At 40.8% G+C, this 288,358-nt stretch overlaps 1 protein-coding gene across 1 annotated transcript; it reads left to right on the top strand.

Annotated features, from left to right (window-relative positions):
* The first annotated feature begins 162,561 nt into the window (after positions 1-162,561).
* On the top strand, positions 162,562-285,116 carry ALCAM (activated leukocyte cell adhesion molecule). The gene is made up of 16 exons (XM_059816159.1): positions 162,562-162,577; positions 248,609-248,709; positions 251,494-251,713; positions 255,769-255,833; positions 256,249-256,336; positions 257,183-257,365; positions 262,135-262,262; positions 263,996-264,125; positions 269,874-269,986; positions 270,853-270,988; positions 271,064-271,197; positions 272,655-272,787; positions 273,527-273,565; positions 273,871-273,988; positions 281,063-281,179; positions 282,873-285,116. Exons 2-15 carry the CDS (start codon positions 248,656-248,658, stop codon positions 281,148-281,150), a joined length of 1,629 nt encoding a protein of 542 aa, XP_059672142.1. The 5' UTR covers positions 162,562-162,577; positions 248,609-248,655; the 3' UTR covers positions 281,151-281,179; positions 282,873-285,116.
* The last annotated feature ends 3,242 nt before the right edge of the window (positions 285,117-288,358 follow it).

Raw genomic sequence — 288,358 nt, 5'->3', positions numbered from 1 at the left:
AAATAATATGAATAAGGATCCTAGCAGAGTGTTTCCATGTTGTTTAAACTCAGGCGTTAAGTTACTTCTAGTGGAAGATGCTGCAAACTGAAGTTTTCTGTTTTTCCGAAGAAACAGACACAACACAGTCAGTGACAAAATAAGCCTCCCACTGGTTTTTCTTTCAGGCTGTCTTCACCAGCTGTAAAAAACTAAATAGACATGGAGCTGAGAATCTCGTTGGCCCAGCAAAGGCCCTCTCCTACCATTTCTGACATAGTGTCAATTGTGATTCTGGATTCAAAGAGCTGGAGAAAACATTTCTTGCATATTGGCATATTAACACCTACGTTAAACACCTACTAATGGCCCATCTACTGCAGAATCCAGAATGAGAGCTTGGTCATGCCTAAATGGGTTCAGAAAACATGCATCAAATCAGACACTTTTTTTTTTTCCAGTGAAAATTTTGCCAAGGACAATTACAGCTCTGCCTAGGACATAAAGGTCTATAGAGTAGGCACTGGAAAGACTCCACTCCAAATATTTTCGTATTTGTTTCAAAGAAATTGGCATTCTTTTGTGGTGCCCAATAGCAGCCAGCATCAGAGTCTTCACTGAAAGCTGCAAAACTTATAAAAATAGATAAATACACCATCTAATATGTCTGAGGGAAGTTTCTTTCTAACCCAAGCAAGCAGGAACTTGCTTAGGGCCTAGATCAGGAACAAGGATTTTCTTTAGAAAGTCATCCCATGAGTAATATGACAGTGGATATTTTTATTATTCTTAGATGTGACTAATTCCTTTCTGTACCCTTCTTTGCCTCAGTTTTGTCGAGGTCAGCAAATATACAAATTTTGCCTTTTATCAGTCTGACAGTTATTACCTTTTTTATTTCCTCGGGTATCTCCTTGTTCTTCTATTAAAAGATAGAGCAAAAAAAAAGGAGATCCTGACCTTCGTGGAATCATTCAGTATATTGTAGGCTCCTATCTGCATGGCTGCAAGGACTAACAAATGCTTATTTAAAAATATTTATTTGTCGTTGTACATTAAGCCACACTTAATGTGGCTATTACGTGGAACAGTGATCGCAGTGGAAGGTGGGTGTCAACTGGAAGTAGCTCAATGAGTTTCTTGCTCAATATTAATTTATTTGAGTGCTGCCTAGAAGAGCATTTTCAGTGTCATTTACCTGAACAAGATCTATTTAGCTTGCGCTTCATTTCTAGAGGTGTAGGAAAGAGTTGTCTCTTTAATTGGTTAATGTCCAGCCATGCATTTTACACATTGTCAACGTGTCCTGTTCTGCAAGTACTTTTTTGAAAGACACACCCTCAGCTGTTCCGTTTGCCCAGTCCTCTGAAGTATGATACTCTTAGAAAAAATATAAAAATATTAGGGGATCCCTAGCTAGAAAAGATGATAAAAAGGTTCTGTAAAGTTAATATATCCCTTCATATTGGCATGGTTTGATCCTTGTAAAAGCTAACTATTTTCCTTCTGAGTTTGGGTTTTAAATTTCTCTCAGATTTCTTGAGAACCATTTACTCATCTGTCTCTCACAAAAAAAAAAAATCATACACTCAGTGCTTACCAATGCCAATGACTTTGAGAAGCAGTCATCTTGTGGGTGCCATGAAATATTCACTAGATAGCTCAAACTATTTTCCAAATATAAATATCTGTCTGTGGATCGTTACCAAAGGCAGATGGGGCACAAATCAAAATTCATACGAATCTTATTTTTTAAAAATGTAGTCTCTCTGTAGGCCTATAACAAAAGAGCTCATTTGGATGGCTTACATAATAGATCAGGAGAGTTATCACTGCACAGGAAGTACCCATCAAACTAAATATTTTTAAATGCTTAAAAGAAACCCATTTTACTCTACTAAGGGAAAAGTTATGTGCTTAGGCAACAATGACATTGATTTATGCATAACTGGATATAAAAGAGCAAAATAACATTGAGCTTGCAAACGGGAAGAAGTATCTTAAGAACAAACTGCAGGTTTCTTGGACGTTTGTACAGATTAACAATAGACAGGGCCCTTATTATTTAATCTAGAGCAGTATCTTCAAATCATATCAAAGGATGAGATCTAGTTCCTCAAGCTTCAGAAATCCAGAAGCATGGCACATAGCCTGCTCTCGTCAGTGCAAAGATGTGGGCACTTCCAGAGGATAATTGTTGCATGTATTTGAGACTCCTGTCACAGGGTGGAAGGAAGCAGCTGCCTCTTCCTGAACTCAGGAAAGGTTACACTGGATGCCTAAGTGGCTGCATTTCTGGTTCATGATGGAGTAATAGGGAGAGACGGTGCATCAACCAAAACGTGGGTAGAGGCTGAGGGTTGGGACATCTCAGTTTTATCAGACAGGAGGGAGGTGTGAGGATTGGAGAAGGGGGAAAGAGTGGGACTAGGGCCCTGTGCAGTGGGAGATGGGCATGACTTAGTCACGTTGGTCTGAGAAGCTAGGAGAGCTTGTGTTATCAAATAGCTGTTCATAACGATCAGTTGAAAAAAGTATTTCCCCCCAGGGAAATCTAAGCTGTGTTTATGGGTGTGTATATTGTGTTCACGGGAACATGGGTGGCCCAGAGCCATCAAGAGCTGCACTGATTATTGAGCTGAGAGCACTCGATCTAGGCATCCTCAGCTTGAGATCCCCTGGATCGCCTTGGCTCCACTCTACAACAGAAGGAGAACTGGACAGGCAGACTTGGTGCTGTAGGCAAGGTACCATGTGGCTGGGACTGCAGAGCTTGCAGTCTTCAATTTAATGAGGACAACCTCAAGAATGGTGCTGTATATCAGTAGGGACAGAACTGGTGTCCTGCTCTCGGCTAGATGAGAACCATTCTACCATGTTTTCAGAAATCCAACCCCTTGAGAGCACATGGATACTAGGTGACAGTGTCTTGGGTACTAGGATAGGGTACAAGGTGATAGTGGATAATATACAGTGTGTTAAGGCAAAAAATCTATCACAGGCATTTTCTTCTTGTTTGTATTTTGTGAGGCATCCTCAATTATCCTCTTCACCTTCTTCTCAAAGCTTGCATTATCTAACTTCAGAGTCTTTTTCACTTGCTTTTTAGTCCATACGCATGCAGTGCACATCTTTTGAAAGCAAAATCATCTGGACAGGGCTATAAAAGCAGTTCTTGCCAGTGCAACACAAGAAAGCATCCCTACTTCTGAGCTGTTGCATCACAGTCGATGTATTTTTGCTGCAGTGGTGAGATAACCATTTTCTTCTCTCTGCCATTGAAATTGTTTGTAGCTCATACCACCAAACTCTATCCAACTGTGCAGCATAAGTGAACAGCTATACAATGGGCTGGCAAAAAAGAAGGGTTGTCACTCATGTTGAAGGTTTGGAATTAGAAAAAATGTGTAAGGCATCAGAAGCAGAGTTAAACTTCCCTACCTTTTGGGGCTTGGTAGCCCAAGCCTGACTTAGTGGCTGTGTCAAAGCTAAGAGACATGAAGATCTCCTCACCTCCTACCTATACTGTGCATCTCGGCCATATACTGCCTGCAGGTGTGTGGGTGTCAGTTTGGTGTGTGCCATACATCCCATAACTTCTGGTTTCCTGTGGAGGGGAGCTTTGGTGTGTGGACAGTCAGAGAGCCGTGATGCACATGTCTCCCTGTCTGGATGCCCAGAGAAGCCAGACTGTCACAGTGCTGCCAAGCTCACCGATCCTGACTGCCAGGCAGTCATGTGTCCGACGGGTGCACGGGCTGCACTGCCAAACGTCAGCTCCCATTCACTGTTGCTCTGCAGATCCACCACAGAAAAGGCATCCACTGGCATCAAGCGAGAAATTAGCATTAACCCATTTGTAACTGAACCATGAGGCCTCAGTCAGGATGGGTGGCCGTTGCGCTAGGCATTCTCCAGACACATAAGGAAAACTTTCCCACATGGACAGCATCATGTGGCACAGGAAGGCAGATATCTAGTTAAGGCTTCTGACTCCAGAGATTGGACATCTTTTTAAGGCCATCTCTAGCTTCAGTCAAAAGGCAGCTTCATCCGATTGACGGGGTCTAGGTGGACACCTGATAGGTTTAGCAGGTGAGTCAAAAATGACTGGGTTTGATGACAACGTCGTTATTTTCTAGCTAGCTAGAAAAGTTGGTTCGACTTAACCCAAAGGTTAAACACAGTTCAAGTCAACCTTAAAGAATTAGGAACCCAACTTCCACTGAAAAATCCCTAGAAGATGAAGATCTGCTTACTTTCCTCCTAGTCTTTACATTGATTACCGTGGCCTTTGATTAAGGCCCTGAGTGAATTTTATGCTAACACCGAGTGCATGCTGAGTAAACACTTGTACAGCAGAAGGTTAAGGAGCTCATAACTTGAAAAGCTGAAGCTCTTGTTTTTGTCTGAATCAAAAGGAATACCAGCTTCCCCAGACAGCACTGCTGGATTTGAACTTCGGCTCTGGAGGGTCTGGCTACGGACCATACAAACTCTTCCCAGGCTGAACTGTACATCACCTATCCACCCACAATAAGGTGGTGGGGTTTTTTGTGCTGTTTTTGTTAAGCAGGTGAGTGCTGGCTGTGCCTCTGCCTGCCTACAGGAGCTCGCTGTGGTGGTGCATGCCGAGTAACTTTCAAACTGGCTATTTTTGGTGCCAGTAGTGGTAGCCTTGCTGATGGTTACCTCAGCTGGCATGAACATCCTTAGCATCCTTGCTTGGCTTTTGCAGCCCATGTTAAGCCCATGGTGCAAAACCTTCAGTGTCATCAGCCAGCTCAGGTTAAAGCTACACAAAAGTCAATATTCTGCCAGTTGCAGTGTAGGTATATCCCAAGGTTTCCAAACATATGCTGCCCTGTATTCTTTGTGCTTGTTCCTTGGCAGTATTTCACTGTAAAAGCGCAATGATTCCCCCCCCTCCCTTTTTATATAATCTTTTCTTCAGTCGTGCTAATCTCCAAAGACTCTGAATCTAAAGAGCAGCCTCATTGATTTACCAGCTAGATCAAGATAGAGGGGAGAAAAAGGCTGGAAACAAATGTAGATTAGATTGAATAGCTACGCAAAGGATGCCTATATAGTTAACATTAAAATGTGAAGGGCAAGTTAATGGCATAATGTCAGCATCACTGGTGGTACAGCTAGAGAGGTTAAAAATAAATAAATCCTTCCTGAGTATAGTCTGCTTCATTTGGGTCTTGCATGAGTTACGAAGCTTGCCTTTTTCAGAGCTCGAAAAACCTCAGACATGCTCACGACCATCACAAAGCACAACTGCTACTATTCAGGCTGCAGGAGGGACTTGGTATCCCCAAAAGCCTTTCCTGCTCCTCTGGTTATTTAGTACCTGCCAGCCACTTGCTTAAGCATTGGTGACTTTAGGATGGATAACCAGAGATGGGCTGTTTATCTGGGGAGACAGGGAGAGAGCAGGAGGGATTTGCCTGCATATAGCGTGCCTAACTTGTTTTCCATCATCTCAGCATTTGGGTGATATGGTATTTATAGACACTGCTTCAACCAAAGGGAATGATAAAAGGAAAATAAAAACATAATTCATGAATCGGAGCTAGCCTACAACCAGCCTGCACAAACATCTGTCAAAAACTGTGGCTGGGGGAGTGCAGATCAACTCCTCAAGCGAAATGACTCCTGCACCTACCATTCATGGTTAGAAAGCAAAGGACAGATCAGAGTTCCCCTAAATGGAAATGATGAATGGCTTATTATGCCTCAATATAAGGACTGTTCAGGCCCACACTCACGGAGTCATCAGTCTTTTTGAGCACAAAAAACATATATATATACATTTTCTTGGCTTTGAAAGGGACAATTGCACGAGATTTCATCACAGTCCTTCTGTGGCTTGCTTTGAAGCTGAGCAGATAAACACTGTTATCGAGGTCTACAGGGACTCTGTCTAAACTCTTTACACACATTTGTTCGAAATGAAAATGTGAGCTGGCAGCAAACCAGGCTTCCCCCATCTTCCCCGCTTGCTTTTGACCCCCAAGAGACGCTATGGACGTGTACACGCTGCACGTGGGCTTTTCCTCCCAGAATTTTGATCACGTCAGGAGCTGGGCTACTGCTGGAGAGAGAGCCTAGGCCTTCAGCTTATCTCAGGATGGTTTTACTTTTTATGGCTACCATATTTATTAAAAATTTACCTTTCCTTTCCTGATTGCACGGCAACATAAGCCCATACGTTCTCGGGGGGGTGTGTACATCGCCTTCAGAGGCAATTTGCTCAGCTGCTGTTTCCTGTCATTTGCTTTACCTGTAGAGCTAGGTATAAATTCCTACTGCAGGTCTGCGCAATTAATGTGGAAGGGTCACTGAGAAGGCAGTGGGAGGAAAAGTAGGCCATCAATAAAAATAATAAAAATTCAGAAGAACTTTTGATGCCCTCTGCAAATCAGTGACATTGTTCTTTTGGATGTCAAATGAGACTGTGTTGCCATTTACAAGATAAGCTTAGAGAACACCTAAAAATCAAACAGAAATTTCTTAACCATCTCCTTGTCAGCTAAGAGCATCACCGAGACCATTGTTACCAGCGTATCTAGTAAGCTTGCTGCATGCAAATAGCACTTGATTTATTTCACAAGCTTCCAGATAAATCCAGCGATCATTTGAATTGCCGTTAGCCTGAAACATACTACAGAAGCACGGGGAGTACTCAGGAAACAAAAACTCAGGGAAATATGTGTGAAATGTAATCCTGTTACCATTTGCCACATACTGAAAGCATGTGTCATCATTACAGGAAATGAATAAGCTATAGATCAGGAATATCCCTCGGACCTAGGAGACAAGTTGTAGATGATTTTCCATTGCGCTAACCTCATAATCTAGACGAGCCTTCAAAATGTGTAGACACTGCTCTCCTTACCCCGGCCCACATTTTTTTTCCTTGCTTTGTGTTTATTATTGTGCTTAATTGGTCAAAATGATTGACACGTTTCTGCTTCACCACAAATTCTCCTGGGTCGAGGGTTGGGGCTTAGCAAGGGGATTAGAAATAGGCCTTACTTGTTGTTAATGGATCCCTGTCTAGTACAAAGCAAGCAAGGATGAAAACAATAATACTACATTTTTTCAGTGGAATCATTCATGTTTCTTCTCCTCAGTCCCCCAAATTAAATATGTTCTTTGTATTTCCATTTTCTGTGTGGCATTAAATCATGAGCATTAATGTTTGCTGTGATGCAGTTTCTAATCAGTTGATTCATTATTTAATGGAGGACTTATTTCTTTTTCCTCCACTCATATCTAGGAAACCATTTTTACATTAAATTGTTACTTTCTGAAGATGCAACTGACACAAGCACACGGAGCACAAAGCACAAAGCAGATGGGGTTGTCACCTGTGAAGAGATTGAGAGCAAGTTTTATTTCCCTCAAGGAATCCTCTGTCTGTATGCCACTATCATGAAAATGTCCATTTTCTGGCTCAAAGCTTAAGCCAAAGGAGTCTGCTGCCAAGTGATTACCTGCCTCTTTTGGCATTCACTGCTTGCTTTCTGTCTCAGAGCCATACATTCCTGGAGATGGGACAGAAAGTTCACAGGTTGAGATTCTCTAGGTGTGGCTGACAAAAGCAACACTGTGGTGATTCTTCATATTGCCATTATTTCTCCTTAGCAATCAGAGGTGTGCCGCTCTCTGAATTCTTACAGGAAAAACTCCAAGGGCACTATGTGGTACAATGGTAGGACTAAATGCACAGATGGTGAAAGTTGTCCTTGAGCTGAGGGCGGATGAACTACCTGACTCCATGGGGCTTGAAGTGTAGAACTTAAAGCAACCAAAGATATCTGTATCTGCTACAACCATCAGTAAAACCACTGTCCTGGTACTGCTTATGTTTCCTGCACCCACTACAGGTGTCTATAGGTGTATGTGTATGGAGGTGAAGGTCTGCTATTTAAAAAGCTGCCACAAATCTTCTGAAATCTCACAATGGCTGCAAGCTGTCTGTTTTTCTGTGACTTTGTGAATCCTCCTCTTGTGTTTGAAATTCAAGTGAAATTCTCCTTGGCCGTCTTGAGTCTGCACACACCATGTGCCGAGCAGCAAGGTGCTCAGCAAAGTTTGCATTTATTTTTGTTTAATGACATACAGCGCTTTCCTAGCACAGAAACTTCAAAACACTCAGAAGGGAGTTTGAAGTCTTCAACACTTTTTTTCTGAGGTCTGGAGCGGCAAAAGAACCTACGTGGCGGGGCTCTGCCCCTCCCCTTGGTCCCTCTTCCTCGGGCTGTCACAGAGCTCTCAGACAATAACCAGAGCCTCCAGCTACCTCACCCTGCAGTCCAGACTCCCAGCTATGGATAAGAGCTTTGACCTTTGTATTCAGAGCCTGAGGTGGTTATATAGTAATAATAGCTCTTTAGGGAAGGTAAACTATAGGTAGGCTGATCCCTGTCCCCACTCCACAGGTGAGCTGCAGCCTGAGAGCTCCGTGGCATGAGCATCATCCCTCCTAAAGGAGGAAGATTTGGCTGAAGAATCCAGAGCGTCCCCTTCCCTTGCTGTAATTTTCTTCTCTGCTGATCTTTTCCTGTGTTATCATGAAAAATGGTCACGGAGCCTACATTACTGAGGCAGAACATTAGGGCAGCCGGACATTTAATCTGAGTCAGGATGGCATATATTTGCACTCTCTCCTTGTTTAAACTGTGCTGCGTCGTTTGTGATGAATAGCTCTAATGGCCCGTTTTCAAATCTGCAGATCAACTATACTGCTGGGTTTTGGTGTTCCAGAAAGGTAGGGCAAGGATTATTGAGGCTTTAGAGAGTTAAAAAGGAGATTAAGTGTAACCCACATTGAAGGTAAAGAAAGGAGGGGGGAAAAAAAAAACTTAAAGGAAACTTGTTGGGAAAAAAGTTTGGATTTTTTTTTTTCATTTGGTGATGTGGGAGGGCTTAAAAAGAATAGAGTTTAGGATTATAAGTTTTACTTCTCACTGGTAGCAAAACTAGATACTCTCTGGGAAACTCCTGTGGCCTGAACTGTGCAAAATACACCAATAAATGTTACTAAAAGACCTCACGGTACTTGATCAGTTTAAAATTTGTTTCTTGTGACTGAGCTTTTGTGTCACTCGATATGTCACACCTGACACACATTTCCTTTTGCTGTGGTGTGTGTATATTAACATTCAAGCTGCAAGCAGGGGGAATAAAGGTAGAGATGAATGCGAACAGCCGGGAGTCCTAATCTTTGAAATGACCCTCCCAAGAGCTTTAAGTGAAAACATATGTAGATTTTTAAAAAATGTAAATAAATCCTTCGCAATTGTTCTAGAATTCTTACCCTTTTTGTTCAGCTTTGCTTCTAGCCAAGAAACTGTCTACATTCTTAGTCTAAACATATCCCCCTTGTCTTTAATTTTTCATAATTAAACACACTTTCCATAGTGTGTAATCCAGCTGGGGCAGGTCTAGATGATTGCCTTTCCATGTTGTTATAAATCGAGGCCCTCGCTGCCGAAAGAGGGAAGAAATCTCAGAGTATGCCCAAGTAAAACACGAAACAAAACAAGACCCAAAACAGATTTAAACATTGCCACAGTTTGTCTACGCCTTCTCTGACTCCACAGCGCTTGGCTGAAACAATAAACAAGCACAAGCACGTCTGGTGCATGCGCTGCAGTCCTGCACGTGCCTGGAGGAGGTGCGTCACTTGAAGGCTGTGAGAAGCCCCGCTCTCCTCAGTGCACGTCTCTCTGCATTTTGGGATAGGTGGGAGTGCCTCCAGAACTGCCCAAACGAGAACTGTGGTTTGCAGATTTACCTTCAGTTCTCCCCATGTGATGTCAGCAATGACGCGGCTTTCTTCTGCGTTTTACTGGCAGGCTGCATACGTCAGAATTTCGTATTAGTCTGTGGCAGAGATGTCCAAATGACCAGGGCATTTCCTGCAACTCGGGAACCGCTGAACAACGATCCTCCCAGGCTGAGGTTAAGGGAGAATAGGACGACAAACATTCATTTGTCTGCTGTAAAGAACAGATTTTGCTCGTTGACCATGATTTGAATCTGAATGGAGTTCTGGTTAAGGTTTGGAAAAGTTGTGCAGCAGAGACTCTTAAAAACTTGCCGATTGCCAACGATAGCTACTATTTGCAGTTAGATAACTTCAGTGTTTGTAATATTCACGGAATTTCCTGGAGTAAGCACAGAAAAGTACAAATGATATTGAAAACTCTGAGACAGCTGTATCTGCTTATCTTAGGTAAAACTGAGAAGCTTTCAAAGGCCACTGCTCTTTGTGATGCTTTACTTCTGGTCACCTAAACACAGAAGTACCAAAATAGAGATTGTCACCGAAAACAAAATGGGAGGTTTGTGGCATTTCAGGTTTGACTGAAAGCAGGATCAGTTCTGTCATAAAATTTTTCACAGAAATTTCAGAAGAATTGAGTATCTATATTCATTTCAAAAGTCTCTCTAGTTCAAAAAGGACCCTTATCTTGGATCTATTTATCTTCAGTTGAACAGATTCTCTGGATTGCTTTTAGTCCCCTTACTAGTGAGCTCATTCTCTTTTTAAACTTAATTTCTTTGCTGACATAGAAGATGATCCTGTGAGACAACGCAAGTGAAGAGGTCTGGGACCCGTTCCCACATAGCTACTCATTTCAGATGCTTCTTCTTCAAAACCATTAGATGTACAATTTGTAGGTTCATAATCCCCTGAGGAAAACAATGCCAGTCAACGCGCAGTAACTAGAGCCTGCTAAGAAAACGAACAGCGTGCTTCAAGGGGCATGACACAAGGGCAGACGTACGAGAAACAGATTCAAACTTAACCAAAGCCTGCTTCTTCAACTCTTTCACTTAGGACAACCACAACAGCAGTCTTCAGGTATATTTGCTGTGTGCTTTGAAAGTGCCTGCTAACCCCTGCTACATGACTGAAGAACCCTGTGACCAATGCCAAAGTCACTGAAGCATCTAAGTGCAGATCATGTAAACTTAGAGCACCGACCTTTTGAGATTATTCTATTATTCATTTCTTATATCTCTTTAACAGCTTGCTCTGTCTCATGATATTTTCTTACTTTGATTCCTGGGTTTACACCTGCAGTTTTACAGAGATTAATTTTCCTGCTGCCACTTCTCAGCTATTTGTCCTGTCCCACCCTAACTTCACTATGATTTAGCCTCTCTGTTGCTCTGCTTCCGTGAAAGTTACACGGTATATAGTTACATAGCATATTTCTAATATTTACCAGGCATGTCTTCAGAGTGAAGGAATTTACCTTCTAAATTTTGGATTGTTTGTATTCTTGCTTGCTTTTCAGATGTCTTTTATGGTTTCCTTAGGAAAAAGAAAAAGCACCCACACTGTACAGTTCAGTGTGCTGTGGATAAACATCTGGTATAATCAGAGATTAAATGACGCAATGTTTTAAGTTGGAAAAAATAAAGACCTTTTTAACCAGTAGATTTACCATCCATCATGATGTCTGTGCACAACTGCAGACGTTATGTTAGTCCTGTTAGCAACGCTAACATCCAGCAAGGTAGAGGTCATCTCTCTCTCACACTTTTCAGACTGAAGACCATATTTGAGATATAGCTTATATTTGATGTCCCTGTTTGCATTGCGCTTTCAAAATTTTCAGTGCAAACACAAGTTACAATAAGCGCCTTTCTCTACACGCAGCTCCCCTTTTTACCCGAGCATGCTGCTAAGAAACCAAACAGCCGCTCCTTGCCCCATGAAAGGGGAAAAGGCTGTTCAAGTAGACTGTGGCCGTGTGAGAGCAAACAGGAATGACTCACCAGTTGGTGTGGGTGTGCTGTGGCAGAGGGGATGTAATTCTACTTTGACACCAGGTGATGGATTTGAGAGAGCAGACCTTTGTAGATCCCCAGGTCATTTTACAAACAAGCAGGGCGGTTTCCACCCCTGCCCCTGTAAGCTAAGCGTGCACATATGTGCGATGGAACCCAGGGGGCTTTTGCTTAGATCCCAGCACCGATCTGGTTTCCTTTCACCCGTGGCTATTAAACCAAGCACAGCCTCCACTGCAGAAAGTCCCTAAACTGCTGAACGACAGCAAAGGGAAGTGCATGCCAGAGGAAGGAACGCTTTGTTGTGCTCTCCTTCTCATGGGTTTTGATTAAGCTGGTCTAACATCAATGACATGACGCAGGGTAGGACCCAGTATGCCATTCCTACAATCCACTAATCAAAACTACATGAATCAAGTGATTTGCTCAGCTAGAATAGTCTTGGGCATTGTAACTCCAGTTCTACCAGTGTAAGAAGAGAGTGAAAAATCAGGTCAATATTTATCTTGGTTTGCTGATCCAAAAAGACAATAAGGAAAAATACAGGTAATGAAAGGGTGGAGAGCAAACAGAAACTTAGAATGAATGAACATGAATAGAATATTTTCCAGTCCATCTTTCTCTCTGCATGTGTTGGGTGTTCCCCATTTTCATTCTGATGTGCAAACAGAAAAGTTACCACCTCCAGCTCCACAGTCACCTCATGCTCTTTGCAGTGTCCCGGTCCCATGAAGGCTGAGCCACTTCAGAACAAAAGCTCATGGCTCTTTCAGTGCACCATTGGAGGGGATGACAGGTGGCTCCTCAGAGGAAAGCAATATCATGGGACCATTCTTATAGACACAATGTTCAGGTCAGCAGTAAAGAACCCTTAAAGACAGAGTCTGAGGTCAACATTTGAGAAACTGGCTGATGACGTTGATGGGCAGTTCTTGCTTTCCAGTCCAGCATGAAATGTGGAAAGATGAGTGAAAAATCAGAGAAATACAGCAGAAGGATATAAAGAGGGAAAAAACCCCAAGCCAAACAACCCACCCAACAAACAAACAGACAAACAGAAGGGCTCTGAAATCTGAAAAGCCTCAAACACGATCTTGTTAGAAATGGAAATAACAATTCTATTTTCTTTAGAAGGGAAACTAAGGAAAATCTGAAAGACTTTCAAAAATTTCTTTCATTTCAAAAAATGACCCATAAATTCCAAAAGAACGTGACAGGAGTTTTATCTCTTTTTTGTTCCATTTGCTAGCCGTAGCTTTCTTTGTCCTTTCATTTACCTAAATCTTGCCTTTTCAAGCCCAATGTATTGGATTAACCTTGTTACTCAGATAGCAAAGTTTAACTCCAAGATAAGACCCACAAGGGGATTTGTGTGAAAAATAACTTTTCTACCTCCAGACCCTCCCCTAGCTCTGATTTAGTCATGGAGAGTCCATACCAGCTGACCTGAAGGCCATACTGGCTTGGTGCCTGGCTATAACTCACGTGTTTCGGAGCAGTGGCCAAAGGAGTCTGTCAGAAAGCAAAACATATGGAAGCCTTTTCTCTCTGAACTGTGGGGCCCAAATACTGAAGCAAGAGGTCCAGCAAACACCAATATGGCACATCTTCAAAGCAGCAAAGGAAATAAAATAGTCTCTTGTCATGGCTGAGGACTGCTGTGGTAGCAATAATGCAGAGAATGAGCATCAAGAACTTTGTACCCATGCAAAAGTTCTCTGGTATCAGGGTGGTTTGTACACTCAAAAGGCCAAGCTGCTGAAATGAAGGTGACTATGAGTGACTGCAAGCTAATTTGTGTCTTGATTAAGCTAGAAACAGGGGTTAGTGTTTCACATGGTGAACTGCAATGGTTTTGCCTAGATCTGTTGTGATTTCCAGGTGAGTGGCAACCCAAAGCTGTAGCAGAAGCCAAAGTAAAATAGGATGGACATTGGAGAAATAGCTCTCACAAAGACCAGCAGCGGGAATGCACCAATATGATGGTATACAAATTGTATTTTTCAGCATGTGAAATATCCTTGAACATCCTTGGGTACCAGTCTTCTGTTAAGTCATGCTGTAGCAGCCTACAGGTCCTGGTCTGGGAGAACCAGTTTTTACTGGCCTATACTCTGGCTGCAGATGGTCTGATTAAGATGGCATCTGTTTAAAATTGCTAAATTTTGGAATGGGGAGGAGGAACAATGACCTGCAGTTCTGCCCCACTCCAGCATTCAGAAACCCTGAATAACACCTTCCCTTCCTCACATCCTCTCCTTTCCCCAATCAATCACAGGGCTGACTTAACACCATGAAAGCAGACAATTTCATTTTACAGTCTTTTTATATGTGTTCTGGTGCTGGAGCATTTAGGACTTTCATTTCCAGGCACTGTGGGCGAGAAACATACTCCTTTAAAAATAAAGTGAGATTTTCAGGCGGTAATCTCTATGCGGCAGCTAGAGTTTTCAGAAAAAAATGTTCAGACTAAAACTGCAAAGCCTGTGACTGCTCATAGACTCCCTGTCTGCACTGGGCCTTATGCAATAGAGCCCCAGTCTGGCTGAGACCCCAAGACATTCCTGAATTTTAAGTGATAATATGATAAAGATATGATATAATGTTTTTCTGTCCTGTTCAAGATAACCCTGCATGAGAACAGTTACCTAGCTAAAGAAATCTGTCTTTAAAAACAAAAAGAATAGGCAGTGACTCTCCTGTACACTAGCTGCTAACTGGCATCTTTCCAGGCTCTCTAACTTTGCTGGTTAACAACAGAGCAATAAATGGGAGATATTTAAGATTTTAATTTCTGCTAAAACTTGACCATGTGGGAGATAGTCCTATTTTTTCTGTGATATATTCCTTTTATGTGAGAAAGCAAGATCCAGCTAGTGCTGGAATCTTTGCAAGATGAGTGTTCACCGGTGAGCAATTCATATTTGCAATATCTGCATGATATAAAAATACCGTTAAAAATACACCTCCTTAAAAAGAGCAATTGCCAAATGCTGTCTTCCACATTGCCTTTGGGCCCAGCCACTTTATTTAGTTTTTGTAAACGTTATTTAGCATTTGGCCTGCGCTGCTGCCGCAATTCCATTTGGCTGTCACGGTCACTTTAGGTGATGCTAACCTGAGTCGTCCCATTGCAGCTACTCTGTTGAAGGTGTACCATGGCCCACTTTGGTAGGGAGAACAGAGCAGATAGCTTGATGCAAACTAAGGATTATCCCTAGTACAGGAAGCCAAGCGAAAACTCCTAAAAGAAACATTTCCTGATGGCAGCTGCAAAGCAATGGTAGCACAAAGGTTTCCTTGCCCTCTACAGGGGGAAAAAACAAACCCTTGTTATGTACGGAGAAAGACCTAGAACCCTCTTTGATGTAAACAGCACTTTCTTTTTTACTCTGAGCAAGTAAAACAGTATTTAAAGCTCAATACGGATACAAGAGGCTGCTTCTGGTCAGGGTGTTAATAGCAGCATCATCTAGCTGTGTGAAAGAGAAAGGCAGTGGGTAGAGAAATACTGACTGACTGACTGATTGTTCTGCTTTTAGGCTATCATTTATAAAAAGTTCAGATTTGATCGAAGTTTTTCATCATCCGAATCTTTGCTAACAAGGGCTGGAAACTGGTGGCCAGCTGCCTTGCATTCATGCACGTGTACTTCTCAGTGCCTCCCAGTGACAATCAGGGAAAGGGCAGGGGGAAAGAAAAGAATGACAGAGTCATTTATTTATTTTTCTATTATTTGAGACAAAATTTTAATAGATGTGCACTACACATCAATGTTGTTTCTCTGGAAGACATGGCTGGACTGTGGGGGGGAGAGTGTGTATGTGTTTGTGCACCTGCATAGGACAGAGGGAACAACAGTGTCATTTGGTCATGGATGTTGGGCTTCAGTGAGAGGTACTGAGCATTAGTGGATTATATGTTCAGCATCTTTTTCTTGATCAGGCCCCTTGTGAGAAAAAGAGACAATAGGGAGAGGGAAGGAACAGGTTCAGATGGGAAAATCCCTTTGACATCTTCCTTCATGTTTAATTTTGCTTTCCTCTTTTTTCATTCTGAGTGGGACTTAAAGCTATATGGCTGGGGAAAAAAGCAAACAGTAGCCAAAATAAAGCTTTTCACAGAATCACAGAATGATTGAGGTTGGGAGGGACCTCTGGGGGTCATCTGCTCCAACCCCCCTGCTCAAGCAGGACCACCTAAAGCCGGCTGCCCAGGACCATGTCTGCCCCCCAAGGAGGGAGACTCCACCACCTCTCTGGGCACCCTGTGCCAGTGCTCGGTCACCCTCACAGGAAAAAAGTGTTTCCTGATGTTCAGAGGGAACCTCCTGTGATTCAGTTTGTGCCCATCACCTCTGGTCTTGTCACTGGGCACCACTGAGGAGAGCCTGGCTCTGTCCTCTGCACCCTCCCTGCAGGTATTTGTACGCATTGATGAGAGCCCCCCCTGAGCCTTCTCTTCTCCAGGCTGAACAGTCCCAGCTCTCTCAGCCTTTCCTCACAGGAGATGCTCTTAATCATCTTCGTGGCCCTTTGCTGGACTCTCTGAACTGTGTCCATGTCTCTCTTGTACAGGGAAACCCAGAACTGGACACAGGACTCCAGATGTGGCATCACCAGTGCTGACTAGAGGGAAAGGAACATCTCACTCAACTTGATGGCGATACTTTGCCTCATGTAGCCCAGGATATCATTACACTTCTTTGCTGCAAGGGCACACTGCTGGCTCAGGTGTCCACCAGGACCCCCTTTCTGCAAAGCTGGAAATAGTTTGCCATTCCAGAAATGTCAGCTACTGTTCAAAAGAGGGAGTTGTGTGGGCATGAATCTTTGCAAAATGAAGGTTGAACCACCATTCTTTGCAAAGAGGCCTTTAACCGTTTTTCTTTCGTACTTGACCCTGCCTTACTGTCACCCCATATAAGTCTGCTGTTTTTCTCCCTTGTATTATTGCTGGTATGGAGTCAGAAATGGTCCTGAGTTCTACTGGCCAGGAATATTAAAATATAGCCCATGGCACGAGGAAGTGAGCAGGGGTCTCGGGGGGGGGGGGTGGGTGGGGGGCGCTGAAACCTGTCCTCCTGGGCTCAACTTCCTCTGGAAAACCTCACAGAACTGCTTCAGGCAGCACACTGGGCTGAGAAAACCTTCGGCAGGCTTTGTGACACATTTGGGGATCGTGGCGGGTCTCAGCCCTGCAGCTTGGCATGTCCCCATTTCTCCCTCTAAGGCTGACACTCCTCCCACCACCCCACTTGCCTGCTGGGGGTTAGGAGAAGGACCATGCCCTGAACTTCTCAGCAAGAAGGAGCTGTGCTCACAGCCGCATCTAAGGTGTGCTCAGTGCTCTGCCCCAACTGGGCAGCCATGCCACAGTGCTGCTCAGAATCCTCTTGGCAAAACCAAGCCCACCTTAATAGGAAAGGCAAGAATTCACAGTTGGTTTGATGAAAATCTAACTGTTGAGAATTAGGAGTGGAATTCATCTAGCATCATGACTGGCTGGACATCCAGAAAGTGCCTCCAGGAAAGGCCAGGCTGTGGGCATCTGATCCATGTGCAGATATTGGGAAACACCGAGCGGAAGGGCGATGCTGTGAGCATCCAGGCTCTGGGAGTAGTTTCAGTTAGTGCCTGTGCTGCGCTTATCAGCCGCATGACTATTTAAGTCACGGGGGGAAGGCAGGAATACAAAGGTCTTGCAGATATACACAGGCTCACACACATATAGACATTCATATACGCCCATTGCAGTTCTGTCTTTGCTTTGTTTTCCCAGTGTATCCATCTACGTAAAATACACAGTGCAATTGCTACACAAGCTCTCAGAGTTTGACGTCCGGCTATTGATGCTAAGACTCTTGCCTGATTTTCTTGAGAACTACTGAACTGATAAAGACAGGCTGAAAGGTCTAGCTGCCTCTTCCAAGAGTGCATGCGTGCGTGTGTGTGTGTATTTTATGGCCAGCAATTTTCTGCAGTGTCTCTTGTTTACTTCTGTGACGGGCGCTAAGCCAGGAAGACTGTCTGCCTCCAACCTAAATGAGCTTATAACTTTATGAAACATTTTTCACAGACATTTTGAGGATGAGGGAAGTGGACAGGCTGTCTGTGCAACTCCAGAGGCTTCCAGAGAAGCGAGGATTTGGGCAGCTCTGAGTACCTGCGTATGCTATCTTGTGTGCCATGTATATAGCATTGATTATTGGTTTTTTACTGCATTAAAGCAATGTGACAAACTTACCAGGACAATATTAAGAACATTTGTGTGTTCCTTTGAAAGGGGAAAAAGATTGAGTATGACTTAGTTTCTTGATTTTCCTTCTGTTGCCTGAAGAGTGTGAAGCAAGCCTGTGGCCTGTTGCACCAATTCCCCAAATGTAGGTTTTAATTTATGATGTTGTCCAGAGGTCCTGACAGCAGGGCTAGTAGACTGCATCACTGAATTAAACAATGGCCTGTTCTCCACCAGGCAAACTGATGAATAGAGAAAAGGGCAGAGAAGAGTAAAAGTACATAGGAATCTTGCTGTCTACCCTTTGCTATTTCTTCCATCACAGGTAGGTTCCCTGTACAGCAATTTCATTTTAACAAGGCATCCACTTCAGCTTGACTCTACACCTACCACATTCACAATTATTTAAGCATCTCCAGAATGAATTCCCTTTATTTTCTAATACAATAAATATAAAAAAAGACATTTAAGAGGATGTCAAAGGCCTGATTGAAGTAAAAAATTAGGGAAATTTGAAGATAATGGGACCAGACTGTCCTCATTTCACCCAGAGCTCCAGAAGATTGTGTAGATCATTTATGGTATCAACTATTGCTGGGTAATGTGCTGCAATAAAAGAGAACAAAAGACGCATTGGATAGTGGCAATGGATTGATTTAATCAAAAAAGTCTGAGCATTTACTCTGAATTTCATTCCCTTTGGCAATTTATAGAGAGAACACAGGGCCTCCAGCCAGCTTCTATGCGGTGTGTACATAGTTGTGGCTGTGTCTTGTGTATCATGTCTTTTAAACATCAGGTGTCTGCCTACCTGTCGGCTCAGGACTGCCAAACCCAGGCAGTCTAAAATAATTTGCTAACTCTTTTTGGCTCACCCACTTCCCAGAAAGACAACCAAGACATTAGGTTAAAGATCACAAGGGTTTTTAAATTGTATTTTTAGTCTGCCTTCTGTCTCCAGCCAAGAGGGGTGCACCTGTGTCATAGTTTTAGGCTGTTCTCTGAGACCTGAAGTACTTGTAACTTGCTTTGAGAAAAAAGGAAAGTGAGCTGAATTTCCCACTCAAGTTGCCTGCATCCCACAGCTGGAGCCTAAGGAGAGAAGAAGTCCAAACATCGCTGGAGTATGGTAGGTCGTGCTGTGTGCTTCCAGATCTGCAGTGCTGAAGGGAGCCCCAAGACGGAGGATTTCACAGAAGAATCAAGACGCATATATTTATACAGAAGACAACTTCTCTCCTTGCTCCCTACAGAGCTTTCAGTTTTGTTCTTTCACCTAACATAACAACAACAACAAAAAAAAATCAGGCATATAAATAGTATGTTGCAAGCTTAACAGCAGGCACGATTCTTAGTGCCTGCAAAAAACAATTTGACCACACAAAAAGCTCTCATGTGCTTGACATGAAAAAGGTCTTTGTGGATTTGAATGGGGTGTGGGGAGGGAAGTGAGAGGAAAAGGAAGTTTCAGGTGCAAATGACTGCCATGCTGTTACATTTCCAGCCTATTAAAAACAAGACATTTTCCCTTCACTTTAGAAACTCAAAAGAGAGACAGCACTAATATAATGGCACTTTTTAACTTAGGGAGTGAAAAATAGGATCACATTTGATGAAAAGTCACATTTTCAAGTCCTTAGCATATATCTACTAAATTGGAAGCAAGAAGGGAAGCTAATATCTGATTTGGGTTGACAGGTTTGCAGCCAATACTATTTCCCTTCCTGCTACTATTTTCTAACATATTTTTGTCCCTAAGAGTCTTTCTATAGCAGCATGCTGGCAACGGCAGAACCCAGAAGAAGGAACTTGGGTGTTTGCAGAAAAGGATCATTCTCATTAGAAGATGTCAGCTGCTGGCTGGCTGCTGAGATTTACAAGAGCTGGTTCCAAAACTCAAATGCTAAGTGACTCCTCTCTCCTCTGTGCTGCTTCAAGCTGGAGCAAGGAAAGTTAAGAATTAAAACAGAGGAAGAAAACTCCTCCAGAATCGATTTGTTGAATAGAGTTTAAAGCATGAGCATAAACAGATGAGTACGTTTTGCCCTGTCTGGTAGCATCACAGAAAACATTCACTAAACAACATCCTCTTTCATAATGAAAGTCACTACAGTCATTACAGATGACTGCTGTTCCTGGGGCCACATCCTACAAAAAATTGATGTACTCTTGTGGTCTTGCGGACTTTACAAGTCCGGTGTTTTGTCCAGGACTACTTGTTCTATGAACTTACATGACTTTTCAGGTGATTGAAGGAACAGGGTTTAGATCATTACATGGAGTGATAATAACAAAGAAATCATTCCAATGGGATATGGAACCAGAGCTTCAATGATACTTAGGATTTATACCCAAAATATCTGCCACTTTTGCTCTCCTGAACCCAGATTATTTTTGAGAATCAGATCTGAATGGCTAAGTGCCACTGGTGCTGCTTTTAAGATGTATGCATTGCAGTGTGTCTGTCAGGCTTTCAGTGAGACTGCAGCTCTCTGCCTGGGAATGAGCCAGCTACTATATTCCAGACTTATGCCCTTTGGGGTTTTCCTGGCTCAGAGGCACACACAGTGCATCCTGGGGCTATTTCTAAAATTATTACTTATAATTTCCCTTCCCTCTGGGTCCTGTAATTGGCCTGATGCTAGTAAGGTGCCTGGCTTTTCAGGAAGCTACTTTAGAAGAAATAGTCTAACAACATTTTTAGAATGTGTTTTTAATTATTTTCTGTTTTAATTATTACCCCACCACTATGACTCCAGTGAAGCAGGGGTTGACTGTATGGCAAGAGGATTTTGTCCTGACTTGGGAATGCGTTTATTAGTTGTCAGGTAAAACACAAAGACTGAATTTTTATACAGATCTTTCCAAATGCCAGATCCCCCAACATACACACACAGAGACACATAAACAAGTTCATTTTCTGTTCTGCACATACCATAAGCATGTGTGTCTGCATCTTAAGTCAGACATTTTGCCTAGCTGATCTGCCTCTACTTCTGCTTACAAAGCCTGATGCCTCAAATCTAATTCAGTGAACAGCCCCAAAGATATACAGATTCTCTTTCTGTTCCCCTCCCCAAATGATTTCTGGTAACTTTTGGAAATAAAAAAAACCCCCTCTGTAACTAGTTATATAGTATAACCAGGCATCTCTGTACTCACATGAGAAAAATAAAAATAAGCCCAGAAGCTGGTGGGGCTCTCTAGCCGGGGCTCCTAGGCACTCTGCTGTGGTATTATTCTTTTGTGTGACCCTACGTCCATCAGCCGCAAGAGTTATTTTCCCCCCAAAACCTTGTAACCATCATGCAAAACTGTCATGCTACCCAACACCTGATCCTTTTGAGGGCCAGGTTGCTATGGTGGTGAAGATCCTGCTGTTGGACATCTCCACTGAGGCTTTGCGTGAAGCTACCTAGATCCCAGTTGAAGGGAACCCTAGATTCCTAGATCCCAAGGGTTGAAGTTAATCTCTGTGGCAATGTCGTCCCCTGCCACCCTCCCCTCCTCTTCCTAAACATGCCAGGTTGTGGAAGGGGAAGTCTAATCTCATCAGCAGAGAAGGACTAATTTGTACAAGAAATTCAAGCCTAGCCAGAAATGCTCATCTGGGAGCCCCTGGTTTATCACCTCAGTTCTGGATCTCCTGGACGAGGGAACTGACTAATAAGCCATGAGATGCTAGCTCTTACAACTACACATGCAATTCCTACAGGTCAGAAGCACAGGGCATGTACAGCACACCTTGGTGAGCCAAGAGAGAAGGAGCTCCAGGAGAAGTACACTGACATTGCTGTCTCCTCAGGGACTCACCTTTTCAACACAGGATGCAAATGGTCCAAGCCTGGAGCCCTGAGTACCTGGGCACGCTAGCAATGGCACCCTTGGGAGCCCCTGATAACGCTTTTCCTCTCACTGCCAGGTACATAGATTAAGCAGCATCCACTATTGGGAGTCCTGTGGCTTCATAATATAATGAGTTCAGGCCTAGGATTGCATTTGAACTGCTGAAGCACTTAAAATTGGTAACCTTTTCCTCCTTCCATCTCTCCCTGTCTGCCTCTGACCCTGCATACAATGTACTAAATGCTTTTGCAAATTTTGGCTCTAGTTGCCCAACCTGTGACAGGGGAATAGTCCTTTATCTCACAGTGTTGCTCTGAGGACCCAAAAGATTGTGAGGCATTCAGATAAGAACGTAATGGCAAGATAAATAACTGGGAATAAACACAAGCGCTGCCAAACCCTCATGATACGGTGGAAGCACACAGCTCCCGAGGTCCCCATTTCTCTGTGTTGCTGGCTTGAGAAGTAGCAAACGTTAATTCTGCCACTAACCCAGTACCTAACATTGCCTTGAATTTTTGGGGGGAGGAGGGAATGTCTGTTTTGGGAAAGAAAGGAAACTCTTCTCTGCTGGATTGCTTGAAAAATGAGAGCTGTATGACACTACTGAGATGTCTGGGATGTTTGAGTTGAGCAGGGAAGATGGATTAGTGGTCAGGGTTTGATGAGCCAGCCAAGAGCATGTGAGAGATTTCTGAACTATATGATGAAAAACGTCTACTTTACACATTTTTGCAATGTATCTCACTGCTTTTTATACAAATACAAATATATGTGTGTATGTGCAGGGGGTAGGCTTTTGAAAACTACTGTAAAAATTCATGTGTGATGATTAACTATCAGTCCAATCAAGGACAGTGTGATGTGGAATTTCTGCCATACGACACTGCTTGTAATTGGGTTGAACTTAATTAGAAGTGTGCAGCAAAACCTTTCATGCTGCTTTTCCACCGTTGGGGAAATTAAGATCTCTGTAACACAGATGTTAATAAGAACAATGTCATAAATAAGTTTACAGTTGAGTCTTTCCAAATTTGTGGCAGCGTTTGTCCTTTAAAGGGTGTCACAATGGATATGGCTCCAAAACCTGATCTATTATAGCACAGGGAATCTGTAGTCTTTAGTTTAGGTCCTTTTATAACTGCAGTTTTTAAAGTTATCACCAGATGTGTGTAATTACTTAAAATTGCTGCAAAATCAGTCTCTGGGAAAGGAATCTATTATTATGACTGTAATTTTTTTTACAAGATATGGAAGCAAAATTACGCTTATAAGGTTCTGCTCTTTGATTAATCTCAATGCTGACCTGTTAAACAAATTTAACCTTTTTTGTGTACATTAATAGTTTGATTCTGTTTGCTTGAGGCAGGGCCTTAAACACTAAATTTGGCCAGTTTATTAACTTGGATGGTGCTAATATGATTGAGGTCATGATTTTCTTTCTTCACACTCAGCTCACCACCCCTACTCAATGATTAAGCTGTTGTACTTTGTCTCAAAAAGCTAAAGAAATTAATTCCTTTATAGTGAGTTTGGTAAGGAGGTTGCATATTGTTAGTCCTCCATAAAAGTTTTGTAATGAAACTAGTGGGTCTTAATTGTAGAAGACTGGGAAGTCCAAGGTTTGAACTTCTTTTATTATCTAAAGCTTTTCTTGATAATACCTGAAGTTGTTATGCATATAGCTCTGCTCCAAAGCATTTTCCTGGAGCACTTGGAGGATTTTCAAAGATACTTAGAGTGGAAGGGGATAAGATATTACCAAGAGCTATTAAAAATATCCAGACATGATTATCTAAAGAGCTTCACTTGCACTAAAACGAGATTCTCATTATGCCTATACTTCACGAACAGTCATTCACACACAAGATAAACACTACTGTACACATGTTTTCCCACTTTCCCTCAAAAAGCTCAACATAAAGGCATGACAAACTCTAAAATGCTCCACAGTGTTATTGCTGAGGCTGTGTGAAACAATAAAATATCAACAGAACACAAATGCTAAAACGTCCATATTTTGCTTCTACTTTACAACACTGGCCTACAATCACAAAAGCCCTGCAAATTGTCATACTTTACTAATGACAAATGCTGTTTCCAGTTTCTCTTTGACTTTATCCTACTTTGCTCTAAAGTTCTCAGGAACCTGCATTTCATTATAGCATCCCCATGAGCTTGGCATTAAAATACACAAACTTTTGAATTGTTGCGCTACTCATAAACCAGACAGTATCTCTACTATAGATCTGAAGAACGTAAGCAGCATGTTTTACATATTAAAGATCACTTATCGACTCATACACATTTCCCCTTTCTATTTAACACTCTAGAGTTTAATATATGGCATAAAGGTCAAATGCATTGCTTTCCTTTTCAGATCAGGAAAGATAACACAAAACTTATAAAGAATGCATGAAGCTCTAAATACAGAACTGGATTTCAGCTAGTCTTAATGCTGCTTCCTTTGCAATAGAAGTGCATTTTACCCCTGGTATGCAAAAGCAATATCTGCCCAGTGTCAAGATATAGCATTCAAGAGCCAACGTCTAAATGCCAGGCACTGGGAAAGCATGGCAGCACTTCACAAAGGTGCTAGCTTGGCTGCTGATGGCAGCTTTGCTGTTGGCTTTGACCAGTATAAAAATAAAGTAGATCTCCGCAGAATATTGCAGTTAAGCATTCAGAATCTGGTGCGTCTAGGGACTATTTTAGTAAAATGACAATAATGAACTGTAGTTTGACACAGTGTAGGCAAAAAACTCACTGAAGTCTGAAGGAAGCTTCCAGAAATGAGGCAGCCAGAGCAAAATATGTTGACTAACTCTTACGTGGCCAAAGAAAAGGAAACTACCCAGGCAGTAGACTCCAGTGCACTCAGCAAGAGGAATAATCCCAGATCGAAGGGATTCTATCATTCAAATGTCAGTGAACAGACCCAGGTATCTGCTGCCAATCAGAGGAAAACAGAAGCAAATCTAAACCCGTAAATGAAAAGTGCACAGAAACTATATAGAGAATGGAAAGCCAAATGGGAATAGCTGGACAGTCTGCAGGAAGAATCCAAGCCCAGATTTTCAAGGGCTGTTTTTCCTTGGGTTCCCCAGGCTGGCCCATAGACTTATGGTCAGTGGCTGCAGTATAAATGAAAACCTAAGAGGCAGAGTAACAGCAGAAAGTGAGGGTGGCAAAACACACGAGACTCATCAAGTTGCTGCTCGATTAAGCAAGACCAGTTTTCACATTACTGCTGGCATAGGAAAATACACCTCCTACACCTGGAGAAAAGTGTGACTTTTTCTTTCTGAAACAAGTTAACTTTCTAGACAGCAAGCCCACAGCACATGAAAGAATGAGGATCTCAAAATTTCAGATGGCCACTTACAGGGAAAAAAAGGGAATGTGTGGTGCATCACCATCCCAAGCTAATGAGCTCAGTGTCATCACCCTGACAGACCTTGTTACTTTAATGTCATAACTGGAAACAGAGACAGAAACTGGGGAACTGGACTCTGCACATGGTATTCTGGCAGCTAAATAGATCCATTGTGCTTGGGAAGCCTCAGAGCCAGATTCCTTTTCATATCATTTTGTGGGGACAGGGCAGTGGCTGGATCTTTGCAAACAGAAAAAGACAAAATTCTGCTTTTCATTTAAACCTCACTCTTTGCAGTGAATGCTGGCGTGCAGCAAAAGCTGAAGAGGTACCAAAATGAATCTACCAAGTTCTGTTCCTAACAGGGTTTTGGTTTAGTTCTCTTTTCCTCAAGAAGGTCCAGCTCTGCTCTTTGAGTTACTGCAATGTTCCTTTCTTGCTTTTTTCTATTCTTTTAAGGAATTGTCTTCCATGTGAGAACTCCCTCCCTGTAAATTATCACAGCCATCTGATGGCAACAGCCTCTTTCTCTGAAAATGCTTCTGTATCCGAATAATTTTATATATGTTGATGCTCAATGGCAATACAACCAAAACCAGTTTAGCCAGGTCTGAGAATGGGTTAGCAAATCTAAGCACAAGGGCAAGCACATTAAAAAAAAAACCAAACAACAACCAACCAAAGATCTTTAGGAAAATCTGACTAGAACAAGGGAGGTAACCGAAAAGGGCTTACACATTTCAGACAGCAAATACCTCATGCAAGTTGTCTGGGAGGGTTGGGTGTCTACACAGATATCTATCTACATAGAAATTGATATTTGTCTTTTACAAAGAGCACCTCTGAGACCTGCTGAGCATAATGAAAGTATTACTTCATGCATCTGGGAACATTTGCATCTTATTTCCTCTTTGCATGGGGCCTCCTTATCCTGGTGACAGAGTTATTCGGGCGGCCCAGTGAGCAAAAGCTGCCTGGAAGCATAATTCTGCTGTGACTCAAAACAAGGTAGGATGAAGTTTTCCCTCCTCCTAATCTCACTCCCTTTTTTCAGCAAAAGAGGAAATACAGTCTTGAGTTAAGATGTTGAACATTTCCATGGGGAAAGGGAAGTTTGAAAGCAGAAGAGGTGCCAGCAGTGGAGTTCAAAGGAGCCAAACTCCAAGACTCAAGAGCCTACATTCAGCCATACATAATGCAGTGTCTTCCTATAGCAGCCTGCTGCTTCTGACCCATCAGTAAACATCATTCTGGGACAGAGACGTGAGCTGGGCTGTACAATAGCTATCTAGTACAGCAGCAGCAGTTAAACTTAACTGCTTTGTCTGTAACCAAGAAACAAAATAGTGAACAGATTTTTTCATTTCAGGACTCGACTATTTATACCAAATCCTGGCATTTTTAGATACTGTTTGGGAAACTAAAGGTGCTATTGTATTGGGTCCGGCTGAGATAGACTTAATTTTCCCCATCGCAGCCCTCATAGTGCTGTGCTTTGTATTGTTATCTAGAAAGGTGTTGATAACACTCCAGTGTTTTGGCTACTGCTCGCACAGCATCAAGACCATCTCTCCAACATTTCCCCCCCTTACCAAAAGGTTGGGGCGGGCAAGATCTTGGGAGGGGACATAGCCAGAACAACTGACCCAAACTGACCAAAGGGATATTCCACACCATATGATGTCTGCTCGGCAATAAAAGCTAAGAGAAAGGAGGAGGAAGGGGGGGCATTTGTATTTACGACGTTTATCTTCTGGAGCAACCGCTACGCGTACTGAAGCCCTGCTTCCCGGGAAGTGGCTGGACATCTCCTGCTGATGCGAAGTAGAGAATAAATCTTTTGTTTTCATTTGCTTCCTGCACAGGCTTTGCTTTTGCTTTATTGAACTGCCTGTATCTTGACACACAAGTTGTTTTTTTCCATCTTATTTTCTTCCCCCCATCCTGCTGAGGAGGGGAGTGGTAGAGCAGCTTGGTGGCACCTGGCATCCAGCTAGGGTCAACCCACCACAGCTATTCAAGAAAAAAAAATTGACATACAGATCTCACAGTGGCAGGCATGACATAAAGCACCATGGAGCAGGGAAGAAGCATCGCCTGCTGACCCATTCACCCACCAGTTTCCTGCCCCTCCATATCGCTAGAGGCATGTGTTTGCTCTTCTACCTCACGCCATGACCTGGCAGAGATGAGGTTAAACACCAGCTCGGTGTAGCCACACACACACAGAGTAACAGAAGTCTCTCCAATTAGTAAGACTCTGTGGATGAGTGATGATGATGAACATAATTGGCAGCAGGAACCTGATTTCCTGCAAGCAAGGGATATGAGTGAGCAACAGGGAAGGTATTCAAGTCCTGGAGCTGTAAGCTGTTCCTCTGGATCAAGCGAAGGCTATTCTTGGGATAGACTTCAGGATAAGACAGAAATTGTATCCCACTTTCATCCATGTCCCCAGTCTTTAGATTAGATTTGGCTATTAGCAACAATTGAAGGTGGCTTGGGATTTGGAGGCTGACATACTGTGCTGCTTGTTTAAGGAGAAATAATGGAAGCTGGTATTTATTGCCTGCGTTCTTTTCCAGAACTCAAAACAAGTGGTTTGGTTCTTATCGCTACACAGTGACACTAACTAAGGAGCAGGATATGATTTCAAGTTCATGCTTCATATTTTTTTAGCACAAAATATTTTCAAAAGGTCACTCAGGTATTTTGACATGTATTTTCCCTGAGCTGGGCCATAATAGAGAGATCTTTCCTATTTTTGCATATTTTGTCAATGTTATTTATTATTTTAATGATAAAGATGTATTTTGGCAATGCTGACTGCAAGGCTTTGTTTAAAATAGATTTCATTGGCTTGTGGTTCATTTCTGTACTCAATCATGGAGGCGATAGAGAAAATTTTGGCAGCTCTTTACCCTGAGACAATATTAAGAGCAATCAAGAAGTGTTTGCAGTCTTTTCAGCCACATGAAAAATTTCATCTTCTTTAATCCCCTTCCTAAAAATATGAAGCTTTTTGACAGAAATCAGCCCTCTTCTTGAATATATAAACTAGCTGAAACCCCTGTTTTCTGTCATTAAATAAATGTGACAGAAAACTTTCAAGCAGACCTAAGCTTTACCTTGTTCTAAAGTGTGCCGGAGAGTTTGTTCTTACCCTTCATGCTCACCTATCAGCTTCCCCTGTTTTCAAGAAAGTACGTGTGTTTGAGCAGCAGTTTCCCTTCCTACAGTAATGTGATTTCTCTTCTCGTGAGCTGTGGCTGCAGATATGATGAGCTCCCTGGGCCAGCACACAAGGCGTCATGCAGGACCACAGCTGTGGGGCTGCTGCCCTGGGACCGCATGACCTCAGCGAATGGTAGGACGAAGCTCAGCAGAAAGCGCATTGCCACTGTCATCTCTTTTGGATAGCCTCCTTTTGATTTCTTCGGTCCTCCTTTGTTGAGTCCTCTTTCCTTAGGTTATATGCAAAACAGCTGAGCCTCTTCACCTCCCTCTGTACCGTTTTTGAGGAATGGATGCAGGCTGCATGCTCGACTCCTTTCGCTCCTGTCACGTCATTGCATTCCTGTCAAGCTGCTCCTTTGAATTCCTGCTCACTAGTCGTTCATCAGCAGTGACCTCTGCACTGCTTAAGTCAGCTAACACCTCATTTGCTTTCATGTGAAGTACCTCCTGGGTGGAGGATATTGCAGGTGGCAGGTGAGTGAACTACTGCTAGTCAACCGGTGTGCTCAGGCTGTCAGTCTGCCGTGCACACCCCCTCCCCACACCCCCTACATCTAACTCAGCTTGCCAGGGTCTGGTCTATGCATATGAGAAAATGCATTGTAGATTTGCGGGCAATATCATCTTGAGTGGAAAGAAAGCGGTTTTCTCACACTCACTTTGAAGAGCCCCTTCAGCTCTGTGTATCTGGATCTTGTCACTGCGTCTTTTGAGATCCTCAGACTAAGCTGTTCTTTTTTTGGCCCTCTGGTCTTTTCTCCCTCCCTTTTTTCCTTGTCTCTCGTCTCTTTTTAGGTGTGTGCTTTAGTATATAAATGTACAGTGTACACAACGCAGTCATTCCAACCTCACTGAACACATCGACATGTGGAGGGTTTGAGCTTTTCCTCTCTTACTTTTGACTTCATTGAGGTCTGAGTTTAATGGCTCTTTTATAATTTTTTGCCGGATGGAATAGCCTGGTGGTTTGTAGCCTTAGGACAGACACTGTGGAGTATCTACCATATTCACATAGTCTCTACTATCTGTATTTTTAAATAACCCCCTAGACCTCATTGAGAGCCTAAAGATGCCTTGAGACAAAGATTTCAATAAGGCTGTGTCTCAAAGAACTTAGAACAGTGCTTTTAAAATGATCCGGGGTATTTCATGAATATATCATTTGTCTGGGATTGCAGCTTGCTTTCTGGAGGTGATTGAACTTTCCATTGCAGTAGACTGGGAAAGTGCACGTAGTCAGCTCTGCTGAGGGAAAACTGAATTTCCAGCTGATAAGGGGCGATGTAGTAACTTGATTGGTAGCAGCCAGCTCAGAATATGTTGACTTTCTCTGCTACTGCTTCTGTCTTTGTATTTTCTTCTTTAATTTTAATCAGTGCTGTCCCTGAAGCTTGTGAGTGCTGTCCTCTGGAGGGGCGTTTCCTGTGGAATTCAGAGCATGCAGCATTTATTAGACCTCTGCCTCCCGTTGTACACAGTCATGCCTTACATTTCTAGTCAGGCTTTCTTTATGGCTAGTAAGTTCAAAGATTAGAGAAAATGGTTCCTCCTTTCTGCCAGTTGGTCTTGGCTTTATAGAAAGATGTTTGTGATGCCCAAAGAATTGTGCTTGTATGGATAACCCTGCAGGCTTCTTGTTGATGTTATTCTAAGTATTTTCTAAGCTATTAACAACTGGCCTGCAGTTTAACACCAGTCTGGCACTTCTTGAGTGTATTACACACACAGACACACGTACGTGCGCACATGCGTGCAAACGCTCCCCCCGCAGCTCCATTTGCTGAGCATTACTGCTATCTAAAATAGTTTCAGTTTGTACTAGGTCTAGGTCAGATTGATGTCCTGTTCCGTATCTCTCTTTGACTAATATCTCAGCTTGTTCCTTTATGCATCCATAATTCTGTGACTGTCAGACATAACAGAATGATCCCCTTTTTTCCCTTAGTATGTATTTCTTCCTACTATCCATCCATGTGTGTGTGCAGGAACATATAAGGATTCCTCTCCCTGTTGCTTATCCATTAGGCTGTTCTGAGATACCTGGCCTGATCTTTTTGGTGAAAACCACATAGAGTCAGGTTTTTTGATGGCTCATCTCCAACATTACAAGCTCATCTGTCAGGTACTTCCCATATAATATCATTCACGGTGGCCTGACGTAGTACTGTATTCAAGGCAAAGAAAATGCTGTGGTTGACATCAGTAGAAAATGGATCAGGCCATTTCTTCCTTGGCTGCCTGGATGCCTATACAAGGCTGTACCAGAGCAGGTTTTCAAATATTTTAAATAGGAAATAATAATAATAAAAGGGAATTAGTTTGTTAATGTATGTCCTCTTGTAATTGTGACGGTCTTTTTGCATATACTGGCTGTTGAATTTAGTAGATTGTGGAAAAATAAAACCACTGCATGAGCAGCACGAAGAATAAAACCTGCCTTTCTCTGGCTTTGTTTCTCAGCACAAACTGCACCAGTACAGATTCACTGACACCTGATAGGTTTTGTGCTCATACTGCACAAGAAGACATTAGCAGGGGGTTCTCTTCTCTATCAAACTGTCTATATGCACTAATTGTGTAGAAAGTGAGTGTATCTGAGATCCCTGTCCCTTTGTCAAAAATTGCCAGTTGATTTAAAAGCCAAGGCAAGAGACTGAAAGATAGGTGGATGATCTTAGTGCTTAAACAATATTTCCTTGGGAAATCCAGCTTAAAAACGAGACCAAGAAAAAACATCACTGCTAACTGGGATTAAAAATATGCTTGGAAGTAATATCTTTTGCTAGAGATTTTCACACAGCTAGGCTAACTTGTTCATTGCACTCCCCTATACCGTTAACTTCTCTTTCTCCGGTTGTCCAACTCATATTTGACAAATTGTGCAGTCTTTTAGGTAATTGACAATCTGTCTATTTTGTGTCCTGCAAGCATCAAAATGATCAACTTCCACCTGGTCTGCTTTTAAGAAACATTTCCCACTTCAAAGTCCACTGACAGCATTTTCCCCATATTGTCAACAAATTGCTATCTCATCTTACTTGTGACCCTACCTGTTGCCCTCCAATGATGTTACAAAATAAATTTTCCTCCAAAAAAAAACCCTCAGAAAGAGATTTTTCTCTGACTGCCAGCCTAAAAGTACCCCTATGCCTGGCCTTCCGCTTGGCTTCCTGACGTTAGTTCTGGCAGCTGTGTCTAAAACGGACTGATATTCAGTGTGCTGGAGGTAGGCTGCATTAACCTGAGGTGCCATACAGCTAGCAGAACATAAAAGAATGCAGCATTGCCTTCTTATTCCCAGCTTGGCTGAGTGTTGGTTGTAAGAAAAAACTCAGAAACACAAAAGCAGTAAAAACTTTGCTTTTCTTCTCACCATATACTTCAGCATAGCATTAATATCAGCACTCATGTGGGGTTGTTAAATGCTAGCATTATCAGCACCGCATAGCCACTTTACTACTTTTTTAACCCTTTTAAATACAGGAAAATTATTTTTTTTTAAATGTATTAGTGCAATGAATTTAAATCAGGGGTTGTTAGAAAATGGAAATAAAACCCCTTGATCTTCTCTGTTGTAGTTTATATTCTGAGTGTATATTTAAGAGTCTAGCTAAGAAAAAATATAGACTGGGAACCTGAACCCTTCTGGCATTTACATTTATAAACTCAGTGGAAAGTAATGCTGTTGAGGCTTTTCCTCTCTTTCTTTCTTTCATTCCTAACAGAAAAAAAAAAAACACCTTAGAAGCACTGAATCCTGCATGAGTAATACATCTCTGTCTCAGGACAAGGCATGCAGAGGCAGAAAGGGTCTGTTAAGTGCCTAACTCCTATCAACTTCCAGTAGGATTTGGGCATCTCTCGGAAATTTTCTCCCTGTATACATGGCCTGACACTCCTCCCTACTGCAAATGCTCTGCTGCCCATTGCTAGTAAGGTCTGGTCCACCGAAGGTTCTCAGCTTTGCAATAGGAAGCTTGTACAATGATACTTACAGCATGAACACCAGCTCTCAGGGGGCAGCTTGCACTCTGCATTTCTGGGGACCACAGGCTGAAAGAAGGTGGCTGGCCAAGGAGCACGTAAGCGAAGGTGTGTGCCCACTTTCTTCTGGGCACCCCAGCTAACAGCAACTTCTTCAAGCAGGTCCTGGAGGTGAACGGAAGAGAAGCAACCTTTGAGAAACGCTGACAGAAATGTGGCTGTCCTTATATTGGAAGGAATGTGATGCATTTGGTTGAGCTTCAAAACATATTTCCTTTCTTCTTGACCTGGAGTCAAAGGCTGCCAAATGGTATGCAACAATAGATATCACCAACGCATTTTTCTCGATCCCTCTGGCAGCAGAGCGCAGGCCACAGTTTGCTTTCACATGGAGGGGTGTCCAGTACACCTGGAATCGACTGCCCCAGGGATGGAAACATAGTCCTACCATTTGTCAGGGATTGATACAGGCTTCACTGGAACAAGGTGAAGCTCCACTGGTGGGTTTGCTGATCAATTTAGTTGGCTAGAACACCTAGGAATTACTCTTGTTTTCGAAATAAAAGAGGAGAAAACCACCTCTTGCAGCTCGAGAATACAAATTCCTCCCCACTTGCCACTGGAGGACACATGGCTCATTCTTGCAGGTCTCCTGAGCCCACTGCTGCTGCATAGCTGTCAAGATCCAGAACACTTTTAACCTTACCTGAAAGCAGAGTGGATAGTCAAAAATCTCTGTAACGGTACTATCTGTAAATGAGACAACTGAGGGTATAAATCAAAGGCTTTTGACTCTCATTTTGGTGAAGCGGAAAATAGAGTTGTCCAGCTTAAAAACAGAGAAGCAGAACAGAGCATTGGGTATAAAAGAGATGGACAATAGATTAGCTTAAGGATTTAGAGAATCACCACAGGAGCTCACACATAAGGCTTTTTAGCACACCTGAGTGCGCTTGGAGGTATATCCAGCTACCTGAGTATTCCCTGCCCCCAGATTTCAATAGAGCAAGGATGAAAATAATAAAGGGTTCAGATTTGAAGACAAAAAGATTGTGCTGAGAGAAGCAAATAATGTTCTTTCCCGGTACTAATTTCTCCTTCTGCCTTTCTATCAGTCAAGAAACAGACACCTTGTGCTGCCTTTAACCTCATTAAAAACCAGTATTCTATGAAGAATATCAAACGTGCACTTCACATTTTAAAAAGTGTAAGAACAAAATCTGCCTTTTATATTACATCAACACTGATATTAGCTTTTAAAGCTCACTGAAAACGCTGAGAAGTTTTGCAAAAGCTACTTTAATCCAGTTATTTTGTAATACACTCATTCTTACATACATAGAGGAACTATGATAGCTGGATACACCATCAAGATTAGGGTAAAGAGGTATTTTTCTTTGGTCCAGCAATAGCATTCTGATGGGCTTGTGGTAGATTGTAATTAATACATAATACGTCCTGTCTCCACCTACACACATTCATGATGAGGGCTTTTTTGTATCATTATATTTCAGAACCTCCCAAAGAAGAAAAGGCAATAAGGCATGAAGTCTGCTTGTGCCTCCTTTGGCTTCTGAGCTCATGCCTTCACACCAGGTATTTAGAACGTTACAAATCTGCCTGCCAACAGTTGTCTTCCTTAACCCTTCAACATAAGTGAGAATATACATTATTAATTGGTTGTATCAGGGTGATTCACTTAAGCAGCTCACGCATATCAATAGAACTAGCCTCTGTTCTGAAGTAAAAAAAAAAAAAAAGTACAAGAGGTATGGAGTAAAACTCCAATGTATACGGACGTGCATGTGTTAGGCTTAGAAATTAAACTCAGCTGTCCCCAAAGCCTAGGCATTGGTTCCTTACAGACGTTGTGGTAAAGTTATTCAAGAAAAAAGATACAAAAGTGTCTGAACAAACTCAGGCAGAATTTCTTTCCCTTCAAGATTTATCTTTCTCAAACATCACTTATCACTATTGAAATATTACTTACGACTATTAAATCTGCAGAGTACTTTGAATCTCCATTGTCAGCATGAGTCATGTTTCATCAGGAAAATAGCTCCATTCTTAATAACTGCTCAATTTGTTCCCTCATTTTTCCTTTCATTTAAAATTCATAGTAATACTTCTCATGAAGTCCATGCATTGAGGACACAGAAGGTGGAAAGATTCCAATACCATGACTTGAAAATTAATTGCAGAGTTCATGATACCTGTTGTTGCAGCCAGAGCTCTCTATGCCTCACTCATTTGATTTGGGGCTTTCCTTATAAACTTGTGGCTGTCACACTTGTGAAAAAACTTAGAAGAAATTACCTAAGTCTACCCTAAATTTTCACAAACTTTAAAAAAAGAAATAAAAATTAAAGCAACGGAAAATGAGGACACAAAATTACCTGCCTTAAGGAACCTTCATTACATTTTGAAAAAATGAGCATTACAGACAGGTTAGAGAGAGCAAGTTTTTAGCTCCATCTGCTATGAGGCAAAAAAGACTGAAAGTATCAGGCAGCACCTTCGTGGTCTGAACCAGCTTTGGATCTGGCCCATCATGCCACATTTGGATATGGCGAAGGATTTTCAAATGGACATACAAGACCATAACAAAACCAGACTATACCTGAGTACATAAGGTTGCTTACAGACATCAGATTTTCCCTTGTTGAATATCAATGAACCTGATAAGGGACTTTCTCTCTTGATAAATGAATGTTTAAGGTGTTTATTGTGTGATTTTAATTGTTCTTCTGAAATTAATATAGATCCTCAGGACTCTGACAAGCAAGCATACTGGACACTTCTAAACTATGTTTGTTAAGCTTTAGGCTTGACTGTCACTTTGAGGAAAATAATGCTTCCAGCACATAACACAATTCTTATACTGCCTAATATCAATGTAGTTCTAGGACAGCTTTTTTTATTCAGTCTCTAAGGAACTGAGCTAGAAGGGATTTTCTGGCTCACTTGTCAATACAATGGTACTCAACCATGCTATAATACATCTAGGGATTAATTTATTGCTATTAGCAGATCCACCAGGGAAACACAGGTGGCTAGGAAAAAATTTACCTATCAGAAAAGGAGGAGTATCAAAACCTTTTCAAGTAATGAAAGAAGAAAATAGATTGTAACTGAAAATGACAATACTGCTAGAGATGACTGCCTGTTACGGGTGACTGCTGACAAGCGGGAGCATGATCCAGCCAGTGATGAAGCAAAATCAGACAGAGATATACCTCTGATTTAAGGGATGAAATCATATCACTATAACACAAGAAACCTCTAGAGAGAGTAAATACGTCTATACTGGAGTGACTTCAACTTCTGTAACCATACATAAGCTAAATTTAAGCTAACTAGGGCAGGTATTTCTAGTAATGTAACCATGGCAGCATAAAACTCAGCTCAGACTAAGAAAAGCCCCACCTGCTCAAGGAGTTGTATAAATACTTACCATTTGGCCCCACAGAGCCCTGTACTACCATAGTTACACCTCTAATAATATCCAAGTTAGATATGCTGCACATAATAACTGCAGTATAGATGCTTCTTCAGACTAAAACTCCCTTAAAAGGATCCAAAGCCCTTTGGTGTTCCTAGCACACTTTCCATTGATTTCAGTGAACTTTGGCTCAGGCCTTTTAATGTTAAAGATGAACGTAACATATTAAATTATTGAACAGAGTACTTGGTCTTAATAAGAGCAAATTATTTCTTCAGGGTAATAAAACTGATCCAGTTGTAGTAAGACAACTGAGAAAACAGACTCAGGGAAAACTAATTAAAGCATCTTGAGTACTAGAACTAAGTTTCACGCTCCCTGACATAAGAAATTATTTTCAGAACTTTTATAAAACATTTATTCTCGTATAAAGTAGGTAATGAAAGTGATACACTGTTGTCTTCTCTCTAACCAAGATCAAACTACCTACCTTCTACGAAAGGGAGCAAATTGCCCAGGATGTGTCTCTTGAACACAGAAAAAAATTGTTTGTTATTGAAATGTGAAAGTCTATTAAGTGCTGGGCTGTGATTGCTTTCCAATTAGCTTTTACAAAGTTCTAAGGAAAAAAAAGAAAAGGTGGTTTCCCAGCTTGCAAGACAGCTGTTAGATTTCTACTCAAACAAGGGTGACCGGAAGATTGTTCTTTGTTTCATCATGTAGACGTTTCTCTATTAAGGAGAAAAGGATTTCTAGGAGAAATCAAAGGGCAAAGCTAGAGAAGGTGAGCTGTTTTTCAATTAGTAAAAGCCATGCAGGCTTTACTGAGGGTCAGCTCTCCCCACAATGGGCAGAGGCTTTTGCAGTAAATCTGTGTGGGTACCAAGAAGGTGTTTGATTGGGTTGAGTGGGGCTGTTCAGATGCAAGATTGAGAGGGAAGAGTTTGGGCCAGAGAAGCTTTTGAGCCTGAACTGGAGCATTGTGCAGCAAGCCGAATGCCAGGGTATTTGTTGAAAGGGAAAAGTAACTTGTTAACGTGATCACCAGAAACATAAAACAAGGCCCTCCTTTGCAGTGACTACTGTGGGTACTTCAAGCCTTGATGCAGAGGGATTAGACCTAAATAATCATTTATGCCCGTATTTAACTGCAGATACATGAGAAGCCTTGTTGACATCGCCAAGCCAATTTCAAAGCGAAGAACAGATTTAAGTGCTTTTCTGGATGACAGCCAGAGGCAGCTGAAGTTAGCACTAAGACCACTTTGGAGACTTCTTTTTATCTCTGAATCCTCAGAGCACCCAGACCTTCCTGGATAGTCTTGGGAAAGATTGTCAACGTAAAGCAGATCTAAAATAGTCAGTTTTAAAACCAGCTGGAACAGAACTTGGGACACTAGTTGAACCCATTTCCATAGACAACAGGGGAATTTCCTTCAGCCCTTAAACAGAAATTTTGTATTAGGCTTTCAAATAGCTTTAGGGGCTGCTTGTTGATTTAGAGGCTATTTGTGATGGAGAATTTTAAAACAAAACATCGAGGTCAATTATTATTTCCCTTCTTGGAATTGCTTTATAATCTTCCTGATCTTATTTTTCAGGTCAGAAAAAGGACTGTGTCCAAAAGCATTTTCTCACAAACTGGATTGTAATAATAAATGTCAGCCAGGTATACCAGATCCCCCTTTTTTTCGGATGCCATTCCACACTGTTTTCAGGAGGTATTTGCAATCAGTTATCACACTGGGTAGGACAGAATTGGTTTCAGTGCTTTCTAATCCCTGGAAGAGAAATTTTCTCCTTCGTTTTGTAAAGCTTTCTATCAGAATGATGCTATTTGCTTCTAGTTGTTTTAGACAATCAGGGAAATCCCACTTCAGCCATGGCTGACTACAAAAGTCCTACTGAATTCACAAGAGTCAAGATTTGTTTCCCTTAGAGTCATTTCCTAAACCCTGGGTCAAACCAGTAGAAAAGGAAGAATTCCTAAACTCTAAAGTGGTCTGAGTTGTTATGGATAAACAGTTGAGAACTGAAGGCCCTATTAGCCGTACAGATCTGGAATGATGCACATTTCTAGTCTGCTAATTTTTGCAACTTGAGAATATAATGCAGTGCTAGAACATCTTTGTTACCATTCATATTTACTTGAAAGTGTGTCAGGTCTTACTTGGTTGGAAGAATTACATGACTTTTGCCCTTTTTTCTTCCATTTCTTAAAAAATAAGCTTCCACATGTTCCTACTAAAAATGAAGCATTCGATACAGACCTCACAAATCAGTTTTTGTTCATGACTTAAAGACACACACAAGTTTCTGGAAGATTTTTGCAGTGCTGTAATGTAGCACCCTCTGTTTACTCCTCTAGTTTATGGAGAGGTCAAGACATGGATGGTGCATATGCTCAAAACAAACTCTTGCACAGAAAAAATGCAGTACTCCTGTTCTCCGTTACAGATTTAGAATATATTGAAGTCTATCCTCCGTCACTGCTTAGCTGGGACTTTGGGACTCCTTCACTAATTGACAGTGAAGATTAGAAAGAATAGCATTACTTCATGTTTAGGGGAGCTACAAAAATCCATGCAGTATAGCTCAGCATTCCTGTGAAATCTATGTAAGTAAACACAGACTACAGATGAAGCATGGCTCTGGAGACCTGCTCTGAATATTTGTATTCAGGAGAAAGGTTTTGACTCGGGTTTATCTTTGTGTAAGGGTGAAAAGCTGAATGATTAGGGCGATATTCTTATTGGGGCACTATTTCTCAGTGCTTGTTGCTGCAGTAAGCGTTCAGTGCCCCAACAGCGGCAGAAGGGAGACATCTTTCCATAGGCACAAAGTAGGGGATCCTCCTCAGTTGTGCGTTAGCCGTCCACGCTGCCAATGTCTACAGCTAAGCTGGACCTTCTGTGCACAGCGGAGAGAAATAGACGCTCTCAGCACACAATTAATTTCATCTGATGTTGAGTTCAGGATGAGACAAACTGTACTATAAAGCTGTCTGTTTCTCCCCATTGACTATGAAAAGGGCATGGAAGTTGTTTCTTTGGGTCAGGTGAATTCCCACAGGTATTGGAAAAGGCTATCTAGAAGTACCACCCAGTTTGCCCAGAGACTAAATTAAGATAAATCTGCTTGCCACATTTGTATTAACGTGGTTTTACACTAACAGTTAAGCTATAATAGAAAGACTTTGCTCTGAGGAGGTGTCCCTCTGGCACGCAAAAACTTTGCATCCTGCCAAAGATCTTAGCTGCAGATACGCTGAAATCCATGTTCCTTCCTGACTTAACACCCGAAGTTTGGCCGTGATTTATCCCTGACAGACTTGACACCTGCCAGTGTTTCTTACTGCCCTGCAACTTACAGATGTTTCTGACAAACATTCTTTCCTCCCTCAGAAATATGCAAACATTATACTAGATAGGCACTTATTTTAATTAGTATTTTTAATGCAGCATTTTAATTAATTTGCTGTGTTGCTTGGTTAGTATTTTCAGTGAATTTCATTTGAAACTGTTCATTTGGAATATTTTCTTTCTCCGGAGTGGATTCTCCCCTGCACCCCTGTGGCTCCCAGCTCATGCTATGAGCAACAGCAGTGAGCGTACATCTTCTCGACGCCTTGGGAGACAGGCTTACACAGTTGCCTTTCATCACTCAGATCAGTGCTCCAGCTGGGGTTTCTGAATCAATTTGATCTCCAAGATTTTCCTTCCTCACAGAGCTTCTCTAGGCCTGGGCCACTTCAGTGTTTCTGCCCTTTAAAAAAAATTAAAGAATAAGATTTTTTTAAAAGATTAAGGTTTTGGTTGAAAGTGAGTGCTGTGCTTGATGCAGAGTTTGATATGTTGCAACAATTTTTGTGAGGTGTTATGACCTACAGTGAGACATCACCTCTAAAAACATAAAAAATCTGCTTAATTTTCAAAAGTTCAGGGCGCTCCTGGACTCCAGCAGCTTTGATGGGAATGTTGGGTCAGCTCTGGCCTCCACTGCGGTCAGGAGGACTTTTTATCAGAGAGCGAGTTTTGGCCTATACATTTAAGCAATGCGATCAAATCACTTTCTTTTTGAGCCTAGATAAGGATTTCAGTTCCTCCGTTTAATGCTCTCCAGTCTGAAACATTTGTTCTTTGCAGCTGTGAAAAAAGGAAATATTCAGGAGAAAGTTGTACTTCATGCTGAAGTTGAACTTGAAGTGATCTCCTGAGAGGTCTTTTATTTGTCTGTTAAGCAGAATGCACATTTATTGTGCTGTATAAATAATAATAATAATGCTATCACCTCTCTGTATTCTGTTTATTGTAATCTGTTTATTCTGCAAAACTCAGCAATGAAAGTAAAAATAGCCTCGGTACGTGTTTTCAATGAAGATCCATAACCCTTTTTATTTCATACAAACTTGTTCTCTCTTCCCCAGTTATAAGGCGCTTTGTATTTAAAACTGTCAAAGGAAAACAAAACGAAAAAAAGAGCAAGTCTCAAAAAAAAAAATGTTCTGACAACATTAAGTAACTCAACTCCATAAAAATATGAGGCCATATCATCCAATAATGTTTTTAAGTACTCCCACATCAAATCAGTGACGAGTTCTACCTAAAAATCAGCGGTGGTCGATGGCCCAAGGAATTGAAAAAATGCAGCGGAACCGTACAACTCGAAGAGTTAGTCATAAGGCAGGGAATCTTTCACCTATAAATCTCAGTTTGAAACCATCTCAGTTTCAGTAAGTAGTAACACTAGTTAGGGATTTATGGCCTGTAGGAATCAACATTAAAAGGCAATAGCTACCACATTGTGGTATCCAAGATATTAAAGCTATTTCCCGTACCTAAAAGAGGAAACCAAGAAAGTATTCAGATACCAATATTGGCCAGTGTTTGTGAAATGAATAGGCTTGACCTCAGTCCCCCCTCGTTTCTAGCAAAAAGGAGACGCTGAAAAAAGTGTCTCCTTATTTGTGACCTTGAAATCACCAGCCTGTGGGTGATTAACTCAGTGCGGAGGGAGAAGGAAGACAAGTACCTTGGTAAAGGGAAGAAACACAGAGAAGTTTTGCAAAACCTGCTGCTCATAACTACACCCTTTCCACGGATAAATAGTTTTTCAAGCTCTCAGGCTGCCAATCCTGCTCTTTTATCACCTATAAATATACTTATGGCATATAAAAAAGTGTCCTGAAATAATTAAGGGAGAAAATATGAACTGACAGTCTAGGCATTAATCATGGTATTTTATATTAATCTAGTATGAAAGTCACCACCTTTAGAAACTTTCATTTATCATACTTCCCTGTTTAAGCAGTTCACAAAGGGTTTGCCATAGTTTCCTCATTCCAAGGCTAGGGAATTATTATGAATTCAATAATCAACATCGCAAGCCCCCAACAGTGCAATTTTAAAAGCCATAACTGTATACTGCTGCAGGAGATTTCACGGTGTTTTAGTGCTCACAGAGAGCAGTGGCCAGCCTTTCACTGAGCAATGCGTGCAGGAGGCAGGCCATGGAAGTTCACTCTGGGAAGAGAGGGGGATCACACATGTGTTTTTAAACCTGGCCACATTGATAATTGACTTCTTCCAAAATAAAATACAGAAAACAGTGCCGCACTGCTTTAACACCACATTTGCATTGGGCTCCTATAGACTGAATGCAAAGAGGGTTAGCTGAAGGCTTGGCTTTCCCAGTTGCAGGCAAAGAGTTGCCTAATACAGCAAGAATCCCAGCGTCTCCAGGAAAATTAATGTGGTGCCCATCCTTGAAAAGCAAAAGCCCTGAGGCACCTCTCGGGGTACTTCAGAGGACTTAAGGGCACGGAATGGCCTGAATGTGCATCACTGAGGATGGTGATGGTGGGATGAGACACACTGGACAGTGCTGGGCTACAACTTAGCAGCCCCCCTGGGTAGCCTGGCCTCAGTATAGCCCCTCCCAGCTCCACAAGCTTCATTATCCATCAGAAATGCTCCTGCAGACACTATGCTGAAACAGAGTTTGTCTGGCATGGAGGCTGGCTGCACATCAGAGAGCGGTACGTGTGGCGCCTTACCTCTCTCTAGCCAGTTCCAAGCCCTCACGCCTAACTAGTGCCTAATGAATGGCCTTAAAAATAAATTGCATTTCCGTGGGGCTGAGGGAGGTGCTGTTCCTCTCCTGCCGTTGTGCTTTCCATCCAGCTGCAGCCTCTCCAGCTGCGGGAAGAGGCCGGGTGCCCTGCCCCTTTGGGTGCTGGCTCGCCAAGGCTCAGTCTCACAAGGCGCTGGCCCTGCTTAGGTGCCATGCGTTTTGGGGAGGTGATGGGCTGTTGCATGAAGGCTTGCATCTTGCAAGCCCTGCTTGCGTGTAATGCAGATGCTCACTTGCAGTGACTTTTTTTCCTTCCTTATTTTTCCTCTGTAAGCTAACCATAGAAAGATCACATCCTCCCACGTGACCAGGGCTGGTTGCTGCATCTTCTAGCACATATCCAAATCCAATATCTGCATCGCTTCTGACAGCTTTTGCTACAAAGCCCTCTGATGCCTTTTTTGTCCCATTTAAGACCTGTCAGTCCTTTGCTCCTGTCTAGCCCATCCTGGCCCTGGGTTGAAGTAGCTTATTAAAAATTCCTTACAGACCTACATTAGTATAAATTAAGAGGTAGAGGACATTATCCTGCATAAAGTGTGAATTTTTATTCAAATAATTCCATTAGCATAATTATCTTTTTGAGAAATTAAATGTACATTATTACACTTGATGTGCTACAAATTATAAAAGCAAAATTTCACTTGTAAGGTTGCACAGTTCTCAAGCAATTAGCCATATTGCACCCAGCAAACCAAAATTAAACACATAAATTAAAACAGCAGGGGGGATAATAATGTTAGAAAGGGGGCGTAGACTTTATGTAGTTTGTTGCTTCCGAAGCTCCAACTAAAGATAGTTCTGACAGGAACAGGTCAGACAAGTGGGGTTAACAGGTTTCCCCACATTTTTCTAACTTGCAATGTAAAAAACTTACTTGACAGAACAATTATGTGAACTACTTTCACCAGGGATAATAACATAATCTAAGCAAGTCATTTACTTGTGTGCTCTGTATATAAACTTGCAATATGCCCCTGATTTTTACAATACATGGCTGTTATTGGCATTTTAATCAATAGGCACATTGGGTCTGAATTCAGCATTCATACTCTTTTTATGATTACACGGTGCCTGTGGTTGCATCTATATGCAGCTACCTACACAAAAACATATAGCACTTTATAGACACACCTTTTATCCAGCAGGCATTAATTATTACAACCACCAAAATTTATCAACACACAGAAATGTTTCCAGGATGACTACAATATTTAGATAACAGCAGTAAATTAAATAACATGGAGAAACACGAGTGCTGCTGAATGGGCTCCAAAGGTGTCTTGCACCCATTGAGCTTGCTAAAATTCTTCTAGACGAGCTTCAACATAGAAAATGTCCTGTGTATGAAAAATACCCATTTGCCTTGCCATGCAAAGCTGAATTAAGACTAAGGAAATGCTGGGAACCAGGAAAGAAGCAGCAACGCTTGTCCCAGACCCCTCAGCTGAGTGACCTAGCCTGTCCCTTGCTGTGCAAGTGCACACCGAAATGATGTGGAGGAGCGCTACTCCTTTGCTATCCAGAAGGTCACAGCCAGCAGGGACCACGAGCACTTACAACATGTTCTTCTCTCTGTGTCAGAGGCAAATTTTCTTTCAGACCAAGCCTGTGAGATGATCATCTTCTGCATTTTATACAGTTCTTCCCTGAAAAATGATAAAATTTCCCTCTTTTGCCTGCCTGTTTCATAGTGCTTCTAAGAGGAAGCAGATGACATGTGCTTACCATGAAATGTTCTGGGGTTTGGGTAGTCTTCTAGCATAATTCAGGTTATTTGCTTTGGCCTGAATTATACTGAATTGTTTGGATGCTGACTGCTTTAGGGAGCATCTGTCTCCTTATGGTGCTGCAGTACCATGGTGATATAGAAGGGATTTGCCAATTAGGGGAGATTTCAAGAGAGAGATCTTTGGCTTGCTTTTTCCTCACTCCTCCGTCTTTTAGCATGCCAGAGTTTTTGTTTGTTCAGTTCCTTATGTCACGTACTTTCCTTACTTTCTTTTCTCGTTAGTGAAGATCCTGTTCTAATGTCCAAGAAGGATCGGATTTATAGGAAAACTTTTACACAGGAAGATTATGTTGTAAGTGTTTGCCTAGTCTGTACTAACTGCACGGGGTTTTGTACGTCATTGTATATGCATCCAGAGAGAAGAAGAGGAGCTTCTGATAAAACCCAATAAATGCATTTAAAATAACTTAAGGGGGTTTTGCTGCAGTTGTTGGGAGAAAGGGGCAAAAACAGTGCTTTCCAGTGTCTGTTATGATGAAACTGAGCACAGGAAGAAAGAAAAAAAAGCAATTCAGGATATCTCTCAAGTTCTTGTCAATGAGGTTAAATCCAAGATTACAAGAAGTAATTGAATCAGATTGATCCAATAACATTTGCATTGCTTCCATTTTCTTTCCAGAAAAAGAAACAAATGGTTCATTCAGTAATACGGGTTTAAAGTTTTCAAGAATTGGCAAAGAACAGTAAGATTAGCAAGTAGGACCAGCCTGTACTGGGTCTCAGCACCTATGCAAGAGAAATGCTCAGGGAACTCAGAATATATGTCACTTCAAATCCCTCTGAATCACTAGCATGACAAGTTTGAGCATTTCTTCACTGAAATGCTCTGTTTATTCGCCTCCTCATCCTTTGGCCCTCTGTTAGTACTGGCAATCCCCTCTCACAGTGTATTTCCCTTGGATTCCCCTTTGTCCCAAGGCTGGACATATTCTTCCAGCACAGCCTTCAACTCTCAGAGACTGTAAGATTCAGCATCTTATGTCTTTTTAAGTATAGACAGGTGACAGCTGACTACCCTTTCCAATCCTGGGGAAACTGGATGTCTTCTATAAGCAATGACGGCCAAATGAAAGTTCTCAAAGTTGGTTGAGTTGGTTTCTTAAAACACCTGTGGGCTCCTGTTGTCTTGCAGCGCATCAGTACCTCCCTGCCAGTGCTCTTCACTGGTGAGACGGGCTACGTCCACACTTCCCAGGGCTGCAGGAACACGAAGGCGTGCCTGAGACACGTTAGTTCCTCTTCAGGTTTCCCTAGAAAACCCATGTGCCTTTTCAACAGACAATGTTTGGCCTCTGAGGAAGGTCTCAGGGTGCCCCAGGTGTCTGATGTCCATCCTGCTGCACTGCGGGATGGGCAGGTGAGGCAGGCGAAGGTGCTTGGCCATGCCCAGCCCCGCGGCCAGCAAATGCAGCAAGTGCACTGACTGAGCTTTGAGTTTACTCAGAGATGATTTACTCCTGCCTTAGAAGTGTACCAGCAGGAAGGAGTGTGAGGAGATGGTAAATTTGGCCTGGAAAGGGATTTTTGTGAAGCCATGAAGAACTGTTGAGTCTTATCATTGTAGGTCCAGCAAGGACCTACAGCAAGGACCTGTTCCTGAAGTGCTGTGAAAAGGGAATGGCAATAGGGGTGTGTTTGGCTGTGACTAACCCAACTTGTCCAAAAATAGAGAAAAGAAGAAAATATTTCACAGCAGAGAGAGGGAAAGGACTGAGGGATGAGTTGGAAGTTGTCTGGATCGAACTGGAAGGAAGGGACAGGGAAAGCAGCAGGGACAGAGAAAGGACAAAATAGCTATCAAGTTATCAAGTGAAGTTGCACCAGGGAAAGTAGGACCTTTTTCAATACTGGATACTCAGTAGCTGGCTTTGCATCTGTTTTGCAAAGAAACAACAGCAGCAATGAGAAATCAGAGGTAGTATGATTTGTCTAGGGAATGTCACATACATCCAGACAAAATAATCAGAAATACTCAGATAAATCAGTCCTAAAGTCTTCACCTTTTTGTGGTGTTATATGCAGATGAAACATGCAGATCTTTAAACATTTTTGCAAAGAAACTGGTGCAACGTCATGGTTTCATCTACGCATTGAAGAACATTGGGTTGAATGTTCAAGGACTCATTCCTCTCACTACTTGGAGAAGAGCTCTTTAAAATCAATCTGAAAACTATATGTAAACTACATTTTTTATGATTAATACATTAATGGGACTAGGTAACGTAAGTTCCATACCACAGGATTTCTGTGTTCCTCCAACTTGTTTTATTTATCCAGTACAAGAAAGAAAGAAAAACAGGTAATGAAGGGTGGGTTTGTTTGGAAAGCATGCAAAGGAGCTCACTGAAAGTGTGAGTCCAAGTCATGTAACTAGTATTTAGGAGCTATGATAAGAAAATGGAGAACTGAAAAATAATACATACCATATATAAATGTCTCATAACACCTTGTCAGATATAAATCCCACATCACATATAAAGAAGCTGTGATATAGAGCTTACATGATTTTCTGAGGGAATTTTTGTCAGACGCAGATTATCCTGGCTTCTATTCTATTGCTTTGACCACTAGACTATGCTAAGTTAAAGATGATCGTCATCTTCTGAGATCTCACTGGGCTTTATCAATTTTTTTAAAAAAATATTTCAAATAAATAAATGGGGTGTATTAGTGAAATGTTAATGCAATTGTTGCCCGGGCAGCTAGAACTGGAAAAGGAATCAAGAGAGACTTTCAGTGTAAAGATAGAAGTGAAATGAAAATGAAAAAGATTAAAACCAAAAGCCTTAGATAAACATAATGTTTTTAAAATATCAGCAGAGCTGGGGAGAAGAGGGGGTCTTCTAAAAGCTTGTCTCTGGCATGTGATAAAAACATTTAGGTCATTCACCAGGAATTGTGAAAAGTCTGTGGGTCGCTGCAAGGAAGACCCCCCAAGGTTCCTTTTGATTACAAGCTAGAGGTAAGTAGTAGTAGGAGCGTATTACACTCTGAGATTAGTATCTTGGAGTGGCTGAAGAGTTTTCAGCCACTCTGTAGAGGTGAAATAGCCTTCAAATATGGTTCAGATGGACGATAAGGGCAAGCAGAAGTAGCAGCTCACAGCAGATGAAAGCAATGATCCCATTGTCCCACTCCCTGTGTCCCTGGAGCGCTGTGCTCCCCTCACTCTGCGTGGTTTTGTGGGATGAGGTTTTTGGTGGCTTAGCTGCCTGTGCAAGCTAACCACGGCCTGTGAAGATGCTCTTTTTAACCACAAGTAGGGACCTCTACTCTTAGCCTTAAAGTCACCCTCTTAGCTGTTGGAAAACTCTTACCTTCTTTCAGACCTGTTTTATCCACCCTGGTCCTTAGCATAAGAAGCATATGTAGTGGCTTCAGCATGAAGTGCTGTATTATTGTCCTTAGCTTGACCCTGTGGGGGTGAGCCAGATGCACTGGGCTGGACTCGCAAATGCATCTTGGGGTGTCACTGTAAGTTAGGTACCTATTTGCCCGCGAGGATCTGAGCCTTTTCTCTTCATTTTTAGAACTTGGGAACGTGACTGAGCTATAAAGGTTTAACAAGTTGGGGCTGAAGGTCCTGAGAAGGAAGTGCAAATATAAGGAATAAACAGGCAGAATCCGCAACCATGCATTCTCCCTCAGGTGCCAATTTTAGGGAGCAGAAGTATGAAATCCTATGGTCTTGCATCTGTAATTTGAGAGCAAATTGTGTCTTTATAGGAATGAGGTATAATGTCTTTGACATACCCATTTTTCTTTGCCAGTATTTAGATTTGTCCAGGGGTGAAGTGATTAAATGCAGCAAGTTGTCTAATCATCTGTGTGACACTCAACCTTCTGAAGGCAATTCACTACTAAGGCTACATTTGAAGATACATTCATTAATTTTCAATAGAATCCAGTGCTGAGAAGATGGCAGACGTGTAAGTTTGGCCGAAAGAGCTAGAAGAGAGTAATGAACTTCCCGTAGCTTGATAAAGTTATTTTGAAAGTAATCATGGGTGTTTTCTCAATATATAGATTTTTTAAATTATTGTCCCTAAAACAATGAAAATCAGTATTACATGAATGATAAGACTCCCTTATTAGCTAATTATTGTTCCTATAATTAACTGAGAGCAACTAATCACACTGATACATCTTTTGAATAATTGACTGATTGAGGTAATGACTAGCTTTCAAATGTATTTCTCACTAATTTGTAACTCACATAGGTGAAAATATGCAATAAAGTCGATGGCTGCTTGGAATCTGAAGTAAGAGAACAATCCTCTATTCATGTCTCATGTCACACTGCTGTGATGAAGCAGCTTTTCAAGTGCTCCTTCAGGGAGTTTGCACATTTGCCATTTTGTCATTAGTATACTCAACTCTCTTCCCCCAGAGGAGATTGGCAGGACTTTGAGGAAGGTGGAGTCAGCATCCTAAAAGGGGGAAGATACTCCTCTGTTTATTTGAAATGTTATTCATATGCTCTCTGAATTACACACCGGTGAAAGATGCCAAGTTAACAGCCTGGGAGACTGGAATTTTTGTTTATCCAAAGACTATGGGAAAAACAGAAGCTATCTGCTTTAATCTACAGGTGGTTTTAACCTTGACTGTTTTTCCAGCAGAATGGTTCTGCTGTTCCAAGGCAACAAAAAAACCCCTTCACAAATTTCATCAAATACAGTAAATCTTTTTAACCAGAAGAATATCCACCCAAGGGTACTATCCACCCAAGGGTACTTTCCATCCAAGGGTACTGAGGGAGCTGGTGGAGGAGCTTGCCAAGACGCTCTCCATCATTTATCAAAAGTCCTGGTTAACAGGGGAGATCCCAGGCGACAAGGCTTGCCAACGTGACGCCCATCTACAAGAAGGGATGGAAGGAGGATCCGGGGAACTACAGGCCTGTCAGCCTGACCTTGGTGCCGGGGAAGATTATGGAGAGGTTCATCTTGAGGGCGCTCACAGGGCACGTGCAGGACAACCGAGGGATCAGGCCCAGCCAGCACGGGTTCATGAGGGGCAGGTCCTGCTTGACCAACCTGATCTCCTTCTATGACCAGGTGACCCGCCTAGTGGGTGAGGGAAAGGCGGTGGATGTTGTCTACCTGGACTTTAGTAAAGCCTTCGACACTGTCTCCCACAGTATTCTCCTGGAGAAGCTGGCGACTCGTGGCTTAGACAGGTGCACTCTTCGCTGGGTTAAAAACTGGCTGGACGGCTGAGCCCAGAGAGTTGTGGTGAATGGAGTTAGATCCAGTTGGCGGCCGGTCACAAGTGGAGTCCCCCAGGGCTCAGTTTTGGGGCCAGTCTTGTTTAATATCTTTATCAATGATCTGGACGAGGGGATCAAGTGCACCCTCAGTAAGTTTGCAGATGACACCAAGCTGGGTGGGAGTGTTGATCTGCTCGAGGGTAGGCAGGCTCTGCAGAGGGATCTGGACAGGCTGGATCGATGGGCCCAGGCCAATTGTATGAGGTTCAACAAGGCCAAGTGCCGGGTCCTGCACTTGGGTCACAACAACCCCATGCAACGCTACAGGCTTGGGGACGAGTGGCTGGAAAGCTGCCCCGCAGAAAAGGACCTGGGGGTGTTGGTCGACAGCCGGCTGAATATGAGCCAGCAGTGTGCCCAGGTGGCCAAGAAGGCCAACGGCATCCTGGCTTGTATCAGAAACGGTGTGGGCAGCAGGAGTAGGGAGGTGATTGTGCCCCTGTACTCGGCACTGGTGAGGCCGCACCTCGAATCCTGTGTTCAGGTTTGGGCCCCTCACTACAAGAAGGACATTGAGGTGCTGGAGCGTGTCCAGAAAAGGGTGACGAAGCTGGTGAGGGGTCTGGAGCACAAGTCTTGTGAGGAGTGGCTGAGGGAGCTGGGGTTGTTCAGTGTGGAGAAGAAGAGACTGAGGGGAGACCTTATCGCTCTCTACCATTACCTGAAAGGGGGTTGCAGAGAGGTGGGTGTTGGCCTCTTCTCCCAAGTGACAGGTGATAGGACAAGAGGAAATGGCCTCAAGTTGCGCCAGGGGAGGTTCAGGCTGGATATTAGGAAAAATTTCTTTACTGAGAGAGTGGTGAAACACTGGAATAAGCTGCCCAGGGAAGTGGTGGAATCACCATCACTGGAGGTGTTCAAGGAATGTGCAGATGAGGCATTGCGGGACATAGTTTAATGGGCATGGTGGTGTTAGTTGATGGTTGGACTTGATGATCTTACAGGTCTTTTCCAACCTTAGTGATTCTGTGATTCTGTGATTTTGTGTGATTCTGTGAATAGAGGGAAGAGGAAAATGCAGAAAAATTGAAATACTGTATATCAGTATTTCTGAAATGCCACAGTTTGCTTTTCCCTTCAACCAAAATGTTAGAAAAGGATGAAAAAAAGGTCAAATAACTGGAACAAAAGTCTTAGAAGCATGGTTTTGGTCAGGTGAATATGGGGTACTCCAGTGCTGACCAGCACTGAGTGTTCGTAAGCCTCAGCATAGCTAACCCAGAAAGACAACTCCTTCAGGAGGTGACCCGAATTTCATGTATCCCTGCAAAAGCCTCTCTGTCCCTTTGATTGTTCAGAAGGCCTATGTAGACAGGCCAACAAAATCAGACATCTCTCAACTGCCTGAAATTCAATGGTGTGACCTTTCAAAACGTGTCGCTGCTTGAATTAAACATTGTAGGCTAATATGAAAAAAAAAGGGGGCTGTCTCGCTGAAAATTATAAAAGTGTTTCTGTTCAACACAAATTTATTTTTTTTTAATTTGACACCAAATTAAAAAAAAAAGGAAAAAGTACTTACAGCATAGTTCTAATATACAGGTGTAATTTTAGCACTCGAGACGTAGTTTTTTGTCCCCTCACATCTAGTTTGAGACCACTGAATGTTTCACCAAAACCAAAACAGATGATGGCTTCAACATTTTGATTACCACTGGCCTAGCATGGATATCTTCAGGCTATTAAATGCTGTAGATGAAAGACAATTTGCTTCTTCAAATCATGCAACATGGAGCTTCTCGTACAGGTCTGAATTATGACAGACAAGGGCCAACCGCTGCCTGGTGGAGAAGGGATCTTGTCATAGATTTCAGATTTGGATTTGCAACCACAAAGTTAGAGGCTACTCTTCTTTGGGGACAGGGATAAGAAAAAGTGGGATGAATATGGGGTTATTTTTAATCTAGAAAGAAAAACAAGCATTAACCAGGAATAACTTAAGCGGTGGTTTCCTCATTTTGGTATGTCACTCCAAAGGCGAACCCAAATTCACAACAGAAATACCACTTGTAGAGATGCCTTCCAAAGCTGAATGAAGAAGAAAGGCAAAGAAGTTAGACTGGAGATCCAGCTAACTCTCACCACTACGCTGACTTGAATGGCATGCTCGTGAGTAATCCCAGCAACTAAGATTTGGCCTTGAAACAATTTCCATATTTGCACAGAGTGCTCTGATTTGGGACTGCAGATACACAACTTGGCCAGATGTCAGGCTTGACTGTGTTAGTGTTGATTTCCCTCTTTCCTTTCTGCAGCCGCCAGGATGGTTCCTGTGCACAGCCTCCCGGTCGCCATCAGCACTGTAACACTGCAGGGCTGCAGACCCAGAGGCTCCTGCTGCTGATGAAGGCAAAGCCAATAGCCCAAAGGCTGACGCATAGCCCTGACCACCACCGGCTGCAGCCCAGAAACAGATACCTTTAACTACTCAGTCACCCAGACAGGACATTTTCAGCCCATATCTGATCTAGACTTCATACGCTATTTCCCATTCCTCATGGCAAGTGCGGTTTAGCCCTCACCGTTCTGCATTTTGCCTGCCTTTGTGACACTGGAATACCGCAGCCTCTCTCAAGCCTCCAGTTTGAGCAGTCCTACCGCATGTCAAATCAGTTTTCAAAATATAGGATCCAACTTCTAAGGATCAGAGAAAAATAATAAAACCCCATCTGTCTAACCAGGCAGCAGTCACTGTGTTATCTGAGCACCTCACAAATAAAGTATGTCACACAGAACATTTATTGCCATTTATCTCAGCGATGTTGTTTGCATATCAGTCTTTATCTTAGGATTTTGCAAAATACCTAAAGACATTTGAGTCAAGGCACAGAGAACAAGGTGAGCAGTAATTCCAGTTATTCAGACCTTGTGACACTTTCCACAACTGTCAAATAACAAAGTTAACTAATGAGATAGTCTATACCTGTGAAAGGATTCATAAAGAAATAGGGCTCTATCTTCTCTTCCTACACTAACCTTTCAGTTAATTGCTGAAAGGCTCCAGCTGACCATCACAGAAGGCCAATTCTGTGCATGTAAGTGTAACTAAGGCAAAAAAGTCCAACATGCCATTAAGACAATGTATAAGCTTGCAAGAGAGGTTAAGCCCATCTGTCTGTCTGAATCCTACCACAGTAGGATTCAAAATCACTAGACCATCCTCAGTCCTGTTACAGCTCTGTATCCAGAGGAGCCTAACTACACTTTTTCCTCTGTATCTCTACCTTGAAAATGGAGATAACTGCCCTCATTTGGCTCACTTGGACATTGTGAAGATTTTTAAAAAATCATTTTCAGAAACTTGACAGAAGGCATTTCTGAGTTTTAATTGATCGGGAGCATATTTTTCAGATAACGGGACAACGATGATGCAAAAGCAGTAGGTGGCAGAAAATGTTTCGAGTTTGGATCAAAAGTACGTAGGATGCAGACCACCAGGATGAGCCCTCCTGCGGGAGGTGTTGCAGAAATATTTCGATTTCCAGGGAACATGCTGTACTAGTGCAGAAAATTTCATTCCTTATTCAAACACTGACCCTTTTTTGTCTCTCTCTGACTAAGTTGCACCCCAAGGGGCCAGAATTCTAAGTGTTTTTTCAGCAATTATACATAATTATATAGTGATGCAAAGTGCCATAAAATGAATGAGATAAGACATTTGCAAAGAAGTGCTTTTCTAATCCTTGTCATGGTGTACATGGAACATTTTATCCACACTCAATCTTCATACTTCCTAAATTTACATTATACATCATAGTCACATTATAGGCAATCTAATCTATTGAATTATGCATTAATTACCTTGGCTTTACTTCTAAACAGAGGTCATATAGTTAATTATTAAGCAGTTGAAGGAGTTAGACAAGTCCTTTCTTATCATGTTCTGCTCCATAATCTTCATAGTGCAATATCTTCCCTGGAAGGTGCAAGGACTAGTCGTAAAGGAAATAGATAGGCATATCGTTATTCTCCAAAAGCTACCGTCTAGCTAGGTCTTATAGCTGTGAGCCAAAGGAGTCTACATTAAGCAAGGCCTGAATCTGCAGAGAGTCTGAAGCTGTCCCGTCTATTCAAAAGGGATGAGCTTCTGTGATAGTGATGATACTTTATATGGCAACATCACCAAGCTCTGCAAAGCAAGGACAAAGAGTAGAAGTATCATCATGCAAAGGAGCTGCATTACTTACCCTGTAGGCTTGGCTACTCATACAAGTAGGAAGGATAAGAAAGGTGACTAATTTATATAGCCTGACCTACCTCACATTAGCTGCACAGCCACATTTTCTTATTCATGGTAAATGCAAAGTAATCTTTCCCTGCTCATAAATTTATAAATTCACACTCCATCATAACTGATGGAGTCTTGTTTGTAACGATTCCCCAGGTGTCTGTTCCTCAGAGGAATCCTCTCACCCTCCACAGTAAACTGCCAGGGGTCGTGACTCTTTCTGGGGATTCTTCTATATCCTCTTGGGGATTCTGCTATATCCCAAAGACATGCACGTTTCAATGTTTTTGAAAAAAGCACATCGCTTACAGGCAGAAAATGTACATTTTGTTCAGAAAAAAAAAGAAACAAAAAAGGACAAATCAACAACTTATTCACAATTTATGAGTTGTTAAGCGTTTTGCTTCATAACCACAATCTGTTTACATGAATTGCTTTAGTGTAAGAGTCAGAAAGTTAATTGCTCAGTTGCAGGAACCTTAGATAAAAGCTTGTTCAGTAACTATAATTCACTACAGCCTACCAGAAGTCTGGAAGTAAATAACTTTACACCACAGTAATTCTACTGCCCTTTGATGATTCGCAAGTAACAGAAGGGGTTTGAATCAAAAGGGAGATTGTCCTACAAGAAGGTGATGCTGATTGTAATTTCTTCCAGTCAAAGCTCCCAAGTAGCATCATTTCTGTGCTCTTTCACATTTCCCCATGTCCATTTCAAGAACATCCTATAAGCTTGGGTCAAGGTTTTCAAAACACAGTGCTTGTGCTGGTCTGCTCCCCACCCATATTCAGCAGGGATATACCTTAAATGCCACAACCATACTTCTAACAGTGTACATTCTTCTGTATTTAGTTGGAGTCCAGGAGCCTTTAAGATAAGGAGTCCAGGAGTGATTACATCATGTCCTTCCTTATGCTTCCCATAAACTGAAATGTCATCTCTATAAACTTCCACTCCCTTTAGGCCCTCTGGGCAGCATCTCACTCACTTTCCTTCAGACCAAGTGTCTGCAGAAGCAGTAACCCTCGACAGCCCTTTGCACTTCATCAGCTGCTGTTGCCAGGCTGGACAAGGACTTTGGGGAAGCTGCGGGCTGCACCCCAGGAGGGCTATATTGACAGTTTTAGTAGCATGGAGATAGAGCCCAAGCCCAAGCCCAAGCAAGCAGTCTTGATGCTCAGCTTCCTTCCCTCCCTGTTGCATGGTTAGACACCTTTTTCTTCTCTGCCCAAGAACAGCCTTCCGTGGGGACCAGTGGGATTGCTGACTGCACAGAGTGGGTTTCCAGCAGCCCCCCTTGAAGCACACACTTCTCACAAAGCCAAGGCCCAGGGCCTTCCCTGTGCACTTGAAAGAGCTGGTGGAGGGGCCTTGGATTACCAGGTTACAAAGACGTCACTCATATCCTCTTTGCCTTTGTAGCATGTATGGGCTTTGAATGGATCCAGACAACTGATTTGTCACCTTGATCTAGCGCACGTTTGTCCCTTTACAAATCCCAGTCACCTCTGCCCTTGCATCAATGCGAAACGCAACAACTGTATTGCAGACCTTAAAATAACAGCCTAGGCTTGTTCATGAATGCCTGTTGTGGACATTGAACTCAGAAAATAGAGGACTCTCACTTGTATTCGCCCTTTCTCCCTGGCTCCTTTGCTTTGACAGACACATTCCCAATATCCTATTATCTTGCATGTTTGTACTACAGTAAGCAGGCATAACTGATTTACCTTTTCTCTAGCATTCATTGCTTTCTATACTTCCATCCTGCCCCTTCTTATTCATCTTTTCTTCTCAACTGAACAAAGGAGTTTGTTACAAAAAGGAGAACAAGATTACCACTGAAAACTGCCGTGAATTCTTCCTAAGCCTCTGCCTAAAACCTTTCCTCAGCTTTCTATCTCCCATTTAAAGAAACAGAAGGTTCCTAAAGAGGGCTTTTTCCTTTTCTTCCCCACCATGGGCTCTATCAGAGCACGGAGCCAGACAACTTTCCAGCACCTCCAACTTCACAGTGACATCCCACACCAGCCCTGTCTCTGGCGTAACAGCCTTGGGCCAAGTGGAGCAACAGACAGCACAGCGAAGTTGTACCAGAAGATTATTCACTACATGCTTTCATCTTTTTAGCGCACTTTAGCAACTGAAAAGCAGGAAAAACGTCTGTACCAAGTCACCAGCAAGGTCTGCCAAACTGTAAGTGTGTCCCACCCAAAATCATAAGCTGGCTATGACGCCACAGCTTTAGAAAGCCACGTGTCAGTGAGGGACTCTCACTGTGCACCTGAAGCTTCCTTCTTGTTATAAAAAGAGATTTTTTTCTTTGACTTCTCTAAAGAAGCAAAATTACCAAGCAGGAAGCAAAGAGGGTTAAAGGATAGAGAGGGTTATGGTCACAGAATTAGTACCAGCACAGAAGTCTCCAAGAGCAACCGCACTTAGGAAAAAAATCACTCAGTAAACATACGAATCTCTGCTAACCCAAGAATATGATTCATTAGGTACCAACTGACTGTCAATGACTACTGTTTGTTTGTTCTCAATTTTTATTTGTCTCTTCTAACTCAGATAAACAAATCTTGTTTCGACCCTAATGCATGACTCACTGTTCTGTAAAAAAAGCAGGTTAGTAGCAGCAGTTGCCTCAGGTGGGAAGTATCAGGCGCCTCTCTCTCTCTCAACCTCTTTTGTAACAATAACTACTTGCTGTGGCAACGATAAGAGAAGCACTATTCAAGAGTTCAAATGCTCCCAGTGAAAGTAAAAATTAGTGCCAAGAACAGCCTCAAATTGAAGAGCAGATGTCAAAAAGTACCCCTCAAACTGTATGAAGGGGTAGGAAAGAAGCAGAGGAAATGAGAGATAGGAGGATGACCTGCTTTTTCTGTGCTTTTTCACTGAATGATTCTAATAAACTTAAAGCTCTCTTTTTTCAATAGTAAATAGAAAGTTACTTCAATGAAGCCCATTCCCTACAGCCACAGAATTCACTCCCTTAAAAAAAAAAAAGTTACCTCTTCCTTTTGCCAGTCTATAAAGGTGAAGGAAATTAAAGTTACAGGGATTAAGCCTGCTGTGCCATCTATGCATTCATTCACCTCCTGATTGAACTTCAGTCGTGCTGCAGAGCACGGCTCAGCATGAAATTGGGAACCAGGCTGAGAAGGGGGCAAAGTGGTTTCCCAGCTTATTACCTGTGGGTAGCATGGGGCTAGAAAGGGTACCAGCACTGTTCATGGTGACCAGAGATGAAAATGTTAAAACCTGAGGCTGTTGGAGAAGATTGTACTGCCCACAGTTTGATTGCTTTGGTTGTTTGCTGAGCAGCTGAGGTTTAGTAGCCCCATCTAGATCCCAACAATCTCATTGGACTCACACGCATGGACACTTTGAGAGTGTTGCACCCCGTTTGCTCATGCAAAGGATTTTTAATGTTAAGGATGCTTCCTGCTAGAAGGGGGATGCAAAGGGGGTTTACAGGTTCCTGCCACTAAGGCAGGATTTCAGCTTTCCAGCGCTGACACTGGTTCTGCAGAGATCTCCACTCTGGAAGTGAGGTACTGCCTAATACGAATTTCAGCGTTGGCCTCAATAAGCATGCAACTAAGGAAATAATATTTACATCACTGCATCCAGTGAAGGATGCAAAGCCTTCCAGGGTTTAAAATTTACTTAGTGTATTCCTTTTCTCAGGTCAGATGTGGCTTCTCTTAGTTTAGTTCAAACTTCTTTGTTTGCGTGTGTGTGTGTGCATGTGTACGTGTATGTATACATAATTGAAGTAAATTGCTCTCATACACAAATTATATGTCCTCTGCCCTCACAGAAGCTGAATGCTATTCTATTGATTGAAAGAAAATGAACAACAAATTGAGAGGGTACAACTTTACACATACTCACTGTTTTTGTATTTCGCAGCCTTGAAACTACAACTTCATTGGCAATGAACCTTGACATTTCTGAAATCCATTTATAGGTGGAGAAGCTCTTGAGGACTTTTCTTATTTTCATGTGATCCACAGTATTGCACTCAAGAAGAGAATATGCAGAAATTTACTGAGTGAGAAAAGGGAGATACTTCAAGCTGTGCACCCAAGAGAACCGCGGTTGAGGCCGGTATAGATTTGTCATTTTTTTCTGGCAGTTCATTTCCTACTTGCTGTATCTTTATCATGGAAAGGTAACATGTGGAAGCATATCTAGAAAGCCCCTTGTTCTAGGTGATTTGCAGATCATGAACTATTTTAAGGCTCTTCTCCACACCAGGCCATACCTGCATTGCTTACAGCTTTGTGAGACTACCACTATTTAGGTGGCAGTATCCTTTGTTTCCCTTTTTCCCTTTCTTTTTTTGGCACTTTCTCCCAACCTCACTTTGAAAAGCACTAGCATCCTCATAGTTCAAAGAAATATGTCCTCATGTCAGGAATGTACCTTATCCTCTCCCCATCAATAAAACTCCCAAATTTCACCTCATTGTAGTCCATTGGAAGGGAAGAAGGAAATCTCTCGGTTCATATGAGCAGGGAAAATTTAAGTAAATGCCCAGGTTTCAGCACTTGCTTTCTCAGATGCCCGCCCTGCTGCGCGTGAGCCAGGCCAGGACTGAGGTGGGTTTCTTACAGTTCAATTTCTGAGAAAGCAGTGTAGTTCAAATGTCAAAAAGACCACAGCCAAATCTTAGATGAGCTGTTTGGGAAAAACATGCTTGTAAGAAAGAGGAGAGGTAAAACTGCAGGACTGGGGGATAATTCAGTGGGAAAGAGACCTAGGGAGTTCCCTAGTCCAACCTCCTGCTGAAAGCATGGTCAGTCAAGAAGTCAGACCAAGCTTATCAGGGCTTTATCCAGTTAACCTCCTTGAAAACATCTAAGGATGGAGCCTGCTCAGCCTCTCTCAGCAACCAGCTCTACTGCCTGACTGTTCTCACTGGGGAATAGTTTTTTCTTATATCCAGGTGGATCTCTCTGCTTTCACTACACCCCCTGCCCCATTCAGCCACGGTCCCACATTTTTCTTCTTCAGCCTTTTACTGCTAACGTAGCACAGAAGGTTCTCTTGTTTTCCTTGACATCCCTCACAAGTATCAACTCCAGCTGAGCTTTGGCTTTCCTAACACCATGCCTACCTGCCCAGGCAAAGTTTCTAAATCCCTCTTTTGAACCCCTTCCTGCTGTCCACCCCTCTGCACACTGCCTTTTTGCGTTGCCCAGCCATCTCACGGCTGTGCCTGACCCTCCCATTCCAGGGAGAAGGAATGGATCGGACAAGAAGTCAGAAAGAGCAAAAAGCAAACTCTCTCTAAGCAGAAATTAACTCTGCATATTTTATTTTCTCAGTATCTGACTTCATACCCGGGGGCCTGATTTGCTGAAATGCTGAGTATTGCAGCTGCAACTCAGCTCAATAGGACCTGAACTCTGCTTTAAACAGATAAAGCTGAGCACACTGGAAAAATCTGGCCATAGGTGCCTCAGACTGGAAAACCAAAATTTTGTCTGTGAATCTGTAAAATGGGGCTAATAATATCCCTTATTCTCACAAGGGTCTTGTATAAATAATTTCATTGATTGCGAAGTGCTCAGATAGATACCACAGGGATGAGCTCCATAGAAAAGCCCAGGAGGCAACTGGAAATTCTGTCTTTAGAGAAGGATTTGAATAGTGTGCAGTAAATAAAGCTTGGGGCCTCTCATCTTATAATAAGGAGTAAACAAGAGACTGAATAACTGCTGATTAAGTGAGCAGCATCAGTCCTGCGTGATGAATGAGGTATGGTCCTTTGGGAAAAAATCTGTATGTGACTGTGTCATTAACAACTATGTCATAATACACAGACACAATGGAGGGGACAGATTTATCTCCAACATGATTTTAGTTCTGACATTTCCTGGGTTTTTGGTAAAGTAACTCTGCAATCATAAAAACCGTACTTTTAACATCATTTCTGCACACATTTGCATGTATGTTTATTTAAAACAGTGTGGTTCAATACAGCTCCAAAACAGGTTTATTCTTGGCATACAGTCTTATTCCCATAATGTTGATAAGGCAAGAAATACTGTCACAGTTTACATTTTCTATTATTTGTTGTACTAGTTTCTCCTAGTGCACATGAATCCTGCTAGTCTTATCAGTAACTGGGAAATAATTTCTTGGATGGTTTTGTAGTTCCCATATTTAATCCATTGCATCAATAATTGTATTACAAATGTATGTGTTAAATGTGTATCTAGCATAAAACAAGCAATCCCATTAGTTAAGGAAGCTCTGTTCATGTCTCCATACACAGAAAAATCCTGGATGATGTGTTTGTCATGAACGCTGGTAATGAGAAAGGAAAATTGAGTTGTGGGTTGCTAGAAGGAGTTTAAATAAATTGTTTTATTGCTATTGAAAACTTTAAAAATTAGATGCTTTTTAAAGCAAGGTGCAGCACTGCTCTCAGGAAGTAATTTTTTTTTTTTTTTCCTTTAAGCCAAAAGAATTTATTTATTTATTTATTTAAATTCCATTCTAGTTTGATCAGACAGCTGCATTCAAAATGTGTCCTACTACAGAAATAGAGGAAATTATGGGTTGCTTGCAGTCTGGCTAGGCTTAATATTAGCTTTTGTTTGAAATGTCACTGTACTATCCTCATACATCCCCACTATTGGGGATTTACCCATTGGCTCTTGGGCCAGCTTCTCTAAGCACGTTAGCCAGTTTTCAGCAAGACTTTTTCTCCCCTTCCTATTCAAAATTAAGCCTTCCTTGCTTCATCTACCACTTGGGAACAAGGCAAACAGACTGCCAAAGCAACAGGAGAGCATACTGCTGCACCTGAGAACCAGGCATCAGGGTCCACCGAAACCCTTCCAGAAAGAATGCAAAACCCCAGGCCAACCCCCAGCCCCTGCTGCCATCTGTTAATTACAACATCCCTAAAGCAAATGGGTTTCTACAAGGGAAACGAAAAGCATGTTTACATGAAGGTAAAATGTCTGAAGACACAAATAAGTGTCACCTACAAGAAGGGTTTTAAAGTTCATATCCGGTCACGTCTAGCATGAAGAAGAGCAGATGGTATGTCAGCACCAGAAACAGCATCAATATTTTGGGATTAACCTGGCTTTTCTGTAGCCAGTGAAGTGCAGGGATTATCAGCTTTCAAGATTTTGTTTTCCTCCCTGTGCTTTAATGTCACACAATTTCACAGCAGCTAAATATGACAGAGGATGCTGCTATCCCTCCTTTGGATTTCATATTGGAACGTTATTGGAAAATTCAAGAAAGAGCTGAAGATGGCTTAAGCTTTCAACACCATCCTTGTCATCAGACCAAGAACATGTGCAGGCACAAGGGGGAAAGAAACATTACAATAGCAGGGGAACAAGTATACAAATATTTTGCTGTCCTGTAACTTTTGTTCCTTGGGAGGCTTTAAGGATCTTGCCACACATTTACTGTCAGATTAAAATCCTGCTGCTGAAGTGACCTCTACTCCCTTGTTGTCCACTCTGTCATCTCCTGCAAGCTGCTGCCCCTGTAGCTGTGGTGGCTGGGTGGCTTTTGAGTCGCCTCTTGACCATCATATTTTGCAGGATGGTACGTTGCCATGAATCAAAATGCATTAAGGTTTACTTTAATAAGCCTGGCTGTTAACTGCATGGGTTTAGGAGAGACCTGACAGTCCATGCTGTGGGGGCAGAAGTTTCCCAGGAAGGGGCAAGGCGGGAGCTAGAGATGAAAATTGCTTTGCCTGTCCCAGTTCAGTCTGCTGCTGAATGAACATCAAAGCCTTCAGTGGAATCTGATGAAAACATAAAAAAAAGATGAGGAACCTACCCAGGATAATAAGATTCATGCGGTAACTCAAGACTCGTATAACCTAACCTACAAGATCCTATCCCTCCCAAGAATTCTGTCACTTTTCCCAGTGACATGGATCACATAAGAAATCATTGCTTTTGTGAAAAGGGAAACATCATTTAAATCTAAGCGTTTAGCCTGTTGAGGGGAGCTTCCTAGGGACTGGTTGAAATTAAAAGAAGGAGAAAAGGGTTGAATGATTTTGTGTCATTAAAGCTACACATAAACTTGGATAGTCTAGATATTAATTTCCAGTTTAAAATATAAAAATAAAACAACAAACAAAACACAAAACAAAGTAAACCAACCCCAGATAACATCTTCCTTACTCCCTCCCTTGTCTTAAGGCTGGATCAACGTGCAGAAAAGAGGGAGAAATGTTTGAGCTAATAGGAGACAATTATAGCAGTCAAGCTTTTTCACACCCACCTTTCATTCCCTCCCTAAAGTGTATTTGCCACCCAGACAATAGCAGGCAAGATATGCCATCCATTGTTCTGGTAATGATACAGGTGGGTGGAACAGGGCTGCTCGCATGATCCCATGACAGAGAAAAATTCCCTGTCACTACAGTGTGCTTGAAACGCGATGTCTGACAACCCTGTCTCGTCCCATCCCTTCCTGCTTCAGCCTCTCCCTCTCAGCGCTGCTCCGTCTCCCCTGCCGGGCTCGCAGCCGGTGGGAAGCGGGCTCTGGGCGCTCCCCGATGCGGCACTGCCGGGGAGGCAGCGCTGCGATCCGGAGGGAGGGAAAGGGCTCGCTCTGCGGCTGTGGATGTGTTTCTAATGCCAAACCTCCCCTCATGCCAGGCCCAAACCACCCTCTTCTCTGCTGGTCTGGAGCTTTCAGGCAGGTGAGACTGTCCACTTCCAAACGCACCCCAGAGGTGCGAAAATGCTTTGAGCTCTGCAGTCCTCTGCATGATCAGGGATCCCATGGGCGTTGCTGAACGAGAGGGATGAGAACCTCCCAACTGGAGCCCCCACATACTCCAAATGCCACATAGAGTTCGCTCTCATTTATAGCCATTACTAATGCACCAATGCAATCACCGAGCCCTGACAACCTTTTTGCTAGCCATGTCCCACTGCCGGGGCTGCAGCAAGGAGAACCTGTTGGAGCTGCAACGACAGCTTTGGAGGTCTGGGGACCCCCAGTACACAGCTAGAGCCTGTGGCACGAGGGTACCCAGCCATTTGGGGAAGCTTTGTGTTGATCAGGCTGCACGATCGCTGTCAGCAGCCCACCTCCCAGCACTGGGCAGGAACAGTCCTGCATGGCTTAGCAGAGACTATTGAGATATATGCTATGGGAACCCTGTTTCTGTTGTAAGGAAAGGCAGTAAAAATCAGTAGAATAATGAGCAGATGGTTTCAGCTCTGTTTTCTCCCACTCCATGAACTGCAGGCAATGGAAAGTAAATGGTGATTACTAGATAGTCGTTTTTAAAAAATACTAATACATATACTTTCGCGTAGTCTAAGTACTTCAATTGACATCTTATTCTAAAAACCAGCACCCTTTTTCCCTTGCATTGTAGGGGATCCAAACAAGCAGTCCTCTTATCAGGTATATTAATCCTAAAATAAGGAACATGTAGAGCCATAGAATTACACAGGGTTATTGGAATGGAAAATGGCACTTCTAGAAAATACATATCTTTGTTGTTGCCGGTCTGTAATAGAAAACTGCATCTGGAACCCCTATTGTTGTGGCAAAGTCTAAAAGGAAGCTTTATTTCTTCAGTAATGAGAGGCAAAGCCGTGTAGCTTTCAAGCTGCCGCAAATTTTGTGTGCCCTGTGCAGAGGCTGCTTTTAGAAGGCATTTCACTTATACCAAAGGCTGCTACAGGGCAACAGCATAATGGAAATTTCAAGTCCTCTGCCCCTTGCAGGACCTTTCTGGCTGCCTAGCATGGGGTTCAGTAAGCAAAGATACAAACCCATAACAAAAGAGAAAATGCTTTTATTTATTTTTCCCTGATCTCTAGGGTTTCGGTGACACTCAGAACATACTTCCCAAATGAATAATTTAAGTCTTTATGGCTCATTCAATTTCAGTTTACACGCTGCATTTTATCCAGCTCGGGCTATGTCAGTGTAATGCAAGAGATAGCCATTCAAGATACTGAGTTACTATTCTCCATATATGTAACACTGGCCAGTATTCAAGCCTGGAGACGTAACAGAGGCTTTTGTGCAGATATTTTTGGCTACGATTGGGAACTGCTACGATAAAGAGGGATGGAAGCCATCTGCCGAAAACACACACACACATATACACAAAAGCAGTTTTACTGGTCAAGGAATCCAGGATCAATGCTACACTTGAGCTCTGGATATTATCAGAGCTACGCAGGAGCCAGAATTTCTGTCTCAGAGACAGCCCAGGATTTTGAATCTTTCCATATTAGATCAGAGCAGAATGTGTATTTTCAGAATTTGCCCTACAAATGTTTTTAATTAAAATGTTACTTTCTATTTTGATATTTGTCATTTATAATTTTTCATTTGAAGTAAAATTTGCAGTGAAAGCCACTCCGAAATGGAGCCAAGGGGTTCCAGTCTGATCAGCCTCAGTCTTTTCAAACCATTGCATTAGAGAAAGTGAGGAGGTCGCTTCATTACTTTCCATTTTGTTCAAAATGAAATATCATTATAATCAATACTTCCTGCAAAATGTCCCAGTTATAACGAGCTGATACTATCTAACACAAAGCTGCTTCCACCAAACTTTTTTGACCATATCTACTAAGAAGTACTTATCTACACAGGGAGAATTCAGACACCTGATATCCCTTCTGTGCGATTGTTCTTGCTTCTGTCTCCCTCAAACTCATTTCTTATTAAAGCTGCAAGAGGAAGCACACTAGAAAAGCTGTAAGGGAGGGGGAAAAGACCTAGCAGGAGAAGCAACAACTGATAGAATAGAAGGAAATGCCTTATTCAGGGACACCACTAAAGCTAGCAAACACTCCCTTGCATGTATATTCCCCATTCCCAAAGGGCTGGGTTAGCAAGTGATGGCTTATGTGGGAGGGATGAGCCGAGCTGAGCTGAGCTGAGCTGAGTCTGTTGTGTCACTCATGCAGGCTGAGTTCAGGATCTCTGGAGCCAGACTGACTGAGCCCTGAACTTGGTTCAAATGAAATATTTAGTAGCAGAGCCAAGAGGATCATCTCCGCACCAGGCAAAGACTCTGGCACTTTGCTCCTCCCTGCCCTTGCTGTGCAGTGCTGGAAGTGGAAGCAGAGGCACTGCACTGGTAACACATCCCACAGGACACATCCAGCTAGGCTCCCAGAGACACGGCAGGGAGACCCTTCCCCGGCGAGAGGCATCAGCTCAGCTCTCAGCGTAACAAGGGCTCAGCTCCTCTACAGTAATTCTGCGTGGGATCAATCCCTGCTTCTCTCTGACCAGCATCACCAGCAGCGATGCTGAAAGGGTCAGATGTCTAGAAGGTGCTGCTTAAAATTAATTAAGATGCAGGCTCAAGTCCTCACGAGAAGCATGGGAAAATTAGGCACTACCAAGTGCCCTACAAAAAAGGCAACATGCTGAAGTGGTCAGCCTACGTATTTAGAACTGGAAACTTACTATAGGGAAAAAGAGCAAAACATTAATTTTAGAAACAATGATAAACAGAATTATTTATGTCCTAGTAAAGCAAAAGACTTAGCCCACACACTCCAGGAGGATTCAAGCACAGCTGTCCTCCTGCTACTGTGTCCCCTGGACACTTGGCTTCAATCCCTCTTTCCTGCCCCAGTCTCCACCCCTGGCCAGGCTGCCCTGAGGGGCTGGGGAGCTCTGGGGGCTGCAGGACGAAGCCCAGCAGTTCTTTCCCTGCCCGTGGTGCAAACTCTGCCTGGCCTCTCTGCCCAGCCATGCACGCCTGGATGGAGGCTTAAGGCACGGCTGGGTAGCAGTGAGTTTGTGGTTACTTCCATGCTTCTTCCTTCTGTCCCCTTTCCCCTCCCCTCTTTTCCACCCACTGCGTGAGGACTATGTATGTTGCACCATAGTGTGGTTCATATACACAGTAATAGATATTTTTACATCAGCTGCAGTGAGGTGGGTGCCAACTCGGTGGTGCCTCTCGCTGCACAAGTGCTTCTGTCTACAACAGTGGGGCAGTGACATTTTGATTCAGACCTTTATGGTGCAATTGATGTTTATGTACTGCATCTCTATGAGTTAGTTCTGCTTTGTAGCTATCTTCAAGAAATTCAGGGCAGACTTACAATTTTTCCAACTAAAGACATGACAGTCTGGGTTCCAGCTTTGGCATTGCACTGCACAAGGGCAGTCTGACATTAACTCCCAATTCATGCCACAAGTATTTCAACCTTTCAAGGTAGGACCTCTCCAGTGTTTATTCAGGACATGTTTAGTGCTTCTTGGTAGGATAAGAGGAGCAAGGTATCAGCATAATGGAGAATCCAGTGCAGTATTGTCTTTGGCTTTACTTTTAAAAGTGGAGTATTTCTGCTTCCTTTTAAAACAAAATATGAAGACTGTTTCCTCCCTGTCTGAGGTTTGCTTTGCAGTGTTTCAGCACAGACTGGGACTTGTATTGTGTATTATTAATACAAGTTATTAATAGGAGTTAATAATGGAAGCACAGACACTTTAGGGAATGAGATCATTACAATTAAGAATAAGAGGAGCCTACACAAGAAAATGAAACCCTGCATTGCTTAAACAGCTTTAATAATAACCAATGGGTTTCCACTCATTAAGATTACTTTAAGTATCTGCATCAGAGAGATGGTCCAAGAAAAAGTATTTAGAGATAAACTGAAGAATAAAACAGGGCAATGAATGGAGAATGAGATCACACTTCTTTCTAAATATGCAAATAGATAAACATCAGAACAATAGATTTTCTTCTGTTCCGTTCACAAAGGTGCAGTTTGCTTATCTGAGATCATTGTGAGGCTGGTAAGAACGCAAGGCTTAATACACAATCTCCCAGAGGCAGACAAACGTATATGTATGTGTATATGTAAAAAACCCCACAATTATTTTTCCTTTTACCTATTGTTCCCTTTACACAGAGATATAGTTACACAGTCAGAAGAGTGGAAACAGGAAAATAGTTATTCCCTTACTTTAACTTCACGGGATGTACACAGCCATCTAAGGATGTCGTCTGTCTGACATACGTAACTACCTTTACAGACCTTCACAGTCTTCAGGTAGCTTTCATGTGTCATCTTACCTGTGGTGAAGATAAGCAAGTCCGTATTTCTTTGCAAATCCAACAGTACCTAGCACAGTCAGTAGCTAAACCCTAAACAGAAAGAGCATCCATCTGCTACAGGTTTTAACACACTTGTTTTTTCCCCCAACTGTATTTCCCTATCTCATCAGTCCCATACAGAACAAGCCTACTAGTGGAGAAAGAAATTCAATCCTTCCAAACTTGCCGACCATCTACTGTGGTTTGACAAAGAGGCCTGAAACCATGTTTCTGCAGGAGAGCTTTGATGGAAGATTGTGTTCCCAGGCTTTTATTTTGGCTGCTTCAAAACCTGAACTGTGAGATGGCTGGTTGGATCTCTTTCTTTCCTTTCAATCTACTCTCCACCTCATGGGCCCTTTCTTTCATTCAGAAGAGATGACTCCTTCCAAGCTTTGTCCTCAGCTCACTGAAGTCTAGCAGCTCCTTCCTCTTGGTTTGGGGGGCGTAGCTTAGGTATTGAGCCTGTATGGAAGAAAACTCCAGCAGCGTCTCACAAAAAAGCAATGTGTGAGGGTTGCTGGCGGTGACAGAAGGTCTTACAGCCGAGGTCTTCCCGTGGGAGATCCTGGGTGACCCTGACAAGTGAGCAGAATCTTCTGCCCTGAGTGAAGACCATGGGAAAACGCGCGCTGGGAATGGCCAGTCCACTCAGACATCTTATCTCCTTTTTACAGCTAGTTACAGTTTCTCCCCCATGTCTAATCACCTACAGGACCCACGGAGTGAAGACAAGGTGACGTGAGCTTTGCTATGAGCTGCACAAAGTTTCCAGGACCCATTTGGTGCCAAGGTCTGGACTGCCACATGTCCACTGCCATTTGCTCCTGCGTGAGCTAGACTGAAGTTTGTTCAAGTGCACATGCCCATTCTGGGGTCATCCCTTCAGTTACAACATATAAAATTCACACAGTTATGACCCCAAGTTTACCATTTGGTTTAATGAGATGGGACAAATGGTTCCTTCGTTAAACCCCTTCCATGCAAAGTTTACTTTAGAAATTTTTCACGGTGCGTATCAAATTCATTCAGAGCCTGCAAAAGCATAACATACAACCGTACAGCAAACCTGTGGTCCCCTATTAAAACTACGCTCAAATCCACGCTGCCATCCAGATGCTGAAGGCAGGACTACTATCCACCTTCCTGCCTCCCTCGTTACATTAGCTTCCCTAACAAAAACAGGGAATTGGAGGACGTTACAATACAAAACAGCATGTCAAGCTTTTCAAACCAGCAAAAAATAAGTTATCAGGGCTTTCAGTTTTTCATTATATTTGACCACCATTAACTAAACCTGTTTCTGAGACAGACGTATTTTATAATCCAATTTCTTTAATGAAGAGTTCAAACCCACAGATTGTGCTAGTGTCAGGGACTGGAATGGGAACTGATGACTCTGTGTCTGTCTGACAAAAGCTAATTCATAGGAGTCATCTGTGTGAAAAATAAAATGCAACAGGATTCATAAAATATATTGTCCATAAACAAACTCATGACAAATGTATCCTGAATAAGTTTTCACCACCGCTGTTTCCTTAGAAGGATATGTCATTCCTTGAGAGGTACGCACGGTAAGTGGTGCTGAGAGCTGCAAAGCAAATGCACAGTGACTGGGTGCCAACAGTTGTACCAAAAAAAAAAAAATCCCCAGATAAAAGAGAAGTTGTCATCCAGAAACCTGCAGTCAGTACAGATAAAAAGATTGTTTTAACAAGGGAATCAGTGACAGTAGAAAACAATGACAAAAAATGAGGGAAGATATAAATATAAACGTGCAAAATATGTATTACATCATTTTGTGTTACTGGAGCAATGATATACATAGTCACAGGGGGGAAAAATGGCCACAACAACGAAGAGGGGAGAACTGTGTTCAACTTTAAAATGTCAGTAGTGAAAAAGAGGCATAAAAACCTGAGCCTGAAGGGACCTACATAAATGAGTGTGTCTGGTATTTCATACATATGCTTTTTTTTTCTTTTTCTGTATATATATATATCCTTTGCGCTAATTAAAAATTTCATTTACATGTACTTTGTCTCCCTCTTTCTCTTTGCTATTTCACTCCGCTCTGTTCTTTTTTTCTCTGTCATCTTTTATCTTTCTAGATACCTTATTAATTAATTTTTCCTTAAGGTAATTTTTTTCTATCTAGTGCAGAAGTGCTTGCCCTTTGTTCTTCTTTCTTTTCCTATCATACCTTTTTCCTTTCTTTCTTCCCTGTGTTTTTCAGCACTTCTTCTCCCTCCTTTTAGAGAATTCTCTTCTTGCTTTCATGCTTCCCATTTTATGGCTCCCTGTGCTTGTTCCCTCTCTGCTCCACTCCATCTTCTCTCTTACCCTATCTCCTCTGTCACCAAAATTCTCGCACAATCCCTTTCCACAGAAATGTTGATTCCAGCCTCTCATCAGACACATTCTCCTCTCTTGGCAGCCTTTTCTTCTCTAAACCTCTCCTAAACACATTACCATCCCAGAATCTGCTCACAACTGCAAACTCCCTTTCCACCAAATTTACTCATGCGTGTACATGACCTGTACATACTCAGACTCGTATTCTTTTCCCCTCTGTCTGCAAATAGAAATAGGGATGAACTATCCCATCCTCTGTTATTGCAATTCCAGACCCAGGTTAGGTCCTCAGAATTGGAGATTTCTGTTCAGACCATCTGAGCCTCTGCTGCCTGGACTGCAAGCTCCAGATCTGTTAGCCAAGACATGAGGCACATGGGCCTCTGTGTCCTGCTCCTCCCCAGAGACACATATTGAACAGATGCTACAGGAACATACAGATAGACAGGTCTTACCTATGTTGCTATGTTTATGAGTCTTATCTTCAAAGCCCTTTGAAGACCTCATAATCTTGGAGGAATATTTCTTGGCCCAACAACTCCACAAAATAGGGACATCAGAAGTGGCAAAGTAATGAGGAGAAGAAGACTAAACAATTTGTCTTGGGTCATGCCAAGCCAGAACTCAGCTTATCTCTGCTGTTTTGCCCGGCTGTCCTTCCTCAGCCTCCCATCCCAGGCCATGCAAACCACCTCCAGCTCTCTCCATGCAGTCCTGATGTTTGGACACATATTAACTGTGTCCTGTTTTTCTCAGGAAGACATATAGCTCTACACTCCTCAAACAAATATAGACTTCTTTGCTCATTGCTATACACTCCTCTCTTACCTAAACTCTTCCCTACCTTTTGTCCTTTTCTGTATTCATGTTCCTCCATATTTTTGAGTGCCTTCCCAAACTCACTCCCAATTTCTAGACCCCTTTTCTTACTTCCAGCTTTCTTATACTACTGCTAGCATCCAGTAACAGCTCAGTCTAGTAAAGGGAGCTCAGTTTCGGGCCAAAAAAAAAAGCATAGCTTTTACTGGCCCTGTGAGCATTGGGACCTCACAAAGTTGGACAGCTTGCTGGCAACAGCCACCAACAATAAGGAAAGGTGACCCAAGCTGGATTCAAAGGAAGAGGCGGAGTAAGCTCCTGAATGATTTTTTTCCTACTGACATGGGTAGAGCTGAAGGCAGCAGTATCACCAGGTTCAGGAAAAACACAAGGAAGATGGGAGCATCACTGTGCTGACATTAGTACATGCTATGCAGGCAGAGACCATGTGCTGAGGTCAGGTCAGCACTCAGAATCACAGAATCACAGAATCACTAAGGTTGGAAAAGACCTGTAAGATCATCAAGTCCAACCACTCCCTGTCATCAGCATGCTTTCAGATGCACCCGCATACAAGTTCTTTTAGCGTGGCTTTCTAGGCCATTGAAATATGCATTCGTATGTAGCATAACACGATGTAGTCCGTTTTCAGCCAGCTGTTTTTTAATCTAGAAGCAGTGTGTTGAATAGTCAGTGTGAAATATTTTTGCATCTTTTTATGACACACCTCTGCTCACTCACTTTACCCGGATATCGGCATGTGCTCGGCAGCTGAAAACGCGTCTGAATACCAAAGAACTGGAAATCCAAGGGAGTGATTAAGAAAATCTATGACAGTTTCTAACATGCCTTTATTACTTCTGTAATTAATTTTGATTGATTTGATGCAAGCAGGTCATTATAACTGTTTTTAAACCAACTAACAGGCTAGAATTTGAGTTGGCCTGATGACAGCATCGGACAGCCACGTGAGGCGGCGCTGCCCGGCTGCACCACGTGGTCATGCTGTGGTCTCACACGGGGCACACTCATCGGGTGGTGGTTGCTCCCCGTCAGCTAGCTGCAGAAACAGTTACGTGCAATCAGAGAGACTTATGTCTATTTTAAAAGGGAAACTACTCCTATTCCCACTTTTGTAATGCTGCTAGTTTCAAGTTTCAGGTAGGTGTTCACATAATGCAGGCGTTTTAACTGGCTAGATAATATGAACATTTCTTTTCCTTGCTGCTTTTCTCCCCTTGGTGCTTTGATCTGTGGAGGACTAGTTTGTTCCATTTCAAATACCAGCACCTACGTGATCGTTGTTGTTTAAGGCTAATAAAGACCCCAGTCTACCAACTGACTTAGGTTGCTGTTTCACTTGTCTCTCTTGCATGCGCTTGCTCTCTCTCTTTTTTTCATCTTTTTTCCCTTTTCAGTGAAACATTTGCTTAATTCATGGGCACAAGGTTAATTCCAGCTCCTCACTTCCTCTACAGAAATCTTCTTCATCTGCAGCAATAGATCTGGAAAGATGAGGGGGAGCAAAAAGAGAGCCCTGGTGCAGTACATGAATCAGGACATTAGCAAACCAGCCAGGGTTTGTTTGTTCTTTCTCGTTAGCATTCTTTCCCCCTAGTTCAATAGCGAATTTTAGCTGACTGTTCCTTTTGAGATGAGGCCCCCAAAGCCTTCTTTCCTGCCAGTGTCACATTACTTTCCTAGCTTTTTTACCTCTACTTATCTAAGCTACTTCTAAAATGTTTTTGAAGGGATCAGCAACCCCTGAAGTCAGACCTCTCACACACGCTGTCTTCATGTTCATCACACCTAAAACTCATCCTTAAGGAGAAGAAGAAATATTTGTTAGCTCAGGAAAAACATATATACCTATGAAAGCAGTCTAAGTGCTAAATGGAACCTGACCACAAGGGAGTTGAAAGTTTGGAGGCACACTGCTGCCTACGCTAAAGTTAACTCCTGCCTTCCTTGTTTCTTTTTTCTTTTTCCGCTTACAAATATTATTTGCTATTATTCTGTACTTACACTGTGGCAGCACCTAAAACCCAGATCACGACAGGGGCAACTGCTGTGCAAGGCCCTTGCAATCAAACAACTAGAGCTACTAGAACATATCCTGAGGGAACATGCCGACCCTTTAAGCTTGACAGGTTCTGAAGAAGAGCTTTGGTTTTGGAAAAAAATCATTTTTTGGCACAGTAAAAGTAGAGGGTTTCAGTTTTCCCAGAAAGAAATGTTTTGATGCTCGGTTTCAAAATAAGTTCATATTTCAAAATATATTACATACTACCATATGTTATAAAAGCGTAACCAAGATAAAATAAAAAGGTCCAGACTCCTGCACAGTGTTTCAGTTTTAGCAAAAAGAACAGTGCCATGCCTAACTTAACATTAAACTTTGTGCAAGCGCCACTTTTCATCAGGGATTTTGAATTTTCAGCATTTTACTGCAGTTTGGAATAGAATTATAAAAATTCAGGCGTTTGGATGTAGGGATGTAAAAAATCTACATCTGAGGAAGTGGAAAATACTTCATGTTCCTGAGTGACATTTATGGGTCAGGAAAAGAATACTGCAGAGTTACAAAGGAGCCAGTTACAAACAGATTGATGTGCTATCTTGTGTCATGTTTGCTGAATTATTATTTTGCTCTCATGCATATGTTTGATTTGAAGAGTTCCCTGCTCTGGAGGTTTAATAATTACTCAGATATAAAGATCCAGATTGAAAAAAATGACATTTCTAAAGCTCAGCCACGTTCAGCCAGAGTTTGTCACCAGCCACAGGGAACACAGCCTCTAGAAAAGATGCCGTTATTCAGTAGATAAGGACGGCAACTCACAATTATTATATTTCCTTGCAATCTTTTGATTTCCATGCTGTGTTTCAGTGACATTGAGAGTAACAGGCAGGACAAACCAAACGTAAGCAACAGCTCCTTGCCATTGCTCCCTAATAAAAGGAAATGTATCACTCTCTATTGGTTTGACCTTTTGCAATGATATGTAATGAAGTGACATAAAGAGAAGGGGCTATGCAGCTCCAAGTTTACACTTGAAAGACTTCATCGCAATGCTCAATTGACATCTGAAACTTCCTTCCAAACAACATGTTTGCTGAGGTCAATGAAGGATATTCATTGACTTCAATAGGTTCTGGTGAGGCTCTTCAAAATTATTGCACTGGGTACCTGAGTACCCTTTGTATCTAAGGCTGAATAAATACAGAAAACAGATGAATGCAATAGATATGTGAAAAAAGAGTGTGACACCTGCAAAGAGTTTGAAATAAGAAAGACAGAAGGTTAAAAAAAAAAAAGCCAAAAAACAGAGATCAGCCCTTCGATGTGTATTTTCTTAAATAAAGATTCCTGTTTAATCCTACAAAATACTGTTGTATTTTAGCTAACTTAAACAAGCAATGCAAACAAAATACTTGTTAATCCTGCATTGTTCATTTTCTCTATTAACATCACCCAGAATCTAGGTCTATTTAACAGCAGACAGAATTATTGATTGGTTCTGTTTTGCATTCAAGATAACAAAAACACCCTTTTGAAGTTCTTTAGCAAAATATCCAACTATTAATAAGTATATAAAAGGCAAGAAAAAGGAGATAAGTGAAAAAACAGTCTAGACATCTTAGAAATATAGACACTTTCCTGTCTTTAAACAGCTTTCAGCAATAACAGTTGGCGGATAACTCCTCTAGCTGCTTGTTCTTGCCATTTTGATGACAATTTGTAGTGAATCAACAAGTTCAAAAATAAAAATTTTCACTTAACAAAATGTTTCATTTTATGCAAACCAGGAATTTTAAATTCCATTCTGAGAACTTTATAAAAGATTGTTATTCTTTCTATGTAAATCAGAAAAATATTTCTAAATGGAAATTTAATGGAAATTAACATTTCCTAAAATTAAAAAAGGGAAATTCTGATTAAAAAATGTCACAAATAAATGTTTAGATTTTTCCAATATGCTCACTTTCATTATTGAAATGAAAAAAAAATTTCCAAACATTTCTGATGTCATAAAATAAGCCTCCCACACTATTAAAAAAAAAAAAAAAAAAAAGGAATGAAAATATTACATACCTCAGCAAAATTGTCAAGTCAGTTTGAGTCAGTTATCAACTGAAAAATGCAGGACAGGCTTTTTGACTGATTCCCTTGAACTAAAAGGCATGGTACTGATGGATGTCATCTACATCTCCATATGCATACATGTAACATGTACGTAGAAGTCATCCATAATTACCTTCCAGGCTAGGCTTCCAGTGGGATCCAAGGGAGAAAGCTGCCTTTGACTTCATTATTCACGGCCTGTTATCTGTTAATTTCCTGTAGAAAGGTTCAGGTGCCATCAGTAGAGATTACTGCTATTCTCTCTTTACAGCTGAGGTGTCTGGAGTGGCCAGATAACTAGGGGACTGTTGGAAAAGTAAGTGGAAAAATGATCAAGTATGAAAGTGCATCAACATTATCAAGTCCTTACAGAAAAGTCTTTAAAATTACACAGAAGTCCTACAGGATCAGAGGACTTCTGCATAGATCCATACAGAGAGGTCTAAGCTTTTTTTTTTAAAAGACACGTAGTCCATTCTCTTGCGGAACAGCTGTATAATGGTGAGGACACTACAGTTTTGGGATACACAAGCACTGAAGTCAGGGGACTGGAGGTGCTCACGCCCTCTAACACCAGGTCCTATCGCAATGGTTTCTAAGACAGGGGAGCTGCGTAACCTTCTGGACCTCACTGTCTCTCCACACAGAGTACAGAAAGAACCTACATGTTCCAAATGACCAAAGGTAGCTGGGATGAATCTAGAGTTGAAGGTCAATATTTCCATGGACCAATGCAAATAAACCAAGGTCATTATCATAATCTAATTAATTCCACAAGATTATCCCGAAAGAATTTAAGACAAGGCAGAATAACAGAAAAATGGTACAGAGGTGCTCATTTATATACGCTTCCCTATTTCCCTCCTTTGGGAGGGATGTACAGCTGAATACCTGTACAGACGTGTATACCGTGCACTTAATATCCAAATACTAGGAGATTATCTGTAGTGGCTAATATGGCTGTAAAAAATATGTAACTTGGTACCATATAAAAGTATTTTTCACCTGGATTGTTTCTGAGCCTCAGCAATTGCAAATAGGTTCCAGGAAGAGTTTAAAATTATCTCCAAGTTGTATATGTAGTGTTTTATTAGGTTTTCAAACAATCCAAATAGATGGTAATTTTAAAATAGTTCCTCTGTTCTGCTGTGGCTTGGGAAGACTGCAGGAGAGAACAGTCTGATAAAAGATGGGCTTCCACCCTGAGAAAACCTGAAATAAAAAAGTGGGAAACAATATGTACACAAACAGCAGATTATTTGCCAGCACTTTGTGTTTTTCCCTACTGAGGTCGCAGTTTTTAGAATGAAAAACTTGGAGTGGATTTCTCACTGAAGTCACGCTCCAGGGTTTACAACCACAGAGACCAATAACACAGGATGGATGCCATGAGCCAAATCTCTCTTCCTGCAGAAAAAACCTTGGGAGATAGAGAAGATGTAAAATAACAAATGGAAGAAGAATGAAAGCACTGGGAAGAACATATGCTCAAGGGATAATTTCTTCTAATAATGCACAAGTTGCCACAGCCTTCACAATGCCACAGACAGGCAAACAAAGCTTCTTGGAGAACAAAGTGCCTGGTGTTTTTCAAAACCTTCAGAGGAAGGCAGTGTGCATTTGTGCACACTTAAGGATGTGCCATAGGCTCCTGCCAGCACCGCTAGGACAATACTGAGGATTTCTCTTTGAAGAATAGATTTATTTGAAGTACTCTATGTCTACCTTGTCAAAAACTTCTGTTGTGGATGGTTTCACGTGCATCATGCACAAAATAATAATCCCCCTTCTTCCATTGTGTCCTTGCAAAAGGTTGCCCTGACCTCTCCCTTTTCTTCATGCATGCCAGATCAAAATTACAGAAAATGCAGACCTCCAGTGTCCTCTTTTCCCAGCCTTGCAGACCCCTGTGCCTCGCAGACGTCCTGCTCACCGCTCCTCGCCAGCCAGAACTGAGCTGCATCTTTCTAGCGGGTATGGCACAACTTTCAAACCGGCGGAGGGTGTCTAGGAAGGGAATAGTTTTCAAGCTGGGGAAAAGCAGACGGGGTGAACACTGAGGTGTTTGTCTGGCCTGGCTTAGGAGTTCATGCAGAACCCATGGATCAAATCAGCCACTGGGAAGTGGGGACCCAGGCACAAGGCTTCTTCCGGAAAAAAAAATCTAAGTGTTTAGCTTAGATGAAGACAACTTTCTCTTTTCTAGACTTCTCTTCCTTTTTTATTTTTCTTTTCTTACTTCCCATGTGCTGCTGGTAGCTGAACTCCCCTAAGCCTTTTGGAGATGGATAGCTTCTCACCTCAACCGCTCACCGCTCCAGGAAGTTTTGCTCAGGGAAGTGCCTCAGCTCGCCTCACTGTAAGCTGAATCAACATCAGATATACAAGATTCACTGTGTCTTACCCAGGGGTTGCCTTTGGAGGCTGGTAGGTTGGGAGAAAAAATTTAAAATGAAACATTTAATATTCTCTAAAAAGTCACTAGATCATTGTTTCCACCTTAGTGCTTTATTAAGGGAAGGCTGCTCCTGTCCATCAGCAGCAACAAGCAGTGCACTGCTTAGACTCTAATGCTCAGAAATCTCAGGGAAGCAGATAAAAATAGAGGGGGAAAATGCCAAGTGAAAGTGGTCAATTCGTAACACTGGCTTTCAACATTAGTTGGTTTAATTAATTGAATGTTCAATTACCCAAACACTTTACCTTCTCTTCTAATGATATTTCAAATAATAGGTGAAGAAAAAAAAAAGTCCAGCTAAGGCTAGGAAGCAAACCAAGAAGAAAAATACCTTTCAGGACAGGAGGTAGAAGAAAATCAGACATTTGTTAAGGAAATATTTCCCCAGGTAACATTCAATTTCACATATGATTATTCATATAAGACATAGGGTGGCAGTTCAAATGTGCACATTGTTTTTCATCACTGGTTTAGATAAACAGTGCCCTGTCATTAAACCGTAATGGACTCTGTCTGAGGGCTACGTTAAATACGAGCAAACAATTTCTGTATTTCTCTGCCTCGGTGTTAAGAGGAGGTTGTTGACTTTGAACTTTAACATGAGGCATTCCTTTTTAGCATTTTAAAATAACACCTGTTTATTATTTTTTTCTTAATATTCAAGGAGGTTGAATAATTTAAATAAGAGAATAATCCTCTAATTTCACTTTAATGAGGGTTTTGTAAAGTCAAACCCTGCAGAGGTTTCAAAACTGTGTCACGAAATACATAGACATTAAAACCAGGGCATTAAGTACAGCAATGTTGTGGCTGCCAAGGCACTTCACTTTCGCTTAACTAAATCACGGAAGAGTCACACCAAGACCTTTAGCAAAACACAATTCCAAAGTCAACGGGGCCTATGGAAGATTAGGCCTAAAGAGTGAAACTACCCAGATCCTAAAGCACTCCTGCCAAAACCAAGAGGAGATTCAGCACTCGCTACGTGACAGCTGGGTGGAAGTGTGTAGTCCCAGGGCAGTTCACTTGATGCCAGCATGAGTCTGTTCCACGAGAGCTGCACTGAGGCTTCTGGTGCTGGTACAAACCACGCTTAACCATACGCATAGCGGTAACCACGTGAATTGAGGTCAGTAGACTCCAACTTTACGTTAACATTAAGCACACACCAAAATGCTCTACTGAATGAGTACCTCTAAGCTCATCTTTTGTCAGCTAATAAAGTAATCAAATATACTTTGAATTTTGGGCCTGATCATACATACCTTTCCTACGCACAACCCAAAACAAAAAAATCCCCAAAGCCAGCCCACCCCCCCAGCCTACTTTCCCAGCCAGTATAATGACATGCATTCCAGCATAATTCTGCAAATCTGTTATGCAAGAACCATGTTCCCAAAAACAGCCTCTGGTTACAGTGGTGCTGAAAATATGTTGTTGTCTTTTTTATCAACAAAAACAAGGGAAAAAAACCCTTATTTGTAAAAATAAATGTCCAGGTTTTCATTTATACAGGAATGACTTCGCTGTGTGGTATGCTCTTCAATAAAATTATAGCTTAGGTCCACGAGTGTGTGCACGTTTTGAGGCCTTATATTCAGTCTTATCCTTTCTTCATTTTAAAAGTATTCAATATCGTTAACAACCAGGAATGTAAATTACACACATACATACTCATGTACATTGCCTACCTAATTTTACAACTCCTATTAAATGCTTTAATTACACACAATGGGTTATAAATAATAAGCCAGAAATGCATCTAAATAATTTTTACAGCAACACCAGAAGCTATGAAACTCCTTAGAACATGAAAGGTCCTCACTGACAAATAGCTTTCAAAATTTACAAATGAAAAGCCTTTGAGAATTCAGACCCTTAGGTAGGATTGTATTTTTTTTCCAATTTTTAATCCACTTTACACTACATTAACAGAATTTTAAAAGGCCTATGTTTTAAGGCCCTTGCTGTTATGCTAGTGTGCTCACATATTAAAAATACAGTAGAAAGCCATTTCTTTTACCTAATTATGAAGAGAATAATAATAACTCAGCACATAGTGTGCTCATAATAACTCAGCACTTCACCAAATGCACATATTTCCATTATTTGATTGTACATTACTTGTTTCTATCCTTTTGACCTTATTTCTTATAAATATGTTCTAAACTTTTTCAAGAGTATGGAAAGAATATTTAATACAAAGCGAAGTAATTATAGTCTGAAGGTTCTGAAATAAAACTGAAGTGTATCCCTGGGGCTATTTCCTGATAATTAGGTATGACACAAATAATCATGATTAATTATGTTTCTGGATAGTCATCTGCCTCCAATGAAATATTGTTATCCCTGATAATGCTTAACATAAAAAAACCTACAACTAAGTGTGTTTAAACAGAATCTTTTCTTAAACCTCATGTGCAACTCAGCCACACAGGCTATAAATGGCTTTGATGTTGCTCTGATATACTGTGCCACTGGAATACCAATCCTTCATTTCTGAGCACATTAAATAATATTGTCTGGCAACAAATCAAAATCCAGGAGACCACAATTACAGGAAATAATTTTATTTGATGAGTTTTGGTTAAATGGGTTTTGAACGTGATCTTGATTTTTCTTTAGTCCACTTTATTAAAGACGTGACAAATTGTTTACCTATTTGTTACATCCCTCTGATTACAGATGTACCAAGAAACAGTACAGGCAGGTATGTGGATCAGAGCTTGGACAACCGAAGATGATTTTAAAGAAACCTTGTTGATTTTTTTTGTGATGATTTTGTGAGTACCAACTGTGTACTGGATCAAGAACTGAACTTCCGTTCTTTGAAAAAATGCCAAGGCCTTTCCTGTTTATGTCCAGCACCTTCATGTAGTATTATTAATACACTAAGTGTGCCTTGAGGCTCATCTTAAACTGTACAAGACAGTGCCCTGCCAAAGGAGTTCAGAAATAAAAATGAAAAGTGAAAAGCGCAATCAGCAGCACTTTGCACATGAAAAACCAAGGCACACACGGTGCCTCAGAGCTTGACCTTCGGGACTGGACTTCCAGGTGAGTGCTGCCCCTACCAAGAGCAGCTTGGCCAGACTCGAGCATACCCAGCAGCACACCTGGGCTCACCCCTGGCAGAGCACCAGTGAAGCCAGCCCCCACCAACCTGCTCACAGGCATCCCTGGCTGTCCTCGAAACGGGAGCGTGGGCAGGAGGCAGACTGTGCCATGCTGCTCGGGGCAGATCCAGAGACCCCTTCTTTGGAGAAGAGAGGCCCCCACCAGAAAGATGATGAGTGTGTTTGCTGGGAAGAGCTGGTCACCGCCTGAGCTGGGCTTACCCTGGCTTCTCCAGGTGGGTTCTGCTCACAGAAACACGGGTAGACCTCAATAAACCCAGAAACTGAAGATTGTGTCAATTCTAGACATTGCTGGCCAGTCCTTCCTTCTTTTTGTTGGCTGTTTTACCTGCGGCTAAGTTACTGCCCTCTTTGGCAGGGACAACAGAGGCAGAGCCACCTTCAAGCTGTAAGCAGCACAGTTGCAATGAGCAAACGCGAAGACGACTGCTAATGCAGCAGGGTGATCCCTGGAGTTCCACAGCTTCAGCAGGCTTGCCACTGGATGCACAGATCCCTAAAGTGAATGCAGAGGAGGTGGGGGAGAAATGAGGGGCGCTCAGCTTTAAAGCAGCAGTCTTCACAAGCCACAAGGTGGAAGCAGGAAAGCCAGAGGGGACGGCAGCTGTCAAGATGAGAAATAAAATGACTAAACAGGATGCTCCGTTGCAAGAAAACAGCAGGAAAGAAGGGGGAATATTCTTAAAATACTGCCATGGACCTAAAGAGGGGAGAAAAGGACTAGCAGTAGGTAAAATAATAAAAAGCTAATAAAACCCCCACCTGCCAAGAGTGTCAATAAAAATGATAGGGGCACAGGCAAAGGACTTTTTCTTGGCAGCAAGAAGCACAGATGGTCAAATATATAAAACATGAGCCTATATGGGTTTTTCATCTGTGTTACATTTCCCATGAATGAGTGCACAGGAAAAATGTGTACCTGGATTATGTTAAGTGTGAGCAAACTATGGATTTGTATTCATGAATATTCTCACCATAAAGCCATGTTAAAGATTTTTAAATCCCATTCAGTTAGATCTGATAGAAGTATCATAGAGTAGCAATGCATTTGGTGAGGTTTATTCATGCAAGGTGGGAACAGAAATATGAAGAATTCCAAAGAGATTTATTTTAAACAAACTTGCGCCTGACACATCTTCATGTCAAGAGTTGGGTAAAATAATACCTCAGCTAAATTTGTAGCAAATCATGGAATTAGAAGGCATTACCAGTCACTCTGTCATTTTGCTAGAAGGCATTCCTGTATTTAACATACAAATTTGTACTATTGTCACTGATGTAATCCCTGCTTGTGCAAATATTCAATGAATATGGTACAAAGTTTCTGCCAACATCCAGTTGCCAAGCTGCAGCTGAACTCTGTCCACGTTCTCAGTGACTGAAAACATTCTATTTTTAATGCTGCTTGAAAAATAATTTACATGGCAGATATAACTGTATAATTGTACCTGACTTCTGTACCTTTAAAGCCTAGTTACATCGTTTGAAGCAGCACATTTCAAGGAGACAATATTCTGAGGATAATGAAATCCCAGCAGAATAAAGACTGTGGAAGGGACCATCTCTGCAGCCTCTAAAAGTCAGGAAGTATCAGGAAGTCTCTGCTGTCTTTGGGAAGTGCAGAAGGGCACAGACCCCCAGCCCCTGTGTCAACTGGTGAGCCTGGACTTGTGCCCTTACCGACTCTTTAGAAGCAGTCCAGCCAAAAGACTATCATGTATCTTTATACTGACGCTGAAGCAAGCTGTTTGCTCAGTTTTGCTCAGATTCATTCTCGAGAGGAATGAATTGTTTTGAGTCTGGGAAGACAATCAGGGGAAAGACAGCTCAGGACTGAAGCATGGAGTGAATCAAAGTGACACTGTAAATACGCAAATATGAACCCAAATCAAGCAAAAAAGAAATATCAAAACCTATCTCCATTCCAATCTTGATGGGATCATGAGAAGTAAATTATATGCTTTTTTCAGCCATGGGCCATATGCAGCTTTACAATATGTTTAAGCATTGTACATTAATTTTAAAAAGAGTTGTGCAAGCGGACCTATGATTTGATGTTGTCCCTTGAAGGCAGCCTGAGCCCTCTTTTCAGTGCAGAAGTTTCCCTGATATTTTTTTCCTTTGTTGTGGCTCTGTGCTAGTTGGCTTGGTCAGCATATACTTGCTTCCTTCTTCGTCACGTTGTTTTGTAATGAACTCCTATTTCAGCATGGGGCCGCTTCTCATTCTGCCTTATAACACAGGCATGTGGTAAGTGGCTCCAGGAAGGAGCCAAAACATATGTTGCCTTATGGCATGAATTAATTAGTCATATGCACACTCGAAACTTAATTGCTATTGTACACTCTGGCCTGTGTGACTTCCGTGAAAATGTCTGACTTCACACCTATCTCAATTAGAATCGCATGCAAAAGTGAGAAGTGCCTGTAGATTCTACAAGCGAGAGAAGCAAAATTTCACTACTCACATCATTAATTCCTAGCACAACACTTACTTTTTAAAAAAAAAATCTTCTGCACTGTGCTCAATGCATCTTCTAATGTAACCAAGCCTGGAAGCATAAAGCATCTGTGCTCTACTTAAAACTGCTGATATGACAAAGGAAAACCTCTTCCTCAGGACTACTCCTCCTCTCCTGTAGCATAACAAGTGCTAGTCAACCACAAGTGTTCCTAAGAATGGCTACTTTTAGTGCTTCTTACCAATAACAGGCAGAGGTTTTGCCCATTAAGGGTTTTATTTTCCATCTTACAATAGTGACAACCATTTGGAGTTTTGCCCATCCCTCTCTATGCTGAATTTTTAGGTATTTATAACATTTCTATGGTACTTACTGCCATATTACCAAAGCCCCTCACACTCATTAATCTCCTGTATAAATTGTTCCTTTGTTCATTTCTTAGATGACTTAGATAAAGACCACAGCCTCTTAAGCAGATCTAGCAGGAAAAAAGAAATTGAGAGTAAATTAGATATTCTTATTTTCTCATTACTTTTCCACTTTAAGTGTTCCTGAAATAGCCAGAATGATTAAAACAAACAAACAAACAAAAATGCCACAGGGCTAAATTTTACCCTTAAAATTTTATGGGTGACTCTGAATTTGGAGCTACTGGAGAGAATCCAGCGAAGGGCCATGAAGATGATGAAGGGGCTGGAGCACCTCGCCTATGAGAAAAGGCTGAGAGAGCTGGGACTCTTCAGCCTGGAGAAGAGAAGGCTCCAGGGGGATCTCATGAATGCGTACAAATACCTGCAGGGAGGGTGCAGAGGACAGAGCCAGGCTCTCCTCAGTGGTGCCCAGTGACAAGACCAGAGGCGATGGGCACAAACAAAAACACAGGAGGTTCCCTCTGAACATCAGGAAACACTTTTTTCCTGTGAGGGTGACCGAGCACTGGCACAGGGTGCCCAGAGAGGTGGTGGAGTCTCCCTCCTTGGGGGCAGATGGTCCTGGGCAGCCGGCTTTAGGTCGCCCTGCTTGAGCAGGGGGGTTGGAGCAGATGACCCCCAGAGGTCCCTTCCAACCTCAACCATTCTGTGATTCTGTGAACTCCATAGGACCCAGGTCTGAATATGTCTCCAAAGACAGAATGCAGACCATTTTATTTTAAAGCCAGGGTAAAACATTGCATGCCATTCAGGCCACTGCACAGGCTTGTTCTGAGAAGTGCATGGTTAAAGATAATGATTAGAGCAAAGGTCTGAGAGTTTGTAAGTCACTCAGTGTAATAACTTTATTAATAAACTAGTATTAAACCAAAACTTTGAGATGCACTGGCTTTGTGAATGGAAGCCTGGATAAATGGGCAGAATAACTAATGAATTCAAAATAACTAACTCAAAATATACCCACATGTAGGGATCTGATATGCAAGCAGGGTGGTTTACCAGGAAAGAGTTCTGGTCCTTGCCTTCCTCAGCTGTCCATCTTCTTCTCTCTGAGGTCCCAATCCTCCATGGCCACACAAACCTCAGCTGCTCTTGAAGCAGTTGCTGGGTGACCTCAGTTTCTAAGCCAGCATAGTAAACAGGCTCTCACTTTTCTTAATAGATCAGGATGTTATTTCTATAGTTCAGAAACTGGTAGGCAAGCAAATGAATGCCCTTGTAATGAGGGCAGAATGGCCAGCTGAAGTGAAAACTCTTTCATAACAACAATACTTATCTATGCCTGGGAACCTACAGAAGACTGAATTGTTTACAAGCAAAAGAATATGAACAGAGTAGCATGAATTATTTGCATTAAAACCTGATATCTCAAAGACAACCCCAAAGCAGGGGTTATAAACTTGCATTTAAATTCAGGGTTGTTCAGAGCTTGCTACAGAACACAAATATGTAGTGACTGTGGATCGAAGTAAGATTTTATGCTATTCCATACCATTGCACCACTGCACAACATGAAAATTGACAGTTCCCGGTGTTTTCTGAATTGCAAGCATAACTCAATGCCTGAGTAGCTTGAGCCAGACCTAATTCCCGACAATCTCGTATCTTGTCATTTACACCTGTGCAATGAGAGGAGCAAATGGAGCACTGAAGGGTGCTATTTTTTCCCCACTCCTTACAGAGATGTAAATGAGTTCAACAAAGTGAGGGGCAGTGAGGACAGTGGTGCAAACTCAGGAAAAATGAGTCAGGAATATAAACCCCTATATTTCTGCAGAAGGAAAATTATCAAAGAGAAGCAAATCAATAGGCAAGTGTATGAAAATGGCAGTGGGGAAAGAAGAGAAAGAGGAGGACTGCAATTTGAAAACAACCATAGCAAAAGCTCCTTATGAGTCTGAGGACCAAACAAAGACCAACAACCAGTGAGTGGACCAACCCACTCTCTCACTGACAACACACGTCACAGCTGTAGCTGCTGGGGTACAGCATCTGAAACGAATGCAGCCCATAGCATTTTTCCACAGAAAGTTCATAGCAACATTTCTGCTGCTTATGAAAAAGAAATTGGAAACATATTTTGTGAAAGACCATTGAGAGTGTTAATGTCTAAAGAAGATACATCCCAGACAAATACGTGTAGGAAACCTGAGTATCTAAAGTGATGGAAGAGAAAGAGACTTACCGATAACCTTAAGCGATACCGACTTCATATAAAAATCTTTCATCATCACATTGGCCACTCTGCCCCTTTAGTGAGCCAAGTAGTAAAATCAAAGATAAATTTTAGAAGGTGATGTGTCCTAAGAAAGTGAGCTGACGAGAATTGAAAAGGCTCTGGTTTCACTACATTGAAAAACTGCACTGTCTGGAATTTGATTTTACGTCTCTGGCACCAGTGGCCCAATGCATGAGATAATCAGGTTGGTGACTGATGCAAGCCTGGCAAAATCAGTGGTGATATGTCAGTTTACATCATACCGTATAGTATGAGGATTTGAACTGGCACAGACTGTTGGGGTTTTTTTTAAGTTAATTATAGATCAAGTTTGAAGACCCCTCTGTGCATGCTTTTGTTTTGATTTTTCAGCAGATCTTGAAGTCAATGGATCCACAGTGCCTGATAGCTGGGCCTCTGTGTACACTTTTATTGTTCTTATATTGAATGAACCATAATAAGGACACTGGGAGAGATCTGTTATTACACAAAGGAGAAATTCAGTAGCTAGTTTCAGCTGAAAGGGGGGTAACTTGCTATGTGTCTGGAAAAACCTCCCTCCCAAAAACCCAGACTACTCCCATGTGCCCACTAATTTCTGTGGAATAGTCAGTTCTCATACTTCTTTCTGAAATCAACCACTTAGCTTATTGCAGATTCACGGCTTAAACACCATCCATGCTGCAAGATGACAGCAGAACTCCTGTTGCCTTCAAAGGGCCAAAATTTCGTGAAGGAGAAATGCACTGCTCTTAAATTAATTGAAAGAATTTGCTTCATGTCAATGACTCTCTTGGTAGGACAATGCCTAGGGTCTGACTCTCCTGTGGGCACAGTCTACGCAGACTGCTCTCAGAGGATGCCAGCAAAGTGAAATGCACTCTGGGGGACCACCACCATCCTTCCAAATCTAGGAGTGTTGCTAAATTAGTATGTCCTCAAAGTGCTTGTGTTGCAACACTTTCCAAGGGGCTAAGGATCTGCTCAGCTTGTGAATGTCTCCTTGAGATGCTCATTATCCCAATCATGTTTTGAGGGCATTTCAGTACTAACATGAACATTAAAAATATACGCACATTCACAGAGCAAAAGATTATAGCTACTTATGACTTAAAACTACAATGACTTGGTGCAGAATGAAAAGAGCCTTCCTGAGTCCATTTGCCTTGGGAGCTAATTAAGAGTTCCCAGAAGAGTTAATACATAAGGAGGAACTGATACTGAGTTTAGGGTTAGGAAGATATAAGCCTGTCTTACACCCTTGCTGCATTTCCTTACTCAGGTATGCATATCAGCACCTGAGTGCTCGGAGGCTACAGGTGATGGATGCTTGATACAGGATTCCTTACTCCGCTGTGGAAGAGGTCACAAAGGTCAAAAGTCTGCTCTCTTTCACACTTATAACTCACTTTACAGAAATTTAGCTCCAAATACTGTGAGGGTAACAGAGGATCAGAAAACAACTGCCTGAAGTCCTGTTTTGGGCATTTTGCAATGTTTACTGTTTTAGTTCCTCAAACTTTCCAGTTTCATTAAAATAATACAACACTGCCTGCTGTTCAGGCAGAACTCTCTCTATATCTCTCTTTATTGTTCCCCTGTTGAATCAGTCTCACAATAATTATGTGCAGAGATGCAAAGTGAAATTACTGTCGCAAAGGTGCAAATTCAGCCCAGAATGAAAAGGGGCATCAATTTCAAAGTCTGTAACTAGGTATGCTTCAATATCAAATGCTCCGCAGGACGCCAAGAAATTCAATATTTATTGAGCACATTATGCTTTCTCATTACATAAATACAGTCCTGTGCTACAATACAAACATATTGTTTTTACAAAAGACTTCAGATGGTAGTATTTGAAATGTTGCATTAACATTCAGTTTAGCTTTAGTAGCCAGAACAAATGTATTAACTCATGAACCCTGAGGTCACAAGTTCTCCTAGAAAACACATTTACTGTAGCTGTATATATATATAATATCTGTAACAAAAAATAAAATAATTTAATATTGACATTTCAAGAATAGATAAATTGGCAAAATAAATGTTCCCAGATGATCTGCTAACCTCTGCTGATTGTGCCAATTACCCTTCGCAGAAGTAATTAAAATAATTTGCAACAATGGAGAATGACTATGAAATTCATCTGCATTGCATGGTCATTATTCAGTGGTAAAGCAGTTGCACTTGAAAACGATCTTCTGAACATGGCAAAAATGAGAATTTTCATTGTACGGAGCAATTTAGCTTTTCTGGTATGTTAAATTGATCAATTAATGTTACATTTAGCATTTTTACACTTACCCAGACTTGACAAGGAATTTATGGTAAGCTGACACATCATTCGCTTTTGGCAGATGTCAATTGCTGTCATCATTATTTTAAAACAGAAAAGAAATTATAACTGCAAGAAACAAAAAGGAAGAGTACATAATTTTCAATCCAAATCAAAATATATTCTTGGTTAGCTTTATGGCACTGTTGGCTGTTTTTCTCATATGTTGTTTACATTATTTACTCAGAAAATTTTTGTTGCTGTTGTGGCACTTTTCTGGAGGTAAAAAATGCAACAGAAGGAATATTTTCCTTTATGTTTCTGACTAAAGGATGCAATATTTTAATGTACATTTCCCTGACTCCCTGAACATCTGATGGCAAATACTAATAAAACATTCACACTGATTCTAGTAAGTCAGGCCATTATAGTCATAGTGCCAAGTTATACCAACTCAGTAAAGAACTTCAGTGATAACTGTGGGGACTTGCCATATCACTATGGGCAGACAAATTTCACTCTTCCCATGAACGGGAATATGAGCCAAGATATAAGCCAGCTCTGAATTAGAAGCCATTTAATTAAAGTTAGCATGGTGCTGAGCCCAAATTAGCAAGGTTTACCAAGAGGCAGCATACATTAACTTGAGCTCAGCATGGTGATAGGGCTATGTGCTTCCAGCCAAGTTTGCATACACAATAATCTCCTAAGGCACAATGCCTTCCAGATGTCCCAGTCAGCCAAAGAATGGGCAAGACTGAAGGAGTTAAAAGGAAGGTTCTACTATGTCTTTCCTTATATATCACCCTTATGCAAAAAACCAGGGAAATACAGCCCAGTGATTACATATAGTATTTAGTATTCCAGCCCTGTTGCATTTAGAAACACAATTTTAGTTTTATTGGACAACCTATGCAAATGGAGATCAAAGGAGCAGCAGACTCAACAACTTTCTTGTCCGTCCCAGTCTTTACTGGGGATACTGGCAATCCTGCTAATGGACTGAATTCACTGACCATCATGATCTACAGCCAGTTGAAAGCAATTTTATGTGAGGATCTCTTTACACCCAAAACCTCCCATAATAGCTCCAGGTACCAGCACTTCTAAGTTCATACAGTCCAAGCAGAGGAAAGGAAATGGGTTATGGGAAAATGAAGAAAACATCCTTTCTTTTCCCAGATGAAGTATGCAGAAACGATGGTGTTACACCGCTTTGATATGCAGGTCTGGATATTGCCATTAAAATACCATGTATGGCTGAAATACTTAGCATGTAGACAATCCTCATTATCTGTTAAGTGCTGTGTAAACATCAGAAACAGTCATGATATTCCCAATTTACAAAGCAGTAAATCAAGGCAACAAAAGGTTATTGCGACGCTAATACATCAGGGAACTATTTAGCTTTTAATTGCTCTTCTTGATCATTCTCTTTTGTTTTATTTCTTTTCATCTGCTTTGTAACTTGGTTAGGGAAGAACTATATCTAGATGCCACCTCTAAAGTCCTTTACATTTTATTCAAATCAGCAATCCACATTTGAAACTAGGTCCAAAATTTATAATAGGTGTTTTTCTAAGGGTCCAAACTATTTCTCAAATCTAGGTAGCTTCAAACATTGTTGAAACATAGTTGAATACTCCTTTTTCGATATGCTGTACTCTCCCCATGATGAAATGGAAGACAATACAAAAATACAATCTGAATGGGAAGGTAAGCCCGGAGACAAGAATGGTGTATGTAAAAGTGATCATTTACAACTTCTACTAAGGACCAAGGTGAAGCAGTCCAATAAAAATATTTTTATTGGGAACCATTTGTAGTTGCACTTTTTTTAAAAAAACAAGAAAATCAAAATTGTCCTTGGAAAGTTTATGTTAAAAAAATTAATCAAAAACCTAAACTTCCTCTAAAAATTGGATAGGCATTTTTTTACTATGATCGCTTACTATGTGTAAAGCTAAGTACATATAGATGTCTCTTGTAGCAACAGAAAGGAATTGATCAGGAGTCCCAGTAAAAGTTTTCATAAATCATAGAATCACAGAATTATTTGGGTTGGAAGGGACCTTAAATATAATCTAGTTCCAACCCCCCTGCCATGGGCAGGGACACCTTCCACTAGACCAGGTTGCTCAAAGCGCCATCCAACCTGGCCTTTATTAAAGAAAAAATAAATGGTTCAAAATAAAACTCATGCAGATGCTACTATACCTGTGAAACAATGAAGGGAAAGTTTGACAATTCATGGTTTGAAGTACCATATTCAAGTTACGTTTGCACAGAGGACGGACTAGCTTAGGGAGTGGAGTTCCACATCCTGCAGCATGGAAGTCAGTAAGAATGGTTTCACTGACTTCAAACGATGTAAGATTCAGCTCCTGGGGGACGGAATGGAGAAATGTCTGTTTTAAAAATGCTTCAGCTTCTAAGCATACAGATAAAGCTGCACATGGATGCATCCTTTGAGAAGTAATGCATGATCACCCAGTTAAAGACTGTAAAATATGTAGGACCAGAGTTATGATTACATGATGTACCTCAGCTTCTGAAATGTTTAACTTCTGGGTGAATAATAGTGAACCCGTAATGTTGTATAACATATGGTTCTGTATTTAATGTCATATTAAAGAATGTGTGTGTGCATAAACTGTATATATAGGGAGCATATATAGATGAATACCTACCTATATATATGGACACACACACACATAAAAATTTATATGCAACACAGTCACGTACAGTAATAAAAGGAATAGGTCAGGCTAGAGAAGTACTTCCAAAGCATTTAGCAGGAATGAGCATTTTATCTTCAAGTTTGCTGAAGTATTTTGTCATTCAAATTTCTAAAGTGAAATGCAAAGTATGCATTGGACTTGGAGCTTTAAAAATAAACTTCCTCACAGAGAATTTCAGCTGTGGAATCAAATGCTTGCTATTTGAATTTCCAAAGTAAAAAAAAAAAAAAAAAAGCAAGGAAGGATTGCACAAAGCAAGGATTGCACACAGAAATTAGTTGCATCAAAGGAGACTTAAAGGTTTTCGTAACAATGACACAAAGGATGCAATTTTCCTGTTGCAAAGACAACAGAAAGGCATTAAATTAGCAGCAAATTCAAAATAGCAGCTTCTTAGGAATGTAGAGTACAACTGAGTATCCAAGACTACAATACATTGGGACTTCTACCTGAGCAAGGTCAAGTCTTCAACCTTAACTCAGGTTGTGTGAGGAGATGTGAATTCCACTGAATTCCACTATTTAGTATTGCAAATGTTATTTTTTTCTACAGGACCAGTGATGCACATTAAAAAAAAAACAGGGTTGCTAATTATCAGTGGTAATAATTATACATTTAACAAGTTACCATTATACTTCAAAAAGTTCACACTAATGCGTGAATAATTATTGGTCTAATTAAGCACCCGATATTGCATCTACACACAAAAAATGAAACATTAGTTAAGACTGTGACAGTGTTTTTTATGTTAGATAAAAGGAAGAGGTAATTTGGATAACAAATGCCCAGACTGAATTTATTGCACACAGCTCACAAAAAGCGGGTAATTTCTATCCTTCAAAACATTTTAGGAGCATATTTCCCCCCGCCCCTCTCTCTTTTCAGTGTAGTTTTCAGCTGCACATCCTTTTTTTTTCCAGAGGTGGAATCAAAGAAGAAACATCATGAACTCCAGAAGCCTGAGGGGTTTGGGTTTGGGGTGGGGTTTTTTTTGGGGGGGTGGGTAGGGGGGGTCTTGTACAATCCCCCTACACTGAGAATCCATCAGCTTTTGCATGTTAGAGCACAGGGTGCCTTGTGGTGTTTCAAGCTGTAGGAGCTGACAAAATCATACAGTAAACAAGAATGTCTCTCACATAGACACAGAGATACAGGATTGTAAACATTCAGTGGAAATCAGTTTAGGATGCAGCACTTCACAAAGAATGGCTATTGTTATAATGGCTTTCATCAGGTTGCTGCTTCTGTATTAATTTTCCTCCTACCATTGCAGAAGGCATATAAAGCCAGGTCCTGTGATAATAGCCATTTATCCACATTGTTATTGATAAATGAAGGAGGGTAAATTGCAGGAAGGAAGACAAAGCCTCCCTACTATCCCGCAAATGCCATGATTTCACAGTTTTCCATTTTTATTAACATCTGAATGAATTTCCTGGGCCAAGATTACTCCATTTGATCAAACACAGCACTGAGTCATGCTTGCTTGAAGGTCCCCCTGTCACTGGTCAATGACAGAAAATTACACAAGCCTAAGGAGCAGCCTATTTCTGTGACATTTTCCCAACTGAGCTTTCTCTCTTTCTCCCCACTCATGTCAGAGTTCCCTCCACAGTAGACAAGCTGCATAGTAGTAGGTTCTCCCATAGAGCCATGGAGGCTATGGAAAATACACTGTCTCTTTCGCTGCAGCTTTTCAGGAATGCCTAAAGCTTTAGGAGAATTTATTTGAACAGAAATGCAAAATAGTATATAAACCCAGGCCTGAGGCTGCCAAACCCTAGCCAGGCTGCATGGCTTTGTATCAGTCTGTGCATCTCCTATCTGTCTCTGTGTGCAAGACCTTGAGAGAAACATGAGGATTTGCAACATTCCAGTGTGAAACTACTTTAAATGTGCCACTACTGTTTAACTGCTTACACTCTGGTCCAAAAAACATCATCTATGCCATAGCCCTGCATCCCCGAATCTCCTGTTGTTCACCTCATACCCAGCACCAAGGCTTCAGTATGTGCATATTCAGAAGCCTGTTTCAAAGCCTCTTTGAAAAGCGGACTGGAAGCCATATAAAGTTCCCAGGACCAGTACTGAGACCACATGCAGCCGCCAGTATATTTATTGTACAAATCCCTAAACACACACATGATCCTCATACCCTGGGACCAGTGTCTAGTAGGAATCTTTTCTCACCTGTTTCTAAAATGAAAGGGCGTTGGAAAGACTGAGAGCCATACTCTTCCTTGCACTCATGGCAACTCTGTTATGTGCTGGATAACTGAAATAACATCCTTAACAGCTGAAGTTGAATCTTTCCATACTTGTATACACAGATTCTATCAATAAAAGAAGCAGAAATTTTAAACTGACTTGCTCTTCCTACACCCTCCTTCCATCTCCTGATTATTCAGTACCTTTCATGGGCTCCAAGGATGCTCTTGAAATTGCTCCCTTAACTCTGCATGCAGAGCTTGTTGGTGGCAGCAATTAGGAGTGCCTGGAGACAGTCTCCTGAAATGCAGAGAACCTGGAGAGAAAAAAGACCCTCTATACTATAGGACCTAGAAAGGGGGGAAAATGACAGATACTTCTCCTGCTGGTATATACTTCAAAACCTTTTTCCAATCCCTGTGCAAAATCTAAGGCCAGGTAGGGCACAGACTGCATCCCCCGTATTTCTTTCACCTGAACACTGCCCCATCTGTGTTAGAGGTAGATTAGAGCACTGTGTAATGACAAATGAATGACCCCATTTTAGCAAATGCTCTAAATAAGGGTCCGATACACCTCCTCGGGTATCAGTGGGCGTTGCATCAGCTCGTATTTCCTTCATGCTGATCAGTTTGGATGCACCTTTTCTATTCACATCAGTACAACTTGACCATAGCTTTCAAGTTGAGCATCAGCTTAAATGCTTTGCATAGGGACAGACTTTATTAAACACACAGTTTAAATTTAAGCACAAATTCCTAAATGCTTTTTGGAACCTTGGAAAGCATGTTACTCAACCCACTATGTTTTCTTGTGCCTACATTTTTATCATGTATTCCTCTGTCTTTTGAACACATCGTGTCATGTGTCCATATTTTTAAGCTGGGCTAGGGATAACAACAGAAAAATGGGCTAATTGCAATTACATGTTTATGGCATTCAAAATATAATAACAGAATACACTGTTTTTTCAAGTAAAAGCTTCAGATGTCTATGCCAGAAATTATCCATCTGTAGAAGCCACTCCTGGTTAAGGAACTTTTCACTAGTCTTTCAAAGTTAAACAGATTACTGGAAGAAATACCCTCTCTGAATTGCAGAATGAGTCAGCAATACCAACAGGTTTTTTTGGAACTGGGCTTTACAGAGGTTGCTTTTGCTTAAGCCATTAGCAACTATTAAATTAATTCTCTTCATTGCACATTGTATACAGCTGATGGAAAATGTGGGGAAAAGGCAGTCCTGAAGGCATTAACCCCTTCACTCCTCAGGATGCTTTTTATACTTGAAAGGAATTTGATGATTTCAGCTTTCTTTTCCTTCTTAACTTTGCCTCCATTAGGATTGCTTGCATGAATAAGGGGCTGCAGAAACTGGCCCTTATATTGTAATGTAATCACAGATTGATTCAGCTCTGCAATCAGCCACTCATCTGCGATGATCATTTCAGAGTCCTGCCAAGAGTTTCTCGAAGGCTCTGTGCTAGCACTATACTGATCACATAAACCACTAAAAAAGTTCCTTATATATTACTTTGTACTAATTCATATATCTTGTTCTGAGGGGAAGGAGGAAGGAAGGAATCTTAAGGAATTGTAAAGAATGTTGCTTCTGAACATTAATAAAATATCCATGTGTACCATCCCCAACAAAAACAAACACCAAAAATCTGCTGTTTAGTTTAAAAAAAAAAGATGAAGACTGAAAAAAACAAGATTTAAAGGAGGGAAATGGTCTGCAGTTTGGAATGTGCATTTTGAGAGAAAAGGGATATCCAAAGATCAGCATGTCTGAGCACAGCCCATTTACCAATGTCTAAACAGCTAATAATTGAATGTAAAAGGGTCTACTGAATCTAATAAAAATGTATTATTATATTATTTACTACAGCATAAACTTTAAAACATTAACATGAAGAAGGTAAACAGAAAACTGAATATTTACTGTGTCAAAGACTATCCTTACTTTCCAAAGCTTGAGTCAAATATTGCTACTAATAATACTGACAAGTCACAAGTGGTGTTCCCCAGGGCTCTATTTTGGGGCCGGTCTTGTTTAGTATCTTTATCAATGATCTGGACGAGGGGATCAAGTCCTCCCTCAGCAAGTTTGCAGACGACACCAAGTTGGGCGGGAGTGTTGATCTGCTGGAGGGTAGGAAGGCTCTGCAGAGGGATCTGGACAGGCTGGATCGATGGGCCGAGGCCAATTGTATGCGGTTCAACAAGGCCAAGTGCCGGGTCCTGCACTTGGGCCACAACAACCCCATGTAACGCTACAGGCTTGGGGATGAGTGGCTGGAAAGCTGCCCCGCAGAAAAGGACCTGGGGGTGTTGGTCGACAGCCGGCTGAATATGAGCCAGCAGTGTGCCCAGGTGGCCAAGAAGGCCAACAGCATCCTGGCCTGTATCAGAAATGGTGTGGCAGCAGGAGTAGGGAGGTGATCGTGCCCCTGTACTCGGCACTGGTGAGGCCGCACCTCAAATGCTGTGTTCAGGTTTGGGCCCCTCAGTACGAGAAGGACACTGAGGTGCTGGAGCGTGTCCAGAGAAGGGCGACAAAGCTGGTGAGGGGTCTGGAGCACAAGTCTTATGAGGAGCGGCTGAGGGAGCTGGGGTTGTTCAGTCTGGAGAAGAGGAGGCTGAGGGGAGACTTCATCGCTCTCTACCATTACCTGAAAGGAGGTTGCAGAGAGGTGGGTGTTGGTCTCTTCTCCCAAGTGACAAGTGATAGGACAAGAGGAAATGGCCACAAGTTGTGCCAGGGGAGGTTCAGGCTGGATATTAGGAAAAATTTCTTCACTGAAAGGGTTGTCAGACATTGGAACTGTCTGCCCAGGGAGGTGGTTGAGTCACCATCCCTGAAGGTATTTAAAAGACTGTGGATGAGGCACTTAGGGACTTGGTTTAGTGGTAGACTTAGCAGTGTTATGTTAACGGATGCACTTGATGATCTTAAAGGTCTTTTCCAGCTTAAACGATTCTATGATTCTATGACAAGAATATTTCCCCTGGCGTGAGTGGAATTACTCTGAGTTAAAGAGAGTATACAGAAGTGTTGAATTTGGCCGTTTGTCCCTTGTTTTGTGATATCCATCTCCGATGACTCCCTCATGCTTTGGACACCTGAAAAGAGCCATAGAATCTGGTATTAGCTGATGGCGAGGACTCTCAGTTCTGTGTATAGGTTGCCACTAAATCTTTTTATTTCTGGTATACCTACCGCCCTGGAAGTGCCACTGCTATGTTCTTGTTCAATGGCTTGTATCTTGTACTTTAAACAAATGTTGCCCTCACTCTCCATAACCTAAAATGATAAATACATCACCTGGAGCCTGTACCCACCAGTTCCTGCCTAGCACTTCTCTCTTAAAAGGTGTCATAACACTTCAGAAATGGAAAATAAACATCCATAAGGAATTCTGAAGAGGGAAGGACATGTGCAAGTGCAACCATGCAGTGAATCTTCAACCACAAAATGTCAATGTCCTCTTAAAATTCAGATCAATCCTACAATGAGGCACTAACTAAACAACTAAATATGAACCACACAAAGCCACCAGTAGTAGAAACTCCTTGTATCTGCTCAATTGTTAACAGTTTTTCTCCAAATTGGAGTAGTTTTCCATGGTGCTACTTAGAACTTTTGCTAGCACGCTTTCCAGATGCCTACAATGTAGCATCAGTGGAAGTGCCAAAGGCTGCATCCACACTGCTAAAGGTACCCACCTCAGACAGTGGTCCATGGATCCCCGGACAAGTAATGCAGACTGGCCCATGTCCCCTCTGCAGATGGCTTTCCTCTCTAGAGCAGACTGACTGCACATCTGCTTCAAAGCACTCTGCCTGGAAGTGTTCAGAAAGAGAATGTCATCTACAGCAATTTTGTCTAGGTCTCAAATGCAGGACAGGCGTACTCTGAACGTACCTTGCACTCCTCATTCTACATTCTTCACGTGAGAGGATCCTTTGCAGGACATTCTGGTTCTCCCCCAACTCAGATATCCAGATGTTTTTACCCTGGAAGATAGAGTGTGGTCGAGGGGTGGTGCAGCCCCAGGCATTGTCCTGCATTACGCTCCCTGTGCAGTCAGGCTACGCCACCCCAGAACTCCTCTGTCTGAAGCACAGGCAAGGCAGTGGGGCTGCAACACTGATAACTGACCTTCCTATGTCAATGTCCATGGCCCAGGCACTTTCACACCTGACACCTCTCTTTCCTAGGGAATGTCTTCTCTACCACATATGAGTATAATTTGTTCCTTTCATGGTGGAGAAGATGACTTGCTGCAGCTGTGTGCTGATTTGCTACTCAACCCATGTTATTAACTTCACTGAAAGACAGATGTCTTGTTAGTGTAAACTAGGGAGGTGGCAATATAATTTTCGTAGACTATGCTATGATTTCCTGGCTGTCTTAGGAACAGTTTTTGGGCCAAAGAATCTAGACTGGGATTCATCCTGAAAGTCCAGAAATTCCCTGCATGTCAGGTTGGGTCTTCTGTGCCTAGAAAAGGCCACAAAAATCCTTTAGAAGACTTTTATAATTGCGTTCACTCCTTATGCAGCTTACTACACCAGCTGGATGCTGAATTTTGTACCAGTGGTCGGCAGTGTACCTCCTGAAGTGAAAATATCTGTTTTACAGCCAGGGGCACAATATGATCTATAATCATTAAAGGCCAGAAGAGGACTCAACTCCACTTTGTGAGCAGTATCACTGACTATTCATATGAATTACTGCTTCTCAGTAAGGGAGGTAAAACACTTACAATTCCTTTTCAGATCCAAAGCAAATAGCAAGCTCTCATATGCATCAAAAGTTCCAACCATGTTCTCATTAAGAATAATTCAACCTGGTTTTCCTCAAAATGGGAAATAGAAATAATTCTCAAACTCTAGAAATCTTTTCAAATTAACTCATTTTATTGCTGTAAGGCCAGACTTTGAAAATTTAGGCTGCATTTTACTGCCCAAGTCTTTCTGCTGATCCTAAGGGACTGCTTTTAGCATATGTTATCATCTGGTGTGAGTAAATCAATATTCAGTTGGCCATAAATTGTAGTAATAGATCAGGTTTTACAGTGATAGTTCAGAGGTGAACTGCATAGGGAATTTCATCCAGTTTTGAAAACTGAAGCAAGATATAAAGGTATTAAAATCAAAGGCTCCTTCTCATTACCCTAAAAAAGGTCTGAAATTTGGAAAACTTTCAATAATTTCTCATTATTTCTGTAGATTGCTCATAATTGGATCCAAGAATGACGAGGAAAAAAATCAAGCCAGTACTTAACTTGAAGTATTAACTACACATTGTTCTCCTGTAAGCACTCAACAGATCTCTTCTTGTTAAAATTACAGCAAATTGGAACACTAGTTCCCTTCTGAATCAACATTCATTTCTCTCCTCTTCCCTTCCGAAGACTGTTACATTTTGAAGTCACAAATGATTATTTATTTATTCCCCTATAAAATGCATGCATGGTCCCAGAAGCCAAAATATAACATTCTGTAGTACTCACAAATGCAGTACTCATTATTACAAATTATTAGATCACTTAATCTTCTTTACCAGTTCCTTCTTTGAAAAAAAAAATTCACAGTCCCCCAATACAAGCCTAAAATACAAAACAATAAAAATAATAGCAATAATAATTATATGTTTGCTTGGTCTTTTATGGCACAGAAAACAAATGCCTGCTGACTTGTATTGTAGTGATATACACATTGCTAGTTGACACATGGCTGAGTCAGTCAGTTCCTTACCCTGAGGATGGTCAGTTCGGGTAGAAAATATTCACTTGTTTTTTGGGATCTGGAAACAACTACAAGAATCAGAAGATGAAGCCACATTGTTTCTGCTTTGAGTTCTTCCCTTTAAATGAAACAAAAGTCTCTCAGACCTTTGACTCTAAAGGGCTCCATACTGAGAGTGGGATCATTTGGTTGGACTTGTTTCCTTTGCGCAACTGACCATGTGTTGCCTGGAATGGTGAAACAATGCAGCATCAGCCTCCAGGCCGACACCAAATCCCACTCAGGATGCTCACCTTGCCCTGGCTTTGTAGCTGGCTTTATCCTGTTTCTCAAATGCAGCTTGTGCTCCAAAGAACTCTTCATTCACCTGACCTTTCTCATCAGTCCTTTCTTGTGTGTCAAGGGCTGTTTTCCTTCCATTGCAGTCAATGAGAGCAAGCATCTGATTACAAAGGGAATTTCTGAGCAAGAATAAACAAAAGCAACGGCATGCTCTGCATTCTCAATCACCCAAATCATGATATAAGTGTCCTGGTTTCGGCTGGGATAGAGTGAATTTTCTTCCTAGTAGCTAGTATAGTACTGTGTTTTGGATTTAGGATGAGAATAACGTTGATAACACACTGATGTTTTAGTCGTTGCTGAGCAGTCCTTACACTAAGTCAAGGACTTTTCAGCTTCTTATACTGACCTGCCAGCGAGGAGGCTGGAGGTGCACAAGCAGGTGGGAGGGGACACAGCCAGGACAATTGGCCAAAGGGATATTCCATACCAATTGACATCATGCTGAAAAAAAAAAAGCAAACTGGGGGAAGTTGGTGGGGGGGTGTGTGGCTGCTGCTCGGGCACTGGCTGGTCATCGATTAGCAGGTGTTGAGCAATTGCATTGTGCATCACTTGTTTTGAATATTCTTTTATCATTATTATTATTAATATCTTCTTCCTTTTCTGACCTATTAAATTGTTTTTATATCAACCCACGAGTTCTACCTTTTTTCCGATTCTCTCCCTCATCCTACTGCGGGAGGAGTGAGTGAGCGGCTGTGTGGTGCTTAGTTGCTGGCTGGGGTTAAACCACAACAACAAGTAACAGAATAAAATACAAATTCTTCTCATTGTCCTGGAAAGAGATTATGATCAGAGGTGATGTAAAAAGAATGTGGGCTGTGCATGTCCTCAGAAATTCTTACAATGGTGATGAAATCAAATTAATCTCCTAAGACCTCCTGGAGTGAAATCACTTTATTTACTTAGGCTACCAGTCAACTGGAGCTGAATCAGGTGAGCTCTGAAGACTTCATATTTCAGCTCTGTACACTGACTGAAAGTAACAAATTCCTGGTAGATGTAGATCATAGAAATCATAGAATATATTGAGTTGGAAGGGACCCATAAGTATCATTGAGTCCAACTCCCTGCTCCTTGCAGAACTACCTACAACTAAGCTATACAACTGAGACCGTCGTCCAAACGCTCCTTGCACTCTGACAGGCTTGATGCCATGACCACTTCCCTGGGGAGCCTGTTCCAGTGACCGACCACTCTCTCAGTGAAGAACCTTTTCCTAATGTCCAACCTGAACTTCCCTTGACACAGCTTCATCCCATTTCCTCGTGTCCTATCGCTGGTCACCAGAGAGAGGAGATCAGCACCTCCCCCTCCGCTGCCCACCTTGAGGAAGTTGTAGACTGCGATGAGGTCACCCCTCAGCCTTCTCTTCTCCACGCTGAACAAACCAAGTGACCTCAACTGCTCCTTGTAAGTCTTGCCCTCGAGGCCTTTCACCATCTTGGTCGGCCTCCTCTGGAAACACACTGTTTGATGTCCTTCTTACATTGAGGCGCCTAAAGCTGCACACAGTACTGGAGGTGACGCCACACCAGTGCAATGCAGAGTGGGACAATCTCCCTCGACCAGCTAGCTAGGCTATGCTTGATGCACCCCAGGACACGGTTGGCCCTTTTGGCTGCCAGGGCACACTGTTGACTCATGTTCAACTTGCCATCAACCCAAACCCCCATATCTCTTTCTGCGGGGCTGCTCTCCAGCCTCTCGTCCCCCAGTTTGTATGTATAACCAGGATTACCCCACCCCAGGTGCAGAATCCGGCATTTGCTCTTGTTAAATTTCATACTCTTGGTGATTGCCCAACTCTCTAGTCTATCCAGAATGTTATGCTCCAAGCCTTTTTCCCAGTTTGGACATCTGAGAATTCCTTGCATACAAGGAAAGACTGTTCGAATAAGAAAGAATGCATCTTCATATCTCGGGAAACTCTACTGCAACTGATGTGGTGAAGTTGGAACCTAACTCACTTAAAATCCAGTTCTTGGGTTGGATACCTCTAGAAAAAAAATGAGCAGTGGAAATAGCAAACTGGACCTTCCTTCACTTGTAAAAAATCTGTGGGGTCAGTGTTAACACCAAGTATAACTAGATCAGATAGAAATGGAGTTTGTTATGATTTATTTTGGTTGTAGCAACAAGACTACGCCCATACACAACACCCATGGGCAGTAGTAATAATTATTTTATTGTATCATTGTATTATTTATTTCAAATTTTTATTACATAATTTATTATGATTATGACACCTGAGGAAGTCAAAGTCAAGACCAATGTCTAATACGGCAACACAAATCTGCAGGTTTGTATAGTATGGGAAATGCAGGTTGTGTCTTTGGAATTAAATTCTGGGAGAAGACCCTGTCAGGAGCAACAGTGACATTTGTGGCATCTTCTAGAAATACTCTTAGAAAGGGCCTCTAATTAGTCGCCTGCTCTGTCTTTACTTTACTATGAAATGGAGTTAACGTCAGGATTTCAGCACAATCTATTTTCTGCCACCACTGTGTTGCAGAATCACATATGAAAAATAAGTAAATCAATTTTGGAAGCCAGAATCTGAAACGTTGAATCAGTCTAATCAAACCAGAACAAGGTAGGTGGCTTGATCTTCAGGAAGCAGTTGATATAGCCTCTCCTTCTACCTCTTTTGTCGGGCAAAGGCAAAAACAGCTTGTTAAATAGACTGAAATTCCTAACCCATTCTTTCACTCCCACTCTTTCAGTACCTGTTAGTGCATCAAACAATTATGCAGAGATTCTAACACAGGCTATGTAACATATCTTGGGAGCATACAGTAAAAGAATCTTATTAGCTGGCTCTATTAGCTGAAATGAGCAGGAGCAAAATAGTTAGTAAGCTGAATTTTAGGTGCGGGGCATTACACATCCCACAGAGATGAACAGAGAAAATTCACGCCTCTTTTAAATGCTGTCAGAGTGTAGGCTGGGGAGGATAATACAGCACTGGGTTATACAAAGATCAGGTAGTGTGCAACCAGGAAAGCTGGAAACTTAAGCAAAACCACAAAAACTTAATTTATGAAGCTAAATTTTGCAACAGGGTCAGATTCCCATGTCACTGGGTAGCGGAAGAATCCCAGAAGATAGACAGCCAGGCACAGAGCAGTACATTGCAGGTCTTTGCAAACTTCCCACAGAAATCTGCACTAAATGGGGAGACTTTGGCCCTTGCACACCTCTCCATTTCTTGCACCTGTTCCTCATTTCCAGAAACAAATAGTAACGGTTATGAAGCACCAACCACAGAGATGGCATCCCTCCTTGTCCCATTTGCCATCTAAGTCAGAGTCACACTGACATCCACAGGTGCCACAGGTTCCTCTCAGGATTTGAATACAATGGGAAGAAAGAATTGAAAGCGGAGCCAGGGAAGCTCTAGAATCAGACTTTCCTGAAGAGAGTATGAGAGCTGGAAATGAAATCTTGACTGCAAGATTTCAAGAACAGACTTTTTGGCTCCTGTGTTCAGACTGGGAAATGGAGACGAGCCACACAGCAGAACACATTGGGCTGACGGTCCTAGAGGCAAAGCTCAACACAGGGAGGATAAGTTCTTTGCAGAGTTCCATCTGTAACTATTGCTTATCTAGCCGGTAAAGGGAAAAATCAAGTGCTACTCCTCACACATGGGCATCACTTCCCCATGAGTAAGCAAAAGGAAGGAATTTGGCAACCTGGGCAGGACTGCCACCCCTGCCAAACCTACTGAACGGCAAACCAACTTCCTCCAGGGATTCTCAGGTATTTCAAAATTGTCTAAACTGAATTGACAACACCAGCTGCACCATTCACAACTGCAAAAAGCCTTATAGTGTCTAGTCATCTCCCAGCATCTCAGACATGGCTTTTTCAGAAATGAATTTCAGTAGGATGAAGGTGAATTTGAGAATGCATGGATTTTTCCTGCCTGGGAAATCTAAAACTTAATTAGACAATAACCTACCACTGCTTTATTGTTGCAGAAAAACAAGATGTGGGGGTCCGTATTCCCTCTTGCATAGAAAAATGTATTGATAGGTCTGCAGACACAAGACAAGCATGGATACTTCTTTTTTTGGTTACATCAGCAAGTCCCTGCATACTTGTTAGGTCCTTCATGAAAGAGCTTGACTAAAATTCTACTTGACAAATGTATTCTCAGAAGTGTTCCCAGGTGTTTGTCTCATCTTCATTAGCAGTTGAACCGTTTTTAATACCAATTTTGGGGACAGGTGAGGAGGGAGGGAATCTCTTGCTGGCAATTACTGTTGGGGGTTTTTTTGGGGTTTTTTTTTTTGGTGTGGAACAAACTTAACATTGACCAAAGTGTATGTGAAGCAGTTAGGAAGAAATGAAACCTCTCCATACTGACACCTGTACTTGTGACTAAGAAAAATATAGCAGTCTTGACCAACTAGTGTCTATGGACAAGTACAACATGTCAGGTTCTTGATCTAACAACTCAAGTGGAGAAAAAAAAAGGACCTTTTTTTTTTTCCTGTGCACAAATTGAATGAGCTGTGGTCTTATGTAATTCTGGTTCTACAGAATAGAGATATTTTATTCCTATCCTACTTACGGGACCAGATCCTCCTCCCTAGCACACTTTACACTTGATAGGAGATTTTCTGACTGTATAAAGGCAGCATTGATGACCTGACACTGTGTGTTCCTGAATTCTCTTCCCCTTTCCCAAGGTACAGAGAGAGCTCTGACACTCTGAGACAACCAGGGATCCATCTGGGATCCAGTCATCGCTGTCCTAAATAAAGCAGCCCAGGGATTAGACAAATTTGTTCCAGGAGCCAAAATAAAGAAGGAATAGAAAGGTGACAGAAATTCACTCTTGTCCACCTAACTAAAAGGGTAGGCACATTCTCCACATACACGTGAAGAAGGAAATGCATATGGCGTATATCCACTTATTTTAGACTGCAAAATCTACTGACACTTCTGTCATGTCTATGGAAGACCCTGACGTATCTTAATGGAGAGGGTAACTACACAAACACATCAAGGGCAATTTTGCTCTGGAGTAGTTTTTACACAGCTCAGAGGAGCACCATGCAAAGAATGCAGAGCCAAGGGTGACCTAGCTAACTCCAGAACCAAAATACTCACAACCACCAAGGGCTTGAGTCTCAGCTAATTAACTCTTTTGAGTGGTTAGGCTTGTTTTCTCATGCACAGTGCAATACCTTGCTTTCGGAAGCAAAATTATTTATCTGATCCTTTGCCAACCCTTACCAGAAGGGCCAGCTTCACTGATACTGTCCCCTACGGGCATGATCTTGCTCTTTCACGTCTTTAAAATGAAGGTATTGCTTGAAGGAATTGAGCTTAATTCACTTGTGTAAAAACAGTACTAGATCAGAGTGTGGTACCTATTCTTCGGAAATAACCAGAATTTCTCTTTCTTTGCAAAGAGAGGTGAACACTTTATTTTCCTCAGCTAAAAATTCCAATTAAAAATGTCTACAATTCACATCAGATTATTTAAGTTTTATGTGAAAGTACAAGTATATCTTTTTTACTTATTAATGTATTTAGTTTGCACAACTCCGGTTATAAATATTGATCTGTTTGGATCATTAACTGCAGTGCTGTTTTAAAAATAGAATGATTAAATTCGATAAAACCTAAATACAAGAATAGTAATTTTAGGCTTTTAATACAGCAACCATCAGCTTAGCACAAGGCAGCCGGATTGTAGAAGAAACAGCAAGCTATGAGGCTGTTTCCCATAGCAGCTTCTGAAATAGAGATTACAAGTGTATCATTCAGCTTTTAGTAAGAATTATGGTTTCTTCTGCTAGTTTACTACTGACAAACTGGCTTAAAAGAGTCACCTTAAATGGATAATGTAGGGTAGCCTGCGGTAAATGTGTTTATTAGGTTGTATGAGAGCATTAACCTTAAATGTAATATGAGTTCTTGCCCACATACAAAGTCACCAGTGTGAATGGCACTTCGTGTTACAACTGGGCTAGATCTGGAGACCTCTGCATTCTGTATCATCGAAGACTTGCAGGCACTGCACTCCGGCCATGGTCAACCAAACCCTTAAAGATGACAAGGGCACTGAAAGGTTAATGACTATCTATCTGTCATTATCTTGCAAAGAAGGTAGGAAACTCAGGTGGTAAGAGAAGCATGCACAATGAAAAGAGGAAGGAATAAACATATTCTACTTTTCTAGAGAAAAATAAATCCATCTGTGCACAGTGAGAAGCATTGCAGCAGAGGAAAAGGCCTTGGCATACTACCCAAGACTGAACAGAGTAAGAAGTGCTCCCCGAGGGAGGAAGCTGGTAGCCTCTCCACTCAGAAAGCGGCAGCTTAAGGAGTCCTGTGCCTCCTTCCACCTTCCAGGCTCCATTGTGCAGGTACATGCAGTGCATGGTCTGGAAGACATGACCTGGCACACAGAAAATTAGGCGTCTATTGAAAACAAAAATTTAAAGCAGTGTAAAAGAAGCCATCATATCAAGATCTGGATGAATTAATATTTTTCTTGGGTTGACCAAAATTTACTGACATTGATTATAATGTCTGGAAAGGAGATAGGCAGTTAGACATTTCACACGGTATTTTCATTCCTCTCCTTGCCAACTGAATTTCCCACCTACTTTGTGGTTGTACTAGTGAGACAGTGTAATTTACATTTTCGTTCCCTGTGTTCTCCTTAAGGCTTTGGTTGATCACGATCAGAGCACAGTGCCTGCAAGATCTAGATGACAACAGAATGCAGAGTGATAGCAGAGTTAGGGGTGAAACCAAGAAGGAAACATGAGTTTGTCCAAGCTCTGTCTGCAGCAGAACTGGTATTGATGTTAATGGTTGGCAAAGAAGACTCAAGGAGACCTTTGTTTATGATTTGTAGGGTGGATGGCTCAGTATAGTGGGAGAAGTGAGTGCCTTCCAGCTCTCATGCGACTCTGGATAAAGAAATAAGATAGGACTGAAAGTAACCCGCACTGGCTCTTCTGTGTCTGGTGGGTAATGGGTGCTGGGAAGCACCCTCCAGGTTATGACTCACACATCAGACTGGTGCCAAATCTGCTTCTGAAACAGCTGAACACTCCGTTTTACTCAGGCTGCAATGAGAAAAGCCAGCCCAGCACTTGCATGGTCTAGCATTCAGCAGATAGCACATGGAGGCTCACAAAGTTTCCTACTTGCTGAGCTACTGTCGTCTTAAAACAATCGAATGTGAATAAATGTTATTTAAATCAATAGTGTGCGTTCACAGACAAAATTGGTTTAAAATTTATTACATGTTGTGGCTCACCGTTTCAAGACAGAACACAGCATACATTTTAAAAAACAAGCAGGTTTTCTTAAAATAACCAAACATTCAATAAAAGGTTTATTGTTGCCTTCTTTATTTGTTGGGGTGGGGAATGGATTTTTTTAATCTTTCTCTTGCAAGCTCAGTGGTGTTGAATAACCATGGGAAGGATATGGGAATTTGCTTTTCTAACTTTAGTAATAATTTGAATCATCTTTGAATTTATTTTAATCTTGATTTAAATGTGTACTACAGTGTACTCATCTCTGCACTTCTTGAATTGCCCACTTGCATAAGAAAATACACTCCAGAATATGCTTAATAAAGAACATAATGGCTTTGAGGGATTTTTAAAAGCAAAGAGACATTATAATCTTTCACTGTAGTAGTTGCATACTTCAAATGTAGACAACGTTTGCTTTACAATTATTAATTATTATGGCTGCCAGATACAATTAAAGAACAGCTTGTGCTCTTCCTATGGCTTCCTTCAAGCATTCACCACATAAGAAGTTATTGAAATAGCTAAATTAAGAAATACTAACAGCTAGCACTTACATGTTCTTTACTCCCCAAACCCCTAAAATAGTTTGCAAAAGAGGGGCATTATTGACCTATACTGTTGTGAGGAGGAAAAGTGAAGGACAGAAACATTCAGGTAAAAGCGTTCACCCATTTGAGGTGGTTCCACTTGTAGGCGTTGTACGTGGAGAGTACAAGCCTTTTCAAAGGCTTTTCACAGCACAGTGAAAGGACTTTCAAAAAGCTTTCAACAAGCTCCCTCTCAAAAGGCTTTTAATAAACATATTCAAAAATGTCCCAGAAAAAGGAGGGAAGAGTAAGAGGACAAATTTGTTAATGCTAAATTATTCAGAAGAGTGGAAATGAAAGGATGCTGTGAAGACATACAGAAAGATGGCACAACAGTGGAGGATAAAATGAAAGCTGAAGTGCAGTGCTGGTAAATGTCTAGTGGTGAACCTACAAGACACAACTTAACTTGATGTGTGCAAGGATGGGCTCTGAACTAGCATCTCTGGAGTAAGAACTCCTAGTTACAGCAGCTAGTTCTGTGAAAACATCAGTTGGCCCAAGAAAAACAAGTGGAGTGCTAGGAATTATCAGGAAGGAAGCAGAGAACCAGGCTGAAAATGCAATTATGCCTCTGTATAAACCCATGGTGTGCCCACAGTTGAACACTGCCTGCAGTTCTGGATTTCTGGTAAGAAAGGCTGTACTAGGAAGAGAAAACATACAGATAAAGGTATCACACAGTAACGAACAGTGTCCAAGGTAAAAACAACTAGATTAAGACTCTTTTGCAGAGAAAAGAGACAACTGGGGGTAGATGTGACACAAATTAAGAGAGGCATCAATGACATTGAGAAGATCATTAGGAAATTATTCAATTTTTCATCATGCAAGAAGCAGGGGCAACAAATGAAGTTATCAGGTCACAGGCTAAAAACAAACAAAAGAAGGCACTTTTTCAAGCAGAACAGTTAAACTGGGAAATTCCTTGCCCAAGGATATTCTAAACACTGTAAATTCTTACCAGTTCAAAAAGCAACAGGGTCAATTCATGGAAGTAAGTCCACCAAGGCTGTTAAACATAGAAATAACATTTATAGCCAAGGCATTTGCTAAACTATGGATTGCTGGGAAGTGGGAGAATATGCCAGGGAATCACCACTGTATGCTTGCCCTGTTATTACGTCTTCCCTAAGCATTCAGTACTTGACTACTATCAAAAACCAGATACAGGCTAGATGGATTTTACCATCCCTCAAAAAATGCCTCAGAGGTCTAAAGATGGCCTCTACAAATAAAAGTATTTGTGCTGATATAGGTACTTGTGTTGTTTATTGTGATCAGTGGGCTTGCCCAAAGAAACAGAATGGATCCATGACAGCGTTCAATACCACAGACGATGCCATCACCTATGAATGATTTCATCTTGGATGGAAAGACGAAATCTTGACCGTGTTGAAATCAGCAGGGATTTTGGCACCGCCTGCAATGGAAGCAGGGTCTCACCTCGTGCTACCTGAGTCCCAAGGCTTAAGTACCCCCAACATATCAGGGTTCCTCCTGGTGACTGCCTGAATATTCAGCATGAAATGATACAGAGATTTTCAAAGCACAAAGCTTTGTAGCATGCTCTTCAACACAATGGTGGGGGAAGAGTTTAAGAACTACAGGACTTCATACTAAATCAGCATACAAAAATGTACTAGCAGAGCCACTGTGGAATTGGTCTGCTACAGTCACTCTTATCAACTCATTGGCTCTGTTTTAACATTCAGATAGCCGAGGTTGGAGAGCAAACCAGATTTTGCATCTTAAACAGGGAAATGGAAAATGTTTTATAGGCTTTCATGCTTTATTTGAAGATAATCATAAAGTGAGATTTTTCATATTGCAAAGACTCTAAACCATAAACCTTTTAAGACTGCTGACAGTCATCAATTTTTTTCAGAGAATGATCTCATCTATATTTTTGTCAGAATTGAAAGTATCAGAACTTAAGTAAAAAGCCCACCGCCATTTTAAAAAAATGAATAACTGCCCCTAATCAAACAAAGCCTCCCTGAAAAAAATGGTATTTATATGGATTCTGTCAGCACATTTTCTTTGGCCTTTTAAAAACCATTTGATTCAAAAGATTATTTGACTTTTAAAAATGAACATGTAGTGGATTTCAAAACACATCTGATATAGTACTACTTAGGGGCTGAAACATAGAGTTATAAACTACAGAATGAGTAATCAACCCTGTGCATTGATATGTATTTGCTGTATTAATATTTACTTGATCCACATAAACACAATAAAAGAATGAAAATAGAGTCACTGCTCGTTAGGAAAACCTCTCCATAAGGCAGTGTTTTCTGCACATGCCTGATATGGGCCCATTTATTAGCGAGAAACATTTCAATATTTCTTTAGGAACAGCAATTTGCTTAACTGTGGCTGAGCAAGATGGCTGGACGGTGCTGAGATGCAAAGAGATTTTTAGCCATGACAGTTCATGAGGTAAACTCATCTCTCCTTGATGGATAAATCAGATTTTTGGACTTTAAGTCTAAATCCAGAGATGAAGCTAGTCCACTGAGGGTTTTAATGAGAAGAAAGGGGAAATGAGAAGAACTACATAGCTAAATCATTGTAACTAGACAGTTGGAAAGACAGAGACAGTTTGCACTTGTAACAACTTAGATCTCATGAAACCATGTAATGGAATAAAAACCTTAACAAAGAATTAAAACAAAGATGGAGGACTTTAATTGAAAACTTGATCAATTAGCGCAGAGGCCATAAGAAGGAGGCAACAGAGCATGAAATTTGATTAAACAGAACCATACGTCCTACTTCATTTTCAGCGATGTCGCGAAACTGATGACCTTGAAAAGAGAAGACATTAGAAGAGTGTAAAATAGCAGTTATCTCAATGCTGGTTAAAATAGAGAACTGATAATAAATATTGTACCGTAAGGAAGCCTTAAATTAAAATCACATACATATTCAGAATGGAGAGATGGGTAGTCATAAATTGCAGTAATTGACATGCAATCCAAATTTATTACAATGGATCTAGGCAGAAGGAATACGAGGAAGTGCCTTAACTTCACAAATTTGACAAATGGAGCAGATCACACTCTAGCTCGCTGACTACTCAGGTTATTTTTTGACAGTTGGCATGACTTTACTGTATTAGATGATCCGTTTGTAGTCGGTAAAGTAGATTAAATTCTAAAGATACACTCAGCATCTACAGCAACACAGCACTGGAGTCACGGTGTGATTCTTCTCAGTTTTGCCCCAAAATGAAATCACAAAAGGACACTCCTTCACCCATGTGACACTGCCATAAACCTACAAAGATCTCCCCTTTTGACAGGTGAGGTAACAGATGAACTTGATATACTGTGTTGAAAACAATGATGTCTTTGTTCCTGTTGCAAAGAGGTTTGGCTCCACAGTTGCTCTTACAGATCACTACAGTACATGCTCACCCAGCTATAAGTCCATATTCTCATAGGACTAAATGCAACTCAGCCATGTTTCTACAGCTATCCAGAACAACCAACAACATGGGGCTTACGTCTTGAGCTGCATTTCAGCTTTATCCCACCTATGAACAGACAAACAGAGCCTTTCTGATATAAAACCTACTGGAACAAAGGTTCCCCTTTAATATTTTTTAACAACTTGGACTGACAGGGAGACACTGTACAGGTTCAGTGCTTTATGTCATGTGGCCATGGCATTTTGATTCTCTACAGTGCGCCGTAAATTAGATTTACTGTCATGTAGAAATATAGCTTAACTGATTCTGAGGTGGATTTTTTCCGAAGTAGTTTGTCCTTGCAGCCATGCAATGCCTTGGATGAGGATTTGAATGAGGTCAACACAGAGTGCTTTTGAGAGTCCCACTTATTGTGAATTCCAGAATAAAACAATAGCAAATGTGTAAGTATAGTGTGATGGTTTTACCATTAGTGTTCTTCTGAGGAAAAATGTTATGGGTAAAGGTTCCTTATAGGAAATTTGGAAAAATTTTTATTAGCTTGAAGACGATTTACAGCTTGCCCCACCTGTTCATACATACTGCTGATCTCCTCAATGTAAAACAAACTGATTGCAGGAGGATAATATTAGTATCATGTCATTTTCTGCTATGATGTCAAAAAGCCAAAGAAATAGTATTTAATTTTATTTATGACGGCAGAAATCAAAAGGAATTTCTGCATGCCATGTAACAGTAAATGTTGCACTGCACTCACTTGAAAAGAACTAAATCAGTTAAACACAATGAACTAGGTTGTCCACTAATTGTCCACATTGGTGCTTCTTTTTTTACTGAGCTACCTCCCTCTGCAAAAAAGAAAGGGACAAGCACTGGTGTAACACTGATCTGCAGTGGTCAGGGCTCCAGTACATCCCGTCCTGGGGTACCAGGGCCAAGCACATGGAACACTTCCAAGTGTGAGGAATGTTTAATTATGTCCAAATCATTCATGAGCAGTTTTGCTTTTAATCTATTCCCTTTTTTTAACTCTCCATTGAAGAAACCACCAAATATTTTTGGCAGCAGATTTCTCAGTCTGACCTTTTGAGGTCCTTCCTAGCCCACTGTTCTCTAATTCTGTGAGAAATGGAGAAAGAAAGCTTGCAAACATTGTGCATTTTTTCTTATACATTTGCTTAGTTTCCTTCGGCTGAGAGAGTACTAGCAGAGGCCCTGATATTCCATTAAGGCTGTTCTATTTTTTTATCTTCTGTTCTTCTTCAGCGTGTGCATAATCCTTCCTCTCCAAAGAAATGAAAGACACCACCACCCACTTCCATAAACACTCATCTAAACAATATCAACATGCAAGGAGAAGGAGTATTATTTATGCAAACTGATTTTCTTTCCCTTTTGTTCCAATGAAGCTTACATCAATTTGGATCAATCCGGCTTCTGGGTGTCCATGCCTATTTGCTTCTTCTTTTTTTTCTTTCTTTCCTTTTTTTCCTTTCTTTTTAGCATCTGGTTCCTTTCTAAATTTCACATCATGCATTAGAGGCATAATGTATTTATTCTGAGATAGTACTACTTTAATACATTGCATTAAATGAACTGTACTGCTAAATACTACTTTTTTGACAGTCAAATGAGATATGAGAATAAACATTAAAATATTAACGTTCATGGGCTGTTAGGAGGAGGTGCAATCTGTTAATGCAACCATCTTACAAAAGAAAAACCCAAGGAAACCAAGGCTTAGTGTTCTAAAAGAAATAAAATAAGCAAAATAGATAAGTAATTCATATCCCTCAGAATTCTCAGGCACCAGGAAGAGACCACCACAATGTTTTAAATGTGCACTGCTGATGTATGGGCTGTAGGGATAGAAAAAGCCCAACAGTCAGTTCCCAGAAGGCACTTCTCATCAAGCACACAACTTTTGCACTGGCCAGCAGCTGCTCATAGGCAGCAGGTCCCAGAAAGATGCTATAAGAGCATATGAAAAAAAACCTCTCCAGAAATCTCTTTGCTAGCAGAAATCACAAAATGAATAGAGCACATCCAAGGAAGTTCAGCAGATGTACTGAGTCTGCACACAATCACCACAATCATCATCTCCTCTAGCCAGGTACCTACAGAGACCTTGCATTCTCACAACACTAGAGTGTGAACTGTGAAGCTCCTTCCTGGTAAGCGGCATGAGAATTACCTTCCTCTGCCTTCAGACAAAGCCCAGAGAGAAGGAATCATCAGCATTTCCCTCTGTAGGACCATACAGCTAATTGTATTATTTGTTTGTTTACCAATTATTGCTGCATTCTTAAGCCACTGGGTGGATGCTTTCTGTGGATTCCAACATGCTGGTTCTGATATAGGAACACCATATGAATTTTTTAGAACACCATATGGATATTTTTTAGAAGTGGTGAGTTTTGCTACAGACATTAAACTTTTTATTAAAAGAAAACAGAGTGCTCGAGCATTTCTGGGACAACAAAAACCTATGAGTCAATGCAAAACACTCTTTCCAAGAAGATGGAAAAGGAAGAAACTAGGCTTGGGAATGAGAACAGGAAGAATAACTCCAGGAAGGTCCCTTCCAACCAAAATTGTTCTATGATTCATTCCCAAAAAATCCTTCCACCCCAAAGCCTGTGGTGTTGTGCATCCCATGAAAGACACAGATGAGGAACAGCTGTATTATATTTTGCACTTCTTTTGGGGTATACACCAGCCAGCCAGCAATCACTCTTATTCCTTTGCTTCAGATCCAATGGACAAGGGGAACACGTAGGTCCTAAAAACTTGGTGCAAGTCCACATGGAGCCAGAACAAAGATCCCCAGTCTTAAGTCTACTGCTTTTCAAACCCCAGCTTGCCTTGTATCCAAAGTGGCCTCAAGGGAAGGCTATTGCAAAGCTCATTTTATCCTCTGCAAACCCCACAGAAGCAAACAAGTCTTAGAAGGGTCTTGATGCTGCATGCAGCCAGGCAGTGTAGGAATTATAGGCAGCCTGGCTCATAGACAATCTCCAGACAGCAATGCAGGTGGACAGACAAGCTATGTCTACATTATCGAGTAATGCAGGCCAATAAGAGAAGATTTGTAGACAAAAACAGATGGTTCTTAGGAACTGATACCTGCACTAGCTGCACTTCAGAGAGCTTTTACTTCAAACTAGTTCTAGCCTGGCCCCATGCACTGAGCCCATTGCATTTGAAACATGACTGGAGCATGTCTTCTGGTTTAGTTTCATCCAAAAGAAATCCACTTTGAACACTCTGAGACTAGTCCATGATATGGAAGCTTGCTAAGTGTGGACAATGACGAGATTAACTCCAAAACCAGTCCAAAGTAAACCGCTAACGTGGATGCAACCATGAAGTTTTTAGAAGAAAAGTAAGGGATCTTTAAGACAGCTCAGTGACATGAACTGATTTGGATGTTGTCCCACTGACTCTGACAGCTTAAGTACTTCTTATTTACAAAGCTTGATTGGAGGAAAAGGGGTTTCCTAGACTTGGAGCTGTTGTTTTACAACTTGCATGGCATAGTTTGTGATACGCAGTATGACTCTAGCAATACTCTTGATGATATCTGACACCAAATTAAGTACCAATTCAATTTAGAAATGGGGGCTATGTCTCACTATCTGTTTTAACTGTGTTATTGAGTAGAATCAGATATCTTGGCTGTAAAATATGTGACAAGCATGTGGGATCTTGGGTAAGAAACTGTAAGGTGAAATTGGGTAAATGAGGCACTTCAGTTCTTAATTTTCTGCATTCATTTTTTTTCCAGATATTTCCATCCCAATTTAACTACCACTGATGTTCAGCTTTTCTTGCCAAACCCCCAGTAAGTTTATCAAACTTTCAACCAACAAATTTGCTCATTTTGCTGTTTAGTGTGATGCCATACTAGCTGTTTACCTTGCACTGTGCCTTCACTTAACTGGTAATTTACTAATCTTATTTATTATTTCAAAAATATCAATATCATTACTTTTAAGATGTTACTTGAAACAATTAGAGTGAGTATCATTCATATGAATTCTCCTTTTCAAGTGGGTACAGCAAGTCTTTTGATTTTTCCCACTTATTTTTTATCTACTATAAGTCTATCAATTGTAGTAGATCTTATGAAAAATTCAAGAACTACAGCTACGTTTTCAACTGCAGCTTCTAATTTATGATTCAGCACTTTTGGAATACCAGACTTAAGATACCCTGCAGCTAATTTTCAGAGGTGCTGAATGCCCACAGCTGCTGGTGGCAGCTGCTTGATGCTAGTCTGTCTTGAGATTGGAAGAGGGACGGTGTGTTAAGCATTAGGGTACATGTAGCCGCAAGATAATATTGCCAGTGGCCCTATGTAAACCCTGAGCTGAGGGAATTGGGTCTAAAGAGTAGGCTGCACAACTTAGGAAGTTAGTATGGGTTTGAACACACGCCATTCCACAATCGTTCTCTGTGAGAAGTTTATTAATGCCACAAATATGACGAAGTATGTCAACACATCTTCAAAGACACTAAGCTTTCAAAATAGCTTTGAGAGCCAAACAGCTTAGAAAGCACATTTCTAAGTAAGCTACCTCTCTTATTGCTCATAAAAATGTCACCACAAGAAGATAGTTTGGAGGACCTAGCTTAAGGCTGGATTTACTGGTAAGAAAATGCATCTGTACTCTTACTCGTTATTCTGTATTCTCATTCTACTAATATCACTCAGTGTGGTACTTAGGTTTCCAAAACATATGACCAGACAAGGCCACACTACCATTTCCTTCTTCTTCCTTAGTGTATGTAGAGTTGTGTACACCACCACATTGTAATTTCATACTCTAGCTTTGCATAGCACTAACTTTGTATGAAGAAAAGACCTAAGGATGAGAAAAGAGCTTGGTTTCTACATCCCTTTAGTCCTGCATCTAAGCCAAGCAGAATTTCTGATAGTGGCACAGAGTCTGTAGGAATTTTATTGAGAGGTGTCTCCTCTACCGTAAGGAAGACCTGCCAACAGTAATGCTTTGCAGTCACTGCCAGGCAGAGTCAAACATTCACTGTCACTTGGAATGAAGGAACCAAGCAAAGATTTATTCTAATGCATGTGTTTTGTTTACAAATAACGTATGGTCAAAAGTATTTTCAAGAGAACTGTTTCACATTGGGAAATGTTGAATTAAAATAGACATATGCCAATTTTCATCCCAAAATCGAGAGAAAAGTATCAAATTGAAGCATGTTTCACCTTTTGCTTTAATTCAGTCATATTGACTTGTGTTTTGAAAAGTTGGAAGCATTTAATTTCATTTTGTTATTACCTTCAATTTACAAGATTTCATATTATTTCTCTCTTATTCTTAAGACTTTTGGTTTAATATAATATTCTACTTTAAAATAAAGCTGTTCAGAGTTTCAGAATAAAATAGACCAGAATTGCTAGTCTAACTGAGATTTTAATTGTAAATGAGAAAAAAAGCACACTTTGAAACTCCAGAGTATCTTGTGGGATACTACTTTCTCACTTGGTCTGCTTCTGGGTCCTTATTAATGTTAAAAGTAAATAAGAAATACAAGCTAGTACCTCTAGAGGATGACAATGACATTTTACTCAGTCTTGACTCAGACACTATTTCTGTACCTTCACACATGTAAAAGAAGCAGTGTTTGTTACCAAAGATAAACACATCACATAATCATGTCGGTTGCCATTATATAGCTTTTTTTTTTCTTCATTCTGTTACAGTAACACCTAAGTACTGGATAATAATCATAACTGCAGTTTACAATTGCTTTTCATCCCTTGAAGATCCTAATATGCTTTAGAAGCCTTTATAGCAATGTGGTTTGTGGGGATTATTTGATCTACCACTATGGTTCAGACACCTCTGGCATGAAATTTGGCAACTGTTCAACAGCCTTATCACACAGAAAACTAGAACTGAATGGGCAATTTACAGGTCAAAATAAAATCATCCACCAGAGATGAGACCAGAATTTCAAGATTAATAATAATAATAACATAACCAGAACACAGCAAGTTAACATACATGTCTGAGGCAATGGTCTCTATAGAGAATGGTGTGGAGCTACCCAGGCTCCGGGAAGTATATGACTTTCTTTGAAATGGGTCTTTCTCTTTCTCCATACCCTGCCAGTGCTACTGGAAGAAGTGGAAAAGTGACAGGACTATGGGATGCCTCTTCTCTATGATATAAAAGTACTAGTCTTGAAGAAGGACTTGTAAGGACCTGTCTCACTTCACTCTTGTGATGGCAGGCAGAGTCACTTCTACATCGTCCATAAGTTAGAGGCTTCCCCACACAGTCTGACCTTTAATGAACAACAGTTATCAAGACAGTGGCTTTTTAATATCACTCCATTTCATTAATGCTTTGTGCTCCACTCATCTGACCACCAACTGCCATTAGTTATATGCTGTTCTTACACAGAAATCCTAAAAGGCCCCCTTGAAACACTGATACCTAACATTTCCAGGCTGTGATCCCTGAAAACGGTCCTACATGTCTAGAAATGGAAGTTGGTCATTCCAGGACTTAAGAACATGTATCCACATGCAGGACTTTGGGATCCAAAACCTTACTGCAATCTCTCACCTCCCACCCCCTTGCATTCTGCCTGCCTTTTCTGGAAGAGAATTGAAGGTATTTAGTACAAAGGAAAATGGCAAAAGCCCGTGCATTGTGCCCTGCCTTGCAAGCACAGCATGAAGACTCTTAACAAAGAACATGGCAGAGTTTATAATGCTGCTACGTTTGCTACTGTGAGTCGACAGACTGAGTCGCACCTGTCACATACAAAATGCAGGTGGGACCTTTCCTTTCCTCTTGCCAGTATTAGGTTCTGGCAATTTGTATACTTGTGGCCAAATCATCATTGGATAGTCCAGTTGCACCTGCATTACTCAGGATCTTGGCTCCAGACCGTATCTGTTAAAAAGACAGTTAAAAAGAGTTCGATGTCGGTCTCATTGCATGTATGAAAGTACCGTGTGCACCAAGAACAGACTGAGCTGTGCTTATCTGATTGCTCACTGACGTACTCATGTGGTATGAAAGAAATAATTATTTTAAAAATACAGGTCAAAATCACATCCACCTTAGTTTCTTCATTTTGTGATTTAATTATTTAAAGTGCCAAGGCTTAAATGAACTACAGAAAAATGAGATATAATTCTAGCTAGAACACCATTACTATACTGAAAATTAATAGCCCACATGCATTGTCATTCTGACACTATGTTTTGATCTGCTCATAAATTTCTAAGGAACACATTTTGGACTAAAATTTTCCAGATTTGGTGACCTTTCATATGCCCATTTTGGTTTCATATTTTATTTTTTGACAATAATGAACAGGAATGTTTCAAACATTGCTTTACTACAGGGAGAGTGGACAGAAAGAGAAAATGCACTCTTTTTGCCTGTAAGAAAAAAAAAGATTTGTACCATTTTTATGAGTTCTGGCACCAGAAAGACATAAAGCTAAACAAATGACAAATGTTTTCATTGCATATTCTTGTGAATGAGGGTCTTTATGTAGGTAGGACCTGGCTGTAAACAGTGCTCCCTGAACGTACATAGAGTACATACAGTTTTACATAGGAATAAAGTCTTCAACACATTTGGTTTGAAGTCCTGCCAAATCAGTAGGGACTTTTTAAGTCATGATGATAGGCTACAGGTTGAGCAGAAATGTATATGAAGCCATAGAGGTATCTGAATTTTGCAGGTGAAAAATGTTTCTTTTCTGCAGAGACTTAAGGGAGTTGTTCCTCAGTACAAGTTACCCTTCAACAGACCCTATCTCTGGATCTGCTCTGGATGCCTGTGAAAATGCAGCACTAGCCTTGAATGTGTCTCTTACGCTACTGTTCACCACACCTGCACAGTGCAAAAGGAAAACTCCAGCTCGATCACCCGAGGAGACTGAAAATTGTTGCTTTAGCTTCTAATGTATCTGCCTTCTACACTTCTTGTTTAAAGAAAAACAAGATGTTGAAGTTGCTGGCTTGAATGGAAACAAGTCTCCAGGTGGTGACTCACTGAGAGTCTGCACAGTCTCCCAGACCTCCTCGGCATCCTACCGAGGCCCCAGGGTGCTTTTACACCTTACGAGGTTCCTCCTTTACAAATTCCCACTGGGGTCTTTCCCTCCTTCTTTCAGAGTCACCAGCCCACGTGCTGACCAGAGTGGGACCGATCTTGCAGAGAAACTGGCCGAGTACAATACCCAGCACCAGCTATCCGGGTCAAGTACTACCACTCCCTTCCTTCTTGCCTCTAGCTAAAGGTCCAAGAGTATTTCCTGGGCCACGATGCTGTGTTATCACCCCTTGGCAGGGTAAGGAAACACGGGCATGTGGCTCAGCAAAGAGGCAGCTGCCAGCCTGGGCAATACTGTCTTGGGCGCTGGGCTCCGCATTAGTGGTACATACTGAGAAGGTTAACAAAATTAAGGCTGTTCCCATTTGTTCTTGTACAGCGTAATACTTAGCACGTTTCCGTCTGAAGTTTGAAATCTCTTTTGGTGAGATTAAATGAAGCTATCAAGGGCACATTTTCAATGCAAGAAATACACATTGAAAGACCCATTACCTTTAATGGACGCTGCACAATTCAGGCTGCATACTTACTCCCTAACGTTGTTTTAGAAGATCCTTTTTGTCTACTTTTCAGCAAGTTTTCAATAGTAGGGTCCCTACATGCGTATTAGAAATTCACAATGGAAACTTTCAAGTCGATTTCCATGAACCTTGACAATTATTGGATGTCTTTTCCATTTTTAGCCTCAAAAGTTTGACTTTTTTTTTTTTACTTTTTTCTCAAAGACTATCTGATAATCTGTTGTACAGTCAGAAATATTATTATTTATTAAAATTAACAGTGCATTTCGCTGTGTCACAGGCTATTGTTGCAATTCGTTATGCAGATTAGCAGCATTCTTAGTGTGGCACATGATAAGGCATCTAATCTAATACGTGTTACCTCTCTTCTGTTTGTATGCAATGACTGGGATACAGATATCTTTGCCTGAAGTGATTGATTTTCTGTTGATGAAAGTTTATTGGAAATCCTAAGACTCCAGAGGCTGTTCAGCTGATGGTTCCAAGTCCTGAAGATGGATTTAAAAATACATTCTTTCTTTCTTTCTCTCAATTTGCAAAAGAGGCACTGAGAATCATATCTCCTATTCAAACAACATGGTAAAAATGAGATGCGAACTTAAGAGTGGTTGATTATGAGAAGTAATTCCATTTGAGACTTTGCATATGATTGACATAGTCTATGCTTTGATAAGATTAAAAAAATCTCCAGAGATAATCGCTCATAATGAATCATTTATTATGTATATCTCTTAATTCTAGAGGGGTTAAGGATGAGTGAGCATGAAAGCCAGGGACAGAGCTTTATGCATCCCGTAAACACTCCTGGCAGATATTTATATGTGTCCTCAAGCATCTCTGCATGAAATACAGAAATCAAGGACACTTACCACTTTTCCTGAAACACATTTGCTGCACAAAAAGTGTTGGATCTCTCAGGTCTGAATCCTGCCATGACCCCAGAAACCAAGGTGGGCAAGAACAGGGGAAGCACCAGCAGCATACTTGCAGAGCAGAGACACAAGGTAAAGCAACCCTTTCTTTGTGCCACGCAATGGAAGGCATAGGATGGGAGGTACAGAGCAGCCAGGCTGTCACCCACCCACTTAACTACCACAGGGCCAAGAGGCAAGCACGTTGTGCAGGAGGCTGGAAGCACTACTGACGATGGTATGCGAGGGGATACATACCTTTGGCTCACTGCACCGCCTGTTCTCCTTACATGCGCACTTGGAGTAGTAATTCTGTTCTGTAGGGTTTGGTCTGGGGCTCAAAGCACCAAAAGGTGGCTTACATCTAAATACAGCATGACTTTTTAAGAGTAACATGGGCCTAAAATTTTCTGTCCTTGAACCAATTATGCATTGGGCAAAGGGTTTCTTTTTCTTCCATATGTTCTTAAAAGGACAGCCTCTTTAACTATTACTTGCAGGGTCACAGACCAAAGTTCAAATTGGTTTCATTAAACATAAAAGGAAGATTTTGTAGCTAAGCTGTTTGCATACCTTTTTTACAAGCTGGCATATGAACAGTCAGCAGGTGCCTCTCCAGAGCGACAGGCATGATATACAGCTCTTTCTTACAGACATACAACACTTGCCGTCATAAACATGGCATGTTTTACAGGCTGCCTGATGACTTAGACAAAAGGTCATCATAATGACTTCCCTGGCTCCGTAATAGCTCCATTTACAATTAGCATTAGGAGGCAGCACAGCTCGCTTCCGTGTACGGAGCTGATTCCGATTTAGATCTGACAGTCTGGTGAACAAAATGTGCCTGGGTGACGGTCTGCAGAAATTCATGCTCTCATTTTACAGTGCTGGCTACTCGGATCGCTGAGAATGACCTGCCTGAGCTTTTTGTACCTATGTATTTTGTCTGTAGAACGCCTCTTAAACTTTCTGACTGTGGCTGTTGACTTGGATTTTAATATTCACCTTATGCTGTCTGAGCTGCATAGCTGAGTCTTAGAGTGGATTGTCTCACCCTCATCAATGGGAAAAATGCCAGAACTTACTGAAGGAATTAGGTACAGTTGGGGCGAAGGACTGCAGGGAACTAGGTGGGCTGGGCTACAGGGAGATGTCACATTCACAGCCCATCCCTGGCCGTAAGCCCAAGACTGGGTTTCCACTATTTGGGGTGAAAAAAGTGTGTTTGGATGACAGCAGGAACTTCCATTAAAAACGTGTGAAAATATAGATGATAATCAATAGTAATTTTCTGTTTAATAGAACCGTTTTGCTTGGCTTTGATCACAGGTCCTGGATCACTAAGCGCACGCCGAGGAGGTGTTTCCTCGGTGGTTCATGGCACATTACAGAGCAGTGCGTCCTGGTTCAGACCTAGGTGTGCTGCAAATTCCCAAATATAAACCAACTTTCAACAGCAGCAGTACACCAAAATCATCTTCTACAAAAGGTGCATAAGATGATAGGCAAATGTTTTAACATCCCCAATCTTCAAAAGAAAGAATTGCAATTATTTATTTTTTCTGCTTTCTAGTATTGCAATGCTTGGTCACTACTATTTGTTCTTTCATCTACCATGTTTAAGCAACATACACTGCCCCTGTTGTCTTACTTCTTCCATCTCAGGATCAGGAGAAAGATACTTCCTAAACAAGCAGAAGCCTTCACTGAAATATGCACAAAACCATAAAATATTTCAGCTTGCCAGAAATTAATGAAAAGAAAACAGGAAATTGTTCCTCTCTATCTTTTGTTCTGTTTTGTTTGTTTGTTTCCTTGCTTGCTTTACAAATGGTATAAAATACTCTTAAAATGTTCCTCTCAACCTGCTCATTATCTAAAACAAACCATAGATCACTATTAATGTCACTTAAAATAGATTGGAGTGTGGAATTATTCTAATTTGGTGGCTAAAAGGTATTATCTACTATGAAAAAAGAGTGTAAAGATGCATGTTTAATATATGGGGAGGTCATCAAATTAAAAGAAATCTATTTTTCTTCTAAAGATCAAAATAAATAAACAAAAGAGAAGTGTTTACAAAATAAATACACTAAGCACACAACTGCTAGTGCACATACAGATATTTCCTAATAACACAATGGAAGCTATTAAAAATAGATAGAAACAATAATGAAAACCTTTGTATATGTATAACATGAGATCACTCTGTGTGTGGGTGTGCGTGTGTGTGCACACAGACTACAGGATACTTCAGGTGTCTTAAGGCAAGCATTTAATCATGTGAAAAGTAGAAACAGCATTTCAAAATAACTTACAGGAAGAGAGGATACCCATGTACTAAAGAAATGTTTGAATCCCTTCTTCTCACCCTGGCACAACTGAAGAATGGAAAACATCACACAGAACTGGAGCAACCTGTGTTGAATTGACATCAAAATATGGTAACTGGTTATTTCACAGGTCCGGAAAGCCACAGTCTGGTAGGTCTTACTCTCTGTGAGCTTGCGTTAGATTTTTTATGTAAACTGCTCTAGTGATTTAAAGGGGTCTTTTAGCAGAGCTCAGGAAAGAGATGACCTTCCTCAGCATTAGCCAAGGGCTCCGTGTCCTACACTTTCTTATCCTACATTCAGTCCTTCTTTTTCTGAGTAAGCATTCACCCTGATCTTCATCACCTGAAAGGTCCTCTCCTGTAACTTTTAGGCACACTGACTGTTGCTCTACTGTTGATGTGTATGAGGCTACTTTGATGAAGAGCATCATGTAGGAACAGCCTCTGAGTTTCTCAGGGACTGTCACAAAAAATCTGAGAACCCAGAATTGAGAGCACTTATGCAAGAGGGAAAATATATTCGCACGCACACAAGCATTGCCATTGAAGATTTGCATATAATTATTCAGATGTAGAAGCCCTAGATCCTTTCCCTAAAATAGCTCTTTACATACTTATCTTTAGGGACTTTTCACCTTGTGGATGTAATTTCTTAATTAATTACTTCATCTTCTGTCTACAATCCTGCAAACCTCTTGGCAGATCTGCTATAATACAGCTACATATTCATGTGATCCAAGCTTTGTTTCAGTCAAATGTGTTTTCTGTTAATAACAATAAGGATTATAATCACAGTTATTTTATTTTTGAAGTACTAACTCATCAACACACCTAGGCAACACAGGCAGATGGTTAATAAAAAAATAGAAGTAACAGTTAGGTTGAAGCTTCAAACAAAGACACATTTAAGTGTACATCCCTTTAAAAGTACCTCTGCCCAGACACGCAGCTGCCACACTTCATTCATAATTTAGGTGAGCATTTGCCTCCTTAATGTAGTTTATGGAAGACAAATACTTATACTTTTCTACAATCACTGAGATAGCTGCAGCCCCTATGTCACTGGTGGAGGCTGCATTACATGATTTGGGTTCTGTGTACTGTCCAGGGCACATGGGAAGGATGCCTGGTGTCTGTTCAGTAAAACTTTGCTGACCAAATTTATAGCAACTAAGAAGTTGATCTCCTAGGTCTTCTTCTAGAAGTACAGTTGCAAAACAAGTTTGCGTATGTATCCATTTAGCTGGGAACCTATTTGAAAAAGTAGGCTTCCAAGTGGCCATCAGCCCACATGGGCATGCAGATGCAGTTATGGATGCACACATCAAATATAAACACAATACCAAGAGGTAACCAGGAAGCTTTTCAGGTTCAAGTTTCAAATTGGAGAAGATAGGATTTAAAAGAGTTTCAAGATAACCAAATGACACATTCTAGGAACAATAAGTAATATTTAACAAAATTTTGTCCCACATGTTCCTTCCTGTTGATCTAGTTGTGCATATTACCTTCAACTCTGTGCTGTCCAGATGCCGGATGATTTTTAAGGAAATAAGAATTTTCTCCCGCATCTTTTCTTTTTCTTTCTTATCCTTCTTAGGCTTGAGATTTGGAAAAAATGTGTTGGTTGTTGGAAAGTCAAAAACTTTCCAACAGTTTTTGCTAAGTCAAAGGAACAAGCAAGTCTGACAGATCTCCCTGGGCTGATATTCTAATTGCTTGCTAAAATAAATTTTGCAACTGACATAGAAGAGTGTCCTGTTTTCGCGTCCTGAGATTAGAAATTTCACTATTACAGTAGAAGTTCTTATAAAAGATGATGCTTGTAGAAAAAGATGTGCTTACTTGAGTAGCTTTGGCATCCAGCGTGATTTGGCTGCTTTGAAACTAGTGTGAATGTCACAGGATTTGGCTCCATTCCTGGCTTGTTTTGTGAACTTGCCCAAAAGTCATCACTCAATCTAGTCCTCTTATTTTGTTTCCTCAGTGGTGCCAGGGGAGGGACTGTCCAGATAGGACTTTGCAAACTACCTAATATAGTAGGTCCCTATTACAGCTAAGAAAAAAACCCAGCAAATCCTCTGTAGGGTTTTGAACATAAGGCAGAAATCTTTAAGTTCATTCTGCATTCAGTGGGGAACCAATGGAGAACAGAGCACTAGGGAAATAAACTTACGGTTGCTTGTGTTTCTAAATAGACAAGTTGCTGCATTCTATCATCTTGGGCTGTTTTCAGACTGGATAGCTGTATTTCAAGATAATGAGGTGCAATTTCTTCAAAGCAGCTTTAAATCCTGCTGCATATGATGAAATGTTGTAATGCTTTTCATTTCCTTGTTTGTTTTTTTGCAAAAAACCAGGAGCACAATAACAGGGAGTTGATTGAAAAGATATTGGGGACTATCAGGTGCTTCAGAAAAAAATCTGAAATCCTAACTATGCTCATACCTACAGTCTACTAAAAGAAGCAATTTTGTGGCGTTTTAGTGCGTCCTCTTCATTAAAGAAAACTTTATAGGAGTTAAACTTCAATGCATTTTTTTGTCTGTGTTGACAATTTGGATGGGGCTTGGGATTTGTTTGTGTGTTTGTTTATTTATTTCTTGTTAATTGGATTATAAATGGTCACAGAGCCAATTCAGTCTCCAGAGTCTATGATTTAACGATGTTCTGAATCTGTTTCTGAAAGTTACCCACAGGGGAGCAGTACTGAGAAAGATGCCACCTTCTCTTTGCATAATGTAATTAAACTTTACCTGACTACCAATAAATTATTTTACAAGGTCTTCCTGTAATTTAAATGAAATGTGAAAATTATCCCTTCTTTGACTTATTTTCAGCAAGCTGAATCAATGTAGTTTAGGAAATTAAATGTTACCCTGTCGCCTCTAGACAGTTGATCCTAAAACCACCTCCAATCCCTTGCTTCCTCTCCTTTTCTACCAAAATAGTTATACTTTGCATAGCTGAAAGGCTACCCATATTTTGCTACTGCCTCATAGCCAATATGCCGTTACACAGTACTGGACACACACCCGCAAATGCAACAAATGCAGAGCAACATCTCTTTATTGGCAAGTTCTAAGAGATGATTCTTTCTTCACCTTTTAATTTAAATTTAGCTTTATACAATGTGCCAGATTGGCAGCCATCAAAAATAAAACTTAATCTATAATTAAGTTCAGATGCAGCACGTGCAGAAGCAACATGGCTGCAGTCCTGCCAATATTGCCTAATATGAGTCCAAACAGAGAGACAGAATTTTGTTATGTGCTGTGTCATGTGGACTAGGAGATGGAAAACAGGCCCTGGACCATTAGTAAGAATGCAGCCTTTAAGGAGGTCACTTCTGAAGAAAGGAAAATCGCCTAACACCAGCATGAGAAGGGATTTCTGGTACAGTAAGGAAGCACAGATGGGACGGTACCCAAAGAAAGTGCTTCCTCCCACAAAGCTCTGCTGGCACAGTCTGCAGGGCTGAACCCAGCCTCCTGGCACATCCCCTCTGTCCTCTCCCTTGATGCTGCAACTGGTGGTTGCCAGCATCTGCTTTAATTATGTCATGCTTCAGCAATCCTACATGGAACGTGAGAAGATCATCTCCTCACTGCTGAGGTCAGCCATTAGAGGAAAGGCTTAGATCTTTGCTTTATTTGCAAACCATCGCTCTGTTAGTGCATTATATATGCCAAAACTACTCAGGATAGGCAAAGGTGCTCCATTCAACTGTATTACTGCCTTCAGGGGGAGCGGAGTTAGCCCACAGCACACCTAGTTTTATTCCCTGAATAATTTCCCTAAATTGCAGACACGATGGTCCAACTTGTGGTCATGTCAGGGACTGTTCTTGCAAGACAATTTTCAGTGGTGGGTGAACTTTAAAAGCAAACTGCCAAAACCACAAGGCTGTATTACTGTGGTTTAACTGAACTTATGTATTAGGGAGGAGATTTCAAAAGATTGAAGGATTTAGGGCCTCACACTGAAAATAGCTGCAATTTTTATGTTCTTGAGTTTCTGAGGAGCTTTGGAAAGTTTTCTCCTCAAAATTGACGCTTCTATGCAGCATAAGCAAAGCTGAATCAAAGAAATGAGTGTCTGGATCAAGACAAAGCCTCAATTCCCCTGCTGTTGGAAGGAAAAGAGCTGCAGACAGAACTGGGTGAGAGACCCAGTGTTAGATCTCTGCAGATTTGCTTTTGGTGCTCTTTTTGCTACCTGGGGAAGGGGAGAAGCCTTGTGCTCACCTCCAACAACAGGTGCTGCCCCCCAGCCTATCAACCACCCTATCTTCAGCTTCATTGAAACCTGCAGCCAGCCTGATTTTGCAGTGCTCTGGCACAGGTAGAGCTATCAGAAGGTCATGACCACACAACTGCTCCAGAGCAATCTGCTATCTCAGGCAACTGTCTGTTTTTGCCTATACCTACAGTTTGGTATTCAGGTGTTAGTGAGAAATGGTTTGCAGGTACAGAGGTGCTGAACTGGCAGCCACCAAAACCACTGGAATGAACAACTCAATTTGTTGTAAGTGCTAATGCACCACCTTGCTATTGTTAATTGCTCTTATTCTTTTAATTCAATGTTAGGCAGCTTTGAAGCAAAAGAAAAATGAAGACAGAACACAGTAGGAATATCAACATAAGGTAAGTAAATGGTCAAATCAAATTGCAATCATATAGCACAAAATAAGATTTTTGCACAAGACCAAGAAAGAGGAGAACAAGGGAGTAGAGATTCTTATTTTATTGTTTATTAAGAGTACTAGAAGGCATGACACAGGCAGAGGACAGAAAGATTAGTCTCTACCTCAGATAACTTACATTCCAAACTGAAAAGAAAACCCTAAAGAAGTTTTCAAAAAGGAGGAGCAGGTTGTTTATTAAAAAATAATGCAGGTGATACTGATTAGTTACACGACTATAAAAGACAGGCATCAAAAGCTGTTTGCAGAGTTCAAAACCTTGCCAGATCTGTCAACTGCATGTAACAACTGTTGAGGAGTTTAAAAACAAAACAAATGCAAAACAGCACAGAATATTACTGATTCTGTGGATTTAGTGTTTCAGAACTTCTAGGTAAAACTATGACTTGGCTAGCAACTGCTTATGTTTATAATGACCCTTTTGGTCTGGTAGATGCGATCAAGCTCAGTGGAATTATAGAAGTATTTACAGAGAGAGGTACAGTCACTGTGAACCAGACTTCAAGCTATTGGGAGAGTGACAGAAGTTAAGCCATAAACAGTCGCTCTGTTATATTCAGAGTATGTATTTAGTGCATCATCATCTATGTCTTATTTCTAAGTCACTAAACACAGCCATATACCTTATGTTACTTTGCACATCACGCAGCACCACGATAAGCCCTGCTCAATTCCCCTGCACCCATCTCTCACCTGCTATAGTAACTTGTGGTGATTCTTTGTCTGCTCTGTCAACCCTGCGTATTGTATCTGACCAAGACTTAAGTTTCCTCAGCCCCTCAGGAATAGCAGATGTGTCTGCGGTGTTAATATGTCACACAGTACATCCAGATGTAAGTGAAATACCAGCCAAAGATGTTCCTACAGTTTCCAGATCTCCTTGAAAAAAGTTATTCTATCACCTTGTCAGGTCATTTCAAAGCACTGTTGAAAATCAAAGGGTGTTGGCAACTGAGCTGAAAGTAACCATCCTCAGAAATACGCTGATTTTAGAAGTAAATCAACTTGAGAATGAGAACCAGCCTGAGAACATTATGCTTAATTCAATGAGGGCATTTTTGCCAATTTACTTTGATAAGTGATTTGTCCTATACCATTTAAGTTAGCAACAGTCCAGTGGGATAAAGACCGAAATACAGAACCTGCTCCACTCCTATTCTGAACCTACGGAAAGGCTAAACTGAATTTTGCAAAGGTTATCTGTTTACACAAGGTCAAACTAATGTAAGAGCTACGCACCATAACAAAGAAAACTCAGAAGGATGGATGGGTGAACTGAACGACGGCAACAGGAACGTTTGGCTACACTGAAATGTCTAGCAGCCAACAGCAATACTTGAGACAAATTTTTCAAACTAGGTGGCCTGAAGTTAAGCACCCACATTCATATGTAGGCAATGACATGAGTGATTTGAGCTAAAAAGGATTTAGGCAACCACAGCTCCCAGTAGAATCACTCATCAAAAATCAGGCCATATACTTCTCAGCCTACATATAGATTTAATGCCTAAATTAGGCAGGAAATTTTGAAAGTCCTGACTTCAGAGTTCTGTATCTTAAAAATACTAGAAAACTTTAACATAAATACAGTGACAAGTCTTCATATATGTTAAATCAGCATAGCATCATGAAAAAGCATTGATTTTTAATGAGCTGAAGATCTGGCTTTGCGGTCCACTGTGGCATCTGTGCATCCATGTATGGATAACTCTGTATTGTCAGGAAGAGCTGGAAAGAAACAAGGGAACAGCCCCAGAAAGCAGGAGTTACAGGTTCACGCCAAGATTTGCAACCAATCTGCTGTGAGATCTTGTACACGTCACTTCGTTATTCTGTGACTTTTCCCAGACGAACATCCCCCTCTATATACCTGTTTAGACTGTAAAACTCTTCTTACTATGTACTCATACAATGCTGAGCAGAACGGGATTCTTATTTCAGTTTGTGCCCTCACCTATTATTTCAAACACTATCAATATTAAATATAACTTAATTTATAAAACCAGCTCAGACTGTCTGGCTTGGCTGGGTAAAATCTGCCCCTGACTCAGCAAAGAAAAAATACACCTGACAAGCCTTGAATCTGCATCTGCCTAGGTTTGCACGGACTCCCTGTAATAGATGTAACTGTACATGAAATGTTACAATGACAATAAATGCACATAAATCTACTAAACTGATGAGCATTCAGTCAGACCTGATTAATGATGCCCTCAAGAGCAGCAACAAGCTGCATTTTCATCCTTAAAAGTGAAAAGCAACAGTTTTAAAAGACATGAAGAAACACAGAGAACCATTTCTCTTCCAAGCCTTTGAGAAATATTTCCAGCATCATTCTGCCCATCATTACAAGAGCACTGAATGGCAGCCAGAACTCCAGGAGGTACAAAGCCCCATCAGCTACTCCACCACAGGAGGGAAAGGAACATAATCTCTGCTCCATGGTAGTAAAGGTCCTATCCCATACCTGAACAGAGACTTACAGGAGAATCCCCCTTTCAGCACAACCCTGGAACAACCCTGGAGCATCCCTGCAATAAAGGGGGTAGCTCTCCTTAGCCAGAGATGCAGCCTTCTGCCCTTCAGACTAATACACCCAGGCAGGACATCTCCACATCTCCATTTCATCCAGACAATACAGAGGACCACAAGCTCTGATCTACCTGTGCCCATTCATGTAGGCATGTCTAAAGCGTGGCGCTGAGACCTGCAGTTAGCACTGCAATCAGACTTTAAGGATTCCTATAACCTGTCCTGTGCTCAGACCAGCAGCTCTCTCTGCTAATCACCCACAATTTTATGCTGCCAGTGTAATTTAAATTGGCTGAATTGGTTTTCAGAGTATTTGATAAATATTGCCTGCTGGCATAAACGGCATTGAAGAGCTGGAGATCTGAATGAGCCAAACATCCCTTTTGGCACCTTTGCTCTAATGATGGAACTGTGTCTCTGCCAGTCTCTGCCAGTCTCAGCAGACTGGCATTAAAGTGACGCTTTGCACAGAAAAAAGTAAATAAACAGATTATGCTCCATCTCATCCATAAACAGTGGGATCTTATTAAAAGCCACCAAATGCAACTTCAAACAACAATGCATTGTATCCTATGATTCATTTGCAAACCATTGGCCAAGCCAATAAAATTTGTCTTTGTGTAGTATTTTTATTTTAAATAATATGTGGAAATGGATTTCTAATCATTTTCTCCTGGGAGGTGAAAGTAGTTCCAATAAATAGGCTACCTAATTAATTACTCATCCTTTACAAAAATAGCCAATAGTCTGGCTTGTCAACATAGCTTAATAGAGATGGAGATGAAATGTATCTAATTTTTCTAGCCACAGAAATGGCAAAGGTGTTTATCCTCCCTTTTCCTTCTGAGGAGCAGATGTACCATAGGTCATGGCAAGATCCTGGGCACAAGCACAACTAGGTTTTGGTCCTGAGCACCGTTAGCCTTCCTGGCTTCTCCCTGCCCTGGTCTATACTCCTGTGAGGTGATTGTAATACTACTTCCAGGAATAAATACCAATCAATTTCAGTTTCTGAGTTTCTCATTGTTACGCAATCTCATAAAATAAAAACAAGCAAAAGCAATCCTTAAATTTTGGAAGAAAAAGTGACTGTATAAGATGGCAGATTTTTAGCATTTGTTCTAAAGAGCCAGCTTTAGAAATTTTCCGCATAACAGATAACTCAATTTTTTCAAAGCAATGCACTGTATTTTAGACATACGACTGACCCTCAAGTCATGTCTCTCTTCTGATCTAAAGGACAGTGCAATGGGCTGGGACCCAGGCAATTTATGCTCTATTTTACCCATTCTAATGTAATCCTTAAGGTGTATCACTTCCCCTCTGCATGCTGTGGTCACCAGCTGCAAAATTAAGGTAAAGCTAACAAATTCCTTTGTGAAGGACTGAGATTTCCATCCCACTGCCCCCTCCAAATTGCTACAGAAAAGTTAGGCACTATTATCCACATTGAAAAAATGGAGTCAACATTTTTGTTCTAATAGTATCATGGAAAGACCAATTGTTCTCCAGCTTATACCCAGGCAGTCATATTTAAACTGGCCTTTGCACAGACTACCACCCGCCTTTTGATCATCTTTTAATTTAAAATGAGTAGTGAGGGAGCTAAGCTGGCATTCCCAACAACAGGCCCCGACTAGCAGATTTATGTCTTTGCTTAGTTCAACAAACCTTGCTTTTACCAACTCTAGAAGACAGTGCAGAATACAGGACTCAATTTCCAAAGAACTCAGCCCTCCCTCCTCTGCCCCTGCTCCACATGCTCAGAGCCCAAGTAAATCCAGCTTTAGTTGGGAAGCAGTAACCTGAAGAACACAGGACTGCAGACTTCATTGCAGAAGGATGCTACTGATGTTGAGTTGGGATGGCAATTACGGACTGTACTAGAGAGCAGGAAGACAGCAGCTGGAGACGAGGTGGTGTTGCTGGGATTTGGGTTTTTCTGAATATGTAATTTTTACACTTACTAATGTGACTGGTTTTATTTGCATTGTAGCAGTATTCAAGAAACAAGAGCTGCAGTTACCAAGCACATAACCCAGCTGTTCTTATTGCAAACCAGCAGAAGATCCTGCTCGGAAGAGCTTACAGTCAAAATAGGCAAACCAGCCAAAGTGTGAGCTCAGCACAGGTATAAAGACATGATGTGTCACCAAGCTGGCAACTGGCAAGGTCAAGACAAAAGGAAGACCCAAGTCTCACCCTAGCAGCATATCTGGAGGACTCTTCTCAGCTTTCTACATTGTATTTTAGCACAAACTCAGGCAGAGTATAAAGACTAGCTAGGCACCTTTAATGAATCAGAAGGAAGGTGAAATAAAAATACTGTCTAATGAATAGTCGTCTTCTATCATCATTAGATTCTCAGAAATATCATCCTAACTTTCTCCTCTTTTTTACATTCTCCTAACTCTGCACCTTCAATAGGTTTCAAGGACAACATTTCACAGTCCTAACTTTCAGCCTGCAATGGATGAGGCTGAGTACTTTTATTACAGTTTAATAAATTGTTAATATTGAATATGAATAATGAAATAACTACTATCATGTACCCCCTAATAATCATTACAAAAATATGCTTTCTGACATAATTTAAATATATTACTGAAATATATATACTTGCCTCTATGCAGGCAAAGGTAACATATCTGACATAATTATATCTAATAATAATTTTGTTTAAAATTAAACCTTATTATTTCTCAGAAATATCAACTTTCATTCAAATAAAACACTTTTACACTCAAAACGGTAGCATTCTGATTCAAATGCAGCTCTGAAACTGCATCCATCTGTTTTGCATTGCTTTAGATTTGGTACTGAAGATGGTAGAAAGCTATTCTACGCTTACACTGAAGCAACTGAGAAGAAGTCTTGTCCACTGTTTTACACGGGGGCATACACGCCCATGGCACCAGTGCCAGAACAGTAGCTAGACATGCACTTTCTTGTGCATGCTGACTGGATGCCCATGTATATATCTGGAGTACAGGTTCAGAAGATTTGAAGAATTTGGCCTAGACATCCTGGAAGTGTGTCATTCACACCTGGAATTTTAGGAGTTGGTTTGGTTGGTTGGTTGGTTTTTTATTGTTTTTTTTCTTTTTTAAGTTAGCTACCTAGTAGCTTCTAACCTGACTTAAAACTGTATCAAGCCAAAAATGCCTTTAAATAGACAAGTTATTCAAATTACTGTAAAATGTGTTTAAAAGACTATGCCAGGAACTAGTCTGTTATAGCTATCAGTGCCCAGACATTCTCACAGCTAATAAAAGTGAACTAAACTATATTGGTACGGAGCTATATTTACAGCTTGACATAGCCATGGTTATGTCAACGTCACAGAGACAGCTGACAGAACTTGACAAACGCCAATGAGCAAGGTTATGGCCATCCTGGACTCAAGCTGACCTTTAGCTGTCTCCGTCAAACTTACGGCTTTCATACTAAAGACTCACACTGCAGTGGCTACCCAGTGGCAGATGGGTAATTCCACACTGTGTACAGTGCATGAGTTTTCTTCGATATTACAAGCTCATTTGAATTTACACATCTAAATTCCCCCCAAATTAACACTTGAATCATTCATCAAAACATGTTATAATTTTACGAAAGTGTAGTGCAGTCCCATTACTCACTGGCACCTTTCGTCTCACTCTCCATCTTCTATTTTAATCCTGAATTTCACAAAACAAATGCATGTGTTTATACAGTGAGCAGTCCCATGACTGCAGCATAGCTATTGATTTCTTATGCGACAACCTATACATATATACTCAGCAGAATCTGGGCCCATGTAATTATTTCTGAAATCTAAAATTCAACTTTTCACTTTATTAAGATGTTTGGGGAAATAGCCTGGTAGTTTTATACAGGATACATTAAAACTGGAAAATAAGGTCCACCCAGCTACAGCTCTGTTTCTATTGCTAAGCTGTCTTTTCTTCAACCGGAACCTGGTTTAGAACTCCTTTGGGGGGCTGCAAGAGCCCATCCGGAATCTGGGGAACATCCTTACTTTTCAAATTTATCACTTTCTATAGAGCTAAACAGAATCTACTGAAGTGCCACATGCAAAAAAATACTAGGAATATCATCTGCTTTGCTGCCTCCTGCCTCTGCCCCACCATTCTTTTCATATACGAGGCTGATCCTTTTTTTTCTTGAGGGCAGTTATAATTTGGTTATAATCTTGCTTCTCTTCTAGCAACCTGATTAATATAAGCACATCTTTACTTTATGTTCTATATGTCCCAGATTAAGCAAGCTGTTATAGATGCCCTAAAAACAGTTAAATAAATCATGTTTACGGTATTCTCATGATTTGTCCAGAAGCATTCTAACATCTCAGGTGCCAAAACATGAGCCAGGTCTCAAGGATCCATTCATATCAATGGGAAATAAAACGTGATTTAACAAAGACAAAAAATGAGCTTGAAACCTTTCTAGTAGAAGGATCATTTGGATGACAAAAAGATGTGAACTGGGAATTCCTACAAGAGATAATTGAAGAAAGGAATGCTTTATCAAAGCCAATTTTTCTTCTACTTCTTTATAAAAGACTGGCAAAAACAAACCAAAGTATACTTTAAAGTGAACACCCTATGATCTGTGATGTGAATTTTACTGTGTTCTCACTCAATCAAGAAGTCTTTCAGAATAGGCAAGATCTGGAATTTTGAACTGTAAAACAAGCAAGCAAATAAAGTAACCAACCCAGAGGTCTTCTTTATACAAGAAGAGGAAAGTCATGTTAATCTTTAAGAGAACAACAAAGCACAAAGGGATTGGAAGCAAATATTCACCCATATTCCAATGAACATGGAACATGACATGTATCACATTAAAGGGCTGTAGCTTTTTAAAGGAATCACAGAATTCACTGAGAACCTTTAATGGCATACACTGACAACATTACACATTCCTCAAGAACACTATAATTCCATGTATATGTAAATGTTCTAAGGTGCAATGCCATGAGGGCATACCATCTTTATTTCCAGCCAGAAGGCAAGAAATACTAAAAGAAATGCTGGCCAGGGCACACTTTAGGATAGTGGTTTCGAAACTACATACTGCACCCAGTGATCAGTAAAGCTCAGGGTCTGAATGCAAATACACTGCTACACTTTTAAGAGCTTCCAGTATCCTGGGACATAACACAGTACACACTAAGTAAAAAGCAAACTGAGCTCTCATGCCTTTTTCATAGCTTCCAGGTGGAGAAAGGCCAGAGCCTCTTTCCTAGGGCTTTCCTTGGAACAAACACAGATATCTGGCACGAAACATACATTTGTGTTTTTACTGGATGCCAAGCTGAAGCTCGTCTTTTCTTGATTTCTTTTCAGCCATTCATCATACAGATGGTCAAGTAATTTCTCTCTCAAGAGCTTCTTTATCAGCTTAAGAACACCTGACCTACCTTCAGCCCATGAAACCGAGATGGGAAGCAAAGTGCAGAAAGAGATGCCTGCAATTTTCAGGCTGAGCCCTGCAAGCCCTCCTTGCACACGATGAGCAGTTCCACTGGACGGACAGTGCTGCCCCGCTCCCGAAGAGCAGGTGCAGAGCAGGCATAAGCACTCAGCTGCCAACAGCTTGGGCGCAGAGGCTGGGCTCCGGCCCCTCGGCGCCTAAATTTTAGTCGCACCAACTGCAGCGGCAACAAAACCAGACTCTCAAGTGGCCTCCTGCTGCCTTTAAAAGTGGTCATGGCCTTAGTCATTGACTTCTGTGGGCAAAACACTTTAATTTTCTGAACTGAAAACTATTTCAGTTCAGAACTGGTTGGAGGAGAAGGAATATTTAGGGGCGACAGCACCTGTGAAAAAAGTATGTGGAAGCAGTATCTACTACTACATTTTGTTCTGCCACTTGCAGTCCCCATGTTACAACAGAGATAATAATAACTTCCTCCAACCGGTGTGAATAGAACTAAGAATTTGTGAAGCATTTCTAAATTCCCAAGTGAAAGCCGCTATATTTAATTTATTATTACACAATAATACACAATGGTTACAAACAATTATCAGATCCTGAAATCTTAGTCAAAATGTCTAAAAAAAATTGCATTCTCATTTTCAAAAGGCTTCAAAGGCTACGTGCTGTATTTTAATATATTGGACACCCAAAAAAAATTGAATGCACATGTGTATCAGACTTAACTAGAAGTTCTTGCACTAAGGATTGAAAAAAAAGCTACAGAGCATTTACTTGCAACCAAATGTAAGCAATCAATATAATAATACTATATTTTCCTTATCTCTATCTTATTATTCACAGAACAAGAGCTGTGTTAACAATGTCAAAAAAGTAATTTGAAGAAATCTTTAATTAAAAATTCCTAAACATGACAAAATAATAAAATAACATTTCTAATTTTTTATTAAAAGCTCCAAGTAAATTAATACATTGAAATCCAATTACACATCTAAGCAGAGTTTAAAAGCCACTGTACATTTTAATAAAGGTCTTGCCAAAATAGTGTAATACTGTCAAAATATTTCAACATAATATTTTGACTGCAAAATGTCTGAATTCTGTCTACAACTCTGTGGAGAGTCAAAAGATCACACTTCAATCCCTTCCTCTCCATTCAAAAATCCTCCCAGATAATTTGAGTTTGAATGAAATCCCTGAAATTCCTCTGAAAAAGATTGAGTCATTATGTGGAATTGCAGACAAAATTGGAGATAATTGATTTTTATGCATGGAAATTTAAGCTGAGGCAGTCCATGTTTAGAGTGACAGAGCAGTAATCATGAATAGAAGTATGCCTGTTGAGTTAACCTGTTGCAAAAGTTCAGCTCTGATTAAACTCATCCAGATTTGTATATGGGGCTAGCCTAAGATGGCCCTTTGGGGGATAAAGCAAAACTGAAGTTTGTCACAACATTTCACTTCCCCTCGCATACCAAAAGGTGTGCTGCCAATTACAAAACCAATTTTGCTGGAAGATTGTTTCCTGCTTCCTATTCCTCCTGATTTTTGGAAGAGTTCTAATATTATGTATACAAGAGTGAAAAAATATGGAAATATTTCCCCCAGAAAAGCCCAGACTGAGTTTCATCATTTAAAAATTCCTTCTTCAGCTTTTACTTAGTGAAAATAAAGAACTTCAGGTAAAAGTACAAATCTGTGATCTACAACAAAGAGTATGACTGAATCCCTGAAACACCTCTCAGTTTGGACTATGGGAAAGAAAATAGAAATTATTGGAGCTTATATGTCATAGAGTATTGGAGCACTAGACTAGTGATGGCCAAGTTACATCAGTCTATCCCCAAGCCACTTTACCATTAAATAAAATATCTTCACGTTTTCATATTGCTGTACCTTTCTAGAACATTGTGGTGTTTTGAAATGGTAAAGTCTTGGTTAATAGAAAAAAGAGCAGGAATTTTCTAGAGATTTCAATGGAATGAGGTAAATTGAAAATATTCTTCAAGAGCTGTGTGCCAAGACACTCTAGTGCACTATGGCTTCTAGTCCATGAGAAATAGCACCGTGGTGCCTTCTCCTGCTGTACCTTCAGACTGAAGAATGACAATTTGGGGTTTTTCTTCCCCCTCACCCCCCAATAATGTAAAAGATGAAAAATACACTCATGGAATAGTAGCACAAGCTTATCAAAGCACTTAGTTTGTTCAAATTTTTATCAAATACATACACACATTAATCTATAAAATGTGCATACAACAATACAGAATCAAAATGTTAACATTAAGAGAAAATACAGCAAAAATGTTCCCAAAACAAAAACACAAAAAGTTTTTTTCCATTCAGAACATTGATTAAACTGTTTTTTTCCTACAAAATGTTTCTATTCAATCACATAAACTTTTGAAATAGTCCATCCCAAACTACTGCTAACAGTAAATGTACATGGGAAAGGCTGGCTTGCTACACTTACTTTATATAAAAGATACAGATCTTTGCCAGTGACTTCTTTCTTACTTTAACTCTTCCTGGAATGTGACTTGTCCAACAAAGCATAACTGCAGAGCTTTGAAGCAGAAGGAAAGAGAGGAGCAAAAAATACTAAAATAGCTTGAAGGCACAGAAAATATGGTACTAAAGCCAATGGCACAATATCTGCACAATCCAGAAGATCAACAAGGCGCAGAAATATTTTCTTACTGTGCAGGGGTGAGCTGGAAGCAATTAGGAAAAAAAAAACAACCCTCAGCACAGTGCTACTTATAAGTGAGAAGCAACAGTCATGACTAAAGCACAGTGAATCGGCGCCTGCCACGGCCAGCTGCCATTTCGAAAGCGGTGCTTGAATAGCGGTTTGTGGAAGGAAGCCTAAGATGGATAAATGCCTCCAGGAGCCCCAGGGAAATACAACTGCTCTACAGACATTAAAAATAGCAGCATGAATTCCTGCTCTGACAACGCGGCCAGTGGAAAGGTCTTTGGCCCAAAGTAAGTTTCAAGTGGATACTAAAAACCTGGGAAGCCCCTTAAAGTCTCACCCTGGGCCAGCCAGGCAGATCCCACAGGGACCCTGGCTAGGAACTGAATGCTGGTGAGCAGAAGCAAGAAGAGGGATACAGTTTGGGGATAAAGTGGAAAAAGAATTTGCTGAATAGAAAGCTCTGCTTGGCCTCCTTAATCCTCTGCAGGTTGGAAATAATTGCAGCGGTACTGTAAAGCACTGTCACAGAGGGTGCAGTGGTTAGCTGGTCAAGTCTTTGGCGGGTAGTGGTTGATATTAATAATGTTCCAGGCTTTCAAAAGCAGCCTGTGTGTCTAAATCAATTAATTCCCGCAGCCTTTGTGTGCGGTAAGCAAGCAATGCTATCTCTTTTCTGAGATAAGGAAACCAGAAGGAACTGAAATCGTTACAACAGGAATGTGAAGCGGACAGCATGAGGATCCCATATTTCTTTTGTTTAGAGCTGTGCTTTGAAGAATCTCTCTAGTCTGTTTCTCTCTCTCCTTTTATGTTACCCAGTGTTATCTGTTCAGATCTCAAAAGTGAGTTAAGCACCAGAAAATGTACAGAGCTGCTCAAACCCCACCAAAAGGGGCTCCGGGAGCCTTAAAAGCCCTACAAGGGCTGCCCTACAAGGGAAAGGTCTCATGCTTTGGCCTTGCCATTTAAAAACACCGTCAGGTGATGTTTGCTAAGAAAAACATGAAAAACATGCAAAATGCAAACTTTAATTTAGAATGAAAGCTGATACCCGAACATCTAGCTAGAGTAGCTGGAACACCGAATAAAGCATTCAACATTGACAATAATTTGATACTCGATGTAATTTTATCTGAGAAAAAAATTACACTTATTTGAAAAGCTTGTTCTATTAATCCTCAAAATTACTTCAAGGAAGGGATTTTAATAATGAGGAGGATCTGTGTGGCTGGTCCAGGGTAAGACTTTAAGGGGCTTCCCAGGTTTTTAGTATCCATTTGTAACTTGGGGCCAAAGACCTTTCCACTAGCCTTCTGGAAGCAAGGCGAGATGTGTATCATATAAGGGGACTACGAAGATTTATCCTGTTCCCTTTGAGAAGTATAATTTGATCAGCGCTCCCACTGGACGTGCCCGTGCTTGCCCTTGCAGTTTAACCAGGGATATCTTTACTAAAAAGCACAGTGGATGGAATCCCAGCTCTACTGATGCTAATGGCAAACGCTCCCAAGTATTTTTATGAATCTTGACTGGTACTAATTTTCTGACTCACGCTACAATTTTGGTCATTATTTGGGGGAAAATATGAAAATCTACACAATAATCTTTGTGACCAGATGGGAAAACTATTACAATGTAGGAAATACATCTGGTATGGGGTGTCCATGCATGCAGTCTATAACTCAGGGGCATTACAGACTAATTCTATATACTGTAGAGATAAATTAATTAGCATAGAAGCAATCCAACTATGGTAGTACAGGTGCCTACCCTAACAAGATATTTTAAAACTAGCTCAGATCTCTCTGTGCTTTGTGCAACATGCAATGAAGCTATTTCCTCACTGACAAAAGAAATTTACATTCAACTCCTTTTATCAGGATGATATGTAAGCTAAATTATAATGTAAGCATAATTTGATGTTACAAGAAAGACTTCTAATTGGATGTTATAAGAAAGATTTCTTATACTGGTTTACTACAAATCCTCTCCACCTCTTTTTAATATCTGTTCTGTGCTGGCAGCAGATAACTAGGCTTTTTTGAATAGTAATAGGATTTACCAAAAATGTCTCTCAGTCCATCATGCGTTATTTCTATTTTAAATCAGAGACCTACAGAAAGAAATAAAAGATCAGGATCTATTCCATACTTTGACAAAAAAGCCATGCTAAAAAAGTATTGATAAAATAATAGGAGAAAAAATAAATCAAGAAATATCTCCAAAGTCTATCACATAGGGTGTTTCACTGTTTCAATACAATATAAAAGAACAAGTTGGTACGGAGCCCAATTATTGCCTTGAGTGCAGCATCAATATTGCTCACGTCTTCAAATAACTTTCTGAATTTTCCAGTAAGCTAGAGCAGGCTGCCTAAGAACTGATAAAGAACTTCACTTTCTGAGTCAAAATATGATGTCCACATCAGAAACAGCTGTGTCCTAACACAGCTGTTCTGACAGGTTCTGACAGATTCCTCTTGTCCCAAGGGTCATTTCTTGGTGAGGTACATATCACTGAAATGCTGCAGGCAGAATCCTCAGATTCTCAGATGCTTTGCGCAGCATTATCAGTGAGCAGCCTGGGCTTCCTAACCAGAATTAATGTCCTAATTTCAGGGGAACTACACCATAAGCAGCCACTGTGGCTCTGGAATCTTCTAGTCCAGAAGAGGGCTCAAGCTGCTGAAGGTGTAGGTGAATCCAAGCAACCAACACGTGTGTGTGTCAGCTAGGTAAACTCCGGAGGAGTTAGTGTCGGAGGGACCCATTCTTGGTGTCCTGATTTTGTACCTAATCTTCTGATCTTTGATGTCACTAATTACTGAAATTAGGAAGGACTGTCTCTCCGAGGTGTTGCTGACAAAGGATGAAATGTGACAGTTGCACAGCACAGTAACAGAGCGGCCAGCACTGGCAGGAATTATGTACTCTATTGACTCTGTAGATAGCATTTGTACCACAAATACAAAAGCTTAGCATTAAATGGAACAAGGTACAGAGGTGAGGGTTTCAGCTAGGAGCAGGCAAGGTGCATAGGATGAGACCCAAAGATATTATCTTAATTTCTCTGTCTGAATTGGCTTATGTGAAATCCCTGGAAGGGCAAAATAAACATACTACATCAATACTCCTGAAACTATCACCTGGAACATCTGAGTTCCCATTTTGGCTCTGACATTGATTCCCTTTGTGCCCTTGGCAAGGCAATAAGCAGTACCAAGTCACACCACCTGCATTTATGCTGCATAGCTCCTTATTCTGCAAACAGTCCTATATCGATTCCAACAGGAAAAGATATGAAGTGACGTGTTACACCACTTGAGCAAGAAGGGTTGCAATCTGCTTTAATATTTTCACTCATAAGAAGACATAATAAGAATAATACACACCCTTCCTGCTCCCAGTTGGGTTATGAGATTTAATGTTTTTCCAGTTCTTTGAAGACGTAGAGATTGACACTGCAAGTAAGTATTTTTGGTAAGTTGTTTATATGCCGTCAAGGCAGCAGGATCTGCACAGATATTCTGCAAGATGCCCTATTACCTTATCTTAATGTAGTTTTTCTTAAACGAGGTGTAGAATGTCTTGTCTGACCAAGTGTTGGAGGAGGAAACATGGTGGGTTTATTTTGGATATTCCTCTACCTGGTAGAACATAAGCCAAGACACCAGGTAGGCAGCATCTTCCTTCTTGTACTGGTCCCACCAGTTTGGTACCTCTCATTTGAACAACCCTGCACTTGAACCACTGCCTCTAGCTTTACCTCACTAATGTACTCCTATATGTCAAGCAATAAGAAAAAGACACAGGTTCTAGGGGACTCTGAATAACACCAAGTTTAAACTGCAGTCATTTTCCTGAATACAAGAGGAAGTGTAGCCTTTCCAGAGTGACACTCTCTGCTGGGTGAGATGCGTACATGCTAGCAGGGCAGCACACAATTTTTCTTCTTTCCTAGGGCCTGAAAGTGTATGATATACATTTGGCCAGCCTGCTTCCACCTAGCTCGTGTGGTTCTGAAGTCTTATTTTCAGATATCCACATGTGGGGATCAGCCCCCAAAGTGTTAGCTCAGATGGTTAAGAAAAAGACCCCGTGATCCCTCACACAAATTCCAAAATACTAGCACTGAGAGGTGCTCAGAGGGCACCTAAATTTGAGCTTTGAGAAGACGAGCAGGAGCAATGGTTTCGACAACAGCTAGAGAAGGTCAGTTGCCAAATGCCCCTGCAAGGACAGGAGCCATCCCCCATTGATCCCATTCCTCCTCTTCCTCTGCCACGGGCCTCCCCACTCATCCCCAGTTCACTCAGGGATCCTTTTCATGTGCATTTTGCATATAAATGCACTTTCATATGTGGTTTGGTTTCTTTCCAAAATACTCTGAACACCTTTTGAGTCACAGGGCTGTGCCAAATTCAGCATGTCCAAAGCCTATAAGCATGAGCATAACATAGGAAACTGGAGAAATTGATATTAAAGGATTTCAGTATTTACTACTAATGCTGTGCAAGAAGTGAATTTAGCCAAAATAAGAATGGGAGGAGCGTACAATGGTGAACTTACAGGTTCTAAAGTTCTATGCTGGAAAACCTGACTCTTAACAGTTTTCCTCTGAAACTCTTCCAATTTTCTGCTATATGTCCTCTACTCTACATTCTACACTTTCCCTCTTCCCACCTCAATAATGAATTTATCAAATTTCTTGACTATGGTCTGGAATAGCCCCTACAGTACAACTTGGAACAAAAACGGTTTGTTTGCTGTTTCTGTTTGCCTGAGATGCTCCATATGTAGAAAAAGAGCTTGGAAGAGGCGGAGAAGCTAAATTCAGTACTAATGAAACTCTTTTAATATCACGTTTTAAACTTTTTATGATTTTTATAAGAAGACCCTTGCTTCTGTTATGCAATTGCTGTAAGACTCTTAAGACAGAGTTGCTACTACAAGCATCAGGTTTAAAGAGCTGAACATAAATAATACAGAGGAAAGCGTTATCATTTCTATGCACAAATGTACGTGCACCTAAGTGTATGTGTAGATGTGTGAGCGTGTGTACCTTTATTTATCTGTATATATGCATGTGTTTGCATACATGCCTCCCTCATCCTACCATCACAGTGGCAGAAGGCAATGTTGAAGCCTATTTCAAAACAAAACAAATTGCCTGCTGGCATTTCCATTTTCAAAATGTTTCAGTAAATTGTTTTGTTAAGAGTAACATCATTTCCATCTCACTTAATCATTATTCTTCTAAACAGTGTTTTCCTTTTAAAAATGCACTGCTTTTTACTACTAAGTTTTGCTGATTTATAAACTTCACTGTCCCTAAAGTAGTCATATTGCAGAGCATGCTGATTACATGACCAGATTTAATGTTGCTATGCCTGAACTTCTTTCTGAAAATGCGGTCTGAGCTACAAGGCTGTACTGTCCTCACCATGCGTGAAAACAAGGACACAAATAACACAGAAATTACCTAGCTATGTAAATGAAAAAGATCTTGCTCACCTAGAAGTATGTGTAAAATGCATGCATTGCTTAAAATGACCTCGCCAATAAGACTTATCATTTCATTTTTCATTGATTGACACTTTTCTCTAAGACATCAAGAAAGCAAGACTTTCAGGGGGGGAAAAGTGAACACGGCTCTTAACTTCAAATACTTCTACATTTTCTGTATGCATTTGTTAACTAATAGGAGTTCATTGACTACGGCATATTGCTTTCAATTGTGCAAAGGCAAATACAGTTACCATTACTTCCCTAAGCCTGATCCAAACATCCACTGAAGTCCCTGGGACTCTACCCACTCACTTCCACAGACCGTGAACCAGGTCCAGATATGTATATTATGTTAACTGTGCAGGATGGGGTACTAATCCTTATTCCAAAGCCCTTTCTTTAATACTGCAGCTACATCAAAAGTAGAATTGCGAAAGAGCATAGAAATGCACAATTGAGAAACACGTGGGCTCTCCTCTCAAATTCATAGACAGATGCAAATTACAAGCAATGAAAAATAGGAAGTGCTGGATTCAGCTTTCTGCCCTGGAACACGACATAGTAAACTCCCAACCACAGCAAGTACTACATGTAGGACTGTGGTTTCATGAAAGAGTTGATCCAGCCTTCTGCGATAGTTTGAACTGAACTATTAGTCAGATGTGACATCTGCAGCCTCTGTAAATTCCATGGATGAGGTAACCTGGGTCAAACTACGAAGAAAAAAAATCCATATTCATTTCACTTTTCCCCAGCTGCTTTTTCATCTGCTTTACAAGCTTTATTCCACCCATAAAACTGTACAGTAGTTAAATTCTTAACAAACAGGATGTCTTGGTAAATATATCTAGAGTAATACATGCATCAGTAACCTTACAAACTATTATAATGAATGTACTAAGTATAATAGTTACAAAAATAATATTAATAATTACAATGCACGTACATTTATTTAACCCAAACTCTCCTCTCTGGACTCAGCCAAGCACAGAGCAAAGCCCTATCCAGTTTTCCTACCCACATTTGCAAAGACCATTTCTTTGTACTTCGTCACGGGAGTTTTGGAAACACATCTTTTTTCCTGCTCAGGTAAAAAAGAAGTCTTAACAGAACATCTGAGTTATTCATCCAAATCCTTGACTACATGTTCCTAAAAAGCCAGATATTTCACCTAAATCAAGGATTATATAATGCCTCAGTCAAATCACACTCCCTGGCATCAAGGGGTTTACAGAGTAAGCAATATGGACTAAACATTTTGAAGTAAAGGCTTTCCACATGCTATCACATTCTGCCATGTCATTGTTATCTTGTGGTATCTCAACTGCACAGCAGGTGTGAGGTGCCTTTCACTTCAACTACATGCATACCCAGAATGTTGTTAAGTGTTTCTGACATGGTGTGTATGCATTTCCTATTTTATTTTTTATTTTTTTCTGTTCTGAAGGGATAGCTGGAACCATCGTTGCCATTCATAGCATTTAGCAGCTTCCAATTTGACATAAAATCATTCTTTGCCAATATGAAATATCTGCTGGTCATGATGCATGCTGTTCCTCCTCTCTGAAGATGTGAACGCATTTTAGATGTATAAAGCCATACTGTGTTATCTGTTGAGGGTGAGTTTCTGAAAAGGGCAACGGATAGCAGGTCAATGGATAGCAAAACTATTTTTTTCCATAAGAATTGTTGTAGTAAAAAGATGCTTCAGGCTCTTAATATATACAGACAGGGACAGTACATTGCTTTATAAGATCTTTCCCACTCATGTGCCATTAACACTAAACAGAAAAGTAAGATCTTAAAGGCTTAGATGCACAAGGAATTTGTTGCTGCAAACCACGCTCTAGACAACCCACATGGTTCTACAAGCATCAGTGTGATACACAAACAGTATCGAAACAGAAAAATATATTGTACTGTACGCAGGAGCATCCATTTTCTCAGCACTTACTTTATGTATGTAAATATTTTATTGAAACAAGAAATACATTCAGCAAAATATATGGAAGAAAACATAAATGCATAGTTTACAGTAAAGTGTCATCCACATGTTAAGATAGTTCTGTGATGTCTGCTGCTGCTTGCCATGCTTCAATATGACTGGGCACCTCGGGGAAGTTTTTTACAGAAGATGGGTGGTGGAAGGGCGAAAGATGGAAAACCAGGGTAATAATGATGGTTAGCAGAGCAGAATATTAAGTAGTTGCCAATGGAAAACCAAGATAGTAGGTAGACAAGTACAGATAACATATTCTTACTGTCTGTGCGTATATTTATTGTCTGTGTGTGTGGGAGGTATATATACACAAGTGCAAGGTATGGTCTCAATTTTAAGGTATGATAACCATCAATGCTAAAATGTATGTTGTTTATAAAACAAAATTTTTTACAAGCCTTCTAAGATGCATATAATTGTTTCTGCCCTGGAATGCTTAAAATGAAATGAATGACAATTATATTTCAGTAATGTATTCTACCACAGAAATTAAAACTAAACATGTCCATCAGGTAAAAAGGCAGGAGCTACATTATTTACATCATGCTTCAAGTGGAAATCACCTAAACAATTTCTGAAAGACAGAAATTTTCTCAGTGGTTTACTCAGCTAATAAGATCTATTTCAGTTGAAATCTATTTTCTTGTTGCTACTGTCTGAAATTTTATTCTGCATTCTTCGGAATATCGCTACAGTAAGAAAGACTTTGAAATAATAGAATGTGCAATAACTGAGCTTTGAGATTATGAGTGTTATTTGGAAGTCTTGAAAACATTATTGTTACCTTCCCTCAATTAGAACAAACCACAGCAACTCCTATTTCCAGTGATTTCAGCTACAGATGCAGAAGTGATAGAGAGGTACCATCATTTCTATCCTATAACGTTTTTGCTGTCCTTCCTTAAAAGTCTGTGTTGATTTAAGGTTCTTTTCCCTCACAAAATCTTTATGGTAGCTAGCTAGCATAGCTTTCAGATTTTATCTTGCCATATGTTTCAAGTTGTGTGCTTCAGTCTGCATCTGCTGAGTATCTGCTGCAGTATGGCTACAACATCGACTCAAAACAATTGGGACTACAGCCTTTATAATAATTACTCTCTGCAGCTGTTGAAATCAGAGTCTTTAAAAAAATCTAAAAGCTGTAGCTTCTCTCCCTCTCTCTCTCTCTCTCTTTATTTTTATCTAAAGCAAAAACAAGCACATTTTGATGGGACTTTTTGAATTGAAACACAGAAGCAAATTTTTTTCAAGGTATAATATAAACACACACTGCTTTATACTATAGAATAAAGGCATCTCTGGCTTTTGCCATGATATGTGATTTAAAGAAAACCCCATGTGGAAAAATATGTTGTAGTACAATACATCTTAGGTGTTAGAAGTCTCATTTGGAAAATGATATTGACTAAGTTCTGCTTTTCCAAAAAAATTTGCTGGTTGCCAGAAACTGAAGAATTTATTAGCAGCTAAAATCCTAGCAATCCTAAACTTCCCTCTCTTATGGTTTACGAAGGCATTGCTAACCTCTTTATCTCAACAGCTAGACAGCGAAAACAGAATCAACCTGTCTTTCCAGCAAATATATTCAAGCACCTGCATGCCGTTAGATGTGGCATCACTACAATCATTCAGAAGTTATAAAGAAACGTACTTACAGTATCAAGGAAGGGTTTGATTCTGTAGTTCACACAGAACTGCTTGATTAGACTAATTCACTCGCAATCTGAATGCAATAGCCATTTTTAGCCGATCCAGTATTATTATTTTTAAAATGCTGTGATTAAAATGGTAGGCTTATAGGATTGTACAAAGATTCAGTTGTAAGGGACCTCAGGAAGTCAAAAGCAGGATCTCTAGTGAGAGTAGACCAGGTTTTGTCCAGCCAGGTCTTGAAATCCTTCAAGGCAGAGGCAGCATAGCCTTGTTGGGCAACCTGTTCCACTGCGCACCGTCCTCTTGGGGAAAAAGTTTTGCTCTGTATTCAGTCTAAACCTGTCTTCTCTTGTTTAGACTTCTGTCCACTGCCTCTTGCCCTCCCACCATGCACCACCATTAGGAAGCTGGCTCCACTTTCTTGATCACCTCCTCTCCTCTCCGTATAAAGCTGCTATTACGTCTCCCCAGGCCTTCTCTTCTCCAGACTCAACAAGTCCAGGAGTAATAAAATAAAACAAAAAAGGTTTTATATACATATAAAAACAGTAACAGTGACTGCAGGTAGTATTATTACTGCTGCTAAAACACAACCATAAGTTGGCATACTGTTCCGTAGTTAAATAGGGGAAATAATGTTTCTACCCAAAATGATCAAGGATGCAGATTTTCAAAGGTACTTAAGGTAGCTAATTTCCATTCGATTTGGTAGAAGCCAGCTATCTAGATGATTTCAGATATTCAGCCATGACACTGTAAGGAAACACATTACTGTCATCACAACCAGAGCCCCTAAAGGTCCAGCAAACAGAACAATTTATTGTAAGCATGTGAGCAGCCACATCTGGAATACTTTCAAACCTACAATGAGCACATGCATAAATATTTTCAGACTAATACCTAAATAAAGATAGTGCAAGAAAAAAAGTGGGACGGTAACAAATACAGGGACAAAGGATGCGTATGTGATGCTCAGGAATACATTTTAATAATAAAACCAGCTATTTTCTTTTTCAGTGTGTTAACAAGTCTGCCAAATGAATCTCACTACTGTGATGGTGAGAAACTTCATTTTTAAATTTCAAGACTAAATCAAGAAGTGATGTCAACACTTCTGTGATTGCATTGTGCTAAACAATATACAAGGTGAATTGTTCTGGAGGAGTCTTACTCCAGCCACCAGCTGGAGAACTGAATCTCAGTTCTTCTGGTTGTCTGACTTCGAAGTGTCTGGAGTTGAGGAGATGAACTCTGTACTTTGGCATTACATTAGCAACAGCTCTCAGGTTCTCTTTTGAATGAGTTCCTCAATACTACTGAAAGCCAACCCTCTGTGCATTAGGACTTGACACAAGATTTGGATTATTAGAACAGTTGCTATAGAAGCATTAGGAATCTTCTTGAAATAGAAAATAAGCCTTTTGTGGGTTTTTTTGACCTACCCGATGATTTCCTCTCATTTTACAAGGATGCTACTTTTGGCAGAGATTTATTACATTTTCAGATATATGTCAGAAGAATCTAGAATGATCACACAGGTCCCTTCCTGTTACTTTTGTTTTATAAATTTAGGCATTAATAACTAGTAAATAAATGTGAAGCAAATTACTGCCAGGCCATAAAATGTTGTATCACCGCTTTATGAACATTAATGACAAGTTAAAAAATGTTGAGGTTCAATCTGCTTAGGCAGACTCTAACTTAACAATTCTGTTACCTAATTAAATCTTGATTACCTACAAAATCAGCCAGCCAACACATCTATATGTGGATGAAGTCACTAATTTTCTGCAGAACTTGCACCATGTAGTACAAAGCCAGGAGTTTAGAAGCTAATTTGGAGACACTGAAAGAAGAAGATGCACAGGAAACGTTTTCTTTCAATTATTAAACTATTACTTGTTCAAAATTCGTGGGAACAAAAGATGTACTGGAGTGAAGCTGATGTGATGCTAATATAAGGTCTACATGGTAGAGCATTAAACAATGTATTCTCATAATCAAATTCACCTGAACTCAGTTTTAAAGAAATTATAGGCATTTTCTTTCTCCTCTTTTGAGAAGCACTGTACAATTTTCTCTCTCTTTAAACACATATATATATCAGTATAGATATAATCAGTAAGGAAAATACACTAGGACTTAACAAACAAAAGTATATCTATCAAACTAGTGCTACCTTTTTTTTTTTACCCAACTTTAGAAATGCATGTGGAAGTGCACTAGATCGGACTGGTGCACTAGATCTTAGGAGCACTATTTATGAAAAATGTATGTAAATACTTTCAAAAATAGAAGTAGTTGATCCCACTAAGCTGGAAGCTGTATTTGAACTCTTTCTGGAGTTCATTGTTGCTTTTCCTAGCCTTCCAAAATTTCCACAGGAGCTCCATGGTGAAAGCACAGGAGCTGGGCAAGAGGGCTGCTGAAGTTTGTCTGTTTTAATGAATGGGTCTCCAACTCTTAAAGCAAGACAGCAATCAAGTATTTAAATAACAATAGGATTCTCTATTTGTTTTCAGGGACAGGGTGAAGATGGTAATTATATGAAGCAAGTCTTACTCTTTCAAGGTTACTCCTCCCTACTCTCTCTGTCTACTTTTTCTCTCCAACTAAATGTAGACTAGAAGCACATGTAGAATAATAAATTATGGATAACAACTGTAATTCATAGACCTCGTAACAGAGAACCCCCAGTGATCTGCACTTACTCTCCTATGCACCAGCAAACAAGCTATAAAACTTCTGAATGTTGTTACTAATATCCCTATCTTTTCCAGTAATTACAAGCAATATCTCAAAAAAATAGTTGCCTTATTCATTCCCACAGTATTGTGGCACAGTTTGATAACCATGGATTTAGTATTAGTGGAGAGTTCAAATAAAGTTTCAGTCTCAATGGAAAAATGAGATTTTAGTTGGTTACTAGGACATATATAAGTTCTTTGCTTTGCTTATATTCTTGAGCTATTTTTTTTTCAGTGAGAAGGTGATAGCATAGGAAAATTGGGGGAAAAAATGAAACTAGAAATGTTACCAAAATGAATACTGAATCAAATTATTTGCATCTTAACTAAGCCATAATCTTGTTTAACAGGAATTTTACTTGGTTGAAAACCAGCAAAATACAGCCATTACTGTATTACAATATATATTTATACAGAAATATACATTACTGTATTACATACAGCTATTAAGACAGTTCTCTCACTTTTAAGACAAACAGGATGGACTTATGTAAGTGCATAAATAATTCCTCAGGTCAGCAGTAATTTATGCAAAAATCCTGGTGTCTTTTGACAACCCAGGAAAGTTTTGATATAGAGAAATTAATGACAAGTAAAAATCTCAATTTCATCTTAAACTCTACAATAATCTGGTTATTAAGATCAGCTTGCATATGCTGCACAAGAGTTTTAAGACTAGGGTTGCCCTTTGAACACGCCACTGGAGTAAATTTGAATAACCAAAATAAATTAGCCCTGGACAGAAGTTATGCAAAGATTATCTTACTAGGCAAAGCTTTATGTTAAGTGATAATTTTTTCTCAAACTTACTTTACTAAAATAAAATAGTTCTAAGGCTAATAATAAAAAAAGACCGAAAACAAGAATGTGAGTTAACAGGCATACAATGTATCTCTGCAACTCATTCTCACTGTTGTGTTTTTATATTCAGCCTCCTACCAGCTATAACTGAATCATTTTTAAAACTTGTTAAAGAGCGGTTTAGCTCTGAAGTTAATGTATTGCTGATCAGAAGGGGGAAGAATTTGCAAAATGAGTACCAAACTACTCTTTCCCTTACATATACATATGTTCATGTGTAGCCACTGCTGCTGTGTTCCGTGTGTTCAAACAGTAGGAGTCATCAGTAACAGCAGATGCTCTGCATGGGGAAGACGGTATTCTTCTGAAAAACCAAGAGCCAATTCCTACAGACCTTCATTTGTGAACAACCTCAACAATCTGAATCACACCAAGAGTCACACATTTCCCTCCACCCTTTCCCATGAATGTTCAATAAGGATGATGGTACCGCTCAACTTCTGATCAGGACTTAGAGCCTCAGGATGAAAAGATCAGAACCTGAAAGGGGGTTGTGGTGAGGTGGGTGTTGGTCTCTTCTCCCAAGTGACTAGTGACAGGACAAGAGGAAATGGCCTCAAGGTGTGCCAGAGGAGGTTTACACTGGATATTAGGAAAAAATTCTTTACTGAGAGGGTGGTCAGGCATTGGAACAGGCTGCCCAGGGAGGTGGTGGAGTCATCATCACTGGAGGTGTTCAAAAAACATGTAGACATGGCACTTTGGGACATGGTTTAGTGGGCATGGTGGTGTTGGGTTGGTGGTTGGACTTGATGATCTTACAGGTCTTTTCCAACCTTAATGATTCTGTGATTCTGTAATTATAATGACTATTACATTAACTGTAATAGTCACCCAGCAAGTACCTGAACAAGAAAAGTACCTTTGTCCCCCATGGTCTCCAGATGGCCTTGTCTATGTCCAGTTTTTTTACAGGTTAATAGCATCTCCTAAAGATTGCATAGGTAAGATCTCAAAGATGTTTTTATCAAAATAAAAAAAATTGCAAATCGCCTAATCATAGTTTATTTCATTACACACAGATAAAAGTCACATTTAACCAAAACTATCTAAAACCTCACGTTTCAGTAGGACTTATCTTCAGTGATGTCTTTGAACAAATACCTTGAGAGGGCAATCTGCTGTCACAGGAGGATAACGCACCCATTACAAAGACCTTGTGCCAATATATTAGCTCTCCTTCTGTCATCTCTGGCTCAGCCTTCCCCCTGCTCTTCATTCTGGTCCTTGTTGTTGGCAGCTATTGAAATAACAAAGACTACAGTATATGACTCGAATGTAAAGGAATAAATCAGCATGCTGCCTACCTCCTAATAATACTGTTTTCCAGATTATCCATGGCTTCTGCAAAGGCTCCACATACACTTTGGGAAGGGCATGAAGGATTCAATACCAGAGAGGCGTTGGATTGAAAAATTCTCAAATTCAGACTTCGTAAGGTTTCTCAGAGAAGTCAAGTGGCCCACTTCAAGAGTTTCTCTCAAGGACAGCTTATTCTCAAGCAACGTTCAGAGGAAGAAACAAGATGGTAAAGATTACAGGGCAGTATTAGCATTTATGGGACATTGTAGCTGTTCCCAAGTCTTTTACAGACCTACTGGCTGATTTAGGAAATCACACTGCATCCTCTGCCTCAGTTTCCCAATCTGCAAAGTGTGAAAATAATACTCCCATCCTTTCTTAAAGTGCTGTTGGAATTGTGTATGATGAGCACTTCATAGAAGCCATGTGTAAGTATTATTATTCTCTTTTTTTTTAATTTGAGAGGCACTTACATTTGAGTGAGATAGATGCCGTCTCTAAGAACCTCTTAAGACCTCAGAATTAGGTTCATACAATACAAGAATGACAGGGCTGTGCCATCCCCCATGTCATCAAGCAGCATTTGAAAATGCAACATTAATTCAGCATGAGCTCAATTAGAAACTCAAATCCTTCTGGTTGCCTTGTTAGAGGATTTTGCTTTTCAAGGGGTTCATCCCTCTCCAAAGTGATATGATTTGCAAAAAAGAACCCACAATGTATGCAAAGATTAGTTGCAGTGGTTCAAAAGAAAGTGGAAACCTTTCTGCTTAACAGCAGCATTCACTTCAGTCATCTACTACTGCATTTATGCCTCTTTAAAACCTCACCTCAATTCTCAGCAAACTGAAATTTTGTACACTGCTGTCCTGTTTTATTGAAGCAAATTCTAATTTCCTTCCCCATCTAATCCATAAAAGGACCGTTATTAAACGTGTGCATCCGCTTCCCAGTTGCAACTTCTTTTTCTCTTGTTTTGAACTTTTATTCATGTGAGAAAACAATAATGCTCAAAGATTTATACTTGAAGAGCAGGTGAGTGAAGGTGTGCAAGCTGCAGAAGAAGTGTGATGAATGCATACATTTTCTGATATGCCTTTGTTTAAATAGATTTTACAACTGTCTTACAAAGAACAGTGAGCAAAAGTTTAGTCTGAGGATCAAATGGATCTTCACCATGCATCTTATACTTGCAAACATCCTTATCCTTGTATAAATGCATCTTCATATCTTGGACTATGTATTGAATATACAATTTTGTTGGTGAATATATGGCATGACCTCTATTTTGTGTATGTCATTATCTATTAATAAAGCTATATAAAGCCATAAGCCTGTTTACTTGTAACGACTATATCACACCTTTAGCACAGAGTGAATCAGAAAAGTCTAAAACAGAAAAGAGAATCAAACAATGGGCCAGAAGCAATTCTGGAAGGAACAAGACTTGGTGTGGGTGAGCCCTGGAAGGCAGCTCAGCCCCCCGCAGCTGCTCGCTCACTCCCCCCAGCGGGATGGGGGAGAAAATCGGAAGGGTCAAAGTGCAAAAACTTGTGGGCTGAGATAAAGACAGTTCAATAGGGAGAGCAAAAGCCCTGTGCTCAAGCAAAGCAAAACAAGGAATTCATTCACTCCTTCCCATTGGCAGGCAGGTGTTCAGCCATCTCCAGGAAAGCAGGGCTCTGTCACACGTAACGGTTACTTGGCAAGACAAATGTCATCACTCCGAACATCCCCCCTTCCTCCTTCTTCCCCAGCTTTTATTGCTGAGCACAACTTCATATGGTGTGGGATATCCCTTTGGCCAGTTGGGGTCAGCTGTCCCAGCTCTGTCCCTTCCCAGCTTCTTGTGCACCCCCAGCCTACTCGCTGGTGGGGTGGGGTGAGAGCAGAAAAGACCTTGACACTGTGTAAGCACTGCTCAGCAATGACTAAAACATCCCTCTGTTATTAGCACTGTTTTGGTCACAAATCCAAAACACAGTCCTATAGTAACTAACTCTACCCCAGCCAAAATCAGTACAAGACTATAGGTGAATTTCCAAGTAACAGGAGAATCCCATGCTGCTGAGCTCAACATCCAGTGACTAGGTGACTTATGGTAGAAACGAAAACCAGAGTTAACAGGTTCTTGCTCATGGTGAGAGCCAGAGGAAGGTGCACAGGAAAGACAGAGGAGAAGAACTGACTGGCAGGTTGAAGGTTGTGGACAAGCAGACGGGCAGAAACCTGCCTGTGGAATAAGACAAATGACTTGAAGTGTGAGGGGAACCAAGAAATAGGCACACATATGGGCTGAGAGTGGCAGAGAACAGCAACAGAAATAATGGGATGCAAGAAGAACATCTTGTCAATAGGAGACACGGGAGACTGTTTGACAATGGGAGAACAGGGAGAACAATAATTCTGAAAATAAATCTGAACTCTGGGTAGTAGAATCAAGGGAATAAATTGCCCTCTGAAAAATGTCATGGACTAAAAGAGTTAGCTCAGATGCAAGCCAGAAAAGCAGAGAGATCTTGGTAAGTCTGCCCTTAGCAAAACGGGTAGACTCTCTTTCTTGTTACTAACTGCAATTTTTCAGAACATTAGTGTCAGGAAAGTTTGAACCCTTTTGACTGCCATCCCTAGCAAAGAATCATTTCACACATATTGAGAGAATGTGAATCTGACATTGAATCCACTATGTGCCACCTCTTGCAGAGCCTGATCCTGAGACATCTGATAGCAATTGTCTTTCAGCCTTTGAGTTGCAGAGCGCTACTAAATAGAACTAGCAAAATACGTTTATTAGTTATCCATCCTTACCAGAAACTCTCAGCACTCTGTATGAAAGAAAACTCTTGCAGCGTTGCTTCTACAATTGCACTGATTATTTTAGCCGCTGCGAACACATGGGGCGGCTACCTCGCTTAGCCTCTCTAATAAGGATACACCAGCCATTGATATCACCTTCTAGGATGTAACTCAACACTACTCCCTAATCTAACTACCTGCGCTTATATTTTCTGCCAATATACTTAGTGTCATAAACCTCCTTCCCAAAGACATCTTCACAGTTTCTTGAAGATAATGAAAAGGTCATTTTTATGAAAATACATCTCCTACTTTAATTTCTGCAAATCAAAAGTTTCTTCAAGTTCGATTTGATTTTTTCTACAATTGGTTTTTGCTTTAACATAAAAATGTGATGTGCAGAATATGGTAACCTATTAAACTGAACTAGGATGATATATTATTGGCCATATTTTAATGTGGATGCACTTTTATTTAATCCTGAAATATTTGCTGTAGTGGATTAGCAACGTCTTAAAAAAATCTTTCCAGATGGATCTTAGCATTTTCTTCTTTTTTTTAAGGATGAACTGTTCTGCAAATTTTTATAGAATATCTTTCCTGCGATTTTTGACATATGCAAAAATGCAGACTTTAGGGCCATTTAAGTTAAAAAATTTCTTTCTCCAGAGAATCATGTCAATCGCACAATGCCTCATTGCCCCATTTGTAGAACAAGAATAATGTTTTTCTTTTCCCTTAAAACACCCTTTGCTCATCCTGTCTACTTTATCTGTAAACTCCCTGTAGCAGGAGCTCTTCCTTGCTCCAGAATAGCAAAGCTATTTAAAGGGAGTCCAAGCCTTTTGTTCTAATGCAACATATATAGTACATAATAATCATCATTCCTACATGGCTAATTCTCACACTCCACATCCTACCCCTCCCTACCTTCAAATATATTGGCATATTTCTATTGATTTGATAAAACCCCCTGTTTTCAATATTTTTAATCACTGTATCCTTCTTCTCAAGGGCTAATTTTACCTTCTGAGGAACCAGCACAGCATATATAAGAGAGATATTCCAATACTTTCCCCCTAAGTTGTGCTGCAATCCAAACAGTCCAGTCTTAAAGCCTTTCAATCTTCAAGCATTTAAAAAATAATTTACAAATCTAGTCTTGGCACAGGTATCAGTTAAAGGACAGAAGATCAAATACATTTTTCCAAGAATCTGACAACAATGTGGCTCTAAGGAACATGTGATTGACCGATGGCGTTTTCATCCCTTGAGGCAGGCCTATTCCTATCCTGGGTAACTAGTAGACAGGGAAGAAGCAACTCTTTTCATTGACTTAGGAACTGCTCTTTCTAATCTGCAAGTGCTGATGTAGCACAATCAGGGGCAGACACACTGCAATAAAGGTTGCAAGGAAGAAATTGCAATGCTGGAACGTAGTCAGTGGATTCATTTTAATGGTTCTGCATATGGCTAGATAAAAAAGCATCATTGATTTCCTGCTGACCCTCTTCTCCAAGTTAATGAATGAAAGCTACTCATCATGTTAAAAGGCATGCAGCGTGAGAAGGTCTGCTACTACCATCAAGACTGTAGGGAAAAACTAATAACCAGGGTTTGAGGTACCACCTTGTCACATAAGGCAACTGCCCAGGTTCGGGATGTACAGAATCCAGTGTGCTAGTGCTGCAAACCAGTGTGAATCTGGTACTATCTCTTCATTTTAATTCCTCCTTTTCAATTCTTATTTTGTTGCATCGCTCCAAGAAGCAGTACTTTGAAGGAGCTGAACCCTGCAGTGTGGTGCAGCAAATACATCTGCACTGCTCAACACTAACTCATCAGTCTTCAATGCTTGATCCAGGTTCTTTGGTTCACCCAAGCCAAAAAAGGAAGAAAATTGCTTCTGAAGAAGGGGTAACAAATTTCCTTTGGTTCAAATAAGTCCTGAGTAGGCATGAAAGGCTCCAAGCTGCCTGCTGTCCTCTCCATCTTCCACACAGAGACCTATGGGTTGCTCCAACTTTCACTGTTTTTTTCAGCCACAAGCAGAGCTAAAGCCACATGGTCTCTACTTAGGCGGATCAAGTGCAGGCTCAGACCAGCCAAGGATTTGGCCCAAGTCACCTAGTTTTCCATTGCTATAAAATTATATTCTGTCAAGAATCCCACTTGTATCAACGGTACTATTTGTAACGCAAGACACAGAGACACGCTGAGAGTAAGTGGCAATAAGTAGCCCTTAAAAAAACATTTATTTTTCTCAGTTTACCTTTCCTCTTATGTTCCCTTTCTCCTGCTTTCCATTTCAGATTTTTACTCTGGATCTTGCTTCTCACTAAGTCCTTGTGTACCTTCTTCTTTATTATAGCTAAGAATTATGTGGAGACGAGATAGGACTAGAGGGCTGTTTTTCTGCTTTCCCATATGGACATGGCAATAGTCTGATGGTCAGAATGAGCTATAGACCAGACTTCGTTTCACTTCTTTCACTTCTTGCCTTCCAAACTTTCTATTAAGTATACCTCATTTCTTTCCATCCTTCCTCTCATTTTTGTTTTCATAATGCAAAGGAGAACATCCAGAACATGCCCTGATGCATGACTGCTCTGAGTGAGTTATCTCCACTTTCTTCCCCTTGGCTAGGCTTGAAAATTAAACATGAGCACACTAACTACTACAGGCAGGTGCATTTCACTGACTTGACTACCAGCCTTGCTTCTGATCTTTACATTTGCTTTTATTACCTTTCTCTATTTCACACAAGTATAAACAGAGAGTGTTTTTAGTTTTGGGGTTGAGGATGGAAACTCAGGAACTCTGAATTTTGTTCTTAGTTCACCATTAGTTTTTTAAATAGATCTGGGTAAATCTGTTCATCTCTCTAGGGTTCAGTATCTTCTCTAATGTCACATGCTGCCAAGCACTTAATGCTCTCACAAGTATCTGAATTCCTCAAATGAAAGGCAGGACAAAAGTGAAAAGCTATTTGAGTACCTGTCTTACAAAGGTGTCATGATTTGAGGCTTAATCAGTGTAAAACCCTCAGATGAAAAATTGCTCAGTGTGAGTATTCTGGTTAGATTTGATCAAGCAGATTTTTTAAATTACATAGCTTATACAGATATCAGTGATCCGAGTAAGAATTTGAAATTCTTCACCAAAACCAGGCATAGCCTCTGTAAAAATTAATTTTGAATACAGTGATATTTAAATGGTCTTTCATTGTTGATGCAGGAGGGAGTACCTGTGGCCATGTCCATTGCTGCTTTGTTGGATTGCTCCCCTCTAGCACCCCAGCAAGGGCATTCCATGAGGAAGGACCTGCCTCTTGATGCCTCCAGAGCCCCCATTCACACTATCCCACATTCCAGAAGCTGTTATGGCACTCCTAATGCTCTTCCACACTAGCTCCTACACCAGCTCATCTGACGTCACATAAGCCCAAAATGATTATGGATCGCTTCCTGACTGACAGCAGGGTAGCAGAGATGAAAGGAGGATGCTGGCCAGAAAGGGCCTCCAGTCTCCTCTGTTGCTCTGCCAGGATGCAGCCTGCACTTGTAGTGGCAGCATGGGTAGAACCAGGCAACAGAGGCCCAGATTTAGCCGCTAGCCCAGATTATGCCAGGTCTGACCTTGCGAGAATCAAGTTAGTCCAAGTCTTAGCCACAAGTGACAGCAATGGAACAGATGGGGAGATGCTTTCAGGTAAGGCTGATGCCAAGACCAACCCCACTCCACTCCGTTATGAACAGCCATGTGAAAAGGCTCCTCAGCCCAAGAAGCAACCTCATACATCAGGCGTTGGCTGAGCCCTTCTGAGAGCTGTGCTCCGCACCACTTGAGACACACGGAAGTCCAGCCTGCATGCAGGCAGAGCAGCCGTGGGGGTCAGGAGTTGGCTGGCGACACCGAACAGGGCAGAAAAACCCACCGACATCCTTGTAAATCACACGATACTATGCTCTTCCTTGTTCCTTCACGGCATGCCAGCACTGCAAGTCAGATGTTGCAGAAGTGCTTGCAGGATGTTTTTTGGCAGAATGTGACATGTCTTGGCAAGGATGCTCCTTAGTATGGGGGGGTCTGTCAGTTCCTATAGCATTAAGGTGTTTTCCTGATACAGTCAAGTACCATCAAGGACTAAAAAGCACAGAAAGTCAAAGAATTTGGTTTTATGGATGCTGAGAAAGGGGGAAACAGAGTGTAATCATTTTAGCAGTGTTAACAATCTCATTCTTTGTATTACAGCTATTTTACATCTCTAACATATTACAGTGCTACTCTTCACACTCTGACATTGTGTATCTGACTGGATTTTCATACACAAACAACTCTTTGTCCTGAAAAACAGCTTTCGTAATGAAAAGAGAGGCCTGAAATCTGAACACTGCTTACTTTTACCTGCCTCAAACCTGTTTTAAAAAAGGCAGAGGAAAAGGCAACTAAGCCTTCAGGAAAAGCAAACAGGTGGCCAGCAGTTGATATATATTGGCCCAACCTGAAGAACTGGATTGATTTTGCTCTTTACGCACTTCTCAGTTAACATGTCAAGCCACTGTGGCTCTTGTACTTTTTGTGCATAAGACCTGCTTCTAGTCTAATATTTTTCTTTTCTTCTTGGTTTTTTTTTTTTTCCAAGGCAGATCGCAATCTTTTAAAGATAATAACCTCCATCTAATCTTCAAACTCCTTCCTCCCATCTTCCACTCACATTTTATGAAAATTTTGTCTCAGCTGAAGGCATTCTGGGTATTTTGTATAGTATGCAAGTGTAATGTCATTTTAATGAATGTTTGTATAGTACCGGTCCTTTAGTTAAATTATGTAAAAAACAGGTGCATTGGACATGGGTAATAGGAAAATAAGTTTGTTTCAGGAGCCTAATTGCTATGCTGATGACTGTAATAACAATACTGGCAGGCATTTGCTGATTTTTTTGAGTAAGGTAATTTTTGCAGTGAAGAAATACTAGAAACACAGATTCCGGGTATTCTTCCACTGCAATTTGTTGGGTTTTATTTATTTATTCCAAATATGTGGTCTCATTTACTTAGATCAGAGACAGCCAAATTTGCAAATAGCTGCAGAAACCCCAGTAAGTAGGCTTTCTTCTTTGCTACTATATTGGTCCAGTTCATTTTTAGCCCAAGTCTGGTTTTCAACCATTTTCTATTTGTGTCCTGCATGTTCTGTTTGAAACCTTACAACCTAGAGACAGTCTACCATACACAGTTGATCTAGTTCAGAAAGACTTTGCTACCAGTTATCCTCATGTGCCGATACTGAGCAATGCAGAATAATTCCTGATAAACATGAGTATTCTTCTACCACGGCTTGTACCTTAATCAAGCAAACAGTCAGCGAAAGACTCTGCTTGACTTCAACCTGCTTTAACTCAGATTTGCAGAGCCTGGTGTTTAAAGGTATTCAGATGTCTAAGGGAGCAGGAAGCACCTCGTGGACTTCCCAAATGTCACAAAAACATGGCCCAAGTGCCAGATGATTCACTAACAATTCCTTCAGCAATGTTGTAACTGGCAGTACAGATTACATTCATGCTTAATCCTTGGTGTTAGATATGTTGCAATGAGTATCAGCACAAATGACAGGAATCTATACCCATGCAGGTATCTTCTGAATTAATGCCTTTAGCTTAACAGTGTCCAGCTAAACTAACAGAACCAGACTTAGAGAAATACGCCAGACATTGCATAGGTCTTTTATAATTCAAGGGCAGTTTCAGCAACAGAAGGCTTCCATTTTGCATACTATACTTCTGAATGCTGAGCCAAAACAGCATGCACAGTTTCATTGACATAATATTAACCATCATCTGAGACTAAAGCTTATTCACTCACTATTAACAACGGATTAAATTACCAGGAGTGTTGAGCAGTGCTCTATTCAACAGTATTCTCTACTACTCTTGCTAGAAATTTGCTTCCAAAGTAACTATTTTATGCATCTGTGTAAATGGGAAATGATATTTCAGTGTAATAAAAACTCTTTGTTATGATGCACAACCATTATTAATGGATTACACTTTTAATCCACTTTGTCACATAAATAGAAAATCTATGGTTTGATAGGATTAAGCATTTATCAAAGATTTTTTTTTGCTATTAGTGCTTTTCAAACACAGAGTTATTTTCTACAGATTTTTTTTTTTTGTACTAGTAAGTGTTTTAACTTCTTCAAAATAAATGTTTATTTTGGACTTTAAAGCCAGGCAGTTGCTGCTTTCCCAACAGATCAGTGACTCACTCATATTCCCATTAACTTCAATGGGAAGAGGAGCATGGCCCAAGAAAATAATCTGTAAAAAACCAAATCCATATTCTGTCAACCCAATAGACATTAAAGGAATTAATTACAAATCTCAGAATTGAGGACAGTTGAAATGACATAGCATATAAAGATATCTTTAATAATTATCTTGACAATTTCTAATCACATTTAAACTCCTGTAAAGTTATCAAAACATTTGAGTAATCTGAGCTTGAGATGTTTTCTGTTTGCTCAGAATTCAAAAAGCTCCTTTCAAGTGAAAGGTAGAAACAGCTTTGAACAGAAATGACAAAGGAGTAAGGGAAACCCTGTACAAATCACACTTCTGATTTAAGTATTATGTCCTTAATGTAATCTTTTGCATTTCTCATATTTCTCACAGACTTTAAACAATACATTTGGTATTGATCTGAGAGCAAAATAGTCATTGAATATTTTTTCTGAATACTATCTTAAGCTAAAACTGTAAAATGACTCTGTATGTTTTGCCTGTTTGAAATGTATGGCTCTACAGCTCGCCTTTTAGGCTCTGCACCATGCCATTGGAGATTACTTGCAACATTCACAAAGACTTCCTCATCCCTGCTCCCACTGACAGAAAATATATACTATTCATTATTTTGATGCAAATGAGGGAATGGTTAATCATCTGCTTTAAAAACAAGGTGCTTGGGCATTATTTAATTCCCTAAACCAGCAAACCATGTATTTGTATTTGTACAAATTCATCTCGCCACTGTCATGTTTAAAACAAAACATATACTAAGAGCACCAGTGAATTCTGGCCTATAACCCCTTTCCTCTTCTATGTTTGTTTGCATTCAGATAATTTTTAGAGTTTGACTTTTCTGTCTTTTCCCCCAGCCACAATCCTACTAGCTTCAACAGGCTTGCCCGTATCAATAAAGAAGACAGGATTAGGCCCTTAATTTGTAACGGAGCCCAAGCTGTTGCAAAACCAGCACATACTATTAAAAGCACTAGAAGTTAAAAAACATAGTCGGAATACAGCTTTGGACTGGATTCAGTGGTCATCTCAGTGCAAATCTGTACAATGCCTCCCTCAAGATTTTGAGGGGGTCTCCAGGCTCTACAGCAACAAAAATACTAAATATCCCTACTAATGAGTACTCTACTGCTTTTAAACATGCAAGAAAAAAAACATGGAATGGAAAATATTAATCGGCCTCAACATGAAGACAAAAATATTATTGATCTTAAAGTAGGGGTTTTTTTTGAATCTGCTCAGTAATATGACCATAAAGAGAAATTTGCTGAGAAAACAAAGGATGACAGAGCTGTGCTGAGCAGTAAGCTTAGAAAGTAAAGTATTTTTAAAATTGATTGCATAGCATGGCTTACACAGTAAGAAAATAATAACAACAACAACAATGTGGAAGAACTGAAGGATGTTTTGAATTGAAGACAATGCTTTAGACTCAAGTTCTAAAAGTGAAAGATCCTTACCCCACTTTACAGAAAATAAGCGCAGTACGGGAGGAAAAAAATACACAGGCTGTGTTATTCTGAACCTACTCTCTATCATGGTAATGTTTAAGTGTTCTTAGTTGTTAGTCATCATGAAAAGTTTCCAGAATAGCAAATATATTTGCAGAACTGGCTGGTTAAGTTTGTCTTTGATTTCCAGGAGTTTTGGGGAAGTTCCCATCTAAGAATTCACATCATCACATGGTGAAGCAAGATAAAGCACTTGACACTTCGGATGTCACTACTAGAAAGTCCCTCTGGAGAGACCACATGATGTGCATTATTGATATTTTTAGGTTTTGGGCATCAGGCTTACTTCATATGACAGCGTGGGCTACATGTTGATCAGACTGTGCTGTTAGCCGAGGAACTTGCTGTGTGACTACAGTGTGCTCATTTCCCTCTCTGTGGAACAGCACTGCTTACTCAGACCGAAGAGGAGGAGAATAAAGCACTGTGCATGAAAGCACTGTTTCTGGATTACATTACTTTGACGAGGAATCTTTTTGACCTTTAGGGCAGCCGACTTCCAGAAGTGCCGAATGATCCCTCCTTTGCCCTTCAGCGCATTTCTTCATGCAACGAAGAGTGTTGGGAGCGCCTTTCCCTTCCCTTTGCCCAATCCGCCGCTAAATTACTTAAATCAGATTAATCCGATTGTTACTTTTTTTCATTTTGACTAGAGAAAGGATAACACAGGACCCATCACGTTTCTAAACACACAACGGCATTGCTATTATGACTATTTTTTTAGCTGTTGATTTGAAATACTGGCAACCAACATGCACCTTGAGCACACAACCAGGAAAGAAGCCCATGCACCGAGCAGATGCAAAGGAGGGGTGGGTGAAGGGGGGGTCGGCTTGCCCGGCATGCCCGCCAGCCCCGCCGCCCAGGCCCCCTCTCCGCGGCCCCTCGCTTTCACGCCGCCGCCCGTCGCCCCGAGGCAGCGGCGCATCCCCCGGCCGGGCCGGGCCAGGGTGGGGCGTCCCCGGCCGCAACGGGGGGCCTCGTCCCCGGCCGCAAGGGCGGCTGCGGCCCGTCGGGGCGGCGGCCCGGGCTGCCCGCGGGGCTTCCCCCCGCCCCGCTGCCTGCGCGTCGTATGGCGGGACGGCGGGGGCGGGGGCACGGGGGGGCCGGGCCAGCGCCGCCGCCGCCGCCCGGCTCCGCCTCTCCCGCCGCAGCTCTCAGTCCTGGAGCGCCGCTCGGCTGCCAGAGGGAAGCCGCCACCTGCTCCGGTGCGGAGTCGCTCCTCGCTGCGCGCCGAGAGAGAGAGCAGCCGCCCCGCTGCCCGCGCCCGGGAAGTTACCGCTCCTCCCGCCGCCGGCGGATAGCTGCCGCCGCCGCCTCCCGGCCTCGGAGGGGGAGAGGTCGCCGCCCCGCTCCGCTGCGAGAGGGAAGAGCCCCCGCGGGCGCGCCGCCCCGCTCCGCCGCTGCCTCCCGGTCCCGCCGCGGGCAGGCGGGATGATGGAGCCCCCCGCCGCCGCCGCCTGCGCCTCCTGCCGCCGCCGCCCGCTGCCGCCGCCGCTGCTCTGCCTCCTGCTCGCAGCCCTCTGCCTGCCGCCAGGTGAGCGCCCGCCCGCGGGAAGGGGCGACCGCGACCGCGCCGTCCCGGCCGCGCGTAACTTGGCGGAGGGGAGGCCGGGGCCGCAGGTGGCGGTGCCCGCCCGCGGCTCGCTCTGCCGGTGGGGCCGCCCTCGCCCGCCCGCCCGCCCTCCCTTCACCGGAGCGCCCCGGCACCTACCGCGGGGTCTCTGCGTGACCGTGCGCCGGGGGTCTCTCCCAGCCGCTGGTGCCCTCCGCATCCCGTTTCGCCTCGGTGGGGAGCGGGCGGGGGCTGGTCCCCTCCTGGTCCCCTCCTGCCCCCGCCGCCGGCGCCCGGGGAAGGCGGCCGAGGGCGGCCGGCGGGGCGGGCTCCTGAGGGGGAGGCAGGAGCTGCCCCAGCGGTGAGGCGGGCTGAGGTGGCGGTCTCGCCTTTCCTCATGGGAAGCGGCGGTGGCGTCCCTCCGGGGTCTTGTCACGGGCCGCCGGGCAGCGGGCGGGCAGGGGCGGCGGGCACTGCCCCCGCGGGAGGGAGAGCCGGGGCTCGGCGCGGCGCCCCTTCCACTTCCAGTCTGAGCGGCACGTCTCCACAGCGAGCCGCCTCCAACTTCGGCGGTTCAGCCGCTTATTCCCTCCCCGTCTTCGGTGCCGCCCGTGGCGGTGCCCGGCTGCCCGCGGGGCCGGCGGCAGCCCGCCGCTTCCGCGCTGCCGGGGGAGCGGCGCTGGCCGGGGGCCGGCGGTGCCCGGGGAGCGCCGTCGGCGTGGTGCCGCCCGGCAGCCAGCCGGGGGCGGGCGGGAAGCGGGAGGACGCAGCCCCGCTGGCGGCTTCCCCGTGCGCGGGAAGCCGGCTGGGGCAGCGCGGGTCCCGTCCGCGGTGGCAGCGCTGCGTGGGATGAGGCTGCTCCGGCGGATCGGCTTCGCGTGGGTAACTTCTGCCCCCCGCCCCCCTCCCCCCCCGCTCCGTAAAAGCACTCTCGAGGCGTTGGGGAAGTGGGAAGGCGCAGGGAGTGCTAAGTACCCTAATTGTTCTGGGAGTATTTTGGCCATGAGGTGTTTGTAGGCTTTATTTTGTAAATATTGAGCGTGAAAGTGAAGTCTGAGGGAAAAGCTGTGAAGTGAGGAGTTCCGCATTCAACGCGGAGATCGGCTCATTATTCTTGTAGAAAGAGCGTCAGCCTGTGGTAACATCTTGTATTGCTTTAAGAAATGGCTTTGCCTTTATGTGCCTGCGTTTGCCACGGCGAAGGGTTTGCAGAAGTGTTGGAGTTGGTGGGTTTTCATGGCTGGCCTCTGCCGTCTTGTTACGTGCTCTCCGGTTAAGCGTTTACAGGCAGTATGTTCTCACCGGAACGGGAGAGAAGAACAGATCTCTTTCACTAGGTGTATTTATTTTGTACGAGCTCTAGTTAAGTAGAAAACAAGCTACGCCAATAAAGTAAGGCTGCCGAAGCTTTAATTTCAATTAGAATAGTAAAAAAGCTCCGAACAGAACCAAAAGCAATATCGGAACCATACGCAGTATGTCAGGCTGTTCTGCTAGGCTTTTGCTTTGGCAAATACAGTGTATAATCACTGTAGGACATAAAAAATGTAAGTCTCGGTGGCAGAGTTTACAAATACTGGTTTCTGTGATGTAGAGAAAGTCTTCAAGAAAGATTCTTCATTTTATGAAATCTTAAGGGCGTGTGGAGTATCCAGAGAGATAAGCACCTCAGCTTCTAAGAAGCAAGACTTGTCCCCTGTGGAGAGATTTATCCCAGTAAATACGAAATGATCTCTCTGGTTATGTGACTGTGTCTATGTTTTCCCGTTGAAGGAAACATGAAACCATAAAATATTTTATCTCAAGGGTTGTGTTGATGGAAGTGTATAAAAAGATGGGACTTGACCACCTGCGATCTGAATAGGTTGGAGGTAAAATCGTTTACCGAGTTCTTTCTGCTCTTCATTTCTTCCTAGCCCCCTCAAGGAGAAGCTCAGGCTAACTGTTCAGAGTGCAGGGAAATACATGTGGGGAGAAACCAGCCCCGCCTCGGCTTAGAAACTTTCCCTGCAGTACTGAAAATACCTGAAATGCCTAATGTAAGATTTAAGCCTCTAGTTCTCAGTTTATTCTGCAGAGTATAAAAGATACTTAACTATAAAAATACCTATAATAAGGTCTTGATATTACTGTATACTTCACATTTCTTTCTCCTTGCTATCACAGCTATTTTAGATGATAGATAATTTGCTATCATCTACAACAAATTCTGGATATGTTACTCTATCATGATGCTTGGCGTTTGGGAGTTCCATTTCAGGTTTGCATATGGAAAGCAATAGGTAAGCTATTAAAAGCATATTAAAAGTTGATGTGCATCAGGTGTAGATATCTCCAGCAATATTCAAGCTGACTGGGGATCCCTATGAGAAATTTTGAGTTTCTTTCTTCACAGAATAAACTGTCTAGGAAGATACTCATGTTTTAAAAAAAAAAAAAGAAAAGGAGAGGGTCCTAGTCCACATTTGGTACTAGGAGACTAGCTCTAGGTCGGACTAAATGAGAACACCAATTAAAATCTCGTACTTTTCTAGAGGAAGTGACTGTATGTGAAAAGAAAGTCAACTCTTAATCAGGAGCTAATCGTGACCTTTGTAAGGCTTCCCCCTCCCCCTGCTTTCTGGTGAATTATAACTATGAAGCTCAGAGTGTCTCATACTGTGCTCGTGTTACATGTTGCTGTATTGCGTAAGGGTAGTGCGACTGTAATATGAGACATTCATATGACAGTTACTGGGTTCTCACTCCTGACTATGTTTTTGTTCTCCTGTGTATCTGGTGTGACATTGATCTAGGGAAACTGGTTTTCTCTATTAAGATCTGAAGTTCATATTTTTTTTTCTGTATTAAGATCTGAAGTTCATATGGTTTTTCTGATATGGAAGTCAGGTAATGTGTGCACCATGTATATATGTTTCTATGTGTCTGTGGTCCAATACACAGGTAGCAAATCCAGACTCATTTTAAGTGAGCTATAAGCTGTTAAATAATTTTGCTTTGGGAAGTGTTTATGTTTAAAAATTCTTTATTTCTTTTGGTGTGAATATGCTAGAAAAGTCTTGCAACATAAATTGTTTTTCTTGTGCTCTCCCTGCTTCTGTTGGGTTTCTAGCACTTCTCGTAAGGCAGAGGGCAACAGCAGAAGTCATCCGGCTCTGTAAATCTCTGAAATTTCAGCCCATTGATTTTTACTGGAGAAAATATATGTTGTTATGTTCATGAAAGAAATATCTCTGTCGTAAGTCATATTTAATTCCAAGATATCTTATTTCCACTTTCCAACCTGTATAAGAGTAATGCCCTTCCTTACAGTACCATCCATTCTTCTTCCTGAAAGTAACCTAGGATGCTAATGTGTAATCCTAGGGTAAATAGTTTCAGCTGTCTTTGTGGTCAAAGTTAAGCTATTTTTTGGCTTATTTCCAGCAGAAAGTTTTGGGGAACAGAATCTCTAAATATTTATGTGAGGTGACACCTGAAGGGGAAAATAAAGAAAATAGGATTATTTTACATAATGCAAATGACATCTGCGTGATCAGGATAAACTTATCTTCCCCATTTTCTTACAAAAATCCTGCTTCTGTAGTGTTGTTTATAGTCTTAAGCTATAAGAGTGCTCCCTGCAGATTTCTATAACGTCGTATCTGATTCCGTATGGTGCAGAAAGACCTCATATAAAACCAAGCATTATTGTAGTGGCAATAGCTTTAATGTGTTTGCTGGTCATACCACATCACACCACCATGGGCTTTTCTTAGGTTCCTACCACAGGGACCTTCTGGAGAATATTTTTGGTCAAAGTGGTTTTGGACCGGTTGAGTGAAACAAAAGCAGACTGCAGAATAGGAAACGGGCTATGGAGGAGCCAGGCCTACCGGTATATACTTCGAACCTGTTAACAGTTGAGAGACTGAATTTTCTGACTTTGTTGGAGCTATAATTTGTAGTTGGATCTCCTAACACTAGATGATCAATATTCAGTTTCCCCTTTTTCTGACCTGCGCTACATGACCATAAGCATGATGGTCACAGATAAGCTGGCTCAAGGTCTGGTCTGCAGTGCTTGTTCTGCTGCTGTTTCACACGTGGGAGGTTTTTTTTTTAATGCTACCATGCTGACTGTGGAAACTGTTTTTTCACATCACTGATAGTATGGTTTTTTAGTATGGTCTTGTTCAGTTCTGTAAACTCTAATACAGGGCTAGACTTCATGTACTGGTTTTTGAGAGATACTGCCATAGCTAAGAAACATAATCTTCAGGTTCTCTGTTCAGTGCTCCTCAAGGTCCCTTTGGGTTGGCTATTGTACGGCTTTTTTCTCTGGTAATACAATATTTTTTTATTAGAAAATGTATGTAAACTGCAAGGCCATGCTTGTAAGAGAATTGAGGACCTGTTGCAACGTGATGATTTCTCTCAAGTTCCTCTGCTTTTGAGAAAAATAGTTACGCTTCCATGCACCGATGCTCAAATGAGAGAATTTTCAAGAACTGTAGATGCTGTAGGGTGATAATTAGAATTGACTTGAGCAGAACGTGATTTTTTCCAGGAAAAGCTGAACATTAACAACTCCCCTTGATTTGAAATTTTGAGCGTTATCTTCCCTGAAGACAAGGCTTTGACCTACGTGTTCTTTATCTTGGTATCTTTTCTTTAATAAGAACAGGATGAATATTAAAGGAGGCTATACATTCCTTCTTTAATATGCTTGGAAATGAATCTCATCTTTTAGAGAGGGGATTGCAGTACAACTAGTATGCTGACAATCCACTACAGGCAGCAATTGGATCGAGTTTCTTCCCTTTTTTTCTTGTCTGGTTTTGTTTTGTTTTTCTTCTTCCCTAACATGTTATTGAGGGTGACTTGAATCGCAGTCGGTCCTACACCAGTGGATGTTAATCTGCTGCTCCAAAGTGGCGGCTCTTTTGAGGAATATCTGTCTAGCTTAAGATTAAATTGCTTTTCTTATCATGCATATAGGTCTCCAGAAAGGCAAATAAATATTTACTTATTAAAACAACTGCTGCTTCTACTGAACTGGTATTTTTCTTGTTGATAAGAAATATGCCTCTTTTGGGAGGTAAAAAAAGGGAGAAAGTGATAAAACAGTGGAGAGAGAGAGAGCCTGCAGCTTTAGGGTATGATTTTTAGAGGTTATCAGGGGTTAGAACAGTTCTGTAATGTTTGGTTGGAAAGTGTTTGAAGTGCTTTCAATAGCAATGGAAATACTAAGCTGTTCCCTTGATAACAAGCAGAAAGTGCATTAGGTGATTTAATGAGTGTTTCAGCAGTCTATATAATCCATATCATCTGTTTTCAATTAGGTTGTACTCTGCATAGTTAACTCCTTACTGTGAAGAAAAACTTCAAATGCTTCAACCACATTCATGCGTGGCGTTTCATGCTGTGGTAGCCCACCTGTAGAACCTCCTGGTGTTGTTAAATGTGGGTATTGGTCACAGCAATCTTGCTCCCAAGGGAAAGCGCTCATACAGCAGTCAAATTTTAAACATCTCCTCAGGTCTCATGGACAGGAGAAGTCCCCAGGGCTGAAGCCCTGGCAGGTTGGTGACGTTTTGGCATGTGTCAGAAGCTCTGTGTGGTGGCTGTCCCCTTCCCTCAGCTAGCTCTCTCATACAGTGTACCTGATGGGTGCATCCCAGCTGTCTGGGCTGGAAAGTTTTGGTTTGGTAACAGAACATTAATTTTGACCATAGTTGGCATCTTTTAAACTTGAAGAGATCTTGGCAGCTAATTCAATAGAGGGAGCTCCGCTACCTTACTGTTAGAAGCAGCGCATCTCAGCTTTTCCCAGACCTCTTGCTTCAGCTTGGAAGTTATGTTAAAAGTCTGTTTCCTGCAGTGTTCTCTGGTGCAAGGCTTTGTTTCTGAAAGCATCTTACTGTCATCACAGGCTTCCTGTTGCATGAAGGAGAAGGAAGGACAAATCTGAATCACATAATAGACAAACCCCAAAAGATGGCTCAACTAGAGAGACTTCCCTTTTGCAGCAAGGCATTGTGTGTTTTTAAATGGGTATGTTACAGAATCAGGTTTTTAAATGACCTTTCCTTGCCTGGGGGGGGGGCTTCATGGAGAAACTCAAAAAGAATTAGAATAAAAGGAGGGTACTTTCCAGGGATGAAGTGGGCCAAGAATGGTGCTGCATGAAATCGGGTACAAACAGGATAAGGGAATGATTGCACTAGATAGACTGTTGTGGCAAGAGGAAGGTAGAATGCTTCCAATAACAACATGTATTAAGTAGGACCTTTATTTAACAAAAGTGATTCTTTCAGTAAGTCGTTCTAGGATCATAAAGGAAAAGTGGAATACGTATGCCGTTCTGTAAATAGAGTCTGGATTCTGGGCTATTGTAAAAGAAAGCCAGCTTGGGTATGTGCCGGTACACTTTTAACCCATTCCATGTCTCTAAAATAGAAACAGGTACATACAGGAAACTGATAACTGTTCTGCAAACCTAGGACTTTATATTTTTCTTGGATCCTTTACTTTTTAAAACATTATTTCTCGTCAGGCTATTTTGACACTAATTATGAAGCCCCATTAAGTATTGGCCCCTTCTAAAAAGAAAAAAAAATCCTTTAAATCAAGTTGCCTTTAAGTAAACTTGTAACAAACTCAGCGTTATTCTTCAATCAGACAAATCCTGCAGAAATGCCATTTATCATATGGCTTGCTGCAGAAGTTGCATATTTTTGCCTAATTTTTCAATTTAACTGCAGAAAATAACCATAGATATTGGGTAACAAAATATATGTAGCTTGTATACAGCTAGAGTTAAATGTGGCGCTTTATAAAACTGACTGACATATTTCAGGTTTTTGTTGGGGTTTTTTTCATGTGAGTTTTTGGGGTTTTCTTTAGGAAGTGGAACAACTTATTTTTCAGGAACTTGCTGTTGAGTTGAGCGAGTTTATCGTGCTGGCCAGGAAAAATTGTTAAGGCTCATATTTTAGAAAGACAAGAGAGGGTTGATGCAGTTTATCTGTGGGGTGGAATGGTAAATGTTCACATAAGGCTCTGTAACTGGGTAGCTTGTAGAGAATACCCGATTTGAACTGGGCTTAAAAATGGACAGTTGAATGCGAGTGTGAGGTTTTAACATTATTTGTGAGATGTGGTTCTTTAATTGTAGTTTCTGAATTATTTTGCTGTTGATTATCTAGAGTGTTAATTTAGGTATTACTCCGTTTTGGTATAAAATTTTGTTTTGTGAAGTGTAGAAACCAGCATGCATTTAGCAAATGTTCTGTGACTCACCCAGATATAGTCATGTTTGTTGGTTGGCTTATTCTAGTTATTTTGGAGAGCAGAGTACCTACAAAGCCATACATGGAACAGAAAAAGAAGGATGAAGAATGGAATATTTAGGCAGGATTTGGGGAACTTCTGAAGTTACATGGCTACACTGAAGAGAGAAGGATTCTGAATCGATTCCTTCATTCTTGATACTGCACGTAGAGTTGTACAAGTGCTTGCATATAAAGGAGATGATAGGGTAAGTATTATCTTAAAATTCACTCGTTGACACAGCGTTATGGGATTTGCTTTCTCAAATTGGGGAAGTTGAAAGTTTCTGACACTGCCAGCAAAGTGGTATGCTGACAACCGGTGACGTAAATCAAGAAAACATTTGCATCTTACACTTGACAGCTTGAAAGGTTAGCAAGGGGATAATTTTTCCAACTTTAATTCATGACTGAGATTTTTGTCAAGTTTGTTTAACATTACTCCTCAGTTCTCAAAACTACTGGACAACTTACTGCTAATCTTGAACCCTACCTACACACAGAAGCAATAAGGAAGTCAGTATTATGAATGTCTTACCAGCTTCCAGTTTATGAGTGAATTAGTTTCTCATTATTGTGTTTCTGCACAGACGAGAACTCTTCGTAATGCAGAGCTTGCTGTGCAGACAGTTCTACAGTTTGAAACAGTCACCAATATATAAGCAAGTAGTGACTTGTCACTGAAGTGACTGTCACAATGACAGTGACTTCATGTTGCATAAATTTACATTTTGCATCTTTGTTGCTAATGTAAGTGCGGGTTTTTTGTTAAATATTTAAAACTTCCAGAAAATGTTTTGCTCTAGTAGTTTAGCTCTTGACATGGCTTCTTTGCCTTTTGGAGGGGTAACTGTTCCACAGTTTAGTTTGACCTTGCTCATCTACTGCTGTTGAATGATGCAACAGGTTCTATCTTAACTTTGAAGTTTAAGTCCTTAGTATAACCTTTACCCTAAAGGTTTAACCCCAGTTAATGTGGTGCTTCACAGAGCAAATTCCTAAGTGTCTATGTGAATCTCTGATGTCAGAGTGGGGCTTCTGAAAGTTCACCTGCACGTTTGGTAAGGGTCAAGTACTGGTATTGCATCCAGACTCAGTTGTGTCTGCAGGTCACTTCTTGTTGTTACTTATCACTTTCTTAACCACCCTGCAGTGTTAAATCCAAAACTTCTGCGCAGCTCCTGGGGGCAGCCGGGGGAGGAGTCTAAAGCTTTTGAGATAGTGGAAAATAAGTGGCATGTTGCAAAGGTGATAACCGTGGATGTAGAAGCAGCAGGTTAACCATTTTTTAGTTTAGATTCACAGAATCTATTCGGCATCTTCTATGCATCTTAACATAGTGTATGCCTGTTAGAAAGTAAGTTCTTTCCTTATCTCAAAAAAGCAGTAAGTCCTTCATGTCTGCAGACACAAAGAAGCTGCTATAGGACCAGGGAAGGCAAACTTTCTGGCCTATGTATCAAAATGTTGGTATATCAGAGGGCCATAAGAGATGTATCGTGTCTGCCTGAGAGCCAAAAGGGCAGGAGTGGGGGGAATGGGAGTTGTGTTTTTTCAGAGGTCTTGTTGTGAGAGTGGGGCCATAGCTGGGTGTTGGGGCATGCTGGTAGCCTTGGACTCTGCTGTCATCATCACGCAGATAGGGACTTGGAGCACTGCTGCAGCCACAGTGGCAGCACGGCTTGGCAAGGGCACCTTTGGAGTTACTTTTGGACAGCATGCAGCTCAAGAGCAGAGGTCAGAAACTCTCTGTAATGATGGTCACCTATAGTGTCCGTGGTGGCGGCTTCCTTTCTGCTGCGTAAGAGCGGAAGGGTCTGTATTCTTTCCAAGCACGAGAAATTCCCTCCTTTTGCTGGGGGCATGCTCACCCTCTGGAATGCTGCAGAGAAGTATCTACTTACTTTAAGGGTGTCAGTTTTTTCTCCTGCTCTGAATGGTGTGCAAAGCACTCTGGGGGTCACTTTTTAATCATTATGTCCATCTGAGAGTACAGCAATGATAAGGGAGGATGGGCTTCAGCATACTCGGTAGGCTCACGAGCTTTGGCTCTCTCTCCATTGCATCAGCGGCATAGGGCACGGAGGAATGAATAACGCAGTGTGTTGCTTTAATGAATGCTGAATGGGTGAGTGTGAGCTGCCAGAAGCTTTATCTAGAAAGAAGCGGAGTGTTGTGAGGGGCGATATCTGCACACGGCGGAGGAGAGGCAGGTGAATCATTTTTAGCTGGAATTCACAGTCCAGTTTTATTAGCTGTGGGAGTAGTTTTGAAGACTGAGGTTGATGGTTCAGCCCAAAAGCTTGTTAATTCTTCTGGGCAGAAGTAGTACTTTTAACCTGTTTAAGTGAATTACTGTTACGGTTTCATATATGGTTACTCCTGAGGGCCACTTATAAGTTTCACATTTGGAAGCTTTGCGTAAGTATATATAAAACCCTAGCCCTCTTGGTATGGTGGAGTGCCTTACCTTAGGTGTGGATTCTAATTCACAAAAGCCTCATAAATCACTTGCTTTTTCTTGCTTTTCAACTGGTTGCTAGTCTTCTTTCGAGGTGTCGTCATCTGTAAACAGCAACAATTGTTCTGAGAAGCTTTTCATGTAAGTGTGAAAGAGCAGAGCGCTGATCATGCTGGGGACTGTGACTCCTTATGAGGAGGCTCTCTTCATGCAATAGAATAAATATTTCTTACTTTTTTGGACATACTGTACAGCGCAGACTTTTTTCATAAGCACGGAAGGAGGTTAGTGGCTCATAGTCTGCAAGTTCCGTGACAAGAGCGTGGTGAACTCTACGTAAAACTTGAGGGACCTTGTTAATTGAAAATGGTAATAGCAGCTTTAAGGGGAGTATTGCAGTGAAAATCTTTATTTTCCTGCTAAAACTTTTCGTGAAGTCTGGATGGGTTTTTTGGTGGGGTTTTTGGTGGTTTTTGCTGTTTCGGGTTTTTTCTTTTCTTTCTTTAAAGATGGACCATTATTGTATCTTGAGGAAAGGAAGGAAGGATAGGTACTAGAAAAACAAAAAGTTTTATCCATTGCATTAATTCCAGGCATGAGGTTAAGACCTAAATCTTCCATCTGCTAACAAAATGCTTGGCTCAGCATTTTCTCATTATCTTCCTCAATGGCAACTTTGAAGGAAAAAAAGCCCACAAAGTTTCTTTGATACCCTCTGCTCAGGGAAGATGGAGGACTGGATGTGGGTTGAGTTATTTTTTTTACAAATCATTTAATGAAAGAGGAAAGTGATCAATGGTCTCTGGAGTGAGTGGCACTATCTGTCAGGCTTTTCAAACAGTAATGTTTATAGACAGAAGGAAACTGTTGTCAATTGGGACTTACAGTGGCTTGGGAGAGCCACTTTTTCCTTGGACATCTCAGCACTCCTGGGCTGTTAAGCCAGGGTGGAAGTACCGCAGCTTGTGTTTCATTTAAGAGGATTTGAGTGGTCTAACCTAAACTCTGGTGCTCCAGTGGTGGAAAAAATGGTTTGAGTTTTATGTTTCTTGAAGCTACACTTCAAACATAGTGAACACTTTGCGGCCTTTGGCTCCTTGGTAATACTTCAGTTGCAACTGCAAGGCTAGAAAATTTTATATGGGTTACTCCTGCAGTGGATCCACATCCTTGGTAATTGCTATTGCCAACATGCTGTTTGTGAATCCGCAATGCTTAACCTTGTGCAAATTGTATTTGCAGATGTACCAGATGAATTGTATGTTAAAGAGTTCTCCCTGTGCCAGGGGTAGCCAAACTTGCCCTGCAAGGCTCGGAGGGTGGGAATTGCCGTGTGATCTGAACAGCACTTGTCCAGGTTGGAAAGCTCAGGGAGGTCCAGCTCCCACCAGGACTTGGAGCAGGAGCAGTGATTCCTCTGAGACAGTATTTCTTCCCTCTGTTGCAGGAAAGGAGTAGGCTGAGTGTTTAGTGACTCTGAAGGCAGCCTGGCAGTGTCAGCCAGCACCAGCAGCTACTGCAGCAGCTGAGGAGCATCAGTGGCTGTGTGATTTAGCCCTGGGACTGAGCCCTCATGGGGGCTTTAACTATACCTTCTAGGTGCTGTATTTTCTGTATCACCAGTTGTGATCTCTTCTACTGATGACACACGTGAGTGGAGGTGTAAAATTTTAAGTGAGTTGGCATGCAGATTCACACTGAAAAAGCTGCTGCTTTTCTGCCGCTTTATTTGGAGGGGAGTCTGAACTTGTCTTTCCAAGGGGAAAAGATACAAAAATGGAGTACTGAAATTCTTACCCACTGATTTTTATTCTTTTAGCATCTGATGTTTAAGAAAAAAAGTGTAAGATCTTTGGTTTAAAGAAAGCAACATAGAGGTGGTTTTGATATCTAAACTGCACTTGAACATCGAAAGATATTTGGGAACATTTCAGGCTGAGAAACAGAAAATATTTTTTGCTAGTATATTGTTTGCTAAACTTCACTGTCATTGACTAGTATATGCCTCTGATCTGTAGGTTTCAGAGAGCAAAGGCTTCAGAAGTAAGAACAATTAAGGAAAGCTAGAGTATTTAGAATTGCAAGAGCAGAACTTTAATACACCCTGTCAAAGATTTGAAGTGGAAAGAAAGATGGATTGGCTTTATACTTAAGTTCCGTTTTCTTCCACTGCTCTGTAAGCAAATGTTTTTGACTGGAGCACATAAGAACTAGCTGAAAGAGAAGTTTGCTGTCAGTAACTGATGATCGGGCCAAAGACATGCATCAGCATCTCTGCAGGGAGTGGCATACTCAAATAAAAGGCAAATAGCTTACTTCCAGCGTGTTAACCCAGGTATATCCCTAAAACCTATAAAAAGAAATAATACAGCAAAATCATGGAAAGGGGTCTTTGGAACAGAGACCGGGAAGGATGAAATGTCATTTGGGAAGGCCTGTAGAAGGATGCTGCCTGGACAGGAGGGGTGGCCATTTTGATGGCCAGGAGGAGCTGTAGCTGACATGTGTGAGACTTGCCGTATCTCCTGGGTGTGAGTTTTTGGAGAACGGTCGGCTGAACCTGAGGGGAAGCTGGCTTTTGGATCTGGCTCGTCACATCCACTGCTGCTGAAGAGGCAGTGGGAAGTGGCGTTTGCGGTGGAGAGCCTGGGGGGTTAGAGAGCGGGTGGGCGATGGCAGGAGGAAGGAAGCCGAGGGCCCCGGCCACAGCTGTGTGGAGCCAGGACGTGCTACCTCTTTCCCTTGCGTGGCCGGCAGGCCTGTGGAGGCAGAAATCTGGATGGAGGATGTAAGTCACCTGCCCAGAAAGGGCAGCGGGATTTTTGGTCGCAAGTGAAACAGGTCATGGAGGGAGAACAGAAAGCTTTCTGGAAAACGGCGGGGTTAAGGAGAACCCTTGATAAGAGTATTTTGAGGGAGAGGCGCAGAAGCAGGTAGAAAAGACACCAGACAACAGGGGAAAACCCAATTTCAAGATACGCAGCGCCTGCTTTTCCCTGTCTGTATCACTATGTGCTCTCGTGGGCTTGGCACTTATCCTGCCTCCACCCTTTCCTTTCACCGGCTGTAATTAGCAGGCCGTCCCCCTTGGTCGAGACCGTGTACTGCCATGCCACCGTACTCGGCTCTTTATGTTCCCCTTTTGTCAGCTGTACAATTAGGTGTTATTTCCTGCCTGGGGAAGACATCTGCTTCCCCGTAGGGATTTCTCAAAGCTCAAGTGCTCCTACCCTGGGCTTATATGGCCTGTGCTCATAGGGCGACTGCCTGGACTAACGCACCCTTTCTGGACAACGTCCCCTCTCTGTTCTTGGGTCAGTACAGATAACCTGAAAAGCTGTTCATGCTAACAGTCTTTTTTTGGGGAGGGAAAACCACAGAATGTTTTCTTCTAGTCCTCGTAAGAGGCTTGGCATATGAGGTAATGTGCCAGAGAAAGGGTGTCATATGCTGGGCATAATTACTGGGTGACCTAAACGTCTGGCTCTGTCCTGTTGAGCCATCAGATGTTCTCTGGAGTAGTGTGCACCTTACGCTGCAGTCGTTCAAGATGGTCAAGAAACTCTCATCTCTGGAACAAAGCTGTCCATATTCTTACAATGCATCTCTACCAATTCCGAAGAAATTTAACATAGTTGTTTTATATGAACACTGTCTGAGCCTTTTCATGCTGCGTCTATGACTAAGGTGGGGAGCATCAGACTATGGTAGTTGACAGACACTGTAAACCTACACCAGCAATTGTGCTAAGTCACAAAATCCAGAAATTAGGCTAATGCAATAGTTTTGAGCTGTAATCCAGCATGTGTTTGAACACCCAGCTTTGAAATTATTCAGGTATTTAAATACATTCTTAAGGACCTAATTTTCAGGCTAGAGGTAGCAGGGTCCCTACAGAGGGGACCCAGGAGGACACAGTAAGCCGTAAGTGATGGCGTAGAGGCTGTTAGGATGCTGGATACTGTCTGTGAGTCGTAGCATCTTTCTGCTCCTTGCAGAGGATGTCTGGCTGGCACAGCTCGCAGAGAAACAGTTTAGGTAGGGGGTTGATCTAGTTCAGTCTTACTGCGTATGATGCAGGTTCACCTCTTTGGCTGACCTTTTAAGCCTCTGTTTTTAAATTGCACACACATGTTTTTTTCCATATATATATATAAAAATATATATAAAAAGGATTTTTTTGTGCCTGTCAGCAGGGAATATGCAGCTTACTAAGCTTTCATGAGTATGATTTTAAATGGAGAAAATGCCTCTGTATAAACTGAGATTATAATTTTTATGATTGTTAATTAAAATGTGAGGAAATCCTTTAGAGCAGATTTGCAGTTTTGAGACTTTTATGAGACTTAGCATGAGAGATCTATTTTTATAGTTATGCCTTCTTATTAGTTTTGAGATAGGGTACGTTTAATGCATGGCTATCAAATCCTGTGATGATTACTTGTTTATTTCGCAGTGTAGACTAATTCAGTTATGGTGCCATTCATGTGTTGCGTCCCACTTTTCAACGAGATATTGTAGTGCTTTATTGTTATTGCTATTTAAAATAAACTCCCAGACTAGTTTTAATTTGAGCTTGTATTTTTTTCAATACTAACTTTCAGCGAGGCATATTTTGTTAGATTGTTGTGAATAATGACCATTCAGGTCGTTCCAACTCCTGGAAATCCATTTTCATCAGATTGGAAGACTGTAAAATGTAAGTGAAGGAAGGATCACCACAACTAGCTACAGAAGACTTATGTCAAGACAATTTTTTTAATGATTTAAGTGGAAACCTGTAAAGTCTTGGCTCGCAGTGCATAAAATTGTGATAGGAAGCAAGACTTATAGAAAGTTTACTAGGAGAAGGTGGGAGTTATTAAACACCAGTGTGTGCCCTGTTCTTTTTGCAGCAGACAGGCATGTCAGTGGAAGATTGATTTTTAGGCATGGTGCTTCCTACTTGAAGTTGTGCTCAGGCTAAAGAAAGAAGTGGAGTGAAGATCTGAACGGGGTTAAACAAATACCTGTCTGCCTTGCTCTAACCATGCCTATAATAGCATGACAACATGAATCTTCTAATCACAGGCTCATCTGTCATCTCAAACAACACCTTGGAGTTGTTTGATTGCAGAATTTCCCAGTCTAGGAATTAAGGCATGAAGAAAAGTGATCAGCTGTAAATTGTGAAGGAAGTCGGAGTCCATCAGAAGTGAACGTGATGAGGATTCAAAGTCCTTTGCCTTGACCTATTTGTGCGAGCGACCACGTGGAGAGCCTTGTGCTCTAGGCCAGCAGGAGACTATGTACAGGTGAGAAGGATGCTCCTCTCTTCTCCCTGTGGGTCATTAAACACAAGCTTTGGGTTTTTTGTGAAGATCTAGAGGGTAAACACATCAGAAAGTATCAGGTAGAATAATCAGGGCTAATTATCCTACAGACTTTAAAGTGAGTATTTTATTAGAGGATCATATAGCTCAAGAGTATAATGTATGTTTCCCTGACACTTCTATACTAGCCCAGGCTCTAGCATGGATGCGTTTATGTGAGCAGACTGCGCTGTCAAAAGCAAAGCAAGGGACAGGAAGAAGGAGGGAGAATTGTTTGTTATGCTGGCAGGAATACACATGCTGATGTGAGCTGTGTTTATATTAGCAGACTATTCTGATACAGCTAATTAATCAGAATTCGTCTACCAAACTATGCCTCAGAGATTAAAGTCCTTTTGCAGGTGTTGAATGAGAAAACGGAGAATGGGTGGAGTCTCACTGTTGCTGATGTTTAATAGAGGAAATGTGTTAAAGGAGTTGTGGCTTTTGTTTTTCCATAAGCACATGGAGAAAAATGAGAACAGAAGTTGAAACAGAAGAAATGAGAAGGGAAAGCAGCAAACTTTTAAGAGAATAAGTGGAAGAAATAAAGGCTGGAGTGGTTTTTGTGTGTCTTCTGTGAGAAATTCATTGAAAGGTGGTGGGGAGTTGAACATCTATCTGTATCTTCAGAGCTGCGGAAGTAGCATACCCATTCCCTCTTGGCCCTGCTGGAGCTTTGGGTGCTCTCTCCAGGGACAGTGCTAGGAGAAACACAGGATTACGAGATTTGCCAGATTTCTGCGACACAGATCTGCTTGGGAGACTTGTGGGACAATGACTAATGATTGCTCCTGACTCCTAGATTCCCTCCCAGAAAAGTAGTAACTTCTGATCACCTTGCATCTCATTTTTGTCTTAGGTCATTTACCTGGTAATAACACCAAATACACTGAAGTAGTCAATATAATTTTTTTGGTGGTGATTTTAGTTCAGTCTTCCTTCATAGAGGGAAAGTAGGCAGTGAAACAGATGAACTGTTAGATAAAGTATCAGCGTTTCGCATACAGGCTTTCATATCAGTGCAATTGGATGCATGCCGACAGTGAGAATCAATTATATAGCTGCTGCTTATCAGAAGTTAGCAAATGGTAAATGCAGTTTCATTTTTATAATCAATTACCTAGCCCTGGAACTTGTTAGCAAAGGTTAGAAGCTGTAATAATTTTCAGTAAATGCCTACGCATTATCTCAGTGTATTTCTACACACTGCGTTTTAGGGAGATGAGGGAGAAATGTTTCTTTTCCCTGAAGTATTTCAAACTGGCTTGTGAAAGATGAGGATCAAGCCCTTCAATTTCTAAGCACAATTTGCAGTCATCCCATGACAAAGATGATGGTGTATACTTTCTCATTAGTCAAACACTTTTTTTTTGCTTGTAAGCATAGATTACTTCCAGCTTCGTGAGTTCAAAGGAAGTTTGCATCCCTGCATGGTTAGTTTATCCACGTCATTGGTCAGAATTTACACATAAGGGGGATAGTACTGAAGGATAACTTTCTCCTTTTTTTTGTTATTTCTATTTTCCTCTGACTTTCTCAAGAAGGATCCAAAATTCCTTGAGTGTGGAAGTTATTTGTTGCTGGTGACAGGCTATGAATGCATTGTGCCAGAAAACTGCCAATCTTCCAGTCCTACTAGCCCATTCAAGCCAGCGTTCGCTGTTCATACACAAACTTTCATGTTCCTATTCTTGAAGTACCTTCTTATCAAACACTCCTTTGTTTTTGTTTAAATGTTCTAGCATTGTTGTTTGCTTATTGACTCTCTTCTGTGATCCTATTTCTGGAGGCTTCTGCAGGCTTTGTTCCTGTTGCTTTTCTGCTGGATGGCAGCATATCCTGTCAGAGTTGCACACCTCTGCATAGCTTCTTTCACTGAAGTATTTTTAAAAAAGGTCTCGTGTGCAACATAATCCTCAGTTTTTTGAAGTTCCTAATATCTGAAACTGCAGCTATCAGAAATGTTTGGATCAAGTTGCTCGGCTAGCCAGACCACAAGGGCAGGCGTTATTTACCAGTAGGATATTTGATTTGTTTGTATTTCTCAGTTATTTTGCTTAGGGTAAAATTAATTTTTGGTGAAATTGGTGGTCTTGTACCTCTTTTTTTATGTTCATTTTTATTTATTTTTTCCATGAGCGCTGTAAACTCTACTGAAACTGTTTACTGTATCTGTTGAGGTTTTGCTCATTTTTTAATTTTCTTTTAATTAAGAAAAAAATTTCTTGCTCTGTGTTTAATTTTATCGTTATTTACTACAACTATTTGTTATTTCTTGTTCAAGGCTAGCTTTTATAGACCAGTTAGTTTCTGAATCACAGTGTATTTTGTCCTCCTGTTTTTTTCAAAGAACTTTCCATTGGCTTTAGTCAGGCTCTCATTAACTGCATTTTCTGTCTCAGTATGGTTTTTTTTTTAACTGACTTAAAGTGGCCTGACTGGTCCTCTGTTTTTAAGTAATGGATAACATTTATGTGGATCTCTGTGGCAATGATCAGTTGTTCTAAGCTTGTAGAATTTTCTTGTTGTTGTTTGCTTCCCAGGTCCTCACTGGGAAACTCGACTGTCAACTGCAGATTGCAGCAGCAGTGAAAATGAAAGCATTTGCTAGGTAAACTTGGTATCTTTATTTACCCAGAAATCTTTATTTAACTGGAAATAATGCTAAGAATAGCAACCTCTGCTAGCCTGACTGACTCGATTCTCATTCAGGTTTCAATATCTATATTTAGTGGGGCTGTTTTTTCTCTGTTCTCCAAGATTGTGCAAGTCTTCTCAAGTTGCCCCAACTTTCTGCACAAATTACGGCAGGGAATCCAGATCACATAGATGGTTTAACAAACTCTTTGAGCAGGGGATTACAGGGTAGGGCAAGTTTCTTCTGGCAGTAATTTTCTGGGGTGCTAAGTGCTGCCTGGGGCTGTGCAAGGATCCTTGAATGAGCACAGCATTCTAGTGTGGTAAGATGGTAGCTACATGAGTGTAAGGCTGTGCTAGGAGTTGATTTGTGGAGGTGCTGCACAGCTGCATTGTCAATGAGGTGAATTTCGTTCTAGTTTTGTTGTTGTCTTGTTAAACATCAGCTCAGAGGTGCCTGAGCTATACAGAGGTTGTCAGAGACTTACAAGACTCTCTAAGTCCTGTGTGGACAGGAGGAAGGACATGAGTCAGCTCTGCTCTTTGTAGAGAGGACAGAAGGCTTTTGGATTTTACTGCAGTTCAGCACCACCACCACCTCCTCATCTTCCTGGCCAGGTGGAGTTTTCCTACTGGCAAATGCTGCTGCTGCTGCACCTGGAGCAGTGCTGCTACAAGGTGGGCTGGGGGAGCAGTAACTGGCTGGCTCGCTTCTGGCCAGGTAAGAAAACTTGATGGAAGTCATTCCTGTCATCTAAAATGACAGAATGAAAGAAATTAGGGAACCTGTGAAGGACTCTGTTACTGGATGAAAGGACAAATTAGATGGAGATGGAAAGGCTAAGTGAAAGGTGAAGAAAAGGAAAAGCGGAGGGAATGAGGGCTGTTGTAGAACTCTTTTTTCAGAAATAAAAAAAAATCTCTTACCAGCATTAGGCAATAGAGTCCAGAAATGGTTTCTTTGCGTTCTAGTTTATATTTTGCATAGCTTATAAAAATGATATAACTGTACTTCATTTATGTCTATCAATAATTGAGTCTGTAAGTAGGGCTTTTATTACCAATAAACTCTTGTGATTCTGTGTGTAGTGAATATTATTAAGGCCCATTTTTCATCATAAATTTCTCCTGATGATCAGTTATGAAAGTATTTTTTAATTTAAAAATCAATGACATAAAGTATTTTGTTGGAAATTCATTTTCTTAGAATACAGAGTAGAAGAGAGTAATACAACAGAGATGATGATCCAAACACTCTGCCATCTCCATTTTTTTGTCTCACTAAGGAAACACAGAAATTTATTTTTTTAAACCTTTAATATGGGTTTAGGCATGCTGACTGAGTGCGTTTTAAACTTTCTAACGTTATTACATGCAAATTCTTTGTTTTGCTTTATTTCTCAAAAGCTGCACAAGTTCAAATGCAAGGAAAGCAATCTCTACTAGACAATTTAATAAACTGATGTCTACAATTAACATGTACTTCTGGAGATGCCTTCTTTTCTTGTCTTTCCTTTGGGATGCGGGATAATTTGTAAGGGAAGGAGTGATGAAAGATGCTTTACAAACAACTGAATGGCCAACTAAACTGCTCAGTAAGGCAGTCATGCACCTTAAAAGGATGATTCAATAAAAAGCACCTTGGTTGCTGATTTATATGTTTTTCCAAGCTTTCCATTTCTCTTGACATTAATGTTCTAACAGGCATTAAAATATGTAGTTATTTTTTTGAGTTTTGTTTCTTCTCATACTCTTTAATTTCTCCATAGGTTTATGCAATAGACACAGGTATACCTACCTTTCTCAGAATGTTAAAACCAAAGAAACTAACTAACTGGTTGGCAAGAAAATGTGGTTATGGTCTAATGTTGACAGTTTGACTCAAAATAATTTCCAGATCATTGCTATGACAATAAATTTGGAATTGAAGAAAAATAATCTTTGTAGGGGAAGGAAACATATTTTACACTTAAAAGCCCCAATTTGTTATAAGTAAGCATAATGGAAATGCAGATATTATTTTAATCTTTAAATTTTCCTTCAGTGTAAGGTCACTTCTTGAGTCATGGTAAAGTAGTTTTGATGTCATTGTACAAAGATGAGTTGGAACTGGGAGGTAAAATAGTAGTGAGTTACACCGTAGGAATTTATCCTCTAATCTCTGTGTTATTGTTGAACTTTCTGATCCATTTGCCTAATTTGTGCTTGAATGTTTTCTTAGCATAGTAAAATCAGAATGATAGATGGGAAAACCTACATGCTTAAGCTCAAGAGCTCTACCAGGAAAAGCTTTTGGTGTTGATGCAGTTGTGAAAGGGTTTTGCTGGCGTTATACCTAATACCATTTCAAACTTAAAATAAAACTGTCTCCAGTGGGGAGGATTTGCTACAGCTGTGCTCAGACTCTGATCTGGACTGGATGCAGTGGTCTGTGATGTGGTCTTCTGTGGTTGGCTTTAGACATTGGAGGGTGTGGGGGAAGAACTGTGCTGCTCCCCTCCGGCTGCAGCTTTCCACCAGGTCTAGTCATGCTTCCTCCTTCAGGGATTATTTCTATTACCATGTGTCAGAGTTAGGCCAAAAAGTACAATGGCTTAAACGCTTTGAGCCACAAACAGCAATTATGGAGGACTGTCGTTCACTCTGTGGTCAAAGAAAGCGGCTGGCCTGACGGGATGACAGCCAGGCTACAGCTGGCAGAGCTGTAGGATGATACTGCAGATGGGAGCTGCTCTCAGCAGTTTCATAGTCTTCCTTGGACAAAACAGCCAGGTCTGTGGTGTTGCATATTGTGTCATGATTGACTGAAAATCTCATCTGTCAGTTATCCTTTCATCTTGATGTGAGAGGGCATGAAGGGGTCTGAGTCTGCCTCTCTCAAGCAGGTGGAGCAGTGTGATCCTTGGCTGGAGAGCATCTCGGTGAATCAGAGTAGGGGCTTGTTAACTTGGCCTTTGCCTGCAGTTACAGATGGTTTCTTTCTAGAATAACCATGTTCCTTCTCCTGTAGCTCTTTGGATTTCGTAGTTGATGGTGGTCAGTCAAAAGTAGCAAGGCACAGTGACGAAATGCTTGGGCAGTTCTCCTCTGTCAGCTCAAAGAGAGTTGGAAGATTATTTTCGTAATAATACTTAAGGGATTTAACAAACCATGGAAAGACAACCTTAAATTCTGTTTCAGTCATCAGTGGAGGTTCTTAAAGATCTTTGCAAGTGCCACATTTGGGATAGGCCTCTCAGAATTAACTCCTTAAGTAATTTCTCATTTCTGGGTAGATAGTGAAAAAAGTTGCTTTATTTTCAGAGCTTTAGATGTTGCGCCTCTGTTTTTACTTAAAAGGTATCACAGAGTCAAAACCTACTTTTGAACAAATCAAAAGCCAGTTGTGGATGATTTCTTTGATTTATCTGTACAGGAGTAGTGTCAGCTACCTGTAGATGTATAATAGGGATCTATTGAAAGAAAATGACTGGAGGAGAAGAATTTTAATTTAATCTAGAGGTCTTTTCCTTCTAAGAATAATGTACCTAAATGCCTGGGGAGGGAGGCAGGGCCATCACAAAAGTTCATTAATTTCGCTGTTACCTGCTGTGGTCCAATGGGTAGTTATATGTGGGATAAGAATATGTTTGAGCTGTTTTTTTTGTATGCTAATAGCAAGACATGTGTACAAAGAAACTGTCCTCTTTTATTGTGTTCTTCATCTAGTACCTCCACAGCCTTCAACGAAGCAGATGTGTTCTTGCCATATTAATGAAACTACCCTGTGTCTATTATTGTACAGTAGAAACATTTTAAGGAGGAGAAAAAGCATAGTGGTATGAGTGGACTCCTGATCACTGTATTTTCATAGTGTGTGACTTATTTCCTGCATGCCTGATACTACTTAGTTTACTGTTGCTACTTGCATTTTTATATTGAAAATACAAGTTAGATGAGGTTTTGAATTGGAACTTGATGAAGCAGAGCATACCACTGCATAGCAATGGTTTCTGCACTGGCATAGTCTCTCTTGATGTCCTGAGCCTTTTTCCTCCTACATGTTGCCAAAGTTGGACCTTGAAGACATTTGTCCTTAAAAGCATACCTGTGGTTCCAAAATTTTTGCTCTTTTTCCACAGTTTGAGGAAACTGATGCCTGACTTTTTTCCTTTTCCTCTCCTCCCTTCCTTTTCTCCCCTCCCAGTCATGGCAATCTTGCTGTCTTATTTCCCTGTTTCGGTGTGGCTCTCTTACAGCCTTGCCTCATCAGGCAAGGTAATGAAGAGGCACATCAGGCTGCTCTTAGGATGCATGGTTTCCAGCTAATTGTGTGCTCTTGAATTGTCCTCTTAAGAGAATTTTTCCTGAGATGGACTATATGTCCCTTCACAACAAATTTCAAAAACACCTTTGGGTGTTTTAAGCACTAAGGAAGCTGTCCAGTACCTTCTCTTGCTTTAATTCATTTACATGCTGCGAGAGTGGAGCATCCTAATTGCACCGCATCACTTGGAGGGTCACTTTAGCAGCTCTTCCAATCAAGTTGTCTACATCAGTAAAACAGGACTTTTTTTCTTTTCCCCCAGGTTTTTGTTTGACTAAGACTAACGTCTCTCGTGTCCCTTTGGTGGTCATTGCAAAACTTTGGGAAGTGAAGAATAGTGGGTCCCTCATGTAATGTACTGTTCTTTCAAAACTACTTCGATGTCAAATTGCAGGGCTTGTTTATTGTAGGCTGTGGTGTCCTTAGTGGAAGTCAGGTGATGTGCAGCTTCTGTCAGCTGAAATCAAATCACCTTTCCTGCTGAGGTTTTGCTTGCTTGCTTTGGTTTTTTTAAGTCCCAGTAAGAGCTTATCTTTATCTTAATTTCTGTTGCTGATTTAGAAAGTATTTAATTTTTGTAGTAGCATGAATCCTCACAGTGGACTAACTCATGCAAACATGGCAGTTAAGTTTCACCACTGCAAATAGCGGGGGTTCTTTTGTATTTATTATTTTTTATTATTATTAAGCATGCTAAATAAACAGGGAAGTCCCTGAGAATTTCTAATGCTGGCAAACTAATTCTGTCTCGTTATAAGGTGGCAGCTCTGTGCCTGAGATCACTGTGGCCCAATATCCGCTTTGTGTGTTGCCTGTGTAACTTCTCTGTTTAAAACAAAACATTAAAGTAGTGAAGTTCTATACTGGTATATTGTACATGCAAAATGACTCTAAATTATAAATTAGTACAATTGTTTCTGTCTCTTCCAGTCTGGCATGAAAGCTCTCCGTCAGGTTTTGTAGTGCTTAGAGTAGAATAGCCTGCTCTAATACATTCAAGAAAATACCTTGGTGACTATGAAAGCTTGGGATGTTTGTGTAAGATTGATCACTATACTTTGCTCTTGCATTCTTGTGAGTATTTGTTTTAGTTTTGCCCTTCAGAAGTTTTACTAGGCTAGTTCATAAGTGACAGTATGGTACCTTAAGTGGGTGTGTTAGATATTCCTAGGTGCTGTGTTCTTTATTTTTTTTCCTAACAATATTTAGTGCAACTTGAAAACATCAATAAAGTTAAGCAGAAGAGATCTTTATGAATAATTGTATGCTTTCAAAAGTGTTATGCTTAGCTTAATGCACACTTTAATTCTCCAGTGAAAGCACCCGAGTGAAAGATACAATACAACAAACTTAAGTTAATCACTTTCTTTCCTCCACTTTGAATTACATCTATCATAGCATCTCAAGTGTTTCTGCTGGTTTTTAATGCCAAAAAGGTGTGAGCAGATCATGGAGCGATGGAAAAAAATGCAAATTGTCATACAGGAAGATTTGTGCTAAAAGGATGAAAGGATAGAAATAAGATCTGAGGGGTGTTGGTGCAAATACATAAAGTATGGAGAGCAGGAGAAAATATCTCAAAATAAAGTACATTTATGAAACTGCTACTGATAAATGAAAATTTATAGGACAAAGTGTATCTAAGTGTTCAATGGGAAATCTGGACCATATAAAACTCACTTCCATCAAAGTATAATTTGTTAAAAGTTTGTGTTCAGTAAGGGTTGAGTTTGGCTTGTGTTTGGCTAAATGGAAGGCTGCATTTACATGTTTAATCTCTTGCCAGGTCTAGTGATAGACTTTGGGTGATGTGAAGCTAAATTCAGGCTCATGGTGGATGGTCAAATGCCATAAATTCAAATGCTGCATGGAATTTCTTCCTTGCTTTCCTGTTCTAAGTTTAACACTTGATCTTTGAAAATCTGCCAAACTGTAACATTGGGTTTCTGTGGCTACAGGTCAGCTGAGACCACTGTATTTGAAGTCCTTTACATTCAGGCTACTGTAAGTAGAAGTAAGATGAATATGTGTGTGTAAAGGGAAGAGACATACGTATTTTGCTTTTGATTTTAGGTGCCCTTTCTGAAACAAAATGACACGATATCTGTACGCTTCCAACACAAGATCAGAGCATCTCTTTGGGGACCTGGTGAAACATATTGACCTGTAAGCACATGGCATCAAACAAGATTCACAGATTTCTATGAGAGAGAGGGCAGTAATGGATTATTTAAGCTACTGCATTAACTAGGCTTGTTACTGTCAAAGCACACGATACTGTGTTGTGAGAGCTCTGCTGCCTGTCACTGAAGTGGGCTACGATCGGATCAGTAGTGCCGATGCGCACTCCTGTGAAATGCTGGTTTAAGTAGGGCAAGGAGTGTTCCCCTGGAGAGGGATGGCTTTCTGTGAACTGGTCTATTGGGTTTGTGTGGCAAGGCTTTGGTAGCAGGGGGGGCTACAGGGGTAGCTTCTGTCAGAAGATGCTAGAAACTTCCCCCATGTCCAATAGAGCCAGTGTTGGCCGGCTCTGATGGACCTGCCGCTGGCCAACACTGAGCTCATTAGCAATGGTGGTAGCACCTCTGTGTTAACATACTGAAGAAGGGGGGAAAAACCTGACCTGTGCAACAGCAGCTGGGAGAGAGGAGTGAGAATATGTGAGAGAAACAATTCTGCAGACACCAAGGTCAGTGAAGAAGGAGGGAGAAGAGTTGCTCCAGGTGCCAGAGCAGAGATTCCCCCGCAGCCCATGGTGAAGACCATGGTGAGGCAGGCTGCGTCCCTGCAGCCCATGGAGGTCCACGGTGGAGCAGATACCCACCTGCAGCGTGTGGAGGACCCCCATGCTGGAGCATGTGGATGCCTGAAGGAGGCTGTGACCCCGTGGGAAGTCCACAGCGGAGCAGGCTTCTGGCAGGATATGTGGACCCGTGGAGAGGGGAGCACACACTGGACAGGTTTGCCTCGCCTAGCTGAGGAGGGGAGTGATAGAGCGGCTTTGGTGGGCACCTGGTGTCCAGCCAAGGTCAACCCACCACAACCAGCCACATAACCTCTGGGAAGGTTATGGTTGTTCCTGAGCTGTGGGTGTCTGCTAGAAATGGAGGTATGGGTTGCAAGTCTATGTGTTTGGAGCCCTTGAGCATGGACTTTTAACTGCTGGGGTGGCTCAGTGTGTCAAACTGCTGCAGAGGCTGCTCGGTTCTGTGCAGGGAACAAGCCTCCCAAAGCCCTTTGACTTGGGTGTCTGCGGGAGTGATCATTTGAAGAACTTCAGCTCTTAATTAGTTGAAATTTGAAAGGTGTTTACAGAAGCTAAGAGCATGAAGGAATTTGTAAGTAGAGTAAAAGCTGCCGTAGTTCAAATTAAGGACCTCTTCTATCCTTTCACCTACCTGTGGTCATACCAGGAATACTAGTCTGAGGTCATAGCTCTGGGCTGATGTCTGGGGTTGCAGTTCTTTCACTGAGAGGAAAACTCTTCATAGAAAGTGACAAAAATGGTCATGCCTCTCTTAAAGATGTTCTTAAAGCATTTGTGTCAAAAAAAAAAACCAACCCACAAAAAAACCCCACCAAACCCTCCTATTTGTCGGCTGGTTTTGTGGCTTATTTTAATTTATCATATACATCAAGGACCATGAAGTCTAATTTGCATATGGCTCATCAGCATTGTGTCTTCTGTCTAGATTAAAATGTAAATATGTAAGTAAAAAAGCGTCCATATTAAGAATTCAGGGACTGCCTTGTTATAATTGAATTTGTGTCTCAGACTGGGCATTTGTGCTTTAGCTAGTTTAATTTGCATTTGAATGAACAAGTAGAAACTTTGAATTGGATACTCAATTAGAAAATGGTATGCAGGTACATTCTTCCTTACTGCAGCCTCCAGAGATGCACTATTTATCTGTATAAGGCCAAGTTCTAGGCTTCTTCAAAATTTAGGTTTATATTTAAAAAGTGTTATTGGGGTTTGTTTGGTGCTTTTTTCCTCCCAATCTCAAATCTAGCATTTCCAAACTTTAATTAGGACTTTTTTCAGAAGTGTTGGTTTTTAATTTGCACTGATGTGCAGAGTAACAGGTTTGGTATTTTTCTTGTTAGTGGTCTTGAAAAACAGTAATACCTGGTATATGATATGTGTGAGTTAAGAAGAGATGATGCACTGACAAGGCCCAATCCACAGAATCAAATTAGATTAAATTAACTCCAACTGAGGAAAAGAAATATTTCTGTATATTTTTAGAACATGCAGGAGAAGATATATAAAATTAAGTATGTAATTTGGAAGTTCGTTTAATACCACTTTTTGGGGGAGAAACCGTACAGCTTGGCAGCACCAGCATCATCACTAACAAATTGCAGGTGGGAGGTGCAGGCAAATAATACTTACTGTTAGACTGGCTTATTAAATGCTAAAAAAGCAACAGCATGTCACTTCTAAGACATCACCTCAGAACACTTTTCTTTCAGAAATGTATTTCGAGATAAAGAATGAAGAACAGGCAAGGGGGAGGAGAAGACAGAGTGCAAAGCATGACCAAAGATGAATCCACACCTTCTCAGGCTGGTGGTGCATCTCTAGTGCTACATGGAGAAGTGCTAGGGTACCAGGCATGTCGTGTGCTCCTGGCAGCCTCTACAGCTTCCGCTTGAAGCACTAGGCTGGAGCATGTTGTTATAGGCTCAATAAATTCAGAGGGGACAAATAGGTATTTTAAGCAAGAAAACAGTGAAGACATGGGAGAGCACGGAGATACAGAAACAAGTTTTTGGTAGATCTATAGTAAACGTTTAAGGGGCTCGGCAACAAGAAGTTTCTTATAGGGGAATTTGTTTAAAAATTCAGCAGACTGGAAAATGGAAGTAGGCTCAGAGGAGTCTTATGTTTCCAATTCAAGCGTTCACTGCTAGTTTCAGGCCAGAGGGCACAGTGTGTTTGGGTGAAGCGAGTGGTTTATGCCCACTTTGGAATTTCCTTAGGGAAGATTTATAGTGTCGTTAGCAGAAAGAGGTGCACACTTAAGGCTGGAAGGGGCATCTTGGATCACTAAGTCTATGCCCACATAGTCGCAGATAATAATGTAAATTCCACTTATAAATTGTCTGACTCCTTTTAAAAATGATGACGTTTTCTGCCATTGCTTCTTTCCTTCAGAAGGCTAGAAAACTTTGGCTTGTGAGAACGCAGTGATAATAGGTTAGTTCTGTGGCAGTATTTGAACTGTAGCTTAAACAGGTCTGTTGCCAATATGTTTAGAGAACATATTCTCTCTTAGTCTTCTCTCATATGATAGACTCTCCCTTTCTGCAAGTAAACAATCTTTTTACTTATTCAAGTTAAATCAGGTTGTCTTGAAAATACATGAACAGAAATGTGCTGTTGAGATGAGGCTTCACCGTGGTCATTGTACAGTGACATTAATACTTTATGTTCCCAGGTATAATTTAGGTTCCTATTTCTGTTACTGTTGAGCTGTCAGCCCGTAGTTGCTGTGTCATTATCTGTTATGGCTAGGCTTGTCTGCTTGTACAGCGTTTCCAAGTGAGATGCCCTGGAGACCTCACATTTCTGTAACTTTTGTCTCATTTCTATTACTCCACTCCTAAGGCAATCCCAGATCTTTCCATGTGGTGTTCTCCTTTTTTCTGATGACGTCTCTCCACTCTGCACAGCCTGCATGTCTCATTACCACACTGCAAAGTGCATTGGTGAGAATTGAAATAAAGAATTTTGGTGTCAAGACAAGTTTTTTCGAGAAGTCCGCTGATAACCTCCCATTTGTGGTTAGGTTTCATTTCCTATGTGGTTAACTTTGTATTCATCCTTGTCAAAATCTGCTTTGAGAATGAACATAGTGACAGGAGTAGCAGAGCTGTTGACTTGGGTATGAGCTGCACAGTGCCATTGTCTTGACTAAAACTGTGGTAATTGATACAGCGTTTTCTTCATGTCTTAACTCTGAAGTATGCTTAACTTCAGAAGGTTAGTTCATTCTTCTAGTATCAGACACTCTCTCTAGCGTTAAGTACAGATATAGTGGGTTTTTGGGGACAAAACATTTTATTAGAGGAGAAAAATGGCTGATCTGTGCAAACGTTGTGAATGTTACAAGATGGATGTGGACAGGAAACTTGATGGGTATTTAAGGCATGTGAAAGTGTTGGACTTTTGTTCTAAAGACTTAGAAAAATCGTGTATAAGCAGATACGACTTACAGCTTTGCAGAACTGAACCTAGCTCAGATGTTACTGGGTGTATTCTTTCCCTTCTGTTTGTCATCAATAAATTTTTTGTTAGTTTGCATGCGTACAAGAATATATGCTTACTACAGCTGATTGAAAGGAACCTGTAAATGTACAGCTGGCTTCAGGTAGGAGGAAAGGATGTTTTTCTTCCTACCTGAAGACATCCCAAGATCTAGGATGCCTTAGATCTCAGAATCAATACCTGATACCTTAGGACACAATTCAGCTCACTGTTGTTGATGTTATAATGTCCAAGATGACTTTCTTTCATCCCCTTCTGCTCATTGAAAATAGGAGGAGAATTCATAGTTGGAGGTACAAAGTTTGGGGAAGTTTTCTGAGACAAAGAACATAAAGGAATTTTGAAGGTAATCGCTCTTTACAGCATTTCAAAAGTAGGAAATAATTACATTGCTGTGACTATGTCATTAAAACTAAATTTTTATGTTTTAAAATATCCATTATATTAAGGGGTAAAATTAATGCATGAATGTTTTATGGAGTGTAAACTCAGTAGAAGAAGTATTGTAGTGGGAGAGATGGGAGGCAAAAGAGAATGGTGAAAAAATACCACATGAAAAGTCAGTATGGTGTGGTTTACTATGTTCTCTTATCAGTATCAGATCTGCTGATTTCAAAGCCAGACATACAGCATTTTTGTAGGACAGGAGAAGGGATCTAAGCAGTCTGGAGAGTCTGATTCACTGCAAACTTCTGACTTGAGTGAAGAAACTAAAATTAATATTTCTAGGGTCTCAGTAACACTTCTGTGAGAAGATGTGCTTTTTTGGTACACATCCAGCTCTCCCCACCCATACATTTAAAAAAAAATAAATAAATTGTTCCTTTTGCTGCTGATGACTAGACCTTGAGGGAGCCGAGCAGTGAAGTACTGATGTGAGATGGGGTGGCTGCATGATTTGCCACAAGGAGGCTGGCCTGAAGGATGCCCGGTTTCCTCAGAGTCTGCCTACTCCTTTGTTTCACCAACGTCGGGATACAGGTATCTGTAATAGCTGCTTATTGGTGTTACTGAAAACAAGCAGTCATTTTTCTGAGTGCCAGTAAAGCAATACCCTGCTATTTCTCACTTAGCTGGAAGAAAGGTTGCTCATTTTGTGCCCTTGTGAACCAACGTGAAGAGCTGATTCCAAACAGCCAGGGTCTACTCACTTGTAATTAGGAAATTAGGACTAATGGCTTTCCTTTTCTTAACGTGCGTCACTTCTTGCCACTGCTCACACAGTTAGTGTAAATGCAGTGATAAAATGAAAAAGGAGAGGAATAAAAATCCTGACCACTAATTGATTTAAATAGGGAGTATGCATAATTCTTTGGAGTGACACGTAGCTGGGCTTAACTTTCAAAAGTGGCATTGTACTGAGGCTCGCACTAGCTTTAGGTTTGCCTGCCTATAGTTTATTGCAAAATATTTGTTATCATATATTATTTCTACTAAACATTAGCTGACCCTGGCTGGTTTACTGACATAATAAATTGCAGAGGAAGTAATTTCTTCTTTCGGATTTCTAAAAAGAAAACGAAACAAAAAAAAACCCCAACACAGACAATACTGTAACGGTATGTTGGCTTATTGCTTTTGAGTTTGTTTGACTTTGGAGTTAGCAATCAAAACTCTTGGTTTTTCATAAGAAAAAGCCAAACAGAAGATAAGACAAGGTAAGTAGAATGTCTTGCTTTTGTATTAATTTCTCCCTAGCAGAAGGAAATTGGTGGTGAGATGATAAAATGTAAGGCAACAAATGATGGCTGGTCCCGCTGAAATCTCAGCCTCCTTGGTTATGAAAGCCAGTTCCCTGCAGTAGCAGGCAGTGAAAGCCTATGCATGTAGTATTTTTCTTATAAAGTAGAGAATGTGCAGTCTTGAACTGGTTTATTTTAACTTGTTTATTTAGTTTTTTGTTGGCTTGGTGTGTTTTTTCTTTTTCTAAATAATAAAAATAACACTGAAGAAGCATAGAAATATTTTGAAAATTGCTGCACTGACTTCTGGGAAGTAGTAAATATCACTCCTCATGAGTAAAAACTATACAGTGTGGGGGATGGCTCTGTTTTTCCCACTAACAGTTTAAGAAAAAAGTCAGGAGAAGAGGCTATCAAGAAAAGAAATAATTCTTAAATCTGTATATTTTACATTCAGACAGTGAGCTGTAACATGAACTATATAATACAACTTTTCAGTTTTTGGAGCTAGCTGATAAATTCAGTTCTGACATTTTTCCTTATGCTGAAGTAAATCTTCAAGACAAGATGGAAAGATGGGGTTTATACTGAAATCACATCTAGCTGTAAAATAAGTGTAATGTTAATGTGCCCAGCTTCCAAAATTGTGTTCAAATAGAGCTTAAAAACCTGAAGGGCTGAAACTGGACATCTCTTTGATGTTTAACATGATTGCAAGTATTTTCTGAGAAGTCTTATTCAAATACTGAGATTATAAATTGTATTGTTATGGTTGTGTGGGAAGAGACTGTTAAAAGAATAAATAGCATGTCTTGCTGCCTTTTTCCCACTCCCACCTTGTGTGGGAGGGATGTGGAAGGAAAGGACAGATAAAGTGATCAAATAAAGCTGGCAGAAAGCATACGTAACACAATCGGGTTAGAGATGGGTCTGCTAAAAGGAATATATCTGTGCGGATGAAGACTTTGGACTTCAGCTGTCTAACCCGGAAACTCAAAAAAAAATTAGAATCTTTCATGAAAATAAAAAATGATGTACTAGAAATGAAACATTTCCAAAACGTGAGCAAAGCCAAAATAAATGACTTCACAAAGCAGCTAGAGACGCTCAGCTCGGCAGTTAGGGCAGTTGCTGTATGGCATGGGAGCCATGGTGTAACTTTCTGAGGAGCTGGAGGTGCGAGTCTAAGGCCCCTTGGCCAGTAACCCACCTGCGGGGTAGGGAGAGAGATCTGAACAGCCATCCCACCTGTATTCATAGCTGTTCGCTGCAGCAGAAGTGGAGCCTGCATGTGTTAACTCCTAGGAAGCATCTCAACCCCCAGAAAAAGTCATTTTCATACAGAGAAATGGGGTCATGGCTTTTTGTGGCTTTCTGGTGTTGCAGCTGGGCTTGCTACCGTGATGTGCTAGCGTTGCTCCAGCCAGCCACAGAAACTGAACCTGAGTGTCTGAAACGCCCCCAAGAGTTGAGGGAGAAATAAAAGTGCATGCTTTTACCTATTTTGTGGTTGGTATTCTTTGTAATGGGCCTGCAAAAAAAAAAAAAAAAATTGGTGGGTAGTGGGTGTTTTTTGATTTTTCTTTTTAATTCTTTCATTTAGCAAAACCAGCGGATTTGATTGGAGGAGTGTTTACTACTTCTAGATTTGGCTTCTGCTTGAAGAATTATCAAAGCTTCGAATAGTTACTGCCCAGTCACAGCTCCTCTCTTTCAAACCTTCTGTTTGTGCCAACACACATACTGTTCTTGTTTCTAAATTGTGGATTATGGCTGTGGGGTGCAGCATGCTTGCATGAACCTGACATGAAAAAAGAGGTTTCTGCTGGAAGGCAAGATCCTTGGAGGGAGGCATAAGCCCTATGCCTTGATTGTTTTTTTTTTTTTGTTTTGATTGTTTTTCTGTATGAAGAGAAAAGCATGATCCCTTGCTCACTACACTGACAATACGAAGTGGAGGCTTTTCTGCCCCTAGGAGAGCCCAAGGATCCCGTATGTTCCCATATGGAAACGCAGTCTGACCTAAAAAATGAACATTTTGTTGTAGCAAGCGATAGATTAACGGATTGCTGTGGTTTTCTGGTCTGTTGGTTCAGTGTCAGTTAGAAGTGTAGCCCACAACTGCATCAGAAGAAATCCATGTTCACTTATTTTTTTCCTAATATCTTCTCGGTGAGTAGGCAAAGACTGATTTTTGGATGCTGTTACAAACCAATGAAGGAATGGGAGGATATTTCCTTCTCTGCCATCTGAAAGTTGCAAAAAAAGCTTTTCATAAAATTAAAAACACCACTAAAGTCTTAATTAATTGACATCCATCTCTATTAGTGAGCAGAGAAGGCAGGAATTAGATAAAGTTATTTTCTTGGTGCTGGGGATTTTTTTTTTCTTGCAGACTTAAAATTCAGGAGTTGCTTAGATTACATCTTTGGACTTTCAAAAAGTAATCTTTAGAATATAGGTGGGTTTTTTCACACAGTTGAGCAGCAGGAAGAAGTCCGTTGTACAAAGGCGATGTCAGGATCCGAAGTGTTAGACTGCTTTTTATCTGAAGTGTGAAGTTTTAATAGCTGTTTTAAAAGCTATTGTGAAGCACTATTCATATCCTACAAAGGTTAAGTTTTAGAGCTTTCTAAAAATGGCGTGTGCTTAGGTTACAAATGCATTTTGAATTCTCTAGTACCATCTAAAATGTTAGTGTGGTGAGAGATACTGAATCTGAATGGATCTTTTCTGACCAATGACCGAAACAATAGAATGTAATTTTTTTCTCAATAGACAGTTTCTACTTTTTTGCTATAAAACTAAAATATATACTTTTGAATAGAGGAAATGGACACTGGTATGCAAATATATCAAGTATACTGTGTGCTATGAATGAAAGTACTTGAAGCCTTAAAAGTTAGGTCAATGAAAAACTGAGAGAGGAGATTACAGGTGTACACTCGCAGCCTTCTGAAAGACATGTGGTCTGATCCCTCGACATCTATATCGGATTGAAGGGGGATTGCATTGGCCAGTTCCACCTGGTGAATGACTGTAGAATTAGCAAGAGATGAAAAAAGACACATAACATCTGGCCAGCAAGGAGGTATTTTTGTATCTCAGCAGCTCCTGTGCGTTTTCCTTCTGAGGATGCACCTTTGTGTGTTGTTACAGGGGGATTTCCTTAGGGATTTGATGTGACCTTGGACAAACACGAGGAATTCTGGCTTCTGTCGCCTAAGCTCCTTATGTTAAGAAATGCACAACTTTGGCTATAGTTTGTTTGGGTTTTTAACTACATACCTAGAATCAGCCTGATTTTTCACAGGTATTTTTACCATTATTGGTGTTCCAATATTTTTCTTGGCACATACTTACACAAGATAAACAAAAGAAACTGAGATTGACAAATATTTAAAGAGCCTGCTGGCTTTCTTGGGCAGAATGTGCTGAAAGCCAGAACAATTCTGTTTTTTTAAAAAAAAAGAGTGAGTGAGAACATGAATAGCGGCTACTGACAACCCTGCAGAACACTTGAGAAGCTGTGACTTAACATGTTTTATGTCACTATTCTTCTAGTGTATCCCACTTAACTACAAGTGGCTTTACTTTTCTAAGGCTGTGCAAAAAAATTGGGGTTTAGAATGCAAATGGGTAAGAGTGATTAAAAATAAAATCTCACCTATGTGCACAATGCCTAATTTGATTAGTGAAATTCTTCTTGGAAATGTTACCCACAGAATTTCACCAGTGTTTATTTAGTAGTCAGCATTGTTACCTACCTTGCAGAGTATATGGCTATGTGGCTGATGGTGACTGCAGAAGTGATGAACCCTTTTGAAGGGCAGGGTAGCAGTAAAAGACGGGGATGTTTTTTCCTCTCTGAAAATGAGCACATCTCGAATCTGGCGAACTTCGTGGCAGAGACCACCACAGAAGCACTTTCTCTTACTTAGAAGCAGTTTTTCTGGCACAAAAGCATGATGGCTCTTGTGTCCTCTATTGGCCCAAGTCAGGTGGGCTGGAGCAAAATGTTTGCTTAGTGAGGGATGTCGCTTGTAACACAGAAATAGGGGAGCAAACTCTCAAACACCGTTGCTGGGCTTCCAACATGGTAAAGTGCAGCTCTTGCTCCCTCTAACTTTTCTGTCCCAAGTATGTTTTTGTTAAATTTACAAGCTGTAAATAAATCTTGGATTTAAACTATCCTGCCACATGTTAAGAACCCTCCACCAAAACAAAAACAAAAGCAAAACTGCCATTTAAACTGGGGCTGACTTCCTTAAAAGGAACTGTGATTTTTATAGTCTAGCTACAAATGACTGTGAATAACCATCTATTTGAACAGGTTGTGTGTTTCTAACAATAGATCTGTTCTTTTTGATGGTAACCATAGTGAAATGCCATTCAACTTTACTTGACTTCAGAAGAAACCTGGCAGAGAACTTCATATGGCTAACCCATTTGTTTAACATAATCTTGTGATTTGAGCAAAACTAAAATTCATGTTCAGCAGTATGTTCTGTGATGCAAAACATGCTCCAGAATAAATTCTTGTGTGCTTCTTGATGATTGACTTCATGTAAACTAGCATGGTATAACTTTAAATATATATTCATGTTGTTGCTCTGAACAGATTCTGAGTGCCTTTCTATATAATATCTGAAATGAGAATTATTGTGTAATGGCATGGGCTGTCCAAGCATCGGGAGTGAACTTTCCTAGTTCAGTGTTTTCAGATGTCTGGGTTTAGTCACTATAATTCTGTGTGTGGTAGCAATTGGCTAATTACAAGTATATGAAAGCACTTGGTTTATTAAGAAAGGTAGATTGGTAATACGCAGACTTGTTTTTTCCCCGTATGATTCAAATTAAAGTAGGTCTGAGAGTTCTTACTGTTTGATAAAGCTATGAATGTGTTTTTTGTGATTCCCTTGTTAAAAAGTGTACAGTAATTAGAGGAGCTACAAAGAGAAGCACTCAAGCAACGTAACATTTAATTGGAACTGTTAAACATTTAAAGGTAATAATATGTGAACTGAGTGTTGGAACATGCTGGCAATTTTGTATAATTCTAGAAAATGTGGGGTCACAGATTAAATTTTTGGGTTACTTAGCTCCTTTGATTATTCTGACTTTTTAATCTCAGCCCAGTGAAGTGTTTTGTATTTACATTTTTTTAATTGTGTTGTAAAAGAAGTATAAATAATGTCATGTACTAAAAAGTGAAGTGCAGTTACTATCGAGTCTAAAAATTGGAAAAAAAAAATCTCTTAAGCCTGTAAATCTTCTCCGTATTAATTTATGCCAAGTCTAGAAGTTCGATAAGCCCTACTTATGGGAATACACAAAGGATAAAGTGGTCCTGCTAGGAAGTTCTCACTGTTGTACTTATGAAGCAGTAATTTAAACTGCAAAGTAAATACGCAGGTTTAGGTTATGGTTTATTACGAAAAGTGTAGTTCAATGCATCTACATCTCACAGCTTTTCTCTTTATTAACTCCTCCCATCCCAAGTCTGAATCAACCAGAACCGAAACTATTTTGTATTTACATGAAAATAGAGGGTTGCTGTGGTAGCGGTCTGAAATTGGATGACACCTGTTTTTCCATTTTAAAACTCCAAGACCTGGATGGATCATATGACCATGAGTATAAAATAATATGTAAGATTATTTTTTTCTTCTGAAAACTGGATTAAAGCATTAATGTGCAGAGGGGAAGGGGGGAAGCCTGTGAATGATCTTTAATCTGAAAAACTAAATGTTTGAGCTCTTATCCAGCAGTTCCCCTCCTTTCTCCTTCTGTCTTATTCTGCTCCTTTCCCTTGAGACATGGTGTTTCCTACCATCTGCCTTTCTGCTCCCTCCCGCTGCCTCCCATTAGGGTTGTTGCAGGCGTCTGTGATGTCCCTGCACCCCCTCCTGTGGCAGCATCCATACCAGCCAGTGGAAAGGGCAGGCGGTAGAGCATGGTGTACATCCACCAGCCAAGCACTCTGCTGGGAGCAAAGTCTGGCCGGTGGAGGTTTGCCCGAGTTGTGCCTCAGCATGGCCACGTTGTGCTGGAGCACGTGCAATACAGCCAAACGGCGCGTAGGCGCGGGGAGCCTGTGCCCTTGCCCGGCTTTGCGCCCTGGTCTAGATGTACCCTGTGTGATCTTACCCCTCCCCATCCTTATTTATCGTTAGGTGGTTATGTCTGGGGAGCAAACAGAGGAGTATGTCTCTTCCATTAAGCTGTTCTGAAATAGAAGCTATTAATGTTTGAAAGATTTAACTAGAAATTAATTTTACCTCTGCAGAGCCAGTGTTTTTAGACTATGTAGTTTGGCTATCACTGTGTTACCCCATTCAAGTATTTAACCTCATGCGTGAACAGTAAGCTGCTATTCAGGAAAAACTTTTGGTTAATAAGCAAGGCGAGGTTCTGAATTCTCACTGTGACCATTGAATACGAGTGTATGAGCTTACTGGTGCATGTTTGCGGTAGTGACATTGTTGTCGAACACTATTTTTTCTTCACAGAGACCCATCAGTATATGGTCCTGTTAACGTAAAGAAAGGGAAAATCTGAGACAAAGTTAAAATATTCCTATGTCAACAACACAATTTTCTCATAAACATGCCTCTTACCTTGGGCATTAAGAGCTTTACAAAGGTTTCCTTGATGAACAGAAGTTTCTTGCTCACAAATACTTAACTCAAAGTTCAAACTGGAGAAAATGCTCTTGGGAATAGCAGGATTTTCATTACGATTTTTATCCACCATTACAGAAGATGCCATGTTTTTTTTGGTTTTCCTGCAACTCCTATTTACAAGTTATTTAGCAAATTGCAAATGCCTTCTAACTTGTAGTGGGAATCTAGCACCAGCATTTGAAGAAGGGGAGGAGGAAAAAAAAAGCAAGAAAAGACGAGCTAAAGACTTTTCTGTTTTCCCTGACAGTAACCCCACTGTTTGGATGGAAGACAGCTGTAGGCAACAACAAGAACAGCATACTTAACAAATACACAAGTGCTGTATGGTTTTGACATTGTGTTAAACACTTTTACCCAAGAGTAATTGCCCTAATCATCTTTATGTAGTTCAGATAGTTACTTTCTGAGGCATTCATCCTATAAACCTACAATTAGAGCACTTAGGCACTTGCACAGGTGCAATTTAGCGGTGATACAATAAGGATAACAATGAAGTTAATTTTGTGTTCGAAGGGCATTTTAAAGTAACTAAATTTCATAGCAAGACGTGGAATTAGATCTGTTATTGTAGGAGGAAGGTTATGAGGGTAGCGCCAGGTTACAGTACACTGAATTCAATAATTTTAAATTTCAGGTAGTTTTTGGTTAAGGAAAAACACAAATCTTGAGCCTCACCTGTAGATTTTTCTTAACAACTCTCTGCTCTTTATGATACATAATTCATCAAAACCCACCCACAGATATGTTCTTTTGAAATTGCTGCGTGGAAACATCAAAACTTAATGCTTTAGCATAAACAGCCTGACACAAAATTCTGCCTTTTGATCCATGTGAATGTCATCGTGGATGTTTCTCGGATTTAATATTTGGGCTTTGCCATTGGAGACTATGAAGAAGGTATGGGTTTGTTGAAGAGCAGTGACAACTTCATTGCTGCCTCTCAAGTGAGGATTGTGAAGAGTCTGTGTGTACTGTTAAGATTGTTGAGATTACTTACACTGTGTTGTTCTTAAATACCAGGCCATCTGCTTAATACAAGCCCCTAAGCAGGGGATTATTTTACCTGTGGTTTTTTTTTCCCTGATTATATGCTACAGGGATAATAACCTTTTCAGATACTTAGTCAAGAAGCAATGTATAGCTGCTTAACGCTTACTGCACAGTTCTGTCTCATGCATCATAAAATGTGCACACAACTCGTTTCTTGTTACAGGCTTGTCCAGACAGGTTTGCTGGGGAAATTTACGGCAAGTCAGTTGAACGGGTTAGCTCAAGAGCTCAGAGTCATTCTGTCCCCAGAATGGAAAACTACGTGGAGATTTGCAGTTACCTCTATCAAAAGCACTCATTCAGTTGTTTCACCAGGAGTGCAATGCCCCTAGGAAACAAGCCCTTAAAAAGTGCTGTGAAACCTCTGCGTGTCACTAGGCATTTGAAGTGGAAATGAGCTGTTACCTAACACATTTTCCAGGGGTTGTACTGACAGAGGAAAGAGCTCTGCTCTAACCTTAGTCTCCTGACTGCAGGTGTGCACTTCTGTAGTATCTGGGCATCGTTTGCTGAAGCTGTGAACTCTCACCTGCCTCTTCTGTGATGCTGTTGGTTTGACATGTGTGCTATGAGAACTTTCATCAGCTGTAGGGCATATTAATACAGGCTTTTGAAAGTACCTTGTTTGTGCAAACAGTTTGAATGATTACCTGCAGCCCATTAACTTTTCTTTTTTGGAAATACTCTGTGACAAATTAAGTGGAAGGCTACGTGGAACAAATGTGGTGTTGCAACACAGCATCATGGAAAAGATGGGGAGAAGGTGGTAGAGAGTATTATTAGCCACAGAAATCTGGAATATAAGTAACAATGTTCTCTTTTCCTTAGTATGTTTTAAAGAACTGGAATAAAAGTTGCTATATGATTAAAGGAAGAAGCAAGTGTGTTTGATTACTATAAAATTAGCTTACCTTTCTGTGTCAAAACTAAGCCTGCAGTACAACAATAACCACTACACTACCAGTGTAAGAGACTAAATACCTATGATAAATCAATCTGGGAGAAAAAGTAAGAAACACATAATTTCTGCAGCTGGGCTTGAAGCAAATGTACAGTGAGATTAGTTTATTTTAATGGCAGAGGATTGATACATTTCTGTTGTAACAGTGATGGCCCCCAGGATCTTTTACAAGTAGCTGTTGCCTGTCTTTTGGTTAATTAAGTATGTTTCCTTTTAGCGAGTGGTAACAGTTGTTGAAGGTAGGCTGCCTGTTTTAGCATGTTACATGTATGTTAGCATGTGCAAAACAGGTGTTCCAGGTTCAAGTTTAATTTGAAATTTCATGAGGACTCGCAGAATCACTAAGGTTGGAAAAGACCTGTAAGATCATCAAGTCCAACCATCAACCCAACACCACCATGCCCATTAAACTATGTCCTGCCACGTCTATACTTTTTTTTTTTAACACCTCCAGTGATGACGACTCCACCACCTCCCTGGGCAGCCTGTTCCAATGCCTGCCCACTCTCTCAGTAAAGAAATTTTTCCTAATATCCAGTCTAAACCTCCCCTGGCACACCTTGAGGCCATTTCCTCTTGTCCTGTCGCTACTCACTTGGGAGAAGAGACCAACACCCACCTCACCACAACCCCCTTTCAGGTAGTTGTAGAGAGCGGTAAGGTCTCCCCTCAGCCTCCTCCTCTCCAGTTCCCTCAGCCGCTCCTCATAAGACACATGCTCCAGACCCCTCACCAGCTTTGTCGCCCTTCTCTGGACACGCTCCAGCACCTCAATGCCCTTCTCGTAGTGAGGGGCCCAAAACTGAACACAGTATTGGAGGTGGGGGCTCTCATGTAACACTTGGAAACCCAGGGTGCTGAAGAGAGCTGTGCTCACGTGGGTCAAACAGTGGGTTTGAGAGTTTGTGGTTGGAGAAATGTTGTTGGTGCATGGGTCTAAGGTCCATCTGTACAGGGTTGGTAAATACATGAATGAAGCTCAGTATTCTTTGGATGATCCCACTGTTCTTTTCTGCTGTGTGCAAATTGTTTTCTAAAGGAAACAAGCTATTGCACATTTAAAGATTCTCATGAAAATTAGCGCTCCAAAAGACAGTTCTCCAATGTTATATAATTAACCACTTTTGGGAACAAGGAAAGACAGATTTTTGAATGTGTAATTTAAACTGATGTCACAGAATCCATAATTCAGGACATAAGGGATGGGGTTGTTTGCTCTTGATTGATTGTAATTGCAAGGAGATTTAAAAAAAAAGGCAAAGAGAAATTATAGAAGTAATTTTAATATGGAAAAAAAATAGACCGTGGCACTGGTATGAAATTCGTGACTTTTATCAGTGTAAATTGACCAAATCTTAATATTTTATTAGAGTATTCAGCGATGACATCAATCAGCCGTTGACCTTCTCTTTCACTTCATGCTGCTCCACTCTTCCTGAGGCTGTTATATTTTCAGCCCCCCCGAACAGCTTCAAATACCAGTTATTTGAGGGTGGGGGAAGATGAGCATGCTCTCGTATCTCATGCACACCAACACTACAGAAAAAGGGAGATCTGTGGATTGTGTTGCAAGCTGTGTAAAATATGTAATTAGGGGATACGGGGTTTGCTGCCACAGTGCACTTGAGCCTCTTCACTTAAACCAGTTTTGTGGCAGGGAGTCCTTTAAAACTAGTGCAGTATAGATGGGAAATGGGTTTGTTTAGATACAGACGGAAAGTTTGAACTGTCTTGCTCATAGTTGAGAAGTTTAATGGGAGATTTGTTGGTGGTTATGTTGCATGTACAGTGGCTTATAACAAAAGAGAAGTATAGGACAAGAATAAACATTTGTACTTGGACTGTTGTGCTGACTATAATAAGAGCAGAGTGACAAAGGGCTTGCCCATTAAAGTGACTAATAAATCTTTCTGTGGTGCAGTGGAAATCCTGGGGAAAGTACCGGGGGATGGGTAAAAGCCCTTGGACTTTCTCTGTAGTTGTTGCCTTTTGTGAGGCACAGATTTTTTTTTTTAATTTTTTTTTTCTTCAGAGGGGAGGGGTGGGTGGACACAAAAGGGGCAGAGTCTTCTCATTGACCTCTTGGTATGAATCAGACAGGGTTGACAGATCTGGGAGGAGAACTGATGCCATTTCTGCAGGAGGCAAACTTCTGTTTTCAGTGACTTGGGGGAAAATAAGAAGGAAACTCCAGAATCATTCTTTCAGAGCCTGTCCTGAAGCATTTTCTTCAAAAGGCTGGCTGAACCATGATAAGGGTAAAAAAAGTGGCCTAAATGCTTACAAGGAAGGATTGATTTTGTGGTGTATATGGACAACACATGAACTATGGAGTGAGGGCACATTTTAGTATTCATCTCTTGATGTTGTCAAATGGAGATATGAGTTACGTGGTAATTTAGGTGAGACCATGAAAATAGCTTTACCAGATAGAGAAGTGTTGAGTTTTGGGATTGGAAATTCAAACATTGAAGTGAAGATCCCTGAAGTGAGAGATTCACTGTTAGAAGAGCTTGTGAATTAGAGAAAAAGCTGTTGATCATCTCTGGGTCTGAATCTTGTTCTCTTAGAAGGCTGTAGTGTTTAGAGTAGATTGCTTGATTTCTCTTAATGAAGGCTAGCAGCTGTTCGCAATGCTGAATTAAGCCCTTGGAGACATGCATTAGCAAGCAGTAGTACTCAAAAATACATGATAAATGAATGTTGTATTGCTGCTTATTCAGCGTATATGACTATGTGATGGCCATGCACGAAGTAGGATTTATAATAATATATTTCACTTCAAGGGAAAACAGCCGTAATAGCCAGCTGGGAAGGACAGTAAGTGTTCCTGATCATCCTCCCCCTTGTTTATTCAGGTTGAAGTCTGCTGTGTGGTAAGCAAGCAGTTAAAAATAAAATTATAAATAATTGTGTTAATCAGTGTGTAATTTATCTTTGTATTTGTTTATTGCCTTGGGTACTTGATTAGACAGCTCTAACATACAATTAATCAGTAACCTTCAGTGTTAACTTCTCAGCACTGTTTAATTAATTGGTTGTGTTGCAGAGGCTCTGCTGGCTAGGAAAGCCAGGAACTGTGCCATGTAAACACTTTTGTTAATGTCAAGTGAAGGTTGAGATATGCTTTATTTTTTTTCTTTATTAGCTTAACTGAACTAATCAGCCTTTCAGGGTCTAGGTGCAAGTTCTAGAGGCAGTTGCAAAAATAGACAAAATACATGGAAACAATGTGTCATATAAATGCTGGAAAGGTTTTCTGCCTTAAACTATTATTGTAAGTCTTTTCAAGTGTACTGATCATCACGTGTTTAGTAAGTACCAGATAAAGTACAAGATAGTAAGTACAAGATAAAGACCAAAGTGAAATCAGTTACGTTATGATAATTGTCTATTTCATTAACACTGACAATGTGAGGATTGATTTTTACCTTTTCTAGACACAGAAAAGTTACCTGCAGATCTAGTAAGCATGGAGGCTTTTCATCTTGGCACTGCAGGTAGCTACTATAAACGCAGGTATTGATGCATTTTGAGTATTGGAGCTGCATGAAAGATATTTTAAAGTTCTTCCATGGGTATCTAGGAGAGACTGAAGACGCGGGTTCTGGTTCTGGGGTTTTACAAAGAAGCCAACTGTCAAAGTTAAGCCTTGCACACCTACAATGTTATTCAGACCCTCAAAATACCATGAATGCAACAAATACTGATTTCAAAAGTGGTAAGTCTTGATTACCTCGTGACAGTTATGTGAACTTGGAAGGAAAATTGCATATTTCAGTCTTAATACTCTGAATTTGGTTAAATTTATGAAGATTGTATGAATGAAGTACAAGTGGAAGTGCTGCACATACATGCGTGTGTTTCTGTGAAAGTGCCAAAAGAAAGAGCAGGATGAAGACTGTAAGAATGGCCATTCTTGATAACAGACACAGTTTGGGGATACTCCTCCCAGGACACAATTTCTAGTAGTAAAATTGAAGAACATGTGGCTTATATCAAGACCAGAGGGCTTGCACTCTGATAAGACCACACCATAGATGACTACTTAGAACACAGTGTCTTTTGCTGGCAACACGACGATGACAATGAGGTTGCAGCATATCACCTCTGTGATTTTTCTTTCCTGTTAGGTCACAAAGGAAATGCAAATATATATATTTCAAACAAACAAGGACAAATGAGCAATGAGCAGCAACCCCTGCTAAGATTTATGGAGGCTGAAGTAAGCAACATCTTGAAGCAAGGGATGGTGCTGTAGCAAATGTTGACCCCAGCTGGTCCCATAAGGAGGACTTTATAGCCAGCATCCCGTATTATCCGTGTTGCACATAAGAGATCCTGACCAGACCACTTAGACACATGTGCCTTGGTACTTCCAAGTCTGCAATTGCAAGAGCGTGAGTGAATGAAATCTGTGAGAGAATGGAGAGGATAAAATCAACTTAGACATACAGTAAATAAATACCACTTCCTTTTTCCATATGACCTCCCATAGAGTTCTCTTACAGAAATTTTCCAATGGTATTTGTCAAGGATGGTCTTTCCCAGACCTTACAACTCAGGACGTGCTACTGTGCATCTTGATCATGTTGGTTGGAATATACTAGTTAACATGTATTCCCTATTCAACATGTTCACCTGCAGACAGAAGAAAGAATGAAGTCTGTTTTGCTACAGCTTCATATTGTTTGTCCCACACCTCTCTTCTACCTCCTCAAACTGCTGATTACCTGAGGTCGTCTCCATGATAACCCTGACCTACTTCCAGGGAGAATCAGCCAGACATGGTTTCATTTCTGCAAAGGGGAACAGATTAAAATGGATATGGGCTTAATATAGTCCTCTTTCCTGTTAAGTAAGCGCTTACAATTTTCTTAACATCCTTGAGAGTGGTAGCTGTGTATCGACTTTGAGATATTTTCAGGGCAAAGTAATTAGGGCTCAGCTGACAGATGGACAGGTACCCAGCTCAGTATGATTACGTAGACTTTGTTTCCATAGGATGCTAGGCTCTGTATATGACAGTGTTTATTGTAGGTGATCAAAACCTGTTGTGGCTTTCATCCAGTGGAATGATAGATGGGAATTCTTCACAGAAAGAGAATGAGAAATAAGTGTCAGTACTGACAAAAATGCCAGACCGTGAACTGATACAGTGAAAAGGTGGTATTGCAAAATCAATGCAGCTCCCTCACAGGGTAATACAGAGGGGTCATCTGTCTTCTTCCTAGCAGTCATCTACATCAGATACAGCTGAATATGTTAAATGGAAGCCTCATCCAAAAAAAGTGTCAAGGATGGCACTGCTAAAAAACACCGGTGTTACTCCTTGTACCTGAGAGGTTGGGCTGGAGTAGAAAAGTTGCTCTCTGTCACACAAAAAACCAATGCTGTCTAGAGGAGGGGGGGAAGCCTTTTGCTAATAGTAAACTAGTTATAGAATGCTTTACCTGTGAAGGAAATATTCTCCTTTACCCTTCCTCATTCAAAAGTGTGCTATTTAATAAAAAGAAAAATCAGGCACTTTCTGTGTTTGTTCTTTTGGGTTTAGCGTGAGCTACAAAACTACCGTATATTCAAATGTGGGATTCCCTCTGCCAATATTTAACTTGGGTACTCAAGTGTATAGTTTTCTAATACTCACGGAGATGCTGCCAAGTAGACATTTTTATTCATTGCATGCATCTGGTTGCTTTAGATAAACTAAGTAAAAAGAGGTGAAATACTGATGATAGTATTTTTCAGCTTTAGTCTTTATTTCCCTGTGCTTTGCCGTAAGCTTCAATACCAAACTGTTTTTTAGCGTGGAAGTTCATATTACGTTATTTTCTTAATATGTGGACTAATCTCAAGACACTGAAAGGCTCATTACTGCTCTGAGTTTGGATACAGTGACCACTGCTATCAAGTGCAGCTCTGTATCTGAATTCTTATGGCCCCAAGTATATGACTGAGCAAAGTAGCTAAAACAAATCACTCGAATACTAAGAGACTTTAAAGTCTAGAGGCAGCTTAAATGCGTTTTTCACAAATCCATCATTTACACAAGATTTAATACCTTAGAATTATAAAACTGATATTGAAGTAGACTTAGAGTTACTTTTTTTTTTTTGTTAACATGGATGCTAATGGACCAGCTAGGGGTAATATTTTCCTGATCTGAGGCTCATGAACAAGGAGAAACTGGTTGGTGATGTAATCAATGACTGTAGCAACTATGAAATGATGGAGATCAAGATCTTGAGGGGATCTCAAGTGACCTGGCAAGTCCTGAAGGCTGACATTCCCCCCTTCCTCCAAGCATGAAAATGTTTCCACCTGTTCCTCAGGGAAACAAGTAGATCACAACTGGGCAGCTGAAAGGGCAGTACTGGGGAGGTGGGAGTAGGGGCAGGCTACAAAGGAGGAATTTAGAAATGTTGCACAGGCACATAGTGATTGTGTTAGGAAAGCCAAAGCTCAGCTGGAGCTGAAAGTGGAAAGGGACATCAAGGCCAACAAAGCAAGCTTCTGCCACTGCATGAGCAGTAAAAGAATAAACAGGGAAATGCGGACCTGTTGCTGAAGAGGACAGGTGATTCAGTGGCAATGGACACAGATAAGAAGTCCTCAGAGACACTAAGTCCCTGAGCCTTCTTTCCCTCAGTTTTCACCAGGATCTCTCAGAGGTCTTGATAGACAAGCTGACCACAAGCTAGCAGTGTGCCCTTGAAGCAGAGGAGAAATGGTATCCTGGGCTGCATTAAGGACGACCAGGTCCAGTAAAGTGGTTATTCCTTTTACTTGGTACTCATTAGACCACATCGGAAATACTGCATCTGATTTTGGGCTTGCTAATACTAGACCAACATGCACGAACTGGAGCAATTGTGGTGGGGGGCCTGCCGTATGAGGAGGGGCTGCGGGAGTGGGGCTGGTACAGCCTGGAGGAGAAGGGGCTTTAGGGGCACCTGACAGCAGCCTTCTCCCTATGAGGAGGTTACAGAAAAGACAGCTAGGCTCAGTACTGAGGTTCAGAGGGGGAGAATAAAGGATAATGGTACTAAATTGAAATGGGACAGCAAAGAAAACAAATACTTTCACTGGGAGGGTAAGGAAGTTTCACTGGGAAGGAGAAGGTTGCCCAGAGAGATTGTGCAGACTCTATCCTTGGAGGTTTTAAAGATCTTCCTGAATAAAAGCTTGAACAGCCTGATGTGATCTCATGGCTGACCCTGCTTTGAGCAGGGAGCCGGACTAGAGGCCTCCCGGGATCCTGTCCAACCTGAATTACTCTGTGATGATTCTGTGACATAGGTTAATCTCTGCATTATTGTCCTTCCTTTGCTTCCCCCCTTCATTTGTAGTCTTGATGTTGGAATACTGTGTTCAGTTTTGGGCCCCTCGCTACAAGAAGGACATTGAGGTGCTGGACCATTTCCAGAGAATGGCAACGAAGCTGGTGAGGAGTCTGGAGCATGTGTCTTACGAGGAGCAGCTGAGGGAACTGGAGAGGAGGAGGCTGAGGGGAGACCTTACCGCTCTCTACAACTGCCTAAAAGGGGGTTGTGGTGAGGTGAGTGTTGGTCTCTTCTCCCAAGTGGCCTCAAGGTGTGCCAGGGGAGGTTTAGACTGGATATTAGGAAAGATTTCTTTACTGAGAGAGTGGGCAGGCATTGGAACAGGCTGCCCAGGGAGGTGGTGGAGTCATCATCACCGGAGGTGTTCAAAAAAAATGTATAGACGTGGCATTGCGGGACATGGTTTAGTGGGCATGGTGGGGTTGGGTTGATGGTTGGGCTTGATGATCTTACAGGTCTTTTCCAACCTTAGTGATTCTGTGATATACTTAAAGATTACATGAAATGTATTTTAAAAGGAGAAAAAGATTGTTTGAAACCCTGGTTTGGGGGATTTGTCCCATAGTAAATTGTGTTTGAAAACTAGGTAATGCTGGTGCAACGTGATATGCTTGGAGTTAGTAGTCTGAATTGTTTGACTTTTTGTTCCTAATGGCAGCCTGCTAGCAATATACAATCCCAGTACGATTCAGTGATTTCCTTACGTGTTTGTGAGACGTATTGTGTTCCTCTCTGACTTTTCTCTCCTCCCATACTTTACTACAAAGGCCTGTGTGACAGCACACGTTTCTTGTTGACACAAAATAGCAGGAATCTAATACCATGTACTTGGTAGGCTGTGTATCATAATCATTAGATACCAGACACACTGGTGCCAAACTAACTAACAAAATCATTTATCAGATCACTTTGGGGGTTTTCCTGCATTTGCTTTACCACTCTTTGAAGAGTGATGTAATAGGCTCTGACTGACTGACTTCTAGTCAGCAGGGAATATACAATACATGTCTGGCTTTTGAAATCAAACCTCCAAGGGTACACTCTATGCAGAGAGCTGTAATGTGACTCTTGAATTCTCAATGTAGACAAGTCCACTTTCATAAAAAGGCAGTTTAGTATGAATGACAATGCAAAGCAATAGAACTTAATGTTCAGCATTTTCCAACCCCTGTTTATCAGGAACCACTTCTCAGCTGTGTGTTTCAGAAAAGGAATGACTTAGGTCAGGTCACTTGACTCGTTTAAAGCAGACAAGGTGGAGAACTCATGCATACCATACGTACTTATATACTGTGTAAGGCAGTTGTGTTTTGTCAGGAGAATGCTCTAAATTGTTGATCTTTTTTCAGCGTGGCCTCTCTTTTACATATGAGTGTATAATCGTAATGTCGCTGCTAGCCAGCCATGACTTTCTTGGTACCTCCCTCCAACAACATTGTATGAAAACATCAATATAAGGAAAACTGTATATGCCTTTTGAAGTATTTAGTCTGCAGGGGTCTTTTAAAAGCCCTTACTTTCACTGACAAACAGATCATCTACGTAGTTTCATGGAAATAAGCTGTTACGCTGGCAGGTATCATGTGCTTTGTCCTTCTAAAAAAAAAAAAAGTACACTGAATTGCCTATTTCTTTGGTGTCTTTTTTTGCTGTGGGTTTGTGGCCGGAGACTTCTGTTCTTGGACTTTTCTTCTTTGGGCAAAAATAATTTAGAGCGTGGAGTTTGAAAGTCTCTATGCTAGAAAGCTTGACAGGTCTTATTTGCAAATTTGTAATTTTTCAATTGTTTGATTCCCAGTACTGAAACTTTTGTTATTTCAGGATCTTCCTGAGAAGTTGTTGGAAATTGCAATAAGAAATATCATCACTAAAGACAATAGTACTCAACTTTCTGTAAATGCTCCAGTAATTTTTACCTTATTGTTCAGGGGTATTACTTTGATAGAAGTTGTATATTTTTGTTGCTATATCCCACTCTCATCAGGATTCAACATCAAAATAAGGTACTAAGTGTTGTACTTCATTGCTAAACATCTGCCAAAGCTGAATCGTGATGATTTTGAATAACTGGAGCAAGGTTTTCCCAAGGGTTTATCAATGTAAGTTGGAAAACTAATTTGGCACCATAAATGGATTTATCACCACATGGACATGTATAGTCCAGAGAGTCTTATACCAGCCTTGCTTTCAGAGATCTGTAGTTTATCATAAATATGTAGGCCTGTGTTCTCAAATTCTTGGGCTTTAATGTAGGGATTATGTGATCTGGACAGCTAACTAGATATTCTGGGTGGTCGTTTTGTTTCTCCTTTTTGAAATGGAGTTTCACAAGCTGTGGGCTAACTATTGTGCCTATTTAGAAAGCAATGAATGGCTTACTCCATTTGCAACAAAGTGTGAAGTTAAAGGACCTGATAAATGCTGGAACTAATGGAGTGAGGTTAGGTCTCATTACCTTCATCTGACAAATTTCAGTCTGTTAAGTAACATCCTTAACACTTAGGTTTTGGTAATTGCAAACAGAGAGAGTCGCCGTTTGCATTCCTCTTCCAGCTGCTCTGGAAATGGGAAGAGCTGGGACTACCCAGGCTGCCGAGAGATGCCTGGCCTGGCACTTCTAAGGTCCTTCAGTCACACCTCCCTTTCATGCTTGCAGGTCCTGCTTTTGTCAGGCCACTGACTGAGATGTTTGCAGAAATGCTTATATCTCTGTCAGGCTGGTGACCCTGTATGTAAACACCCTGTCCTGTGGTCTGATACAACCTTTAATGTTCTGTGTTTGGTTGCAAGTTCGTTACTCTGCTGATACGAAGTTCAGACTCTCTAAGCTCAAACCTCTGTTAAACGGTTTATTTTTCTCTTTTATTTTGTTCAGCGTCTGTGCTTTAAAAATAGAAACGGTAATACTGCTCTTTCCAGGTAGCTTATACAGATGTAGCAAAAATGCCTGTAGACTGGTTCATTCAAAAAATCTTTGTTATTTAAAAATAAAATGGTATGAAATATATCTCAAGTACATGGGGGTCCTGACGTGTGCAAATTTTTATATTGACTTCAGCATTTTTACAGTACATTGGTACATGTCTTGCAGTTAATTTCAACTGGAAAAGGGATGAAAAGGCAATTTTTTCCCCTTTGTCAGCTAATTAGTTTTCTCCAGCATCGTTGAAAACAGTGTAGCACACGTGTCATGTTGTCTGCGGGATTTATAAAGCAGGATGTAATTAATTAAGATGAATCTCTCTAGAGCTAGTTTCTAGATCAGGTGAAACCTCTGGCCTTGTCCTCTGCTTTGAATGTGTGTATGAGCTTTTGGTGGGTACAACGGAGACATCTACAGAAAACGTACCGGCTTTCATTTTGTTCAGAGCATCTAGTTTGTTGCTTGGGGAGGGCAAAGGGCAGGAGGAAGAGGGAATGTGGCCGGACGAGCTGTCTGGTTTTACTTGCCTTTCCGACTCCAGTTTTGGAAACTTTATGGTGAGGAAGTATGGCCTGGACTCATCTACAGAGAAGAGGTAGTGGGTAGATCAATATGATATAAAGAGTTGGAAAGCAAGACTGGGAACAAAGGACTCCCCACTGAAGCTCTTGATGCTTCCGTGACCAGACCAGCTAATGCTTTTCCTCTATCTCCTCCCAGATAGAGCTAGGAGGGGAAGTGCTTCCTGACCAGAAACAGAGCCAGGATTAGTTACACTTCTGAAGTCCACCAGCAGGAGACCCTTAGCGCTTTTGGACAGCTGTTCCTTGGAGAATTGATCACTCAGGTAGTCCCATTGCATGAGAAGATTAATTCTGACCAGATCACATATTAGTAAGCCAGTAAGTATGCAGTGTTTTTTCTTATTTTGCTTTTTGGCATCTCCCAGGGAGCAACCAATGCATTTAAAATTGCCCCAAAACTTATTTTTTTAAATTGCTACATAAAGTTAGACTTCTTTTAGTCCGGAGTTCTTAACATAAGGGAAGACAACCGTCTCCCAAGTCTCTGCAGAGTATTCTCTTCTCTCCTCTGACTTCCTTAAGCATTTCCTTCCCATGGTACTGGAATTCAAGGGCAGAGGAGTGGCAGAGTTAATCTCCGGTCTGTTTGCTCTCATTTCATGTCCAAGAGCATGTATCTTGATTTTTGAAATAGAATGTTTGATTTTAATGACCATAAAGAATTGACTACAAAAGTTATCTACCCAATAAAAAAATAAAAGCCTATGCAAACCCACTGTACTCCAGTCTGTTGGCCTTTGTGATTATCTTATGTCGTGCACTCAAGAGATTTGTCCAAGACACAGAAGAGAGAGCAAACTCCTTTCTGTGCATCTAACCCTTGTGGAAGAAACTGCTTTTATGCTGCACCTCAGCTGCTGAATGTAAAGTCTGAATGAAGCTGTGGAAGACAGCCAAAGGTAAAGTTACACCCCTAAAGCTTTACAGTCTGTTGTCACGTACCTTACAGAGACAGCTTTCACACTGCAAAAGGGATGTAAAATACAACGGTCATAACAAGGATCTGTTTGCTCTTGGCTTACACACAGTTCCCACAAAATGACTGCCAAGGTATAGGGCAGAAGGAAATAAAACTCTGGAGAGAGTACACGTCCAGCAAACTTAATACAGTATGTTGATATAATCTGCACCAACTCTGCTTTTTTCTAGCCTTGATTCTTGTATGGTAGTACAGCTTAAGCTTAAATGATCTTATTCAATTGTTACTCCTTTCATTGTAGGAGGAAAATGCACACATAGGTCAGGACATGTAAAATCCTATTCATCCCATCAGTAGTATTCTCTACCATCAGGTTAAACAGAGTTGACAACACATGGTACCACATAAGTTATCTGTGTTTGTATGGGAGGGAAAAACAATAATTTCTATGTGTTACTTTTGTGATCTCCCCAAAGAAAAAGAATGGCAGCATTTATCCTTCCCTGTGAAGGGCCACATATTGGTTAATAAAGTTCATCGAGTTACTGATATCAGTGACAATAGTCAGTCAGTGCAGATATGTGAGAAAATTAAGTTCCTGTAAGCATCCCCCAAATCAGTAGATATCAGCTAATTTGCCTGTTCAGCAGAGCGGATAGATCTCCATCCAAATATCTAATCTTGATATACTAAGGAGGCAAAATAGCTGGGTAGTAAATAATGCAGATCCTTGGTGGTTTTTTTTCCTCCCCCCAAAGGGCAAAGGATGCTGATTCAAGTAATACTGATTCACTAGCAAAACAAACATGTGCTTAGGTGTTGTGTTAGCGCAGCCTGCAAGAAAGGTTCTGTTGCAATCGGACATCAGTCTGAGAGAGACAATAGTGCATTTAAACATGGAAACTAGAAGTTTCTCGTCTGTGTCTCAAAGCAAGTTCCCTCAGCTTTTCACCACTTTGGGAGAATAGTCTTCAGTCAGAATCAGTTAGGGTGATCTTTTCTTGAAGAAATGCTAGGAAATTTGAAAAATCACGTGTATTGGAAAGAGAGCTTAGATCAGGAAGAGATGATCTTGAAGAAATCGCGAAGAGACAACAGCTCCGTAAAAGATAAGGAGTAGCAGCTTACAGTGCTTAAGGGAGAGTGTGTGGAGGGTGACTATGTTGCATGGGGTGGTAGATAGAAATAGATAAATATTAAACTATTTTGTTGAAGTTGCTCGTTTCACCAACATGTTCCTAGATAAACTTTGTCTGAAAACAAGTGAGAAACATTTGGGATTCTTGAAACATAAACTGTCTCTGTCCTTTCTGTGAGTTATAGACTAAAAGATACTATCTTTTTTCCTGTGTTGGAGAGCAGTGACTAGGAGAAAGGACTTGTTTTGTTAATCCTGTGTTTCTCACAGGAACAGACTCTACTTTGAAAAATCAGCTGTTCACAAGTTTTTGATTGTTGCTGTCTTAAAACTATAAACAGATTTTTTTCTCATTTACTTTACAACATTTATTTACTTATTGTCAGGGCCAAACCTGCAGTGTCACAAAAGTTCCCTAGGAAATTTCTTTGGTATTTGCTAAGAGCAGAATTGTGTTACTCATTCTAGTTACTATGAATTGAAGCTATTAAATTAATTTGAAGAAGTAACATAAACCATTGCACTTTTTTTTTAATCTTGGTGACTTATGGTAATAATGATACCTTTTAAAAATTCTGTATATTTTTAACTGAGATATCTAGAGAATCTTTATATATAGATCGCTATATCTGGATGTTTCAATGACATAAAGTTTTATACACTGGTGTCATTGTTACATCTTCTAAACACATTGAATGTTTCAATACTGCAGGCTAGATGAAATGCCTCTGTAGTGTTCTTGTCTGTATTCGATGTCTGTGAAATATCTGCTGGTCTTTGGGGAAAGAAACCCATCACTCATGTTATCTGTGAAAAGTAATCCTCTCAACACTGATCTATTACATGATTTTGCAAATGTGTGGTTTTTTTTTTTTCTAGTTGTATAACTTTGAAGATATTGGTAGCACTTGCAGCAAGTTAATGTCAGCAGTTTTACTGGAAACCTTTACTTTTTGTCTGCAAAAATTGTAAAATACTGAAACTGCGTATTCAGCATTCCAGCTTGCAAACAAGTGATTCTACAAAATCAGCGTGAGCATTTGCACCGGTGCGATAGAAATGAGGATGCTTTTTTACAAGCATGTGAACTAAAACTTGATAAATATGTGAACAGTCTTTCAGGCTCCGTAATACTGTGTTGTTATTTTGTGTATGGGGACCTCCTCGGATACCCAGTCACTTGATTGCACAGCACTCCAGGGTAGACCTGGAGCATGATTGCCGCACAAGGAGACCTGGAGCAGCAGTGAGTGTGGGTTTGCTGGGTAGCCCTGCTCTGTAGGGGGGACTTTTGGTAGCTTCGGGTGTGTAAATGGTACCGTCTGAGGCAGAGCTGGGAACAGTTGCAAGTTTATGCACTGTATATTTGACTGTCAGCTTCTGTTGAGAACTTCTTTGTAATGACTCTGTTGTCTCTTTGGGGTTTTTTGTTGGTTTTCTTACAAATAGTTTGAGTGCAATAGTCACAGGAGTTTACCTGACCACTTGGGGTCGTGTACATCTGAGCCAACTCTCTAAATGGTGTTTATTCACAGTAAAGAAGAAAAAGGGCATGATTCACCACAAGGAAGACTGTTCATTATTAGTTCCCTAGAAGTGACTTTTTCTCTCATCTGAGCAAAAGGTGATGCTAGAGTGGTATAAAAGCCCATATTGAAGGTAATTACAGTTAGGTGAGATTAGTCTTACCTGAGATTACTGTTCTATTAATTTTCTTAGAGTAAGAAAATGGCTGTAGGTGGTTCTGTTGGGGTTTACAAGAATACAATGCGATAAATATCCTGAGTTTATGAGTTCATGACTGTCTCTGTTTTAATAGCAAATTAGTTGGTAAGCTTTACATCAGCATACAAAAAAATCAGCGGAATTTTTGAAATGCATACGTAGCCCTGGTAATGTTTACCTTTTGAAGTGAGAAAAGTGGGCGTGTAGCTCAAAGCAGTTCTTGAGGAGCTGAAATGGCAATTTTACAGAATGAATATAAAAGGCAAGAGTGGTGGTGTGTTCAGCTGCATTTTTGTTGTAGGTTTTGTGTATGCCTCAGATGCTGGTAGAAACAACTTATTTTACAGTCCAAGAACGACTGTTTATGAATCAGAATTAATTTGTATGCTAAAAAAAAGAAGAGGATTTTGACATTAGACAGGATTTAGACATTGCTAAAACACAGACAACAACATTCACAAAACCTAATTTACTGAACCACAGTTTTGACAGATACACAAAAGATGCTGGTCTCGACAATTATCTAAAAAAACTTAATACAGAATTTTGTAATGTCTTACAGTACCCAAAAGTCTCTTTACAGATTAGGAAGCTTAAGATCCTCAAAGTATTTACTGATTTAATAGAGTCAGAAGAAATTAGGGCTCTTAAGTTTTTTCAGTGTTCTTTGAAATTTTATTCTATAGCATAAAACAATTTTTCATGGGACCTGTTAATTTTGCCAGTGTTTGGTATTGAATCACATTCAATTCAGTTAAAAATTCATTAGTTAAAATTTTTTGCCATCTAACCTCTTGTTATTCAGTTGATTCCCGTTCCTCTTCTTTTTTACTGATGTTTTTCTTGCCAATGCTATGTTCGTATCTGTTTGTTTCGGTGGTATTTATGTGAGGAACCTTGAGTAACAAGAACAGTAAATTTCAGATTGCCTCTAGAGTGACATTACTTAAATAGTAAATCAGCATTTTTTTTCCTCATAATTATTTTTGAGGCGTGTTTCATTTGATTTGCTGCAGAACATGTTACAAGAAATGTTACTTTATAGCATAATAGATGCTATGGCTAGCGATAGGTTATGATACCTATCAAGTGAGCATTTCTTGAAGGTATAGATTGCGTCATTTCTGCGTGAGTGCGAGATACCAATTTTTTTCACAATCAAGTGTTAAGTTCTTGACTTCATCTTTTGGCTGCAGACTCTGTGTCTCTTGCTTTCCAGCATCAACTTCAGAATAGTTAATCACAACCTCAACAGACAAAGTGCCCTCCCAACTGTTGCTCATGTGTTTTGTCCAGGCATCTCTTGCATTACTGGCGTAATTCTTCCTAACAAGTAGATAGTGATCCTGGTTTCCCACTAAGAGTCTTTGATAAAATCCATAGAGGTGGCTACTTAAAGTGCAAATAGCATCTATTTTAGCAATCAGGTGCAGAGTTCAGGGTGAAAAAAGCCTTCTTTCACAATTTGAAGTCACATTTCTTTTTTGTCTCTTCTTTTTTTTCTTAAAATACTCCTTTTAACAAAACTGACATTCAGAAGATCTTTCTTCCCTGTGGTCTTAATCCGACATTGAGTTTCTTAATGGAACCACCCTTTGAGCCTTCCAGTCTTGATTGGTTGTAATTCTTCTCTTTCCAAGTGCCTTTCCTGTAGTTATTTGTTCTGCTCAGAGAGTTAGTGTTCGAGATCTTTCCTTACTCTTCAGGAGACAAATTTTCCTGCTTCTCCCAACTGTTCTTTTTCTAGTGTCCCAGGATTCAGATGAAAAGTTAATTTGCCCTTCAGTTAATCAAGGCTGTATTCTGCTTCTGTTCTCATCAATATCCAGAGCATCTTAGCTGATTTGGAAATTGTTAAAACAGATTAACCTTAACTGTAGATTAAGGACCTAAAATGTTTGTTCTGGTCCTGGAGGGAGAGCCTTACAAGTTTAAAAGAACAACCTGTCCTCTTCAGTTAATGGCCAGCTGCTCCTTGAACAAACTTTGAGATTGACAAAGCCTTGATTAAATTGCTTGAATTCTCAGGTGTGGATCTGATCCAACGCTCATTGAAGTTGATTGATGTCAGCAAGCTTTAGACAGACCCAAATCTAACACAAAGGAGGTATTCGAGTGCTGTCTCCACTGTCTTGCAATACTTATAAAATAGCTCAGCAGCTTTTTTCTGTCTCCCAACTGGAAAACAATGCGGTGGCTTGGGATTATCACCAAATGGTACCTGGAATACAGGGACTTTAGGATGCTTTGCTCAAGTCTGTGGAGCTGTGTCTTTATTGGGGGTGTTATCTCCACATTATTATAAAACTCTAGAGCAGGAGGATATTGGGTGGTTTTGAAGCAACTTTTTAACCTTGCTTTTACTTTCTGTTTTGAAATTATATCAGAAGTTGTTGTTCCTTAAGTGAAAAGACTTAATAAATAAAAATTGGTCAAAATGAAAGGCCTCCACTGAAGTCAACACTCATCTGGTATTTAAGTGTTCTTCTTACACCTGTTACCTAATTTCAAAAGGAGAAATAGATAAAAACATCATATTTCACTGTAAATATTTAAGAATTGGCTTGACAGGGCCATGAATAACCTGATCTGGGCCCTCCTTTGAACAGGAGGTTGTGCTAGATGATCTCCAAAGCCCTTTTCAACCCAGACTTTTCTATGAGTCTGTGATTCTGCAGTATCTTCAGGTGCACGGTGGGTACGTATCCACCCAGAGCTGCCTAATCCTAAAGATGTGTCTTTGACTGATTTTCTGCTCATGCTTCTTTGTATTCCCATCTCTTCCAAAAACCTCAGTATAAAACAAAGTTACAGGTGATGCACACCAGAAGAAGTGGGAGTGCTGCTTCTGTACTTGGCAAGAGCTAGCTTTTCAGAGCACGTTATTGTTAGCATTTTAGTCCTGCAAGCAACAAGTGGAAAACCAAAGGAGCACTGGGAGCATTAATGGAGCTCCTGGCAGACGTGGCAACAAATAGAGCTAAGTGGAGTAAAGGAATAATTTATTACTTTGTTCCCTTTAAAAACTGTGTGATGGGCCTTGGACTGTAAGACTGTTTAATATGACATGGAAGACTTCAGGCATGTTTAACAGCAAAAAAAAAAAAATTATTTATACAGCTTTACCTTTGTAACACTGCGTTTTTAGAGTGCAGCGAGATTATGTGGGGAGACTGAAGTTAGTGAAAAAGCACATGGGTTGGGTCTATAATGAGTCCCCTGTGAGTTTTTTTTTCCCGTAACATCCTGTCATGTGTTCCTTCCAGATGGAGATGAGTCCAATTCAGGTTAGTTTTTAGCTGGGGAAACACGGGCTGAGTTATATCCTGAACTTTTATTTTATGTACACAAAGAGGGAACACTTGGCGCTCTACAATTTTCTGCAACTAGGCAGGAAAAAAGAGAAGAGTGAGGGAAGTGTGGGGATTGTAGCTATTGACAGCTTGTCTTGTGGATCCTGCAGTGGATGGGGAGTTGCCTGATGACACCTTTCGAAAGCTGGGGAAAATGCTCTTAATTTACAGCACATGTGTCTGTCTGACGTACACCGAAGGGCTTGTGCTCTTCAGCTGGCTCCATTTGGCTTGTTTTCTAAGATGAGGGGCCTAAATTCCTGGAGCAAGCTGAAGAAATCCACAGCTAAGGTTAAACTGTATTTTAAATATCTTACTACAAATCCCTATTCAAAGGTTTCGATTCCAAAAATGTAATTTCTAAATGTGTAGAAGGGTTTGTTTCCTGACCTTCTATCTGAAGATCTCTCAGGTTCGTAGTAAGAAAAAATTGTTTATTTTTACAACTTGCAGCTTTGAATTTGCTGAGTTGGGATGCAATTTGGTTTGGTTTTTTTTTCCCTCTATCTCTAAATATATTAATTGCAATTTTAATATAATTAATAGAGTATTCTATGGGTTTGCACCAGATTGCAGAATTTCACTTACCCATGACAACAGAATTCTGGGTGATGTTACGTTGTGTGGAGACATAATAATCATAAGTAGCTGTGCAGTTGGTTGTGCTTAAGCTTGGGATGCTGAGCTGGATATCTTCTCAGAGTGTGATTGAGGGGCAACTTCAGGAAGTCAGATTTCTCCATTATATGTCACTCTGATCACCCAGAAAGGAGTGCTGACTCTCTAAATTTATGTTAATGGCTCTGCTGTCATGCTCATACAGAAATATATCTCTAATTGAATTAACGTTTTTGAGAAGGCATCTAATTTATAAATGTTCTTTGTTAATGATTAACTGAATTAAAACATATCTGTGGCTTATTAAGGCTTACTGTTCTGTATTTTCTGCTATTTATTCCTCTCTATTAAAAAATAATAGTTATTGTCTAGCAACAGCTTTACTAACCATGCTTCCCTTTTTGTACGCTTTTCAGATTGAAAGCGTAAAGTTAAGACGAAAGTGGCCAAAAAAATAGTGTAGAAACCTGTGGTAAGTGTTCAGACCTGTAGAGCAGAACAGTACCCCACTGGGTATTCTGTTGAATCACTTGCTTATGGCTCCTCATCCTGCACCAAAGGACACAGATTGTGCATCCTTCCTCACACTTCATTTTTCAGCAGCCCTTGGTGGTAGCATCATGGGGGTTTGCGAACAGGAGACCTTACAGGGAGGTGTCATTTCTGTAAGCCAGACCTAGAGAAGCATGAAATAGCTGTTGCTGGTAGTGTCCGTTCTGTCTGACTGGACTCCTCCAGAGCCAGCCTCTGCGCTCTCACAGACCTTATGGCTGCAAGCCCTGAACATTATGGGTTTTAAGATCTCTTGAATCTGTGAAATGTGCTGTCCCTAGGCAGAAAGCTCTCCTTGCCTCTTACCCCTTCCCATCTCCCTCAAGATGCCTCTTCACCACTTAAACCAACAAAGGTACTACAGAAACAGCATATTTAGAATTGAGTTCTTGGGTTAATCTTGTTGGAGAAGGTGATTTTGGTCTCTGGCCCCTTGTAATAGGCGCGTCTGCCCCTTTCTACAATTTCATGCCTCGACTTGAGGAAGACCAGCTTGAAGAGTGAGGTTTCCAGCTTCCTATCTGCAGGTGAGGCTGGTTGTGAGAAGCAGCTGTGACCTGTTCTGCAATGGTGTATGTGCCATGTAAGGTCTCTTGGCAAACCAAAGAGCCCGGTAGCAGTGGCGCATGGCATGCCAGTCCCAGCTCCGTGGTACAGCTCCTCGCTTCAAAAGCCAGATGGGTGTCTGCTCGCTGGATCCTACTTTCCACAGCTGCTTTAAGGGAGGGAAGGGTGCCAGGAGGAGAGGTGGAAGAAGAAATGTTTCGCCTTCCGTCTTTTCCCTCTGCTATTTGCTTGTTTTGCAAGGTGTTTGTGGCAGTCTGCCTCCAGAGATGTGTAGCGCCTGGTACGGTGGAGGCTGAGCCTTCAGGTTGCTTCGTGCTGCTGTAACAGAAGTCCTAACAATGCCAACATTTGAAATGCAGAGAGAAATTGTAGTATCTTTGATCTGAGCAGTATGAAAGATTGCAAATCTGTAATAACGGATAAAAAATATGCTGACATCTCTATAAAATAGAGCAGATTATATGTGTGTTTTAATGCTTACTCTGCTGACTGCTTTTTGCTGTCACATAATTTTTGAGCAGAAAATATAAAAGCAACTGAAGAGGAGTAATTCTGATATTTGCACACAGTGATTTTATGTATAAGTAGAATAGCAGTACGTTGTTAGAAGAACTGATCAATGCGCTGTAGTGGAAAAGTTATGAAATCTTTCTTTCCTTAGTTTTGTGACAGGCAGCCCAGTCAAATTAAATTGTGTTTAGAACATGAGGTTAATACCTAGGAGACCTGGAGCTGCATTTTTAATATAATAGGTTTAATTTTCTAAATAGCTGTGCCTCCAAGTGACACTTACAAGCAGCAGTTTGAAGCTGCTTCTTCCCACCTCATGTTTCATGAAGAATGAGCTGAAAACAAAACCTGTTTTGTTTTTCCAAAACAGAAAATGGCTTTTTGTTTCCACATTTGGGCATCAAGTTCTAACAATTTTTTTTTTCCACTGATTGCGATTAAAGCTAGAGGTTAGGAACTCAGAAGCCGTTTATGAATTCATATTTCAACTTACAATACATGCAGAATGACTTAGAGTCACTCAAAAAATTATTATTGTGTTTGTTTGGTTTATTTATTCCCCAGATATATAATGCTGACATGTCATAAAACCCCAGAAAAGTCACGCAGAGTTGTCACTACCAAACCAAATTAAGATTTTTCTGTGGAAATTGGTGAATTTTTACACTAACTGTGCATTGGCAGGAGGTTATTTTGCCTTGTCCATTAGAAGCTGGATTAAATAGCATGGTTTGTGGTTACTTCAGAGGCAGCTACTCCTGTAGTATATATCCCTAGAGTGGAAATACAAATCAGCCCAAGGAGCACGTGTGCTGTCATCCAGTAACAAAAGGTTGGGTAAAACTTGACGTACCTCGGTGGACCTGGGCCTCTGACATTGCTTCCTGCATCGTTCCGTCTTAAACCTGAATGTGCTGGCCTGTTTTGGCAAAAGTCAACAAAATCCCTTATATTTCTTTTAGTTTGTGGTGAAACAAGTAATTTATTAATCTGAGAGGGGCTGAAGAGACAGTGTCATGTGAGTTGCTCCATGAAGACTGAAGGCAGGAGAAACCTTTGGGCAAAGGTGCATTTGTTTGTCAAGATTTCTTTTGTTCCCAAAGCATGTGGACGTTAGCAAGTTATTTATTGTATATGTTTAGGTAGACATTATGTTTTAAAACCAGCCTGTTTAGAGTTCATTTTGACCTTCAAGGATGTTACAGGACAGGTCCAACCTGCTTCATGATCTATAGGTAAAGCCAACACTCAATAGCCAATAAATATGTCTACGTGCACTATATACATCTGAGGAAAACGTCGGATGAGAAAACTGCTGTCCAACGTCCATCTTTTAACTTGGACACCTGGATTAGGTATGAATACACTTCAAAAAAGCTAAACAAATAGCCATAGGAAGGCAGAGTTATCTTTGTGAATTTCAGCCATATTGTAGAAATACTCTCACCATAAATAAAAATTGGTTGTGTGTCTTGATTCACCTAAATTTCTTATTGTGAAATACTTAGGACTTGGGGTTTGGGATTTTTTTAAATTTTCCTTACATAGCTTAGTAATCTTTTAACTCTGTATGTTGTTTGGGTAACTAAAACCCCTGTAGGTAGAAAGAACTGTGAGCATAGTAGGCAAGCTGTGAAAGAAGATCTTAAGTCTTAACCACTGAGCTACACTTAGATGAGCCTAAAGGACTGTATAAAAAGCTCTTCTCCTAACTGGAAACTTTCCCAGATGACATGCACAGGACCTGAAGCTGCTACTGAGCTGTAGCAAACTCTTCATGGATAGCAATTAAAAAGTTACTTTCTTAAATGTAGCAAAGAGATTCCCTGTTGAGGAGCTTCACCATTGTCCTAACCCTATTAAAGCATTACTTCTCGCACAAGACATCTTTTATTTTTATTTTTTTTATTTCTTCTCCATTTTTGTGGCGCACCACAGGTGTCACCATTCTACTACTACTGCTAAGCTTTTAATTTTGTGGTTGTGTTGTTTTCTGCATGTTACCTTGGGACTACTTTATGGTTTGTTGTAAGTTGGTTTTATTGTGCCCTTCGTACTGAAGCTCTAATGATATAGAAAATAGAGTAATTGGTTTGCATTAATGAAAACAAGTATTTGCCTTTATGCCAGAATAGTTTGTCATCATTTATCAAGTATGCAACCTCAGCGTTTAACCTAGCAGAGTTTAAAACTAGATGTTTCATGAAAACTGGAACTGCATGTGTATCAGTAGTCAAGTGTTAGATCATTTTACTGTACTAACAGAATAAGTATTTTTTATAGACGGTATTATTATTTAATCACAAAATACTACAGAGTTGTTTTTAAAAAAATAATAAAAGTTTTCAAAGCATTTTGCCCCAAGTGCTGCATGCACAATGATCTATTTTTTGGTGGCAGAACAAGAATATGAGTGTCCTTGTTCAGATCTTTAGCCAAAAGACCTTCCTATCTCTAACATTCATAGATTGGTTGTGGCTTTCTGTTGATACTCTGCTTGTTACTCTAGATATAGAATGTATAATTTTCCTAGCAGTAAATCTTTCAAATTAAGATATTCTAACTTACATAAAGTCTTTCTCCCTGCTTTAGATGAAAACTGGTTGGTGCATAAGAGAATTAATTTAGAAGCAGCATGGAAGATAATGCTGCGGTGGGGAGGGAGGCAAGGACATATGGATTTGAAATAATTGGCTTTTAATGTTTCGTTTTGGTGGCTGTAACAAAATTTTCCACTATGATTTTAAAAAGGTACATGGTGACATTCAAAATGTAGAGTCAGTTGCTGTAGTGTGGATCTGGAATAACTCTTAAATTTCAGCGATTTATGCAGCTGCAACTGAGATCAGAACCCAAGCTACAACTATTGCATTTCATCTTCTCTTCATGCATTTAAAGAGGAGAAACCTGAAGGCTGAAATCTCAAGAAGTTGCAATGAGTTCACTAACCTGTTCCTTTTTTTTTTTTTTCAAATTGTATTTGGAGCTTCAGTAATATGTGAGTGTGAGATAGAAAAGGAAATTTTCCAGTGAAATCAGTTCATTTTTATAGTGTGATTGTACCTATAGATAAACAACTGTGTAGGTACATACATACCCTACATTTAACCCACTTTCTCTTTCCGGAAATGCTAACTATAAAATCGCTATCTAATTATTATTTTTTTTTTCAGTTGAGTGCATACAACAGCTTCTTAATATTTTGATGAGTCCCATTTTCATCTGCTGGTTTGCATCTTTCATATTATTTTATTCCTCTTTCCATGATAACTTACAGGAATTTGTAGCTGAAAGAATAATGCAGAGACTGAATCCTAATAGATCAAAGATTTGACATCTTTATAGGTCTCTGCTTAGTTATATGTAGGGTTCTGCAGAATTGCACAAAGTCCTTCGTAAATCAGAATTTCCACTTGCCAGACTGGTTGCCCTGGAAAAGCTGAATTGGATCCCTTCTCTTGCTTTAGACTGGTGGCAGGGAGGGGAAGAGTCACAGCTTGGTCACAAATGTGGTTTTTCAACAACAGCAAAAGCAAGTTACAGGATACTGTAAGCGCTGTTAGGTTTGCAGCCCATAAGTACCGACATATGCCAAAATTTAAGTTTTCAAGCCTTTGCAACACTTTTTTTTTTTACGATTGTAAGCTCATAAAATTTTGTAACCAGGGAAGGAAGAGTACACTTAATGGCATGTATATTTAAATATTCAAAATCTATGAAAGGTTGAACTTACTATTTGCAATGTAACTATTTTAAAATCAGATATGTTGGCTCCAGCTCATACCAGATATAAACTTTAAAGTTATCGCTCCAGAAAGATGATAGCTAGAACTTCGATATCTGAAAAAGATTACACATGCATTTGTTTTAAAATAGAATGTGTAAATCTTATAATTAAAAATATTTTTCTTCAGGCAAAAATCAAATATCAAAGATCTAGTATTTGCCCTAAAATATTCCGTGTAATGCTAATAAGCTCTATGCGAATTTTCTTTTGAGTTTGTTTTTGTTTTTCCTGCTAGGAGTAATGAGTGCTTTAATATAATTTTACATTTATACAGCTTCTTTCATGTAGATTTTTTTTTTTAACCAGCAAAACAAGTTATACATGGAAATAATTTTATCCGCTGGTTTAGAAGGAACTGTTATCACGGGAGAATGTAAACTGTGTTTAAGATGGCATATCCTCTGTAAAGAATGACGATAAGAAATGATGCATTCTGTGTTCAGTGAAGACAAATGACAAGTTAAGATGATGAACCATAATTCTGAGGAAAGAATTAGTCAGAAGACTTTTTTTTGTTAGATTCAGGTTTTAATGCATAAATATGTAGACATTAAAAAAAAATAATTTACCTAGGGTTAAAAAGCCATAGGACTGAAGGATACCTGTTTAAATGTGTTCTTCATTAAAATTGCAACATAAAGTTAGGTAGAAGAGAAAATTGTACGAGTGTTATCCGTAGCGTATTGCTCCTTTGAATACAAGAGAGCCAAAAGACTGCTTGTTAATGTACCCTTCACTCCTCTCCAGAGGCTGTATCCAGAAGACAAGAGTGGGTTTATTTCTTTGATAGATGAATAGAAGAAGTAAGGAAGCGGCAGGAAAGCAGGTGTGTCAGCACATAGCAAGTGTCCTTCCGAAGAGAAAACGGCTAAGTCCGTGGTTTCTTATCATTAGCTTTTATGCTTTGAATTAATCTGCAAAGTAATATCTGGTTAAAAGTACAGAGTAAGGTACTTTTTAGTAATTATCCCTAAGCATGTGTTTCTGTTATGATAAGTGACTATGCTTAGCAGTTCTGGCTGTGATGGAAAACGGGGAAAAGTCTGTCCTCGATTTGTCCCGACTACAGCAGCTGGCATAGGTGCATCCAGCTAGGTATGCCAAAACCATCTGGAATAGCTACTCTTTTACTAAAGAGATGCTCTTCATCTTTTGGGGTTTTATTGGTTACCCAAAGGTTTGATGTTTTTTCTCTTTAGTAGATAATTTTAGCAAGCTTAATGATTTTTCAAAAAATAAACACATGAATTAAAAGGTGCATTCATCAGCTACAAGACTGTGCAGCTTTCCTAGTGTCAGAGGAGCTTGTACAGGCTGAGGTTCATAAGCGGTGTAGGTGTACATTATGATTTTTTTCTCTTGTTTGTATGATAAATTTGTGTTTCAGATGAGATGATAGAGTATCCCATGAGGTGTCTCCAGTGCCCTGAGAAACAGCATTTGAACCAGTTTCATTGTCCTCCTCTAACAGTGTGATTTATGGAAGTTCTCTTAGGACAGATAGTATGTTTTCTTCAAGATCTTGAATGTGTTGAGTATTTACTTTCAGTTGAAACCCATAATTTTAAAAGATGCAGGTGTGAAGACTGAGAGGAGAAAGTGAAGTGCTGACACCAGGAGAGCTTTTCTGTCCCCCCTCTCCTGAAAGTGGAAACCAAGGTTGAATGATCCACAGCAAATTACATGAACTTGCTGTATAACTTTGGAGGGTGATACAAACAAATCCAGCATTCAAAAACATGTCTGGTCCGTGGTGTAAACTGCACTATCTAATCCTACTGGGATGCAGGGGAGAGGAGATAGCGTGCAAAAGACACTTGGAGACTAATATACTAGCAGCGTTAGTAGTTAATACAGTTTATTTTATCTCCTAGTGCCACCACTTTCACCCTTAACTGGCATCACACCCATGATTTTGGAGAGTGTTTCTTTTGCCACAGTTATGTGCTGTTGTTATGTGAAAGGTGAACCTATTCAAGGTGTTGCAAAGCCTCTCTGTTGTATGTCTGCGTAGTCTTCAACCCTCCAAGGCCGTGGTACCCAACAAATCAACCTGCAGCTGTGTTCTTCTATTAACCTCTTGGAGCTGCAAGTAGGTAACTTCAATTATCTAGAGTCCTGCTAGTGCATAGATTATGTAGCTTGGCCCTTAGAAAATTATCTCCCAAGCAAAACCACGAAACTAAATAGCTGAAGCTCCTAATCGTAAAGCAGAAGAAATTCTGCATTGCCGTTTAAGCTGTACTTTAATTTATCTGACATGTGTACGCCGCAGGCCAGCAATCTGGAGTTTTTGTTAAATCTTCATCATTTAGCCACTGTAGCTTGTTGGGTTTTTTTCTTCTGAATATTCCTTCTAGACTGACTGTTCTTATCACTTTGGGTTCCTGCAGTTCATAAGGAAAAGTACAGCAAAGTTACCTTAACCATTCAAATTCAAATGTAAATCTTTCCTTATTCAGAAACATTGTCGGTAAAAGAGGAAAAATTATCCTCAGAGATTGCTGAGGTAGAATATGGCTGAGCAAATCAAACATACTTAATCTTTTGCAGGGGATTGTGAGTTTTGTTTAGGTTTGCTTTGGCTCCGAATGATTCGGGATAGGCTCCATCCCCATCTTTCTGTCAAAGCTTTGCAGAGCTGAGGAGAGTAGGGAAGGGCGTTTAAGACATTGACATGGAAATAAGCAGCTCTGAGTCCCCGGCTTTCAATGCCTACTGAGGGCAGGACTAATGACTAAAGCATCACCATTTTTTCATTGCTCATTTTTAGCAGAGCCTGAGCACTCTGATGAAGATTTAAATAGTAGCTCACAAGGATTAAGAGTTGATATTTTTCATCAGGAACTTTTCCCTAACAAAACCGGTCAGAATTGTACGTACAATTAAGTTGAGATATTACTTGGCTACAAGATTTGTGCACTTTTGTCTTGCGTTTGGCTCGTGTAACTTCGTATTTGGTTTGCAGTTTTATATGGAGAAGTATGTCTTGGTGTGCGTTGATAACAAAATGAGCGTTTTCTGACAGCTTTTGTCTCTGGCAAGGCTCTAAAGAAAGGAAAAAAGGGAAACAATATTGAATAAAACACTAATGCTGTACACTGGTAACGCTTGGGCGTACCAGATGTAATGTGTCTGTCAGTCCACTCTCCTGAAACATCCCCTAAATAATTTTGATGTCTCTTTTTTCATTCTTATTAATACACTTTGTTTTTCCCTATACTGCTGCCACATTGTATTACAAGTACCTACACATGAAATCCGCTCTGCACTTCTGTCACCTCTGGGTCTTTTCCAGCATGAGTACTGTCCCTATGTGTCCTCTTCCTTTCTGCTGACACTTGCTTTGGATTATTTTTCCCCACAATACATTATGAAGCTTTTTTTTCCTGGGTAGCATCTGATCAGGATTTCTGTCTCATATTCAAAGTACTCTGAATAGGTCAGCATTGTCATCCCAGCACCAACACTTACCTCTTTTTTTTTTTTTTATTAACAGAGGCTGCAATAGTATCTTGACAGATTTTTACTCTTTTTTTTTTTTTTTTTCGAAAATGCTGAGTAATAATCAGATTTCATACTATCGATAGGTATCCCTAGATAACATAATGCATTACCTTTTACTGGGCTCTAATGTTCTTTGACACAAATAGATAAAAGTCTATGATGGTGCAATTTTGGGTGTTTTACCTAAATAGTTTTAGAAGAAAACTAAGCAGAAATCCTTTCTATTTATCGAGGCCTGTATTTATTACAATCTCTAAAACAATTTGCAATGTGTTTCACGTATGAGCTTTCAAATTTGAATGATTTTTAAAAGTGATGCTTTTAACTCTGTTAAAAAATTCGTTAGCTCAAGCTTTGTAGTCACAAGTCATCAATGTTGAGTGAGAATAAAAATTTTAATCCATTTTAACATAAAGTGCATGCTTTTTACAATTCCCCACATTATCTTAACAAAATGAATGAGCTTTCATTAGGAAAAAAATAAAAAGTACAAGATTAAAGTTGATGAGCTAAATCAAGGTGTCCTGCTTGGTTGATTTAAATCCATGATTAAAATCAGTGATTTGATTTAAATCAATCCACTGTTCTTTCAGCCAGCCTGAAAGGAACTGTTCTTCATTTCCTGCCTAATTAGAATTGCTTCTGTATAAGATTAGTTAGGATTGTGCCTTGATACAGCAAATCTGCTGCACCCTCTGAATTCCCTGAATGTCATTTTTGGGGTGGAAGACCTTTTTTTCCTGTTGTTTTCCTGCTTTTCAAATAGTATCTGTAATGTAGTGATACTTCTGCTAGAACAGTATACCACTGTGTTGTCCGTTAATAGCTGGGGATAGAAAAACGGGGCTACAGTCATAGCTCACCTTGTCTGTTAAGGATCATTTCAGCTGGACGACTTCCTCACATGCCGGGGAGGGGGTTGATGCTCCCTTTTATCTTCCTGCCATCGCTCCATTCTACTGGGAGTGACGTTCCCAGGTGCCTCCCTCGCCAAGAGCTACATCTGTGCAGCCTGAGGGCTGGTGCCAGGTGACCCTTCTCCACAGTAAAGACTGAAAATAGAGGTGCGGAGAGGTAATGAAGTTAAGGAGGGGCAGTAGAGCTAATAATGGTTATTTTTTCCATGGCTTCATGCCCATCGGTGTGTCCTCTGGAGGCGAAGCCGGTGGAGGTTCCCGTGGAAGCCTGTCAACCCTTGGGAGCCTTGCAAACTTGCCGCAGGGTGGGTGCTCTGGTCGCCTGTCAATTTAAGCTTGTTTTGCAGCCTTTCTCTCAGATGGCTGCTATCTTTTTTCTTTTTTTTTTTCCCTTTCCTCCTCCCCAGCTTCACAACACTTCTGGATATAAAGTATCTCCTACTTCCCCATGAAACTCCATTGGAAATTGTCACCTTCTTAACCCGTTGGCTTTCGGTGGGGGTACCCATGAGCAGCGCAGTCACATGAGCTTCGTTTTCCTTGGGTGGAAAGAAAAGCCCCTAACACAGTTCTAAAGAAGGTGTATCGTAGTAACTGTATTCCAGTTGTTTTTAGGAGTACAGAAGCATCCTATGATGACAAACTACTTTGTTCTCTGACGTGTAACTAGATAGCAATTTCTTTTGTAGCTATTGTATCCATCCTGAGAAATAAAGAAGTGCTTTCAGCCTGGTGCGAAATCCAGAACAAACCCAGAGTATTTTACTGCATTTCATTTGGGCCCATAAGCTGATTTCTTCAGAAAAGCCTTTAGTTGTTGATGTTCTTACTTTGGTTGGTCTGTGAGACAAGTCCTAGGAAGGATGGTGGTCTTTAGCAGGACTGGAGAACCCAACCCAAAGTAATCATCTTGACAAACGCTACCTGCCTGGCCTCTGCCGGTCACGAGAGCTCTGTGCTGCAGCTTCCCTGTAGAAGAAAAGGGTTTTTAATAAGGTTCTTCTCCTTTGCTTTTCTTTCTTACTTAGATTGCATGGCTGTTTAAGGAAGAGATTACCACATATTCCAGATCTTTGGAGCGCCTGATATCATAGGATATAGGCACGGAGGCACTATGAAATACTACTTTATTAATAATGTGCAGAGGTACTGTGTTTGAAAATAATACTGCTGTGAGTTCTAAAAGCTGAAAAATTTACCTTTATGATGACAATGAAAAATATGTAAAAGCTTGCTCCTACTTATGACAAGAAAACAATGTTTTGTTACATAGAATATAATTTAAAATACGTTATGGGTATTCACATTTTCTAAAGAAGGAGCTGCCAAATCAAATTAGTTTTGAATTCAGAAAACCTCTTGTTGAGGGACTCAGACAAGCCATATGGTACTCTCTTGAAAACATCAAGGCAAGGGAAGTAATGTGTGGGCTTTTATCACATTTTAGTCATTTTGAGAAGAAAATATGTTTTAATATTTTTATATGTACAAAATGGGTCATATTGCAATTTAATGAGAAAGAAATGACATGTACCTAAGGTAAATCCAGATAATGAAAACCTACTCAGATGCATTCAGCTTGATTTAAGGTGCCTTGTTTTGATTGTAGAGTACTTAATATATTGAGGGTTTTTTTAAAATAGCTATGATGGATATTAATTTTATGTTGGACTCATTTCAATACTGCAGCAGCGAATTTCAGATACTTATATGGAGTGTGTAGAGAGGAAAAATAATTCTTGGAGCAGTTGTTGGTGCACAGAAGGCAGGGTCAGATGTGAAGCTACTTTTAGGGACTTGTTGGTATTTCAGCCTCAAACCAGAGGCATGATGCTTATTAAACAGTGTCTTAGGATAATGCCAAGGGTGTAATGTGAATGGTGCTGCAGAAAACTCTTACAACTCTGCAGCCTGGTGGTCTGTCACCCCATTCCAAGCTTCTTTGTGCCAACTGTCTGTGGCATCTTCCTACCCGCCCTGGCTCTGCCGCAGCTGGCAGCCCTCCTCACCCGTGGTGGGCACGGCGTTGCGTGTCTGCAGACCTTTGCTTTGCTGTTTTAAAACAAATATAACAGCAGTGATGTCCGTGGGAAACTGCGTTCAGATCCATTGGTGAAAACAGTAATCTGTAAGTGGGAAGTCTGATATTTTTAGGCTCTTACTGACTTCTTTTAAAAGGATACTTTTGAGAGCTGTTTCTGAAGGTCCAGGTTCACAGCCCTTATGTGTAGAAGCTGTGGGTTCCTGTTCAAAGGTCCCCGTCCTGCTCTGGCAGGAACGGAGGACCGGGGACCGGCTGGTGAGCAGGGGGTGCGCTGGAGCCCTGCTCCAGGGGGGCTGCAGCCGGTGCCTGCACCGGGTCTCAAAACCCTGCCTCTTCACTGCTGTCATGTAATTCTGTGGGTTTGGTTTAGTCTGTGAACACCTATCTTTCAGACTAAATTTGCATATCAAATGCATTTAAGGGGAAAAAAAGCAGCATATAAAAAAGTTAAAGCAAATCAGCCTAAAATGCGGATTTGTACCTATGAGAAACTAAAGGCACCAGCTACTTTGCTGGAGGGTGGCTTGGGTTATTCTGGTTGCTTGTTTGGTTTTGTGTTGTGGGGTTTTGGGGTGTGTTTTTTTGTTGAGACACAGTTAAGGCCATCCTAAAATTAGATACATTATCCCAAATACTATTGATTTCCCCCCCATGCACACACAGCCCATACTACGCACGTGTCATGAGCAGACGCACGTGCCATAGCATCCCTCCGTTCTGTCAGACAAACTGATGCTGACATTTCTGCAAGAACACTGGTCTCTTAAAAAAGGCAACTTCTAAAGAATAAAACTTTGCAAAGTCACTTTTATCTTCACCATGCGACATTTGTTTCCCATTAATTTAGAGTAAAAAGGCTTGTTGTCAGTATCAGGGCATTAAAAACATATATCATTCCCTGAGCTGTTCAGACATGGTCAAAGCTCACATAAATAATTCTCTAGCCTTGGTATTTTAGTGAGGGCACCATCTGGCTCGAAAAAGGATTCCAGAACTAATAATTAGTTTGCAGGATTTCTTCAGAATAATTAGGTATAGGAGCATTTTTTCAAATATGTGTGCTAATTAGTGCATGTTTTTACAGAAGCTGGAGACTATTAAAAGTCATTCTGTTTCCTCACAAGACAGAATAACAAGTTTTTGTCTTTGGAGGCCAGATCCTTTGCCCCACTGAGCCACCCTAGCACCCCTCCTGACACTAAAAGATGGCTTGAAGTAGCTGTGAGATTGTTTTGGCCTTTCAGAAGTGTTTTCTGGCAAGTATCCAGCACGGCCGCACTCCTCTTGACCCAGAGGAGTGGTTAGGAAGGACTGTAGGTAGTGGGTGCTCCAGGAGTCCCCTCGGGCGTGATGGCTTTGAGAGCCACAGCACAGCAGGACAATTTGTGACTGACCGACTCAGGGATGCTTTTAACTTACCAAAAGCTGAAGCAGTCCCTCGCTGGGCCCTGTGTGAGTGCTGATTCTCTGCAGAAAACACAAGATGGGTCTTAGGAAAGACGTAAGGTACCCATCATTTACTTTGCAGTATCGCCGTATAAAGATGCACGCAAAGGCGCTGCCCTTCAGTAGGTGATCTGCTTCAGCCTGGCACTGCAGTAGCTTGTGTGCTTGGCCAACATAAGGGCTGCGTAGCAAGTACCTTGTCTTCGATGGTTGTTGCAAAATGGTAATTGTCTGAGTACATGGTTAGTGTCAAAAAATGGCTAACTAGCAGCGTACGGGTAAAAGCTCCTGCCACGAATCAAAATAACAACTCGGGAGACCTGTCTTCTGTGTTCCTGCTCAGGGAGAGGTGGCGATACGGGAGGCAGCAGCGCCTAGGTAAGGAAATTGGTAATTATGGCTCAAATACGTAGGTCAAAACAGCATGTTGAACCGTACTTAAAAGTGCAATTGGGCAATAATGCACTTTACAAGAGCATAATGCACTGCAGAAGCTGTCATGCTAACTAAAACACAATTGCCTTCTCTGCAGAGAGTTTCTGACAGGTATTTAGAGGAAGTGGCCGACTTTCACACCAAGATACGTGTTTACAGAGAGTTTCAGCAACAGTTGAAGTGTGGCTACTCTGCGCTGGAAGCCACGAATCTAACTGAGATGGGCTGCTCTGAAGGAATTGCTGTTTACTCAACCATTCACACTGAAATCTAAAATTACAAGCATCCAAGTCTGTGTAGCTGCTATCGTTTCTATTTCTGCTGTTCAGGACTATGTTGAAACGAGTGGCATGTAGTGGACGCATTCCCTAAAGCAAGCGTAGTGTATTACCCGGATAGTCAATATGTCTCTGTTCCTGCAAACCACGTACAGGTTTTATTTGTGGCAGAGGTGTGTGCTGCATGCCTGGAGTTGGAGGGCTTATTGAGCAGGGGTTATGCTCTGGAAGTAACAGTGGCTCCACAAGGGTCCTGAAGTGCTCCACTGAAGTTTGGGCTGGGTCCCTGAGCAATCGGTTGATTGTGACTCTTTATTATCTTATAAACAGGGTTCTGGACTTTCAGGAAGCTACCTGTATACCTATATTATATCTATGTATAATAATAGGGAGGGAAGCCTAGTCAGCATAACTGTTTTCTAGTAGTAATGCTGATGTTTTGTGCTCTCATCCTCATGTTGTGGGACTATTTGTTCTTGAAGATAAATATGTGCGTAAATATTTGAAAGGTTGAATGTCTGTATTGCTTCTGTTTGCACGCGCTTATAGTAACTCTTTGGTACCCTTTTTGGGACTACAGATAGGCCTTACAACATATGCTGCTGCTTTTAAACTTCATAGCAACTCTGTATTTGCAGAAAGCAATGCCTACTGTTTAAAATTCTAGAAGGTAACTCATACATTAATTTAAAAAATGAATAGGAACGATACTTTGCATTTTCTAACCATTCTTCATGGTTTTCTCCAGAGGGCAGCTGAGACTTACAGCAATTTGTTCAGTAGCTGGACAGTACCTATATGTTCTAATGTTATATTATACTGGAAAATCATTGTAAGCTGTGAGCCCATCCACCAGATTTGAGCCGCAGTTGTGTGGTCCTTTCCAGCATTGTTTTATCTATGCAGCATTATTTTAAGCAATGGGGTTTTTTTGTAAAAACAGTAAAGAATTCATGCAAAGAAGAAAAGTAATAGCACATCAGATGCTAGCTTCTATATGCACGTACGTATGTAAATACAGATGAGGTGGAAACAGACCCCGATATTTGGCAGCGTTTCATACCATGGCACATGTCAGTAATATCTGCAAGGAGAAATGATGGGCACTGAAGTCGCACCAGCTTTACCTAGTTCCATATCCCAGTGTCTGTCTTTCACCATTGAATAAGAGTCTGTGTAATGTTAACTCTTTCTTTTATCTATAGTTAGCAGCTGGTGCTGCTGACACACCTGTTAATTTTCGGCATAGTGGTTAAGAAAAGCAGGCAAAGACAAAACTTTCAGAAACGAAGGTGATGCTGATTTCTCCCGTTGGTGAAAGTGCACATCTGCTTCAGCTCATCCTCCTACAGCAGGAGACAGTTGCCAGTACCAGGGCTGGCTAGAGGCATCTATGAAATGTAAAAAGCCATTTCTCTGAGGAGCCCATTAAATGTAAAGAGAGCCTCAGAGGAGCTGTCAGTCACTTATTTTAGCATCAATCATAAGGATTTGTAGCATTATACTTTCAGTGAGCTTTTCCCCCTCACACCTGTGTTATTGTGCTATCAGTGAAATGATAGGTCTTGTCTCCAGGTAACAAAGACCCGTTGATGATTCGGGGAGGCTATATTCATCTCATCTGTGTCGCTTTGTCCTCTGCCTTATCAGTAGGGAACGCAGTTGGAAAACAGATGGAGCAGCCAAAAGCCTATCATCAGCTGGGGGGGGTGTCCATCCAACCAGAGCCACCTGATAGCACATAAAGCTGACGCTTTCCATTTACCAATCTATTTTCCTAATTCGGAAGGGCTGGATGCTTTCTGTTGAAAGCATGTACAGCTTTTTCCACCCACTCAGCGTTACAGAAGGATAAATCTGTCCTTCCTCTATGCCCTTTGAAGTTGTGGCTTCTGTAAGGTGTTTTGTTTTTATAAGTGATTAGGGAATGGTTTTCACCACAAGTAAATGAAGTTCATTCACGGAAAATAATATACTGAACACATTGCAGTCGGAGGTTGTGGTTTGCTCTGTTGGTGAAATCTAGCTGGTTTCTTTGGGAATAAACACTGCTAAAACCAGCAAGCAGCTGGTCTGGTAAGTATGACTGCAGTATGGAAGTGTGGCAGGACACTGCCTGCTAATTAGCTGTGGACCCCACAGCCTTGATGAAGGGCAGGTAGGAGTAACGCGTTTCTGTGATACACAGTACTGGATGCACGATTTCAGGTGCCCGTCTCAGCAGTGTCAGTGGAAGCTGCATCATGCGCCTCTGCAAGTTGCCAATCAAACTTGAATTCACCAAATATTTTCTTTCTTACTTAGTGGGCTGTATGGGTTTATTACAGGAATACGGCTGGAGCTTCTGCAAATGCTTCAGAGCACTGATAAAGAAAGAGAAGCAAAAATTATGTCTTCTCTGCACAGATTCTTCTCTGCTTGCTGGCAACCCCAATTGCCGCAGAGGGGAATGCTGATAGCAGATAGCAAGCCTGCAGCAGAAGCTGGGGAGCTGAACCTTAGGATAGCTTTGCATGGGTAAGCAATACCCAGGTGAACCCGCAGGCAATGGAGAGGGTGAAGTTTGCAGATCTGGAACATACTGAATAGTAGAGATCTGGCCTTTTTCTTTGTTTTAGGATTACTTGACAGAGCAAGTCATGATTTGAAGTAGAGGAACAACAAGCATGGTTAAAAAAATTACATTATTGGAAACTGTCAGGCACTGATTTTCAACTTGGAAGGATCCTAGATGGGCAGAAGGGAAGTGCCTCTTCCTACAAGGAGGACTGTAGGCAGAATGCAGACAACTCACAAGAGGAAAGTGGTTAGAACACTGTCTGCTGTTGAGATTCCTTTGCATAGGAGAGCTGCAGTGGCATTGATTTAACTACGTTCTTTTTTCTAATTTTTTGTGTTACCTTGTTTTTCCTAATTCATAATCTTTTTCCATTGCATTTATTTAACTAGAGTGATCAGTGGTGGTTTTTTTTTTTTTTGGTCATGCCTTTGCAAAATGGTCCTCTGATTTGCTTTCTGGTACCTTGATTTTTCTCTTAAGAGTCCTTCATGCTTAAAGAAATGTAAGAAATGTATACATGTTTTGGGAAGTATATCTTTTGTAAAATATAAATTGTTACCACGTTTTCACTTACCAAGAAATTCAGTATTTATTTTATGTACCTTTGTAGTGGGAGGTATGGATAATTCCTACCTGTTGCTGCAATGCCAAGCCTTAGGTATGTTAACCATGTAATTTTCACTAATTGAAAGTAGAAAAGGTGCAGAAGGCAAGTGAGGAAAACCAAGTAGCTTTAATGCTGCTGTTGGCTCTGCCAACGTGGCCGCGGAGCCCTTCCATGTATTTTGATTGGGAGCAGGTGGGTTCAGGGTCAGATTTTGCTATGATGCTGTAGCCTTTGTTTGCTTCCTTGCTTCTGGCTGATGCCGGGGGAAGAAAATGCTGCTTACTGGCTGCTTTTCCAAAGCTAGGGCCTTGCTTGAACTATTTTCCCTCTGTTTTGATGCAAGAGTTGGAGCATGGATCAATAAGGCATATGTTTCTTAGTGCCTAACTCCAAAAGAACTGTATCTGGAAGGTCCATCTGCTCTTTGTCCTCTTTATCTGCTTATGGATCCTCACAGGCCAAAGTCTAATGGGATGTACTTACAAGGGATAGTTGTATATAGAAAAGCTGGTGTATACTTTACTAGCATATGTGGACCATAATGTGTGTGAAAGAAAAGGTTTTTTTTTCTCCTGTGTTTTCCATAGTTGGAGAGGAGCACCCTGGAGAGGAGCAGTTGACCAAGTGGGATGCAGTGACCACCTCCTTATCATCTTGCAGTTGCTTCTTCTCGTTGGTTTAATCTCATGCAGGCTGATGGGAAGAGGTTAATGCCTGTGGTAGGAAGGGAGCCCAAGCGTCTCACCCTAAGAGAAACAGTCCGTTCACTTCCAGGTGCCCCTGGAAGGAGCCAGCAGGTTTGGGCCCCCTTTGCCGTCTCCACTCCGGTGCCACCACAGTGGCAGCCCCATTTCTCAGGCCTCTCGCTGCAGTCAAGCAGGAGCACGCGCAAGGGGAAGGATGCAAGTGGCACAAGTTCAGCCTCCTTTTTCAGAAGGTCTTCTGCCTTGGTGCACTGCCAACTTGACATTGACTGAAAACCTAGGGTGACAGGGTAATATACTCTTACTTAGAGTACTAAAACAAAATCTCTCATAGTTCTGATACGAAAAACATATGCTATTTAGCCTTTTATTCAGCATTTATGTATAAATTATGTGTTTTTTCTGCACTATTAGCCCGTGGGGTATATTGATCCACACTGTCAATATCAAGTTATGAAAAAGCAAGAGGGCCAGCTCTTTTTTTAATATGCTGTCTATTGTATTTTTTTTGAAAAAAAGGAACAAAGGTTTCATAGCAAAAATATAATGGGGATTTTGGATAATTATTTTTGAGCTACAGGTTTTATTTGACTTAATAGAAACTTCTAAGTCCCTTTAAGCTATTGGATACAAAGCAGCATTGCTGACTAGCATAACGAGAAGATAAACAATTGGAGTAGTTTTAGCAAATGGAAGAGTGCTTTGGCAACTGAGAAGCGTAACAGAAGTACGCTGCAGGAGCAGCCAGAGGCTAACCTCAGAAAGAGTGAGAAGTTTCACCAAGCTACAAAGGCTTTGTTGATCCCATTTTGCCTAACTAGGTTTACCCTTTAAAAATGAAACTCATTGCAGTATTGACTCAGAAACTGTTTTCCCACATTTGCTGCTCATCTCTTGGCAGATAGCTTGTATCATCAAACTTTAGTAAGCTACAACTCATTTTCCTGAGAGATGTGCCGGACCATTTGTAAAAAATCACACCATATGTTGGTAACTATTTTAATAAATTATTTTCAGTTTTCCAGTATGTTAAAAAAAATTAATCCTAGTTCTTTTAGTCATGGCTACATCTTGAACAGAAGTATTTGTAAGAAGATATGTTGGCCATCTTCTCTCTTCCTCTGAATTATGAGAACTATCCTAAGCAATGTTTTGTAAAAACTGGCATCAAAGTAAATCATTAACAGTGGCCTTTCAGCTGCAGCATCAACTGTGGGAAAGAGCTTTTTTCCGCTGTACGGTGCTCATAAAAAACACAGCTGGGTTTTCTGATGCTGGCCACAACTTGCCAGTGTTGGACATGTCTTTTGACGTGGTTCCACACAGATCTTGTGGAAACATTGTCTCTGCTAGCCTTATACTAATTCAAGCATTTTTAAGTAGGTAGAAGTTTTTTCCCTAAGTCCTATTTGTAAATACTTGCTTGGAATTACACTACATTTTTTCCTACTTACAGCAGCACCACTACATAAGTAACTTTTTAAAACCTGTAAGATTTACTCAAAGGCCCTGAAAATTTAAACCTGCAAATCAGCCTGCAAAATAAATTGACTGGTTTTGGATTAGCACCAAATCCAGAAATAGAGTTATGTAATTCTGAGCCAAAAGCTAGGGTTTCCATAAAATAGTGTGATTAGAAGACCATTGAAATCACAGGTGATGTTTTGGGGGGGTGGTGTGTGGAAAGAAGCTTAGGACTTTCCCTTTGAAAGGAAAATTTTGCTATAACAAAGCTCATGCGGTACAAAGGCACTGGTGGCTTTCATGGGTTTTCCTTCCAGTTCTTTAGCAGATTTTGGAGCCTTCCTGATTTAAAAGGGATGGGATTATAAAGTAGAGATACGCTTACTGCAGCCAAGCAAACCAGAGCTTGCTGGTCCCGTTTCAGAGCTATTGGTCTTAGCAGTTTCCTTTGTTGTCTTGGAGCTGGGCATTGGAACAGAGGCTAGGTGGGAAGGTAGGAAGGTTGGTGTGCTGACACAAGTAATTCGTTTTGCGGTAGCATTTTGCATCATTACTGAGCTTTGAACTGCTCATTTCGTCTCAAGCTTTGCAGAAGCTAATGCTAGGAACAGCTTTTTTTATGTAGTTTGAAAGCTTTGCTGACTTGAAAGCAGTATCTGTTTAAGTGACAACAATAATGCATTTAATGATGGACATTTGAATTTTAAAGGAGTATGACTGTGTACAAATTTCTTTTGCATATCTATCAAAAATTATTGAAAATTTTGATGATCATGATTACTGTCATGATTATTGCTTTATATATAACATTTGAAGTTCCTAAGCTGACAAAAGGTTATTAGTCATCATTATTTAGATGCAATCTAGGTGTTCTGGTACATTCAGACTGAAGAAGCTTTTCTTCTGTATGTTCTCCAGTGTACTCCTTTAGCAGAGATGATGATAGAAAATGTTCAGAGAAATGCTCAGTATGAACTTCCCTAGGGTGAAGTTTACAGTAATGATAACCCTTGTAAACTACGCAGTGTAGCATCTACTACAAAACCATCTGCTCTTGGAAGGACATAACTTTCTAAGACCTCTCCTTGCAGGTTGAAATTTCCTTCAGTCTTTTCAAAAGCTTGTGCTAAAATGGTTCCAAATCAAGCTACAAGCAAAGCTTACAGGAAGGGAACGTACAGATGTGAAAGCTGTATTCTGCTGTGGGAAGTGGGGAAAATAGCCGCCAAAATACTGAAAACAGCTGGATGTTTTGAAATCTTACAGCAGAAATAGCCGTCAGTGAAATAATCAGCCTTGAGTAGTCTGGTTTGTGAAAAAGCAGACAGCACCCAGAGCTTTATTTGGTCACGTTGTAGGACTTTGAAAACTGTGGTTAAAATGCTCTGTGGGATTTTGGACCTAAACTCACGGAGGTCCCAGCCTTGAGCTCGCGCTTAGGCTTACGCGGAGATCCAAGCTGCATGCACGTGTAGGAAAACTCTGCATCCCGTGCAGTGCACGACTGGCTGAACTATAGAGCAAAAAGCCAGTGAGAAGCACACATTGACCTCCATCCTCTAGACCAGCGATGGAGGAGGGGGCTGAGGATTTCTTTATTGATAAGGTGATAGAGCCCGTGCAGCCTTGGTCAGATGGGACAGGTTATCTCAGCTAGTTTCTAGTTATAGCCAATTTCTTTGTACTGATAAGGAAAACATTTGATTCGTATGGAATTAGAAAGGAGTAGGAGCATATCAGTTATTAGTGTTCATAGGAGAGAGGATTTCTGAAGTGCTGACATATCCTTCAGGATTTTTTCCTCATTGATGAGGAAAAACTCTGTGTGTTTTAAACAAGCATAATGCTTCTGGTAGGGTAACGGTAGCTGAATTCTGCTGGCATTTAATGTCTGCTCTCTGGTGTTTTCAGTATCTCTTTACCTTTAGATACCCTGCCTGTTTCCTGATGTGTACTGCCTGATGCCTTGATGTTGCTGGGTGCCAAGCCCCATCACCCTAATCTGCCTGAGTACTTGCCAAAATCAGTGTTAAGCACGTAAGTGCTCCTGTTTGTGTGGGTTTGGCTACTTGTGTCTTTGGAATTAAGTGGGTGTTTCTTTGACCAACTTGTCAAAAGGTACTTAACATCATCCAGAGTCACAACCATGTTCTGAGTTGGGTCTTACAAAATAAAAGCAAAACCAACAACCCCAAATGTGCATTCCCATTCAGTTACTTCTCATCTTCAGAGAGCTCAAGTTAGCAGTGATGATTCCAAAGGGTAACTGCTGTCCATTGCATCAGTGCTTATAAGATGATAAAGAAATTTTTTTCCTTTGGTGTTAAAATTGCCTGTGCTCTAGTATTATTCAGGGTTTAAAACTCATTGAAGGAATACTGTGATAAAGTATAAGAATCCCTTCAGCAAGTTCTGTTATGTTGTTTTACAAGTGTATGTTACATTAAACACTGTTGGATATGTTTATCTGCAGTTAGTTTCCCTCTTGGATAATATTGATGGTTCTCTTGTAACTAATAGTCCTTTTGAAATCCTAGTGTGGATTTGTTTCACTGTTTAAACAGGAAGAGATAAGAAACGATATACTGTTTATATAACCTGTATCAGGTAACATATCCACAAACACACACACTTTGGTTTTTACTCATATTTGTACGATGAAGATAATCAATGTTTGAATTTTCTTGGAAGTGTTTGCCCTGATTCCCTATTTTGATGCCCAGCATATGAAACAAGGAATGGTCAAGGTCACCAAGCTGAAATGGGGGCTGTCATATGCGTGAATTTTTAGAACACAAGCCTTTTTTTTTTTTTCTCTTGCTTTAACCATTCTTTTAACATCCTGAAGTGTATCTTTGTGTTTTCTGTGCTATGTCAGAAGATTAATGACCAAGGGCATGTCTGTGTGAGCTGTGCGTCAGAGTGCCTGTTGTAGCTCATGTGAAGAGGCTTGTTTTCAGTAGAGCGAGCTGGATCACAAGGACGAGCTTGTTGAAGAAATAGCACCTGGGCCTTTGTTGCAGAGGTCTGAAGGCTCAAGGCTGAGTGATGTCCGAATGCCAGGCTGTTGTGGCTCAGCAAAAAGTATGATTGAAGTCCCATTATATCTATACAGGACTTACCCTTTTTTCAGCTGACTTTGTCAGGCTCAGGTAGGGAAACATGAGGTCCATGGCATGTTTGCTGTATTTTGTCTTCTCTGCTCCCGTGATCAGTGTTGTGAATGTCTTGAAAGTTTACTAAATGTCTTACTGGAAAAGTTACTTCTTGCCAGGCAAGGAAAAGAGCGGGAGAAAAAGTAGTTAAAAGATGAGTCCTATCTGAAAAGTCTAACTTCCATGCAGCATGGAAGGTGGCTGACCTGCTGTAAAGCAGCTTTGCAGAAAAGGTCCAGGGGGTCCTGGTGGACACCAAGTCGAACATGGGCCAAGAATGTGCCCTTGCAGCAAAGAAGGCTAATGGTGTCCTGGGCTGCATTAGGGAAAGTATTGCCGTCAGGTCGATGGGATGATCCTTCCCCTTCACTCAGTGCTGGTTAGGACATATCTGGAGCAGTGTGTCCATTTCTGGGCTCCTCAGTACGAGAGAGACATGGACATACCGGAGAGAGTCCAGTGAAGGACCGTGAAGACGATGAAGGGACTGAAGCATCTCCCACGTAAGGAAAGGCTGAGAGAGCTGGGACTGTTCAGCCTGGAGAAGAAAAGGCTCGTGGGGGCTCTCATCAATGTGTACAAATACCTGAAGGGAGGGTGCAAAGAGGACAGAGCCAGGCTCTTCTCAGTGGTGCCCAGTGACAGGACAAGATGTGATGGGCACAAACTGAAGCACAGGACATGACTCTGAACGTCAGGAAACACTTTTTTCCTGTGAGGGTGACCGAGCACTGGCACAGGGTGCCCAGAGAGGTGGTGGCATCCCCCTACTTGGAGATATTCAGAAGCTGTCTGGACATGGTCCTGGGCAGCCGGCTCTAGGTGGCCCTGCTTGAGCAGGGGGGTTGGAGCAGATGACCCCCAGAGGTCCCTCCCAACCTCAACCATTCTGTGATTCTGTGAACTCTCTTAATTTTTTCTCTAAATAGTGCTTTTAATTAAATGGAAAGTGCTTTTAATTAAATGGAAATTACTTTTCAGTGTTAAAGTCCACCTTAAGGCATCATCAGTGTCAACAGTTGGGACAGTGAGTACCTCCTGTCAAGTCTTGTCTCATGCATTTGAAGCTGGACACTTTTTTTCCTAATATGTTTTGCATTGGACCAACACCCAGCTGTCATTCATACACTGCTTTGTCCTTTAAAAAACCAAAAACAAGTGTTGTTAATAAAAGGTTACTTCTTGATCTTAAGAACACACAGTTCTTGTTTTTGTGAAGTGCTGATGTTTCCTGGCTGATACCTTAATGGATGGTCAAGAGGACCTGTGTGTATGCCTATAAAGCTGAAATCCCTTCAGGGAGTGGCAGGGAGGGCAGAAAAATCCGCCTGTTGCTACTTCAGAGCTGATAACAAGCAACTTAATAAAATATTTATTTCATTAGGCAGAGCTTTTTAGCCTCCCACAACGTATTACGTACAAGCTAATCTGGGCTATGTGAAGATAAGATGGGAGGGCCAAAACCTCAAGTAAAGATTTGGAGTGCCAAACCTAACTTACAGTTTCCAAAGTAGGCGCTAAATAGACATAATAGCTTTTGGGTTTGGACGTTTCCATTCCAGAAGCAGCTAACTGACCTCCCCTAACCGCTGCTGCTGATCGCTGCAAAGAACCACAGTGGCCAACGTGTCCTGCTGTTCTCTGGTAATGAGACCTTGCTCCTTCGGTCCAGAAAATGGAATAGGAAACATCATTGCAGAACCTGCTGGGGCAGAAGCATCAGCGGTAAAAAAATCAGATGCAGAAAGAAAATACAGGACATCTTTGTAGATGTAAAACATCCTTTAAATCGGTGGACTCCGGGGTATTGAGGGAGGCTCAGCTGCCCAGTTCTCCATTGCTTTGTAACTGGAAGTAAGCTGTGCTGGGAGGCAGCCCAGCAGGCCGGTGAAGATGAGTTTCGGGTAGTACCTCTGCTAGTCCTGGTTTGCAGATACAGGTTCATAGTCTCCTGTGGATCTTGCATCTAAAGGGTGTTTGTACAACCCTTGTTTTGTTCTATGTTTGTCACAAAAATGTTGCTCTTAAGCGTTTAAAGGTGTTTGCGGGAAGAAAAAGATTCAGTATTTCAAATGGAAGGTAGAGGTGGAAGACATGGCTGCTTTCCACACGCTTCCTATGGCTTTTGTTATTTCCTTGGAGAAACATTCCTGATTTTTAGATACTCACCTTCTATCCGTTCCTCTTGTATGATCCTGTTGATTTAAAAATAATAATTAGTCTAATTATGACCTGCATCATACACTCTGGGTGAAGATCTAAAATAACAACAGCCCCTCCTCAGCCTTTAAGCCAAATAGTCAAATTTTTTATTTTATCAGCCAAATATGTGGGTACTGTTTGGTTCTTCCCCTGTGATACACAGGCAGAGAGGGGGACAAAGAAGGATGCCAGTCCGCACTGCCATGGGGACAGGGAAAGTGCTGTAATTAACAGCATCAACAGCAAATGCCATCTCAATTTGGCAGTGTCCTGCTGGGATCTTTCTCTGAGTCGTAATACCTCCTGACGCTGCTGCTTTCTTCCCGTGTCCGAACCTACGTGGAAGGGTTTAATCCGGCTCAGAGTTTCTTCAGCACTGGATCAAAGAGGGGGAAATGAGTTAAACCTCAGGCTGCTCAAACCTGTATGTAAAGGCATGGAAGGCAAGTGAGCTGGATTAACCTGGTATATAGGTGTAATTCATAGCTGCTTCAAGTAGAGCTTCTCCCAGCTTCTCCCAGCCGACGTGGGATGAGATCCTGCCTCTGAATTCTTCTCCCAGCTTCTCCCAGCCGACGTGGGATGAGATCCTGCCTCTGAATTACTGTTGTTACTAACAGCGCTGGCTCAGTTTTCGGAAGTAACATCTGAAAATCATGCAGGGGAGCTGGCTGAGCTTTTAATTAGCTACAGAAAGGCGCACCAGAAATACGGCGAGGCAGGGCATGATGCCTGGTGACTTCTTGCAGTGTTATTCCCCACAGTTGCCTTTGCGCCCTCCTGCAGTTAATGAGATAGCAGGGCCTTGACATTGACCCTGTGCTGTGTTAGGGCATGGAGCAATTTGTTATGTATTTGTAAATCCCGCTCTGATTTTCTTTTTCTTAGAATGAGCTGGAAACTATGTAAAGGACTCTCAGAAAATGATGGTTGATGGTAAGCACTGTCATGTAGTTAAGCAACCATTTTCTTCTGTTTTCTTTTTCATCCCACCATTTTACAAATATATCTAATAGCAGCAGAGAGAGGAATTTCCAAATTTGTTGAGGGGGTTTTTTTGTTTGTTTATTTCTTAAATGTATAGGTTTGCAGAGTTGTTTTGTGGAGATCACTGCAGTTCCTGCAGTGAAAATTCACAATTATTCAGCTAGTTTTCACCCTTAAATGTCCTAGATTTGTTGCTACAGAAGTGGGAGGAGAAAATTTTACAGCAGGACCTCCTGTGTTCTTGTAAGGACCATTTCTCTGTAGTTGAAGTAAAACCTATGTCTTTCTGGCTCTGTGTTAACAAATTCCTAAAAAACTGTATAATTTTAGTTTAGGAAGAATTTATGGCAACATGATTTGGGGAGGGGGTTCCGTCTTGAGGAATGCCTTTCAGATGAAAGAGTTCTGCTAAAATCAGATGGCAGTTTCCTTTTATCAGGCCATTCATTGATTACCTGCTCCGAATGCTATCAATGTAAATCCTTTCCAGAAACAGTTTCATTCACCCTCCTGAGGCTGTCTGTTAAGTCTTTGGTAGTGTGTACTTGTTACCTTAGAAACTTCCAGGCGTTAAACGGGTGTGTAGGAGAGAATGACTTTATAGATCACCATAGGGTCATTTTGTTTTCCCCTAATGACAGGGAAGACCTCCTAGCAGGAGGAGCAGTTTCTGTTCTCCCATGTGGTGCAAAATACCATTACAGAATTTCAGATTACTAAATGACACTTGACTGGAATTGGAAAGGGTACTAACCAGCTTACTAATTGAATATATATTTGCAACTCTCTTGTAATTTTGCACCCCTGGGAGAGAGGAACCAAAAAAGACTGGGTTTTTTTCTAGCTCTAGCAGAAATGAAAACTGGGATTTAACTTGCAAAGCCAAAGTTGCGTTGTCCCCCTCCTGGAGGTCAGAATGAGAATGAGTGCAAGAGAGGGCCAAGGGAAAAATTTGTTCCAGCTTTGAATTTTACTTCCATTTACAGTTTGATTTCCTAAAACATTGGTGCTATTTCCATAAAATTGAAATTAGCCGATCTCTTAAAAAAAATGGTTTCATTTTTAGAGATTGCACTAACTCAGCACCATCTAGTGGGCTGACGGCTATTGCCATTTAGAAAACTGGTCTTTAAAAGCTGGTCGTCATAAACCATACAGCAAATTAGAGCGTGCAGTCCTTGGAGTGTGAATGATGTACCCAGAGTATGTTTGTGACTAATTATGAACCAGAACTTATTAATAATTATGAACTAATTAGAACCAGAAGATGATTAGCAGTTGTTTAGTTGAAAAGGAGCGGTGTGAAGGAAAGAAATTTTAAGATATGTGCGGGTAGTGGTGCCTGTTATCTCCCGCGTACCTTTAGTCCATTGAGCTCCAGCCTGCTTGCCTGCTTCTCTGCCTTACCGTGCGATGCCGTCTAGGTTGTAAGCTTCTCTAAGGCAGGAGTTTGGAATACTATTTCTTTGTGCAGTACCACACAGCACAAATCACAGCTCGATTGTCGCTGTGATACAAATGATAAATACGAGCTGCTGCTAACAGTGACCTCTGAAGTCCTCACATGACGAAAATGCTCTGGAGTCTTACTAATTTAAATTGTAGGCAAGGAATTTGGTGTTTGGCTTTTGAAAAGACATGATTTTGTTTAAAGAAAAAAAAAATCCCTTGGGAAAACCTCCCTATAGAGTGCACACGTGCAGAAAGCAAGAGGATTGTCAGGTCACCCGAGTGGCTGCCTCGGGACTTGGGAAAAGATACGGGGTCTGCGGCTTCAGTGTTTTGGGGGTGCATGGGAACTGGTTTGCTTTTTCCAGCTCTAGCAAGAAGGGCTGAATCTCTGGAAAAACGGATGTCTCTAGAAGCCTGGGTGTTTCTGCAGCCCTGGCTACATCACCAGCATCCTACTGCTCTCTCTTACAGAAGGTTTCTTTGGCAGCAAGCCCTTGATTTTGCAGCTCCAGTTGCAAATGAAGGGAGAGCAAAGGGGGAGATCCCGAGTCTCTGGGCAGAAGACCCGGACAAAAGCCACAGACGTGTTGGTGGGAGCAGGCAGCCAGTGCACTTGCTCAGTGACACTGGGCGAGTACCAGAGGCAAAAACTCCCTCCAGTCTAAGGAGCAGCGAGCGTCACCGAGCGCAGGGGGAGCTACGGAAGACGGGAGCAAAGCAAGTTGCATTATAGCAAATGCACCAAGCTGTAACATCTTCTCCTTTAAACTTCCTTGCGTTTTAACATTTCATCACTTTAGGGTCTGTTGTTTTTGTTCAATTCACATGTTTTGGACAATGAAAATAAGTGGGTCAATTTTATTCCGTAAATTTGTATGCACTAGCACAATATCATTGTGCTGAGGTTTCCGAAAAAAGCTATTCTTAAATAATTCATAGAAATATTTCACTTCATTTTTCCAAAATCTAAATGTGCAGACTAGTTTGTTTCCCAGGTTTAAGGGAACCCAGCACTTAAATAATACTCTCTTTCTTTCTTTTCTAAGTTTTTATGTAGTGCAGCGGTCAGAATGTGTCTTGTCTGCTGGCCTCCTCACAACACTGCGTTGCAACGTAACCTCTCCAGGCAGAAGTGGCTAGTTTTTCAGATGAAGAAAATAAAGGTTTAGGGATTTTCCTTTTCAAGTTTTAAGTTTGGGACAATAGCTGTGGATACTGATTGGAGTGTACGTGTTCATCCAGTTGAGCGGGTGCAATCCTGTTTGAAAATCCACTTGGCTCCCACTGACTGCAGCAGAAAACATGGGTCCGAAAAGGTCATAATGTCTAAGTAAACAAATTTAGTGACAGGAATCCTGTTTTGACAGAGGTTTGGGGATAAATTCTACACGCTGGAAAATACACATTTACAAAGGATGTGGCTCTGCTTTTGTAATTGCTGTGAATTAGCTAACATACGGGAATTCAAGAAAATGCTTAAAATTGTTTCCTCTCTTTCTGTTTCTCCTCTAGCTCTGGGATTGTACACAGTAAATGCATTATATGGAGATACTATTACTATGCCTTGTCGTCTAGAAGTACCAGATGGTCTTATGTTTGGGAAATGGAAATATGTAAGTATAGTTTGCCTTTACATTCATTAGAGCTGGTATAAGATGATGTGTATTTTTTGTGCGTGAGATTACAAGACTCCAATCGATAGGACTTCTGCCTCAGATACAAAGACATTCATTCTTGTGTTTGTAAGACTGCAAGATTCCAATCTGCGTAATTTCTTCCAAGCATAGATTAGAGGTTTGAGGAATTAATCTCATTGTTCAAGAGAAATAATTACTCAGAAGTTCTCTGCCAACCTGTATTAGAGATCTGGCGTGTTATCCAGTGGTGTCTCACTCGCTTGACAGAGCCATCGTTGTACGTTTGAATACTTTTGAAGCGGGCTGCCTGCAGCAGGGTGTCTTCATCCCTGGGAAAGCTCTGTCCCCAGGTCTGGTTGATCTGACAGTCACCTGATTCTGTTTCATGCTTCAGTGTGTTTAATGCACAGCGAGGAAGAAGGCAGAGCTGACCTTAGTAGAGTTGCTGGTGGTTTCACTCTGCCATTTCTGGTGCGTGGAGAACAGAGGCAAAAATGCCAGCGCTTTCCTGGTTGTCTCGGTCAACCTGCAGTAGAACGCCACAGGATGCGCTTCTCCTGTATGCGATCAGTATCCAGGGCCAAAAGGAGAATAAGCGTATCAAAGTCAAATGCAACCTGGAAGCGTGTGTGGAAGAAACCACAAGGATACCGAAACCCTTTTGCTTCTCTGACTGACATCGGGACAGCTGGTTTTCCTGCTACTGTGAAGTTCATCTAAATCTCCTCTTGTGCTCAAACCAAAATGTTACCAGCAGTAACAGGTGATGTTTACTCTGATAGTGGATTTAAAATTACGTAGTTCTCTCCCTCTCTTTTTAAATGGCATCCACCTGCTTGTTTTACAGCAGACTGGCCTGCCACTGGGGGTGTTTCATAATCCCCCCGCCTCCTTCTTTTGGACCTGGAAGTTTGCAGCTTTTGCAGCCTTGATCCACTCCAGAGTTCCTGCTCCACAAACATGCTTTGGGAAACGAAGTCAGAAGTCTCTGGAGGATGTTTCCCTAAAAGGGACAGTGAAACTGTTTCCTATAAGCATTCAGAAGATGCAGGGCCTACGTTCTGCAATGTGCTTTTTAGCCTGCTGACTTTTCTTGGGAAGGAGTCCATCTGTGTATGAAGATGCAAGGCTATTTTGAGAAAAAGAAATGCATTATCTCTTTCCAGTGCATTTGGATTGCTTATCTCTGACAAGTACGGAGCAGTAAATGGAGACATTATAGCTTCTTCTAAACGGAAAGGGACACGAAACCTAACGTGCAAAAAAGACTGTCTAGTTGCTATTGTATAAAATTGTTGACACAGCCCACACAACCAAGTGAAAGTGATATCCATTCTCCCAGGGCAGCTCCCAGCATGGCAACCTTTGTTTTTAGTGGGGGGGCAGGGGGTTGGTTTAGGTTTTTTTGGTCAGCTGATTATTTCATGGGAAGAAGGAGGAACTGTGTTTTCTGCTCTGCTGCATTGGGAGTAACAATTCGGGTTCCTGGGGGGAGCCCGGGGGCACTGGGAGCCGTGCACCGTGGCAGGAACAGGCGTCGCTCCCTTGTTTCTACCTGCGTGTGCTCGTGCCCTGGGTAGGCTTACGGAGTGAAGAGCTCGTTCGCGCTTGACAGCCAGCTTTGCGCGTCTTGAGTCAAGGCAATACTTTCTTTCCTGCGTGACAGACATCGAGAGTAATCCGAGAGTTAAAAGTGGGAGAGGGAGAATGACTATAAGGGAATTTAAACTTCACATTAGCTGTTGCCTCCTGCTCCCTGCCCGGCTCTGACACCACTCATCTCTTGTCACAGCTTTGTCATGCTTTTGTGGGCTTTGCAGTCAAGCTGAGGTATTGTGTTGGGAACACTACTCGCATCAGTGCCGCAAGGTGCAAGGGATAAAAGGGAATGAAAACCTCTTCCAGCCCCCAGCACAATACTGAATGTAAAGATGGAGTCAACCTTTCACCTCACTTTATTTAAAAGCAGACAGTGTCTGTCCCTGCTCTGTGTGTGTGTGTAAGGGGGGGGGGGGTGTGTCAAATCCTGCAGAACTCACCCTGTAACTTTGTCTCTCAAAAAAATAAATTTTTGTTACGGTACGTTTGTGCAAGGCTGTCAACTCTGTATTCCTTCTTGGGATGGCAACTGCATAGTGATTAATATAAGGAGGATGTCTAGAAAATGATCTTTTGCAGATTATCCTGAGATGCATAAATGACAATATTTGATTGTATGTATATTCCCATGCCACAAGCTCTTGGGTCTTTTAAAAACAAAGAGGAAAAAAAAAAGCTGAAAACTAATTTAGAATAAAATAGGCAGTTATGCCTGATTAAATCCTGCATTTGGAATGAAGTCTGAATATCTCAGACAAACAATATGAATATGTAAAACAATCATGGAAAAAAAGGAAACTGAAGCCTTTGAGCCTAGCTCACGAATGCTTTTATTTCAAATACTTTTTCATACCGACAGAGGCAGGTGGTGCCAGAACCACCAGCCTTCATCGGAGAAAGCCCTATGCTATGCTGAGATTGAGCCAAAGATTTTAAATTATTTCTACTGATGATATTCTTAATGTGTACCACGGCAGTCTTAAACTAGTTCTCGTATTACACTGAATTTCTTGTTTGTACAGCAGAAACTAATCAGGAAAAAAGACGTCTGAAGTAGTTTTCAGATTTTTTTAAAATGATGGGTTTGTACCAACTGCAGATCTTCAGGAACTTCTAAATGAGTGTTTATGCAAAATAGAGGTGTTTATCCTTTTATTATAGGAAATGCCAAATGGATCTCCAGTATTTATTGCCTTCAGATCATCAACAAAAAAAAATGTACAGTATGATGATGTACCAGACTACAAAGACAGGTTGAGTCTCTCAGAAAACTATACGTTATCCATCAAGAATGCAAGAATCAGTGATGAAAAGAGATTTGTATGTATGCTAGTTACAGAAGATGATGTTTCCGAAGAGCCGACGATAGTCAAAGTCTTCAGTAAGTAAATCTAGTTGTTACTACTGTTAACGTTCATCAGCATCTGAATCGTAAATTACAGAAACTTTTGTGTAAGGGAAAGATTAAAGCCAAGAAAGTAAGTTTGGCTGAGTAAATTACTAAGACTAGCAAATTTCTGCAGCTTTCAAAAATGTAATCTACTGGTGGCATTTACGTAACAGGACTGCCTGCACTTGCAGTTTATTCATGATAAGTGCTGGCTCAAAGAGAATTTTAGGCTTTGATAATGACTCACTTATGTGATGTCACTTGGCCTTGGAAATGAAAAATGTAAAATTAGCACTGATTATTTTCCATTTGTTCTCCGAGCGAATTTTTCTGCAGGAGGGAAGCATTAACTGTGTGCGTTCTGCAGGATTACATCAGTGGAGAGGTTTAAAGCAGCTCCGAGCTAGTATGCAACGGTATGAACTGTGAGGGAGAGAGCGAGACGCTGGAAAACGAGTTGCTAGACCCAAATGCTTATTTTGTCCCCTGCTGAACTACCAGGAGGAAGACCAGGCTGCATTTCTCTTGTAGAGCACAGCAAAGTTGATTAGCCTTTGATACCGCTATAAACCCATCAGAAGGCTGATCCGCAGTTCAAACCACAGAACCCTGAGGCACAGTCCTGCTCTGAGCTCGCACAGGAGTGTGGTCAAACCTTACCTCTTCCTGGTGGTGAATCAGAGCAGACACGGAATCCCTCAAACCCTGCCTCACCCCGATGAGGCATCCGTTACTCCTTCCTAGGGGCGCGGGTCTGCTGAGACTAAGGGTAGTGTTTGGAAATGCTGCCCTGGGACTGCAGTGGATGTCTTCCTCAGCTTCATGTTTTTATATGGCTTTTTTTTGGCCTTTGTTGCTCTGCAGATGCAGATTTACACGGTTGAAGTTAAGTCTCTGTTGTGGGAACACATTGCTTGCAGGGATGGGCAGTTTCAAAGAGATTACACTTCTGCTTAAAAACACCGTATTCACGTTTTGGAAGGGCAGCCTTAAGCTTCTCTCGGGGAGAAGGTGTCAGGGAGTTGTCGGTGGTGTTTAGGCAGAAGTTTGTCAGTGGCATAAATGAGTTTGAAGCTAGATTAGGAGTCAACAGTAATTCCTTTCCCTCGTTCCACTTCCAATTTGACCGCAAGAACAATCGGATTAATGACAACAGGGAGGAGTGTGCTCAGAGCGTGCACAGTGAACACAACGCTTCAAAGGAAATGATGAAGAATCATCATGTTTACTTATCACACAGCAGTAAATATGTAGATGAGACAGTGGTATATGGTGAAATGAAATGCTAACTGCTTGAATTACTGTGTACTGTACTAAATATTAACACAATGCTAACTCAGCCATGGAGCACAGCTTGTATGTTTTGTTGTATGCATTAATACTAATAGAAAAAGCTTCAATTCAGTAAGGAAGATAAGAATAGAGGATGACATATATGTAATGTGGCTGACTTAGCACTGCAAGAAAAAATTACCTTTGCAGTTTTCATTTTGAGTTCACAACTTTATTTAGGGTTCTCTTAACATTTCCTTGCATTTAACTTCCTTGAATCTGGTTTTGGGCATTTCATTTTTTACTGTTGCTTGATTGCTTGCTTGTTTGGTCTAATTATGAAAGAGTTAAGAGTAGTCTGCAAGCTTCATTTATTTAACCAGTGGAGTTTCTAACTCCTTGAACAGGAGTTAGATACAGAGCTAAGCTGCAGCAGTGCAAACCCTCATAAACCAAAGTCTTGTGCACCTGAAACTCAGCTGTGTCCCAGAAGTCCTGACTGACGCTGGGTTTCAGTGGAGCTTGTCACGTCCTCAGCTGTGCTACCTGATTAACTCGGAACTAACGAGCTCAAATGGCTCATTGCACAGGTACCACCTGCTAGTCTCACTCGCTGGACTACTCAAACAAGCTCTACCAGCTTTCCAGATGGATCCTGTCAGCATCTTTTTTCTGGAACTCAATGGCCAGTTTCCAAAGCGGAGCAGCCCAGCGGACACAAACTGCTGTCCTGCTACACCCATGCTTGGCTTTTGCAGGCAGTGAGCTCTTCTTCCCCCTATTATAGGACCTCTATAGAGTTGCAAAGTCCTCTGGCAAGCTCTTAATGCCCAGAGATAAGCAGCGTGCTGAAGTTGCAAACCCACCAAAGTGGGCTCTGCTGCTGCCAAGTTTAAAATTTCTTCTCGCTTCGGACGCTGAGCTAGCAAACGCCAAATAAGTCTTTTATAGTGAATGACCTTGGCGCACATGCTGCGGCTGTGGGGATCTGGCGTGTCCTTTCGGAGGCGGCTCTGAGAGAGCAGGTGGTGGCCTTGCAACTGGGGCATCTGCTCGGTCACCAGCACGCTCAGAGCAGGGAGAGCCACGGAGCGGGAGGTCCTCCTCTTCCCTCCGTAGGAGCATTGCGGGGCGGTCCAAAGCACAGAGTTGGGTTTCTCAAACTGGTCCTGGGGGAGATGATGGATGAAGGGAAGCAAAGCCAAGGTGGGGGATGGCGTTGTGGTTTGTGGTTCGATCAGCTGGTGACTGGGACAGGCAGCCAACTAGGCCTGTTTATGGGACCCAAAAATCTGAACCAGAAAGCCTGTTAATGGTCCTGTCAACCTAATTTGCTTGAATTGACATGAAAGGCTTTGTCCTTGACAGGTTCTTACAGAAAATAGGTTAACCTTTTTCCTTTAAAACTAACAAAAGAGAAACAAACATGCACTTTTTTAAAAAAAAAAAAAAAATCTTTGTTAGCTCTTTGAAGAAATTGTGATGGTTTTGCTGTATAGCTTTAACCGTTTTGTTTGGTTTTTTGCCACAAGCGAAGTTGTTTGAAAATGTCAAATGAATAGCTTCTTTTATTGCCTTTCATTTCCCTTCTGAGCTGTTCTTGTTCCATCCTGGCTTCGTCTTCCAAGCGAAGCGTATCTGTGCATTTGTGTGCACACAAACACACGCACACACGTGCACGCACACAGAACGAATGGATTCTTGTGGAAACATGTGGGTTTGCAATCTGTGACAGCAGGAGCAGTACACCTGCATATTAGTAACTTCGTCACTGGGTAGAGATTTTGGCAAGATGGTGCGAAGTTCACTTAGGGCTGTGATTACTGACATACATATGTTATTTCACAGGGAGCTTGATTTGGGAAAAAGGTTCTGTAAGCTGGCATGGTTAAGGATATTTCAGTCTGTAAAAGTACATAACATGTATGCTTGTTTAAGCAGTAGAGCTAGGGTGTGGAGGCTTTCTTCGACTGTATAAACACTGATTTATTTTTTTCCCCTCACTCTTCCCCTCTTCTTCTAAAATTGTGGGGAAAACTGTCTCTTCTGGAGATAAAAATTTGCATTCCGGGCTTCAGGCCAAACTATTTTAACAGACAAGTTATATAGTGTCTAGAAAGTAGTTTTTTATGATGGAAATGCTGATAGATCCTCCACTTTGGCAAGCTAAGAGGTCCATCTACCATAATAAAAGTAAATAAGAAGACATACTGGCACTGAAGAAAAAGTTCGGGTTTTTTAAGAGAGTCGTAACTAACTCAGAATCAGTTAAAGTAATTACACTTATCTCTATCATCTCAATTTCTTAAATGTAACAATCCCAGTTAGGAAAAATAAACATTGGAAGAATGATTAGGTTGAATTTGTTCCTTTATAATGTGACAGCTTAGCTCCAGTAATATCCACAGTAAAGCTGCTTTTCTGTTGCTGTAGTTTCTGTACCACTGGTTCTTTCTCTAGCATGTATATCACATAAATCAGGTAGATCAGATCAGGTTCTCTCCTCCCAGGTGCTGAACTAGTCTGCCTGGCTAAAATATATATTGTCAGAATGCATGGAATTCATTATGGAAGCTATGACACATTTTAAGGTGATGATTTTTCTTTTTCAATCCATTTGCTAATATTGAGATAGAAGTATCTCACTTTTTCTTCTTTTCATGGCACATTGTTCTATTTAGTCTCAAAGTCCGTGTATCTTTCGGTAACTTTCTGTTTTTCAAACAGCTGCTTGTGCTGCCCTCACCAGTACTTTTATCCTATTTATGTTTTAGAACAACCCTCTCAACCAGAAATCTTACATCAAGCAGACTTCTTAGAAACAGAGAAGCTACAAATGGTAAGAGCAGCATCCTCCCTCAGAGTTATGTGTCTGATGACTGCCTGAAGTCCCTTTACAGCCAAGGTGGAGAGAGGTGATGGACTGAGGCACAGAGAGGGTGGGTGTGCGCACCCCTGCCTGTGAGAGATCGTGGTCTATAGCCAGGCTGAGCGTAGAGCAGTTCCCTTGCCATTACTGTATTAGCCCTGCCTGATTCTGCAAACAGGGGCCATCCTCATCTTAGACCCACCACTGAACCCTCTTCCAAATGTACCTAAGCCTCACTGATGGGATTTGCCCTATTTTTAAAAAATGGTTGGGGCTAAGCATTTGAACTTTCTAGACATTTTTACCCAAAGCAGCATAAGCAAAAATAGAATTATGTTAAAACATAGTGGAGAAAACCAGTGACTAATTCCTGTCTGTTTCGCAGCTCGGGGAGTGCGTTGCAAGAGATAGTTATCCCGAGGGCAATGTTACGTGGTACAAAAATGGGAGAGTTTTGCAGCCCGTGGAAGAAGGTACGTTTCAATAATGGCCAATGTCCCTGAATCCACAGACAGGTATATGCATGAAGAACTGTGCCTGTAAGAGTTGCTCTGCTTTAGTCTGATGTTCTGTTCCTTTGAGGAAGACTACTCATACGGAAAGATGAAACTGGAAGGAAACTTCTAGGTCTCTCAGAGCACCTAAGCTACGCCATATCTCTCTCTTTCAGTTCCAGCTTTAAAGCTACATCATGGGGAGGAGGGTTGCCTTTGCTGAAGCTATTGCAAAGCTATTCTTGAGCCTATGTAGCTAGTAGAAACCTGTATCTAATTTCCAACTTCTTATAAGGTATTAACTGCCTCCATTTCACACCTGTCCAATAGATAATCATCTCCTTATACAGGTATTTATTTTCCAGGATATTTAGGGAGAATATTTTTTTCCCCCTTCCTTTCAACTTTGATTTTGACAGGCTGATCATACCACAATATTTTACCTTATATAAAATAGACAATGCTTACAAAATTAAGTTATAAATGTGATCCTAAAAATTGTTTTTGCCAGCATTTTTGAGGCTTTCTGTCTTACAAATTAAGCTGAGATTTGTATTAAAAAACCCACCAGTTCGCAATTAGTTTTTTTTGTTTTGATTTGATTTAAAATGTACGGTAGTACATTAGGAGTATGTTGTTGATAAAACATTCCTGGTATATGTCAGTGGCAATACCAGGGGAAAACTGTTTGTACAGTCTCTTGGCTAATTTGTCATGTGGCTTGCATGTTTGCAGCCTGATAACAAATACAGAGCAGGCAACAAAATGTAGGAAAAAGGTTGCGAATTCTGTCTGTGTGACACTGAACCAGTATTTCCTTTTCAGTTGTGGTCATAAATTTGCAAAAGATGGTGGACAAATCAACTGGACTCTTCACCATGAGATCATCTCTTCAGTACATGCCAACAAAGGAAGATGCAAATGCCAAGTTTTCTTGCATTGTGACATATTATGGACCATCTGGCCAGAAAACAATACAGTCTGAACCAGTTGTCTTCGATGTTCACTGTAAGTTATTAAAAAGCATCCTGTAAGTTATTAAAAAGCATCTATCACTGTACAAAGTCTACCTCTGGGGAAAGAGCAAAATCAGAGACAGTTTACAAAATTACAGAGACGTTGCTGCTTGGCTGTCGAGATGATTTCTTCAAAGCTGGTTTGCAGCAAGAAGGTCCCAAGTACATTGTCTGTGTAATTTTTACTTCAGATTTACCTGAGATTTCTTTCTTTCTAACAGTAGAATATTGAATGTCAAGATTGTATTGACAAGAGGGAAGTGATAACCACAAAAAATTACAGTGAAATGGGCCTTTCAGAACTTAAACAGAAGTTAGAGTGGTTGATTAGAGTGACTCTCTGTGCCCCCTAAAATACGCAATAAATACACAATATAGTTTTTAGTATGCGCAGATGTTTTTCATTTTTGCAGAGTCAATGCCAAACAGCTACTGCTGGCAGACTACCTTGCACAAAATGTAGTAGCTTCTCTACACCTGTAAGACGCTGATTTTTACAAGTAAAATGTAGCATTTGAATATTGGATACATTGGTAGGACATAATATGTGTAAATAATTACTTCCAGCTGGCCCAAGTCCTAAAGCAATTCCCTTACTGTGTTTACTGACTGACGTGGAAATTGTAATTCTCCTCTGAGTAAAGAAAACAGACAGTTGGCAAGGAAAGGTCAGACAGGGTGGTAGCAGTTAGAGAGGTGGGAGAGGCATTTCAGAGTCTTGTAAAATGACACTAGAAGGCAGCAGGTCGTAGCAGGATGAAGAGAAACAGGAGATATGCGAGATGCCCAGTCAGGTGTTATCTTTCTGTACACTTCAGGTAATACATCAGCTTATAAAAAGAGAAGTCCCTGTTTTGGGAATGATGGGGTCTAAGTATACGGTCCAGATATTTAATAGGGCCTTAGTATACATTGTGTAACAACTCTGTAATCCAGTTGAATACAAAGGGAATTAGTAATGCAGACTGGATGTCCGCAGCCAGCAGGTGTGCTCCATTGCCTTGAAAACAAAGTGGCAGGGTACGTTCTACTTTGATGATTAGTTCCTTCTCCTTCACGTGTAAAGTTTGTTGAGCAGCAGAATAGGGGATTAGTTTTGACCTTGGTCAAATCAAATCAAACCTTGGAACAGTTGCTCCTTGGTTTCACCTGGAGAAACCAGAGTAAATTAAGGTCACCTTTTCACCAGCTGTTTCTCCAGAATGACAACTAGCAGCAGAACTAATGAAGAAGAAAACCTCTGGGATAGTAACTGTTATCCTTTGAAATAACAGAGAGAGCCTGCAGACACCAACCCCATCACTTCAAAGCTAGAGATTTTTTGGGAGTTTTTTGTTTGTTTTAAATCTGGGTACCAAATTTCACTGGGTTGTTTTTGGTTTTCTGTCATCTGTGGAGCCCCATGACTGTGAATAACTCCTGCTGTGCATGGCAGAACTTCACAGTAATGTCACAGGAGTGTAACGACCAAGAAAGCACGTGTTGCTGTTACTTGCCAAGAGGTGCGCTGCTGTCCCCATTTCCCCACCACTTTTGTGCATTAGGCTACTTCACCTGTTGAGGATGAGGCTTTTGCAGATTTCTGTGATGCATGTGCTATGTGCGCTTGCAGTTACAAAGGAAACATGAAGGAAAAAGAAGGCCGCACAGCACTGTAGAATAGTCACTGTGCCAGATACCACATGCACTCCCTATTAAAGATTTAATGTTTGCTAGACTAGCTCTTTTAATCCTGGTCTAGTAACACACAGTTTAATTAAGATAGTTCTTCCTGCAGAGATGGGCAGTATCATTGTACTGCTCATTAGCCAGCAGTGGGAGGCAGGCACACCCTTCAGTACCCCTTCAGTACTGAAGAGGCCTCAAGTATCAACTTTGTTTGCCTTTAGAGTACGCAGTTACCCTATTCCCTTTCTGAGTATTTTCATTTGCTGTAACTGCAATTCCTTACTCTGTTCAAATGCATCTCCAAATGAATTTTTGAAATTCTTTATTAATAGACGTCTAAAGCTTCAACAGATGGATTTCTTGACTGATGTTGGTTGATGATAATGACATGCCGGATTTGTTTTTGTTTTTTAATTTGGTTCAGTGATCCTAATTAGTTTCTTTCTCAATGAATGTGATTTTTTTTTTTAATGACTCAAATGTAATGCAGATGGAAAAAAATGGCAGACTCCAACTCTAAGAAATGGAAGTCTGTCTTTCAGCCTTTTTTTTTTTTCAGCTTGACTATCAAAACTATCATGTTTTGCCTCTCTGAAGCAACTAAAGAAAAAAGAAGTCATAAAGATGACCTGCTGTTCATTCCGGTATCTAGTGAGAGTCCTTGAGACTTACCCATTTATCATAAAGAAATGGGGAAAGTATGCTTAGAACTATCCCTGCACAAGATTTTTTTAAAGACCTGTTCAGTCAGGATTTAAGAAATGTTTTACTGGGGTTTTTTAGCTCTGGGTTAGTGCAGTCTCTAATACTCAAGTGTTTAATAGCTAGTTGACATCCTGGAAGCAGCCAGCCACTGTAACCTAGTATAAGAAGCAGTGTGAATTAGCCCCTGCCGAGCTGGCTGCTAGGTGGAAATGGGTAACTTAGCTGAGCTAGCAGTAGTTACCAGTACTTAACTGTGGGCTGTACCGAAAGTAACATGAGTAATGCAGGAGAACGCCTGGAGCTGGATGGTTACATGGTATCTCAGATATCTAAATTATCTAGACTCCAGTTGTGTTGGGCTCTGCTCAGCATTAATCAATGTAAAAAGATAACATTTGTCAGGCAAACTTTCCAATCATGTCCTGTTGTTAAGAGTCTGTCTTGTTATGGATAAACTCCTTTACATAACAGATTAGACTCAAAGACACTTTATACTCCCCAAGCCAGGGATATGTGCCACTGAGAGGCAAGTTGTACCTTCACAGGCTGCTCCTGTTTATTAGTGAAAGCAGGGGAGCACATTACGCATGCTAAGCAGCACTGAGCATTGCATGGAACACTGTATCTTCCTGTCATCAGGTTGTGTCTTCCTCAGAAGGGTGACCTGTTCAGCTTAGAGAACAACTTAATTAGTCCTTTGCTATTTACTTCTGTAGCTTTATTTTTCTTTTCCAGTTTAGAGAATGAAATCAAAAATTTGCTCCTGGTTGATTGCAGTAGATAGAAGGGTAAGATATTCCTACAGGGAAGACTGGTGGTTTGCAAGAATGTCATTCTTGTTTAACTGTGTCCATTTTTAATCCAGTTCTGTTCATCTCTGTGGGAGAACCTGTGCCAAATTAAAGTCCTAAAGTCTTTCTCATTATTAATTCGACCCTTTTCAGTCTTGAGACAAAGCCTAAGCAATTCTAGGGTACCTCTAGACATCCTTTATGATAACTTTTTCACATTTGGTCACCTTCACATAAACTTGACAGAAGGACAGACAAGTTTCTGCAGCAGGCTAGCTTACCAGACAGCCCCTGAAACTGGGGTTTTTTTGCCCAGCAGCTGCCAAGAGACGTGCATGTGATTCCTGGCCAGCTACTTCATCATACCTGTTGTATTCCACACCAGCAGCGATGCTGGACTTCCCCTTCCTAAGCAGGCAAGGCTGTGCTTCAGCACTGAAGGTACTGAGATGGAAGCTGTTTGGACGTGGAAGGGAGTCGAGGCTGATGCATCTGAAGGAGGGAGGATGTGGCTTGTTGAAGCCCGGTAGCACTCCTCCTATGACGAGGAGTGAGATGCTGTGTTAGGGCTCTCAGTCATCGAGAGGCCACAGCAGAATGCAGCTCCTGTTATTGAGAAATCCCATAGCGGAAGACAGACATGATGAATGCCTAAAGGGTCAGAGGGCTGTAGAGCACACGCTTCACTAAACACACAAAATCAACTGTCAGGTCAGGGTTTCTCTGCTGTGTAGATTTTTTTTTTAGTGTCTAATAAGGTGCACTGTACTGTGTCTTAATGCAAGACTGGCATCTTTGGTGGGATTTTATTTATTCATTGAAATTAAAACAGGGAGAGTTATCTGTCCATATTATTTCCTTTAATTTTATTCATTTTACTTTGTTTTTGAAAAAATTATATTTAGGCTTCTACGTAGAAAGAATAGCATCTATTAAAGTATGCTCTGTCTTTGCCTTAAAAAAATTACCAAAGTAAAATGTAAGTTATAGTTCAACTTCACTGAACATGACAGAAGTATGTTACATTTACAGTTCTGTTGACTATGTTAAGGGTCCTATTATGTTCACCAAATTCATCTTTCTGAAAGCCTGTAGTGATCAGCATATAGAATAGGCTGAACATAGTCGCTTAGTTCATATTTCTTTCTTTTTAATGCAAGAAGGCTATTATCTAGTACTAACGCAAGGCATTGAGAGCTTCAGTTGTTTTTCTGATTGCTGCAGTACTCCAAACAGTGAGCTTCACAGAGGACAAGTTAATCCCTCGTAGTGAAATCACACCATGAAACTGTTCGTACTGATCAGTGTTTTTTTCTTTTAAGCACATGACGTGGTTGCAATCGTTGCTGTCTCAGTTACAGGTATTTTGGTGAAGAAAAATTAGTTTTGTATCACATGGCTTCTTTGCACTTACTTCATTTGCAGAAACACGGAAAGTGTGATTAACTTCAGTTCTTTTATGAACAGATCTATACATGCGAATACCTTCAGCTGCTTGATGATAAAATCGCATACTCTTCGGCCATGTATATCGTATGCATAGTGTTACTGTGTGGTTTTTTGCAGAAGCTATTAAATGTGTACATTATTTTCACAGATCCAACAGAGAAGGTGACTATTCAAGTGCTGCCACAAAGTAGTACCATTAAAGAAGGCGATAACATCACCCTGAAGTGCTCAGGAAATGGCAACCCTCCTCCACAGGAGTTCCTGTTTTACATTCCAGTAAGTCCTGCCTCGCTGTCACTGCGTAGTGAAATATTCTGTATCATCCCTTCCTACAGACATTGCTATGTGTCAGTGTATACGTGATTTTATAACAAATGAAGGAAGGAATTCGATGTGACTAAAACTGAAGATAGACGTCAGCTGTTACATCAGACTCTCTGAGAATGCCTCACCCAAGTTGGCAAAATATTTTGACAGAACCTCTTCTTCCACCCACCCCAACTGAAGTGTTTTGGGGTTCGGACCTACTAAAAATTGTTAGGCTTCATTTCCCAACATCAGATATTTTGATAAGAAGCAGTTTTGACAAAAGGGGTTTACCACCTTGAATAAAATCACCTCATCTGTTGTCATAACAGCCAAAGATCCAGCAGTGAAAGTACAGGAAATTAATTCAGCTTTTTTTGGAATTTCACAGATGAATCTTTGTGCAATGGCTTTTAATTAATTGTTTGGTGACAAGAAACACAAACACAACACAAAACCAGTGTGACAGCACAGGAGGAAAGTGTAGGACAAATCTGTCAAATGCATAAGATGCAAATTGAGAAAAACAAAGGCTTTGGTTCCATTAATCTTCTTAGTATTTGTGAAATCCACAGACAGATGTGGCTTTATATTCTAAGATTCCTAGTCCTGCTTCCCGTGTCCTGCTTCTCTCCTATTTTATATGCCTTTTTTTGTTCCTACTGCAGTAGTGAGCAGAGCTGATCTTGAGAGAGGCCAAAAGCAGTGGCATGCTTTTCAGGTATTTCAAAAACTGTATGTGGCCCTTTGAACATAATCCTCATCTACTTCGGACTCCTGGCATGTTTGAATTGCTGAAGAGCAGCAAGGGAAACTAGGAGCTGAAGTCCTCTTATCTCAGAACAGCCATTTAGGTTCGGTGAGTCATCCTTAGGAACTCACTATACGCCATGGAAAAAGCGCGTGGTACCTCTTCTTGCTCCACGCTAAACACCCCAGTTTGTCTTATCTTCAGTCTCCCTGCTACCTGATACTAGTCCTTTCTCTCAAGGTGAGCTGGAATTGGTGGTTTCTTTCCAAGACTTAAGGATATCGTGACGAACCTGGTAAATCTCTTTCTGGATTCAGAGATACGAATCAAGGTTTCATTCTATGCTTGTTTCAAATCTGATCTAAGTCGGTCAGTTGTAATCAGGTGGAAACTGGGGAACTGGACTGGCTAATTCAAAACCCCAGTTTCTGTAGGTAGCTGCATATAAGTCAGTGTATACCCTTTCAGGCTCCATACCATGATATGGATAGAGCAAGGTTTGCTGGTGCTGTTTAAAAATGTGGAAAGCAACACACTTCATTTCATGATTTTTCCTATACTGAATATATCATTTCAGAAACAGATTTAGAAACACAATTTGTTTTGCTGTTGTGATTTCTCTAACACTCTTATTTGTAGACTGTTTCAGTCTTTTTTGTTTTCTTCCCATTTTCTTTCTGCAGAGCTTTTAGATTTTGTATTTTAGTGTCCTCTTAAAATAAGTTAGTCATTAAATTAGAGGGTAAGCTTTTAATTGTAGGTGTTTTCTAAAACTATGCTGTCATGCAGGAAATAAACCTTAACATTATTGATAGGCAACTACACTTCAATGATGCTGTGTCTATACATACTTCGGAGTATTTCAGGATCCTTAAAATAATTAAAGAAACTCAATAAAGTGAATCTTTTTAGCAGGCCCATATACAACAAATGTTTTGTTTTCCATCCACAGGGAGAAGCAGAAGGTGTAAGAAGCTCAGATACTTATGTAATGACAGATGTGAGACGAAATGCAACAGGAGAATACAAGTGCTCCCTGACTGACAAAAGCATGATGGACTCGACCATCATCACTGTGCACTGTAAGTCACTGCATTTTGCACTCCTAGTTAGGACACAAACCTATCTTACACCTCCTGGGATTGTCTCTCTCTGCTTTACTTACGTAGATTAGTCCAGTTAACCTACAGGAGAACTGAATGATGTGGTTGGTTTAAAGTAGTGTCAGGTAATTTCTTTCTTTTATTTTTATTTATTTGTACTTTTTCTAATGTTTTTCTGTTTGAAAACCTTAACTTCCTCAATTCATTGGCTTAGATGCAGATTGACTTTATGTAACCTTTGTGTAGTATATGATATTCTTGCACTGTCACATACAGTGAAAATTCTGGTATTTTATGTTTCACTCATATGAACATATATATGGCAAATTATTCTGCTCCAGCTGTGCCTTAGAACATACTCAAACACACGAGATGGCCCACAGTGGTATCACTGAAGGTCATTCTTCATTGTCAAATTCACATTAGTCTAATATCCGTTCATCTTACCTCAGTGAGGTTAACATGTAAGGAGTCTAGAGAAGAGACTTAGGAATTCATTATGTTCACATAGGACAAGTTGCCTTTTTCACTTTTCCCAGAACCATGAGAGCTACAGAGCTCAGTAGAGTTTCTTTAGCTGGATACTAGAGTATTTACTCACACTTTATCAGCACCACTTTAAAAGCATCCATTGAACTGGTTGAACCATTGAAGCAATGGTTGCTTTTCAATGGTTGCTTTTAATCTCTTTATGTGAGAAAACAAGAGCAGGAACTCTTTCAAACTTTGCTACACTATCACAAGCTGTGAAATGGTACTAGGTTTCCCCTAGAAACATTGGTGGTCTGTGGTCTTCCCAGTAGCATAAATGCCTTTAATAGTTTACAGGTTCCGAGGGACATGATGGATAATGAAGTTTAAATGTTTCCAGAGTAGTTATACTTTACATAAAAAGAAACTTCATGTTTGTATACTTGGTTTTGATTTATTTTTCTTTCTTGGAAGAGGTACAATGCCTGCAGAATATATCTCTACATGAATAATTACCTTATTCCATTTAATGAATATTTTGCATTTAATATGGTCATCTGCTGTTTTCCTGCCCACGCCTTCCCTTTGCCAAGGGTATGTAAGATCTGAAGAGAGCTCTGTTCTACTGCTGCTAGCTGTCCAATATCAAAGGCAGCTTGCTGGTGGTTTGCTGTGGTATAACTGACCCTTTTATTTTACTCCAAGTGGATTGCGTGTCTACTTGTGCTTCCATAAATAGTTACTCTAAAGATGACTTCCTCAGCTCCAAGTTACTTATAACAAGCCAGCTTTCCTTTCTCTGCTATTTTGTCTGCATGTCAGAAGAGCTTTACTACACCAGAGAAGCATGTGTTTTCTTGACAGAAGTCTTTCCAGTGTTGGCAGCTAGTGCAGCTACTCAGAACTCATAGGTACAATCTAGTACCCTGCTACCTCGCTTCACTTAGGGTTCGTTTTGGTTTGCTTCATTATTCTTAAACACCTCTATCTGCAGTAAAACCTTTGCTTAAGTGAGGTGCAGTGGCCTGGAGTAGATCTGTAATTCCTGAATGCCCAGACCATGCCCTGTCTTTAAGCTACTTCGGTGTATTGCCTTATGCTGGTCTAAAGCATTTCTGCAGCATGTTTTTTTGTGAGAACTCCTCTGAAAAAGTCATAAAACTTGTAGATGCTTTCTATTATCCTCCTTCATCTTTCAATTGCTTACTTCATATTAATTTTCCAACATAACTCACTAATTTTTAGTGCTTTCTCCTTCTAGTGTACTTATTTATTTTTGGTGCTAGATTTTCAGATAGTTTTTATGCCTCCATGATGTTTTTTTATCCCTCAAATACTACTTATTTAACACCTATCAAATCCTACTTCTCCCTCTTTTGCTTTATTGCATTCCTTTTCACATATGGATGAATACTCCTGTCTATGCTGTTAGACTGAAAAAGCCTTCATTCTGAGTCAGGGCTTTTTGTTTCCTCACATCGATCTTGGCACTTTAGATATTTTGATTTTCACTTTAAAAAAAAAAAAAACACACAACAAAAAAACAGGCAACATAATAATTTTAGTTTAAATCTGTGAATCTATTTATAGTAATTTGTTACATTTCAACTGTAGTGCTTTTTCCCAAACAGATTTATTAAGCATTATAATTATACTGGTTCCTTCCAGTGTCTAGGTAGGGACAGCTTCTTGCTGGTATGAAAACACATTATCACATTAGAGCCCTTAAATATTTTTGTAGCAAAATACTCCTGCTCAATACCAAGCTCTTTTTTTCCAAGATGAATGTAAATTATGAGATTCATAGAAAGCTGAAAATTGACATTAAAGCATCTGAGTTACCCATATTGTTTAGGGAAATATTACCTTTATAAAGCAAGTTTTGAGGAGGAGAGAAAAGAAGAGTCTCGTCATTCCCCACAGAACATAAGGGACAAACTGGACAGCCTGGGCAGGATCTGGGCAGCAAGGTCCCAGTTTAAAGTCTGGCAGAGCTGTGCGCTTGTGGTCGGCATGATTTGTCCCTCAGCAGGGGAGCAACAGAACAGGATTTATGTTGTGGGTTTGGTTTTTTTACACCAGGTTGTTAATTTTCTGCCATCTCTGTGCCATGAATGAGTTTGCCCAGGACCAGATGAGCAAAACTGGCAGAGGCCAGGAAGGAAAAGGGAGGGGGCCATGGCAGAACCTGTTTATAACCACTTAAACTGCTATAGAAGCACACCCTGTGCGAGGCAAGGAAAGCATCTAGCAGTAGAAGATGGGTGCACCTTCCCTCAGCTGTGAAGAAGCAGGTGACTGTTTCAATCCACAGTCCCTTTTCTTTATCTCTTGCTACAATCGTTTCTGCACGTACAACCCGGTATGGAGTAGGGCTGTGGAACTTCCTCTTAGTGATGCTTTACTCTCTGCTAAAATGTGTTTTCTGGGGAAATAGGTTTGCAAACCTTACAGTAAATTAAAGGTTTTAGAAATTTAGCATTTGTATTTCTCTGTAGGTATTTTTTTAATAGCCTTTTCTTGTGCTACTGACACATTGAAAACACAGGGGAAATCACCTTTCGAATGTTGCATGGAAAAAATCTATTCTCAGTATACTAGAAGTCTCTGGTTGTCTGCTGGTATATTCGGGGAGTTCAGACTACAGGCAAGTGATGTGCATAGTTTTCCCAGTCGTAGCACAGTATTCCATCGAAGGCCTCCTTTAAATGCCTATGCGTGCAATGGAGTTTCAAAACTGAAATGTTTGCTCCAGTCTTCCCCACATTAATTCCATACCTCTCACACATGATGTGGCAATCCATTCAGAATGCAGTCTTTGCTGCTTCCCTGTGCTACTTGGTATGCAAAGACAGCACTGACATCAATCCAAGACTTCAAGTGAGACCACATTAAGAGCTAGCATATATTGAAAATGGTGCCTGATGAGAAGTTTGTTTACGAAGAACATTTCAAAGCCAAATGGGAAATGTATGAAAAATTCTTGCAACAAAGTTTTTCTTTCAATGGCAAGGAAAATTAATTTTGACAGTCTTCTGTATGCAAGAAATACTTTCTTCTCATTCTTCTGTACCAAGAAGAGGTTGTTTACTATTGGACCGTACAAGTTGAGAGGTAAAAGTATCTACATCTCATTTCTTTGTGGACCCTACAGATAAACTGGCAGAATATTAATCCAAATCAAATGGTTCTACGTAGAGTTCCTAGAGGGGATCCTACGTTAAACAGTAGCTTAATTCTGTACTTGCCTGATAAATCACCTTACTAATACTGCTCTGAGCTATGCAGTTCATCTAGCACACTGTAAATTTTCCTGAACTTCTATAGCAACCAAGACCACTGTGTGAGAGGGAGTGTAGTCTCAGTTATACTGCAAAAAGGTGGGGGGGGAAGGGAAGACATGCTGCCCTGGAGGAAGACTGGGTTGAAGGATTGCTCTGGGCTCAGTGTCAGTCTTGCCCAAGATGAAGGCCAAAAATTTAACAAGTTTCTGCTTCCTATGGTGTATGTGAGAGGAATCCCTCCCTGTATGGTCTTCGGTGATCTCTTGGGTTCAAGGTGCTGTCTTGCTTCAAAGAACAAAAGGTTTAAGTGAATGTTGAAGGGAAGTCACCCTGAGGGGGAAAAAAAAAAAAATCATAGCTTTTTCTTCAGCCATCCCTCTGTCTTGGTAGTATGTGCTCAAGAATAACAGAGCAAGAAGAAACACATCCCATGCACCACCCGAATCCATATACCAATGCCCAGGGGCTGCGTCTTGTCTTTTTTTTTTTTTTTTTTCCCCTTGTGGAAGTAATTGTAAGATCTGGAGTACCTTGTTAGTTGGGTTGCGTTCACTGGTTTGTGGAGGCAGGGGGAGAAATCCCCATAGGAATACAGAAACAAAATGTCATTTTATCTCTTCAGTAAGATCCTTGCTTTACTCATGCACAGATGAAAGTACAGTTCTTGTGACCTCTCGGACTAGGCATTAGACTCGCAACACAGATAATAACGCAGACTAATAGTGCAGGATGGACCCTAGTTGTTCCCTGAAGTTCTGCCTTTAATTATAATGGTGTTCCCAGGGCAACCACTGAATGAAGCCAGTAGCTAAGTTCACTGTTTTGTTACGGAAAGCTCACTATTTTCGCTTTCCCCTACCAACTGTGATTTTGCCTTAAGCTTTTTTTAAACTCTGCTTAAAAGCCAAAAGGATGTTTTTCAGTCCTTTTCCAGCAAGTATTATATTCGTGATGAAATCGTGCGGGCTTGCTATTTAAGTCTCTGGGTGTGTGTGTGCATCTGTGATAGTCATTCAACCAGGCAACTTGGCTTACAAGCAAGGCACTGTGAGAAGGGGAACAAAATAGAGGTTTAGCTTGGCAAACTCTGCTTTTCTTTCAGTATAGGATTTTTTTTTGGAGAAAGAAATCACTAGCCCGCCAAATCCATATACTAGGAAAAATCTAGAGCACTGTTTCCTGACCTTTCTGTTACTGGCTCTTACCCTGCCTTGTGTCAAACACAGCTATCACTGACTCTGCGATTTCCCTGGAGCCAAAACAGGTCAGGCAGAGCTTGGACTCTGAGTTACACAAAAATGGCTTTTTAAGTTACAAATGAAAACAAATAAATCAAAGAGCCTCATGTGTAGCTCCCCAACCCTGTAATTCAGACCCTTCTCCCCTTCAGTCAGTATCATGTCTCACACACCCTGTATTGCCCATCCTCATCCTCTCCAGATGCTGAGGATAAAAATCAACTTGTTTTATCAGATTCGAAAAAGTTACCCCTTGTCCTCCTATCCTCTTCTCCACACTTACTGTTTAGGTTAATCTGTCCCCACCTGCACGAGTCCTCCCCTGAAGATACATTTCTACCTGCCCCATAGCAAGCTGCCCTCACAGCAGTCTGTGCTTCCCCTTTCAAGACGCACATACTGCTACGTGAAGCACTCCTTCAGCTTCTTGTATCTCCTTTGTCATTCTTTCAGCAGTACAAGGTGAAAAAAGATGTATCCATTTGTCTAGTGATTAGTGAGGTTTTGCTTTTCCTTTTAGCCTGTAATTACAGTAAAAATGTGAATGCTCTGCAGTGCCTATTTTAGAATAATTCTCTCTTCTCCCTTACATGTAAAATTGATTTAGATTTTATTGAAGAACTGAAATCTTGAATTTAATGAGTGCAATTAGTCACATTTTCCTTCGTGGTAAGCCTTTGAAATGGGCCGGGCATTCTGAGATGAACTTTTGACAAATGTTCTTTCTATCTCAGATTTGGATTTGCAGCTTATTCCTAGCGGAGAAGTCACAAAACAGATTGGAGAGGCCCTGCCTGTGTCATGCACGATTTCTTCTAGCAGAAATGCAACTGTGTTTTGGATAAAGGTCAGTAATTCATCTACTTTACACTTCATCTGAGTGTTCACCTCGTCATACTACTGCTGCTACTTCAGTGTTTTGGAAGGAAGTCATTCATTGGGCTTTTTAAAGAACATTGTTAAAATGAGTCTAAAACATATCACTAAAATGAGAGCTACTGACTCAAGTTGATGATTGAAATTCAGTTATTGTAATTACTGGCTCAGCTTTCAAACGGAGAGGAGTAATGCCTTCTGTAAAACAAATGTAACTTTTTTGAAATGGTTTATACGAGGCCCTTTGAGAATCAGATCCCTCTAAGAAGGAAAGCCCATTTGGAGGAATTTGGATTCATTAATCGTTTTCTCAGAGGCAAGCTTGGCCTTGGTTCCAACAAGCATAATAAAAGGGCAAGGCAGGTTGAGAGATCGGATGTTAGCTATCATAGATGGTGGGTTTAAATTAAACCTAGACTGCTGGAAACTAAAAATAATGATACCTGATGGTTGTTTAGTAGCATACGTTGATCTCGTAAGCCTGGTTTCTAGAGGATAGTTGTCTGTGTCTCAAATAGCTTGTACCACTCATGTTTTTGTCTAGCCCACTAGAAAAGCTCAGAACTAACAATTGATCCCATCTATGCCCTTGCTTTGAAAGTAAAGTTCTTCAAGAAGAAGGGAGGCGCTTTTATAAACCTCCAGTAGTTTCCACTTTTCATGCTGTTATGTTGCTGTCAGCTATTCAAATGTAGTTATTAATGGGGGAACACTTTAAGAGTGAGGCTCTAATCTAACAAAGCATGTGACTAACTCTTTTGATAGTAGTCACATTTGTAATTTAGAGATTAATGTATTCTGTGTTAGAATTCAGAGATTAACTCCTTGCTTTATCAGGACAATACCAGAATGCAAACAAGTCCATCGTTTTCAAGTCTTCAGTATCAAGACGCTGGAAACTACATTTGTGAAACTACTTTACAGGAGGTTGAAGGGTTGAAGAAAAGAAAGACACTTAAACTTATTGTGGAAGGTAAGGGAGCAGATAGCTATGATTATTAGTTGTCCTTTTCAAACAAAATGGTTAACTATAATATTATTCTTGTAGGAAAACCTCAAATCAAAATGACAAAGAAAACCAACACAAATAAAATGTCTAAAACAATTGTCTGCCATGTGGAAGGTTTCCCCAAACCAGCAGTGCAATGGACAGTTACTGGTAGTGGAAGCATCATAAATAAAGCAAGTATCTTTCTTATTATTTTATTCACCAAAAGATAGTGCAAAGGAGATGTGATTTAAAATCAAGGAACATTTTCCAGGTAGTGAGATTGAAGAAACTATTTCATTTATCTAAAAGAAGGTTAAGTGGTAGCTGTAGCGATGTGATACCTACATGGATGATTTCTGATGATAAAGGTCTTTTGAATAGAGCAGGTGATGGCACCGAAGATCTGCTGGCTACAAGCCAAAGCTGGAAGGAAAAAGAAAATGTTACAAATGAAATAAGCATTTTTAAGTGAGGGCACTTAGTCATTTTATTTGGGTAATGTCATGATTTTGCCATTACATAAAGAATTTACAAATAATAATGGAACTATAGAACTTACATTAGAAAGCAAATGGGTACTTCATGTAGGCATTAACTGGGTGAAATGTAACGAAATGTAGCAAGTACAAATCAGAAAATACAGTCAATATAGTTCCTTATGGGCTTTGCAGTTTTTATCTTAATTTTTATAGTTGTTTTTGTATGGTTATACTTACTGGAAACAGAACCATAATGCAGTCATCCTGGGAGAGAAATGAGGAGTACCCATACGCAGCAGGAAGAATACCTGGAAAATGAGCAAACTGAAGTATTTTCATATTGATTACCAAATCCCATGCAAAGCATTGCCACATTTTGCCTTAGCAGGAAAAATGAGACATCTATAAAAGCAGTCAGAGACTGGAAGTCCAATGCTCATTGCTCCTGTAGATTTCATTACTCTATTAGGTTTTGCTTTAATCCTACAGAAATTGTGTACAGCTGTCAAAATTGTACATTTACTTGAAGTTATAGGGCAGGAATTGTCTTGAAGCTATACAAATGATTGAAAATAATTTTCTCTGGACATTGTATTAATCTAAGTATGATATACAGCAAATTCAAGGAACAACTTCGCTCCCTATTACAGTACAGATACTGCAGGTACTACTAAATACATGTAGCTTGGCAAAATAACACTTAGTGTGGAAACAACTTGGAATGCCAGAAAGTGGAAAACTTACAGTGATTATTTTCCTTATAAAGACATAAATGAAAAACAGCAAGATGGAAAGAAATGAGAACTTAGAAGTTTGGGTTTTCTTTAAGAATTTTGTCACTTGAAATATTTTTTAAATAGTCGAAAGAAACGAAAGCAAATACAGAATGTGGTGAACTTTCTCAAAAATGCCTCTTTATCAGTGGTCTTACAGTGCACACTATACACAATGTAGCTATAACTGGATATCTTGGCCAAAGTGTTTTCTTGCAAATATTCACATTACCATTTAAGAAAATAATGCATTATTTCTATTGGTTTTGTTTGGAAAACTGAAATATTAATTGAAAGTTATTTCACTCTGAACATTTTCAATGTGTAATACATGTAATGCATGTATTGTTCTTTGCATTTTTTAAGGATACTAATCTTCATTATTTACCTTTTCAGACAGAGGAGACCAAATATGTTAATGGAAAATTTTCCAGCAAAATTGTAATTGCTCCTGAGGAAAATGTGACTTTAACTTGCATTGCAGAAAATCAGCTAGAAAGGACTGTGACCTCCCTGAATGTCTCTGCTAGTGAGTGTCTTCTAAAGAGTATTTCCTTAAAGCTGTAGTTTCCCATAAAGTACCCACACTTCACACTCTTATGAAGAGTAGGTCTGTATAGTAATGCTGATGCTAAGATATTTAACCTTTTTGTCTTAAGTCAAGCAATTGTAAACCTAGTCTGAATGGGTAGTACATAAAATTTTTTATTGATAGCTAGCCAAGAAAGTCATGAAGACTAAATGACTTCATCCAGAAAGCTATCTTGTGTATGCAATATATTATTTACTTTTTTAAATAATATTACAACATAATATTACACAAATATTGCAAAATAATACATTATTTACGAAGATGAAAGTCTTTATTTATTACTAAATTATGATCACCTTTTAGTCCCCAAATTCCAGTTTATTATTACCGGTATGACTTGATTCGGAACAGAAATCAGGCATACTGGGCTTTAATCAAATGTCACTTTTCAGTGATGAAAGGTGGTGAGAAGCTACAGTTTGTGGAAGGGTAGCACAGAAATAGTCAGGAATATTTCTGAGATTAATATTAAAGGTTTTGAAAAAGATTCTTCAGTTGGATATATTATATTTACAAAGGAAAGACTTCTGCTCAAAGATAAGATTGATTACCTTGTTCGGCAAACACTGTATTAAGTTTCAGTGTGTCTGTTATGGCTGTAAATAGGTGATGAAAGGTGATGTTTCAGGTATAACACATTTTGTCTTTAATTTAATTTTAACATTTTTCATTTCAGTAAGTATTCCAGAATATGATGAGCCAGAGGATAGAAATGGTATGTATGGTTTTCTATCTCCTTAACCCATTCTGTTGATTGTCTCAGTTCAAGATCTGTGTAGTGTCACTGAAAAACTTCCACAGTCCCTCAAAGTTGGACTTTATTTGAAATAGCTAGTGCCATGATTGACTACGAATGTGGCTTTCTTGAAGCTTTAAATGTGTTTTTAAGAGCAATGCCTCCTTTTTTTTAAATTTTTACTTTCTGACCCCTTCTCTTGTTTCTGATGGAAATTCTTTCGAAATGGTGTAATGTTTGACTTTATCATAGGTTACCTCATTAACTTTTCTTCTTTGCTTCAGATGACAATAGCGAAAAGGTTAATGACCAGGCAAAGCTAATAGTGGGGATTGTAGTCGGTCTTCTGCTGGCTGCTCTGGTTGCAGGTGTTGTCTACTGGCTCTATGTGAAGAAATCAAAGTAAGAATTTATGGAAAACTTGATACTAAATTGAAAAAAAAATAAAATAATCATAAGCAGAAATGTATGTTTACCTGTTTTCCTTCCTGCAGCATTCCAGTAGTCTGAGTGGGGAAGAGTTGTTACAGTAGGTACATTTAATAGAGAAAGCAAACCTGGTACCTCTGATCAGCTTGTGTTAATGCATAACAGGACACATCTCCTGGAGGTGGGACTCTAAGACTTTCTGTAGATCATCACCTGTAATGAGATTCTGTTTCCTGACAGCCAAGTCTGTGCTGATTCTTGCATTTAAATATAGTACCTGCTACTTAATTGTGGGATGTTAACCTCTGTGTGGCTTTACTGGTACTAGAAGAAACTGTCTTCATGTAGAAGTTGGGTAGCTCGTTTGCTTTAAAAATGGAATAAATTACAGAATAAGTAAGTCTAAACCATCTCAGGGAGAAGAGAGATCCTTAATTCACTTGTTCATATATACTTTGAGATCTCTGAAGTAAAATTGGTAAAGATAGACCTTGTGTTGCTGAAAAACTAGACGCTATCGTCCAAATCAGTACGTTTTAGCCATCCTAGGCATAGAACAGTATTGGCCAGTGAGTCCTGTTTGCTTTTAAGTTTCTTTATTATCACACAGGCTCACTTCAGAAAATAAACTGGATGACCTCAGAAAGTAACCATGTTTCTCCATCCTTTTAAAGATGGCCATGACTGTATGCCATTTGGCCTTACCCCCATACAGTTGTCTCCAGGGAGAACTGAGGGCAGGCTTGCTCTCTGAAGGGTTCCTTACAGCTGCTTCTTAACAGGGAAGATTAAGGTAGTTATGCATAACATGCACAAGTCAGTACAGGTATAGAAGCAATCTTAAAGTTCAGTTGTTCTTTCTATGACCTTTCATTAAAATTAGATCAAATGAGATCTAAAATATACCAGTGGGATTTTACTGTGAACAAATGTGTTTTCACTGATATGAAAGTACAACAGGGAATTCTCCATCTGCTTGCAAATACTCTTTTTTGGATAATACATAAGGATTTTACTCCAGCCATAACTGAGCAAGTTTTGGAAGTTTTTCAAATAAAGAATTTCTATAAATTACCCAAGCACAGAACCACATCCAGATATTATACAGGGAAAAAAATATTTTTGCAAAGCTTATGCTTCTTTTTAATTTCTACCAAAAGTACTAATAACATTGAGCTTCTCCTCCCACACTTTGCTACTAGTGTAATAATGTCTAGGATCATTTTCTTTTGTCTTTCCTTTTGAATGTGAGAATGTGGAATCATGAAACTGTGATTTACTGGTTTGGGTTTTTTTGGAAGAGGTGGTTTGGGTATAGGGAGGGTAGAGAAGGTGATGTATCTCTTCTTGTACTGTTATGTAGTGTGGGGAGAGCTAACAAGAATCTCAGAATAGAGCATGTCCTGTGCTGAGATGAGTTTATGACTTAAGATAACTTTTTCAGCTTTAAAGATAGGATACAGCGTATTCTAAATGGACAACACTTCTTTTCCTCATGCTCAACTTCTCTTCTACAAGCTCAGACTAAAAATTAGAGCTAGAATTGATTAGACAGGTTCAATGGGGACAAAATTAAAATCCCTTTATAGTTAAATAGTAGTCTTCATATTTGATACATGGTTGCTGGCCTCTGAAACCCTGAAAACTCTTAATTGATGCATCATCATTGACAATCTCCTGTTCTCAGCATATATTTAAGTTGATCTGTTGTTATCCTCCCTGCTTTCTGCACACGGTACTTGCAAGAGCAAGCAGAGTGTCAGTACCTATTCTGACAAAGTTTTCAGCACGGATTATAGCCTAGAAATCAAAGTAGACCTTGCAAAAAGCACCTTACACCTTTAGACACAATGTGTGTCTGATCACAACCCCTCCATCTCCATACAGGCCAACAGTGTTAGTAGTTATTTTTTGAACCCACTCTCGAACAGTAACTCACCTAATCTCTATCCCCAAAGTGACGCCAAAGGAAAGTCTGAGAAGGCAGCAGCACAGAACTTTCCAAGTCTGCCGAGGCAAGAAAAACATTACTTTTTTTCATTATTGGTGTTGTGGTTTGTATAATCTTCTATTGTCTTGTCATCCACACTAAGCAGAAATTATACTTGTAGCCTTGGAATATATTCACAATAAATCACTCACTTACTTACATAGTTATTCACTGCCTCAGCACCACTTGCTGCAAAAGCTGGTTATTGCCACGTATTCTTTTCACTATGAATATTATCCCATAAATCAGGGACTCATCTGTATTCAACACACTGCAGCCAGCCCCCTCTTGGATAAAGAGTTGAGGCTGCGTACCCCAGCATGCTATGTTTCTCCTTCATCTGAGCAGAAGGCTTGTTTTCTAGAAATTTCTCCTTTTTCCAAAAAGGATATTTTAAACTAATTTTCACCAAACAGAATATAACGTAGCGCTTCAGAATCTTTCTAAAATTCGTGTGTCAGACCTCAGTCAAGTGATTCTAGGACACCCATCTTCAGCAAATACTTCATAGATGAACTTTTCACCTTGCCAGAAACAGCTGAGAGTACAGCACAAATTAAAGGTTTAGAAAGACAATAATGCACCCGGCATCCTGTATCCCTGGTCTCTAGGCATGGAAGTTTTGTGTGTGGATTGGACCTTTGTCCCATTTTTGCTCCTTGGGTTTGGACATGCACAAATCTTAAGTCCCATGAGGCTAGATCGAGGTTAAAGGCATTTAAAATGCAGCGAGGGAAATTCAGCTGGGCAAACTGAAGCACAGCAGCAGTCCTAAGATTGTTCATACTCAGAGCACACCAAACTCTTGAAATTCTTAAGTCGGAGTAATCAAGAATGTTACTAGTGTCTCTGAAACTGAACACTTGAAGCATAACAATTCTGCTTGTCTGATACTTATATAGGAAACGAGCATATGAATCCAAATGTGGCAGGCCAAATACATAGGAAATCTGCTGTATGTTTCAAACAAGACTCAGCATTTGTATTGTTTTTCATGCAATTCGCTTCCAGAGAAAAGACGAGGTTACAAACATCTCTGAAATTGTCAGTTCATGTCACAAAACTTTTATAAAAGTGGCATGAATTAAAAAATAGTCACTCGTTTCTTGATGACCGGAATATCTTTCTAATATCTCTGCCTTTTCTCCTGCTGCTGGACATTTGAAAATAATTGGAGGAAGTGGAAGGCAAGGCTGGGGTAAATAGAAAGAGAGTGCAGATAATCCAAATTTGGATGTATAAAAGACCATTAGCTCCTAGAAAATCTTTTGCAACAGTGCAGTTGAACGTCTAACATGCCTTTCAAAAGTAATGCAAGCCTTAATGAAATTCATGGCTCTTGCTTCAGCAAGAGCTGATGAACTTCAGATGAGTTCTACACCAGTGAGTATTCTCTTACCCATCGTTACTGCAAGCTTGGGTAACAAGGACAAAGAGCACTGCAGATTTTCTTCCTTAAACAGTGTTGAGGGTGAGGCCTAGACTTGTGAGATTAAAAGCAAGACATCAGGAATTAAAATCCAACACCACTTTCTGGGTCATCTATATGCAGTCTATATTTACTCTACAGCAGGCAAAACAATTGAGATGGAAAACAGTCTTTATATTAAAAACAGTGCTATGAACAATATCTAAACGAAATCCATGAAAATAACAACCCCTCAGCACAGACACACACCAAAGAAAACTAAACCCCTCATTTTGGTACTACTTACAGAGAGATTTTGATTAGGAGTCCCTGAGGATAATTATTTTCCTGAAGAGCAAGCATAGATAAATGTAAAATACGAGTCATAATTTTAGCAAGAGCTCGGAATGATCCATGTTTTACAAATGAATTTAAAAAAAAAAACCAACAGTTGAGAGACATAAGTAAACTCATATTCATACAACCAACTTCTCACTCTTCAGAACAATATGGCCAGAGCATGCTAAGGTGTGGGCTTGCTTTGTGGAGCTGTAGATAATGTTAAAGTGTGTGAGATGACGGTCTGGGCAAAGCGGGCGGTGTTGCCCTTTTTGGCAAATCCTCAGGAATATTTCCGTCCATCTGGACCGCATTGCCCAGCTGCTCAGATGTCCTCAGGAAGTCACTCTTGAGTTGCAAATGGAGCAAGCTGACGAGGGTTAATGCACAAAAAACCTAAGGAACAACTGTTGTTGAATGGTAAGCTGGCAAAGGACCGTTTGTCCTGTGCCTCAGGTCACCTCAGGAAGCGCTGGAAACCATGTTTTGAGCCAGTTCTCTGTTACAAACCCAGGCCATGTCTCTGGAGCCCTGAGGACTGGTGCCACGCCAGGGTTGCCTACTCCTCTGCTGTTGGCAGAGCACTGCCAATGGATCCTACCACTGCAACTCAGTGCAAAATTACTCTTCTCTCTTAATAACACTCTTTAGATAGTATTAAAAAGGCAGCAGTATCACTTGTGCTGAATCTGCCTAGTTATCAGTGTTTGGGGAACAAAACACAGAAAAAAGTCGGTGAGATCACCGAACCACCAGAATTAAACTGCTGTATTTCAGTCTCAGGCACTGAGAATCTAAATCTATCTGATTGTCAGACATGAAAAACTGCTGCTGCTCTCATTTCAAGCAAGCGGTATATACCATCCTCCAAAAGAGTTCTGGCTTGCCTGCCTCTTTCAAAGTCAGAGTGCTGCCTTTTAAAGCTCCTATTTTCACCCATTTGGGCTTTAGGAAAATAGAGGTGGCATTCAGTGAGGGGAACAGTTTCATTGAATTCAGAACTAAAATAGAACACTTCTTTAAAAATCAAAATCTGATCGCATTGCAGAATCTCCCAGGTTTAGTCACGGAACAATTTTAACCTAATCAAAGACCAGTAATGCTAGTTACAGTTCCCTCTGCTGTTAAGTGTCAGGTCACGTGAAATCCAGTCTGCTTTGAGCGCTGTAAAACTCTTGATAAGAAGCCAAAAAAAAAAGGATCACACTGAGCCATGCCAGTAGTCTATGCAGTCCACTCTCTTGTCTCCAAGAGCAGACATAAGCAGTTACGTGAGGGCAGACATACATGATACTGCTTTCTCGCCTCCAACTCATTTCGGCTCAGGTAATTGCCCCAGTCCAGATTCTTCCAGCTTTTCATCTCTTTCCCTGCTGTCTCCAATTTTGTAAGACTTACTTATGGAAAAGACTCATTAGCCACGTGACAAGCTAAATCCTGTGCTCTACCTAAAACAAACTTTTTTTTTTAATTAAAAAAAAAAAAAGCTTTTTAAAGGAATTGTTTGTTTGGCAGTTTGTTTCTTTTTTACTAGGATTAAAGAGATTTGTGAAAGGTTATTAAGATCACAGAAGGTCAATCTCTACCAAAGCACTGAATTTTCTTCTTTATTGCATCTTACATCCTTTCCTTCTGTGCACATCACGTGTTTCAGGTTTTGAATACCCGAAGAAAGTAGAAAGTTACTGCACAATAGAAAGGTACCACTGTAGAACAAGTTATTTTGTGATATAATCTCAGCATTTTAAAAATTAAATTTGCCTGCGACAAGCAGAAGTTTGGATCTTTGCAGTAGGTGGGTTTTCAGCACAGACACCTTGCTGTCAGCCACACAAACGTAACAGAGGCACTCTAAAACCAATAGTAAAAGGTAAATGCAGCTTTGAAGCATTAAAGCTTATAGCCACTCAGGAAATAACCTACTCTAAAACCAAAAGGATTTTGGAATGGTCCCATTCAGTGTAATCAGGGGGATTTGGGGCCCAGAATCCCCTGCCCCTCCGGCACTCCACCTCAAACACTGCTCCCCAGCCCAGAGAGCAGCATTTCAGCAGCCCTCCCAAGGGCATTGAGGGTTAGGGGCCTTTGCACCCCATCAGAAGCTCTTCTGAGACAAGAACTAAACTGTACTCTCTTAACAGTACTGTTCAAGGCTGCTTCAACTCAGGGCACACGTAGCGCTTAGCCGCGGCCTTTGCTCAGATGGAGGATGTGCACGGAAACACTCCACTAGCAAAAATTCACATCAGCGGTTTTGGGAGGTACATACCTGCATGGTGTCGGCGTGACATGTCACACTATCTTGCTAACCTGTGTCTTCATTGTATTTTGCAAGTCAGTGTCACTACGGGTCTTTACCCAGAAGCAAGGGTGAGCATATGCATGAATCTGTCACAACAGACGTTGCTTTTCTGTAGGGAAAACAAATTACCCATAGAGAAAATGCGTATACGATAATCTGCTTTGACACAAGGGATTTACTTTGTCCCACTCAAACACATTTGCCCATTTACATTTTAAAAATTGTGGCCTTCAAAATGTTATCGCAGCACTGCAGGAATCTTTCACCTCGGCAGACAGTGAGGCTTCTCGCACGTTAAATGAATGGCTTAGTGGTTTTATTGTGCTAAGCTAAACTAAGCACTTAACTCATTAATTCATCTCCACTACTTGCATTAAGGAAGACCTGCTATTTTAAATGAGGCATACCTCTTCCCCGCCCCCCCAAACATTTACACAATCTCTTCTTTACCCAAAGCTTGTCAGTCGTAGCTAGCACAGATCTAGAAGCCAGAGTGGGGTTTGTTTTTGGTGTTGCCAGAATTTTCATTAGTTTCTTCACAGTTAAAGAGCTTCCGTTTGGCACAGGCTGTGAAAGTCAATTACTACAAATACACAAAAGATTGCTATGTTGATCAAGATACCTTAGCCACACTTGTAACGTTTTAGTACGCCTTAAAGCAAACTCTTGTTTATTGAAACAAGCTACACAATTAATTTGTCAAGAAACATGGATCTGCACAACTGGTTTAACCTTACCAAATGTCTGCTAGCTCAGAGTAATTCTGAATTCCTCAAGAAGTAAAACACACATACACAGCCCTACTGCAACACTTCCTGCGGTACTAACGCTGGTGGAGGAACTGGTGCTGTTGGTCTATTTACAGACATATGCAAGCCTATTGCTCTGCTCAGAAGAGAACTGTAAGGGTTTTATGTATTACTGAGAGGGAGGAGACAGTGTCCTTAATGTGAGGATGGAACAAAATGCTGTAGACATGCAAAAGTGACCTTATTTTTTTCATTATAGGACAGCATCAAAACATGTAGACAAAGATCTTGGAAATATAGAAGAAAACAAAAAGCTAGAAGAAAACAATCATAAATCTGAAACTTAAGAGACAAAATGTGTCAGTCATCAATCCAGGTAAGCATTTCATATTGCAGCATTTCGTATTCATCTCTTTGTCCACCATTTCTCCCTAGCCATCTGTGTCTAGCGATCACGGTGGTGGCTTGGAGTCTGTTGCTCACCTTTTAGAGGTTAGGCAGGGGAGCGATGTGGAGCGGACAGACAGACTCAGCCCCTGGCCAATTAAGAAGTCACACCTGCATATGCACATATTAAAGACATAACTTAGTACTTGGCTTTATTTTATTCCATGTACTTGGGGAAATGAAAATACAAATTTGCATAATATATCACTGTGGTGTGTGTGTGTATGTATGATATGAAGAGTATGTTTAGGTATAGTTTCTAAGGTTTTGAGTTATGACTTTAAATGTTCACAGGAACCTTCTTCCCTTACTGCAAGCAATAGTTTCTAAGTCTTTGGTCAGCTTTACTCATCATCACTGCAAGAGGCATGAAAACTTCAGCTAGCACAAAATCATTCTTTTACTCAAGATTTTACATACTCATACTATTATCGATTTTATCCTGGAAAGAAACACTGTATATTAAGTTAGTAACAATGCCACAGATATGAAAGTTTCCCCAACCAGGATCCGTGTAAAATAAACGCTATACAAATAATGAGGTAGATGCAGAAGTGCTGTCGGGGATTGTAGGAGCCCTACAAAGCACCAACAGCACCACCCGGTGTTCACAGATACATACACCACTGCTACATAGATATGTGCCACTGCTGCACCTCTCCCCTTAGTACCCAAAGCAGGGCTTTAGACCATTTTTCTGACCAACTGAGGCCATTTTAAATCAACGCTGCGGTAGCACAACAGTGTGGAAACCAGCTAACCATACTGAAGTTTCTTGAGTTAATCATCAACTGTTCTTAAAAATGAGAATAGTAAGTGTTCGGTGGTGGTGCATTGTGAGTGGAATTATCACATTTCATATTTAGATGAAAAAAGCTCCTTATTAAATAGAGACAGCTCTCCTTATTAATTACTTCAATATGTTAGTATTGTCTGAAATTTTAAAAGTGCAAGGCACTATTTTTGCGCTAAATATTCAGAATTCACTAGGTAGAATGATGATACAGTACATAAAGAGATGGAGTGTTGCTGTGTGCACTTTGCTAGCCATGTCACTGTTTTACTAGCTTGAAAGAGGGAATTGGGAATACCAAAATTATGCCCTATGGATGATTTAAAAGCGGAAAATAAATTTGGATCTTGAAAAAGTTGCAGTGTAAATAGCCAGCATTTCTACTGCAACTCTATGGGAAAATTCTGAAATCTTTTCAGTTAGGGCTTGTTTTGTATTTTTTTGTGGACCTGGTACCTTCTGCAACATTGCAATATTGAGGTGATTAGATGGAGCTGAAGTGAGCTGAGGGTATTTATTGAACTTAGGAGTTAAAATAACATCATGTGCCTTCAAGCGCAATCTTTTAATTACTTTATTTCTTCAGATCAGTGGATCTACATAAAGGAAAGCTTATCCATAAGTCCATTACTTACCAGATAAACTTACTGGATTTACTGGGAACAATATTGCTACAGCTATTCTTACCATGAAAGAAAGTATTCTCATCACTGAATGGCAGAAGAAAGTACTATTCCTGTAGCTGTTTATTTGAAGGTTAGATACTGAGTAGTTATGTTGGTTAACGTATTTAAAAATGTTTAACTGGCTTTATCTTTCATATTTTCAGAAAATACATATAGACCAATTGAAGCATGAACGTGGATTGTATTTAAACATATACAAAGAAGTGACAGCTATTCATGGTTCAAGTATTAAACAGATCATACTACCAAGTTTTCAAAGGATTTTAGACACAATTATCTCAAGCTAAAAAAACCCACAAACTAATTTTGGCAACAGCCATGATAATAGGTCACCATGTTGTGTTCTGTTTGAAATATTTTTTTGTAAATGTCTGCACTGAAGATTTCTTTTTGTTTGCCTTTATGTAAATTTTTTACGTAGCTATTTTTATACACTGTAAGGCTTTGTTCTGGGAGTTGCTGTTAATCTGATGTATAGTGTAATGGTTTTATTTCAATTGTTTTTATGACACCCTTTGAGCAGGTACATGTCTAATTCTGATTGTTATCAGTGAAGCCTCTGCTTTGTAGCAAGTACCTAGAGTGTAAGATTGTCTTAAAGGAAAATGTCAAACTCCTTTTTCATTCTTTGAAATCACAGTAAAGAGGAAGGGTGAAAGTTGTGACAAGAATAAACTAAATTGTTAATAAAAGTGAACATTTAAAAAACCATGCAAAGCTAAACAGCCAGAAAGGGAATAAAGAGTTTCCACAGAGAAGTCTGGGTATTGAGCAAGGAACACAATGAAGAATTCCTAGCTTATGTACAGACGGTGGCTAATAATGCTTTTCTTCTAGAGCAAGACACGCATTTTATTGATACATTATCAGTCGTCTTTCATGTTAGAATTAAGATAAGGAACTGGAATTCTGGATTAATTTTGATTCCTTTATGTTATCCGCTGCCTTAAAGTACTGTACCTTTTCTCCATTTCAAAAAGATACCAGTCAGAATTGGAAACTTTTTTTAAACAGTGGTCATATCAAAGCTGCATTTTTTTTCCACAAAAATAGAAAATATATATATATTTTTTGTGTGTTTTTGTTAACTATGCTACAGATATTGAATGCACCTTGAGATAATTTTAGTGTTTTTAACTGGTACCTAATTTATCAAACAGTACATATAATTGTAACAATGAAATGTCTATGTATCTTTAGTTACATTCAAGTTTGTAACTTTCTAAACATGTTTTACGCTTGAGGGAATTTTTAGAACGGTACTGATGAGAAAATGTTTTAGGGTGAATGGCCAAGAGGAAGTTGTACTTAAGGGAGCGAAGTTTCACCTTATGCAGAAGGTTAGTTTCTGGAAGAAAGTAACAGGCAGCTTTGATGGAGAGGAACAGGAGGGTAAGCAGAACATCAGGTTTCCATTTACAAATATCCAGGGAAAAAGTAAGTTTTTATAGACTGGTAGGCAAAAATAAATAAATAAAAGAAAAAGAGGGACGTTAGGAAATGTATTTTGCCACTTTTGCATTATTTAGGGGGAAGAAAACACTGTTACTTGTAAATTTGTAAAATGTTAAATGTCTGGGCAGTAGTGACTGATGTCTTAATAAAAGCTTCCTGTAGTGCATTGGCATGGATTAAATACATAAGATGTCCTATAAACTCTATGCTGTATAAAATATTAGAGGGAAATCCTATTACATGCCTCTAAACTTTGATTTGTTACTGTTTTATTTGGCTGAAAGAAAAATTATAATCTTGGTCAATATTTAAACCAAAGTAAAATGGGGGAAAAAAACCAAAGTAATTTGTTTTGCATGGCTAAGCCATTCTGTTATCTCTGTAAATATTGTGATTTTTTTCTTTTTAGAATTTTGTTAAAAAAATTCTAAAATTTTTAAAGACCTGTTTTTCCAAAATAAAAGGTGAACACGCAAAAAAGTTACTTTATATACAAATATATCTTTTTCTTTTGGTGCGAGAACACTGCCAAGTGATACACATTTTTAAAAAAAAAACCAAACCGCAGTGGGTGTGACTCTCAGCAGGAAAAGTTGTAACAGAGTTCTGTGAAGGAATGTGCAAACATCACCTGTCTTTGTTTATAACACTACAAATAGTTCTTAAATACAGAGAAGAAACCTCCAAAGAAGATAAGTGAAAGCATAGGGAAGGGCTGAAATATTTTCATACCACTCTCTGGGCAATATGGGGGAGAGGAGAAGAAAAAAAAGTCATCCTTCAACTTCCACAGCTACAAAAAAGGAATAAAAACTACTCCTCGCCTTTTGGGATTCTGCTAGGTCTCCTATGCACTTTAAATCGTCAATCCTAGGAGCTGGGTTTTTCACTGCTCCGAGTTCACTATGGGCACGTTTCAAGAACCAAGAGTGCAAAAGAATTAATGTTTCTATCCATGCCTAAACAACAATAAAACTGAAGTATGTCTTCACTCGCTTGTCTGCCATCTCAGTTTACAAGAACACGTATGAGCACGAGGGAGGGCACGCACTTACCCAGAGCTCGCGCTGCTGCTGCCTAATCCTGCAGATACGCCTCCGGAGAGTTGGGGGGGACGAAATGTCCCGTCAAGCCGAGGGGGCTCGGTGTGGGGGTGTGGGCCTTCTTGGGGACTGGAGGGTCAGGACCTAGAGAGCATAAGCAGTCACTCAGAGAAAAGCACCTGCCTGGCAGGCATGGGAAACCTTCCAAAAGTTCATCCTGCAGGTCTCTACTTGTGACCTGGTTAAAAACATAGCCTAGCAATGAACTTGGGGGGCCTGATCAAATCTGATTTTGTGCACCACGCCAGAGTTCAACTTCAGTGTACTACGCATGGGAAGAAAAAAAAAAAATCCCTGCTCACAAACGGTTTAAAAGCACGGCAAGGGGGAGTGGGAGAGAACCGATCCTCTTGTTTTCGGGTTGGGAAATTAAGAGAGTTTGGGGTCTGTTCACAGCTGTACAGAAAACTGGCACTGAGCTTGGAACAAACCAACAGGTTTGTCTGCATGCTGCAAAGGCAGCATCGTGCAAAAATACCCCACAGGCTTCCCAAGCAACTCTTAAGTAAGTAAGTCCCCAGAAGCAATAATACCAAAACTATACTGCAGGGGATACGAGCCACTAGTAAAACACTCGCACAGAAATGTGATAACGGTGCGGCCAGAAGGTGAGGCTGTCTGAAAAAAAGTACTTCGGGTCAACACAACAAAAGGCAAAGCGTCAGGGACATTTTGTACCGGTTCCGAGTGCTAGAGGACGGCCTCCGTTCTAGGGCTTTAGCATACGTACAGCCACGGCGCTGCTGGGGTCAGCAGCTGGTCAGAGCCTTCACTCGTGTGAAATGCTTACCAGACTGCTTGCCAGTAAAACAAATGATCCATACGTGCTCCTCTGTATGTTATCCAGGACTTGCCAACATCAACCCAGCACTACAGATGGTTTAGGCAATATGCTGCACCTTTTCCTGGACAGCGAGTTTTCATTCTGTCATGTTCTGAAATACATATACAAATAAGTAACTCTAAATTCTATATTGATTGTTACTTGAACGTTATGAGATACTAACATGAGTTTTACCCATATTGGTACCAGCCCATAGAGACATACAAAAAATGACTAAATGTAAATTTGTTGTCTTTTTTTTAAGATAAATTTTCTCAGGGAACATCCGATACGCACCTAATATCCGCAGCTGCTGGCTGTTGCAGTTAAATCTGATTTACTCGTAGTACCACATGTAGCTGGATACCTTCCTGTTGACTTCATGTTTAGCCAGCCATATGTATGTAATTATCTCAGCTAAGATTAAGCAGTGACATATGAAATGAGATTATGACCTCCTGTGTCAACCACATCTGTGCAAATGTTTTCTGGGTTTTCTTTTGACAAGAATGCATCTCCACCCAGGTGTTTCCAAGACTTGCCCAATACAAGTTTTTCAAACAGATTTCTCCTCCAGGCAGAAAAAGATGGAGGGAACACCGGAGGTACACAATGTCTAGTTACGTGCTTCTCCCAACCCCTACAGGGCTCCCATGCTCTTCTGGAAAAGGGGAGCCTCCTCAAGCTGGCATAATGCAGTGCTGAGCAAGGCTGACTTCAGCCTTCCCTCCCGGTGGTCTGCCGGGGAGGGAGGGCACCGCCTTGTTACAGTGGGAGGGTAGGAAGGGAGGGAGACAGGTTGCAAACAAACCAACCCATCACACCCCCCCCTTAACTGTGTATGCGTCGTGTGTAACGCAGCACGCACGTTTAGTAACGATTTGCTACATTTCAAAACCTCAGAGAATCAGAAACTAAGCTTATTACTTATTATCAAATTATGTCAAAGTCAATTTTTAAACCAAGACTTAACTCCTTCCACCCAGCCACTCACAATTCTTTAAATGTCTTGCAGTTCATACATTTTTCTCATTTACATTCTAGAGACATTTATTCTCTTAGCAGCAAGGCACTCACTTTGATGGAGTAATGAATTCCAGCTTGAAAAGGTAGAGCCTGACAAATTATTAGGAAATTTTGTTCCTTAGTGAGAAAACAGTAATGCACCCCTCTCATCCCACACCCACCCCCCAAACAATTTGCCTGTTCTCACGTTCCACCTGGTGATAGAGCTAAGGCTTCCATTGCCCTCTGGTACCTGTCCTGGTGCTCGTTCTGTATAGATTGAGTCTCTGCTGCCCTCGCCATCATTTGTTTATTTGTAGGACATTTAGTTCAGAAATGCCAAAGCACCTTGAAAGAAATACCAGCAGTTTAACACAACTGTAAACATAAAAGGGTCTGTGAAACAGGAAAAAAAAATAGCAGCATACCCAGCTTCCCATGCTTGGGCTTCTACATGTTTGTATCCGTTGTTCTGGAGTCCCCTGGAGTTTCCCCATTTTGGAAAAATTGCACAAAATCTAATCCATACTACAAAGGCTCAACTGTAATACCATTACATATACCTATAGCACCAATCTGCCTAAGCCTTTTACTCTTTTTTTTATGGCTAACCCTTTTCCTGTTACTCATACAACTAGAAATAATGTTAAATATTTAATGTTAAATTCCTAATGTTAAATAAATAACATTAGGAATCTTCGTACTGGAACACCAGCACAAGTCTTATGTTTAAGGATGGGATGTTTTTTCATATATCTCAGTCCATGTAGTTGTGATGCAAGGATTTATTGCATATACTACCCAGCCCTGGACCTGAGAGAGCAAAGGGAAGAAAGCAACATCCTATTGCTCTAAGAAGAAACAGATTAAATTCTATTTAAATATGGTCATTTCCATCCATTTACTACTTCTAGGAAAAAGCAATCCTTCTTTCAATACAAACCTACATTCAACCTCGCTCAGAAAAAACTCTCTATATAATACAGCTTATATTAAAAGAGGCCAACTACAAATCCAGAACAGGAGCAATGCTTCCCTCAGCTCAAACTCACATCATCCTAATCCTTTTCCCTCCCCTGAGATTCTCACCGGAGCAGTCAAGTAATCACCTGCGTAGGTACATCACTGATGACAATTTGTTTTCTCCAGAGCTAGAAAGCAAATACAAATTCAGATCATGTTGTAAGTGTTCAATAACATCTACACACCAGATCTGAGATTGCATTAGTATTTGCATCTGTCA

The sequence above is a fragment of the Gavia stellata genome, chromosome 1 (assembly GCF_030936135.1).
Source record: "Gavia stellata isolate bGavSte3 chromosome 1, bGavSte3.hap2, whole genome shotgun sequence".
NCBI lineage: Eukaryota > Metazoa > Chordata > Aves > Gaviiformes > Gaviidae > Gavia > Gavia stellata.
Note: the sequence above shows the minus strand (reverse complement) of the source record. Positions and strands in the feature narration are given on the sequence as shown.

Excerpts from the sequence above, each read along its gene's own strand:
- ALCAM (XM_059816159.1), top strand. The coding sequence starts at position 248,656 with ATGCCTTGTCGTCTAGAAGTACCAGATGGTCTTATGTTTGGGAAATGG. Across the intron at positions 271,198-272,654 it reads GTGGAAGCATCATAAATAAA|ACAGAGGAGACCAAATATGT; the intron begins GCAAGTATCTTT and ends TTACCTTTTCAG. Across the intron at positions 273,566-273,870 it reads TGAGCCAGAGGATAGAAATG|ATGACAATAGCGAAAAGGTT; the intron begins GTATGTATGGTT and ends TCTTTGCTTCAG.